This window comes from Bombus huntii, chromosome 11 (genome assembly GCF_024542735.1).
Source record: "Bombus huntii isolate Logan2020A chromosome 11, iyBomHunt1.1, whole genome shotgun sequence".
NCBI classification, from domain to species: Eukaryota; Metazoa; Arthropoda; class Insecta; order Hymenoptera; family Apidae; genus Bombus; species Bombus huntii.
In genome coordinates this window covers 1,798,729-2,047,903 of record NC_066248.1, presented here as the reverse complement: position 1 = coordinate 2,047,903, position 249,175 = coordinate 1,798,729, and the positions used below count along the sequence as shown (strand labels likewise).

Genomic DNA, 249,175 nt, shown 5'->3' with positions numbered 1-249,175 from the left:
AAAACATTCTTGACATAAAAAAAATAAAGCGTTCATGAGCGAATGTCACGAGTGCATTGGTGCAACCGTGCATTGAATATTAAATGACATTCGTCGATGAAAGTGGTGACACGCGAAGGAACGCGAAGACAACGGCGACGCGTTCAGCTATTAATTTCCACGAGAAAACACACCACTAGCGAACGATCGCTCCCATTCTTAACGTTGGAACACGTCCGGCGTGGTTGCCATTAGAAATTGATTTCCAGTTGCCAGGCAACGTTCAGTTTAAGTTGCCACCATGATAGCCATGCTTGACCGGCAGTTAGTCGGCTGCAAGTTTCGCCGCACAACGTTCAAGCATGGGCCTGACGGATCTAGAAACGATACCTGGTAAAACGTTCAACGAAATTGCACACAGCACGCATGATTTGATGCACCTGCCACTCGATACCCACGCAATCGACATTCATCTTACTTAAGAGCACCTTTTTTTCTCAAACAGGTTGCCTGATGCCGTGCCGATTTGCCGGCAAATTAATGAAAATATATATGTACGATGAACTTGAAAGGAAATAGTGGATTTTATAATTCGAGCTGTTTTCAAACTATCTTCGAATCTTTGTTTCATAAAACGGAATCGAATTTGATTTAAAATATTTGCAAAATAACATTCACTTCTCGCGAAATGCTTTTGTAAGATATTATTTACTAAAATGATGTTTTGAATTTCCTTATCAACTTCTATCAACTTTTAATGATAGATAACATTTCATAAATCAAAACAGAACATTGTTAAACATTTGCTTTACTTTTAACAATGCTAGTCTTCTATTAATCGAATAAGTTAAGTGCATTATTTTTAATTAATAAAACAATGTCTAGACAAAGAGAAATGGAAGCGTTTGTTTCGTAAGACGTAGCAGAGAAATATGTAGTTAGTGCACTTAAATGTTCAATATATTAAAACATAAAACTACGCGGAACCGTTATACATAAATATAACACAATTCCTTGTCACTTTTGCGGAAATGAGGGCTGCCATCTGCGTACCGAGCAAATTATTCTTCGGCACGATTGAGCTATAAAATTGCACTTAATCGTGCGAAACTAACTGAACGAGTTGTTACATGGTGAAAAGAGGTTGAAGATATTTAAGTCTTTCAAGATATTTTCAATTGTATGACCTGTAAAATAGTACGTACTTTGAATATTTGTTTGGCTTTGAAGTAATATTATTATTTTATTATTTCCATTGTGATATTAGAAAAATTTTTTATCACAATAGCTCGTTTCAATTTTTATATTTTTATATTATCTTCATTATATTTCTGCTTGTTCGTTTTACACTTCGACCAGTTTGACATAATTATATGTATGATTTATCTATTTCAATATTAATTTCGTTCTTTAATTGTGTCTATTCGTATATAAAATGTTACTTATTTAAGAAAATAAAACATTTGATAAATTATAAGAAACTTTTCATGAAAGTTAATCTACCAACTCATGATGTATAAGAAACGATTTCATTCGTGTCACGATGCATTGTATCGAAAAATCGAAATTGGCACGTATTGATTCGATCCTATATCTCGATGTGTACGAATACGTTCACTAACAATTTTATATTTCGTTTTCTAAAACTTCAAACTATCAATGAAAACAAAACCTTCAAAATTTAATCGGAACAAGAGTAAAATATTGCCCCGTGGATTAAATTTCACATTTCTCATTGTTAACAAATGATTTTTCTGACCTTCTTTTCTGAAATACCTACGATATTAAAAGATCTCCTACGTTGAAATTTAAGCCCAGAACACGATATAAAAGGTTCAAATAAAAAATTAAACTTCTCAAATAAGGATCGACTATTTTAGCTCCGACCGCAGTAGAATCTAAAAAAAGAATCCCTTTTTCCCGTGCTAGTTCCAGCAAATAGAAAATCCTATGCATAGCTTCCTATGTCTTTAGTTTGTAGCTGCCGATCTTAGTATTTTAATTATAGCAAATTCACCACGCTTTGCAATAGAGAATTTACTACGCTTTACATAGAAGATCTATTGCTGTCATAGAGCGTCATCCTTTCTCGTTTCGGATAGGAAAATTCCAACGCGATGCAAACAAAGCGGCTCAATGATAAACAACATTGTTAACGCATCGCAATTATTCACATTGGAAATGCATAAGCAAAAGTAAAACCAGATTAACCGGTTGCGGCATGGTGAATTAAATATTGTAATTGATCCGATTCGTGGACGCGTATATTTTGATCCGTTTTCATTGCTGCTAAACCATGCATCCTCAGGTTAACGACCTGACACAATACCAGTGGCTAGAAAATGAGCGCATCGATGATATCGGCACAGCGAATTTACCATCTCGCATGTCGCGTTTCGAAATAGGGACGCGTTCTACATAGAATAATAATTTTAACCACATTGCATTTTATGGTACATTTTGTACGTTATGTTTCCAGTCATTCGTAGTTCCGTGAAAATATTGTGGGGTGCAACCATTAAGAAGGTGGAGGAGTTGAACGTGACCTGAAATGTTCAACGTCGTCTGAATTTTAGACGTGGTAATGAATGGAAGATTCAAAGACGCGTAGAAAGGAATGGCATATAGAAGTATTATTTTTTAGTTTCCAGATGGTAGATAAGACATTTTGGCTAAGTAACAAACGATTCTTAGTCTATCGATAAATATTTGTTCGCTTGATATTTAAATTTACTCAAGAGATTAAACGTAATCCTTAAAAAGTCTATTCCAATCCAATCCCATTGAATGACAAAGAATAATATCGGTTACCACGATTCTTGACCAGTCTAGTATCACTTTCTACTTAAAAAAAAGCCTCGTTTCGTGAGCATTCTTTTATATTTGTATCGTGAAATATAAACAGATGCATAACTCGATCTTTACACATAAAATAAAGCTCCTCTCCTAGAAATATCGTCATTATCGACCTTACACATCACTTAATATCTACGTCAAGTTCTTCCCATTCTTTTGAAATCTCTTCGATACGTGTAAACTTCTGTTAGCTGGACTCTGAAAATGTTGCTTGATATCATAATTGTCGATTAAAGTCAACGTAGCTAAAGAACAACACGTATTTCTCGTATGAAAGATAGATGCTCGATGCATTATGCAAAAGACGACGTTTGAACTTTTGATAAGAAGAACATAAACGTAAACTCCGTGAAGGATTTATACCGAGTAGCTGCATCATTGACCTTTACAGGCAAGAAATGAAAATTATTATTCGCTCGTTCCTTGGCTGGCCAATCAACATTGGTGATACCGCCGTTTCATCTATCAAATAGATTTTGCTAAGCATTCATTTTCAACTAGTATTTTCGTATAAGTATAATTTAGTATAATTCGATAACAACTAGAATTTTCTCACTCCCTTCGTTTATAGCAGCCACGACCAGTCGAGGGCAATCGGAAAAATTCATTCGCTTCGAGGCATGATTGTAATTCTTAGTGACCGTTGTACGACCATGAATGGAACGTAAAATTCTTGCTTCTAAAGCTGTCATTTCCATTCCTTTTACTCTACACCCATCTTGGCACATTACGACAATGTAACTACGTTTTATGCGCCGAAGCTTATTGTAGCAATTATCTTTGGAATTTATATTTTTATTGCACGTAGTTAAACAACAAAAGAAGAATTTAACGGTTCCCATTTTGTTAAAAATTTACAGTTTAAAACAAATTATACTTATTTTATCTCGAACACAACATTTATAAAAGTAGTATCGTATCCAATTAACAAGATATTTCAGTCATCAAAATTTGTCACGCTTCAAATACTTCAAAATCCGTACTAGACCGACTCTTCACTAAACATACTCAAACTCTATTTCCTTGAAGATGAAAATAGAAAAATTTTATCCTACTTTTCCGACTTATTTTCGCACGCACAATAATCTCCTGTCGATTATTTAATCCTATCGAGTCCAGAATTAGCCACGCTCAAATACGTTTGATAAATGTTTAAATTCGATTTTCTCAAGAACTAAGCCTACAGTGAAAAAATTTCATACTATATCTTTTTCTTATTTTTCCACAAGGAATCGCGTCATGTCCGCTTTTACGTGTTATTCGGTTGGACCCTGTACACTGAAACTTCCACAATGTCTTTCATTATTTTTATCACCATAATATCGATCTTCTTACTGTAACGACCGCTAATTCGTAAATAAACCCGAAGACAAACACGATACTCGTTAGCATCCTTAGTATTCAATTGGAAGTATTATATATGAAAGCACAATTTTCTTCCAAACGAATGAATAACTTCGTTACCGTTCTTCGTTTCATGAGAAAACTCCGGTGTCTAAATCCCTTTGACCTCACGTGCGCGCAACGCTTGATCTTCCAGATTAAGACTGGCCGAACGTAGATCTTTTCTTAGATTTGAGTAAAAAATCTTTAGATACTTGTAAAGCAATAATGATTCCTTTATCAGATTAAAACAATTGATTATCTACAAACGTTAAGTCTTTGAATTTCAAATGAGTTTACGTACGTCATTTCTCTGAAGGAGTCGTCATATTTATAACAAGCAATTTTAAGAATAAAATCATCATACGTTACACGCGTGTGTCTACAGTCTACCGTGTTAATGCAAATTTATCTGACTTTGTTCTTGGCCGTACGATTTTTCCACCTCGACCGTTTCGTGCCAGAAGTAAAAATGAAAGTGGCGATTCGTCCTCTGATATCGCGCTATCGCGTTAACCTCCTTAAATAAATCATTGGAGATTTAGCACGTCGGTGTTTTTTCGTTAACGAATATTCCAAACGGCAAGATGATAGATACGCTAAACGTAAACCTAGAGAATAGTAAATAGGTAGCTATCTATCGCGAACAAGAAATTTGGAAAGAACGGTTCGCATATTATTTGGTATAAACTTGCTTTTGATTTGAAAACCCTTTACATGATTTTTTAGAAACAGGAGCAGTATTTACAATTGGACGAAGTAGATTTGCGGACAACGTTGCATCGCATTTTTTCATACGCAGGGATCCGGTGCTCTCTATTACTTGCGGAGATGAACATTCTGCTGTTATATGTCGTAAGTTAAACATTTTTTCTTGCAAGATCTTTTTCAGTTATCGATGCTAATAGAGTAAAAATGTCAATATTAAGTTATTTTTACAAACCTTTTTATAGATCATTATTATTTACTATTATTTTTTTATTTGTAATAATATATATTACCATATAAGTATTTCCACTGAATGAATCCATTAAAAGAAAGGACAACAGTGAAAAATATTTGATCCTAACTTCATGAAACACCAAGTCGCAGAATTTTGTATGTTGCAGATAAATATTTATCGATTTCATAAATCTTTATCGGTACTGCAATATTAAACGTTAATTGATCCGCGCTATTTTCCATGGGAAAGTAATTACATACTTTGTTAGAAGTAAACGACAGTGATACAACAAACGCAAAGAAACTTTGGAAATTGCTCAATAAGCAGAAATAGTGAATCATAAAAGAAGTTACACTTTAATCGATTTTATAAACTCGACCATTACTATACTTTGTTTTATATCCATGACAAACTATGTACTTTCTTTCTCTTCGATCTTCTTCTTTAGCTATACCCATATACTTGTTTGATCCATTTTTTTTTCTCTATTTCATATCTCTATAAAAGTTTTCACAGAACGTATCAAACGTGAGCGAATGTCTTACGCGCTACTCTATCGATCTGGACACGACCGCTCTTGATTTTAATGGAAATCAATAGATGAGCTCGTGAATGACTGTACACGTTTCAATGACACTAATGTTGCACGTGGACATACTTTATGTATTATCCTGTTACGTATTTTTAATGTAACATCTTTACTAAAATATTCTATCGATCGAAGGGCTTTCTCAAAAAACGGACCTCTATAAAGTATAGTATTTTCTAGTCAAATAGTTGAATCGTATATATAACTCTTGTTTTCTATACTGTAAGAATATTTCGCCATCCTTGAACTATTCGTATCGTCGTTTCGCAAAGAAAAAAGAAGTAATTAAAATAGCAGCGTATTTTTATTCTATGACGATATTTACTGGTTTATTTTAACATCTCGCATGCTAGTCCACTTTCATTACGCGTCTTACTTGCGTCACGATACTATCACGATTAATACACATCAAAGATACTATAAATTACTATTTACTATTAACAACAACGTATAATACAATTATATGGATCGTTTTTTTTTCTTCCATATTAAATTAATATTTTAATTTTTATTTCGGACTTGTGCTTTCGTGACTTACCTTATTATACCTTCTCTTGCTCTCCAAACATTTTTTGCAAATTTTAAGATCACCTGTCTTATCGAGCTTCGATCGCAGACTGAATTTTTCAGAATAAATTAAAAATTTATTTCGAATAAAGAGTTTATATTACAAACTTCTCGCGAATATTTTACAAGGTAAAATATTGATCTAACAAGTTTGGTATAAAATTCTCAGGATCGAAACTATCATGATTTACAGCTTCTGTAACATGGTTCGTAAAGAAGGTAGTGTCGACCTACGCTTATACGGGGATAGCCACTGTCCAGTAAATCGATATAGCCACGCAATGCTCTGGCACGTAACATACCTATACGAACGAAGTCGACATACTGCTATTATCAACAGTTCCAGTTAATCGTGAAATTATCTAAGCACGTAAACTCTGCTGTTTCAAATATTAATACCTGGGTTTTTCGATGAAATACTTTTTCGGCAAAGTCCCTAATAACAAATCGTTCAATTTTCATTTTTTAAATTAGCGATTTGAAATTTGGTTGATTCGTTATAAAAAAAAATCTGTGTCTATTTATTGTAGATAGAAAGATTAGAACGATTGTTTATCGTAGATGAGATAATTCGTAAACAAAAAAGACCAGAGATATTATTACTGTGAAGCAATACGTATGAAACCAAAAGTTCTACCTCGTTGATTTTAGAAACCGGTAGACTCTTCGTCTTCGGAAGCAATGATTGGGGTCAACTTGGTCTCGGTCATAAAAATCATATCAGCAAGCCATCCTGTGTAAAAGGTCCGTACCGTTCGTTGTTTTAAATATTTAAAATTCATTTATATATTTTTGTAAAAAAACATTAGCTTTTCAAATTCCATAACTGAGATTTCTATAGCTTCTGTAACTTTGCGACCATCTGATTCGAAAAACAAAAATGATATCAATCATTTCAATTTATCATAAATTTTCATAATACAACCTATTAATTTTTAGCTCTGAAGCCGGAAAGGGTCACTCACGTTGCATGCGGACGAGCACACACGCTAATTTGCACAGGTAAGGCATTGTTGACATTTATGCCAGTACAGATACCAAAAACCTTCTAAATATACGTAGGCACATTGGTTACGGTGTGTAATCACATTTATAACGTTGCGTGTTCGAAACTTCTCTACCGCTTCTCAGTCATTCAACTTTTAACTTATAAGTATCTTCTCTCTTTCTTTGTTCCTTGATAGCGTTTACCTTTCGTGTGAAGCGATCATTATCTAGTGACGATCTAATAATAATAGTAACCTATCAAACACCTCCAACTTGAAGTATTCAAAGGAAAGGAAAGCAATTCACGATGTTTCAGGATCGCAGAAGATTTTTGCGTGTGGCAGCGATCAAGAAGGACAACTTGGTCGAGGAATTTCCGCAATAGGCGATTCCGTAAATACTCCTGTATTGGTGTATGATTCGGGACTATCAGGATCAAAGGTCGTCCAAATTGCTGCTGGCTCCCATCATTCTCTCGCACTTACCAGCGATGGTGGTGTTTTCGCATGGGGTAGCAACCTCGAGGGCCAATTGGGACTTCCAGATGTATCTGGCTTGGTGAACAAACCGACCAAAGTACATATTCCTGAACCTGTTAAACAAATTAGCGCCGGATATTATCATTCCACGTTTCTGACAGGTAACTCGTTAATTGAAAACATCGGAGAATTGTTAAAAAGAAAGAACGAACCACGTTGATGTATATTTTTTCATATTGATTTTTAACTAAAATTGTAATTCTCATGAGATACAAAAATAATTAATTGACATTATGATATGAAAATGGTTAATTTGTTTTTCATAAATATATAAAAAGATATTTCAAGATATCGTCGAGCATTTTCCGATTTGTATTAAGATAAATTTAATTGCGCAAACTATGAATTATAGTATTTAGTATTGCACGAGTAGAAAATATTAATTTCAATATTGATATCTATATTGTAACAATTATTAGTAATTTCTTATGTTATAAAATAACATTATAAAAGTGAATGTAGCGCGTGTCACCGCGTTAACAAATTTTCTTCGAATTTCAAACGGTATTTTCAGAAAGTGGTCTCGTTTACGTGTGTGGTGAGTCAGAAAGTGGGAAATTGGGGATCGATGCCAGCTTTTCTACACAGGTCGCGCCTAAACAGATGCAATTACCGAGTCCTGCTGTACATGTCGCGTGTGGTGGTCATCACACCGTCATTCTAGCTGGTATAATATATGTACATACATAAACTCCAATCTTCACAAATTAGATTACGCTAAATGATAACAGTAATTCGTAAAAATCACATTAAATTTTACTACCAATTTTATCCTAGATCTCGCATGCTTGCCCTACAAATTTTGAATAGAAAGAGCATTCTCCTGATCTATCGTGTTTTACTGCTTTTCAGAAAATGGGAATTTATATTGCACCGGAAGTAATTCGAGCGGTCAGCTTGGTCTAGGAACTAATTTGTCGGAACTTCATATACCGAAACTTCTTCCACGTGGCATGCTTCGAAATGAAACAATTACTCGAATATCTTGCGGGGAAAGTCACACCGCTGTTGTTACTGGTAAGTTTTATTACAATTTCTACCGATTATTCTCGCCATCTCATTCTCTATTTTTTATTTTTCATAGAAAATTAATACAAATTTTTAAAAAATTGCTATTTATTAAAATATCTATAATATATCGATAAATACGAGAGATACGTCAAACAAAGGTTATTATGCCTCGTTTCTATAACATTAGTTTTTCGTGGCAGAATCTGGAAAACTGTATACGTGTGGCGACGGAAGGCACGGAAAATTAGGATTGGAGGAGAACGAGAACAACGTCCATGAACTGACTTTCGTTCAAAGATACAAGGAGCTCTTCGTTTCGGATGTAATTACATTTATCTGCATGTTTAATTATTCCTCGTATGTATAATCCATATAAGATTTAATAAAATACGGATAATTTTTAAATTTGCGAAGGTTGCGTGTGGTGGCTGCCACACGATCTTAGTCGGTCAAAGACGTGACACGAATAATCGCTCGCAAAAAGAAGACAACTCGCAAACGGTAATTACAATTCGCTTCATAAACAATAATTTCCATTAATTTATACGATTCCTATAATTCTATGATTATTAATTAAAAAAATTTTCTCGTGATTACTACGACAATTTGAAGAAAAAAATTCTACAACCTGTCAAAGATAGAATTGTACCTGAACCCTGCTGCAGTCCACTGATTTATATGCATATCTCAATCTTAGTTTTGTTTCAATAAATAAAAGGAATGTTTTAAAAGAAAATTCCATTGACACATAAACTTGACACATATTTAATATAATAGAAAGGATTAACTCTCAGAAAAAATAAATCAACATATGAATTCTGTTACGTTCTAGGAACACATTCAAAAAAGAAATTCATTGCCACCATTAAAGCTTCCCGTAAACAGGCTGCAAAGTGAGACTCATGACGAAAATGTTAATGAAATAATCAAAGATAGGTTGAATCAAGGAAATAATATTACGGAATCTGTAACAAATGCACAGGAAGCTGTGGAAACATCTATGGAAACAATCGAAGAAAACATAAAAAATAAGGTAGATGATGTCACGAATAACGTTATAGATTCCATGAATAATATCGAAAAATCAGATAGTCCTCAAAATAGTCCTGAAAAATCTACGAATGACAAGCCAGAAGAAATATCATCGAATGCTGTGTCTAACGAAGAAAACGCTGAAATGGCATCGAAAGAAATGTCAGCTAATATGGGCGAATCCGAAGAATCGAAACTAGAAAACGAAAATTCAGTACTAAAGAAGGAGGAAGAAGAATCAACGATGAAGACACACGTTAAAAGCGAAAACGTCCAAAAAGAAAAGAGATCTGAATCAATGGATAAAGAGGAAAATAACGAAGGAAACAATAACGAAACGACCACAGAAGCTACGATAAATAATATGGGAAACAAAAAAGAAATTACTATTGAAAATGGTAATACGGAAAATAAAGATGAAACAGATGGTAAACGAAAGAATAGTGAAGATGTTAAGACAGAACCAATGGAAGAGTCGATGGAACCAAGCAATGGCGATGATACTAAACTAGAGACGAGTCCTGAGAAACAAACGTCTCCCTCGGATTCCACGCCACCGCCAAAACCACCGAGATTAAAATCTACAAATGAAAATTCTTCCACCGACAATGAGAAAACATCGTCGATGGAAAGAGAAAATGAAATAAAGACGGAAGATACTCCAGAAAAGAAACCAGAAGCAATTGAAGGAAATGAGTCGGAGAAAAAAAAGGGATCAGGGTCGATGAAATCCACGAGGAGTAGCGGGAGTATTAAGTCTACAAGGTCGAGAGTGAACATGGAAGACACGATAGAGATCGACAAACAAACCGACAAAGCTAAAATTATTGAAGAAGAAAAAATGAATAACGATAATGTTCAGGACGATGCTGATGTGCAGTCGCCGCCTCCAAGAACTGGTAAGCGGTATAAAGTAATCAGAAAATGATAAAAAGATTTATCTAAAAAATGAAAAAGCTACAATAAAATAGACATAAAATATCTACGTATATTTCGAATAATGCCATTTATTTGTTACGTTTTTAATGAATTTCCGATATTGTGTCAATATTAAATTTACATTACATTGCTTCTTTTGCTTTGTGTTAAAGGTAAAATGTCGAAGATATTTAAAAGTAAGAAGCCACAAGCAACAGAGAACGGTACGAAGACAACTGGCATTGCGAATCAAAAATCCAAAGTATGTATAGCGCTGTGTTTATACATATTTTTAATATAACATTTTCCAACAAATTTCTTTCATTTTCAGTCGAAAACGTGTATTATCCTATGATTAAGATGTCTTCAAGGATGTATTATATTTCATTGTATTTTTTACAATACGTGTATGACGAACGTGAAATTGGGACCAAGTGAAGTGATACTAAAAAATGATTTTATTTGCGATCAGAGATAACATTCTTTTCCATTGTTCATAGAAGAAACTCTCGTATAATGGGGCAGTATAATTTTTAATCGTTTCTTTCACTTTTTACCAAACAATTCCATGTAATAAAGATGACGATGTAAAGGATGAAAAATGTACTTACGATTAGAAACATAACATCGAAATCTATTATTCCTAGAAGCGTAGAAGAGTATTATTAGCAGTAAAAAACATCTAATCAAAAATAATTATGGCGACGGAAAATGAATTTACGCAAAATAATGTTTTTTTCAAATATTTTGATATTATCTGAATATTTTAAAGTATTAATACTGTATCATAAACCGAATTGTAACAAGCGTCATCTTTTTTTCGTGCTCATACATACTTCGTTAAATCAAGTAAATAATTTTGTAAAGTCGAATTGTGACCCGTCAAATGTGTATAATGGAATCCTTTTACCGTACTCGTAAAACAATACTTCAGTGGCGAAACTACTTGTAGATATAACATGTATTCTAAAACAGAATGATTTTTGACATAAATGACTGAGAATTCGGTGTAGGGATAAAGTAAATTAACTGTAACACGGTTAGAATTAACAATAGTTACAACATATATTTCATGCGGTCTTCACATATCGCGTGTAATCATTCTGAATATTCTTTTGTATAACTTCTGTGAATAAATAAAGGTAGATTTAGAGAAATAAAATAAAATCACTTCTATTCTAAACGCTACTTAGATTGCGATTTTTATGCAAATTCATATTTTTTAATTAAAGAATATGAGGAAGACGTCTCTTAAGTTTGAGATCCTGTTTCTTGCACATCTGCGTTAAAGAATCGAGGTTGACCGCTGTGATGAAGAAATTACGCTTTTTCGTGTCAAAAGTAGAGAACATAAATTGTGGTAAATTATCGGAGAGCACATAAAGCATATTGTTGGGCCGATCGATCGACAAATCGTTAGGAAAGATCATCGTTGTGTTGTCTTGAACTGCAAGAACTGCAAAAATGAAAGACAATGGTGATTTATAAATATGTCGATACACTGTTGCTTTGTACAAAATGCCAGTCAGATTTCTTAGAATTTCGTTAGGTAAGAATTAATCGATGCAACATAAAATCCTGTTTGGGATGAAATACCACTTCCTGCGACAGGTTTCCTTAAAAGAAACTCGATAAACACAATAGAAGAATCTCTAATGATGGTTATTTATCAATCATTATAACGTTACTTGAATCTTTGATAATACAGGTTTTCAATTGTTTTATAATAATGATATTTTGTAGCTATATATATTTCTCAGAATCACAAATAAATCCTCAAGTAAATAATTATTTAGGAAAAAATACAAGAAGGCAATTATTATTTCAATTATTACTTACTGAAGGTATTTGGATTTAATTCGACACTGGTATCCCAACAAGCGATGCCATTTTTGCTTACTTGAGTGAAATAATCGATACCAGTGTTCGTATCAATCACAGAAGTAGGTCCTTGAGTAAGTGGACCTTTCGTACCCTCGACGTGAAAATCACCATAATTACTAGCTTTCTTTAACGTGCTATCCTGCAAGGTTTCGGTAGATACGGAAAATTCAGTGATACCAGCCATCGCGTGGAAATATAAAGTTTTATAATTGTCGCTTTGTGGTGCGGACAAAGACATTCCAAATATGCCATCCTGCCATTGGAAGTTGAATCCACTGATATTAAAGTTTCCTGGAAACAAGAACTACTTATACAATTTTTCGTGAAATTTTAATAACAGCCGTATTAGCGTAAAACAATATGTTCGTATGAGAAAATAAAATATTTTAAAAGATATGTTAACATACAGAAGATATATTTTGAAAGAAATATACAATATGGTATTTTCATATTTGTATATTTTCTTTCGTTTTAATGTTTTGCTATATAAAATATCTCACCATGAAGAGGATCGAAGTAGAAGAAATTGTGCGAGATTCGCCAGGAATCGTTCTTGGCCCAACTATAAACAACCAAACCGTATCCGCTTAAATCGGAAATGTAGAAGTGTGCGTTGTCACAATTATCTGGATCTGCATCGACTACCGAATCGGCAAAGAAAGAATTTGAAGTTTGGTCTGTACTTTTTAGAGGATATATTCTCAATATCTGTAATTATTAAATAACTTTTACTATTAGAGAATAATTTCATTTCTTTGTTTCAGTAATATAAAAGATGTCGTGTGTGTGTGTGTGTGTGTTGAAACGAAGATCATAATAAAAGCAATCTAATGCAAATAATAAATATGTAAATTACAATTTGCAATTAATGTGTGCTAAAACGTGAGCTTTTAATTAATATAAATTTATTAAACTACCTTATCTGTTATCAAATCGATTACGAAAATTCTCACTGGTCGTACTTGTGTGCTATTGCCTAAAATGTCATCAGTACCTGTGTCGACACCCCATAATCGATCGCATGCGTCGACTTTCACACGGAAGATGCTTACAATGCCATCAGGTGTATTAATGCAATTCGTTTCCCAATTAGGATAGGGAGTTAATTTTGGGCATTCTATATTTTTATAAAAAAAAGAAAACGAAATATTAATTACTACGTTAAAGTTAAGAGTTAAAAATTTCCAACTTAGGTACCTGATGGATCGTTCTTTGAGATGTAATTTAAATTGGACGCGACGCCATTCTTCCATCGAGGTACAGTAACAAATATCTTGTCTTTCCAATTTTCTAGACCAAGTGGCATATTATTTTCGGGTATGTATCCACCATTGTATATCAGAGAATCTCGAATAGCGTCATTTGGAAAATTATATTCGACGTTGCTCCACGAATAAATTGTTTTATGTTCGACGCCATTAGTCAATGCAAGAGACGCAAACAACAAAACGCCCCACATATCTACAAAACGAAAAATAGAAGATATAGATTCTGTAACGTTACGTAGAAAATTTCTATCCATTTTCGATTAATTATTATCCCTGTGAAATATATATGCACGCATATACACGTATGAATACGCGAATGAACTATGCCTTTCAGATTCTTATATCATATATATTACGAAAAATTAAATATTTTTAATAACGTCTCTCTTTACAAACAAATTTTGTTACAAAATCTTGTTATGTTGTATACGTATATGTGCTAAATTGAAGTATGTCACTCTTGGTTTCTACAATCATGAAAACTTAAAATATCTTACGAAAGATTTAATCAGTCGCCCGGAGGAGATAAAAATACATCTCGAAAGTAGAAACAGCATCACAGAATGTAAATTGAAATATAAGTCGAATCGAAAAGAGATCCTTCCACTTGTTATTAAATAGATACTAATTTTTATTTTTTCTCTTCCATACGTTTTTACTTCAAATATTATCATATTGGTTACGTATTTATCCGATGTAATTTGTGAGCAATATTTTATACAAATCATAGTTATGTATAATTATAACACTACAACTCGAGTTTTCAATGCAAGTTCTATACAATAATGACGATACAATAGGCAAGAAAATGCAGTTAAATAGCCTGCAATTATTCTATCACGTCTTTTCTATAGACTGCAGACGTAATAGATACCAGGCAAAGATCCTAAATTGTCTTTCCCACTACGTGCAAGTACTTCTAAGCACAAAACGTGAGTTAGAAAATTACATTAAAATTAGTTAAATTAAGGAATATATTAAGAAGAAGTACAGCCTAAAATATTTCTTAAATTATTTTTTGTTTTAAAATTATACGAACTATAGCCAGAAAAGCTTAAAGAAATGACATTATCTGTTAAATGGCGTAGCTGATTAAGTATGACAATAGCGATCCGAAATCAAACTAAACTTGCGATACGTCAATCGAAAAAACTTCCTAGTAAAACCATTTCGACAATGTTTTATTCCCCTGTTATTAAGATAGTTATTAACCAAAATATGATTTACATATTATGAGCTGCATTTTATATCTATTATATTTACAAATATGAATTACATATTACGTTTAATGTCGTGTTTATTAACTCGTAACTTTTTTAGATTTTTTAGAATATCACGATTAAAAAAATTAAAAATCGCTATCTTTTAGCTTTCTGCTTATGTAAGAATGATCCGTGCATTTATATCATTGATACAATGCACGAACCATTATATTAACAGCAAAAGGTATAAGTGCAACATAAAGTATATAAACAAACTGAATTGGCTGCTTGGGAATAAAATTTTTGTTGCTCGCATATCACTGCGATAATTTATTTCTTACAACACACTAGATATATGACACACATTATAAGGTCTACTGAAATACTCGACGAAATCTTCGATGTTGAGCGAATAAATCCTGTGATCAACGTTGACAACGACGAAGATCAGCAGAAGATAAAACATTCTAAATTCACTCGTTTGATAAACATAAAATTATTTAGAATTGCAAAATAAGTCACTCTTAGATGCACGAAAGGGTAAAAAATTGGGTATTTAAGTTTTTTAATTATAACACACCACTCGAAAAAATCTGAGAAAATTGTGAATTAATAAATACGACAGGCAGTTTTTACTGCAAAAATATAAATGTTGTCACTTGATAACTTTAATGTAAAATTGGCATTTTATAATAATAATGATAGGAGGCTGAAACTTTGTCGAGGCGATTTCCTTAACGAACTCTTTCGATTGACGTATCACGCAAATTTAATTTGGTTTAGAGGCACTTTCGTCACGTTTATTCGACTATGATTTCTCTATCGAATTTTTGTAAAGAAATGTAATAATGGAAAATAAGTCCCCGTAATTGTTCTAGTAAATTGAAATCACGTTTCCTTACTTCTGTTTCTATTTGTTTGAGTCGAACGTCCAATGGCAAGGTTGAACTGGTATGATCGAAGAAAAACGTAGAACTGAGGCTGCCTAAACCTGAATGTTATAATGAGGACGCGAATGGTCCGTTATTTGTATTCGAAGAACAACCCGACCTTCAGCTGAAGCGGATCAAGACGGAATGACGTTATGGTCCATTGTGCTATGATATTTTATATAGCTAGAAGTCTTCCTAAATGATTACGATCATAATGTACATTAATGTTTCGATAATCAGAAGATTAAAGTTTTTAAGGGAACTAATTCATATTTTATGTATTATTTATAAATAAAATCCAATTATTATAAATAAAAACTATTTTAACGGAAATAAAAATCATAATATAATGGCAATATTTTGTAATTAAAGAGCGTTATTATATAAAGCGGCGTTTGTATCGCCGGTGTTATTTCCGTTAATTATTGTTCGTTGCTTTTGTTACGCTTCCGTGAAAAATCGCAGCAGTCGAAGCAACAGCACAAAACTCTTTAAGCTTCAAACAGCTTCATCCGGTAAACGGAAATCCATTCAATAGCGCACATAGTGCGTAACATTTTTTATATGTACCTACCGTAAATAAATGCGGATTTTGATAGAGGCACTCGTAGCCATGATGAAAACAATCTGAATTAAATAGCCTAAGACGGTCATATTTAAATAACAATAGCGATATATTAACACAATTATTAATAATTAAAGACAATTGATTTAGAGCAAGAAGATAGTTATTTTTTGACATAAAAAATAACATCGATGTGAACATTTTCTATAAATATCTGAGTCATCAAACCAATGTGTCATCAAAAATATTTCTATGGGAGATTAAAGTAGATAAATCAAGTAACAAAATTGAATAGGTACTTTATTTGGTCCGGTTATTGAAACGAGTAGAACAGGTATTGCATGCTTGGATTTATCGTCAGTCTCAACCACAAAACGAACAAAAACAAAAACATTCTTACCGTCAACAGAAAAAAAAAAACGATGTTATCCTTAGGTTTGCAAAAATAATTACAGACATTGAAGATTCCGTACCAAGTTTTTGCATGAAATGTATGCATCAGTTATTTCAATTAATTACTAATGTCACTGCATTTTCATAATATTAATAATGTTAAATTACATACTACAATTTATAACATTCGCGTCATTTATCTCTAAATTTTCGCCGATATTCAAAAATTTAGATTACGAATCGAAAGCAGCGGGAAGAAATCTGATAAATATGAATTTTTGTACATTTTTACGCCTATAATTGTTTCTTTTTTTTTTTTGAAAAAATATGAAAATATAAGATAGATGCATCAAAATATTTTTAATACATCGTATCAATAAAAAATTGTCAGTTACGTAAACGCGTCGATTGTCTTACGATATAACGGTGATAAACATAGGATAATAGGACTTGCATAGTTAATCGTTTGTAGGAAAGAAGAAAGAATGGTCAGTTCTAGGAATGTAATCGTCTGTATTTTATTCAATGCAAATTGTAAAATTATGAAATTACTTAAAATAACTAATACCAATATGTACCAAATGGCGCACATTCATATATCTAAAAAATTGTTTCACTTTCACTAACATTGAATTAATTAATGTTATTGTACCATTATGCAGATTTACATTTTATACATAGAAGAAGAACACTGCAAAGGACGGAGAGAAATAACATTTCACTTTTATAAAATATATGATCTATTTAGACATTTGCATACAAATGATATAAGGCACTCTACTCGCAGTTGTTACATTCGCCAGTAAGTAACGTTCTTCGATTCTATAAAATTTTCGATATCAAAAACATCTTTAAGGCGCCTTAGAATAATTGTACTACTCTTTTATTAAGAAGTTTTGTTTCCATACGAACAAATGTATATACTGATTTAGTTTATCAGCTATTAATAATAAGTAAAAAATTTGTCGGAAAATGAAATCGGTGTGCTTCGATACGTGTGAAGAGAAACACCGATAAATTTGTGGATATAATAATATAATAAATAAAAAAGCGGAATGCTCTCAGTGTCATTTATATATACAGCTAATTTCTTTATAAAACGCCACGTTTCCGATTTTGTTACTTCTCCACGCAATTTTTTCCTAATTTTTTTTTTTTTTTTTAATAATCTCTAAGTAATAACAGTTAATCTCAGTCTTCGTTCAAAGTGCCGCTTCTGCTTCAATATCTTTTGGATTCTTCTTTATTTTATGGGGTTTCCTATAACAAATACCAAAAAGAGTATTTTAAAATGTAATAAAAAGCAAATGTACAAAAGTCCGCGATTTAGCTGTTGAGAATTAAGCATCCTAAAAGTATCAAAAATTACACTAACTTCCCAAAATTTTCGCCGTCTTCGAGCGTCTCTGGCAGTGTACATCCAACTGTTTCTGGCAATAAAAAGCAAAGGGCGGCACCGATGAGTGGAAGGATCCCGAAACAAGCTGGTGGAAGCCAAGTTTGAAGGTGATCCTTTAAGAAATTAATAAAAACTCATTAATAGTGAATATACGAAAAACATAAGGTTTGAGTAAATAAAAAATTTGTTCTTTATCGATGGCCTGTAAAAATGAAATATACTCGGTCTCTGAGAACATAAAGAAACTCGTTCTAAAAGAGAACTTTTTTTCTACTAATCACATTATGAATGATTAAATATGAATACTTTGCTATTTACTATTTATACTATGAGTACCATACCACGTTATCTCATTTGAGCACATCTACCGCCGTCAGTATCTGTTTTCGCGAGCACAATAAACTCGTTAACAGGCGAATCTCACATTCTTATCCTCGAACTTACCAAAGATACTATGAAGGGTGCTGAAATAGAGCCTATCCTGGCGCACATACTGCTGGTACCCACACCGATGTTCCTAATGACCGTAGGGAATAATTCACCGGAAAATAGATAAGCAGTGGTGAAAGAGACAGACATGCCAACGATGGCCGAGCAGACTAGAATTAATCGAAGCCACGCGATATCTGCAACAAGTAAAACGTGCATCGATAAAATAAAGAAAATACAATCATTTGGTTCGTTAAAAATCAAAATAACAGAGGAAATATACGATAAGACCATTTTTATTGATTTTCTGGTTTTAAAATTTTGTTTTACTGATTAAAATAGAAATAAGTACTATGTTTCAGTACTTATATTTATGTAGCTGTGACATGAAACCAACTTATTAAAGGTTCAAAAATGCAAGTTTTTAGGGAATTAGTAAAGGACTTACGACGTTTTGTAAAATATTAAGGATATCATTTTTTTTTTTTTTTTTTTTTGATTAGGAATCCTTCGTTACCTATCGCTACTACTTTTCCTCCGCATGATAAAAGTTCACGTTCAAACAGTTAGATTCGGGTGTTCAATTAGGAGTTTAATTAATTGGGAATTACAGTACATTCATCTGCACCTATTTTACTGGAACTTCTTTCTATTGAAAATTTTACTTAGTGCCCCGTTAAATGAACTCCTGACTCTTAAGTCCACTTAACGGAATGTGAACTTTTAGCACGTGAACGAAAAATGATAGGCTGCGAAAAGAACCTATCTCTCGAGGAATTATGATAAACGAAATCCTTATAAAGAATAAAAGTTCGACTTATCATATCTTTGCTCTGTGATCTTTGTTTGATAATACTCATTTAGAAAAACGTTCAATCGAAACGAATATATGTACCATCTGAGACAATGATGAGCAAAAGAGCCGCAACGCCAGCGATCGAGTTACTACAAATTAAGGTGATCCTTCTACCAAGTTTGTTCATTGCCCACCAAGCAACGAAATTCCCAGGTATCTGTATGGCGCCAGAAATAGTGAAATTTATGAATATATTTCCACCGACTTGTCCTATATATTGAGACATTCCAAACAACCCCATCCCGCAAACGATCCAATTGAAGAAAATCGACAGCGATTTTATCCTCATGTTGGGCGTGCGAAACAGGTCCAAGAACGATGCTTTATAATCCAAATGTGATCGTTTGGAATTCTGTAAAAACATCGAATATTAATGGAAATAATGGATGATATAAATATAAGTTTCATGGGAATTTTGTGTGAATAAAAGCGACAACGAACGAGTAAAAATAAAATTTTCGGTGTCGTTACAATCAAACAGAAATTTAGAAATTTTACCTGCTGCAAACAGTGTTTTCTGACCATGTCTGGAATGTCCTTGTTTTTAATTTGGTTAATATTGGCACCCTTCTGTAAAATCCTACAAGCTGCTCGTTGCTTTCCAAAGGCAAGCAACCATCTAGGAGATTCAGGTACGACCCACCAATAACTTAAGAGAATGATAGAGGGTAATGTGATGGCGATTTGAAGATGTTGCCAGTGACGAAATAAAAATGCAAATCCGGCTAGTGACATATGACCCAAACTAAATGGAATTTGATACAGTACTGTGATGGCTGCGCGCCATTGTGTTCCAACAATCTCCATACCTGTTAAATATTTATAACTATCATTACATTGTCTATAAATTAAAAATCGTTACAGTATACAAATTTTAGTGTTATATTGGAATGAAATTTTCAACGAAGAAGTATCCAAATTGCAACGAAGAACTTAAATAACAGTGTATGTGATTATATATTTATTAATATTAAATTATTACTTACAAATGACGTAACTGGTAACCATGGTACCTCCAGTAGCTAAAGCACTAAGCAATTTCATTAATAACAGTGCTGGAAACCATGGCACGACAGCACATCCGATACCGGAAACTAATTGAAGAACTACTGCTATCATCAGCGGCATTTTTCTACCGTACCTGAATTTGAATGACAAATTTAGAGAGTAATAAATTTCGATCTTTCAAATTTGACAAGATACAAAGTTTGATTCGTGAAAAAAGAATCGATAGTATATGTACCTATCTGCTATATTGCCAAATATGATATTGCCCAAAAGTACGCCAAACATCAAAATAGATTGCTGGATATTAGCGTAATGCGTTCGACTGCATACCAAATTCCACTGAAATAACGTAATCATAAAGAAACATTCGTTTAGAATAATTTTTACAAATGAACGGACATTCCAATTAAAGGATAATAAAAAAAAACTATCGTAATTTAAAAAAATGAACGGTTATACGTATTATATCAAGAAAATAGAAAATCATTATAATTCTTTCCATATCCATGCAACTATTCTTGTAACAAACAACCTAATAGAGATTATGACAAAATTTCTATTTTTTTTTTTTTTTTTTTTTTTGGTGTATTAAATACGAATAAGTTAAAAAATGAATCATTTCAAATTATATTATTGATAATACGTAGTACGTATTAACAAACGCTTTTCAAAAAAATTTATTCTTTTTCTATATTATCCTACACATAACTATAATTATTATTCTAAAGAATTATTTCGATTAAAAAGAATCCAGCACACATTAAGCAAAATCTCCCGCTCTCTTGTTTTACGTATCTATTTATACCCTAAATTATACATTATGTTAAATATAATTTCAGCAATCATAACATAATGAACAACGCTAAACTACCAACATTAAAAACATACCAATCGAGTGTGTCCACTTACCCAACACGACTTAACTTCGTCAAACGCATCTATATAAATCGTTTCTTTTCTTTTTGTCTCGTTAAAAATCCATCGTATATTTCGATTAATTATTCCATTTGAGATACATAAACGGCGCGTAACGTTCGTGTTTATTTAAACAAAGTAATAAGCAAGAAAGAATCATTAAAAACCTAACTCCATCACTGTAATTTAAGGCAACGATTACCTCCGTTTTCCATTCGATTCTCTGAAGGAAAAAATCTTAATTAGGTGAACAAGCTTTCAACAATTACCTGCGATATTATTGTCTCAGTGAACGTGCTCCTGTCGTACTCCCATTCTGTGCACTCTGCCAACGTACCATTGACATTGACTACGCATTGATTAGACGTTTCCGTGTGTGCTGGCGAGGTGCAGTTGAAATTTTGATGTGGCGCCATGAAGACGATCGCGAGCTGATGCCAAGCGATCGGGAACTTGACCAGAGAAATTGCCAGACAAACGTATATTTGCCATCTGCCAAGATTTCCGATAGCTTCTTGCACGGCATCGACCTCATCACCAATGTCGACAATCTCTTCTTTACCATTCGAGACTTGCTTGCCATTCACTTCCGCTACACAATAAAATGAAGATATTTTAGATACTAGGAATAGGAATATTTGTATACTTTTTATAATTTGCGTGAAATATGTATTATTTACTTTTCAATTATATTATTATGCTTTATGTGAATATATGTCTATAAATTTGTATAATTAGTCTATAACATTTACAGAAATTTCATTTCATCGTGCCGAAATAAGAATCATGGTAACTAATAAATTAAGATCCCTTCAGTTATAGGTCATCAGTGATGTCATAATTTCATAAAACAGATTTAAACAAGATAACGTAAACAGCTTAACAACGTTGACTTCAAGCAAAGATAAAAGATGTCTTATGTAAGAATTATTACTTGAAATTTCACATATAATTCAAGATATGCGTAAAGAATCAACCAAAAATATCTACGTCGAGATGTTATTGGTAATTTCAACATTATTGGAATTATCGAAACTACTTACGTAGAAATCACTGGTTAGTGATATTTACAGATTTATTTATTGTGATGTAAACAGGAAACTAAATGGTTATTCAACGCAGTAATGCGATATAACTAAGGGAACTAAATTGATAATTCGCAATTCACAATTTACAACTTATAACTTACAACTGACGACGACTCGACAACTCATGCGTGACGATTAACCCGCAACTATTCGCAACTCCCTCGCAACTCTCTCACAACTAACAGCTACCTTTCGTACCACGGTTTTGATATTCCTAGCACGCACATGTGTTCCATAGATGCGGATGAACCACGGTCAAGTACACCTTATTTAATTACCCAATGGCGTAAAGGGCCACAGGTATATCCCCATTGAGATTTCCCATTTTTTCCGGCCCGTTAGCACTTTTATTTTTATCTGTAGGTACTACACTAATTTAAACAAATCCTCCATTAATTAATTGAAATATAATATCTTACGTAATTTACGACAATCCTATTTTAATGCAGATCAATAAAGCACATCAATTTTATCTGTATGTTAATGTATTCGTGCGTTGCGTTAGCAAATCGCTTCAACCAACGATGAACACAATTAAAGACAATGGGAATCGTACGACTAGACGCTTATCAAAGAGGCTAAACATAAATAGAGATTACTTAATGGAAAATACTTATCTCTGGCGAAGGCTAACTCAATCTAATAATTAAAAGAGTCGAAGATTGCGATTAATTGTTGTTTTAATGATTTTGACCTGTTGTGTAGTCCTTAGAGTAGTCAGTTCATGTTGCTCAATTACTATTTAATCAGCTGCTGATACGATTCCCTTTGTCTATAGGTTACCAGAAATTTGTCATCTTCTTATAAGAAAAACACAATTGCAACACAATTTTCAACACGCTAGAATCACCCTTTCTTTTAAAATTCTTCTAATCTCTTCCATTCTTGTAATTTTAAATTTTATCTTATGATTTATATATACCAACAATTTTCTAAAAATTAGTTAACAGCGTATAATACGAACATTTTATTGGTATCCTTAATTTACATCCTAAATGAAGGGTCGTTTTGAAAAATCCACAGTCGACAGGCAAGAGATTCTTATTACTGTCTCCTGTATCATTGATTTATTGCTTCGTGTAGACAAAATCAACATCCAAAAAAGCGTAACGATACACGAAACAATTAAAAAGTGTATTAATAATAGTTTATCTTTCTCAGCCCTCCCCACCCGGTTATGAGAAGGGACTCGGTTGATGATTGTTTAAAAAAAGAAGCATTACGTACGCAGATAATAATAATTAAATACTCGCACGTGCAACTAAAAAGCAATCATCGTTGTTCGCTTTCTAGAAAATCCTAAACTTTTATAATTTAGCGATATACATGATCTTCAACATGACAAATATCGTTTACACAGCTTCTACTAAATGTTTCTTCGCCAACGTAAATTATCCGTTTTCTTACAATCTTTAATATATATATATATATCATCTATTTTCTCGCAGCGATATTGTAAGTTGGTATTATGAAACGTATAAACGATTGCGTTTAAGTTAATAACAAGACGCTTAATCGCATAGGTTGTTAAAGGCAAGCACATAATAAACGATTTTAATCAAATCCTCCATGTGATTTACGATCAAGATGGCTTGATGAATTACATAAACACGATGTTTAACATATTCGTAGGCGTCTCTCGATTGTCTTCGAAGACACAATATTAATCGAACTACGCACATCTTAATAAAACAAGAACGTCTAAAGATTAGCTACAAAACCGCGACGTACGTACTGTTACTTACATTAATATTCGGACACAACACTAGTTCTATATCATTAAAAAATATAAAAAAGTGATCCACGTCGAATTTAAGAAACGACGAGGATAATCACTTTCTTTTTAAAATCTACTCTACGATTAAATGCCATTGTTAGAAAGAAATTGTTCGTGCATCTTCAAGCTACGATAACTGGTTCACATTTTTATAGAATAAACGACACAGTGTTTAATTCATCCCCTCGATAAATACGAAGCAACAAATACAGCGAATGTATAGTATCCGCGTACTAACGCGTGTAACGGTACATTTTGATCGTCTTTGATAAATTCATCTTACTGAATAGATTCATACTAGGATTTCCTGCAGATCGATATAAAAACGTACGGTAGTAACCGCCAATGAGATAAACGTCGCGTCAAGGGAAAAAAGCGACAGCACGTGTAATTAAACTGTTTACTGTAGATCGATCGTTCGTATTCGTCACTCCTTGACGACAAACACCGTCGCGTTGTCGATGCGACGTCGACTACGTCTACTTACTTACGCGATGATTTTGCGCAACAAGTGGGTGTGCGCCGGAGAGAGAAATCCGATTGGTCGGTACACGCTTATCGTGACTCTGACACGCTCGTTTACACATATTTTGCATGTCAAAGCGGTTTCGCGTGAAAATGAGATACGATCACGTTCAGGCATTGTCCACATTAGTTAACAAAATTAAAATGACCCCGCGACCGAGTACAACGGTGTATATGATAATTACCGGTTCATACAGGAAAATATAATCCGACGTGACGGTGAAATCATAAAGTCGAGATATGTCAGACCTCGAAACGCTCGATGCTTGTATCTATCAGTGTCTAGTGTTATTAGACATAATGAATGTTGTAAAGTCGCGATTACACGCGTTTACCATTGCGCAAATCGAAGTTTGAATGACAAGGAGGAAAGCAAATATTTTAGTTTGCAGTTCCAGATATCGATAAATTCTAGCGATACTTTGTAAAAAGTAGTATTCGCGTATAGTATTTACATATATGGAAGAACGATAGATTTCGTAAATTAGAAAACATAGTTAATATAACGTAAGTTTCAGTTGCAATAAAAATGACGTTTGAGGTATCTTCTAAGTTAATAATCGGTATCCTCCGATACCATAATCAATTATATGTAATTAAGGCTACTTTCTGCATTATCTATGTTTTAATTACATTGTGGTAACGAACGTTGATTTTTCTTCAAATTTATCATCCTATTATCTTAGTGTATACATATATAAAAACTTCAAATCTGTACGGATTTCATATTTTTTAATTAGTTCTGCCCTTTTACGTCCGAAGCTCAACTTTATTTTAAATTTGTCTGTACCTGCAGCATCACATTCCGAATTCATTATGAAATTATAAATTAGATTTACACATTTATTATCTAGTTCGTAAGAGTAAAGGAATCGAAGTACGAAGCAAGAGATAAGAAATAACAGAGGAATTATTATATTTAGACTTATCATTTTATAATACGCTCGTATTTAAGAAAACGTACGCTTTTTTAATACGAGTTTGTATTATTTACACATTTACTTCTTTACTTGTTGTATAAACGCATCCTCTTTCAATTTATTTAAATCAATTGCACATCTTAATTAGTTTCACTTCAACTCGTATTATCAATTTCACGTTACTTCTGTTTCACACGAACTTGATATTTCGTAAAACAAAGAATATTTCCCGTCTGATATCACTACGCCTAACAACATGAACTTGCAATTAATATTTATTCATCTGCTCTGCGCAATGAACCGGTTGAACTTTCCTTCCACGAACTTTGACCGGATAAAATTGAGCAAAGTTCCCCGACCAATGATTCATACAATTCGATGATTAAAGTGTACCATCTAAGACTCTACTTTTTGATACGTATTGTAGTAGAATAGATATTTTAAATGTGAACGTAATTTCAATTATTAGGAAAGTGAAATATTTTTTAATCGATCGTTTACAGTCACATCGACCATTACGATAGAAAGTAAATATTTCAGTTTCAATACCATGTCTTCTTTCATCATCGAGGGAATAATTAGTATTACGAATAAAACAAATTAAAAGTACTGCACACCTGTATGATCTTTCAAGACCAGATATCGATGTCGTTACAAGTTTAATTGCCATACCAATACGGTTTCAGTCATCGCATTATTGCATAATACTGTCGACACTTGTTCAGTTTGGCAACGTGACAAGAAGAAATACGATCCATTCTAAATGTTAAGTTAAAACAAAAAAACAAAACGATACCAAAAACTTTGCAGCTATTCCTATGATAAGCTCATTCACAAGACATTTTATTTCATTATTATGCGTTCAATGTGCGAGATTTATATAAACGAACTATGTGAAAAAGGAAGAAGACATAATCGAGCAGATTCATATATTTCACACTTTTGATTCATTTTCTATATTTTTTCTAACGATACCTGATACGCTTTACAAATTTTGCGTGCGTAAGATTGCGTAAAATAAAAGAAAAATGCATGATGAAGAAATAAAGTTTATCGTAGAATTGCGATCGATAAATTCGAGGATTTAGCTAACTGCACCACGATAGTTTCAGACGTTCTTACATTATCTTATCCGCGTTCTTACCAGCTTCATACAGTCGTACATATTTATACACATACGGTCAAATAACACGAAGGTAGTAGGCATTTGACAACCATAAAACATGCTTCGTAAATAATACGTAATTAATAGATACATACAAATAAATATCTTGACGTATTGATTGATTTGTGAAGAAGACTGATAATATTGACGACAGGTGTTAAATAACATGAATGTTGAAAACTATGTTACGACTTTGTGACTTCGCTATGTGTACGTATGAATGTCATTACTATAGACAAAAATATATGATATAATATAGATGTATAAATATTAAGTATGACGAAAATACTGTGTTAAAGAAATATTCTACTGTATGACATGTTTCGTAGCCTTTCCTTGGGACATTTGTTACAGGAAACCTGTACAATTTTCTCGTTGACACTTTACTGCTAACGTTCCAACATTTTTTAAAGAAAGACTAAAGAAAGATTATTAATCAAAATCGAGTCGCTCGTGACTTCTATGAATCAGTCGTTTTGATTAGCGGAAAAAAGCACTAGAGATTTTTAAAAGAAGGAAACAAGTCAATAATTGGAAAGATAAATTAAAGAGATAATTAAAAAGATAGCCCAACAATCGGCTTTTTATACTCCTTTTTATATCTTTTATCGACTGCGAAAATACGAAGAGAAGAAGATTTTCAAATTAATTCTGACATGAACTGTAACTACGACAGGTGCATACAAAAATTACAATCAATTCACCAAGTAACAAAAAAGAAAAAAACATAATTCTGAGAAAATTGCTTTTAATCATCCTTCTATGCATCCTCAGCTGCGCGAGTCCTGCTTTTCTCAAATAGTCATAACTTTGTTAATTTTTCAACTCACACACACACACTTTTACGTATACTTTCGAAACGATATAATCAATGCAAAAGTTACTAAATGACATAAAATGCTTCGAATTACATAGAAATAATGGTACCTTTTCCCAAATATCTACAATGAGGTTACACTAGACTACGGTAGAACGCACTTTTAGCATAGAAAAGATATAAAAATTCTATATCTCGAAGACAAATAAATTACACGCATCGAATCAGAAATCTAATCTTTTTCAAGAACCCTGACATAGAAAATAAGTATACACGTGTCCAATGAGTTTACGGTACATAATACTTTCTCAGAAATATTCTCTGCAAAAAGATATTTATTTCTGGATACGAAATTATCATTTTTCTCCGTTGAACGATTCGATACGCGATATAAACGTATCTAATAACAGCTGGACAGCATGAACATTTTTTAATCCGCGTTTCCTGACGGTCGCCGTAAAATAATATTTTCCAGTAGGATACTGCTCGGTCGAAATGACTTCTCGGTAAAACGGGAGCAAGATTCCTCGATAATGTGTTCACGCCGTTTTAACCTTTATTACGTTTAAGTATAGCAAGTGACGAGAAAACCAGTTTCGAACAGAAAAACCGATCAACAAGTCCATGTGAACCGTAAAATGTACGGTAACCTCGAGACAGTGGAAATCAGCCTTCGTTTCCAGAGCACACAACATTATCTACCTTCTTGGGCGACTGGAAAGGTCGGAGCTCGGAGCATATTGCTAACGTCTTTCTAGATCAAAGACTTCCTTCAAGTTTTATCATCGATTCGTTTCGACATACAGCGAACAAATTCTTATGCGAGAAGTGCAGCACGCTCGGTTCGATAATGAAGTCATTGTCTCTCGCTACCGATAAATTTCGTACCCGAGGACGTGCAGTCCCTGGGACTGACCTGATAGAATTGCAAAAGCAACCTACTTTGAAACAATAAATTATTTAGAAGAGAGAGATTCGAGAGGAAGAAGTAGAATAATTAATTGATGCTATAAAATAAGCTTTAGTCGAGTTCGATCGAAAGAAAAACGTCAGAAAAATGTGTTTTTATTACGAATGAACGATAGAAATGAAACTTCTGGCATAAATCAAAAATTGTTTATTCGCGAAAGAATTAAGAAACGACGTCAGATCAATTTCTGCTATTAAATATTTGCTAAATATCAGATTTTAACATCTGCAAGGTCGAATACATCAAATGTACGTTTTTCGAAGAAATTATCCCTATCAAGATCTAAAGAGCTTATTGTTAATTAGATAATTACGTTGATTAATTAGGATTTCGCACATTTGTACTACAGGTATTTAAAATAGATATCACGTTGTAGCGTGCGATTTGTTTGTTCTACAATTATCTATGTTTACTCGAGATATGATATTCGTATAATCCAAAAAAGGTTGTAAGTATTTAATTCTTCCAACACTGATGAATAATTTTCCATACGATATAATTCTCTATGATATGAGATTGAATTAATATTAAATATAGAACAAATTGACATACCATAACTGTTGGTTTGCGTATTCTTCATATCACTGCCTGGTTTTGCAGCTATTTTCTTTCTTTGCAATTCGTTCACGTTTTATTTTCGTTAATGTGTGCTATCTGTAACATACGAACGATGGATATTTGAAAATGTGCGTCCAAGTATATGTAATGATTGTTCTTTAACGTCGCAACAAAATTTCTATATTCGTTTCAAAATTTGCAATAATTTTCGAAATCTTTGCTTTTATCTTAAAGGAATCGATTAAATTGTAGCATAAAGTTCATAAAGATCATTCGAATCTTCGTCTGTTAGCATAAATGGCAATCGATATACATCGATCAATTTTGCACAAACAGAATGATTATCATCTCCAAATTACTCTGAATCTAGAAGAAATTGAATAACAGATCGATGTTATCTCGCAATAATATGTACATATACTCTCAAAGCGTTTCATCACTCGCAACATTGAAGAAAATGAAGAGAATAGTAATCCTGGTGCAAATCCTCTTTAAACAATTTCCATTTGATAAATCTATCTTATTCCAAAAGGTCGAGGAACGTATAACGAAGATACGAATTTGTATAAAAATCCGCAGTCTACCGTTCATTCGATGACCAATTTTGGAACTCGATATCGCATCTGCATTGAATTGTAGTAACAAGGAATATCAACCTCGGTAAACTAGGACTATCTAATCTAAGCCTAAACGTTACACAATGCGCGCGTCCCGGCCTCGTTAAAACGCCCATGGATCGCGAGCGCGTAATCGAACGTTATCCGATTACCAAAGATTCAGAAACGTTAATTATACGCGCGTCCACGTAACGCGAATATCGCGTTCGCAATTTCATCGGTGGCGCCAAGAATCGCGGTCGAGACAATGCGAGTCGCCAGTCAGAAGGACAGAATGTTATTGACCTGTGGTGAAGTCGTGACAGGGGGAAAGGAAAAGCAAAAGGAAAAACGATCAAAGCTGCCGAGCAAAGAAAATCGCGAATACCTGCGGCTCGCGCGATCCTACCACAACACACATTCGCTTATTACCATCCTTGATTCCTGTTATACACTGTACACAGGATACTAATTACGATTAAAACCACTTGCAATCTTTCGCTCGCGTCGGCACGCAAATCCACCCTACAATTTACCACCTTTCTTCTTTATTTATTTATCTCGCTCTTTGTAAAACTTTTCTCCAACTCGCAGAAGGAATTGTCAAAGATTAACGAACTGGTAAGATGGAATTCGTATTTATGGTTATGCTCGGATTTGTGCAACTATCGGCATGTTTTCGTACGAGCCACGGATTTGCCAAGGTGAATACTATTAAGCTACGAGAAAATAATTTGCAATTGCCTTTTGTAAAATTTATTTAATAAAATGCCTCTTTTGTATGTACGTAGGCTTATGGATATAAACGCACGGTTTTCTATCAGTGCTAGATCCAGAAGAGGAAAACTTTATCCCAATCTCTCAATAAACTCTTCGATCGACTATGATCAACGTCGTTAATAGAAATGACCCGATTTATTTGATTAGTATTTGCGTCACTAAAATATTTACAACTTAGGAATTTGCCTTGAACCACTGTTTGTTAGACAAATCTCATTAGTCAACCCTCCGCTGTATTAAACACACATTGATTTATCCATTGTAAAAAGCGCGGAATTTCTGAGATTCATCGAATTACAAAATATTTCGATATGCTAATGCATAAGGAATGCGTCAATAATGATGCAATGGTAAATAACATAGTACAAAGTATACGAACGAGATTAAACACTGTTTTCCTAACGATTCTCATTCTTCCTCCGAACTATGAGAAAACATATTTCATTATTATTGTATTACGTAACTATAATTAATTAATATATTTCGCATTAATCTCGTTCGTTCCCATAATTTCGTTTCTAATTGTTTCGTCCGAAATTACAAATATTTCAGGTTGTATATTATTCGTTATCGTAAATACAGCTGATCTTCGTAGATAAGACAAAAAACAATACAATAGGATTATGTCATGTCATGTTTATCTTAATTAATCACGCGTAAAAAACGGCACCATAAATAATTTTCTGTATATACGATATCGTGACAGACGATTAATTCCCTATCGTATCTCTAATTATATTAGTTATCGTTAAACTGTAGACAGAACATAAAAATTTTAATCAGCTTTTTAGGTGAAGCAGTCTGTCTACTTAAGATAGTACAATCATCTCTTACGATTAAGTGGATTGGAAAAAACACAAACAACTTGTCAAGTCCTTAATGTAATAATATAATTTGAACAATAATTACTCATGAGTATATCACTTTCTATATGTACTATCATATATACTATATATATGTAACAATCGTCAACTCGTCTTCTTTTATTCGTTGCTCTTGTCAAATACAATGTTGGTTTATAAAATTACGATCTCTTTGTCTATCGATCAGGCATAACTTTTTTATTTCTTCCACGTTAGTGTTTCTGAGTAACACTAAGGGGCTTGGTATTACTGCGACACACTTCTCTAGTATTTGTACAAGGAAAATTCACATGGATTTCCCAACTATTACAATATGTAAAGCCATATCAATATGCGCATATATCAAGCAACAGTTTCAATTATTTTATCTTACTGTGAGCTAACGTGCAACGAGTTTAATTAAGAAAACTGAACGATTATAGTTATAATTAGAAACGTACTTCTTACAAAATTCTATTTCATATACAATAAAAACGATTCTTCCACAAAAACATAAACGTCTATTCAAATAATCATCGATCAATTATCGATTTATTATTTATCATTATGCAACGGATCGTTATTGATTTAACGATTAGACCGGAAAGATTTTAACGAAAATTCAATGTTAACAAAATATTTCGATTACTACCAGTGATAAAAAATTTCTTCCCTTCTTCTTTGTTTCAAAATCTTACGATTGAGACCAGGAAGCAGAAGAACGATAACACGTATCAGAACCTCGTATCGCGTAAATGGGGAAATGCTAATAGTCCCTGAAAAATGTAGCATGCAACTTAATAAATCTATCGTCTAAAGAACGTCTTCTTGTTAGATAAAACAAATATTTGAAAACAATAACAAAGATTTTACTCGATAAATGCTAAATACTCGATGTGTCGACAGCACCGGATATGACTTACGCGTAAATATGTACTCGCGTGAATATTTATCGAGGAAAAGGAAACGTTAAAATCAAAATTGTCGACCTTTAGATAGCTGCTTTGTTTACGTAAAATTATTGCTAGTCCTTTTATATGTATAATTACTACTACTATATAGGACGATACTTTATTTCGACGATATATTATTTTAAACATTTTGTTCTGTCAAAGTAAAGTCGATTCAAATTTGTACGTCGCCGCTAACGAAACTACTTAAACTTATCTAAAATTCAGGAAATTACTTCCAAACATTATTTACAACCAGATAATGGTCGCGAGCTATACAACATAAGTTGCGCCATGCAAATATGCACTGATCCGTAAAATGTTAACTAGTTTCGTGGGAGAGAAATAAAAGCTTCTAGTTTCAAGTTTCTAGTTGTCGATGAATAATACACACGCTTCTCTTGCAATACTTAACACAGCTATTAGAACACCAAGTGACATTTTAATTTCTATCTCACTTGATGTTCAATAAAAACGTCATTTGTTGCTGCTATTAACACGTTACGTTCAAAATATTTGTAAATCAAGCATTTCGGTGCTATTTAAAGAATTTTAATTCTCTGTCGCGCTCGAATCAACATATTTTACAATAAAAATGTCAAATGAACGATTCGTTCGAATAAGATGATTTCTTTCTTGAAATATTACGTATTGCTTCGGTGTAATGAAAAATATTCTAGTAAGATAAGCGTATAACTTAATTGCTTTTTTACTTTTTTAACGTAAAACTTTCAGTGTAACCAGTCTATACATATTCGTCATTATTTTCGTCCAAGCTGTTACACAAAGCACCTTATACTCGTCTTGTACCACATGTGCAACGCAATGAATACCAAGTCGAGAATGAGAGACATTGATAGAAGCAAAAGTACCGACGATGCCACGACGTGTTAAATGCGTGCCTCAATTGATTGCACTGCGAACAGACAAACTTTCGTCGATGCACCATCCATTACCATTGCAATATATAAAGCAGTCTTCTCAATAAACTTAATATACCTCCAAAAGAAATTGTAATAATAATCATTCGTATAATCCTTATAAAACGGTCACTGTTTGTATTCCATTTCCGCGAAGAAGAATAGAATCAAACAGGAAAACATTTATAAAAATCAATGGCAACCCGTACAACGTATCTATCTAACGTAACAATCGATTAATTTAAGAAACTGTAAAAAGTCTTAGATCATCGACAACAAAATTCAATCGTTAAGAAACTAATCAGTGCGTTAAAAACCTACTTAAAATATCACGTACCATAGTTCAGCTATACTAAATAAAACTATTTATCGTATTTATCGTTCGACTTTTCCATTTTATCATCTCCTCCATCTCTCGTTGTAAAACTAACATAAGAACAAGAACAAAAATCGTGAAAGCGTTCGGAAAGATTATTTTCAAGAAAAAATCGATAAAATAGAGATTTTTTTAGAAAGAAGGAGAAGAAAATCGGGGACGATCTCGGTCGATCTCGACTTTCGTGAAAGTCCACGCGGCATTGAACTTCGTCCACGATTACATTTGGCTACAGTCGCTGCAGTCCGATCAACTGCGCATATTTTTTGGCCCGTTGTTCTGTTAAGGCACCAGAATGCCTCCGGCCTGTATTAAAAAAATGACCTAAACAGCCTGCTCCTGAATTGCCCGGAGCTATAACTGTTGAACACTGCAGGCGAAATTCTCTTACGAAACTCGTACGCATCCTTAATGCATCTATGCGATCAAATCAATGCAATATCCGCGTTTTCACAAAATTTCTTAATGAACGCGTAATACTTGACGGATAAAAATCTGATTAAGATTGATTGTATTTATATATAACGTTTTATAATGTACCTATCATCTAATACACGCGATAACGTGTATCAGATGTAACTGCAACTTTGTATAGAGGCTGAAAATTCTTCACTTCCAGCGTTTCCCGCGTTTAACGATAATTTATCTCGAAGCAGGTATCGTGAGAAAAGCGTGATACAGATTGCGTCGCGTGGAAAATTGGCAGACTGTCTTTCATTCGAGTGTAATGTGTAAAAAAATCAAGGTTTCCGGGCGCGTAGGAAAACGCGTAGGCGTCAAGGCGCCTTTCCAACCGACACGTGTGTGGAATGATTCACGTTGATAGTTTTCCGACAATTTTCGGAGTACGCAAAAACGACCGTTGTACGGATAGTTAAAAGCTAAACAATGGCTGAAAACGCAAGTATTCTTAATGCAATGTGAACGTGTTGGTGAACCGACCACAAGCAACAAGCAGAACAAACATTAAAATACAATTATTGATAATATAATATCACAATAATTTCTACGTGAGTTAAATTAAAACGATAAAAGGATAGAAATTCGACTTTTTTATATGTTATAATAACTTAACATATAAGTAATTTTACATTAGGCTTATTAGCAAAGTTCAAACGATAACAAAGACAAATGAATAGTAACGTTAACTTCCATTATTCTCGAGTTTAAAAACAATATGAATACCTTTGTGCGTCACGTGCAAATAATTTTACGTTATACGTTGCACTATTATCGAAGTACAAATAACAAGAAAATTAGATATTCGAATGTTTTAATAAATATTCCGCTAAGTTTCATTTTTAGTGATTGAAAAAGTAGAAGTACAAGTGTATTAGAAACTTTTAACGCCGAATTAATTCTAACTTCGAGTTTAAAAGAATTTTCTTTTTTCTACTGCCTGTAGATAGTTCTAAACTACGCTTATCCAAGTTCAAGCAACAAAAAAGATATTAGAATTTTTTAACGAGATAATTTTAACTACCGTCTAACTAAAAGGAATACGAATTTTTCTATTTATCGCTTAGTTAGACAATTTTACGTTACACTTATCCATAAAATTTCAGTATCTACATATATGTATATGCCTATATCAGATAGAAGTTAAATATTATAAGTATACACATTGATTTTTGTCTTTCTTGATTGATTTACAGGAATTCGGTGGTTCCGATAAGATGATTGAAAATTTCCCCATTCGGACTCGAGCTTACATCCAGCGTGGATTCATTCCATCACATAGAAATAAATTTCGATACAGGAAATAGAACGCGAGTATAATTTGGATTAACAGAGAGTTTCTCGAGAAACTCCCGCGGTATCGGCATTATCAGAGCATATTTTTAGCAAGTATCGATATCTGCGTGTGATTTGATCTTTCCGCGAACATGTGTTACGTATATACTCATACACGAGTCTGCTTTTTCCGAAAAAAACCACCTGAAGAAATTTCTAAAATAAATTTCTATCTTACATAAAAAGTTATAAAATGTAAGTGTCGTTAATTTCTTTCTTTGGAAATATCATAATACCAGTTTTGATATTAAGAACAGAATGGAGTTTCAGTTTTTTGCTACGCATATTCAATGAATTTCTAGCAAATTAAATACAAGTCCTATTAAGTTACAATGTACTAGACCTAGCAGTGATACTTATAATGCACTAATGTTGCATTAGAATAACGCGATTTTGATAGAATGTCTTCAATATTAGAAACGTGCTTAAGATATTGCTCAAGTCTCGTAATCTCACATACACACGTGCGATGATGGATTTTAAAAGATAGAAAACATGGTTAACCAATCCCGTTATCTTCTTAATCGACGTTATTTGACAAAGCATTAAAGGAATTACCATCGAATAATCTCAAACCACCCACTGCTATAAATTTTATAACTTTTAATTTTTCTTCCGGTTTCATTTGTGTCGATGAAAAGGAAGATTCTTTTATCCAAGAAATTTTTAACGATAATTAACTCGAGGTTTATTTCTTAAACCACTTGAATGAATTTATAAGCTTTTTCTGTCACGTTTGTTCGTTAAGTTATTACACGTGCTCCGTTAAATTAACCAAAAGACAAATATTTTCAAATACTTTTTCAAAACGATAAAGATACGATATCAAAGATAATAGGTGAACGTTTAGAATATTTATTAAATTTTGTGTTTTCGTTTAGTTGACTAAACTATCTACTGATCTTAACTTTATTAAGAAATAAAAAAGACAAAGCAGAAGCTCGATAAAACTACAAAAACAAAATAAAAATCCGGTGAATCCTTAATCGATTTTAAAAATAGGTTGAGCAAGTATTTACAAACGTTTCTCTCACCTCTTTCCCACGCCGCACGGAACAGATGTTTCTCGAGATACTCTCTCGATCGCGCGATTTTGAGTTTCGCTCCGATTTGCTGTCAGCCCTCGCGCATCAAGCACATCGGTATGTATCTCAAGACGAGCACACAAGACTGATCTCTCCTCTTCAAACCTTTATCGATTACCGATTTTCAGTAACCCAAGATATCTCTAATAGACTTCAGACCTGACCAACGCGTCAAATTCTCAGAACCAATCAAATTTTTAATTACGCAAACTCGACGAAAATCTCGCGAAAATCGCGTAAAACGTCAATGATAGAAATTAATTTCTCAAAGTCCTGGAAATAGAAGCGCGGATACGTATAATATCGAATGTTATTTTCAATGTCGATGAATCGAATGAACGGAATACAATTAGACGAAAGAAAAGAAAAACAAAGGAAGAGAGTAAGAAGAATAGAACTACGAAGATCGAAGCAAGGTGAAAGCGTGGTAATTACAGTTGATCGTAAAAATAAAATTCTAATAAAATGATTTCCACAAATTGTATCGTCTAAGATTTACGTAGCACTGCGTTGGCCATGCGTCGTGCGCGAGTGACGGCGATCAACTAAAATGCGAGGGCACCGTTTGCCTGCGCGTCTTGCTCGTGCGAAACTGAATCGTTTGGCCGCGCGTCTCCGCTTCGATGCTTAACTTTACACGCGCCGCCTCAATGTTGGCGATCGCCTGGCGTTTTCCGTGCGGTCCTGGCGAACATAAGGAACGAGACGGAACAAAACGAGACAAAACGTTCAGGTAGCGGCGATCATTCTGCGCTGAACTGTTACGTATTTTTATCCCACAACTGCACTGACAGAAATATATTGCATATATACAATATGTACATATACTATGACTGAAAAATATCCTGCCGGAACTCGTTTATTTTTGATATAGAATATAATTCAATTATGAAACTATTACAGATAAAAATATTTATAGTTTATCGATCCCTTAATTTATCATTGGCTTGTTATACGCTTCGATAGTATTCTCGTTCAATGTTATCCTAAATCGAGTACAGTACATAGCAAAGCGTAAATATTTAACGGTAAGGTGAATGTATAGAAGAGGCATTAGATCGATCCGAAGAAACGACTATGGATTTACGCGCGAACTGCCTCCGAAATGTCCGATCCCTCTGGTCGATTGCCTCGCTTGCTAAAAATCTATTTTTGCGACGGGGAATCGCTGCAATTTGCCGCTAACGAGCTCGTGAAATTGCGAATCGCCTTGCTGTCGCACGGAGAACGAACGGTTGCTCGTGGATATCTCTTGTTAGAAAATGTATAGACACTAGATGCGATTTAATAGTTTTGGCGAATGATTATTTTCAAATGAATATTCAAAGCAAGCGTAACTAAAAAATAATGGAAATCGATATGGAATAAAATTGCTCTTTTCAATTTAAATATCGTTTTTCTTTCTTAAAACACCGTACGAGACTCTCTGACGATCAGATAGCTCGATTTTTAGCCATTTTTCCAATCTTTCTAACGTTTGACGCTGACATTTGTTCTCGATTGACGGGATAATTATAAAATAGACAAGCGCAAGTAAGGAACGACGCTTATGTACAATGATATACGAATGATTTTTTCTTTTTGAGGTCAGATAAGAGTATCGAGGCGATACTTTTGATAAAATTCTTTTTAACGAAACTTGGAAATCGTCCGATACGGAATGTTATATTTACTATCGATGCTAATACTCGATTAGCATACAGATTATCGTAATTTAAATCTTCGAGGTAAATGTAAATATGATATAATATAAAATAGCGCAGAATAATTTTCGTTTCTACCTGATAATCAGTTAAAATATGTAAATTTCCTTCCGAAGAGAAACCATACGAGTCTCTTTGATAATTTCAATCAGCTTCTTTTCGACATTTCGAAACTCTCTGTCATAAAAAACGACATTATAGGTTTTATTCTTTTACTACAGTAAACTGTCCAACTAGTGAAATCTGTTATTGGACCTACTCGTTGTGAACGAGCTTCGATAACATACTTTACTTCCCTAATATTTATCACTGTTAATTTATAAGTTTCTTCTGCGGGTACTAGTAGCACTTTCACTGTTTTCAACTTTCTTCGTTCTCGCATGATTGGCTCGAATAATCGACGTTACATTTTATACTGACAATATTATCGGATTACAAATACTAATTACCTATATGACTATTGTCATATATATATAGTGTCATCGGGTGTAAGGTTGAGAGCGGCCGACGTATCTCCTCGACGATCAGCTATGGATGCGGTACGACGCGAGGGCGATTTAGTGCGCTAAGGTGATTGGGACAGTCAGCACGGTTACACGCGGTAATTAAGTACTCCCGACGCGAATGACGATGGCTCCAGAGTTGGTAGCGAATCCACGGCACACGGGATGGCAAGTATCCGGGTACTGATCGGGTCGGGTAACTTCTCGATAACTCGGTCCGCACTTCATACAGCGACTCACTCACGAAAAAAGACTCCCTCGGCCTAATGAGACCGTCCTTATATTTTCCTGTCCCCACTCCTGGGGTCAATCCTTGTTTTTAAGGAGAGCCATATAATCATTCCGTACCTCTGTCAGGTACGCGTCCCTTCCGTGCCCGTGGCTACGTCCGGTGACCCGTTAGGTTACCCTAAACCCCAATCCGTCCTAAAGCCCGGTTGGAACATTAAAAGTTATTTTCTTATTTTTATTGCTTCAACATACAAACATACAAATATATATGTCGGAGAGGGAAAGACAGCGGGATTTCCCGTCCGGAGTGTTGGGAAAACCCCAATACACTAGTCCAGACTTTTACTATAGCCGCCCTTAAGTAATAAAAATAAGAAATAGTCTTAATGTTCCAATCTGACTTTATGACGATGGGTTTGGGCTCGAAGTGACATGGCGAGTCACTGGACGTAGCCACAGTCACGGGAGGGACATGTACCTGACAGAGGTATGAAATGATTATATGGCTCTCCTTAAAACAAAGATTAACCCGAGAAGCGGGGACGGGAGGCAGCCTCTTTTGGATTGACAGAGTTAGAACGAGAGTTAGAGTTAGTCAGTTAGTGAGTCGTTGGACGAATTGCCGATTGAGTTATCGGGAAGTTACCCAAATCGAGTAGCACGTTGATACTAGTCCTCCCGTGGACCGTGGATTCGTTATCGAACCTGAATTCGTTGTCACCATCATCTCGACCATCCTATTACCATTACTCGTAGCCTCTGGTAGTGTCCACATTCGTACTGATAGAGATTGGCTACATTCGCGACGGTAAAGTAAGGAGAGCAACATATTCATGTTGCAAAAGAAATTACAATACGATATTATAGGCAAAAAAATCATTTGGATAATATATTCAAGTAATTATATGTTTTACATTTCACATACGTAATTAGACGTTAGAAAAATACTTTCACTGTTATTATCATTTTTACGATCCGAATATGAATTATCACGTGGCTGCAGCTATTAACGCGCACACTACAATCATAAAACGCGGATATTTGCTACGTACAAATATTAAACACGTCCAGGTTTTTATATATTCAGAAAACAAAGGAACGCCATTAAATATTCATGTCTATTTATCTTTCGCCGTATATATTCTTAAATAAACCACTGTCTACAAACATTGTATTTAATTAACGTAGTCACGAAGATAAGTCACTTATGATATACAAATCAATGTAAAACACCAAAATTATGAAAATTCGCCCGGTGTTAATTTAGAATGTAACAAATACATTTGCGGAATCTTGCATTCTGGGTCAACGTTTTTCTTGCAATTGATAAGTATCTGAAAAAAATGAAAGAGAAAAATATTTGAACGTATCTTACAGGAAACGCGATAGCGTATACCAATTTTTTATTATACTCCAATTACCACAAATCTCAATTTTCTTAAAAATCTAACGTTTAAACGTTCGTTCAGAGCGTATAGATTACTGCGATGCAAATGTGACTCTATTAACACCGATTAAGTTGATATACAGCTTGCATCATAATATCCTGGTGCGCGGCTATGCAAGTGGCTTGATTGTGGCAAGTTTGTTGACGACCACCGCGTTAATCTAAGAAACAAGTCGATTAGCGATTCCGTATAAACGTACATATATAGTTGGCGAATCGAATAATGGACGTGGAGGATAATAAGATGTGGAAGATAACAACGATACACTCACTTGTTTGTATCGTTTTGCGTTTCGGTAGTATTTATTTATTGCGAATGTTCTCTTTCCAAGTTCTTTGTTAAGTATGTACGATAGACAGATAGACGTGAAAGTTGAAGCTAAAAGAAATAAAGGTAGTCAAGTTTTCAGTTCGTTAAAAACACATTTTTTGAAATTATTAAACAAATAAAATTGAATATCCGCCTTTGAAATGATGTATTTCGCAATTGCTTCGTTCCGAGAACGGAGAATACTCGTAGTAAATTAATCGCAACAAAAGTTTAATGACCCGCGAAGTTGAAAAATCCACCTAAGTAGGATGCGAGTTAATGTAATAACGCTCGAATAACCACTGTTTAAATGTCGTCGTAATCTCCGTCAAATTGTTTAGTGCAAATTGACGTATTACGTTCTCCTTTCCGAAACACTGCACTGGCCAGAAAAATGAGAGAAAAATCGCCACACTCCCGTTGTCTTCTTAGAACGAACTGTACATTGAACTTTAGATTCTACGCACAATCGTTTCTTGTGTAATGTTTCGATGTACGATGACGTATGTAAATTTTCTTTTATTTCTCGCTGTAACTTCTTCCTTATATCATTGATAACCTTTATGTGTTCTTATAGATAGATGTTATTTGATTAATACATGTATAGTGAGCAATCACAGTATATGTTACGTCTCAATAATGACGATTTCTCCTCAGGGAAACGGATTAAAGACCGATCTCTACGCAATGTTTGTTTACTTGTGGAAATTCATCGTGGCGCACATAAATGGCGAGCATTTATTTATTTATTTTTTTATTTGCTTAACAGATAACACCCTCTGAGAAAGTCGATACGCTGGCAAACGAGTAAATATAATACACGCAGAAAATGAACATAAAGTTAAAAAAGATCGCGTAACAAAGATTTTGTACGGCAACGTCGATTTCGCATGGAGACACATGGAATATCGGATAATAGCCGAGACTGCTGAACGAAGCGTTAAAATTGAACTAGATTCGAGATGTCGGGCTAATCAACATGATCGTTTAATATTTTAGAAATAAACGATAAGTCGGGTATGAGCCTGCGTTGTTTAGAGGTAGCAAGTTACACCAAACTTAGAATCGTATTGTAATCGTAAACAATTATAAATTTTATAGAAGATGAAACGCAGAAAGTTGTTTCAACTGTTGTTTAGCCATGATATTTGATACTGAGATCGGATCTTAATTAACGTTGTCGGATTTGCGTGATAGTAGGTGAGCAGACAGAGGAGAGAGGAAGATCGAAGATAATCCATGGAATCTTGGACGTGATAAAGTGGTAGGACTTAAAAGATACAGGAGAATAGACCATCGTCGTCCGATCGATCGTTAATGACCGAATTGCTTATTATACCGAAGGCATTACCAACTTCGATACGTAGTTCGAATAAACGAAACGTATTTTTACAGTAGATATCATAAACAGGAACGTCAGGACGCTTGTGTACCGATTGAAAGAACGAGGCATGAAGGTGAGCTATGTCAGAGGTGCTCGAAGGTACGAGATTTCTTAAAGGTACAATTATTTTCACGACTCCAGAAAGATTTAAAATTACGAGGTATTAACTTTTCTATCGAGTTAATATAAAAAGTCCTGCACTTTACCGACAAAGCTTTTCTATCTGTACGAAGCTTAAAAAAGACAAGGTAATCGCTGTAGGCGTTGCATCGCTTAACAGAACGATGAGTCAGCTTTTTACTCTTTATCATAGCGATGAGTTCTTTAGAGAATCGCCTGGGGTAGGTGGATTGCAGCGATGATTGCAGTGGTATGAAGGTGTCAACCACGTATTTGAGATGATGTCAAGGTCATACAGAGTAGCATCCCAGTGGATAAAACAGAAATAACTGTTAATAAGGTGATAACGTTCGCAAATGATTTCCTCTTTGTTCGAATGATTGGCAGGAAAAGCAGATAAATTGTTCTCGATAAGTTAATGGACTGCAGTTCTTTTTGGCAAAATTCGCGTAGATCTGCCCCGAGCTTCGTAAATTTTCGCCCGATGATGGCTAGAACGTTATCAGTCTGCCCGGAAGAAGTTAAAGTGTCTACGCGTACGCTGATAAGGTGGACATACAGTACAAACCAGTACAGTCCATCGGTTTCCAGCGAAAGAACGAGCACTGTGTGCGACAACAAGGTAATCGCACTGCTACGAGAGACAGTCGGATCGACGATATGCGTAGGACAACCCTTCCATATTTTTTCCACCATATCGAGCTTTAAAAGTATCCCAAATTTGAGAAAATATCGAGCAATACTTTCGATGAAATTCAAATATAATAATAACGGGTGTAATCACGGCAGAGACGCTATAAATACGTCTTTATGTGTTTTATTCGTACAGTCTTACGCCCCGTAACCTTGCCATATACCAAAATCCATCCCTCGGTCAAGACGATTGCTGGCTGTACAAATATATAATTAGTCGAACCCGCAATAATTCTAAGGAACTGTCATTAAATTTAACATTTTCGCTTTTAAGGCCCTTAATTGCTGCTTAAACATCCTACAGGTCGAGGAATTCATTAAGATTATTGCTCAATCCGGCAAAAGACGCGATAAGTGGATTTTTCCTATGTTCAACGGTCATCTCACCGGCAAGAGGCCGTTGATGGGACGACTAGCACCCATCGCTAGTTCCGTATAAATACTTCCGTCACGGAACGCAATTTACGTGCTACAATCCCTTCGAACAGCATACTTAACTTGAACAGAATATTAACAGAATACATCTCCTGGCCAAACTAAGCACACAGAATAAAATTATCCTCTATAAGGCCGTAATAAAACCTGTCTGGACCTACGGAATCCAACTATGGGGAACAGCAAGTGATTCCAACATTGAAATACTTCAACGCTTCCCTTGGAAAACGCTAAGATCCATTATAAATGCACCCTGGTACGTCACCAACGAACTAATACATCGCGACCTCAAGATACCAACAGTCAAAGAGGAAATAGCAAAATATAGCGACAGATATAGCAAAAGAGTCAACAGGCATCGAAATCCCCTAATTACTGGACTACTTGATACGTCGGACCAGATCCGCAGGCTGAAGAGACACTCGCTAGACCTAAACGCTAGATTCAATTAGTTATCTAAATTAAGTAATATTTACTTATTTATAATACTTACTTATAAATTATACTTATCTATAATAAGTATTAACTTATTATAAATAATTAGCCATGTCACTGCGTCACGCCAGAAAAAATTAATGAAAATTCTCAATGCGAGAATTGATTGTAAATTTTAACAAATAAAAAAAGAAAAGAATACATTTCAACTTGTTAGTCACTCTTCACCTTATATTCTTCGAGGAAATGTCGTTGGAATAATGAGCATACTTAAATTGTTAAATCAGTGTTATAATTATTCAACCACCCCTTATTATCTTAATCGAAATAGGGTATCGGCTGATTCGCGGCATCGATCATCGTATCGTAACGAGAATTTACGACTCTCGTTGGCGCGTTATACTGTGAACGCGTCTACCCGCGAAGCATATGGTTTTTTGTTAAATATGTACTAAATATGTTTTATTTTATTCCCACTATTATTTTATTTATTTTTATTCGTTTATTTAATTCCCATTAATTATATGCCCTCTTTGAAATGTTCCACACAAGCTGATAATCAATATTGACCGTCTATTCATCCAAAGGTATCCTTAACAGCGGCTTGAACAACTGGCAATAGAAATGAACTTTGTAACTTTATAACGTTTATATTGATTCATATTAACCTCTAATCAAAAAGGTTTGAGGTCCTCCGCTTAATAGCCTCGTTAACCCAATTTACACGAAAGAAGGGTATAGAGACGCGAAGATTAAAGGAACCATGAAGAAAGAATTTATAAGAACACTGTACTCATATTATGCTAGTAAAAGAATGGTGTTCCGGAAATGAATTCAAGTGGTTTAATTCCTTCAACAATTGCGTAAAAGCTGTTTGTGGCACATCATCACAGAAGACTGAAAATATGTGCTTTTATCTTGTATAATTCTTAGAAACGATCGTATAAAAGGAAAAGGTGGATCTATAGTTTTTTTTACAATTTTATCTTATTTTAATATTGCTCTATTTTTTGATCCCATTAATGAACTACCGAACTGCAATATAATACGGTATACTTACGTATCACAAATAGATAACTTATATCATTATATTAGAGAAAGAGAGAGAGAGAGAGAGAGTTGATATATGCTCCAAATAATTTTTAAGAACACAATTGAAACTATAAAACCTAAGAAAATTATTATTTCGTCTATTAGATATTATAACGGATACTATATTTTAAGTATTTCATATACTTCTGCATCTGATGTACAATTAACTCTTCTGTAAATGCACAAACATCCACAGTCCGATTATCACCTTTTACTAGAAAATTAAAAAATGTAAAAGTTAGTTTTAGTCGAAGCTTCGTATGCAATTTAACTAACGTTAAAGTAATTTCCTGGAATACGCAAGACGATATAATTAAGCGGAAGATTTATGCACTAAAATAGACGAGTGCCCTGAATGAAATAGTTCTTTTATTCTACTCTTAACATCGTACGATATCTCTCCTAGCACGATGACCCGACAGAATGTTCGTTGACTTTCGGTACGAAGAAAGAATCTGTCCATGAAGATTTGATTACCAGTCGTAGTATCTTTTCCGTATTTTTTAAGCATCTTTCCGTATAATACCGTAATAACATGATTTTTTTCCTGCTTAACGGGGAATTCTGTTGCAATTTCACAGTTATCGATATCTGATTTGCTACAAATGTAAAATCAAAAGCATCGACCAACAGAAGAGTATTAATTTACAGCCCCGCTAATGATGACGTATTAACAAACGTCGTGCATCCATTGCTTATGCTCGTCTCGTCGCCTTCGATGAGAAACGAGAGAAATTACTCATGGAAGATACCATTTCCCTTTGAATGAAAGATACCGCTTTAAGAAACTTTTAAAGTAGACATTTTTTAACTGAAAAATTCAAATAAACAATTTCTAATTACTTTCTGTTCTATACATTTATATTTGATACAAAAGTTCTCGACTGTTATAATTTCCTAGATGCTACTAATTACTGAAATTTACGTCTTGGCGTTTATTAAAGGGAGAGAGTGACAGAGAAATCTAACAGAAAAAATGGTAAAAACGCTAATCTCTTTAAAACAGTCATATAACAGGGGTCTTACCTCGAAACACAGGAAGCTACTGATACGCCTTATCGATATCAGCTATGCTGGAAAACCAACAATGAGAAGCCTCTGGGGTAATTTCCATCATTAGTAACTTTGAAAACTAGTACAGAAAAACGGCGAATGACCTATTATCCTGCTGGATATCGGGTTCGAAACGCTGCAAAATATTCTCCATTCCATCCAAAAATTTTGCCCACAAAATCTGCCTCCTCTCTCGAAATAATGCAATTTTTGCAAAAATTCTGTTTATTGCGTTAATTCGCATAACCTGATTGCTCGTAAACCCAGTTTTGGTTGATAAAACGACTCTTGCCATTGGTGCGGACTTCGTAAAAGATTCTCGAACTCGCACGAAAGTAAACGCGCCTCGCACTATACCAAGGTATGAACTGTACACGAATCGAGAACGAAAGTGTTGAGACAGAGAGATATGGGGCACGACTCTACTAGCCTACTTTTACCAGCCTCAATTTCACTAACCTACATCTGCAGCCCACGACCAACTTGAGAGTTTCGTTTCGTTTCGTTTTCACTTTCGCTGACCGCAACGGTCGTCCTGACCCGACCCAACCGAGATTTCTATTAACCTGGCACACGCTTGCCGAACAGATCTCTCTCTGTCGCACCGAGGAAACTAGAGTGTCCTGGGTCAGGATCACGTTCACTTTCACCGCTTGCACGCTCTCTACTACAGTCACTTTCGATTTCCGTCACTTTCGACTCTGCTCTCACAGCTCGCTTGTTAACGCTTTGTCGACAGGCTTAAACATAGTTAATTTTAGTTTTAAAAAAATAGCATCATTTTCCTCGAAAGAGTCAACAGATCCTGTGTAGGAAATAACGTTGATTCACGTTGGTCGATGGTCAATTTATTTGGAGTCTCGTATCTTGTATTCGTTTCTTGTATTTTGATGCTGAAATTAATTTTGGGAAACATTGTAATTATACTCTTAAATCTCATAAGTATTGTAATTTAAATAAAAATAAGAGGAGTATTATGTAACCGTGCAACGTTCTCCTCCTTCGACGCCTGTATCATTGCAACCTGTCAATATCTCCGAATAAATGCATCGACCTATAAATAATCTTCTCACGCGTGTACCTAATAAACAGCCATTGATAAGAAACGAACGTAGTCCTTTTAGTTGTAAATCGTATATCTTCAAATTATTACAAAATTGAATATCTGTGAATTAAATTTAATTAAATTCTACAGTTAATAATTTTTCATGGTATCTTCCATCATAAACGATAGCATCTTTTCATCGAGTTTGATTGAAAATAATAAAATTATATATTATATTTATAACACAGAGATTCGAGTGTGACTGCCACATCATCGCGATAAATCTTATTTAATTTACCATTCCAGGAATCGACGTGGAAGTTACGTATGAAGGATTTCGGATACCTTCTTTTTTAGCGCATAACGATTGTTTATGGTACGGCAAAGTATTACATGAGAAATGAGATGAATCATCGTAATAATAGCCATAAATTTTTCGTGATAAGAAAAATTTATCTGGCGGCGACTGTATAAAAGGACCTCGAAAAATGTAGCCTATCAGTAAAGAGAGAGTGTCAACGTGTCGTCGAGAATTGTATCTAATAAAAGTTCCAAAAAAATGAAAGGTAACGCTGAGAAATTAAATATTATTCGAATGGGTGAAAAAAGTATCCTAAATTAATTAGAAATTTATTTTTATATCTATCAGACATCTAAATAATTTTTCCATTCAATAAACAGAGTTAGCAAAAATTAGCTTCTTTTGTATAAAAAAATAATATCGTCCAAAGTATCAATAAAAAATAATGTTTTCTTACCATCGACAGTCATCGTCAATATCCTCCTCGTCTCTTCGGTCGTTTATGTCTATGGCGCTCCTTTCGACAAATCAGAATGGCTTTCCGCGATCAGAAAGCTCAAAAGAGAACGAAACCTCGAGGAAGAGAATCCACTCACATGGCTGCACAATTCGAATACAGAAAAGAGTGCGTCGAACTCTGACTATCTGCAATGGCTTCTTCGAAACTCGAAACATCGTGACGTGAAACACAGCAATAAAAAGCATGAAAAACATTCCATTCCCTTAAACCTACTACATACAAAAAACAAGTCTGATTCATCGGACAAATCCAATTCCGAGCAAAGCGAACTGATCTTATTTAGGAAGAAGGACACCCGACAGAAAAATTCAAACGAGGAAGAATCTGTGGAGAAAAAGTCTGGCGAACTGCGTATTCGTAAAAGGAACTCTGACGAAGAATATTCTCGCGAACAAGACTCTCATAAGCGGAAATCTGATGGAAATCGTCGTCGTAAAAAGGATCGTCTTGAAAAAAGTTCTCCCGAATCGTGGAGTTTAACGGATGAAAGCGATTCCTCCGACTCGAGTTCTGCCAGTTCCTCTGATAAATCTAATAAGAAACACCAGAAACGCCGTGAATCTAATTCCATAGATAGAAAAAAGAAAGATGATTCGCAGGGAAATGACGGTGATAAAAGTTCAAGTTCCAGTTCTTCGTCAGAGTCTAGCAGCGATTCGTCTTCCAGCGAAGAAGATTTCAAGGAATATTTAAAAAAATCATTGAATAAAAAGAAGAACTACAAGGAAATAAAACATATACTTAAACATTATAAAACGAACGTTCAATACGGGAAACTGTACGAATGGAACAGACGTAGGTATTTGGAATGGAAGAGAAAGATAGACTTGAAGAAGAAAATAATAAAAGCAAAGAAAAATTTACATACAGATAAATTAATGAGCATTTGTAATATATTAGAAGATAGCGATCAGCATGAAGATCAAATAAGGAAATGTGTAAGAGATTATTTGTCTACGAAAGATGAATTTATTTTTGTAACAGATCTATCGTTGATTCGTCTCCTGTCGTCTGACGAAAATAAAGTTAATAAGTCTGTAGAGATAGAAAATGAAAGTGGTTTTGAAATAAAAGTTTTAATCGAAGGTAATTCACAACCTGGTGAAGACTCGAAACAAGCTAAAACTGTGATCAAAACGATTGATAAAGTAATCAATGGCAGTGGACTTTGGAAAGAAACAGAAACTGTCAATGTAACGGGTAACGTTTATATTTATATACATAATTAATTTATTATTATTATTAATATTATTAATATTATTGCTATTATATTATTATTATTAATATTATTAATATTATTATTAGTATTATCAATATTATTATTATTAATATTATTGCTTTACGCTCAGTATAAAATTAATCATTTTAATTTCGTAAACAGACGATGAACAAGACATGAATGTTGACGGAGACAATGGTTCCGATAAGGAAGAAAAATTACCCGGTAAAGACAAGACAAACACAGCTGAAGCAACTGGTAACGGACAAGCAACAAACTCTACTTTTCGACAACATAAAGTTATTTCAACGGGTGGACAGGAAGTAGTGATAGAATCTGGTTCAAGCTCAGGATCAGTTGTAGTTGAAGGAGGAATCAGGATTTCGGGCAACACCGAGGTAATAAGACAAGCAAGCAATAGCTTAGTGATATAGACCTTTAGTGATAGCAATAAGCAGGTACATTCACAATACACGATAATAAATACGCGACTAAGTAACGATGATTTTCTTCACAGACAGGAAACGCAAACGCTGGAAATTCCGAGGATGCTGCGAACGAATCAGGGGACTCAAACGTTCACGAATCTGCAACATCAAAATCCCAAAAGACAACTTCTCAATCAGCTTCACAAAGCGAAGCTTCTAGAGAATCAGAAAATCAACGTACAACTGAACCTTCCAGTTCTAAATCAAAAACAGCTATTAATGACGCTCCATCCGGCAATGATCGTGCCACGATTAGACCAAATAACTCTTTAGGTGAAAGTTCACCAGCTAGCGGTGATGCCAGCGGATCAGAGGATTCGAATATTAACGAATCATCAACTGTAGCATCATCTCGACAAACAACTTCAGGGGGTCGACAAACAGAGTCACGAGGTCAACAGACAACTTCTCAATTACCTTCACAAACTGGAGCGTCCAGGATCTCAGAAAATGAGCAGACAACTGAAGCCTCTAGCTCCAAATCTGAAACAGTTGTCAGTGATAATTCATCCAGCAATGATAATAATACGGATAAACCAAACGACGCTTCGAGTAAGAGCTCAGCGCCCGGCAGTGACACGAGTGAATCGAGAAAATCGACTTCGCAAACTGGACCGCCGTCTAAAGCATCAAACAACGCTTCAAACGAAGAATCTACCACTGATGCTGGCGAATCGGGAGATTCGAGTGTTAGTCGATCAGCGACATCGGGTGAAGTAACATCGGTATCTCGAACAAAAGATTCTGAAGTAACACGAAGACAACAGGCTATTGAATCGTCGACTGTCAAACCAGTTAACAATGGCAGCGTTACAGCCGAAACAGGCAACGGTGTAACATCCACCGATACCAACAAACAGACAGATGCTAGTGCTAGCGAGTCTAGTACATTGAGGAATGAAGAAATACAAACGTCTACGACTTCACGTACCAAGTCAGAAGCTACTACTACCAATAGCAGCGTCAATGTTTCGAGTAACGTAGATGACAGTGGTAAACCTACTGACAGTGCAGAAGCACAAACAGATTCAAATACCACTGAATCTTCAACATCGAAGGCTAAGGAAACGACATCGCCTGCTCCTCAAACAGAAAATTCTGGACAGACAAATGAAGCATCGACTTTGAAGCTGAAAGCTACTCCCAGCGATGATAGTGCTGGTGTATCGAATAACGTAGATGTTACAACTGATACAAACGATGTTTCAAGTAATAGTGGAAGATCCACTGGCAGTAAGGGCGATCATGCTGCAGCGTCGAATGACGAGCAAACAGCATCATCTTGGCAACCTGAAACTTCTAATGTTACAGATGGACAGCAGGAGATCGAAACACCAAATCAGGAGTCGGAAACAACTCGTGTAATTACCAATGGTGATGAAACGAGTACAAACAGTTTCAATGAGCAAACGAAACCAAGTGCCAGCGAGTCTTCGACGTCAGATACAGAAGCAGCTTCCGTTTCTCAAGCTGAAGAAAGTTCTAGCGCGACGCAAACAGTACAGGTGACTGAAGCATGGAACTCCGATTCAGAAACGACGAGTAATGCGGAAAATACAAATAATACAAAGGGTACTTCGGACAATAGCGGAAGATCAACTAGCAGTTCTAGTCGACAAACAGATTCAAACGACGATGGATCCATCGCAACAGAAAGCGAAGAAACAACAGCGGCTAGTTCTCGAGCCAATGGTTCAACTGTAACAGGAGAAAAACAAGGCAATGAAACATCAAGTACACAAGCGGAAACCAATCTTAGTGACGACAGTGCCAACGCTATTACCGTCACTGGCAAAAATCCCAATGTTATCACTGTGACTGATGACAGTGCCAATAAAAGTTCGGACAGCGATAATTTAATCGCTGGTACTAGTCGGCAAACAGATTCAAATGCTGAAACAATAAATTCGAACGATAGTAAGTCTACTACGAGAAGCGTGCAGAGGATATCTCCCTCTCAAACTGACCAATCTATCGTAAGTGGAACAGAACGATCGACTGAAACAGCGGATACTCGGACAGCTTCTATCGACGAATCTCCTAGCGCATTAGATGGTTCGAACATTACGATTATTGTTATTAATGGTACAGAGAATGATGGAACATCTATCAGCGTTGATAGCGAAACAAATTCTAATAGCAGTGAATCAGTAACCGCAAGAGGAGAGAGTGAAACTTCTACCGATTCAGATGGAGGACTTGCAACTGAAGAATCGTCTTTAAAGCCAGGAACTACCCAAACTGACAATAAGATCGATACATCGAGCAACATAGGCGAAACAACTGAAACGGAGACAACTCTAAGTAACGAAGAAACGTCTATCGATGAAAGTAACGGGCAAACAGACTCGACTGTTACCGAATCCACGACTGTAGAAAACGCACGAACATCGGCATCTTCCTCTCAAACTGAAACGTCCAGTGGTCAATCCGAAACAGAACAGTCGGTTGAAGCGTCCGGTGCTCGAACTGAAACGGTTGCTACCGACGAACCTGCCGATACATCAAGCGATTTGAACGCTACGATTGTTGTTAACGATGGTACAGATAGCGAAACATCAACCGGTGCTGATAGTGGAACATCAAGGAGCACCAATAGCGAAACGACGGAGTCCAGCGCTGGTGGATCAACAGGTTCTACCGCTAATGAATCGACAACAGCAGGAGGAGAAATAGATACGTCTTCTCCAAGAAGCGAAGCTTCTACTACTGCAGGTACAGAAGTTGCAACTGAAGAATCACCTTCGGTATCAGAAACAACAATAGCTGATAGTAACGTCGATGCATCGAGCAGTAATCGTGTGGTAACAGGTGAAACGGACGCTGCTGTAAGTAACGAAGAAACGTCTACCAACGAAAATGATGTGCAGACAGATTCAAGTGCTACTGAATCCACAACTTTAAAAAGCGCGCGAACAACATTGTCTCCCTCCCAAACTGAAGAGTCTAGCGTATCTGAAACAGGACAATCGACCGAAACGCGGAGCGTTCAATCCAAAAGAGTTCCTACTAATGATAGTATCAATGATATGTATAATAATAGTAGTACTAGCAGTGGTATTTTGGAAATTAACGAAGAATCAACGACCAGTGTCGGCGAAATAGATTCAAGTCCTAGCGAAGCTACAACTTCGGAAAATACTCAAACAGAACCATCCATCGTCCAAGCTACCGATACCGTTACAAAAGTAGCATCAACAACCGAATTGCAAACTCTGCAACTAGAAATCATTCTTACTGATGTCAATGGCACTGTATCGGATTCTTACATAGTTGTACTTGATAAAAACAGTAATAATACAGATAGTATCTTGGATATTATTAATAGATTACCTAATAGTAGCAGCAAACAAACAAATTCAAAAGTTGATAAGTCTGCTACTTTAGGAGATGCGGAAATATATAATACACTCGCTTCAGAAGCAGTGCCATCGGTTCAACCAAATACCAATGTAAAACCGGAATCTCCTATAGTAGGAATAAATTAGAAATGATTAGTAGAGGTGAAGAAATATGTACGTCGATACCGACGTGTAGTAAAATTGTATTATTATTCGTTAAAAGTTACTTGGGTTCTCTCGTCGAATAATTTACTAATTAACAATATCGGTGAATCGATAAAGAACTAGTTACAGGTTACAGAATTGGCTTTTATAATTTCATGATTTTACGTACAATCAGATAATTTCTAATTTGAATATTTATTTGCAAAGATTTCATTTGTTTTATTATGAAACTCGTTCCTTGTGTAACAGAGTCAACTTGTGGATTATGCGAAACATCTATTGGTAGGTACTAATGATTTATATAAATACATAAAGAGATCTAACAGATAAAAGGAATTTACTAACGTTTTTAACTGGCAACTTGTGACTTGTAAAATTTCTCTAATAATATTGCCAGAATTGTGTGCAAAAGATCCCTGATAGAATGACATAAACATTCTTTAAACGTTGATTTCTATTTTTAATAATACAGAACCGTTAAAAGAGTTATCGTTTAAAAGAAAAGAGTATACCGTTAACTATATCGCGATATAGTTACAGATTGGAAGAATTATTAAAATTTATTAGTATTTACAACAAAAACTTGCGCTGAACAATCATTAAGAAAACCTTACGTCATGTATTTCGGTCAAATCTTTCAGATATTCGTTGAAAAATGATGACTTGGTGTAACATATGTAAGTAATAAAGACCATAGTTGTAAAGAAAAAAGGCGTAAAATGTTTGTCATTTCATCACATGATATATGAGATAAACGGCGACGCTCTGCTGTTGAACGACTTGATTTATGGAATTTACGATAATAAATACCCAAAATGGTTCGTTTGAAAAATATTCAGAACGGAAATATTTCATTAGAATATTTTACATTATATCAAGATAAACGATAAACGATAAAACGATACCAATATATCAAGATAAACGATACTTTTGTACCTGCTTATTTTTTCCACGACAAAGTAGCGGTGTAAAGCTTCGAACAACCTGCATCAATCCATATAGTTTTATTAAAAAGCCAAATTACGAACATTCGATAATTCTGTTAATTAGCGACTATTCGCCAATGCGTACACTCGGAAGTGTCGTCGAATTTTTATAATCTTATTGCAATGCTTAATTACGAACAATTCGATTTAAATAACATTTTTTACAAAAGGAAGAAATACCGACCGCTACCAAGCACTCTTTAGGATAACGACGATTAGTATTTCTATGTATATGCGTATACATGTTACATATACGCTCGCTTATAGGATACGAATAATTTTTATACAAATAAATAATATTCCGATTAAGGATCTTTAGAGATTTAAATGCTAAGTAACAGAAGTAAAAATTAAATAATACAAAATAATAAAAATTACGATTTTTCCCAATCGAACAGCCGTTCTAAAACACTGTCTCGTTCCCATTGTCGGCCACGTAACGGATCGTTCGCGTGTCCGGTGGCAGCCGATCCGGGCCGCAGTCATCCTGAAGCCACCGTATCGGTCAGTACAGTGTCCGTGACACGTCTTATATCGGCCAGTGATATCTCGACCTGTCCTCGATCGGGTCAGAGTGCGCATTACGCAGCAAAGGCAGCCAATCGCGTCGACAAACTGGAACGTAACGACGAACCTCTGCGTTAGCTCGGTTCCAGTTCGATAATAAACAGCTATTTGCTTTCCGTTATTAACAAGACGAGGATGCGTCCCATAAATATAAATGCGGTTATACACATTATTTCATTGATAAAATCGACTCGACCATATATAATAGTTCGACGAATGTAACTGCTTGCAGACACAGTGTTTTAGGTTTTACATAGATACACAGTCAAAGTTCTAACGTATTCGGATAAGATGTTGACCGTTTTACTGACCTTGGCAGTGACTAGTGCTGTGGGAGAAGTGGTGAACATCCACGTAAACAATGTAAGTATCGTGAGAAATATTTGTTTCCAAGAATAGTTTAAGATTTAGATGTAAAGCAAAGTATAATTTAAATCGTAGCTGTATTTGTTCTACGAATGTTTCTTTTTTTTTTCTTTTAACTGTGTCTTAAGGAGTTAGAATCTAAAATCATGTTTTTTGATTATTTTTGTACAGGTATTTTATAGTAGGAGATCGCGACCAATTCTTTTGTTCCTTTTTCAATTTTTTTTTTTTTTTTTTTTTTTTTTTTACAAGGAAATTACTATTCGTTCGAGCATTGCAATTTTTATAAGAAAATGACGCTCAAACCGCTAATAATCGAAATCGAGTATTTCTCGACGCCTGATATATATGCACCTTTTAATAGTAATCTAATAGCAGGTGTTTTATTACATTTAAGGTATCATATTGAAGTATAGTCGCTTAGTCTTTCGAGATTTTTACCAAATGCTTCTGAAATATTAGCGAATCGATCTATCGCGTGAACTCGACTAATGAAATATTCTGTTTTTCATCGGTCGTCCAACGCGTTCCTTCAATCGAACAATTCGTTTGGATTTGGAAACGCAGTTTACGTGGATGTAGCAATGCGGCACACTCTGTAATTGAATAAGTGTGTTTGCACCGTTTAAGTTGGTCAACGAAATAATAGAGAGATATGCGACGATTTTGAGAAGAAATTCTCAGATTCGTAATTTCGCAATTCCAGGATACGCAGTCGAGATTCAGCTTCGAGGTCGATTACGAGAACAACCAATTTCTGCTGGATGGAAAACCCTTCCGATACATATCCGGCAGTTTTCATTACTTCCGAACGCCCAGGCAATATTGGAGAGATCGTTTAAAAAAAATGAGAGCAGCCGGATTAAACGCTGTTTCAACGTGAGTTATCTTTTTCTCATTATCGGTACACCGCTAATCGAATCAAATTAATTTATTCCTACGTCAAAGTTTACGATTAAATCGTTCTCATCGTTCGAAAATTGCAATATTGGATGCTTTTGCTTCTCATTCATATCTTACCGCTTTAATTTCGAAGGCGAACATTCTTCTCGCGATTTTGTCCGCAGATACGTGGAATGGAATCTTCATCAACCGACTGAAAACGAATGGCATTGGACAGGTGACGCGGATGTAGTAGAGTTCATAAACATCGCTCAGGAAGAAGGTTTGTTCGTGCTTCTGAGGCCAGGCCCTTACATCTGCGCGGAGAGAGATTTTGTAAGTATTTCTCGAAAAATGTTGCATTTTTTCATTTTCTATTTCATCGTTCATGAAAATAAATAATATGTTTTATATTCAGGGTGGACTTCCATACTGGTTACTAGGACGAGTACCGGACATAAATTTGCGCACAAACGATCCACGTGGGAATTTTTAACGATTTTTAACTGCAGGTTATTTCTAAGATTTATCTCGTAATCGAAGTTCTCCTTCCGCTTTGCAGGATACATGAAATACGTAGAAATATATTTAAACGAAGTATTGGACAAAGTTCAGCCCTACCTAAGAGGAAATGGAGGACCTATAATAATGGTTCAGGTACGAAAAAGATACTTTCGTGACAAATAACTATCATTTTAAACGCAATGATACTTCATTCGGAAAAGAACACGTTTTGGTCCGCTCTCGAAATATCATCGTTTGTTACTTTTAGTTCTTCTAAGAAACAAAATATACTTCTCTCTAACGTTTTTAAGAAAGATTGGCGATACAATTCCTAAAAAATACTTGTCCGATAATTCAGCGTGAAGCGAAGAGAAGTAGTAAGACTCCGAAATAGGTTCGCAAAAATATATTAACAATCGTCGAACTGCGAATTTCTTAAAAACGAAATCATAGTGGCGATCGTGGAATTTCGATGATGTTTTAGGTGGAAAACGAGTATGGAAGTTACGCGTGTGACACGGAATACTTAATTCGGCTTAGAGACATAATGAGACAGAAGATTGGTACGAAGGCACTTCTGTATTCGACCGATGGATCAAACCCGAATATGCTACGTTGCGGATTTGTACCAGAGGTTTATGCCACCGTCGATTTTGGGTCCAACACGAACGTGACGAAAAACTTTGAAATAATGCGCATGTATCAGCCACGTGCAAGTATCTACGAATAATTAAAATCGTACAATTACAATTATTAAACGTGAATTTTTAATTAAATAGACTTCGTATTGAACTGACAATATCGGTGATATAACAGCAAGTATTTTGATTGAATTTCATGCATATACGTATAAAATAAATTTATCTCCAATTTTATACAATATTTGTCGACAGGTTTCGTGACACATTTATTGCTCTCGTTATTTAAATATGACTTTATATAAAAATATATGTATATAACGAATGTGTATAACGCAACAGTTGTTAGACACGTGTGCAGTGTATACCGACATATGCACATTCTCCTTCAAGGCTACATCGCGTTATAAGTGTTGTATCACGTAAGGTTAAAACCTACGAGTAAGATCAGAGGCATTCGTAATATGCCAGTTGCCAGTGTTCAAAACGTAGAATACGCGTTTAGATTTACGTATTTGAAATACGCTTTTACGTAAAATCAGTAGAACTTAATTCGAACGAGATACTAATGAGAAACAATTGCTCTACTTTTTCTATTTATCATTTTAAACGACTTGTCGGTCAGATTGTATAACTCTTAATCATTTTTTCTTGTTAAATGGCTATGTTTCGTTTCTCTTTAGGGTCCCTTAGTAAATTCTGAATTTTATCCCGGATGGTTGTCACACTGGCGGGAACCGTTTCAAAGAGTACAAACTGCAACAGTTACGAAAACCTTAGATGAAATGCTATCTTTGGGTGCTTCTGTTAACATATACATGTTCTACGGTGGAACAAATTTTGGTTATACCGCTGGTTGGTATAGTTTTTCTAATTTTCTAATTCTAACGAAAAATTGAGAACAATTTTTTTCAATTTTTCCTTTAAAAAAAAACGGCTAGAACACGCGTCAAATCGTTGAAAAATATCAAAAAAGAAATAAAAAAGAAAATTCTCGGTACATGTGTCACATCTGCAAGTTCCTTTTCCGAGAAGAAAATTTACATAATATTCCTAGATAGCCTTCTCAACGGACGGGAGAACTATCGGTTTATTAACTGAAAAATTTAATCGTATCGTGTTCGATACACGGTACATGACATATACTTGTATAATAAATCCTAATATTCAGAAACTCTTCGTCTCATCGATATGATAAGACTACAGCCTCGACAGCTGTATAACGTACATAGATACTAACTCAAACGCACGATGCCACAGGTGCTAACGGTGGCCACAACGCATACAACCCGCAATTGACCTCTTACGATTACGATGCTCCGTTAACCGAAGCTGGTGATCCAACGCCGAAGTACTTCGCGATCAGAAATGTCATATCCAAGGTATTATTCGCGATTCTTCAAGAAACTGGACAACGTTCTTGTCTTCCCCCCCCCCCCCCCAATTTATAATAATAATAAATATAAAAATCGTGGTATACGTTACTCTTACATCTCGTTAAATAGCATCGATTTTTTCCTACAGTATTTGCCATTGCCAAACGTGCCGCTTCCATCACCATCTCCAAAAGGAGATTACGGTACGGTTCTTCTAGTGCCAATTCTACAATTATTCGAACCTCGTGCCCGACAATTATTTGGAACGATCACGGTCGAAGCAACGAACCCATTGACGTTCGAAAAACTGGGACTGCCTCATTGGCTGGTACTATACGAGACCGATCTAGTACGTGGCCGTCCGGATCCCGCGATTTTACGCGCCAAGGTTCGGGACAGAGCGTTGGTCTACGTAGACGATCATCTCGTTGGATTTCTAAGCCGTACCGATAATATCTACGATATAAATATAAAGGATCTTTACGGACGAAGACTGAAGCTACTGGTCGAGAACCAAGGACGATTGAACTATGGAAGTGGACTTCGCGATTATAAGGTCAGCTAGTCGATTTCATTGTTCCTTGACACAATTGCATCGAAGTGGATCAACGCGTGGTAGTCTGATTTTTCTTAGACACTGAGAAACAAATTTTAAAGCTAGCTTAACCGAACTTCTGCCGATCGAATTCGTTTCTCTGAGCCGCCAACGTTTGAACAGCGCATTATTCGAATGAGAAATCGCGAAGAAAATAGGATGATCTTACGTAGCTATAAAAATAACGATAAGTTCGCGTATTATCTTATTCGTTGAATGTTCCTTCTGTCTACTAGGGTGTCTCGGAGGTAACTCTAAACGGTATTTCCCTTGGCCCTTGGAAAATGACTGGATTCCGTCTGGATAGCGTCCCGTCTACTCCTCTCGACGACATCGAATCCACCCTATCCATAAGCAAAACTCTTATCAATGGCCCAGTTATACTTCGAGGAAACTTTTCAATCTCTGGCCAACCGATGGACACTTATCTAAACACCGATGGTTGGGGCAAGGGAGTCGCTTTCGTCAACGGACGCAATTTAGGTCGATATTGGCCGGTGGCTGGTCCTCAAATCACTCTCTACGTTCCTGCATCATATTTGAGAACAGGTGAAAACGAGTTGTTGCTGGTTGAATTGGAATATATATCGATGTCCAAGGAGATGAAGTTGCAAAACGAACCAATTCTTGACCACAAAGTTCGATATTCCAATAGCCAGGATAACTCGAACGATATACGTGTTTTAGTCTAATCGTTGCTCGGAAAACTTTTACGAAGCTTTTAGTCTTCTTAAAAGGCCGGTTATCATGAACCGTGTCCAGGATGATCGCTGCGTAATGATGTTCCGTGGGAAATTGTACGAAGAAAATAAATTTTATACTGATACGCAATTGGAAATTTCTCGATTAATATATTTCCCTAATTCGTTATTACAGTTCGACTGTGGATATTAGTGCGTGCTTTTTATAAAGATAATTAAAAAGGCGAAGCGTAGAAAATTGTTTAACATACGAAATATTATAACGAGAATTATACTTTGGATATTTTATAGAATTTCGTATATCAGGTGCACTTTGCGCATCTTTTGCAGCTTGAAATTTCCCACGAACGCGTACAAATTCGTAGTCTAATTATAATTATCGTAAAGCCAGCTTATTAAAAGATAAACGTTACGTTGAAGGCGAATCGAAATTAATAACGATAATAATAATCGGTGACGATCTAATTTCGGGCATACGTAGATGTGCTCGTTTGATTTATTACACAGATAAGATTTGCTTACAGCCTATATTTATACTATGTGTTCAACGTATCGTACACTTCGATTAATTTAATTACTTGGGATAATGAAAAGGTATCCAAGAAGTCCAAGAATAAATCGCGGAAAGTTGTAAATGGTTCCTGTTTACTTCCTCAAAAGTAAACGCATTAATCGATATTTCGTTTTCTGCGTTTGAAGAATTAGCGGTGCTATTTCGAATTGGCAGATCGAGATCGTGAGACTGCTCGTGCGATCGTAAATTATTTATCATGGCAAATTGTTTCTTGCATATGTTACAACGATATGGCCTGTTTCCTGAAAAGAAATCAACGATTCAGCTCTTATTTTATTCTATGAAATGGATATCACAGATAATTTAGCATAACAAGCTTAATCTTTCGATAAAAGCTCGAAGCATCGATTAAGATATAAAGATACCAAAAGACGAACAATTACAATATATATATACCTTCATACAAACGTTTTAAAGCATGTGAATTTATTTTTATAAATGAGAAATTATTATTTTCGAAAAGAAAAAATTACTCCTATTCTATGATATCGTTCACAGACTGTCAAAGATCCATCGGTTGTTAGTTCTTACATTTCGCCATGTCTAATTAATATTAATTACCACTGTGCACTTGCATGTGATGATGTAGAGCTCCAGGTTTACAAAATCCTCGATTGCAAACCGAGCATCGCATCGGCCAGTTACCACTGTGAGAATACCCATGAGCTCTTAAATCACCAGGGGTTGGAAAAGAACGTCCGCATTCGTTGCATTTATGCGGTTTTTCCTGCATATTGCATTTTACTGTCAGTATTACACATTAGACATTGCGATATCGTTTACAACAAGCAACAGCAAATTAAACAAAAGTACGCTTGTTTGCTTATTTTACTCGCCACGCTTTATGCATAGTTGAAAGGGCTAAACGAAGATTAATAAATATCAAAGACTAATAGAAACCTTATAATGTGTCATTCGATGATAATACAAATTTGACGAAGCAGTGAAACGCTTTCCGCACATTGGACATTCGTGTGGCCGTTCTCCGGTGTGTATTCTGACATGTGTGTTCAAGGAGCTGCTTGTACTGAACATTTTTCCACAGACGGCGCAACCATGTGGCTTTTCACCTATTAATGAGCGTAATTTGTCATTTCTTTGAAATTTAATTTTATTCCAATAAAAATTGTCTATTTTTTAAATATCTTAATTCTAAATCTATGATCTATGTTACTTATGATAAAATTGTAAGAATACTTCATCCGAGTGAAATTAAAATTCCAATTACTATATTCGAGTTTCTGTAATATAATTAACAAAGTAAATTAACACTGACCTGTATGGGTACGTAAATGCCTTTTGAGCAAGGAAGGTCTGTCAAAATTTTTGCCACACGTTTGACAAGGTAAACATCTTTGAAATTTCGAAGAATTTAACAAATTCGTTTTTCTTTCGGGATTGCGACAACTCAAATCTAACGGCGCATCTTGCGCTACGCTGCACACTGTTTCATTCAACGATAAAATAACAAAACATTAATCGAACAAAATGAAAAGCAAAACTTATTTTAATTTGCGCGATACGCTTTAAGAGATTTATTAAAAGTCGAAGATGACGTGTTAAAAATTTCCTCTCGTGGTTGAGAAATTTAAAGTTGTTTCTAATCTAAAAATGTTACTTATTTAATTGTATTCCACTCTTACCAGACATTACAAACTTTCTTTAAAATCTTTCTTAAGGGCGACGATATCTGGAAAAAATTCACGTATAACACCAACAATAAAATTTCCCGCACCTCGTCGAAGAATCCAAACATGAAGAAGGGTAAATTCGAATTAGGTGGTCGCTGCTCCAAACATATGCAAGCGATTACAGGTGAGAAAGAGGGTTGCGGCGACGAAGGCGCATGTCGGGAGGGCGGTGTTTCTTCAGGGGGGCGGAGTTTGATACATCTTTTTATTACATACACAGCATCACGATGATATAAAATACTTCAAAATATCTTCTAGTGAACTTGATATATAATTATGTAATAAATTATAATTTAATTTTCGTACTTTTACAAAAAATGAAGTATTTAAGAAATTGATGGTCTTTTGTGACTATAACTTTTTATTATTCGATTGTTTGCTATCAATAAACGATTTGGTAATTTATTTCATGATATCGAAAAATCGCAAGAATTTTCATATTAAGAATTAAATACTCTACATGTACTTCCATGATCTGCATTATTTGAGAGGAGAAAATAAAAGCTATCTCTTAAACTTGCTACGTAGGAAGAATACTACAATATAGTTAATAGTTAAATAACATATTGTCACTCCATATTGTGCTTCCTATTATTCTATAGTGCCAACCAGTACCAAAGATGTTCGAATGACACCGCATTCTCGCGCAAAGTAAAAGTCATGCAACAAACCACATTTCCTACAATAAGCATGTTTAAAAAATATTCCAAGAAATATTTCCTAACGTTTGAAGCATTTGCTCAATCATAATTGTACGTCTGGCTTAAAATTCTTCCTTCTTGGCATTAAATATTTTCAAAAAAACAATGTATTCCAATCAAACATTTACATTATTGAATCTATAATTACAAGATTAATCAATTGATATTCAATGCCTTACAATTTATTTATTAAACTACAGTAACATATTGCAATCCGATAACACTTTTATTTATTTTCACATTGTGTTTTATTAATTGCAATGTAACAACTTTAAATTTCTAATAACTTCAATAATTCCGTCCGTGTGTTAATATTTATTATAAGAAGATGCTGTATAATGAGATTAAACTAAAATAACGCTTAATTATCCCAATAGAACGATACGTTTTTGAACAGTAACGCTTCGTCACGATATCGGCGATTTTTCACGGTATTCGGCCAGAGCGGAGGTGAGATAATTTGTCGTATGGCATCGGGACGCCGGACGTCCTGCAGCGTCATTCCCTCGTTTGTCACCTGAGAGGATATTAACGCTATAGAAGTCTCCTCGGAATCATTACAAATCGCTTCTTCATCGACCACACGTGACAATACCCCGATTTATATATACTATGTACATCGCAACATTATCGTGAAAGATCGATTTCGAAGATGCTTCCTCCCTATTTTAAGCTTTAAAGTAGATGATACCACACCTTTCAGTTTATAAAATTGAGATACATTTTTAAAGAAATACACAGATGTTGAATATTTCAAAGTTTATTGTACTTCATTATGTGTATATATGTAAAAATAAAAACAATATTATTTCATTTTTGAAATCATTTCACATTTGAAAAATGTAAAAATAATCGAAACAAAATGCACTCCTACTTAAGATAAAAATAAAATGTATTTCTTTGTCACTAAACATTTTTATCTGTTTATATGGAAATGAGATAGAAGTAAAATGAACTTATACGTCAAAATGACTTATATGTCATCAAATATTTTAAATTACATTTTAATAGGAATAGTGGTTTTCATATTTTATTTAATCGTACAAGGAAGTTATCACAGCTTTATATTGCTTCAGATACTAGTATTTTCGCTCTCTGCAAGATCTTTCAAAGTGCTTGAATTCTCTACCTCCATGTTACATGCAGCAGAATGAGCAGCTTGTGCTTGCGGTGAAGTATCAGATTTTAAAATTTCACGCAACGCCATAGTTGCATATGTAGAAGATTTTAAAGACATTTCTATTATTAAAGCTTTATATTGCCCCTCTGAAAAATTGGAAAATTTCACGCATATTTATTAGCTTTTAATAAAAAATAAAAATATCTTAATGTACGCTGAAAAATGGAAAAATATAGCGGTGAAAGATTATACTTGGATCATTTTTTGGAGCTGATGACCTCCTCATTTCGTCCATATCGCACATAATAAGATCGCTATGTTTCTCCGAATAATGCGCGATGTTCCAAGATAAATTTGAAGGAATTTGCAATATCCTTCTATAGGCACCTCCCAAATTATATTTTCTAAAATTAAATAGATATAAAACATAAAAAATATTATAACACAAAAATAATAGGTCGAAAATTCATTTTTGGTAACTTACTTATTCTTCTGTCTCAAGTCAGTAGTTAATCCATCTTTTGCTAAAAACTCATCAAACCATGGTTTAGCATAAGGTGGGTATGTAACTTTCCAGCCAACTAGAGGCATTAATACATCTGCCAAAGTATAATTTGATAAATCTTCTTCTTCAAGAATTTTTACCATAGGAAGATTATATGAATCATCGCTTTCATCTTTTTCATTAGTAGTTCCACTTTGCTGTGTACTCTCATCTATTTTAAGACAACATTCTGCAGCACCTGTTACTTCTTCTACCAAAGTATTTGATAATTCTTCAGATGCTTCAGAAGATTTCTCGATCTTTACGTCTACATCCATTTCGCTTTCAAGTCTACTTATTTTTTTAATAGGTTCTTCATTACCTTCAGTTGCAAGTTCGCTTCCATTATCATAAACAAATTCTCCTTCATTATCATTATGTTTTACATTTTTTCCATATACTAAATCCCCTACTATAGGATTTCTTCCAAATTCTTTTATCCTTCTTGATACCATATAATTCCATACAAAACTTTGATAGGCGTGAATATACATTAAGCGAGCATTCCTGGGTATTGAATCCAAAGCACCTTGAGGATTATGAATACCAGATATACTAAGACCCTTTAAAAGTGTAGCCTCTATTTTATCGTATCTTCTAATCCTGTTATATGCAGCACTTGCATCTTTAGTTTTTTCATATATTTTTCTAGCTTCTACCAAGTCTTCGTCCTGTTCTTCTTCTCTAGGCTTCAAAATTAAATTGATCGCTTCGTTCCATTTACCTATTTTTTGTACAATACAAAATATATACTCTTATATTAGACAAAGTTTGCACAAAATTAGAAAAGTTAAATTGTTGTGTAAATTAAATTAAGAGAATTACCTTGAAGTAAAGCTTTGCCTATTTCATAAGTTGGAATAGTAGCTACAGTACCAAATCTTTGCAGACCATAGTAATTTATAAATCCATGATCTCTCAAAGAAATCATGGTTTTTTCAATTTGCTCATCTGTTCCACTGACGTTTCTCAAAGCAATTCTAAAGGAATTACCATTCAACATGCCTAGTTTCAAAGATTCTGTTTCAAATTTAAAGTTTCCTACATATGCTCCACGTACATTTTTTGCTGCTCTTAATATATCTGTGGGTAAAACTTTCCTGACACTAACCCATTGAGTAGTCCATGCTCTACGATCCTTTGTTCCAGCATAACTAAAATTATTTGGCCTTAAATGTAAATTCATGGCTAATTGATTCAGAGCATCCATTGTATCCATATTCACTTTGTGTAACAAAAAGTAACAATATTCTCCTCGCTTTTTCCAATCTACCCGTTTATCTCTCCGGAAGTTACGACCTGAGGGCAAAATGTGTCATATATAAATCAATAATAATACATTTTGAATTGAAAATGGATATAACATACCAGCACTGCTATTATTTTTATTTGGTAAAATCATCATGATCTTTTTATTTTCCTTATCTATAGTTTGGCTAATAATATTCTTCATTGTCGTAGCAATTCTGTGAATTGCTCTACGCTGATCCTTATCCATGTCCGTTACATCAATTTCTATGGTAGATTCTTCTGATTCTTTTAATTTCTGTAGTTGATCCCAAAGAGTATCCGATATCATCTTTCTTAAGTCTTGTAAATTTTTGTCATCTTCTCCATCTGATGGAATGTCTTGATTTGTTAATTTAGCGATTTGTCCATCAAGAGCAATTTCGTTAACATGAAAATCTGTATATCTTTCTTTAATAACACCAAAAAATCCATCATTTCCTATAAACTCTGTAATTCCAACATCGCATTCCTTTAGCCTGTTTCCAACTTTCAATTTCTTTCTTTTTCCATTTGATTGGAAATTCGACCAATTATTAAAATTACGTTTAAAAGGTTTATTGCCAAAATTATTATTTCGGAATCCTTTAAAAAAATTTCAAACGTGAAAGGATTGGTTTCGCAAAAATGATATTTAAAATATGTTTCTTCTGAAAGCTTACCACTGTTATACGATCCTCTATTTTTTCTGTAATCACCGCTCCATTTATTATCTTTTCTAAAATTTTTTTTATGTTTTTCAGACGTACATTCTTGTGCAAATTCTTGTTTAATATTATGATTCAAGTTGTTTCCAGAATCGGTATTTTTAATTACTGTTTCAGACATTGCATTTAATAATTTGTTTGTCAAATTTTTTCAAATTTTATTTTCTCACTTAAAAATTCAACATAAGTATAATATCAGAAACGAAATGTTATTTGCAAGTACAAGACTATAACCTGGTAAATAACGTGTTTCGAAGCAGTGTTTCTCAACCAGGAACAATTTTCAGATAATTTCAAGTATCTTGTAATTTTCTGATTAATTAAATATTATAAAAGATATTATTACAAAAAAGAGTATATATATTGTTATAAAAGATATTATTACAAAAAAGAGTATATATATTAATATATATTTATAATAAATATAAACTAATAAAATTGTTTGTATTCAACTAAACTTAATGTAGAAGTAAAAGTATAAGAGAACAAAATTATTTTTGTAAAACATTTTATTATAATAAAAACATTTCACTTTACAAATTATTTGTTGTCAACTTACATTATACGTAATCAAAATATTCAGATCAAATTAAATGATCGTTGCAATCATTCGATAAGTCGAACGAAATAGTCGAGGTGAAAATAATCGATACAGAAAATTCATCTCTATAATTATACACACATACTTTTATAGGAGATTAGAATCGTAATATTTAATTGTCATAAAAAATTAAAGAGGAGTTCATAGTTCACCGTTCTCTACAAACAAGTGCAGATTTAAAAGTCTTGTATTTTACAATAACAAAATGATTTTAAAGAAAGTAGTATCTCCCACCATCATTCATAAGGTTAAACAACTAGGTAAGTGGGGTTTGAAACATGAAAAGATATATAAATTGTTTTGATTTATGTAATTTTTACTATTTTGAATGACATTGACATAACCTTATCGAACAAATTTTTCTATATCTTTAATCATTGTGATATTATTTGATATAATGTATTATTATAAACTAAAATACAAAATCTGTATACATAATATAAGATAATTAGATCATTACTTGTGATTTATGAATATGTAAAATTAATATAATTTTTAGTATATTCTAAATATTCGATTAAACATTTAATCTTTATACAGACAATCCAAATTAGAATACAAATCATATCATTTTTATTTTTACAGAATTACTTTCAAAATCTAATCTTTTTGCAAATTCTTGCAAACTACCTCAATTTGGTAGAACATCTAGTAGTCTTGCCAACGTTAGACAATGTTTAAATTATGGTACAACTATCAATAAAACCAATTGCTTAACAAAGGTATTGGTGTTATAACATTTATTTCAAATATTTATGTTATAAGTTCTTTTCTGTGATATATATTTTATTGTAAATATGTTTTAGTTCCCAGCAACTACCACTTTAGGTACACAAATAAGCCGCAACGCAAGTACACCCACAGGTGATCATGTACGTTTGTGGGTCATGGAAAGAGTTGTTTCAACAGCACTACCAATTTTGATACCTGCTGCTTTAATAGCAGAAAATCCAATTCTTGATGGTATAATGTCTGTATTAGTCGTAATGCACTCACATTGGTAATTATTCATTTTAAAAAATTATTGATATCACACCACATATGATTTTTTGCATACTGCAGAATATTTTTATTTCTTTATTTTTATATAGATTTAATGTGTTTTTATTATATTGTAACACATATTATATAGGGGTTTGGAAGCTGTTATTACAGACTATGCACGTCCTAGTGTTGTTGGACCTGTAGTGCCAAAAATTCTGCACTTTACATTGCTTATGATCTCAGCAGTTACACTGTGTGGTCTGTTTGTACTCATAAATAACGGTCCTGGGGTTTCAAGAGCTGTGAAAGATGCTTGGGCAATTGGCAAAACACCCCCACGAACCATACCTGCCTCTGATGAAGAATAATTCCTTTGTTATATATTTTGATTAGAATAATTTCCTAATTACTACATATTTTGATTAGATCATGAATATGTTAACTTAGATGTTTTGAAATTCTCTTTATCATAAATTATTCAGAAATAAATTATTTGTCTTTAAATAATTTATTGCATTATTTAAATAATAGTTATAAAAATCCATTTTCATTGTTCTAGATAATATATAAATTGTGATAGCATAACGAATACAAATTAATTCTACAAGTAATTTGAATTAAATAAAATGTATTTATTTATAGAAGTCATAGTATAAAACAAATATGAAACAAATATACCTACAGCATTTATATGTATGTAATATAATTTTTATAACATCAAAAAATTCTAGAACATTATTAACATTATTATCATAGAAACATATCATTCATCCATTGTAATTATTTAAAAATTATCCTGTAAATTAATATTTAGTTTTCTCCCACTTTAGCAGCCTTGTCTATGAAAGATGCAAGTTTTACATCTCTCTGTGATAAACCATTTACATCATGAGAAGACAAAGTAATGTTTACTTTGTTGTAAACATTGAACCATTCAGGGTGATGATCCATTTTTTCTGCTTGCAATGCAACTTTTGTCATAAAACCAAATGCCTGTCAACATAAATATGTAAAAAATATATAACTTATCTATAACATTAAAAATATAGTATAAAGTGATATATATCACAAAAGATTAATTTTTAAAGTGAAACACACTTGATTAAAGTTTTTGAATAAAAATTCCTTATAAATAGCATCCCTATTTTGTTGCACAGACCAACCATTAGATAACAATGGTTTTAAATCCTTTTCTCGTTCTTCTTGAGTAAGTTTTCCCTAAAAATAAGATATATTTTTAAAAAATGTATTAAGTTTAATTTAAATTACTATTTAATATATTTGTCAAGTAATAAGTTTATTCAAATTTTAATCACAAAACTACATAAACATAATCTTTTAATAAAATTCATTGCTATTTAAAACAATTTTAATTAAGCAAAAAGTTTTCCCTGACGATATTAGTAACAGGAATGTCAGATCAATGCTTCAATCGCTCCTTATTTCGCAATAGTATATAATCCGGAAAAATAAATTTTCTGCATAAATATAAAATTTACTTTTTAACTGATTAATAATAATTTTTTTCGTAACTGCTGCCTTTTTAATTATGAAAAATTACAATTTGTATGCAATAGATCTCAACCACTTGTTACGCCCAAAAATGACGATGTCTCATGTGTAAGTATACAAATAATATATGCTTTTACATATTATTCATTTGTTTAAAACGATAAAAATTTGCAAACAGAGTTAAACATCAATTTCAATAATATGAAACAGAAGATCGAAATTTATCATAAAGATTTCAAATTAATGTTCGCGGATTACTTATAAAATTTCCAATTGATACACGCACATATTCCTGTAGGTTAAATATTTTAATTTTCATAAAATATTAACAACAATAATACGTTCTGCAATATATAATGTTATAAATTTATTATAATAATCTTACCATTTTGTTCTTTTTTAAAGCAGGAGCAGATATACTTCTTCGATCGAAAATATGGAATATCTTTCCCCGTAGTATTCCCCCACCATTCATAAGTCGCATGCGCGTTAAAGTCGACATAATTTTATACTTTCTTTTTCCTTGATTATGTCGAAAGACTTTATGTATCACAAGTAAATATTTCAATATTACATGATGAGTTGTTCTTAAAGACCTTTATTATATTATTACGTGTTCCAATTCAATATCATACATATATTGTCTTAAAGTATTAATAAAATTTCCGTGCGTTTATTTCCTTATGTAATACAAGATTTACGATTCAAGATTTATTTTACTCTCGGATTACAAAAAATTAAGCGCAATATAATATGTAAAGATTCTTGGGTATGAATCATAAGAATGATTTGAAATTTTAATTTGTTTTAATATATCGTAAACATAACCTTATCGGTAAATTATTATCTTAAAAAAAAATATCAAGTACTCTTAACATTACTATTTTAGTTTTATTATTAAATAGTTCTACTGTTATTTATTAAGTAGATTATATTTATGTAAGTATCGCCGTTTCTTTCAAATCACTATCGGAAACTACATAAATTAATCACTTACACATACCACGATCATATAAACAGGTCTCGACACTCGCTAGGGGAAACTGTACGAAAATTGAGTCGTGTTTAATTGTGTAAATCAACATGGAAGGATAACAAAATCCGCGTTCTTGCGAGACAGACAGAGATGAATAGAGTGTCTCTGTCTCTATTTGAGACATTCGTACCATGTCACGCATGCGTAGAACGAGAACCTTTTTGTCTTCCATGTTGACTTTTCACAACTAGTCACAGCTCAATTTTCGGATCGTTTTCCCTAGGATTTGGTATATGAGTGTTGAGACCGGTTTGTATGATCGTAATATTTACTAGCAGAGAGGAACAGAAAGTATTCACGTTCATAACATTAAGTTGACCTTCGAGAAGAAACGCTGCACCAAGCGGCCAAGTGCTGCATCGAGTCAGTTCTACCGTAGACAAGAACCTAGTTCTACGTTAGCATAGACAAAAACCTAGTTCCACGCTAGCATAGACAAGAACCTATTTAGTCCCACGTTCCACAGTAGCATCGATTTATTATTTAATTCTGCGGTTGTATGAAAAAGTTCATGCCTTTCTGACCAAGATATTCAAATATAAGAATAACAAACTCGCACAATAATTGAAATAAGCTGATCCAAGAAAAGGCAATTGATTGTTTATTATATTTTTTTAGAGAAGAAAAGGACTCCTCTATTTTAGACGATAATGGATCAATGGAATGATGTAATAATTATAACATATATTCCATACATAATAGCCTTTTATATTTAACATTAATTTACTTTTAACATTAAATTTACCTTCCTCGCGATAATGTTTTTGTTATAATAAAATCTAAATTTCATTTTGATTGTAATTTCACCAATTGATGTACAGCGAATAATATTGCTGACGTAATTACGATGTTTAACTGTTTTATGATTTGATTATTGGATTTATGAATTGCGTCATTTTATTATAAAGATATTAAATTGTGAGATTCGTGTCTATTTCTTAGTAATTCCTTTTTAATTGCTCCGTTTAGGCCGTCTCTCGTACAAAGACTTTCATCCATACATGTGGTTAGCTTCGACGATACCGATTGCGATTATAAACCTTTTACTCGCTCTTCTCGTTGCGTTGCCTCACTTTTACATTCACATTCATGAAACGGGGAACGTTATGTTAAACGCGTTAATCTATTAATTCTCAAACGTTATCGGCAAATAATAACCAACGTGATGCATCTGAATGAATTATTAATTCGTACATAACGAAGTGAATATAATTAATTTAAAAGACTACCGATTACTTTTACAAATTACGTACTTGAGAAGAACTATTGCTTAAATCACGCGTCTCGCTGCTATTTCAACGAAGGAAATTGATCATATTTCATGTTTCTCAACTTCTACAAATCATTAGTTAATTCTTGTTCATTGTTTTACCTGACACAGTTAATTTCCAGATTAAGTGTAATTAACTTGTGATTAGATAATTGATGTTTAGATAATTGAATGAAAGATCACAAAATTATGTCGTTATTCCAATAGGAAAGCGGTACGTAAGTGTATTTTTTATAAATAAGGAACACGATACATAAAACCTATTTGTTTACAGAATTTTCTTATCAATTTTCAAACCAAAAACTACGCTTATGTGTAGCGTTGGAAAAAGTACATTAGGTTTTATTCACAGTTTGTTCCAATCAAAGATATCGATGCTCAGACCACCTGTTTTTTAAACCCTCGATTATTACATAGATATATCGTTCAAAAGAACGAAATTATACGGAAGATAAGAGAAGATAATACGGGGAGAATCTCCATTTTCGAAGACGTTCTTTGCCTTTCTAAGATAAAGAACACGAGTCAGACTGTCAGTCGAAGTTCGATCAATTATCACTCGAAACGTGTGCTGTTCGATCAATGAATTTCATTTCACTTATTCGTGTCAGCGTCGAGGCGATCCGTGATCGAGTAACTGGCTACCGTTCAGATGTACTCTCTCCTGTCACGGATATCCAGTCGCTAACTATTCCACCATCGTCTATGCGGCAACGTTGTTAACATCGTATATTTGTGCAATATATTTTCAGATTGGTCCGCATCCTAGAACCAGCTTGCGCACGTTATCCTGTCCACGGATGAAAAATAAGGTTGCGCAGCCCATTCGCTCAGATGCTGCCGCATCTAACGATGCGATGCTACCGTTTCTTTCACCCGCATCGTGCATCCTGATGTTGAGTCACAAGATATTCAGATTGAACTGTACTAGGACTGACAATAAAAACTGCACTGTAAATTAGATTTAAAATGTTATTTAATTAATAGAATTAATTAATTAATAGATAGAAAGTGGTATGTATCTTTTAATCGTTACGAAAATAATATCACGAATGTCGATGAACATGATAGTTTGTCTATTTCTTTTGAGATGTAGCTTATATTTAGACGATCCACCAGTGTTAATCTAAATTTAGCAAAAGAATTTGAATTTTTCAATGTATATTGTATTCGTATATCTCGAACATTGTATGACTATAACTCTTCGATAGAATACCAAATAAGATAAGGAATAAAATGATAGAATGAACGGTGCAATGCATATTATTTTGCTGAATAAATGTTAACGTGCAATAAATATTACTTTACACCGCCAAAGTAACGCGAATGGTGATGATGTTACACAGTATTGATACAAAATGTATACTATCAGCGCTTATCATCAACATACTCAGGGTCTTTCCGTTTTCTGTAAATATAAAATCGCCAACTGCGGTAGATTCTACACTTTATAAATCGGAAGTTTGGATATCGGAGGATACGTCTGTAACGCCTGTTCCTTTTACTTTCTTTTTCATTATATCATTAACGACATTATAATGAAATTCACATGGATTATGTAAGTAATAATTATAGAAAACATTTTTATCGTTCGAATGAACTGTAGAATTATCTATGACGTACGTCGTAATTTTTCAATACGATTTTAATAAATCTTACAGCGTATTTTTGGCTGCGATCGCGGCCGATGTCAATGGCATCTTGAATAAATCCTTTGGTTTACGATGGTTACTAGGTGTAAGTACAGAAGAATCAAAACTAAAGGAAGAACGACCGCTTTGCCTCACCCAACAATGCAAGTACCTTGGTAAGCAGGAAATATTTCTTAGATTCCTTATCATACTGTACAGATTTTCCTACGAAATAATATACAAATCTTTTAAATACCGGATCCATATAAGAGAATAAATAGCTTCAATTTGTCTGCTACTTAATAGCGAAGTCATTACGAGAGAGTATGAACCAAAGCGTGAATCCATGCGAAGATTTCTACGAGTATTCGTGTGGCAATTGGCCAAGACATAATCCACTTCCTGTTGACGAAAACCGATGGAATTTCTTAGTTAAGGCAGAAAGAAAGGTCAATGACCGTCTTAAAGGTTTGCTCGTTTTTTTCGTTTAAGATTATAATTATAATTAGTACCGTCTCTACAAAGATCGTTCACTTGTGTAAAGAAGTTAATTACCTTATGGTTGCTGGTGTGTGCATATAGATTGCGTACATATAGAAAAGATATATAAAATATCCAAAGTAGAATATTTACGATAATATTCATTAGTCGAAACAAATCTCTATCAAAATTTCATCTGTTTAGTTAGATTGCCAAAAATTTAAACATTTCCATGGTCTACCTGTTTATATATATATTTAATATTCTATTCGTTGCTTCTATTCAAATATTCCATTGAAAACGTACAAAGACGAAATGTCGTAAAATACGAAAGTAGCGAAACAATGTCGATATATCTCTAATTTAACATTTTTTGTTTAGAAATTATGGAGGAAGAAGCGAAGCCTGATGATCTGCGTGCAACAAAATTCGCTAAAATGGTGTTTAAAGCTTGCTTGGACACAGGTATTTCTTAATGAAATATAATTCATAATTTGGTAAAAATTGTTTGATTAATAACATTTATCCTAATTTATATTACACATATTTTAGATGTTAATCTTAAAATTATATCACAATCTTTATATCTTAATAAAACAGTACGAGCGAAATATCATCGTCAAGTTAAATTGTACAATTAATTTACAGACGAGATAGAAAGAATTGGTCTCCAGCCACTTGTATCTACAATGTGGAGGACAGGTGGCTGGCCATTAATAATGGAGAAAGATGAATGGGATCAAGAAATATACAAATGGCAAATTGTGGACGATTACTATGCTCGTTTGACAGGATTAAATAGTTTCCATGATGTACAGGTTCCCATGAGGTACTTGATCTACAATAAAAGATCAAGGCTGTTTGTAAGTATCTACTCACTCGGTAATCATACTTAGTCCAGACATTATTGAGATCAATCAAGATTCTTCACCTATAAAGTAACGATTGCGAAGAACAACGCTGCTTGATGTTTCAGGTCGATACTCCTCGATTATCGGCAAAAGTGGACAGACTTCTAGATTTCGATGAAATCTACGTGGCTAACAGCGAAGAAGACGACCACGAAGAAGGAAGTCAAGAACGAGGTAGCGAGGAATGGCCACGCTCTAAAGAAGACGACGAATTTGAAGTCCTAGAAAAGAAAATCGTTAAGAAAAATATTAATAATTGTACGATTCACGGGGAAAGAATAAGCGAAAAGATCAAGACAATGAAGAAACATGTCATCGAGATACAGTTAGAAGAAGGAACGAAAGGGGCCGTAATGCAAGCAAAAGTTGATAACAAGAGACGATACTTGGAAAGAATTGTTAAGTCGTGGGAACATGAGTTAATATATAAATCTGACAGCGTTGGAAAACCTACAGAAACGAATAGTGGAAAGAATCATGAAAGAATGGAGGATACGAATAACGACTTGTACTTTGACGACGATGATAATGAAAGTGAAGGCATCAGCGCGGATCGAGCAGAATACAATAGCGGCGGTAAAATCGATGAAAACGATGAAGAGAATGATAATAGCAATAATGCTGCAAGTGGTAGCGGTAGTGGTGATTATGAATGGGACGACGAAGACGATAATGGGAGCGGTGACTATGAACGGGATGACGAAGATAGTAGTGGAAATGGCAGCGGCGATTACAAGGATGGCGATAACGAAAATAGAGATGACGACGATAGCGATAATAGCGATAACTATGACGAAACTAATAAAAAAGATATGGAAGTGGAAAATAAGAGAAAAATGTACGCAGAGTATATACTAAATGTTAGCATAGCGCTTTCTGAAGCAAGAGGCGTTTCAATACCAAGGGAAAGGCTCCTGGAAGACATTGGCGACTTGCTTAAATTTCAAATAAGACTTCTAACGGTAATGCGATCATTTTATCATAATCCATTGAATGAATGATACGGAAAATGATTATTTCTTTATTCTTAAAATTGTCTATATTTCTACAGAGTATTAGATACAGAAAAAATATACTTTTAACTTTCGATAGAGTAAATTTGAAGGTGCAAAATTGCATAAAGTATATATAGGAAATATCCAAATACATTTTATAATATTTGATAGGTAAAGCAATTTTCTACCAAGGTTCTATCTTTTTAATTCTTTTTAATAATATTGAAAATATGGATTTGCATAAATATCCACGATTCGTTAATATTTGTATTATGTACTTTAACATTGATAATGTTAAATTTAGAATATTATATCTTGCGGTTAGAAAGCTAAAATTTGTTTAAGATCGGAGTACGCTCCGAACGTCCAGATTCTTAGCTTTCTACTATATTTAATTACGTTATATATATATTATAATTAAAACATTAATATACGTTAATGTGTACAGTACATACACAAATATAAGAAAACGCTGACCGCTGAACTTAAAGCACTCCAAAACAGATATGACGCTTTGAAAGCTCGGACGGAAAACGGGAAAGTAAGGAAGATTATTCTATTTAAAAAGAGAATAAACTTAATTAAAATTTATTGAAGTTGTACCATTAATCTTTCTAGATTAACTGGATAACGAAAATAAAAGATGCGTTTGCTACTGGAGGTATGGAAATTCCTGACGATTATGTGTTAACTTCGGCCGATGGTTATATCAAAGCGTTGACAAAATTATTAGATAGAACTCCAAGTAGAATAATTGGTATGCCTGAATATATCCTATTCATAATACAACTAATTTTATTACAACGATGAAGTAATAAATAATTAATCAAATTTAATATAAATTTTATACAGTGAATTACATACATTGGAATTTTCTTAGTAAAGTGATACACGCAACTACGAAGAAAATGAGAGAATTATACTATAATTGGGATGGTAAAGTACCCATAAGGAGGTAACAGCGCATTATATCGATTAAAATATTCTTTTTACGTTGAAGTATTTTAGAAAACAAAGAAATAAATTCTTTTTACAGAACAAACTACTGTGTCGAGGAAATGAACGCGGTAGATATTTTGGGATACGAATATGCGAAACGATATTTACCAGAAGAAGTTCTACAACCGGTAAAAGATAAGATATTAATACAATGTAGTGTAATATCGTCATAAAAATTTTATAAAATTCTTTGTGCGATTACCAAAGGCTTCAGATACTGTAAACGAGATCCAAAGAGAAGTTGAATATCGAGTCAAAAATTCAACTTGGGTGGACACTGAAGTCGGAGATATTATTTTGGATAAATTAATATACGCGAAGAAACAGATCGAGTATCCGAAATCATATCGAAATATTACTGTCATGAAAGGACACTTCAGAGGCGTAAGAGTCTAATATACCTTTTATTTTTAATTTTAGTGCACACCTATCTTCGATTTTCATATCTTTACTTCATATTCGACTAATTTTATAATCACACTTTAGGTTAGCGCTAGCAAGTCGCATTTCGAAAACATGTTAAGCATTATGAGATATAAGAAATGGAGAAATCTAAAAACTTTATTTTCAGAGAAGGATGCTTCCGAAGTATTTGAAGAGTAAGTATTTTCGTAACAAAGACAATACATTATTTTAAATACCTATGTTTACATTGAATTTGAGCTAATCAAAAGATTAACATTTTTACAGACGTACAAGCGACAACTTTAATCCTTTGTTAGTAAACACCATGTTCTCGCCATGGCAAAATAGCGTTCGTAAGTTTTAAAACAAAGTAAAAAACGAAACCTGGCTAAGAATCGAGGTCGTTAACGATGTAAAAGAAATAGAAAGATATTTTTCTAACAATATTCGTAGTAAGGAATTTTTATTATTGCAGAAATAACAGCAGCAAATTTTCAACAGCTACTCTTTGATTTTAGACAACCATGGTAAGAACCTATATGTTAGCACATTTAATATATTTTCCTATTTTATCGAAGATCGATAAAGTTATTATAATAATTAATTTAATTTGCTCACAACGTATAATTCTTTGCAAAGTATTATTTCTCTAATGTAGGTACACAAGCTATGGTATTATCGGATTAGTCGTGAGTCATCAAATAAATCATGGTTTTAGTATTATAGGTAGATTATTGTAAAATATTGTTGATCATAAACTTGGTTAACGAAAGCACTGATTTATTACCAATAACTTGCAGATCGTATGTTTGACAAAGATGATGATATCACGGTTTGGTCACGTAAAATGAAAGACGCGTACCACAAAACAGCGCAATGCTTCAAAAATCAATTTACGAGATATGGTGTTTTGGAGAAGAAAGTAGGAGATTCTACATCACAGGTATAGAGTTCTTTCCGTCTTATATTTTATATTTTCTACTACGACGATATATATAAATGTAAAGTATATAATATTGTACTAAACTACTTTAGAACTATACTTGTATATATCTCTATCTTATAATTATAGAATTATGGTCTGCAAACATCAGACGAAAATATTGCAGACACAATGGTCTTAAACTCTGCATTTAAAGCTTATAAACGAAGACTACGAGAATATGGAAAATCAGACCTTATGCTACCAGGATTAGAGCACATGAGTAACGAGCAACTATTCTTCTTGTCCTTTGCTAATGTGAGATAATTTTTTTATTTTTTTAACTATACGATATCAGTGTTTTTAAATTATCAAAAGCAATAACATGTTCATAATGTAAATCGGTTAGTCAAATCGTTATTCCGAAAACTTATCTTTTACTGATTACTATCACTATTACTTTATTATTATTATATTTAACAATGCATGAATTAAATATATTCTTGAAAATAAATTTATACGTTCTAAAATTTACAGTTGTGGTGTGAAGTGATAAAACCGGACAAGTTACAAGAGGAAATAAGAGACGATCTACACCGTCCCGGTTTGTTAAGAGTAATTGCTTCGATGTCTAATTCTAAAGATTTCGCTGAAGCTTACAATTGCCCATTAAATAGCCCTATGAACCCGACGGAGAAATGTAGTATATGGGAATAAAGAGATTATGTATCATTGATTGGATGGAAAATGAATAAAAGATAAATAATTAATCATCGAAGCATTTAAAATTTTAAATACTTCTATGCGTTCATGACAATTATAATTAAGTATAATTTCTACTAATAAAATATTCATATCGTATATTTTTATTCGAAAATCAACTTTTCGCATCAAAAAATGTGAAAACAATAAAATTATGAAATTCATATGTCATTTTATTTTATCCTATTCTCACTGTATTCTTAGCGTGCTTAAAATTTATGGTATTAATAAAAATTTATAAATAACGATCAAATAGTAGAGAAATTGTTTTAAATGAAAGAACTATTATCGTATTAAAAGTTAAAATACATAAATTACATGAACTATGCCTCATTTTGTTCAGTTTGGATAACGTTTCCTACAAAATGTATTTTATTAAGGGAATTAAGGCAATTACGCTAAGGCATCCCAAGAATTTGATAATAATCATAAGTTAATGCAGCATCTTCCGTAATTTTTATAAATGGTTACCAATAAGTTTCCTTTATCATAGCATAAGTAATACATATTGTTATTTGAGAATCTATAAATGCGAATGCTTATGTATAGCAGAATGAGCAGAAAGCTCGTTGACAAATAAAACATTCTATAATCGAGACATTTTAAAATTTATAAATATTTTCTTCCTTTTTCATAAGTACCTTCTTCCTTATCGTACAAAGGTGAAAATTTAATTTACATTCATCTTTACATTTATATTTTTGCTATAAAAACCAATCAATTTTCTATTCAAACGATAACACATGTATGTATATCTCAGGAATAACAAACACTGAAATTTACGTAAATGAAAAGAAACATGCAAGTTAAGCGTGTAAGATCAACATAAATAGATAATAACTTCTTTTGTTATAGATTTCATATATTTTAAGTGAAGAGATTTCTACATACACCTACTTATATGGAATGCATTTAATTGAAATTATCAAAGCGTCAAGGACTCTAGTTAAAATACATAATCATCCATACCGAAAGGAAATGAATGGAACATCAGGATGAATGAAGTTCCTGGATGTTGTATTAAGATATTTTATCTGCAAAATCGCAAGGGCAGAGGATGCAGATTTACATAATTGTTGCAATATTTATCAGAAAATATTTTATCACAATACAATTTTTTATCAGGTTAAAATAGAAATAGCTTCTTGGTTGTATTTCCTCTCCTCTATGAGTATAAAATTCACGACAGCCGTTTTTCTCGCCTATTGCAAAAGGGGAAGGCCGGATGTCACATCGAAAGCCTAACTTTCAAGCCTAACGATCACATCGTTGAAATGTTACGTCTACTGATACTGTAAGTAAGAATTTACATTGAAAATTCTTTGATTAAGTAACTTTGACTATAATCATTTATACTTATATTTATAATAACTTAATAATTAGTTCAATTTAATAGTATAGTAATTTATTATATTAATTTTGCAAATGCTTCCAGAGTGTCCCTGTGCGTCGTTATAAACGCCGGTCTAAAACTCGATGACCTGCTGAAATATCCTCGCAGTTTACAACGTTTGTTTGAATTTAAGGCTGCTGTTGAAACGAAGAAAGATGAACGTGAAGTATGTAAGACCGAAGAATGCAAGCTGATTGGTAAGTAATAGATATATGAGAAATAAAATTTTGTTTTCAGTTTGAAACTGAAACGTAGCCTTTATAAAATTTCTATTAAAAAATATTTTTATCATATACAGCAGGAACAAAAAAAGATTTTTAGTTCTCTGCAATCTTGATTTGAATGCCTCTTTAATAAATACAATGATCGATCATTTTTTCAATCGTCAATTGTAAAATAAAATTTCGTAATTTTATGCTTATTATCTTCTAATTTCTATTTTATGCGAAGCGAATAATAATTTATATATCGCTTGTAAGTTTAAAAACGATTAATTGCCAAATTTTTTGCCTTCGCGACACAGCACAATTGATCAAGGGCAGTATGGACGTGTCCGTGGACCCATGTGACGATTTTTATGAGTACGCTTGTGGCAACTGGTCGAAAATCAATCCCCTTCCTGAAAATAAGACCTCCTGGAGCTTATGGGATATGGTAGCCGAGAAAGTCAGGCAACAATCTGAAAGTTAGTGTGTCCATGTTATACACGCGCTTAAATATTGATTGTTTTACCAATAGTAGCTTTTGCTTTATGCCTAGAGTATTAGCATTACACTAAATTATCACATTATATTAGCTTCACAGCGAAATACAAATTTATAAAAACGACACTGTACTTTAACGTTTTATCGTTTTCTCAGATATACTTTCGGTTAAACCAAAATCTGACGATCTTTACGCGGTGAAACTTTCTAAGAAGTGGTATCACAGCTGTATGGATATAGGTACGTTTTCAGCGTCTCATTATGTATTTACAGAAAAATATAGTAGTAATGATCGATATAATCTATTTATAAATCATTATATCGTATTAAATCAATAAATTTTATTATAAAATTTAATTATAAATTGATACATTTAGCTTTCTTTAAGCTAAACTAAGCAACTTCTTTCTTCAAGTTCGTCGAGTCGAAAAATAAAATATAATAGAGAAATGAAACAATAATCGGTATAATTATATATAAAGATTATATAAACAGAGATAAATCGGATGTAAATTAATAATAATAACAATAATAAATGTTTTACAGATGCCATAGAAAAAAGAGGAGTGGAACCAATATTGTCAACCCTATGGAGACACGGAGGATGGCCACTTATCATGGAAGAGGGAGAGTGGGATGAGGATATATACAACTGGCAAATAGTCGATGACCAATTTGCTCGTTTATTAGGATTTAACGCATTTCACGATTTACATTACGTCCCACTATCACCTGAAAGCAACCATACGATAATTGTACGATTATAATTCATAAAAATCTACTCTACTACGATCGAGGACAAACATTTATATATTCGCTACGATAAATATTATTTTTCGATATTTCAGATTATGTTACCTCATTTACCGCATGGTGCATATGAGCTTATTACAGTCGAGAAAATATTGAATTTAGACAGCAGCGATGAAAATAACGAAAGTGGAGAAGGTAGCCAGGAAAAAGGAAGCAGGGAAAGAGCAGAACAAAAGCAGCATGAAGAGAATGACGAAGAAGATGAAGAGGAGAATGAATCAGAGGACGACTGGAACACTGTAGAAGAAGATGAAGAAGGAGAGACGAGGAAGAAGAAAATGATTGCTAGAAAATACCAGAGAAAATTAGGTCACGCTAAGAAGGGGCATAATAAGAAAAAAGTCATGCATAATATCATTGGTAAAAAGAAAAAGACGAAAAGAACTAAAAGGAATATTATAAGCGAGAAAGCTCTTCATAGACTATTGCGTAAACTAAAGGCTAATAAATATAATACCAACAATAAGGTCAACAATAATGGACATTTGTCACGCAATAAGTCGATCACAAAGAAACATAATATGAAAGATAAAACGATAAGGAAAAATTTACGAAACCACTTAAGTCGCAATAAACATAATAATAACAAGAAGAAGAAGGTGAAAGAGAACAACGAAGAAGGGGAAGTATTACGCAAGAGGAAAATACACAGAAGGAAGATTACCAAGCAATTAGGGAATAGCAGAAGGATGCATAATAAGAACAAAGCATTGGGAAAACATACCTACGAAGAGAAGATGAAGAAGAAATTGCAGAGGACTGGAACGAAAGCAAAGGTTCATGCCGGTGAAAATCATAAGCACCAGAAAATTACAGGCGCCACAGCGCATCACGTTGCAAACAAGATGAACGTTTTGAAACATAGGCAACTATCCGACTATACCGAAGATACGTATGACGAAAGTAATAACAACGATGAATATAACGAATATAACGAATATAATGACGAAGCTAACGAAGACGATAACGAGGAAGAGAACTACGATGACGACGATGATAACGATGAGAATGACGAAGATGACGACGAAGATAACGACGAGGATGACGAAGATGACGATAATGATAACTATGATAATAATTACGAGTATGATGAAGAAGAAATTGAAGAGCAAAGACAAAAATATCGAGATCATATATTAAATGTATCTTTAATACTTTCTAAGGAAAGAGGAATTGAAATATCGGAGGAACAAATGGTGAAAGATATCGAAGATCTCGTAAAATTTATCGTTAATTTGACAGAAGTAAGTAATCTATTGTTTTTACGTATTCTACATTAGTTCGTAACTAGACTGCAGATTTTATGCAAACATGGGAAATTCTAAGATACAAAAATCCATAGGATACGTATAATGTGCAAAAATACATGTATCTTGTAAAAATACATGTATCTATGTTTTATTTAATAAATAAAGCAAATTATTTGCATAGATTTTAATCTTTTAACTATGTTCGGGAAGATATGAATTTGCGTGAATATAATATAAATATTTGTTAATAACGATATTTATTTATTTCAGATCGTACATGCCGTTGAGGATGACGATAATAACATCGAGAATATAACGCTTAAAGAATTGCAACAATACTACGAAGATTTAGGTCCTATTTCGCGTACTAATAGAGTAAAAAATTTTATTTATTTTATATTCCACTTATATAAGATTCGCGAATATTGAAATGAAAATTTATATAATTTACGAATATCTAGATAAATTGGGTGAGAAAAATACAAAAAATATTTTCCGAGGCTGGATTGGAGTTTGATAACGACGTAGAAGTTTTTGTACCGTATCCCAAATATATGGAAGAACTTCATACCTTGCTCGCAAAAACTCCAGAAAGAGTACTTGGTAAATTGATCGATGTTAAAGATATTTCCATTCTAATCGAATTAAAATATTAAATTCTTTCGTTTGTTGCAGTTAACTATATTCATTGGCTCTTCATTAGTAAGATAATGGTAGCTGGACCATCAGAACTAACAGAATTGTATGGACAATGGTCCGCAGAGTGGTTATATTTCACAAGGTTTGTATAATAACACGATTCGTTGAAAATTGTTAAAATTACACGTTACTTTAATTTGTATTTCCATAGAGAGGATATGTGCCTGGAAATTGCGCCACTGGGTAAACTAGCAGGATACGAATACATTAAACGATATCTGCCAGAAAACGTAGCAAAAATGGTAATAATTTTAATTACGCGCCTTCCTACCTTACGGAAATAAAAAATATTTTCAACGTTTGACATTCATTAACATCCCTTGAATATCCAAAGGCCAAAGACATGATCGATGACATACAAAAGGAAATCGAATATCGGATCGAAGCGTCGAAATGGATGGACGCTGATACTAAACATTTTGTTTTGGACAAATTAGTGCACATGAAGAACTGGGTTGGCTATCCAAGTTGGCTCCAAAACTCTACACTCGTAAAACGCTACTTCCGAGGGGTAATTTTATTTTAAATAATAATCAATGATGGTAACTCAAGCATGTAATAGGGATTTATAGTCTTGAAATTAATTATTACGTTAATCGTAACTTTAAATTAAATCTACTAGAAATTTAATATTCGTTAAGGTAATCTGTGTATATACATATATATATATTATAGTTAACCTTTCATGGTAATGAATCGCGTTTCATATTTTTAAAGTTTACAGTCGGTACTTCGTTCTACGAGAACTTCCTCAACTATGTGAGATACTCTAGATGGAAAAACTTACGACGAATGGTAGATAACGATGGCGATACGTAAGCTTTCGTTTTAAAATAACTAACTTTAAAAAGTAACTTAAATGTCGTATTTATGCTAATCGATGTTATACATATTTATGCATGATATACAAGGTATATATTCACATGTATACATCTACGTGTATATTTATGTATAATATATATACCTGTATAACTTTGTAGTTACGAGATGGATCCCCTGGAATTGAATGCTTTCTTCATACCAAACGATAATTCTATATGTACGTATTTCAAAACATATTTTACAAATATAGAATTATAGAATTATGATACGATTAATTATATCTTTCTTGATCAAATACGAAGAATGATATAACAGACTATATTCTTTCAATACAGCAATCACGGCGGCAGATTTGCAAAATCCATTGTTTGCTCAAAATCGACCTTGGTAAATAACAAATTTTTCAATATTTACATACATATGCCGTATTGAAGATATTTAAATATAAATATAATTATTATTATCGAATGTAAAATTGATTCTTCAGGTATGTGAATTTCGGTATTATTGGTCTCGTCATGGGTCATGAAGTAAATCACGGATTCGACGATGAAGGTGAATTATTATGAAAATATTACAACTTGACGAATAATGAACAAGACTTAATGTATCAATTGAAATTAGGTCATCTTTATGACGAAGAAGGAAATCAAGTGGAATGGCTAACTGCAATGGCAGACGCTTATGATAAGAGAGCAATATGTTTCGTAAACCAATACGATGGTTATAGTATCATCAAAGGAGAAAATTACACGATCAAGGTTCTTGACGTTAATTCTAACTCTACAGATATATCGTAACTTATTTTTATACAGGAATTTAAAGAATTATTGATTTTATATAAACATTTTTTAACTTTGTCTCTACTTTTATACGAAAATAGTATAATCAGCAGCAATTATATGAAATTATAATTATATTTTATTTTAACTCGATATTGCTTCAAACAGAAAAGAAAGAATAGAACGAATAGAACGAATAGAACGAATTATTATCATATAGCTAAAAAATACAACTGAGTCTATGGCAAATGTTAATTATTCTAAATATTTCAGAATTATGGTAACAGAACCGCAGGTGAAAATATTGCGGATTCAATGGGTCTGCACGCTGTATTCGGTGCTTATAAACGCAGGGAACGAGAATGTACAAGTGCGGACCCTGCTCTACCAGGACTAGAACAATTTAGCAACGACCAACTTTTCTTCTTGTCATTTGCAAACGTAAGTTTTTGTGACACTTCTTCGATTAAGACATCAATTCTTCAAATTTAAAATTAATTTAAGAAATTTAAATATACGCAGCCTTCTACATAAATTCAGTAAGGATTGCCTTTTTACGTTTAAAATTCCTAGTAAAAATGAATAAATAACTGTTTTGGAATGTGATATATTCCTACATTCTACACGACATATTATTTTTTAGGAAAAATAAGATTATTTCTCTTCCTCTTTTGATAATATTTTTAAATTTATTTTCAAAATTATTAGATATGAATGTAATATTTAAACAGAGATAGTAAAATTTGTCCTATTGTGTAACTTAAACATTAAAAATTTTACTTACAGTTATGGTGCGAAACAGCAGACAAAGAAGAATTAATATCTCAGAGCAAATATGACGTGCATAGTACGGCACGTTTAAGAGTTATTGGTCCGGTGTCAAATTCAGAAGATTTCGCCAAAGCTTTCAACTGTCCAGTAGGTAGTCCTATGAATCCTGAGAACAAATGCAACATATGGGAATAATTAGAAATTTTCGAAACTTTGATAGATTTTCACTTACAGTTTCTATAACGTAATTTTTTTTTTTTTTTACTGAAATATAGCTTACGATTTGCAATTTACTTTCATACTATAAGTTTAATTCACAATTACCTACTTCTGAATAATCCTTGTAATTATCTTACTTAAATTCTTTTCAATCTATATTATGAATTATGCGATCTAAATATATTAAAATAAAAAATATGAAAAAGCTAGTAATTTATATATTTCGAAAATTCATACGGTAAATTCTAATTATATTAAATTCAGATTAACATTAGTTTATAAATATACTTTATAACATACTCGTAACAAACATCTACTATGTTTTCGCATCAATGGAAAACACGATACAGCCTAGACTATAATTTTTTTTTACCATTAACCATATTAGTAAATCAGTCCTCTCTCAATGACAGACTTTTCAGTCCATCTATTGAATTTAATCTTAGCGTTTTTTTTTTTCTTTGCACCATCGCCTTTCTATAAAACTCAATTACTTTTTATCGTATATCGCCTTGAACTCCATATTACACGAAAGAACAAAGATGTTACATTAAGGCATCAAGGTAGCCTTCGACGTTGCACGCTTTACGAGAAGCGAAATGCAATGACTGCGAACGATCACGCAGACAAAATTAACTATAATATCTGATTTATACACGTTAGCGACGGTTAACGTAATTTGAAGTATAAGAATATTCGTTCAAGCTGTTGCTCAATGCAAGATTGTAAAGATTAACCTTTGCATTGGAAACATTACTTCGTTCAGTATGATATATATGAAAGGAATATTGAGTGATTTTTTTATGTACAACGATCATCAATGGAACAAACAAAGAGAAATTCATAAAGAGATTTTTGTCCTCTCGTCGTCTTTCTCGCGAATAAATGTTTTCAAATTACTTTTACAGACTTCTTGAGTGTTTAACATCTCGTCCATATCTTTTGAGTAAATTTTGTAAAGGCCATAATAAACAATAACGAAACTGTTGATATTATATCCCATAAACGAAAGGGGCAAAGTTGAACGTTTCAGCTAGGATTTAAAATTTCTCGTCAATCCTTCGTTGAAGCGAATTCAAGCTGTTTTTTCTCAATTATCTTTAATACCTAACCAGTATGCAATGTGCAGTATTTGTTCAAGCATTTTATTACCGAATAAGAATCGGCTATTAAAGCGTTATCAACTTTGCAACAAAAAAAGACGCAACAAACACGCGAAAAATGTTGCTCGTTCGATAAAGATAAAAGACTATCGAAGAAGGAACCGAAATTGTTATCGCGAAGAGCGCAAGGGACGTTGGCGCATAACGGTGCGTTAACCGGCAATAAGTCATCCGCGTTATATCAAAAGTGTAAGCGCCTAACCGCATTGCATCGTTAACAGCGCAAGTGTTGCAATTCGGTGAGACAGTTGTAGATCGATGTAGGGACAGTAAATTAGATCAGGCAAAAGAACATTACCTAACTGTAGCACGAGCGCTCATCTTCAGACACAGGCCTCCAATACTTTCACAGATCAAATAGAAGTGGTGAAACTGCTCGATTATACCGGTGCATCGAATGGGTATATATCGCATTTGCTTCAGCCAGAGAAAGCACGCTCTGATTCATCGGAATAAATGGCCACAGTTTAGAGCGGATGCATCCCATTATAACGTGCACATCCACTGATAAATTATCACTTTCGCTCGATCGATCGTGATATCCTGATAACGTGTTTTGAATTGCTAAATTTGCAAACGTGCGGTCGGGCCTTTTAACAGTCGTGGTCATGTCGAGATGAATTCTTTTTCTACTTGTTGCATAAGTAACCGACGAGGTTGCATAAATAACGTGAACAGGGGTTGAATTATTTGAGAACGCCACGAATCGTCCGTGTTACGAGCTACAAGTACATCGAAATATGCATGTATAAGGTGTCCCAATCTTTTGACTAAAACGGCAGAATAGCAATGGCGGGAAAAGATCGGTAATAATTTTATTCGCGCCTGCGTATCTTACAAGAAATATTTTTAATGTGCGTTAATGCCCCTTAAGTAACGTTACACGTTACATTGAAATACATGCAATGCCCCAATCTTTTCCAGCGAAACTTTATCAGTACTCTCTATGATGTAGAAATAAATAAAATAGCTAGTGAATGTTATTGTACAAACGGAAGTTATTGGAAGCTTCATTAGGATGTTAAAATAAAAATTCAATGGGAATGGTGAAAGATCAGGCTGCTACGATACAAAAAGATTGACAACCAAATTACTAGTCGTTCATACTTCGTTTCATAACGTTTATCCTTCCTGTCGATAGAAGACTGACAGCGGTACAAAATTGAATTTATTACTCTACGAAGCTCATTTTATTATTTCATTTGTATGATCTGTATCATCGATTCTTAGTATTCACCATATGTGTATCGAGATTTGTACGATATACTTTCTATATCTGACTCCTTTTCCGTCTCTATTGTCCCTGCTGGCTAGGCTAAATTCTATCTGTTTTCACTCTCTCTTTTATTCCTTAACTCTCTATCGTATGCATTTATTAACCGTACTTTAACCACGCTTAATTTCCTTCGAAGGAATTTAAACTCATCTACTTTTCTATTCTTTTACGTTTTAACCATTTCTTTCCCTCTTTTAAATTTTCTGCTTTTTCTCCTATTTCGCAATTTTAATAGCTTTAGATTCGTTCCTTAAAAACTATTCTTCGAATACTGTTTCGATTGCAACTTAGCGATTATCGATCTTTTATTGAATCGCCAGAAGCAAAGTACGCCTTTCAAGGACGAAAGAGAAGTACCGCGTTCTACATGGCAACATGAAAAACATTTGTGTTCCTGTTAAACTACTTTCATACCTGTCTCTTCTCATCTTCACACATCGCAGACTCTCCTCTTCTCTTATTTCTATCGTTTTACTATTCTACTCTTTACATCATTTCCCATCCTTTGTTCTCTGTTTCTTTTCGTTTCTTCGGTCTTCCGCGTTCCTGCTTTTATCTTTCACCTGTTCTCCGAATTTCTCTATTTCTCATTCACAAATATCTGAAATAATAAAAACTATCCAATTATCACGTTTGTCTTAATTTCTCAACGGCGAGTTGTTTTCAACGATTAATCGTTGCTGTATAATCGTTGTACTCTATCCACGTACAAAGTAGATACGAAGATTGAAAATTATGAGTGAAAATTTTAGATCCGTCAGAAGATGAAAACGCGATGAAATAAATACTTCTCGCGAGGAGATTCATCGCGGCGAGGTTAAAAGTAGGAAAATCATAAACCGTTCAAAAGATAGGCACGATTACAGAAATCGCGTGTGCGGAGAAAATCGTAGACTAGGACGTGATTTAATAAACACGAAGGATAAAACGTTTGAGGTTCGCGCAAGAAGGTCGCGAAAGAACAATCGGACCTCATAAAAGTGCAAAAGTTGCACGCGTACGCAAGCCGGAGCAATCGCTTTACGTAACAGTTATCTCCGAAACTAATTTGCTATGTTTCCCCGTTGACGCGCCGCTGTCCAGAGATAATCATCGGAAAAACTATCAAGCAAGTTCCTCGAGTTAATTTAGCCGTTCGTGACTTCATTTATCCTTGCTCGTTTATCCTTTTTTTTCTTCGATCACGATAAGCATTAATCTTCTTCTTTCTCTTTCTTTACCACGTGCAACGTGTCCATAATATTAAGTCTGCTACCATCCTGGAATTTTTATATTTTAATTCTTTGCTCGTTTTAACAAACAGAGAACATACGTACCGTTCCAAGAAGATGTTTAACATAAAATTAGAAGGAGAAACGATGCATGCCAATACGAATATTTTTTACCTCCTTAATAAAGATAGAACAAGTTATCCTTTGACGTTAGTAAGATACAATCTATGACATTGTACACGGAAGACGAATATGTCCGTCGAATTGGCTCGGTAACAATTAACTCGATGGCGATTGAATACCGAGCTGTTCCTCAAAGTGTTTGCGATATTCTCCTATCCTCTTCAAAAATTGATCCACCTCGCTGCGAAGATAGACGCCTCCATAGTCCACTTAGCCTGCCTATCGAACTAGAAGGAAATTTCGAGCGATACATCAATGCCAGCGTAGCGTCCGCTTTATCAAGCATAGAACAGTTCGCCTCTGATCATTTATTAAATCTGAGCAGTCCGTGGCACCGCGTTGCGCGATGCGATTTATGCACGAAGAAGATTCCTCGAGTCTCGCAACGTGCCGCCGCGGCGAAACCGTGGCCGATGTATAATAAAACGGACACGGCGCGATACAATCGAAACTGTTCTAGACCGATTAAGACGAATTTCAGGATTCGCGAACACCATAAATCTCCGATCGTAAAAATCCTAGGTACCCGCCGCGCTATCTCACTCGTATACGATGAGGTGCTGATACAATAAACCTGTGACGCAATCTTGCATAATGTATCCCTATCTTAACCAACATCCCACGTTACCACCACCTGTATTCAGCACGAGTTCACTGATTGCACAAACTTTCTGCATCCAGGATACGAGCGTGTGTACACGTTGGACAGTTGAATCCGTGTGTCTGCGTGCCCTACTAATGTACCAACGCGACATTTTTCGGGATAATTGAAGCAGTCGCGTTTAATTACCTGCCGGTATTAATGCGTCCTGATCGAATTGACCGAACCGCAACAGCGAATCGTTAAACTGTTTCTGACGATTAACACGACGTTCGTTGATATTTAAAGATCGATATATTTGATAAACGTATTTAATTAGTCTGTATGAGATACGAACTTCCGTCTTTGATTTCTCGAAATTTCGTTTCTGTTAAATGTAAGATAAAATTTACACCGAGGAAATGATAAATTTGTAAGTATACCGTTTGAATGGGCTCACGTTTATGCAACGATGAAAAGCGATTTGTATAATTTGATCGCTATCAATTTATTATCTTCGTCCCTTCCATCCGTGTGTCCATAACAACATGCTAAAGGATATAGTTAAGATGCATGAATTCCAGTCGATCGGGATTCACGTATGTGCATCTTAAGCAGCGATGTTCTTAAACCCTTCGTGTTTCAATGACGTGCGCTTCGTAAAAACGTATGAGAAAGTCTCGCTGGCAGAAAGCATGTTGTTGCCTTAACTGCATCAGACATAATAGGTTTAATTGCCATCTCTCCTTTTCAAGTCCTCCCTACATGAATTACGCGATCTAACTTTTTATAGAATCTTTCGGTATCGTCTCGTGCACATAGATGGTACACGTTTCTTTTTTTTTTTTCGTCCAACGTAAAAAACCTAACCCGAATCTATTCCTTCGTGAAAAATGTCAGATAGTAAAGGTCTCGACAAACCTGTTCATCACGAAGAAAAAGCTTGTAGAACATCGATGTAACCGTGTATTAACTTTACGTTGTGACCGATACATCAAAGTTAGGACCAAAATTAATTTTATCGAAAAAGAATGTAATTTAGCATCCAACAATGATCTCAAGTGAAATTTGAAGAACGAATCTCTAAACGATGTGCGATTAAACTTTTAGCCAACCATACTCGTCAATTGTTAAGATTGTTCTTCTGTTGTTACGTTCGTCACGATTAATTTCATCTTTGCAATAAGCCTGATCTTCCGTTAACTATCCGCTCATCAGCACAGTGCGGTAAAAAAAGAGTAACGGTGAAGCGTACGCGGGCGTTAATGGACCACGTTATGGCAACGCGTATTAAAGGATTGCGAAATCGAAAGTACGAGGAAAGTATATTACACCATATAAAAATTGGTCTGCATCAAACCCATGACATTCGGTATCGAAGGCTACTTATTGCTTGCGAAATTAAACGAATGACCACGGGTAGTACATTCAGAGCAAGAGACGTTTAACATAAACGTTCCTGAAATATTCGACCCATCGTATTTCGTAATCAATTAAATTCTCATCTTACTCTCGGAGCAAAAAAAGAGTTAAGTAAGTTAGTTAAGTTACAGAACCGCTTTATGTGTTGAGAAATTACGCCAGAGTTTACATTAGTAATAATACCAATTTCACGACAGCCAGAATCACTATATTCGAATATTTTTTAAATTACCGCTTTTTGCGATTAATATTTTACAATATTATCATAATAGCAGGTATATTAAAATACACTAAGTATATCATTAGTCTGGGTATAATATTACCGTACACTATATATACCTGATATGTTGCAAATGCGTATGTTGCTCGAGCGCTCTATCCTGTTTAATCGAAGCGCAAATCACGTGTCGCAGAGTTGCACCCCAAGCTCGGGACCCTGATTCGCGCATCGACGCTCGAAAAAGATTCGAATTTGCCGGCTAATTAATCAGCGACCAGAAGCGTTCTATTAATCATCGTTTCGTAGCGCGTTAAACAACGTTCTGACTTCTAATTAGATAGTTAGCTCCGTAATTAGTACATTCGCTTAACATTGCCTAATGTCTCATTCGCCTGACTTGTTCTTCGATGGAAGAATCGCATCAGACATCGAACAATTTCGTGAAAGTTTCCGATGCGATGAGACGAGAGCAGTATTAATCAAGCCTTGGTTAACGAAGACGAGCGGTCGAAGTTGCCATCCTTAGAAGGTCCGTATCCTTACCAAGTCCTGCATCCTTCTTCGTTTCTGCCGCTCTAGCCACCCGACAGAGAGGCGAGAGCACGAGAAGACCGATGCTCCGAGTTAATGATGCGCCGCATTGCGTTACAATATAGGATTCGTAACCCGTGAAATATGGAACGAATCCGTACTCTAGGTGGTTGCTACGGTCCCACTCTTCTTCACTCACCATCACTACCGTCACCGACTGATTCAACACCACCGTGACACAGTTACACCGGTGCCTCGCTGTAAATCCTACAGCGCTTGCACCAAACCGTGATCTAGAAACACGGATGAATCCCGGGATATATAAAGCGGATTAGAACCAAAGTTTGTCATTCCCTCGACACCATCCAACGGTGGAAGGTGTAGCATAGCCAAAAGGTAAAACCGACGGAAGACGAAAGCCTATCTGGTGAAGCAGTTCGCGTGATCCAGAGACTCGCCTTCTCAAGGATAAACGAGGGAAAAACGGTGGCCAAGTTTATTGTTCCGCCCAGAGGAAAGGCCCACCGACTTCAACATGTCTAAGGTGAGAAAACTTGAATCCAGAAAGAGCAAGAAAATTATATCTGTTGCAACTGATAAGCATCGAGCAGGAAGACGCGCGCGGCAAGGATTGTTTCGTATGTCAAAATGTCCCGAGCTATTCTGCGACCAAGTTGCTTAACGCGAGAAAATTCTATTCTTCGGAGTTACTATTTGTGTGGCAGTATTCCAGAGACGATAGGAAAATTTTGCTCGCGAATCATCGTATTAATCGACAGAAAGAATTCAATGATGTTTCCGATACATCTTTTATAGATCGTTCGGTAGAGTTTAGTAGAGCTGCGATTCCAGAAATACTAAAAATCCGATACTTAAAGTGGCAATCTAAGAAACACGATAAGATAAAAAGATGTACCCAAACTCCTGTTTTTAAAAATTCATATTTGATTACCAACTTAATTCTCTAATTCCTATCACCGTGTCAGACTAGATGCAACAACTATCTCTACTTGAACGACATATACAAATGTTAAAACCTTATGCATACAGATTGGATTAGCAGTATTCGTCATAGCCCTTACCCTGGTGCGCTCTGAGCCGCCGGTGAACTCATATTTGCCACCAAACGGCGGTGGCAACGGAGGAGGTGGCGGAGGACCGTCCAACACTTACGGCCCGCCTGGTTTCGACGGGCAGAACGGCATCGGAGGAGGCGACAGCGGTCGTAATGGTTTATCAAATAGTTACGGAGTACCTGGCTCGAACGGTGGAAGGAATGGCAATGGCAGAGGAAATGGTTTCGGCGGTGGTCAACCTTCTAGCTCTTACGGAGCACCATCCAATGGACTCGGTGGAAACGGAGGTTCAGGTGCCGGAAGACCATCCAGCAGTTACGGAGCACCTGGTGGAGGAAATGGTTTCGGCGGTGGTCAACCTTCCAGCTCTTACGGTGCACCGTCCAATGGACTCGGTGGAAACGGAGGTTCAGGTGCCGGAAGACCATCCAGCAGCTACGGAGCACCTGGTGGGGGAAATGGTTTCGGTAGTGGTCAGCCTTCTAGTTCTTATGGTGCACCGTCCAATGGACTCGGTGGAAACGGAGGTTCAGGAGCCGGAAGACCGTCCAGTAGTTACGGAGCACCTGGCGGAGGAAATGGTTTCGGTGGTGGAAGCAACGGAGCTGGCAAGAACGGATTCGGCGGTGCTCCATCGAACAGCTACGGTCCTCCAGAAAACGGAAATGGTTTCGGTGGTGGCAATGGAGGTGGATCTCCATCGGGTCTCTATGGACCTCCTGGAAGAAACGGTGGAAACGGCGGGAACGGTGGAAACGGTGGCAATGGAGGACGGCCATCGAGTAGTTACGGAACGCCTGAGAGAAATGGAGGAAGACCATCGGGTCTTTATGGACCACCAGGTAGAAATGGAAATAACGGCGGCGGAAATGGAGGATATAACGGTGGCAATGGTGGATATCCATCAGGAGGACCGGGTAGTAACGGGGGTGGCAATGGTGGATATCCTTCTGGAGGTCCTGGTGGCAATGATGGCTATCCTTCTGGAGGTCCCGGTGGTAATGGCGGCGGCAACGGTGGTTATCCTTCTGGACCAGGTGGAAATGGTGGCGGTAACGGAGGTTACGGGGAAGATGAAAATAACGTAAGTATGCTTGGTGATAATTACCTATCATGACCAATTATTTCTGATCGTTACAATATATTTTTTATTGTTCGCTGTGACCAATAAATGAAATTATCCGAGTTAATTGCCGGTATAGAAAACAGCAGCACCGATAAATTTTAGAATCAAATATATATTATTGAAACTAATACATTTAATTCATAGTAAACGATATAACGATAATTAATTTCTCTCACCGTCAAGTATTTCATCTAATTTTTATTGCCTACTAGGAGTCAATACGAATTCTCAACTCTTTCATAGTTTATGACCTATAACTATCTTTATTATATATCTCGATGCTAATTTAGGAACCAGCAAAGTACGAATTCTCTTATGAAGTCAAGGACGAGCAGTCCGGAGCTGATTATGGCCATACGGAAAGCAGAGACGGGGATCGCGCACAGGGAGAGTTCAATGTTCTGCTTCCTGATGGCAGAAAACAAATCGTTGAGTACGAAGCTGATCAAGATGGATTTAAACCTCAAATTAGATACGAAGGTGAAGCGAATGGCCAAGGATATGGTTCTGGTGGACCAGGAGGCAATGGTGGAGATAATGGATACCCAAGTGGCGGACCTAACGGAGATGGAGCCGGAGGTAATAATGTTTATCTATCAGGCAGGCGAGGTGATGGGCCTGACTTCACCGATGGTGAATGAAACATACATACATCTGCATAAGTTCTTCGCAGAAACTACGTTTGAATTTAATTTCATCCGATTTTTAATCGTAAATATATGTAATATTTGAATTCTTAGCAGGGTATCCGTCGGGAAGACCAGGTGGTGACAATGGCGGTTACAGAAATGGAAATAACGGTGGCAACGGTGGCAACGGTGGAAACAATGGAGGATATCCATCCGGAAGTGGTGGCGACGCAGCGGCTAACGGAGGATATCAATACTAAATGTTCATCTAAGCGTAGTAATATATATCGCGTGTATTACAAAAGGGGAATACATAGGGCAACGTTTATCATAACGCATGGGATAGTTTCTGTCTGGAACAGTAAGAACGCAACTGTAATTGTGAGCGATGATAATTTTAGTACGATCGAATTTTGATATCGATCTTTACTATATTTAATCGTTTTAGGACACTTACAATTGAACGATCATAGAATGAAAAGAATGATCACTCGTTTAACATTGAAAACAGACAGGTTTTCATATTGCAATGCTTCGTTTGTTTCAGACGTAGTATCCTTCCTAGTATAAAAGGAATAACTATTCATAGGATAAACATAAAGACCTCAAAGTCAATCCTTAGAAATGAACGATATTGTTAGCTGTTAATCGCATACTTCTTGATATATTCATTTATAACGGAATTCACGTGCAATAATACTAACAATATCGTTTAATAAACTTAGCAAACGCAGTGTCATTACTTTTTAAATCAATTTCTCTTTCAGTATATATAATAAGACTCGTAAATGAATTGGTTATCATTATATATACCATTTGCGATTTTTATACGTGTGCAATACTCGTCTTCTTCGAAATAACTATAATTTCTTTAACATTTGATGATCTATCTACGATTTTATAACTACCACCAGATGTATACTAATTTTTAACGTTTGTTAAGATATTGTATTTATTACTATTTATCATACTATATATATATATATATATATATTTTAACGATGTTTAAAATGTAGCTGTAGAAACAAACGTCCGCATAAATAAAAATTGCGGTAGGCCATAATGTGTTCAGTGTTCAGTCTTTCACTTACACCTTTCACGCTATGTAAACGTTATTCTACTACAATTTATATGAATATACATATGTATATATACATATATATTATATGAATATATATATACATACATATGTTTGTGTATAATCATTTAAATGATCAAAAAAGAAATGTGTACGCGAAGTAATAATATTAATCATATTTTTATATTAATGAGGCACTTGTTTGTAATGTAATTATCGTATTAGATGCTTATGTACATATAATCTGCTTCTTTCGCATTTATAAATCAAATTTCTAGGTTTCATATGATAGCAAACAAAAGAACAAGTAAATAAAAGCAACGAGTGCTTTGAATATTTGATAAATACCTGTAATTTCAGACAAAGTAGTACATTTCGCCCACAACATGTTTGCATTCACAAAATATGACAAAATATTCAAAGATGTGATCTGATATAATAAATAATAGATACTTCAAATCTAACGAATCATCAGTACTACCATCATCCAAAAACTAATTTCTAAGGTGGCGTTTCGGCTTAAATGTAACGAACGTAACATAAGGCAAATAAATATATATCTTCTTCAGAGATAAAGTAATTTTACATAAACTTTATTTACATTACACAAAAGAAATATTATATCATAAAATGCAATACGTCAAACATATCTCGTTAGTATACAAACAAAATGTAACTGTAATTATTGGAATTTTTGTTCTATGGTATTAATACAGTTCTTGGCTAGGGAATGCAAGTTTTAATGGCAACATGGCAATGATAACAAGAATTATAAAATATTTATATTTTACTCGTTTCTTACATTTAATTTATACACTTATATACGAAATATTTTTTAATTCCATAACGTATTTTAACTTCTCAACCTAATCGGTCAAAAACGCACAATTTTTTATTTTTAAGGGAATTGTTTCTTGATTATATAATAATATATTATTTTTATTTCTATATCTTACGTTTCTAATAAAATAATACGCCTAGGAAATGAAAGAAGCAAGTGTGTTTATAAATATAAAAATGCGATTATTTATTAGTACAAAAAATGGTTGATTACCTATTTGTGCATTTTGAATTTTTAATTATAGCCATTTATTACGCAGGTATGAGCATCAAGAGATTAACATTTGTTTACACTAATAAATTTTGGTAAAACTAAATTATTCAGCTATCAAGTAACATTTGAATGTATCAAATCAGCTATAGCTTTCTGTCTAAGAGTGTACAATTTTTTCACCCATTTATCAAATCTGGCTTCCTGATCAATCATTATCTAAATAAAAAATATTTGAAAATAAAATGTCTAATATTTATATTATTCATGCATATAGAGAAAGAAAAAGGTACACTACCGAAGAATGAAAGATACTTTCAGATCCACAAGGAACTTCAGCCACTGCTGGAACTTGTATAGTATCTGCATTAATATCTATAACAATGTTCTTAAATTTCTTTTCCTTTGTATTAGACGAAAATTGTTTGGATGTAAAACCTTCAGAATTGATTTCCTCTAACACACCCTCCTTAAAACGTGGTTCAATTGGAAAATCACCTAAACATAATTTTATGTTAAATTAATATGACTCCTACAAAATAACATTAGTATCCTAATTTGTATAACTAAATTTAAAATTTTCCTACCCTTATTTTCTATATAAACAGAAGATAAAACTATTCAATGTTTTTAAAACTATAAATTCAGATTAATAATAAAATATTTATAACTTGAAAAATAACATATGTAATAAAAATCATACCTTTTATTAAAACATTTTTAGTTTTTTCAGACACAATAGTCTTTACATTAGATTGTGAACTACTTGAACGACTCCCAGATTTTTCTCTTGAAGCTGATCTACCTTTTCTCTTAGAACAATCTGAAGAACGTGATCTAGAATAATACCTATGTCTTTCTCTTCCTTTTGAATTACTGTTTCTAGAGCTTTTGTAACTTTTTTGGCTATGATCTCTATCTCTCCCTCTGCTTCTGGAATGTGAGCGATGTCTACGCTTTGTTTTCGAGTGTTTGGATGATCTTCGTCTATGAGAAGATGAATCACTAGAATTTGAACTAGATGATCTGAAATGAAGGATTACATATTAAACTACGTTTTGTAATCAGTGTTATTAATATAAGTATATATATTAATGGAAATTATGATGTTATGCATAAAATTACAATCAAGTAACGTTTTAATATAAACAGGAAATAAATCAAACTAAGTATATAGTATAATATCTCAGATAATTTAATATTATTTACCTGGATCTCCTACTACGTCTTCGACGATACCTGCTATTATGATCTGAGTCCGATTCACTAGTATATCTTGCCATAACGGACACCTGGTTCTTTACTTAGATTTAGGTTGTGTCTAATATCGCTGCATTGCAACGACTGTAACATATAATACTACAGCGCTATCTATAGGTATAAATTTAAAGACATAAATTATAAATAATTTATAGTATAGAATATATAACGAATCAATAAATATCATTCACACATTAATTTTCTGAATAAGTTAAATTATTCAATCTTTTATAAAAGAATTAAAAATTCTATCAATAGTTACAGTGTTAATAATTTTATATGTATTAACCATTTAAACATCATATATCTATTCTTCTTCAATATTATTATTTCAATACTATCAGAGATATTATCTATCTATTTAATCTGTCTAATGTTGACTACCAATGTTTAGCTAAAAACATCAGGCATCTGTTACTTATACATAAGGTTTTTAAATATTTAAAACATATCCTAAAATTTATTAAAATAAAAAATAATTTACAATCGAGCATTATTTAAAATATATATCTTTGACTTGTGATGCTCCCTTGATAATTTCGATAATTTGTCAATTGTTTCACGTAATAAACTGTGAATGTTTACAAATATAAAAATTTACGTATTCGTGTTGCTTTTCAAGGAGTTTTAAAGTCAGTAGAAATTTAATGTAATATAACATGGCGCCGGTAGACAATTCACCAAGAGAAAACATGGGAGCGTTTGATTTTATATATTCGATAAGAGTAAATGATACAATACCGGTACACATTTACAAATCTAGAGATACTGGAATTACGGTTTGTATAGCGGACGTTGAAGGACCTGTTGTAAATGGTTACTTGTGTCTCGGTAATTTCTATTGTTTTTATATTTCTTGTGTATTCCTAAAATATGGTATTTATTTAATTTTATTATATTATATACGTTATATATATATATATATATATATATATATATATATATATATATATATACACGTCATATACACTATAGATATATATTATATAGTATTATAGATAATACTATTTTTATAAATTTAGCTACTGAAGCGCATGATGATGATGGATTACCACACACATTGGAACACCTTGTTTTCCTGGGCAGTGAGGACTATCCGTACAAAGGTGTTTTAGATCTATTGGCTAATAGGTGCTTGGCATCAGGTACCAATGCTGCAACACAAGTTGATTTTACTTTCTATACCATGACAACTGCTGGAAGTGAAGGATTTTTATCTTTAATGCCCATATATTTAGATCATATACTTTATCCAACACTCACGGTACAAAATATTTATTATTTATTTAATAATTAATAAGTCATAATGTGTAAGATGTTTTTAGTTAATAAAATTAAGTATAAAATTATTTATTAAGGATGCAGGTTTCCTTACTGAAGTACATCATATTAATGGTGAAGGGGAAAATGCAGGTGTGGTCTATTGTGAAATGCAAGGAAAAGAAAATATAGGAGAATATTTGGTATACGTAGAAATGTTTAGAGCAATGTTCCCTGGACGATGTGGTTACAAATCTATTGTTGGAGGTAAAAATATTAATCTTTCTAATATCTTATTATTTTAGAATAGAACATTAAGTGGTGTACATTGCTATTTTTATAAGAGAAATATTACTTTTTTTATAGGAGCATTGAAAAATCTAAGAGAAAGTACTACTAATGAAAAGGTTAGGCAATACCATCAAGAATTTTATAGGCCTGAGAATTTGACAATAGTAATCACTGGCCAAGTGAAACATGCAGATGTGTTCAAAGCGTTACAAATTATAGAAAAGAAAATAATATCAAAAGTATATATGTATAATTGCTTGTATTTCAATTCTTCATTACTTTCATAACATAGTTAGAACTTAACGGATGTTTTAGGGAAATAGAGGTTTCTTTAAAAGACCTTGGCAGGATCCTGTACCACCCCTCACTGAAAGTATAGATTTAGACGTGTATTATCCTTGTGATGATGAAGATAATGGAGTAGTAGATGTTGCTTGGAGAGGATCGTCTCCTATTACCAATATGTATGAGCTTATCGGTTGTACATTACTTTTAAAATATCTCACGGATACATCAGTTAGTCCACTGCAGAAAGAATTTGTTGAAATTGATGATGCATATGCCAGTAATGTTAGCTATTCTTATGGTGCATATACAGTATCTGTACTATACCTTGCATTTGAAAGTGTACCAAAATCAAAAATTCCTCTGATAAAAGATCAGCTGTTAAAAGTATTAAATGATGTGCATAAGAAAGGTATTGATATGAAACGAATGAAGACAGTTGTTCATAGACGTATCCTTGAAGATTTGAGTAGTTTAGAAAGTGAACCGCATGAGACAATTGCATATATGCTTTTTGGATATGCACTTTATGGTAATACTAAAGAAGATGTAAGTACTTGTTTTGGATCTGTTATGAAATTTTATTAATCAAGGTATCCTTATAATGATTATATATCTGTTTCTGAAATTTTAGTTGGATCAGAGGACCAATCAGGTACAAGCTCTTAAAAAATTAGAAACTGAACCTGAATCTTACTGGTTAAATTTGTTAAAAACATATCTTCTTGAGTCTCCATTTGTATTAGTTAAAGGAATTCCCAGTTTGAAAAAAAGACACGAATTAACTGAGAAAGAGAAAGACCGAGTGGCTAAACAAATTGAAAATTTAAGCAAAGAGGAGCTCCAAAAGAAGGAAAAAGAACTGCAAGAAGCAATTGCTAAAAATGATGTATGTAATTTTACATACATATATGATATATATAATATTCTTTCTTACACACTTTAATTTCGTATAAATTTAGATACCAGTACCAGATGAAATATTAAGTTCTGTTCCTATCCCATCTACTCATCTTATCAATTTCCACTACATCAAGAGTTATACAACAGAAAGCAGTAAGCAACATTCCAGATTTGATGTATCAAAGTTGCCATTTTATACATATTTGGATCACGTTAATACAAACTTTGTTTATGTATGTACTTGTTTATTAGTTGATCATATTTGAAACATCATTTAACTGACTAGGCATTTCTTTTACAGATGTTTGTTATTATGAATACTTCAGATATTAAAAAAGAATATAAACTTTATATTCCTTTATTATTGGAAATAATAATGGAGTGTCCAGTAATGAGGAATAGTCAACTCATTCCATATGAAGAAATTGTAGCTGAATTGGAAGCAGATACCATAAGTAATGATACTAACCTCGGAGTTTCTAATTCTTCGAGGTTTTCATGTGGACCATACAGTTATACTGCTCTGTTAATGCTTCATGTAATAATTCTTTATGTTAAAATTTGTTTAACATTTATTTAATAATCTTAAATAATTGTCTTTTTATAGCTTGAAATGGAAAAATATGAGAAGGGTGTACAATGGATTAAAGAACTTTTATACGAAACTAAATTAACTCCAGATAGATTAAAAATTACAGCTGCAAAAATGGTAAACGATGTCGCCCAATTTAAAAGACAAGGGAATAAAATTGTGAATGATTTAATGCAAGAACTGATATATAATAAAGGTAAAAAATTTAAAGAATTATGTAACACGTACGCATGCATACACATACATAATCGTGTGATTGCAAATAATAATTATATTTTTTATTTTCAGAGAGCAATCCTCATATATCTAACATGTTACGGCAACAGAAATTTCTTAATCATGTTTTGGAACGCTTATCTGATGAAACAGACCAGAAAAAAGTTATTTCAGAAATTGAATCTGTTAGAGAAGTGTTAACAACACCTAAAAATATGGTATTGTACATGGCAACTAATGTGGATAAATTAACTGCTCAAGTACCAAATGTTTATAGCCCATGGAATACATACTTTTCTACATTTGGTACATCAAGCAAGACTAAGTTAGTTTATTTTCATAACTTAAATTATAAATTATATGTTCGCATATAAATAGTAAACATATAACTGTACAGACTTGAAGCCATTCCTGATTCAACATTCATAAATTCTCCAGATGAGATTCCATTGAAAGGTTGCGTTACAGGACTAGGTTCCATAGAATCTTCCTATTTATGTCAAAGCTGCTCATGTATAAATGATTATCATAGTCCAGATTTAGCCCCTTTGCTTGTTTGTATACAATATTTAACTCAATTAGAGGTAAATAAAAAATAATGTAATATCTCTGTAATAATTGTAAAAGTATTGCATCATATAATGTGTATTTAAACATCAATATTTTTTAAGGGCCCTATGTGGAGACTTATTAGAGGTCAGGGTCTATCTTATGGGTATCATATCTATAACAAACCAAATGAAGGCCTGTTATATTTATCATTTTATAAATCCACAAATATTGTAGCAGCATACAAAGAAGCAAAATCGATTGTAGTAAGTATATGTTTGGATCACAATTAATCAAATTTGTGACATTCAAAAAATGAAAATAGCATTGCTCATCTTTTACATTATTATAGGAGATTCATATTTGTGAAAATAAATGGGAAAGATTACTTTTTGAATCGGCAAAATCTTGTTTAATATTTGAAATTATTGAGAAAGAGCAGAGTGTTGGAGACGTAGTACAACAGTCATTATTGTCTTATTTTAAAAATGTACCACATGATTACACTCAACAAATGGTACAACGTGTATCTGAAGTAACAATTGAGGATATGAGTCGTATAGCATCTCAATATTTAAAACCATTATTTGATCCAGAACAATGTAAAACAACTATTGTATGTCATTCATCTAAAGTACCAGAAATTGTTGATGCATTTAAAACGTAAGTTAATAAGTGCTACAGTAATATATTCTATCATAAATATATATATATATGTAAGTATTTGTATTTATTTATATGTATTTTTGTTACAGACTCAATCACGATCTTAAATCATATACTACTCTTGAAGAAAGTTACCTAAATGATTGGTAAATTTTAAATATATTAAAAAGGCATGCCTCTGAAGTTCGACAAACATATACTATAATGGTTCTGTTCAAAACACAGCTTCAAAACGAATTTAAGCACATTTGCTACTCATTTAAAAAATGCTTGCTGATTTGCCTTTATAGATCAATATTGCTATAAAGAAACTAACAAGATTTAGTCAAGATATATACTTCTATAACTACTAAATAATTATACAGTATATTTGTGTATGTTTTATTATCCCTTATACATGTTGTTACTTAAAATACAGTTTTTTCTTTTTGTGAATTGCCTAAAATACAGTAAATTTAGTTTCAATCATTATTAATATAGGAATTATGATACTAAAATGTTTTCTACTTCTAATGCTGATACACCTTTTTGTTTCTTTGGTAAATAAACTCCGCCAAACACTTGTAAACCAAGCATTGTAATGTTTGCAGTGTCTAATGGTTCTGCATCAGGTACTTCTCGTCCACGATAATATGGTTTAAAATTTATCAAAGGCAATGTTACAATTGAAAAGTCAATATCTGACATTGGTGCCTATTGTAATTTAATATAATTTTTGTATTAAATTGATACTTAAAAATTATTGTTATTTAAACATTGTAAACCACTCGACTTAAACACATTATATAAAAAATTACAACTTATAACTTATTAATTATGCTTTTAAGAATAGCTTAAAGTAATATAGCTAAAGTTTACCATAAAAAATTGTTCATATGTTATATCTTCGTTTGAATGAAGGCCTTTGTGTCTAAGAACAATTTTATAGTGACTATTGTTGCCTTGTCCTCGACAATTGATTTCAATATTTTCAAAATTGGATAAATTTAAATTAGTCATTGTACGTATCCCTGCAAATCCTGCACCATTTGGTTGTGGATTTAAAAGAGTAAAGAATATAGCTCGTTGAAAAACTTGTGTTGTTTGTAGTGCTAAAACAGCTTTTGATTTTCCTACTGTTCTAACAGTATCAGATATTTCTCTCCAATTATCCACATTTTCTACAGTTGTAAAATCAAAAAGTATTTCTTTATGCCTAGTTAATTAAAAATAATGAATTTTAATTGGAGTAGTTAATTTATAGTTAGTTGGTAGTTAATTTATGTGTATATAAAAATCTTTTTATTCATTAAGAAAAAACGTTAAACATACATGTTTTTTGTAAAATTTTTACAATGTACCAACAGCACATTTGAGAAATACTGCCATTAGAAGTTATAAATTATTAATTCCTTTTAAATTTCTGATGATTACACAGGTTATAATAAACATCGTTTGATTACAAAAACAGGTTACAATAAACACGGATAATAAATGCAATAATAAATTATATCGTTAACATAATAGCTTTTATTTATTATCAAGGATTAATATCAATACTATTCGTAATCTCATATTTACAAACATTTAACACATTAACAAAATATTTTATATAATTAACTAGGAAATTGAATATTTCGGCAAAGAATAAATTATCTTATAAAACATAATAATTTTGTATTTGATCTTAAAAGTTAAATTAGTGGAATTTATTAAAGAATAGTAAATTAAAGAATAGTATAGTGTCGAATGTATATATATATTATTTCTTGCCAAATTAGTATTAACCATTTAATTCTTTCATTATTTATAAATTATTATAAGCATAAAATTAATCTTTATAATCATATGTATAATACACAAAAAATACCTTATACATATATGTACATACGTATAGCTCTACATTATTACATGAAACAAATTTTCAAATATATCAAATAAATAGATAAAAAAGACAAAAATTTCTTTCAAATAACATTATACTGTGGATATTCCATAAATTTTACGAACATGTGTTTTTTAAGTATCTTTTTTAGATAGAAAAATTAAATGTCAACATAAATTAACATTATTGTTATCAAAAATATAACTCACCCCCTTATTGAGCGGAACACCATTCCAACCATAAAAATATTGTAAATATATTGATAATTCATTGTTGTTTACCAACTTTTACCTTATAATATAATGACTATTTAATTTTACGTGAAATATATTTCTTTTTGTATATACTTAGTGACTTAAATTTATGCATCTAATGCAAGTCAAAGTGATATGCTCAATGTTTTAAAAATACACTTTTGTATATAATGAACTCGCGCGGCAAAATTAAAACATATTTTTGTAGCACACATAAGATGCACTATAAAAGATTTTGTCCACAGATTTATTATCTTAAGATTTAATATTTGCGACTTAAAGACTAGAAAAGAATTTATATATATATACTAAAAACAGGAATATGAAAAATACTAATAAAACCAAAGGATCTTGTTTTTTGAAATAGTCATATAAATTGACATATATGTGCAGTAGATAAATACAAAATATTTAAATATCATCTGTATTAAAATAATTTAGAAATTGAATTGCACTGAAATGATAATATGAAGTATTATATATATCTTTGCAGTAATATTACGTTATATCGAATAAACACGTGATTATATGACATGATAAATTTAAGAGATAATACAATGAAACATGCGCTATCAATTTTCTACGTAACTTGCTTGTAATCTATTAATTCTGCCGTTTTGGTTATAAAATACATTGATAGAAATAACATTTTACTTTAAATTTGTTGTATTAAGGATGCAAAATCAATTATTCTAATGCGACTGTAATATAAATATTTATTTTTGTTATTATTTATATATACAAGATATGGAAAATAGATAAGTAACTGAAGTTGAAATTAGGTTTAAACAATAATACATGTTAAATAAAAGAAGATTTTGTTCTTGTTTTCTACATTAAATTGATTCTTATTGATCTCCAATTAATTAGATATTATGTGTATACATATAACAGGATAATAATTATTTTAAGTGGATTTGAGAGTTTTGGTCAAATTTATTCTAAATGATATTTTATATTTTTTTAATATAATTGCCAATATAACTGCAATATAATTGTTTTGCTATATATTAAATAAAAAACAAGATATAATATTTGATTCCTTTTAAATTAATTTTTTAATTTCATTTTAGTCGGGATTGGTATGTAAAATTGATTTTGAAAAATATGTTAGGGCTATTGCTAGGTACAATATAGCTGTCAATCAAAGTACAAAAAATAATAAATTTTTCAGATAACATTTCTTCTAACCTTTCTTAAAAATTAACAAAACATGAAATATGGATAAAAATTTGAGATACATGTCAACTGTACATTACTTCATTTTAGCAGTTGTGAAAACGATATTGATTGATATAATATAATAGAATATTAAAAAATCTATCCTTTTGAAAACACTAATTGTTTAAAATCTTTGAAATAATAGTAATCATAACAATATAAATTTTCTTCTTATCAAATTGGAAACATGGACCATTCCAAAACACTTGGAAATTAAAATGTTTTTCAAGCAGAAAATAAAAGTTATATTTAACTTTACATTAGCAGTTTATATGCTTTGTATGATATGAAAATGGGGTTGTAGTTATATGGAACACCAGAGTTGACATTAATTCTATTTCATTATGCCATTTTGTGACAACTCTTTGATGCTGTTGAGAAGTTTGGATGTGTTACCAACAATCTTTTGCACTTAAGCTTATAGTACAATAGCTTTCAAACTGCAAATTAGATAACAAACACGATCAAACGTGCTTAATCTTGTTACACATATTTAATTTACAATGGTAAATATTTGGCTGTGTCACATTCATATTTATCATATTTTCTTGTGATTAAGTAAATGTTTAGTACAATGCACCTTGTACACAATGTACTATAAGATTTGTGAATACAACATATTGTCTAATATTAAATTTTTTACGCAATAAAGTATACGACCTATGCAATAATATTTGCATGTATGCAAATTACAATAACCATAGAAAAGCTTTAACACTGAAATATCAATTTCAGTGTTAATACAGAATCATTGTTATCAGTACCTATTTATATGCATATGTAGACTAAATCATGGATCTGTACTTCATTTCTGAAAATTAAGTCTAACTAGAAAAAAGTGACATTCTTTTCATGGAATAGATTTGACATATCAAAGGTAAAGGGATAAAGACAGGAGACTATTTGCTTACTATACTTAGTATAAATCATATATGCATCAATAGTACCGATGAATTCATGTTTCTATATACAAACAAATAAAGACCTAACAAGAGCAGGAATCCTTTCCACCCTGTTGTTCATTAGATACACCTTGAAGATTAGTACGACCTGGTTGACTCGGATTATGTTGAACTCCAGATTCGGCAGCATTCAAGTCCAAACTATATGCAAATAAATTATAATATGAAAATTTTCAAAAGAACGAAATATGATCAACCACGTTATTTCAGCAATATGTGTTAGGCACAAAGAAATCGAATTTACTGACCGGCCATCTTGTATACTTTGGAATATCTTTTTTGCTGTTTCCAAAAAAGCCTCTTCAACATTGTGCCCTCTGATAAAAAAGTCATAAATTTAAATATTTTCTAATTATATAATTCGTCTATGTATTTATACTTTAACTGCATAATTTAAATTTAATGCCCTTATGTTCAAACTAATCACCTAATTATTGACTTACGTTTTTGCACTAGCTTCCACAAACATAAGACCATTTTCATCAGCAAATTGTTTTGCTTCCTCATAAGTAACATCTCGTTGACCTTCCAGGTCACTTTTATTTCCAATTAAAAATATAACCTATAAATATAATATGTAAAATTGTTTGTTACATATATAATATAAACCTGTTATTTATAGAGTATGAGAAATACATCATTCAACAGTTCTGCATCAATGTAGTTACACTTTACAGACGTAAATACCATTATGTAAAATATCATATTTTGCATACAGTGCTTGGATTTGTTAAATTCCTTGTATCTGTAAGCCAGCTGCTAAGATGATTATAAGTTGAACGACGAGTTATATCATAGACCATTAATGCTCCAGCTGCACCTCGGTAATAAGATCTATAATGTATACATACGTATATATTATATAGCCTCTTTATTAAAAATGGTACAATTTAATTATTATAAAAGCATATACCTAGTAACTGCCCTAAAACGTTCTTGACCAGCAGTGTCCCATATTTGTAATTTTATTTTTTGTCCTGCAACTTCAATGATTCTCGTCCCAAATTCAACGCCAATAGTATGTGGACAGTCTGCCATAACTACAGTAGAGGAAAATTTTCTATGTCATTTTATATGTGATGATATGAATATAAAAAGCTTTTAAATAAAAAGATTTATTCTAAGTACAATAAAACTATATAATTAATTTGTTAGAGAAATTACAAATCTGTATACCCAAATCTATATTGTTTATAAAGACTTGTTTTTACTATCTTATTTGTTTTTTCAACTTACATTTTTTTTCTGTAAATTGATGCAATAAACATGATTTTCCTACTCCCATATCTCCTATAATAATATATTTGAAGATATAAGAGTAATTATATGGTCCAGTTGACATTTTTTATCTGTAAATATATAATTTACAAACTTTTAATTTTTGTATCAATTTATATGAAATATATTTTATTTATTAATTTATTTATACAGAGATATTAAAGTATGACAAATATCAGATCCGCAATGAAGTTTATTGAACATCTGGCATAGCAAGAATATATGATAACAAAACACATAAATAAGAATATAATACAAATTACAACAAATGATGATACTATATACATAAATGACAAACACAACTATGTACATTATACCATAATTGGCATAGTTGTAGTATCAATATGTTTGACAAAAGCCTATGCTAAAAAAACATTATAACAAATTATAAATTATTATATTTTATTAAAATAATTTTATTATGATTATGAACTGCTAATAAATATTTAATTGGTGACAAATAAATGCATGGAAATATTACATATGTTAAGTAATACTACATTAAATATAATTATTCTAGTAAAATATCATTTTGTAGATACTTGTGTAAAAATAAAATATAATATGAAGACAATAATGATTTTTACATGTTTATTCAGATGTTTTTTAACAAAACATTAATGATAAAGTAATACATAATTGCTTAAATGACAATTATCATTATTGGTTGAAAATGTTGGAAAAATTATAAATTGTCAAATAATAAAGTATGATAATACCAGTTCTGAATTTATAAATACAAGCAATAAAAACTCAATTTCCTGATGACAACTGTTCACTAAAAAAAGTTTCTGATGTCAACAATGCATTGTCTACTCACCGTTTTGTAGTTCACTACTGTGGAATGTTTTCCCACAAACTGAATTACAAGGATTTCGTTAAAATGTTATTACTACATAAACAATAAATTCTCGTACTAGATGTACAGGTAACAAGCGTAACACCGTAAATGTATTATAAATTACGATTCTTTATATCACGCGCAATATGGCAGATCACTGTCGCTAATAACGATGGCGGCGAATAAACGTCAAACCACCTGTCACTATTTTTTAACAATTCTAGTTATTAACCTAAACTCGTTCGTTGCAACTTTAATTTTAATAGTGTTATTTAACTATTACGACGAATATAAGTAATATCTCTAGTTGTAACAGTAATGTTTCCGAATATATAATTTTGTTAAACCATAGAAAGATGAATAAAGATAGATATCATTTGACCATTATGGCAGTAATTCTATACATATATATGGGTACATACAAATTCTAGTGTATTTCAAAATGCCATAGCACTATTAATCAAAATATTCTCCTTATTCCGTAAAACAATGTTTTAGAATTTCATATTAACATGAGTTCTATGTACCAAATATAGAAGCATAATACTCCTATTACTCCTACTAAAGCTATGTATACAAACCAACCGCATACCAGTTCTTTTGAAACAAAGATATTGATTGGTATTTTGCTCTGTCTCAACATCAGTTAGTTTTACTAAACAAATAATAAATGTCTATATATTTTAATGACAAAATATAATAACATTTTAAAATTAAAATCCTAATTTTCGAAATCATAATCCTAATTGGGCACATAATATTTGTCAAAGATAGTTTTGATATAATACAAAAATTATTGTTACAATAACTATTGTATTGAAGTATATATATATATATATATATATATAACAGTATTATTTAAAATATTTAATCGTCCTTTTATTTAAGTTTGATATATTTGTAAATTCTTGGTACAATTTTATACAAATTACATTAAATGTAAAAATTAAAATATAATTTTCATATAAGTAACGCATTGTTAGTTACTGCATTTGGTTATTTTGTTTGTTTTAATCATAAATTATGTTAATTGATTGATAAGTTAATAAATTCATATAAATTGTAAAAGTAAAAAATATTTTTTTTGAGAACATGAAACACAGAAACCAAAATTAGCAAATCAAAAGGATTATCGGAAAATTTTTGTTTGAGTATGAAGTACTATCCAACCATCGTAAAATTTTAATGCATTTAAATACATAATAAATAATGCGAATAAGCCTAATTGAGAAACCACCCAAATGTTAGTCATTTGAACAGTATTGGGATTTCTAATGTAAATATGTTAATACTAGTTGTAGGTTGTAGTTAGAATATGCGCACTTTCGTAACTTGCAAATGTTGTGTTATGTACCTATTGTTTGATGGTTGAGACTTATGTTTAAAATAATCCCGTGTAAAATACCTTGCAAGTCTGAAAATCTTAACAGTGCTTAATACATCAGTTTGTTTGTTTGCTTCGTTACTCTTAATAATTATTAATAAAATATAAGAATATTTTTGGTTAAGAGTAGTATCGGTGAATTAAATTCCGTATGTGTTAACAGGTGAGAGCTTCTAATTTAGTAAGATTTATTTAACAATAATTCTAGAATAAAAGATTGACGAATAATAATGATAACAAGACATCATAATAATCGCTTGTCAATAATATTTATTAGGAATTTATTATATTTAGATTCGTTTTGTTGTTCATTTATTATATATATTATAAATATGTATGTGTACATAAGAAATATATAATAAATCCTTTTTGCGCTATTTGTGCATTATGCATTATGTATCAAAAAATGGTACATTGAAATTCTGAGAAATAATAATAAAGATCTTTTTCTAAATGTAAACAAAAAATATTTGTTTATTAAATTTCTATAAGATTAATCACAAGTATTTTCTTTTACATAGCCTGTACATCAATTTAACATGTTTTAAAATCTCAATTATAAACATTAATAAATAAATTTTAGTTATTAAAGGATGATTGACTTCCATCTTTTGTTGTAATGTAATTATATGTAACATATATATGTAAACATTGTGTTATATATTTTTGGAATTTCAGTATATGCCATATACATTCACTAAAAATGCATTATTACATCCAATAATTGTTGTTATGAAATATTAAGTTTATATATATATATATGTAGTTTAAATATTTAGCAAATAAAATTTGTTTTAGAATAACATTACAGATGCCATACATTTTAGTACGTGGTAATCTTGCATCGTATGGTCATAGATACCCATGGAGAGTTTTAGTATCAGGTCTTAAAGGTACTATCTTTTATTTTAGAGCTTAAACATTTAATATACTCATATTTAATTTATTTATGTAATGGTAATTTATAAAATAAATGTTACTTTGTTGCTACTTAGTTGATATTTTCTACATGCAGTTTTTGCTTCTTATAATACGTGTGTAGCATGTTATATTAACAGAATACATGAGCACACTTATATGCGTCACATATTTTTGTTTTATTTCATGATAATATGTATTCATTTATACTTAAAAAGGTAATATTTTAGAAAGTGAAATATGATATATTTAAAGATAAAATAAGTTGTTAATGGATTTACATATCCATTGATTTTTTATAAAAATGAAAGTTGAGTATTTGTATCTTTGTCTCCTTCTTCTCTTTCTTCTTCTTCCTCTACCTTATTTTTATTATAATTGTATATTAAATATTTTATTCTCTTCTACAAAATTTCTAATGGCTACTATGTTTTATAGAGTAAATAAATGTTCTTTTTTATGAAATACATAGTTATATCGCTACATAGTAATAATAATAATTTTTGTAAAATTAGTATTATTCAAGTTATGACAATATAAAAATCATACCATATTTGACATTTATTAGAGAAAAAAGTTAAATAAAAACATTCTAAAAAGTGAAAGATATAATATTCAAACATAAAGTGTCATAATAAAAAATATACATTTATATATTAAGACATTATTTCTTTCTCAATACGTATGTTAATAAATTAATTCCTTTATTAACTAATTACCATTTATACTAATATGTTTATTGAAATCTGGGTAAAGAAAGATGTATAATATGAAGTGATTGGTAGAATATAAATGTATTAATACATTGATTACACAGTTTATAGAAACGTATTGGTTTACTTCAAATTGTTTTGTTTCAATTTGAAAAATTTGGAAACAAAAATGAATTTTTTATTTATATTGCTTCAAGTAAATTACGATGTTGCTCATAAGTGAAACTCTTATTCCATAGTTTTGAGTAAAACGATACCCCTATCAATGCTACTTCGCGATAAATTGATAATAATTATCGCGTAGATAGACCACAAGTAAGATTAATTATATTACCTTTCAGCTGAGTTCGTATGATTAAGAACGTGTGGTTTTTATAATTCTTAGTTTTTAAATGTAATTTACGTAAAAGTTAGAACAAAATTACGTTGAAAACGTAAGATATTATTCACGTATGTTATAGCATCAGATATAGAACAACTGAGTCGTTTTGCTTCTGGGGGATATTGTGATGATTCGACAATAGTGTATTTGCAACATCCTTGTGTAATATTAACTGCTTTAGAAGTTCTTGGTTACAAAGTCGTAGCATCTTCAAGTACAAGTGTTAAACAAGATTATAATGAGTACATGTGGACTATGAGAAAAGATTTTTCTGAACCTGAACCTGAACCTGTTATTAAGACAGGTATGATTTTGTAGTGATTAATTTATTTTTACTAATAATTATGTGATAACAAACATTTACAGTTTACTTGCATTAAAAAATTTAACACTTCTTATTATTCTAAGAAACAGTATTTTTATCTTTCAAGATGAAAATTAAAAATATAAAGCGTAATTAAAAAATTATATGAATTTTTAATTTTTATTTTTACATAAGTTTGGTTTATTACATAAACTATAAATGCAAGAGGAAAGAAAGTTATCAAATATATATGTATGTAAAGAATAATATCGTAACAATACTTATATTACAGTAAATATTTCTTTATTTTTTTATAGATGAAATATTATAATAGAATTTTCTTATATACAACGTTTCTAGTTAGTTAGAAAAATATGTAATTAAAGATAAATGTGATGTATTAAAAAGTTTGTACGAATTGCACTTGATTACTAATTTGTGTATTTATTTTCGAACTTTTCTGTTAGATTCTTTACTTTCAAAACGTTTCAATGTTTTGTTTGTAGAAAATATTTTATGCAAGTCTGATTATAGAATTATTGTGTTTAATTAAATTATATGGATTTTTTATATATATTTCATATATATAAATCATAACAAAAGAAAAAGAGAGGGAAATATAAAATTCAAGATATTCGTTATCTACTGTATTATTTTTATAAGGATGGCAACAAACACAAGTACGGTTCTTACGAAGGTTATGTGATTAGTGGCTGCTGACGTTTAAATTTGATCATCAGATACGTTGTAGATATTTTATCTAACAGTGGTATATATTGTTCGTCATTTAATGTGACATTCGTTTAAAACTTTCGCTCTTGCATAAGCTAAGAACTTTCATCGACATTACGAACTTCTATTGATTTTTATTATGTGCGTGTGAAAGTTTTGTTGTATATAATTTTCTTTGGTAAATGATTAATAACAAAAATGATTTTGAAAAATTACATTCAATTGCTTCAATGATATATAAAAGGTGTATAATCTTAGTAATTTATATATATAGTATCTACCTGGATATTAGAAAGAACAATGTGTACATCTATTAATTTTTTAAACAAGCACTATATTTTGTAAATTTTATAAAATTGTTAGTATCTTAATTTTAAACTTTTGATGCTGTGCTAATAGTATAATTTTGTGTATAACATTTAACTATGTTGTAAATCAATATTTTCATCTTTAATTTCTATACTTATTTCCTTATGCGAACATTATGTATTTTAGTTTTGATTCCGTATAAAAAAAAATTAATAAAATAATATATAAATGATGTTTTATACAAAAATTTTATATTTTTATTATATTAAACCACAGTTAACTATTTATGTTAAAAACTAAAAATTTTATAAATATAAAATAAATAAAACATATGTAGTTAAAGGGAAAGTATGTTGTAAAACTTAAAAAAGAAACGATGGTTAAAAAACGAGGAATTGTGTGGAACTACTATAATAAAAAAATGTTAGGATCTCAAGTGATTGCATTTTGTAAGTTTTGTAATCAATCATACATTCAAAATGCTACTCGTATGGAACGACATATGGAAAAATGTCCAAAGTGTCCAGAAGATGTCAGACAACAATTTATACAAGTAGCTCATAACAAGAGGCATAAAGCTAATAATCTTGACAATAAAATGAACGATGGATGGCCAAAACAAGAATCTTCGGTAGATCAGAACATTACAGATACGGAGTTAGAAGATTTAGATGATTGGAATTATAAAAATCAGTCATATTTAGTTGATACATCTAATGCAATACAGCAAAATATGGATTTAGTAATGCATAATAATGAACAAAATTGGGTAAATCAGGGTAATGCGGTTAAAAATCATGATACAGATACAAGATTAGTTAGTAGGAATTGGGAAACAAGTGAAAATGATACAGAAACAATTGCAGCTGGTAATTTGAAGAAAAAGGATATTTATGAAACATTTAAGCTATAATCTTATTTTGGAGTTATTATTAGATTGGATACAATTATGCAACTAATTCTCAAATAATTATCTAGGACAGATTTTTTAAATGTTTTTAAAAATTTTGTGTAGCTGGATCTCAAGAACGATCAAGTTCAGTTCACCAAAGAAAGTCATATAATCCTAGAAGAATATCAGCTGTTTCTTCTGTACAAACATCAGATTGTTTACCCTTACAAAATAAAATATATCAAGAACAGTTATTAGAAAGACGTGCCTTAAGAAGAGCTGCAGAATTAGAAGTACAGCGTAAAGCCTTGGAACTAGAAAGATTTCAATGGGAATATGAGAGAGATAAACTTCAAACTGAAGTTCGTTGGGCTCATGAAACTCGTATGATGCAACTTAAAGAAGAACGGGAAAGACATTTGACTGAACAGAGTAGAATAAAGACAGTTTCACATATAGTCTAATTGTAAATAATGAATTTTACCTATTGATAATGAATAATACCATTATATTCTTGCATAATAATCTAAAACGTTTTTATACTCAAGATTATTCTTAATCAAATATGAGTAGATGATAAAGAGAATGTAAAATAATATATTATCCATTTAGAATGAAATATAATTCCTTTTTATATTTGTAGAAGGAAGTATTTTGTATATATTTTATATAATATTTTCAAGCAGTATATTAAACAGGATATTTAATTCCAACAAAATGTGGAAACTCACAAATATCATCATAAAGAGTTATTGAGTATATATTTAAAAAATATAAACATTTTCAATTCCAAACACATTTGAGCATAACTATTTAGATTTTGTAATTCAAATTTTAATTACTATAAATTACGTATATATAATAACTTGTTTTTTCCTCTGGTATATTACATTTTTTATTAAATAATTTATTTCTATCTCTTTATTTATTTAAATTCAATATCACTTTATTACAACATACTGATTAATATTATATAAATAAATTTGAGATAAAACTTTTTTATCGATATTTCTGGGAAAAATTAGTTTCTTTCATTGTCTTAATTTAGCATAAATGAGTAGTAGAAAAATGTAAAAGTAGATATATTTTTGCCAAGATAAAAATATTGTTTCTGTTTGCTTATAAAATTAGATGTACTTGCATTGTATATAATATTATTTATATTATATAAGACTTGGTAGTTAAATAATAGGATTTTCTCTTAAAAGAGAAAATGAGGGAGTTACAAAATATGTTTATATTTTTCCCAACAGCATTCTAGAAGCAACATTTTTCTTTTGACAGTAAAAGACAACGAAGTTTAACAATCCTCTTTAGCTCAACAATGTCGCAATCAGTGAATACAAGTGTCGGAAAATTAGCCAATGAAGTGAATGATGATGAGAATTACTATTACGTTGGCGTAAAAGCCTCGCCGTTTGCGAATGATTGCGTTGTCTTCGGTTTAAATTCGGATGAAATTTTGGCTCTTTCAAAGCGTTTTCCAAACTCTGGATCAGATGTGGTCAACGGCACTATGATCAAAGGTTACCATCAACCATTTTCAAAACATCTTTTTTACAGAATAACTTTATTTTTACGCGTTTAATTAAACTTTTTACCGAAAATATTTCTAACTCTGTTTTTTTGTAGCAGAATTTGCGAAAATATAGTATATAAGTCCTATACGTGAAAATTGCTTCGGTTAATTTTTTAATTATACCTACATTTTATATATCTCTGCAAGTTAATAATAAAAATAGTGATATGTTGGTAAAAATAGATTTATAATTTAGATTTCCTTGTTTGTCATATTTGCTATATATTTAGTAATTGGAATTGCTTTGGGTTTCCGATAAAAAAACATTATATCTGTAAAATGTTATACATTAAATTTACAAATAACATTGATATGTTATTGTCGAAAAGAAGATGTTATATTGAAATATTTTATAGAAATTCAGCATTGGTATGTCTTATTGCATCGTATATTTGTAAATCATAGAATATTTTTCTTAATTTGTGCAATAAAATTTATTGCAGGACCACCTTTTTCCATCATTAACGCCCTGGCAGAATTAGGATATCGAGTTATCTGTAGCACAGGAGAAGCTGAAATACTTTGGACACTGCAAAGGGAATTATAAAATCAACAATTATTCTCAGGACTACGATTTATAAGAAAAAAATACTACTTATGTATTTAAAGTATGCGTGCATGTTTAATAACGTGCACGCCAATTAAGAAACCAGTATGAATGAAGTATTATTTAATTATATAAAAAGTTTGTATACAAGGAACACACGTAGATATAAGAGGTGGTGTGTTCACTTTCGTTATAAAATTTTTATCAATATTTTTTAACTTGCTTTAGGGATGTATATTTTGTATCGAACATATTTGTACCAATAGATTTTCACGAGGAATTTTAGCAAGTTTCGTACATTACATTCGTAAAAGGCATTTAATAGGTTAAAACTACAATCGTACATCGTTTTATACATAAATCCATATATCATTTTTGCAACTTCGAATCGAACTAAACGCAAAATGTCATCAATTTGTTTTAATATGAACTTACGATAACAATTGTGACACTAATAAGACTGTACGAAATCAAGTTTCCAATTTCTATACTTTGCCGATTAGATCAATATTTTTTTTGAACAATTATTTTATTACTTACCATAAAAATTAAATACATTTACGCATAAAATTGTGAGAAGTTGCAAAAATGATAACAATACCAACGCTTATCTTATTCGTTATTTTTAATCCATGCAGTATCAATATTAAGTCATTTCGTGCAATAGAGGGACAATTTTTCTATTGTTTTTCTATTTTATATTATCTGCAATATAATTTTTAATAAAATTGTATTGTCATATTTTTGTGTATATTTATAACGCTATGATACAATACACGGAATCAAAACTAGCGTTAATATTATGTAATGCTGTAAAAGAATTTGCACTGTACTCAGTATTTATTGAATTCATTTATGAAACGATAAGGCAATATTTCTTAGCACAGCATCATGCTTCAAAACGAAAAGAAAATGGGTAGCAATTGTCGAAGTACTATATTACAAAATAATCGAAACATAATATTATAATATATATAGAGGTCGATTTTGTATGCCGCGCCTTATTTTCATATACGAATTCGATATATGTACATATATATTATAAAATTACATATATGTGAACTATGTGAAATACATTTTTGCATATTGTGAATGAAAATTCATTGAAGAATATATGATTAGTATGACTTAAAACTATTTCTTTATGTACTTCTTCACAACCATTTATAATTTACGAAATATTAAAATTTATTTTCATATATAATGACATAATACTTATTTGTATTACCAAAAAATATTTCAGTACAATTTTTATTCTTTTTCTTTTTTAATGACATGATAGGTAAATTATCCAGACGCTAATTAAGCGGACCTATCACAAATATGGAGCACGGTCATAACTGTAACGATCATAATACATGCTGCAGCGTAAGTAATAATATCGGAGTTAGTCAGTCTCTTATGGAAATGGAATTTGAACGTGGTATATGGTACGCCGGTAAATAATTAAATTTATTTTATTTTTATTGTATTATTTTATTTTATTTTTTTTTTTTTTTTTTTTGAAATATCGTTAATAATATTTATGCCATTTTCAGCACAGTATAATGACTTGGATCGTGTAAAGATATTACTGAAGAAAGGTGTATCACCAGATGCAGAAGATTCTGCGGGATATACAGCGTTACATTACGCAGCTCGAAATGGACACTATAAAATTTGTAATATTTTATTAGAAAATGGTGCAGCAGTGAATGCGCAGACACGTTGTGGACATGCTACTGCTTTGCATAGAGCAGCTATGCAGAGTCACTCTGAGATCGTTGAACTATTGTTGAGATTCGATGCAAACCCTAATTTAAAAGACGTCGATGGCTACACCGCTTTGCATAGAGCACTCACGGCACGCTCCACACCTGTTTGCAAACTACTAATACCATGCACTGATCTATCATTACTGAATAGCAACATACAGAGTTTAGAACAATTAGTAAAAGAAAAATATCCTGACATTTTACCATTTTTATTAACATATATGAATAAAGGAGAAAAAGTAAATGATTAATAAAAATAATAAAAATCTCCTAGACTTTTTAAATTTTCTGTATCAACACACGAATAATAAAAATGTGGTACTATAAAAATATTAATTTTACGAATAATTGTCAGAAGAAAACTGTATTTGGTAGATAAAAGAACCTTGAAGATCTTAATAGATTTATAAAATGTGATTTTCAAAAGTACCGGATATCATATCTTTTATAACTGTTTTCTAATTTATTAATAATTAAGTTGCAACCGTATACAAAGTGTACAAGTATATTTCTAATGTTAATAAACTGATCTATGTAATCCTCTCGCTTATATTGTTGGTATTTTAACATTAAAGATACTGCTTGATATTTGAAAACAATGTGCAGTTTTGTTAACTGGATCGTAAATTTTACACTGTGTAGATGTTAAAAAGTAATAATAATATAAATAAAGGTTTTATTTTATACTACATGAATATATTAATAGTTAGTAAATACATTAGGCATGAAATTTTCTTTTATATTTTATATAACAACATAATGTCATGCAGATAAACATTCTTAAAAGTAAATCTAAGGAAATATGGACTATAAAGACGATTCTATCAAATGATAAAGGAATAAATGTATAGATAAAATTGATAGACATGCATCATTATTGGTGGCGTTCGTTCCATGTGCTTGTCAGAACGGAGAGGGTCGTGCACTTGATATTGAATCGTTCGCGCGCGACCGTAAGTATTCGGGTTGGATCGGGGGTTATCGTTAGAATTCGACAGTGCTCGATGAGTTGCGGAGCGTAATCTGTACGGCCGCCGGAGCCCCCTTGCGATAAACAGTGGTGCCATCTAGCGGAACACCTCCCGTCTCTCTGTACTGTACGACTGCAATCGTTGCATGGAGTCAGTCGTTTCACGAATACCGCGGGTGGTTTGCGCGAAGGCTCGCCGCCGCCTTTAGCCGTTGCGCGACGGATCGTCCGTCGTTTCGCGGTCCGAGGTTCGTCCGCGTGTCTTCGACCACCTTTCCCGCCTGGATTCTTGTGCGGTTTTACTCGTCGATTTGAGTGACAATCGCGAGCGATGTAATCGTGCCCTGACGTCACACGGCTAATCAAGTGCACACACGAACGCAACACAGGCGCGCGCGCGCCTGCTACTCGTATTCGTATACACGGATGGTCTACGTAGCTGCTCACGGTATACTACATACAACACGTATACAGCCGTGCACACGGCTAAACTGATAGAGAGAACGAAGGAAAGGGAAACAGTGTGCAAGATCGCAAAAGACAGAGGAGAAAGAACGGAAACTGAGAGATAAGAAAGAAAGGGAAATATATATATATATATATATATATGCGTATCTACATATATATGTATATGTTGCGTAGCAAGAGAACGGTATTAGAGAAAAGGGGTGAGGCGTAAGACGTATAGACGGAGGACAATTCACACTTGCATACGTCTATGTAGGCTTGTACGAGCCTTTCGCCTTTATAAAACATTATGCGTAGATATTACAGCGAAAAACACGAGACGGTAAGAAGCACGAAATTCTTTCTCCGGTTGATATATTCAAGCATCGATTTTTCTCGAACGACTTGTTTTTGTAACTCTCGCAAAGTATTTCGCGTTTTCGACACGTGCAAAACAAGGCTATGAAATAGAATAAAGAAGAATCAGACGAAAGAGCGAGAGAGAAGTGTCTACATCTCGTGGCGCCCCGTTGTGTTTTTCTACGGAAAACTGTGCTCGGAACCTGCGTGAACTTTCAGAGTGGAAGAAAACGTTTAGCAAACGGAAGAGAAAAATGTTTCTTTCAGAAAGGTAAACTGAAAGGGGAAGGAAAATTTCATTCGTACGTATATCATTTGATCTAATCAGTGAAACTCAGTGAGAAACCAAACGAAGAAGTTTGAACTCGAACGACAAACTTCAATGGACAAAACAAGTTTTATCCCAATCGAACCGGTCAGTGAGTGTAATATAATTTTTGTGTGTTATCTCTTGTTGAAGCCTTTTTTCTTGCTGTTATGTGAATTTTTATCATGAATATAGAAGTGTGTATGTGCGACACGATTGCGGGTGTACCTTGTTCGTGCAATAATAAGAAAGTGGGGTCTGTACGTTCCGTTTTTATTAACTTGTCGGACGGTCCACTGCTTTGAGAGTCAAGTTCGTCGCGCTTCGCTGTACGCGCCGTGTCTGGTGCGCACATATTTCCTCGCGCTTTCGGTTGCGCTCCGCGACAAGCTTTCTATTCCAAGTGAGATGAAATATATCCTCTCCGTCATATCGAGAACTATCGGTAAGGGTAATTGCGAATTACGCGGCAGTTACGTGCTTTACACTTGCATTTCTTTCGTAATTTCGTTGAACGTACTTTCGTTTCGCATTTCCTATCGTTATTAACTTTATAGCTTTTCAACCCTTTCATGGATATAATCTATATTTTTATCAAAAACCAAAAATTTTAATCAAGAAAGTATATCAAACAGAACTTATATTTATTTCAGTAAACCAGTTTTGTGCGTTATCTCTTGCTGAAGCCATATTGGATATATGTTATTAAATCAAGGTTTAATAAAATTTAATTTTTATTTTCCACGATTGTCTACGGTCTACGTATATAATATATGTATGTGTGGTAATAGAAACGGAAATACATTTTTATATTGCCCTTACATATGACCCTATTTAATGGGGAAAATAGTTTTCATTGTTTATGAAAGGGTTAAATATGATTTTCAAAGTTTCTGCTGCAGTAATTAGTCGCTGACAGAGACCAATATGATAAATTGGATATTTACGAACGAATTTTATTATAAATTTCAAATGCAAATAAGCTTCGCTTTAATCATTAATAAAGTTGTTTAAAATCATGAAATCATTAATAAATTATCATACTGTGAATATATCAAATAAAATGTTGCAAAAATTATTGTTTTAAGGAATATTAATTTATAGTCGAAGAAATTTTATATCAATTTTTTCGTTTAAACAAGAAAAGATGTATTTTGTCAGAAATGCATTTTCTCGCGTTTATCTCGAGCTGTCAGGTCGGTTGATGAATCTTAGAAAACATTCCAAAGAATTCCAGCGAAAAAGTAGTGCCCGTGGGTAGAGAACGTAAGCGTCGACGACAATATCGATCAACTTTTCCTAAACGTGCCTCGGTCTACATATGTTTGGAAGCAGAATGGGGTGTGGACATGCGCATATACAGACCATTGTATTAGTAGTGCGTTGTCAAGTGCGCCATGTGATGCGTGAGATTGTGATGCAGTAACAAGTATTCTTCGTTTCACAAAAAAATATGTTTTAATTAAAATTATTATGTAGACCGAATGTGTTTACTATTTAACGACAATAGATTCGTACAACGTATAATTATAAAAAAAAAAATGAACTGTATATTTATCAAATATCATAGTACATATCTCGTTCATACCTATTAATTGATAATTACAAAATTACCATTCTTTGTTATATATCGTAATTATAATATTTCGGGGATCTATAAACGACCTAAATTATCTTAATTATTTTGAAATGAATGTGATAATGATAAATGAGTAGTTTATGGAGGTACTGCGGCGTTAGAGTTTCACAAGTACTATATTTATGTTTTATTGCATCGGTTTCACTTTCTGCTTTGCTTGTACCACTTACTTGACGCAAAGGATCTTGGGTAAAATTTGCATCGAAACATGGCATCAAAAGTCTCTTTATTTTCTTTTAAAATATCTTAGCTAATTTTCTTTGGTAATGACGCAGTTTAGCGACTTTTCTCTATTTTGACTATTTGGTTCCAGTCTTTTCTTTTTTGTCAGAAAGTAAGGAGAAATTTAAAAGTTTCAAGCTCTCCTAATAAAATAGTAAAAAGTATACTAGTTTCTTGAACTCTCACGATTGAGATTTCTGGTTTTAGCGATAAAATGGAGCTTTCAAAGAAAAGAGTCAAGAAATCAAAAACTCGCTAAACTGACTGGTTATCTTTCCTTCTTCTTACATTTATTATTTATAACGAAGCAAATTGTTCGATCCACTTTTTTCAACCATTATTCTTCTCCATTGACAGGATTGGCAAAGATTACGAAGATCTGTAAAAGCTGCAGTGCGAGGAAACCTCATCGAGGAGGATGAAAGAATCTTTGACAGCTCAATCACGACAAGACGATTCCTAAAAGAAATAATTATTCTCAGGCGTTCGCACCTGAAATATTCTCTCGTTGGTGTCTTTGTGAGAATTGCTTATTGAATATTTATAGGAGATTGCTCGCATAGGAAAGCAGACAGAGAACCGTTCCTGGCCAGTGATAACAGTCGAGTTCGAGAAACAGGAACGTCTAAGTTTTCTATTCTTCGTCGATAGATCACGCATACGATAATACGCGGTTAATGATGGAAGGAAAAGCTGCGAATATCTCGACGTGCACGTGAGCGAGCGAGAAAGTCGACGTGTCGAAAAGTGAAGTCGATATTCGAGGGCGAAAAGGAAACGATGTGACGGCGCTGCTCGGTCGATAAGGAGAGTCATATCGTGTAAAGTGCCAAGAAGACCAGAGAAAAAGAAAGTGTACTTAATATCAGTTATTTTTGTTTTACGTTCGCGACAGTGATCTTGTGTTATTGGTGACGTGACAAGATTCTTGGGTGAAAGAGACGCCGAATGTCGGTAAACGAAGAGGAAGCGCACGATAGGACGATGCGATTAAGAACGCACGTTCGGCCAGTGAGTTTCGGTCGAGGAAAGGAAACTATTCGTCTTCGTTGATTTTTCGTTGTTCTCATCAACACGGGACGAAACGACAAGTGACCGACAGTGAAACGAATTATTACGTTTCTTCGTTCGTTGTCTTTACGGACTCGCGAGCCACTAGGTACTCGATTCGTGGTTTCGGACTCGACGGAGGAGAAGCGGCAATTTTCTCCGCGAAAACGAGATAAAAAAAAGAAAGGATTCCGCGAATTTGACAAATTGGAAAAGTGTTGGTGGTGATTAATAGTGGTGCGTTCGTTGATTGTTGGTGGTGATATCCGCGTTATTGGTTGTGCGAGGGTGTGGTGAAAAAAAAAAAAAACGGGGTGGTGTGGTGGTGGCACATCGTGTAAAAAGAGAACACTCGACTGTGACTCTTAACTCATTACCACGGATCTCCCCCGGCAGTTTGACGCCACAGCCATCCTCGATGAGAGGAGGCACATGTCCATTGCTGCCGCTGAAAATGCAGGGTAAGTCCTTTTACCATTTCTTTCCTTTTCTTCTTTCTCTTTCTTTTTATTTTAATCTTACGTCGTTTATCCAACGAACGGGAAACTTGTTCTCGCTCAACGTTCAATTTACATTATGCGGTATTGTTTATTTATTTAGGCGATTCAGAGATCACCGTTTTGTTATCTCGATACCGTCGCTGCAGCGTGTCTCGCGCATATACAGGATCTGCACATGTTGCATATATTGGTCTCAGTTAAGATATACAGTAAATGGAACTGTTACTGTAGTTGCTTAGCGCAATTAACCTCTTAAGCGAAGAATTACGCGGACGAAAGTTTTATACACGTTTCCTCTCTATATCTCTATGTTCTCTAGTGTCTCTATGTTGACGTTTTCTGTTTATTTTGAAACTTTTTACATTCCCCCGTATTTTGTAATTGTATTATTTTTTATTTAATTGGTTAATTATTTTAACTATATATATATATAAGTACTAAAAAAGTAAGATTTTTATATCGATACCGGTTACACTAAAAATTTTGATAGACTTTTTTTTTTATTATTTTTCGGCTGAAAACTTTAATAGGCAAATATATTCTCTTTTAAAAAATGAAAAGTTTCTTCTTTTATCGAAAGATGATTATTCATTTATTCTGTCCTTTTATCGTATTGTGTCTAATTGAATTTTAGATAACATAATAGACGTAGACGAAAGATAGCCGATAGCTGGTGTTCAATATGGGTCATTTAACGAGAAGTATACTTGCAATGTTTTAGTTGTGTTAGGACGATATCTAGCGGGATTGGGTTAACAGAGAGGGCAAGAGGGTTTCTCAGGTCATAAGGGTCTCACATAGAATCCGATCGCAAAATAAAAATGGTTTACGCATTCCTTACATGTGTCACTTAAAACTAATGAACAGTCCCAAACGATATTCAGCTGGCCCATTTGGTCCGAAGTTGTACATCTGAATAAATAAAAAAAAAAAAGAAAGAAAAAACAAAATGAAATAATATTTTTATTGCGTCACGTTGAGCATCTATCTTATTGTATAGGATGCTATAGACTAAACAGTCTAAAGACAGAGATTTTCCTTGTTTGTTATTTACAGAGTATTCTACAATATATATTTTTATAATTAAATAATTAAGAACAATTAATCTTATATTCTATATAATGTTAAAAACTGTTGATAACGACGAAGCCACTGTAGAAATTTATAATTTGGTGTAGGCTTTCCCAGTTTAACTAGAAATAACATCGTTATTGCTTGGTTCTTGGCTGTCCTTTTGCATTGGAGGTGCTTTCGCGAGCATATATTAGTCGTCTAATATTCGACATAAACATATTCCTGTGTAATCCTTCAAATAGCTTCGTGTCCCCGTTCGCGTGCACGGAAATACACAAAATCTTCTCACGCAAAATGAGCGAAGAAGAAAGGGATGGTGTGTATCATCCGTCGTTATGTTTGAGTTAAAAAATTTAAGAGCTCTCTCTCTCTGCCTTTGATGGCTTGAATTGTGCCGACACCTGCTGCTCTTTTTTTCTTCTCTTTTTTTCCTCCTGTTTTCTTTCCCTTTCTCTCTCATTTTGTTTTCTTTAAAGGAAACCTTTTGCATCCAGCTTCTTCCAGTTTCTACTGAACCTATCTCGAGGCCCGTCTACCTGAGATACCTACTTCTTCTTGTTCTTGTTCTTGTTCTTCGTATCCCAAAAGGTCCCTGCCGTTATACACGCTTAGGTACACGCTGCCTAAAACTATCTCGCTGTTTGTCTGTTATTCCTCGTAGCTCTATCAATATTAACACTTTCGCTAGAGGCGCGACTAGCTCGTTTTCGTGTAATGGTAGGTTTTATATCGTAGGATCTTGTGGTATTTTTTGATAGTCTAGGATTTCGTAAATAGGCCTGCAAGTATTTTTTTTCTTCATCGTGAGCTGGATGCTCGATACTTGGTAAGTTTGATAATTCGATTTTGCTCGTTTGTGAAACAGGAAATTATAATAGTTTACAATTCTTTGTTTTTTTTTCTGAAATTCAGTAACTGAAAATTGCTGCAATAAATTGATTTTTTGCCATCGGGTATAGGAGTATAGTAATAAAATGTAACAATATAGCGATTGATAAATAAGATAACATTTTAAATTATAGGTACATGGATATTTGCAACTTGTGTGTCGTGTCAAGTTATTTAATATTATACTCGATGTTTCTAACTTTCTTGCATTTAGGTTAGTGATAAATTAGTTATAAATACGATATTATAAAATATAAATTAACGAAGTAGGAGGTAAAATGTGATCCATTATCTCAAGTTGCTATTCTTAATTTTTATGTGACGAAACTTGCCCAGGCCTGTTTCATACTAGTAGAATTTCAGACTAAATTAAATTAATCGATCGTGACCAATTTAGGGATATTGAAATTCGATTGAATACAAAATTTAACGTATAATCGTAAAATATGTATCTTCAAATACGTATACAGACTATAGTTTATTTTTATACGGTGAACGTATTGGTCGAACGATATAAGGAAGATGTTGCTCTTCGTAAAGATGAACACAGTTTATTCGGCAAATATCAATGGGAGAAAGACAAGTAGGTATCGCGGAAAATGTCGGTCAGTTGTTAGGTTAGAACTTGGTCATTTGAAATTCCAAACTTACGCTCGTATATACATACAATTGCTCGATTTCAGCGTTATAGATAGTTCCAAGGTAATAAACCAGTTCGTTCAACGTTATACATTTTATGACATAAGGAACGATTTTCCGGTTACATAGACGTGTAATACGGAGAAATAACTCGTAAGCGACGAATAATCGCTTATAAGACCGATATTCTCGTTGACGAATATACGAGTCACGGGGAAGAAGACTGTTGCTATCGTATGCAGTGGAAACGATAGTAACATTTTTAGACACTATTAAACAACTCGTTCGATAAGAAGTTGCGTAATGATGCATATTCCCTTGCTTTGTACTGGCAATCGATACACAGCACGCATATATACATACTTGCATAACAACCAATGGACTTAATTCGAAACAGATGACACGAAACTTGAATGTGTTCTCACGTAACAGAGCCGTTGAGGCTATTCTATTGTATCGAAAAGAAAGATTCACAATCTGAGTTTCGAACTCGGGTAATACCGGTGAAAACGAGCTTTTCCTCCTTTTTTCCCTATTTCTTCCTTCATAAAATTGCGATAACTTTGTTATACACACACACACACACACATATGTATATATAAATAAATATATATATATATATATCTGGTTCAGTGAACAACCACTGAGTACCCTTTATTCTATTGAGTTTGCTCGGGATTCGCGTTCTCGCAAACAACTTCTCGTTCGAAGACCAGTACAATGAAATACAGTGGGAAGAGATGAATTTTTGCGTCATTAAAATGTAGAACGGAGAGCTTCTGAGCTTACAGGAGCGAGGACGGAATGAATAAAACGAAGTAGTTATCAAGTTGCTTCTTAACGATATCTATCGTTCCGCGATACGATTTGAATACGATTTCCATAAGATTCTGCTGGCTTTTGTGTTTTAAACAAGGCGCGTACTATGATGTAAATATTAAGGGCCATAATTTCCGAGGAAACACGTTTTCGCGTTGTATAAGGACACTTTTAAGTAATACATAGCTCGTAATCGGCGTCCGACGATATGTTTTATTAGGTCGTAAATAAGACCTTAGAAACTCTTCTCTGTGCCATGCTGAAGTACACGGTACATTCGAAAATAACAGCCTCCAGAACGAATTCCTTGACTTGCTTTCAGGCTCGCCGAACGAAGGATAAACGACACGGCAGGCAACCTCACTCGCGTGTCTTCTACGTATCAATTCTCTCGTATTAAACGAGATGCAATAGCGTATCGAAAAACAAGACGTATCCACAGGTCGTCGCCGAGGAAATTGTAGAGGCACACGAAACATAAGATAGAAGGCGACAAGCGTGCGCCGCGTCTCTCCGTCCGACGGAGCTCGACTGATTCGCGCAGAATAAAGAGAGAAAGAGTCGCGTAGTGCCAGCCACACGTAGCAAAATAGAAACTTGGCTCTCTTTGGCGTAGGCGTATAGTTCGCGACTATATAACTGATTCGTCATCAACGACGACAGTGTATTTATCGCGAGGCATTACACTCTATGCGAGCGGGTCAGAGTAATTAAAACTACGTCGTTCATCAGCGGCGCGGTCGTGTCCGAGCCGCGAGACTAGAGTCCGTAGGGTTAGAATAGAAGCGATAGTTAATCGCGTCATTGTTCGTCGCCCGTGTCACGATCATCGTTCGTACATGTATATCTGCCTACGTTCCGTCCGGCCGATGTAACTGTACGACGGAGCGCGGCGGAACGCGGAAACACAGCGAATGCGCCTCGCTAAACGCATCGATCGAGGTGACGATCGATAAGGTTAGATTCCTAGATACAAACTGGTGATAGCAGAGAATCAAAAGACCCCGGAGGAAGTGTAAAAAGGTCGAGAGGAGAGGGAGAGGATAGAAAAAAGCAGGCAAAATCGGCCCGATGTCCGTCGAATAGCGAGTAGCGTGTAGTAAGTCACGTGGTCGATTCCGAGCGCAGCCGAGAGGCGAGCCGAGAGGCGAGCCGAGTGGAACCGAGCCGCGCCGAACCGTGCCATGCCATGCCGTGCCGCGCCACGCCACTCTGCGCCAGCTCGGGATATAGATCCTCCGGTGTACGATGCGACGTTGCCAAGTCATTGCTGTTAAGCCGGCCGGCTGCTCGACCGGCCGACTCCGTTCGTTCGTCCGCTTGCTCGCCTCTATGCCTGCTTGGTTGCTTGCCTTTCTGTCTGTCTGTCCTGTCCATCCGTCCGCTACTTCGTTCGTTCATTCCTTCGTTCGTTCGCGTACGTCCAACCATTCGTCCGTCTCTACGGGAAAAATAGCGTTGCCTTGGCTTTCTTTACTTGCCTTGTCTGACTCACGCCCTGACCGCGTTTCCTTTCGCGAAAACACCTTTAATTTTCGATCGCTATGTCCAATGGTTTTTTCTCTCGCTTTCTCGCGGAACGAGGCACGTTGTCGTCCCATGCGTCCGCCGATGATGTAATTCCTTTGTTTCTGCTCGGTTCCATCCTTTCCTTTTATCGAAACTGTCCATACGCATCGATTCGATTATTTATCTAAAGCGCAAACTTTCTAATCCGTACTTACATCGATTATCGCATCTTTTTGAAAATAACGAAAACCATCGAACATGGCAAATTTTTCGATATCTTTATTTCCAATTTATCTTTCTCCGAACTTTTTTCGAACTTTTATCAATCTGTTTTGAAGAACGATTACAAGCGGAATACGTTAGAAGCGGAAAAGGAAGATCTGGCAACGTATATTTTTCTAAGCGCAAGGCAAAAATAACACGGCGTAAAATGCACCGTTATGTATCCTGTATATATTTATTATGCGTAAACTTACACAACGCATCATTAGTACACGCAATCATTTGTTGCATAACGCATAATGAATTAGTAATCATTCCCAGAGGAAAGACATTTTACGCTATGTGTAATCTGTATAAATGGCAGGTACCGTTTTCTCGGATAACACGGTATCAATTAATTTTAGACTCGTGGAGGGTATCGCTGACCTCGGCTTCGGTACTTTGAATATTTTTACGTAATTTCGTCTTCGAATCTCATGGCCGGTATTTAGAACGCACCGTTATCACGAACAGTGCCTGTTTGTTTCTCGGAGTCCTTCTGGATTCCGATTTACGCAGCATTTTTCCTCGACGGTACCGCAAAGGATGCCAATTGTTCTGGCGGCAAATTTGTTTCAAACATGGTCGATCAGTTTAGGCGCGTATTTTGAAATGTTCTATATTTTAATTATATGTTTAATTTTTATCTTTGTATCATTGATTTTTTTCGTCACTGTCGCGTCGAAATTGTTGATAAAAAACACAAATGGAGTAATTACGTAAAAATAATGAATTACACGTAATTATACGTAATTTATCATTGAAAATCATTTGTTGATTCGAAATACGAGTAAAACGACAGAACTGGAAAATGAAAGTTGTTATTAAAATGTATAACGTAAATTTGTTACGTTTCTAAAGACTGAAAGACATTTCTTAATCGTTTGTGTGAATAAACAATTGGGAATGTTTTATCGTAAGACGTTAATTTTACTGCAAGATAATTGGTGAAAGCGTATGATTAATCGTAGGTGTAATATTCAAGCCAAGGACTGCACAATGCTTGTTTAAGGCCGCTTGTAAATATAAATAATTTCTGCGATACACTGACTAGATTTTCAATTTAATTTTACATACACATTTCAAACATTCCATTATATAAACGTTAATCGCGAAGATTTAGTACTTTCCTTTTTTTAAAGTCATGTTTAGCCTAATAATACTTTCGAATGAATAATCGCTGAAAAATGTGACTTGCTACAGAGACTTGGAGGTTAAACCTACGATACGGCATAAGAATTTTTAGCAAGGGATATTATTTAATCCTTAAATAGAGGAAGAGAAATATCTCTTATATTAAATTTACAATTTAAAACAAATTAATAATTTGCAGAAATCGTGTCACCATTTTTAGCATAGTAATCTTAGTGTTATTAAAAGTAGGACGATATTTATCGTCAGTCGTTATAATCGCTTCATTTTACGTATGGATGTGTGCTTGGTAAAGCATTCTTATCAAAACTTTCATTAGAAATTTCTAGCCTGGTCCACTGAAGTGAAAACACCAGCTGCTTTTTAACTTCACAGTGAGGTTCTGACTTTGCCTTGTTTTTACCTTTTTTCGTTCGGTTTTATTCGATTGCTATTTTAATTGGTCGAAATGCTTTCTTATTCGTATGTAAATACCGCGTATACACGATGTACCGCAGCGTGTATGCTGAAGTTACGAGATTATGCGAGTTTCTTCACGTGGAAAACTCTCAAATCGTCGCTGTTGTCGGCAGAGTGTGACACGGAATTGCGGCGTTGCCAATGTTGCAGCCACTCAAGGGCAGTTCACACCGTGTCACTGTTACCTGAACGAGTAATCGCATTAATCTTGTCATGCGCAGTATTGACGCTGCGAGCCTCTTTATGTATTAAAAACAATTACCAACGCGTTTAGATTTGATACAGATCATTTAAGCTTTTTACATCGGGAAATTAAATAACCATCCTTGATTCGAAGTCGATGAAAATTATTCGCCGATCGTCACGTCGTCGTAGGCTCTCGAAATCTAGAGACTGTTTCATAGTTTGATATCTCGCGTTTTCAATTCTACGAGCATAAAACTGAGTAGAAAATTGAATTTCATCAAGAATTTTGTCGATAGAATCTTAAAGCCTAGAGAATTTACCGAGATATCGGGGTAGGACTATCCGAAGAAGAAGGTTTTTGAACGAAATTAATCTAAAATTAGAGCTGATTTATGCACGTTGGATATGAATCATTTAGGATGGATTTAGGACTTTAGGATCGAGGAGCGACGTACACGGAGATCTAATTTGTAATCTTCTTCCTCGCTTCTGAAAATAGTAATATCATATGGAAAAGCCTAAGACAGTCGAGAGAATCGTAGTGTGTAATTTCGTTGGACGGTAGTCTTGATTCAACTCGAATCGACTTCAAGATATCATTAAATTCTCGTAGTCGTATATGTTCACGTGCTTCTCGTTTCATCGTATACCAACCATGGACATCGATGTTGACTTGTTAAGCATTGTATTTTGCGCCAGGTTTTGGTACGAAACTTGATATAATAGTTGCACACGATATCGATTTTCTTTTATTCTCTATATAGAGTTTCAAGCATCCGGATTATAGCGTATCGAATTTAGTTTCGATTTTTTGTCACGTGGACACAAATTTGAGATTTTAATCTGGTGCCACGTAGTATTTCAGGTAATCGTCTCTTCGATGCGTTCGAATGGCTAAAATATCAATTGTTCTGTAAATCATGATATAGTAGTTGTATTATGTAATAACAAAGTTATGTATATGTATATTATGCCCATACATGTAATATAAAATACAAATTTACGATCTTGACAACTATATATGTTTTTTCTCTCATTGTACATAAATTTCTCCGAATAGTTTACGTAATACATAATAAAATAAATTCGTAAGGAGATTTCGATTTATTCGTAAATTCGAACAAACCATTATTTCCCAGTAACATCGAACGAGTAACATTCTTTGTAAAATGTATTACATCGATCGGTTTGATAATTCAATGAATATATAGCTAAATTTTGTAAATTTCATAAATTCAACCTGCAGAATTAGATACTGAAGGATATTTAAGTAAAATCTAAAAAATTGCGTTTCCAAGGATGCAGGACATAAGGCGATAAACGATCGAGATAGATTGCAATAAAAGAAGCGAAAGTAAAAGAAGTAAATTCATTCGAAACGTATTGGCAGGCTTGAAACGATATTACCAGCGACGAGTCTCGTAAACTGTGAATTTGTTATTTCGTTCGGTACGAGAAATCTCAGTCCGTTTTAAAGTATTCGAAATTTTTAGAAACGGAGGTCAGTCGCTTCTCGTGAGATACGTGCGAATGCTTAATTTCTCCGGCGATCGGTTTATTCTTCGCGCTTGATCGCGAAAATTGACAAGAACCTCTTCGTCCCTCTTTCTTTCCTCTGTTCACGCCTACGTAACAGTTTCATATGACCAGCATCTTCCGTTCTGCTGGACTTCTGGTTACGTTTCACATCCATGAATTTCGGTTATTCCAGCGGACAAAAGCGACACTCGAATCTCGGATTATCGCTTTCTCTTGCTGTTGACTGTAATGGATGTTGCCAATTAACGTCAAGATGAGTAAAAGAAGAGCAACGGACACGACGACTGTACGTGGATCGAGTTTGTAACGGCGCACAGACTTGTTATATAGGGTGACACGAAAATAAGCGTCCAACTTTAGTATCATATCCGATTCCTTCTAATCCTTTCGCGTCTCACGTTGCGTATAGACAAGATCGTACTTGTATTCGTATTTACGAGAAATTTACAAATACAGAAACAAATTTAGCAACGAAACATTGGTTCGAAAGAATTTCGCTGGAAAAATTCGCTGGAAAAATTCGCTGGAATTAGTAGTTGGAACAATAAACGAACATTTTTCCAGTGCAAGGGGTTAAATATTTGCACGAGAGTTTGCAAAAGAAAGGACAATTGGCTCTATTTTCCACTATTATCATTTTCCACCTTTAACAAAACCAGCAACTTTAACAACCACCGTGTATAACGCGGACGATGTATAACGCTCGAGGAGAAAGTGGAATAATTTAGGTAACCTTATTATTGTTTTTATCGTTGTATAACAAGCGTAACCTGTGCTTGGGAATGGTCCATTAACAGGACGTGTGGCATTGAAAAATAATTACGCCGCGCGTTCCAACGATCGGGAAAATTTGCTCCCCATATTTCCGTTTTATGCCTTTCCACTTTTTGCTCGTGACGACCGCTTCTGGCTTAGATAGTCGCGCCGCGCCACGCCACACCATCGCGCGACACGCAGCGGTCTCACTTCGCTCTTCGAACTACGTTGCGCGTTTCGAATTAATTCGTATCACTTTCCTGCGCCAGCGAAGCTTCTCTGCTACTCGAATTGCCCGTATACGGTGCCCGTTACAGAAGCTGCTCTTGCAACCGGATTAGACAGCAAATTTACCTGCGATGAATTTTTATCTCTTTTCATTCTTCAGATCAGCCAACATTCGATAGTAGATCGATAGTAGATGGTACATCGATAGTAGAATCAAACCTCGTGATAGCTGTTTTCGCGATTGATCCATCGAGGACCGATGTGTTTCGTTGGTACGACGTTTTATTTGCAAGTTTATTCGGTCAATTTACATTATCGAATTCTATTTCTTCGATATCGTGAACCGTGGCTATGAAAGCGAGCGATTCGCTCGATGCTCGATATATGTGTTTGACCATTAGTTGTTTCGAAATTTCATTCTTCGCGATGTTCGTACTAGATACAATTGCGGAAACGATCTTCTCCTATGGACGACGAGACGTAAAATTGCCGTGTGATCATCACTGCGTGCTTGTATTTCGTGTAATACGCAAAATTATTTAAATCGATCGTTACGACGTTGACTTTTGTCGTTTAAAATCATACTAAATAAAAGAAGCGCGGTTTTCAGCGCGTGCTTCAAGTACACGAATGACTCATATCGGTAAGATTTCATCGGACCTACATACATTTACGTATACGCGTTCGTAGCTTATAACGATGAATTTTATGTGCAGCTAAAGAGCGAAGCAATTAATATTTCGGAGTATTTTAATTTTTTACTTTGAAACAACGATTTTCATATATTTTCTAGTCACGAAAGAATAAAACAAATGTCGATAATTAACAGCTATAATAGCTGTAATAGTTCTGGTCGTGGTTATAATTTTCCAGTTTGGTGAAATCATTCAACGCATAGAAATTGTTTCCTTTCGGTCGATGTGGCCATGTGGCCATGTGGCAGAAATAGGGTAAAAGATTGCGTAACAGCAAGAAAGCGAGCAAAGTAATAATTGGTACTTGCCGTCGACCGAGGGAACGCGGTGCCAAGAATTAAACGTTCGCTCATTATGAGTTCGTACACGGCAAAACGAAAGGAAAGTGACACTGGATACCAGTTGCCTTTGCGCGTAAGTGCATCATCTCTTTATACGTCGCTCGTATTACTCGTAAAAGCATCAAAGGTATAAAAGTTTCGCTCTTCCTTTTCTTTGGTTTCTTTCAAAACCGAGTTTTCGACATCGACGAACACGATTTCTATAAACGTTTGCAAATACAAATATATGCACGAGTATGTAACTGGAACGTAACGTCGATACTCTAAAAAGTTAGTAACAGAGACAATTCTCGTACTACGCGATTATACTACAAAGCGAACGGTAATAAATTCAGTCTGAAGCACGTTGAAAACTTGCAAACGCATACATTCGTATTCTTTCTCATTCGACTAAAACAAATTCGCATCGTTAATCTCTCAATTCGCTTCGGTCATGTTCGCTGGGTAGCCTACGATTACCGGACAAATTATATCACACGCGGTGTACTTAATATACAAGGTACACGTTTACCGTACTCGAGATATCTAGTCGTTTTGTCGTTTTCAACTGGGTAGTGACTGTCGTTCGAGCTGCTAACTAATCAGATATCTCTTATCTGCCACGGAGTATCTACGAATAGTAATTAATGCCGAGAGATCGTATCAAAAATCGGGTCGTGGGCACACAATGGCACGACAACGTGGTCGTAGACAAGCTATCCACGATTCAGTTTCCACGTTTTTGTCGTCAACAGGTCTGACTAGGTGGAAAGCTCGACGGTACGTCTCTTTTCTTACTTTCTCGTAGAATATCGTTTGGCAAACCGAGAGAAAAACACGAACGAGCGAGGCACAAGGCCGTGCAAACTACGGCTACGACGACTACGAAAGTAGTTTGAACGATAGATCAGAAATCTGGAGAAATTGGGTTTATCACTTGCACGCAATTTGCGTCATATCGATTTACGATTTACGATTACGATTTAAAGTAACGTGGACGCATTTTTCTAAAGCGGTTGTACATTTTCTTGTTTACGAAGTTTTCTTAGTTACTATTTAATTATATGGTATTTAATATCGGTAAATTAAGATAGTTAGGAGTAATTAAAGAGATTTCAGTTCGCCTGAATTTTCATACCGAGTCGTTTGTTCACTAGAAGTGATAATTTTCTTATTCTTTATCCTGGATATTTTAGCGCTGCTGTTATTCTTTGTAAATTTTTGATACTCTCGTCTTAATTTTTGTTTGTTTGTTAATTACCTTCCAATTGTTTCGCTGCCTGAAGATTTCACAAGAGACAATGAATTATTAACGCGTAATTGCTTCAGCTAATTATGTTTATGCTACAAATGCTTCCTTGGTACGTAATCCTCGTTAAAGTTACGCTTATAATATAAATATCTCATTTCATTTGTTTGTAAAATTATTGCCTGCATTGAAACTTAAATCTTCGTTAATTAGACCGTTGTTTTGTCAAACGCGTTACCTGCGGACAATTGCGGTATCGCGGTATCGCGTTATCGTCCACCACATTGTATCCGAGTCTTAAAATAGTTTAAAATGCCTATTCTTAACCGAGCACCGCAACAGCGTAAGAAATGCAATTCTTCTATCGTATGCGAACGTTTATTTATTCGTCGCATCTGCTTTCGGCTGTTTTATAGCGCCAATCGTCATAAGGGTTCTCAGTTGCAACTTTGACAATTATATTAAAATATAAGAAGATTAATTAACAGCTGTCGCGAATAGAAGATCATTTTTTTTTCGCCTCTAGAACAGATAGTTGAGCTGTACTGGTCGAGTGGCCGGTAATCTTTCCAAGGTTATCAGATTTTATTTTTATCGTGTAAGGTTATCGTGTAAGAAAAGCGAAAGTAGATAAAGAGAAAGAAAGAAATTCGTACAGCATACACGTAGCTATGTAACTCTAGAATACCGGACAATTCTCCGATATTCCTCCAAAAACGTACATTTTTTATTCGTTTGTACGATACAAAGTAACGTTGTTACTTGTGACACGTTTTGATCACGATCTTTGATCAATGATCCAACATATTTTTGTTTTTTTTTCTTTTTTTACCAAAGCTGTTCGTTACTTTTGTAAGCGTTACCAACGTTCTTAGGATCAGATGTAGATAGATACGAGACAAATAAGTACGAAACAAGTTTTCTCGGGATATCGTTATAACTGTAATTCATTTGGAATATGTAATCGTGCCATTGATAATAAAAAACTGCGTAATTTGAGCTCGTCGAAGAAAACATATTTTCTGCGTAACTGATTAATCAGCACGGAGCGAGCGATTACGAATAAAGAGAAATTCTGCTACTCGTAATATTTTTCGTAAGTAGAAGACTTTACTTTGCGGTAATTTTCGTTGGAGTGAAAATTCGGTTGACATTTCGTCATTACTCATTTTCAGTGACGTATACACGGAGCAATTTCAATTGAGAAATTCCTCGGTCGGAAAGCCGAGGAATTCGTGGAATACAAGTATGTATGTCGCAATAAATTTAGCCAAAGGTTGTCGTCTATTCCTTTGGACATCTATCGTTGGAAAAACTCTTGCGTCGAATGTATTCTCAAAATAATCGAATTCATCGAAACGTTAAGAACAATGAGCGAATAATTTGCAGTTTTTCTTTCAGTGTCGTAGTCGTTCCTTTCCAGTCGTTACCTTGTAACACTTAATCCTATAGAAAGTACATATTTTCGTTGACAGGAACTTCTAATCTTAAGTAGCGTTTATACATATCGCAGTTTTATCGATTATTTATCAATTTAGCGAAAAGTCAATTTTCACGTAACTGATATCCCCGATACTTTTAGTAATTTCGTTCGATTTAGAAGGATCTATGTATTCGAATCTTTTAACGCAACTATATATTTAAGAAGAAAACCTGTAAAACGTATTCTTCGAACAATTCCCGAGACACGATTTTTATACGCAAACGATATACCATTCTACGTGCTTTTGTAAGAAAATTTTTCGAAAATTATGACGTGAAATTACGAAGCTCGTTTATCGCGCAACAATGATTATTTTACATTTTCTTGGATTTGCAACGATGGAAATTTGCAACGATGGAAACTTGCAACGATGGAAAAGCAAAATTAGGTAGAAAATGATCCAACGAACACAGCGCGGTTAGATTAAAACGAGACGACCATGACTCGAACGTAGCCTCCTCCTGCTGGCTCGTCCAGCCGATAAATGGCCACGTCGAGCACGGCGAATGGCGAACAATAAAACCAGTAAGAGAATATAGAACGGCAGGATGACGCACGGTGGCCGATCCCTAGGCTTATCTGGTGCCGGCAATAATTAGGGCCCGCGTTGCATTTACGATTACGACGAAAGGGGACCGCGCACGGGCGTAAGTTTCGTTGCGGCCCACGATAACGAGAAATAGCTGTCGTTATTGATTGGTGCACGCGTTTAAGGCCCGATGTAGATCACCTATACGACGTCGTCATTTCCCAGACGTAAACTCGACAGAGAGTCGAGTGGAAAACAAGTGGAAAACAAGCAGAACGCACCACGCCTTTTCTCCGCGTTTTCTCTCTTTTTCTCCTACGCTCGTTCTTAGTTGTTGCAATTATCGACGCGATCAACGCCAAACAGTTTGTCAACGTCAACAATTCCATACGAGACGATACAAAAATGTAACGCGTATTTGTTCGATCGGTCGCTTGTAGCGTTTGACTCTCGTAGAAAACGTAATCAAGTTGGCAGAAACGTCTCGTTCGTGTACTTTTCGTCGGCTTCTCGTTGGATTTTATGGATAATTGTTCCTCTGTTTTCGTTTTGGTATAGGAAAACAACTATACCTTTTTTTTTCTTGTTCATCGCCTATAGATACGCGTATTACGATCGTTTCGTTGGTTTGGGACGAGCGAGGAAATCAACGGATCAAGTGGGGTAGGAGTTAAAAGTGTTTTGCTGCGAGTATTGGTTGAATATTATTGGTAAAAACTTGGTAGTCGTGGCTGATTAGTTCTATCTTTGGTTCGTCGTTGAACTTTGATGCAAGAGGCGTAGTTGGATTTCTAGTAATAACCAGTTTAACTTATTATCTATTAGCAACTTTTCATACTTTCAAATAGCTCCTTAACGAGATAATGCTTATGTTAATTGCAGACATATATCATAATTTTCTTACTAGAACAATGTGTATATTAAAGTAGCTGTTTTTTCCTTAAATCGAAGTTAAGTATTCCGAAGCTTGACGATTAGTTTTACGATTAGAAGAAGAAAAAAACAAACAAACAAAAATAGTCGCATTTAACTAGTTTCTTTGTTATTAATAACGCGAAATAATATCGAACGTGGAGCGTTCGGTTTGCATACACGCTCGTTCCATTATTTTGCAACAAACTATTTCTGGCGAAATATCAGGAATAACGAACGAGTGGCAAGTTATCTCTGGCTGATAAAGAAAGTACCCGGTCGTTGGGAGCGAATCACGAAAGACAAAGTATTTTTCTTGCTTTTCTTTGCTCTGCGCGTCATCGACGTGTTTGCATTCAACATTTTCTTGAAATTCCATATAAGAAACGAAAAGAAAGGAAAAGGAAGAACGTCGTCTCGTTTTAGTAACCAGTCTTATCGGTTCGTACTTGATGCTCGAATTACGTTGGCGGTAAACGGCTGAAAAGAAAACGAACGACAGACTGAAAGAGAGGATTCTAGGAACGGCGTTGTGTATCGCCATTTGAATTCGATCAGGGCGAGTGCGCAGATCGCCGAAAGAATAATGTCTTTGCAGAAGGGGTGCGTTGTTCTTCGACCCCTTAGCTGAAACCTCGTGCAAGAAGATGCCGACCAGTTTGTAAATATCGAGGGCATTGTGCAAACGAAAGTATAAAATCGCACGACTGTTCCCAAAGACCGTACGTGAATACACAGCGAGAATACACGTCGAGTATCGTCGAACGGATAATTTTCTATTTTATCGTAACGACGAAGATGAAAAAGCGTTTATAAATTTCTTTAGTACTCGTTGCTTCTTTCTTTGGCCAACTCGAAATTCAAAGACAATCGACGATTCCCCACGAAGTAAACCGCATAAAAATTCCAGTTAAACTTACAATGCATCTTCTCTAACGATCCCTTGAAATGTACTTCGAATAAACTCCTAATCGCATCACGTCACGCCTGACGAGATTAGTAGAAACTTCTCGAGAAGTCACCCCTTAAAAAGGGTGAAAGGGACGCATCCTGTTCTTAACACGATCGATGTGCCATGCGTACATGTCGTTTTTCAATACGCGTCTTTGTTAGTCGCGTTAACATTCGGACGCTGGCGCGCTCGAGATCGTAGAAACGAGACGTGGAAACGAGACGTAGAAACGAGACGTAGAAACGGCGGTGAACTACGACCAGTTTGCAAATGTCGACGGTTGCCATCGTATTTTACATGCTTATAAGCACGCGTGATTTCGCGCTCGGATTCCCAGAGACGAGGCAGTTTCATCGTAAACGAAACGAATCGAAGCCATGAATTTCAAAGCACCACTAATACGATTTATTATTGTTTCTAGCCTGTATACATTTATCCGACAACGTTTAACGTAACGTAAACGTTTCGTCTCTTTCAGCGACAACGACGTACGAAACGTCGGACGAAAAGAGCGATTTTCTCGAAATATCGATCGACGGGTTTCTACCGTTTTGGAATATATGGCTTCGATAATCGTTTCTATGCGCGTTCCTTTGGCCGATCCGCGATTACATGGCCGCGAAACGCTGCACACTTTCACTTCGACCATTAATTAACTCCGTTCGTTTTGTAGAAGTCGCGGGGCACACGCCGATACTCGATCGTCCCGCGATTTTCTTCCACGAAAGTAAAAGGCATTGCGATCGAAAAAAATAGCGCGATTCAGCGGGGCAGGCTTTTTGCCGGCTTCTTCGTTGTTTCTTCTTCATAATTCTTCTCGATAATTTTTTTTTTTTTCTACACCTGTAATTACGCCAGCTAAAGCGTACAGTTCTTGCCATTAGACCTTTTCATTCTCTTTTTGTCGCTCTCTTGTCGCGTATCTATGAAATAAACAACATTTGGTTGCGCAATCGGTTCGTGCATCGTAAATATGTGTTCATTCGGTTCGTGTTTAGCTCGGCTTATTCGTAGTTTATACTTAGCCGGAAAGATTTCTAATAATTAAGAGATCCTACCTAAGAAAGATCAGAGACGATTAATTTGGAAAAAGCGTTAATCAGAGGTTCGTTAAGAAGCGCGAAGAACGCCCGATTCGTTTAGATATGAATTTATCCAGGCTACTGGAAGAAGATGAATTAAACTTTATTTTCTCGAGAAACGTACATGCATGCGTGGTTACCGTTGCTTCTTAGTTGCATGCATAGTTAAGTCAACTATTCGTAAAGAGATTTCGTTTACGATATATTTGCGATATATTTGCATCAAAGTAAAACCGAACGTACGCGTACGAGCGCGAGAATAGCGCGGCGGTAACAACGAAATTTTACTCCCGTACGTACGTACGTACGTACGTTGGTTTTCAAAGCCACGTTGTTCTAATATTTCTTATTTGTTTATGGAAGCTGCGCACGTTCCTACGATCTCGAATCGTTTCTTATCGACGTGTAATTACAAGCGGCATTCCGTGCTGGCTGAAATTTTTCGTATTCTCGTTATTAACAGTCGCGTTGCGCAGTTCAGAATCGGATACCGTTTCGCGATCAACCGTACGTTGCTTGGCGATTAGTTTCACGCAATCAGGTAATTCGTAAATTGTTTTCTCGTTGAAGAATGTCGTGCGGCTCGCGTGTTTTACTTATCTACTCTTCCATTACCTCTATTAGCGAAAGGTTGGAAAACCAATTACGCCGTTGGTCGTATTTCATTCACCTGGCCCTCCTGTCTATCCCTCCTAGTTAAATATATCGCAACGTAATCGAGATTCGTCTCGTTAGACTCGCCAACCACGCACCGACATTTTTCGTCCGACGTTAAACGACATATCGTTAACCAAACGTGGTTTTGTAGCCACGACGAGCGACCGTTTGTGTTCCTCGTTGAATATCTTCATATTTCTCGCCGCATATACTTCTTCGAGGAATATTTTCGAATTATGCGCGCGTATTTTAAACCTCTGTTTATCCGTCGTCTTCGAAATTTGTCAAGTTCGATCGGATATCTTCGACGTGGTTTTCGTTGCGTCAACGTTCACCGTTGGCATCGCTTAAAAAAAAATAAATCGCGTTTGGCTACAATCGCTATTGATCGATATGAAATGGAGAGATATCTCGTGAATCTCGTTTTCCAATGGTAGAAGAAGCGTCTCGTTCGCGATGTAACTAAGAAATTTCAACGCGGGCAAAATACGTCGTAGATACGCGAAATAAATTGTTCGGGTATCGCGGAATAAACGAGTTATCGATTGCGATTTAACTAATGCTAATTTTATACTAATGCAAGACGATTATCGTCGGATATATCATCGAGCAATTAAATTTTCTTCCTTGTTAATGGAAATGACACGCTTTATTTATAACCTTGTTATCGAATAGAATTTTACGACATTGGCTCCCGTGATTCTTCGTTAGTCGACGATCAGAATTTAAACCGCCAACATCGTAACTTTCTACGAAAAGTTTATTTCTCGATGAATCTGATTAAGTGGCTGTAACTTGCGCGTTTCGCGTGTATCGATACGTGGCGACGCGAATGACCATCGGTCGTATGACACGTAATTTCTTATGTAACGGTCGATAGACTTTGTCAAAAATGTTTATCCGAGTCCCGTTATCTTCTTATCCGTTTACGATCCAAACTTACAAATTAATAAGCGTGCCGATCCAAACGATTCGTTCGTTTCGATCGTTCGACCGAACGTTCGATCGCGTTTTGTTTATTCCGGTACGAACTATCGACGAATGGTGGATTCGTTCGAGTATTCGAACTTTATTATCAAATCGAATATCGTATATGTAGAGTATTCGGGCTCAAAGATTCGCAACTTCGTTCTTCGAACGTTTAACGCTACGAGTAATTTATTTGTTTGATACGTGGAAGTTGTCCAAATGTTTCGAATAGATGGAACTCGGCGCGTTTAAATGGTCGAACTCGTTGCGAGTATTCGAACGTTCGCATTGGCTTTAATATTTAAGCCCATTTAAGTGCAACTCGTTTTTCCCCAGGTACTCGGACAACTGTAATAAGCGGTATGACGTTTGTAGTAATACAGCTGTAAGAAAAATGCGGTGCAACGTTGAATCACGAATTATACGTTACGCGTAATTCTACAGTCCTAGTCTGTATTCAGCGAATCGTTCACTGTTGCACGTTGAATATTATATGTATATGCGTGTACAAACTTAAACGTAAAGTATTCGACGGTCGACGTTACTACGCTTGTCCGATTCTTTCGGTAAACTAACTACGTATTCTCTTTGTACCAAAAGTTATTCCTTTTCTCTTTTCCTTTTCTTTTTATTTGTTCGTTGAAAACAACGATGAAGAATGAATCGCAGAGATGGTCGATCTATCGCTAACGCAAGATTACGCGTAAGATACATTTGTAAAATACGGCGACATTTTTCTTAAATATCCGATATAACGTCGTTAACGGTCGATAAATCGGTTCTATCGAGTGATTTTTTTGAATTAATTTAAACACACTAGCTTCTCACATTTCGATCGAAATTATTGAATTATAATTAAAATATTACGCTCGGACTTGACGCGCAGTTGTTTCGTTTCTTTGATTTTTCTCTAACACGTATAATACAATACGTTTAAAAAAATCGCTAAAAATACATCGTTCCAACGTATAGTACAGCAGAGACTATTTATAATTATTCCGTCTATTCTCCAGAATCTTCGAGCGGATACGATCCCCCGAGTGTCTCGCGGCGTATTGCATAAAATAATTATTGCCCGGTTGTTTGCATGTAAATGACGGCTCGATACGAACAATAAAGCAACACTGTTGCGTCGTGGAGAAGGAAAGGGGGATCGAAGGTAGAAAGAGACGGAGGCGGCAGCGGCATCGTCGTCGTTGTAGGGGGGTGATATCAATAAGTGTCGTAAATACGTTATTTTTAGTAGCTGCTGCGTTTAACCGCGGTTACTATACTACACGGAGATATCTTTAATCGTTGTGTCTCTGTTTGCGATTCGTGACATTGATGTACAATTTATACGAGCCACCGTCGATGTATTACGGATGGAAGATTTCCACGACTCGGCAAACGCCACGATGCCCGATTTCACTTGTCCGTTAATAACATCGATTTTTCGAGTTAACGAGAATCTCGCACGTTCTTTCGCCAACAATTTTCTCAGGAATTCGTCGCGAGTTGCGAATTTTGTCGTTGCCCGGCGCGCCAACAGACGCTTCGCGGATGGACGAACGATTGCGAATTTGACGAGTACGCGATAGATGGTTCGTCAAAGATATTAAAAACGGCTCAGTTTTATCGCGTGGTTGGTCGACGAGAACGGCAGAGCGAACGTTGTCATCGGTTAGTTAACGGCGCGGTTTACCAGAGAGTAGTTTTCGTGATTACGAAGCTTCCCGAGTGGTTTTAGATGGCGAGACCACCGTTATATCGTGTGTCGTCCCGGGTTCCTGGTGAAGCGAATAATTCCGAGGGTTAACAGAAGGCAAGCAGCCAGGCAAGCGGGTGGATACGCGAGCTGGACGAGCATACACGTTTTCGTATCCCTCCTTGGCTGGCTGGCTGGCTGGCTGGCTGGCTGGCTGCCTCTGAACCCGCCTACCACTCCGCTGCTTGCTCGCCTGCCTGTTTGTCGGTTCCTGTCCGATCTGCTCCTATACCTAGCGATGGGATCCGATACACTTCGAATTAGTTTGAGTCCGTAGACGTAGCAAAAAGTTGGAATCGCTTCGAGCGTGTCGAAATTTTCCACGGGTTTACACGCGTCGCAAAATGCAACGTGTCGTTAGCATACGACGTCGTAGAAAATTTCGATATGAAAAGCGATAAGAAGCGTTTCCTACTTTTTCCTATTCCTATTCCTAGATTTCCGTATGTTTAACGTATATAACGTATATAACGTATATAACGTACGTATAACGCGTACGATACGAACGTTAAAGTTGACCGTGATACGTGCTCGAGTAGTTTGGCGAACGTACGCGATAGAAATTCGCAGCGATTCGAAGCGTTTCAGATCCCATCGCTAGTTGTGGCCAGCCAGTCAGGGATGCATCATCTTCCTGGGTTCCAGACACTCGAGGCAATTGGAACAACCAGCCAAGCCAGAGTATCCCAAAACGAATCGCGAACCGGCTTTTTCTAAACATCATCCTCTCCGAGGCTCGTCATCTGCGCGTGATTTTGATGTTGCTGGCCTCGACTTTGCTCGCCTCGAGGAACAATTACAGCTGCTGCGCGTTTCTTTGCCCCGTTGCAAGATCGAAAATTTGCACACTAGACCTTGGATGGACGGTAGCTTTCGAATAAATCGAATAAGGCGACTGCGATTCTCGCGAGATTCTCGTCCCGAGCGTTCCAAAACCGACTGCAACCGAATCTCCGAGTGTTTTGCTTAACGAACGTACAAACCGGATCCTTTTCCCCGAATACCGAGCCGGTGATTCCTCGCGCTACCTATGCCACCATATTAACCGGTAATCGTGTAAAGGCCGCACAACGATCCTCTCGTCTCTCTCGTTCGTTTCCCGACAATGTTCAACGTGCCAAAAGAACAGAAGATACGAATTCTCGATCGGTTGTATCGTTTGGTACGTCGCGACCTATGCGATCGAACAGCACGGTGACGCTGCGATTTCTTTTCAAGTTTGTGTACGCTGATTTTTGTTAAATAACAGTTCGTTCTCTCGGGCTATGATATCCGTTGGAAAGTATATCGGTTTAAAACAGTTTATGGCTGTTCGCTAAAGTCTATAATCATCTTGTTTCAGCAAAAAACGCGAATCCTAGTCGAATCTTCTTTCGGTTTAAAAATTAACCGTTTCTTTTATTGCTCGGTAGGCTATTCTAGTACCTCTCTACTTGGCTGACTTTTTTTTATTAGTTTTTATCAATTAGCTTTTTACTGTTTTTTTATCTATGTCTATACGCGAAAGAAAACTCGCATAAAATCGTCTGTGTATTCGTTAGCTCTTGTCAAATACGTCCAACGTATCATTGTATACGTGTAACGCAATTTTTAGGAAACTCGTCCAAACTCGTCGTTGCGTGGTCGTCGTTGTTGTCACGAGAAACGACGAATTTTAGCGAAACGAACCGAAAGGACTAAAAACGATATATAATAGCCAATCCGTTTGGTCGAATTGCGCAAGACATCTTGCACGATATTCGAGCAACAGAAGTGGATGTAAGCTGGAGGATCGTTATCGTTCGGTTTTACGTCCGCTGTCGAGGAAATTGGTGTCACTGGAGGGACGAGCAGCAGCTGACGAGGATTAACTACTGGCCTCTAACCTGAAACCACGAAAATTGATCCGTCTGAAGTTTCTAATAGGTCGACGTGGTTAGACGTCGTCAGCTTTCAACGTGATTCTGTTGGAATCCCGGTATTTTGCAGATGTTAAACATTTCTACTACATAATGATAATTTTTGCGGGAAAAACGTAACGAATAATTCGTCGTATTGCTATTCGTCGTTGAAATATCTCAACGTGACTCGCGGCAAAACGTCTGAAACGACCGTCCGTGAATATTCGCGGAAGAATCTCTTCGTTGTTCCGTTACACGCTTCTTCGAGTAGAAATTTTTCCAAACGATTATCGCGTCTGCCAGACGCTTGGTTCCGAATTGTCAAGTTCATTGAAATCGAGACACCGGATGGATCTAAGAGGCTCCTAATAGAATCCAACGAGCCATCCGCGCTAAAGTGTGTTTGCGTGTAGGTTCGTACCGTTCAAGCAGTTTTTGGCAAACAAGTTCCTGAACGACCGGTGTTACAGCATTGGTAAATAGTATTTCGTGAAGCTCGTGCGGCTTGAAAGCGTATTTGAAGCACATTATGTAAATCGTGCGAGGATGTAGTGTTTGGGAAGGTCGGAACATCAAGGCAAAATGTACTTTAAAGGCCGAGTATTCGTTCCACTTTGCCGCCTGTGTGTATGGTTATTACCTTTCAACTAACGGTGTCCCGACTATTGCGACACTTTGTCCCGTGATTTAGTACCTAATTAATTCCTAATGTTGCTTCGTTCTCTAGATTCGCTTCCATCGATTTACGATAAGCACTGTGCTTTTATCGATGTACCGTCCATCTTCGTTCGATCGAGAAGAGCAACTGTGAAAAAAGTCGAATCATCGACGTTTAAAAGGTGTACATGGAGCAACCGACATATCAAATGGAAATCGAATCAATTTTCGAAACGCGATGTAAATTGGCCCGTTCAGAATTCAAATAGATCGATGCGTTTCTCTTTTAATTAACTTTTATCGATCTACCGAAATTACTGGAAAACGAAGCAAAACTTTCCTATCGCGGCAGCTCCTTTAATCGTATCTGGCGCTTCGTCTTATATTATATTTCTGTGATCTTACATCGCTGTCTGTAATTCTCTGCGAGGAGGAGTCGCACGAGGTTCTCGACGAAAATCGAAACGAAGAATAACGCGTCCAGATGAGAGGAAACGAAGAAAGAGGCAAGAACGCGTGTTGCGGCAATTAAATTCTCGTTAACTGTTCGTTGATCGCTTCGACGAGCGATCTACTAGAAAAAGTCTACGATGCAACGTAACGACTTAACTTACCTGTTATATACGTGACGTAACCCACAAATTTAACCAAGATCAAAGAAATCCTTCTATACCTGGAAAATGGTAGTTTCAGCGAGGGTTCGAGTCGCGAGATTCGAGTCGATCGAAAGTCGAGGAACAGGGAGCGAAGGGGGCGTCGTGGGACAAAAAGAGGGAAGGAAAGGAGGTAAAAGGAAGAAGAGGATCCGCGAAGTCGAAAGTGGCCGAGCCCGCGCCGTGGCGCCGTTCACATTTCATTAAGTGTGATGCTCGAGGAAACTACCTGTGTACGAGCTTTAACGCTTCTGCGTTGAAGAAGACAGAACGAAACAGGACGAAAAGAGAGAACGAGAGAGCCGACTCTCGGCCAAGACGAATGCGATAGAAGAGAGAGAGAGAGAGAGAGAGAGAGAAAGAGAGAGACGCGTGTTTAGGAGAAAGAACGAGACGGATAGAGGGAACAGAAGCTTCTCACGGAACGAGTTGGAACGGAACATGAAGCGACTGTACGATCCGCTGTTAACCCTTTGTTTTATGGATTTTTCGAAAGTTACGCTCGTCGCGTTGTCCTGAATTTCAAACGCGTTTTCAGAAGACGAACAGAGGTTTGCTCGCGTGATACCAGCCCGGATGATACACGCGGAATATCCGCGTTTTCATTCTCGCGAACCGGTACGTTGCACGATATTCCACGATGGCGACACCGTGTAATTCACACGATCTTCGTGATTCTGTTGCAAACAATCGCGATTTATCAACTCGGTTTAATCATCTTTTTATTGCAGTACGAGAGAAGGCCATGAAAAAGAGTCGAGACGTCTGTTTTACCGTATCTAGCGATGAGATATTAATCGGCGATGAAATTTACGATAAAATTTGATGCAGCTTTACGAACGAATTAATCGAGCTACATATACATATACGTATGCAGGTAGTTTGCCAGTTAGCGGTATAAAGCTCTCACCGCTAACGAGTACTCTCGTCCCTGTGTTCAAAATTATTATCGCTAATTCGGATGTTTAGCGACGAAAGCGATAAAATGTGTCTATTACGCCGAATCAAAGCTAATTCTATATTAATTTCGTTCTATTAAATTCAAATTCTATTAAGTCGAACGAGCTATAAAGTCTAATCGAAACAGAAAGTCTCGTTAGGAGAAAGAATTGCTCGACGACGACGTAATGACGCGAGGGTACGGTTGGGACGGTATAGTGACACGCAAAGAAGATAGGATTTATAAATATAGATGCGCGTATAGCTATGCATTTTCCGTTTCATAGAATTGCGTACGGTTGAGTTGAAATTGTTATTACCGATCTATTTTAAAACTCGCTCGAATACCGTATCTTTTTCTTCCCCTTTTTCTTTGGAAAGTACGTTTTTCAAACCGCCTGGCGTCCGATCGCGTACGCGTAGTACGATCGATGTTTATGAATACGTTAATCGAGGACTTGTCGCGGCTCGTAAAAGTCCACTTGAGCGACAGAAGAGTAGTTCATGCAGTAAATTTAACGAGATGAGTTCCTATGTTCTTGCGTTTAATATCTCATAAGCGTCATTACGATGGCAGAGTTTGCGAATCGTGACTGGAAATCGATAATGATTAAGCGTTATTCTTCCACAGTGTATATTTATACGAGGGCTTTTAAATATCCTTTAAACGCGCTTACCCTTTTCCCTCTCTTTTCTCCCGCGTTTCTCCTTTTGCTTCCTATTCTCTCTCCCCTCCTTTCTTTTCTCTTCCCTTTTATATTCGATCGTTCGTCGAGGAACATCGTTAAATCGGACTAAGAACCGCAACGTAGCGTCATCAGTATTCTATTAGATGCGAGCCGTTGTTCCAGTTCAGTAGTAGGACGTCTTAAAATAGTCGCGTCCGATAAAAGTATCGAAAACGGAAAGCGAAATTTTCTTTTTTCTTTTTTTTTTTTTAATATTTCAGTTCACTGCCAAAGTTGAACGTGCTCGGCTATTTTTATTCTCTTCGGTAATCGCCCTTAAAATTGAGAATATCGCTTTCGCAAGGATGATACGAGCGAGTTCACGATTACAGAGAATCCTGCTCGTAAAATCTGTGCGTGAAAAGGTGGTCGGGAAATTCTAGTCTTTCGCAAGACATTTAGAAGAAAGAAAGAAAGGCGCAGAAGAAAGAAAGGGGAGAAGAAAAACAGAGAAATAATTGTTCCTTCGTCGATGTGAAATCTTCGTTTCATGAAAAAGATCACATCCACGTGCGCGTACAATTTAACGTTGTGTCCGTCGATCAATAGTAAATTTTCTTTTTTTAGAAGGACGCCGATAAAGGGAATATTAGATGGAAATCGGTCTTAGGCACACCGTTCGACCGCCACGTATCGTGGATGGCACGGATTCGAATCAGAAACTCTAGATATCCGCCTTGGCGTCTTTCCAATCCCTTTGCCGCCATCAATTTACTGTTTGTCGCGGACGTGCGTTAGCTACTCGTTTCGGAACATTGCGTTCTTTATTATTTTCCAGCTCGTAGCGCCCAGCCGTTTCGTTTTCTCGCCAAATTTGGGGAAAAGAAACTTTACGACGTTGTAACAGCACTCTGTTTTTTCATTCCTACGCGTTGTCGCTAAGTTTATGGCACGTGTGTCACCAGTGAAAGCAGCCAATTCGGCGATCGCGTAAAAATCTCTCGGAAGATCCCGCGGAAATCGTTGACCAGATCGGCCGAAAGTCGGATGTGCCTCGACGCGATCTTCGAGAAGAATTATCTCCATAGATCGTCTCCGTAAAAATTGAAGACAAAAGTCGCATCTTCCCGACGAGTAGTAGAATCTACGTTTCGCTAGAACTCGATCAAATAATTCTGTTTCCTCTATCTATTATTTTATGTGTAAAAGTATCTCAGTTCGTACTTCTTCGATTGGAACGTTAGGGTGTCAACAATTTTACAAGATGACCGACGACGTTGATTTTTAAAATTTTATAAGACGAGAATAAAAGAATAAAAAAAAAGAATTGAATCTGTTCGAGAAATTTAAATGCATCAAATGCACGATGACGTTGCTTTGCACAACGGATGGTACGTGTGAGGTGGCATTAATGAAATATAATAATAATATAATTTTATTCTCGAGCGAATAAATTATGCAATCGCGTTACGACATTCTTTAAAGACCTCGATATGCGATCGTTCTAAAAAGCAACGAACAAATGGATTACACTACAGTTTTATTTCACCTAACGAAACAATCGATCTAGAATATTAGCCCATTTATTTCCGAGCTCGAGAGTCATCTTTCACAGAATTTTAACAGTACCTAAACAATTTCTATGACTTTGAACGCTATGTGGAAGTTAGCACGGGACTTTAAAAACGCAAGCCTTATTTTATTTTATAAACCAACGTTCGTTACAGTCGTCTTGTGAAAATAATCGCCGTTTCCAATGACCCGAACTCAAACGCATCGACACCCTGGAAACGAGTTGGTTACGACTGTCGAATAGTCGCCACGTTATGTACCAGCAAGGATAGAAAAAGTCTCGTCCGAATAGTCTCAAGACAGATGTACCGCGAACAAATTGTACCGTTCTTTTTATTTTATCGTTGCGTTAGCCACGTCTCGATTTACGTATACGTATATGGTACACGAGGGAACACGCATGAACGCGACGGTTGTTCCGTTTTATCGATCCGTCCCGTATGATAACAGGGCAGCAGGTACTTGTAAATTTTCAGGTCGAAACGAAGGAGGGTCGTGGCGAAGTTCGCGTCTCGTCGATCGAACAGAATCGGCCGTGGTCGTGGGTAGTTTTGTTTAGAAAGTTACGTGACGACGAATGGCCATGGAAGCGACGACGTGACACAAGCTCGCGGCTCGCGGCTCGAACCTGGCCAGCTTTACATCACTACGTGCTCGATAGCAACGAGACGCGTATATTTCTCTCGCACGCGATATCGATACGAGTGCGAAGAAAGCGACCGTTCTTCGAAAGCGCGTATCGAGCTATCGAGCATAGACGTAAATACGCGTGTCTTGTTTTATGGCTGGAGAGAATCAGCCGCGGTTCGTCGCGGTTCGTACAACAGCCTGTTTCGTTTTCGTTTCGTTAATTTCTATCCTGACGATAATTACGATTTATAAGAGCGGCGCGGTAACGGAGAAGAGCGTTAGAAAAATGAAATTACGTAATAATGCTAATGTAAAGCGCTTAAAACTGCTTATGTTAGCAGGCCGAACGAGATAAACGTTCGATCGAAGATCATAAAAATGCATCCACGTTATTAATGACAAAATAGCTCGGAACGATTCGACGTTCGATTCGGTAATTTAGAGAAACGGTCGTACCGCGAATAAATCAAAGAGATAAGACGTTTATACTGCCATAAATTTTATTATATGTAGGCATTATCGGAGATAGACAGTGGGTTTGTTACATCTTCTTTATTCGTTTGTTACGTTGCTTCGAATAATTAGACTCCGGCGCGAAACAACTTTATTAATGTATTCGTATAGTTGGAAAGCTATAACGTATCGCTGTAGTTGAATGGACGCAAGATGCTAATGCGTTGTTAGTCATTCTGGATAAATATTGCCGTTTTAAACTGACAGTGTTTCTTTCGTGTCTGTTATATTTCGTTTACTCTTTAAAATTGTTCGGATGTGTAGCCTCTTAATTGTCGTGTACATAGAAGAACGGGCAAACGTAAAAAGCACAGATTCTTTTGCGAAACTGGTATTTGACAATTTCTCGTAACGCCGATAGCAAACTAAACTAGCAGAAATAAAATTAGAGAAATTTCAAATGGAAAGCCGTTACTCGCGAAGGAAATTTTTTATCTGGCGATTACTTTTTTCTTTTTTAATCGTTTTTTTTTTAATCGTTAACACACGAGAGAATTTACACGACTCTGCTATTGCAGAGACTGTAATATACGGATATAAAATGAACGATATATCGAAGCAAAATATATTCGTATTCAAATATATAATTGAACGATCAAAGTATTTAATTCGTATAATTTATTACGTATTAATTCGGTATGATATGTTGCTTATTTATTGGAAACCAGCGTTGCGCAATATTTAACGCAATTAACGACTACCGACTACAATTGAAATATTACATTATTAATCGAGATTAACCATTACATTTTTATTCGAACGACATGTAATCACAGCTAATAATCAGAGTACGCATTTAATTCTGAAATGTCGGAGTAGCGAATAAATCAATTATTTAATCCGTAATTAGATCGAATAGTAAATTAATCCGTAATGGAAATTCAGTTCGTCGAGAAATTAATATTTGAATTTAATCTTAAATCTAATATCAATCAGGCTTAATTGTTAATAGTGTTTACATAACGTAGTACAGCAGTTACACCTGTACATAAAGTAGAACTTTAAATCTTCGCTAAACTCGCGCGTTAAATAGGACTTTAAAAAGATCAACGACGATAGTTCGTAGTTAATTCAGGCGATGCAACGTTAATTCCTTTAACGTAAACGAAATTATAAAACCATGCGACACGATCTAATTAATTCGATACGAATTCCATACGCAGCAGCCACCCGCGCTTGCTTTCAAACATTTTCAACGTTTAGCTGGATCGCGAGTTTAATTTTTAAACGTCGATCGATTCGATTCGTCGTTGGTTCTAGTTGATTGCATATAAAAAATGATATATAGAGAACCGTCTGTCAGCGCGCGTTCTCCTCGAGCTCGATTTTTTCACGATTCAATCCAGTGGGAGGACAGGATACACAGTGGTTTTTGATGGACGTGCTATCGTGGCGCGAACTCGTGACGCGAGGACGATATTTTTATAAGTTTCGTGGCATCGATCCAACCGCACATCGGACCACCCTCGATCGATCCCATTTTCGAAATAAAAAAAAAAAAAAAATATAAAAAAGAGAGAAGAAAGAGAAAGGTCCGATACACACGACCGAATCGAATCGGTCGTTTACAAACCCGATTTCTTGCACGTTTCTTTGCAGGACAAAAAATTGACTATTTCAGCGATTGCTTCTTTTATTTTCGTCGTTCGAATAATTTGACTATTGCGTTGTTACAGGAATTCGCTAATCCCGCGAAAGAATCGCTTTTCGACGATATCGGTGAGAAACGACTTCCACGACATCGACCGTTGTAAAAATTGTTCCTTTTATTTTCATCATTGAAGGAATCTTGTTTTCAAACTCTTGTTGTCAAATCGTTAGGAAAATTACGTCGACACGTATTCGTAGATATACACGATTATATCTGTTTGATTCGGAAAGGTTATTTCATTGCTGGTTCGTTTGACTTTGAAAAGTTCACAAACAGTTCTCGCTATTTTTATTCTATGATTATTAATTCCTATGTTTGTCAACCTTACAAAATGACTTTTATGACGCTATTCGATAACATTTGGAGTAGAAGACGGCCAAATGGATTAAATTTCAAATAAAGACGAAACGACGTTGGTTTGAAAAACATTGGAAGAAAATCCAAGCATATGTAGGCTGAATGAAAACTATCGGATGAAAAAGGTAAATGGCAGATACCGGGCAGAATCGTCGAGTGGCAAATCAGTTGGCTTTTTACTAAGATTTCTAACGTTACGTCGTTACTTTCCATTTATACGAGCACCAGGTCGAAATCACCGAAGAAAGACAAGTGACTCGCATTTTGAGAATAGAATTCACGAAAGCCAGAGGACAAGAGCGATCTTGTCTTCCGAGAAGACCCCTGTATTTGTTGGCTAATCTGCTCGCGATTTAAAATTCAAAAATACCGTCTGCATTTCTTCCAAACTACTGCCACTGTGTATAGATCGCCATACGCGATAAAAGGATAATAGAATTTCGCTGTATTCATCCGAATCTTTGAAGAGTTTGGACAGCGTGCGAGACATTTAGATAGTGATTCTATCGCCCGACCATCACTCTACTATAGTATACTAGTCGATGTTTTCGATGATCGACGTTCGCGACGCGGCGTATAAAGTAGCTTTTCGTCTATCTTCTTCTTTCTTTCTTTTTTCTCAATTACGTAACGATCGACTATCATCGACCGAACGTCGCGTTTTTAATCCTTTTTTTTGCGGCTACACACAGGCGAAGAGTCGCGACATCCTCGTCCATAGTTGGTACAGTTAGTTCTGAAACTGTCTGTACGTGGGCTGTGACGTTGGATTTTTCAAAATTTCTTAAAACTCTTTTCTCCGTTTCTCGCGATTCTTGAAATTTGCTCGTACCATCCGATAACCCAAAGTTGGAGAACTTTTATCGAATTTCTGGCTAAGTGAGAGAAGAAGAAAAAAAGAGAAAGAGAGAGAGAGAGAGAGAGAGAGAGAGAGAGAGAGAGAGGGCGAGGAGATGACAGACGCATCCACGCGGACATTGTGGGTCAAGGTTCGCGGCGATAGTCGTTTCGGCGAATCGCTTTGCCGGTAGATACGTCGAACGTACGACGAATTAGGTAGCAGCGTTGCCGAGCCGGCGAATCGTCGTGTATACGACGTTCTACGGACGACTTTGCTCGTGAACCTTCGCTTTGTCCCAAACCCGGACCGGATGTTCGATAGAAACCACGTTGCGGTTCCATTTGCGGATCGCGTTTTCTAGAAACTAAGTTAACACGCAACCGATCGTTTTTTCGAAAATGTGTTGGCAGACTTTTTTTTTTTTTTATCGACAACTGGATTTCGGGATGAAACACGTACGCTTCTCTTCCTTTTTGTTTCTTTGTCCTCGCAGCGTGTATTATAATGTCGTGCAAGTATTTATTTTTAAGATACGGTGGACCCGCTGTTATCCGAATTAACGGCGAGACACGATCGTTCGGATAAGGAAATTTTCGGATACAAACACGCTCGCGTGTTTCTTCGTAGCGATTATTAGGTAGCGTTTAAATTGTGTTTATGCTTTGTACTTTTTTCAACTTTTTTTTTCCTCCGGCGAGGAAATAGACGATCCAAATAGAGACGCGTACCGAATAGCGAACGTTACGAAGAATATTTTACTTGGGATTTTTTGTGCGTCTCTATGTACATATTACCTCTATATGTTAATAATATACGATGTAGATTTTCTGTGGAAATATCGAGGAAAATACAGTTCGAATAATAGTATAAGTGGATAGTTATTGGTATTTATATTAAAGTTGTTCGACGTTAATTCCATATGATTGGTTGTAATTAAAGCGTCGAGTTTGGTTTTATAATAGAGGAATTCTTTTTGAAGTTGGACGCCAAGGCTGGATATTTTTAGTCTGAGGGCGTTGTCTGCTTTCGAATTATAATTGTCTCGTTAACTTGTACTTTAGACGAGCTATTCTTTCTTTTTTTTTTTCTTTCTTTTTTACTGCGCAGATTAGATTATGCCGTTGGATTTCCTTGTTAAGAATTAGCCTTTAAGAACGATGGTTCTTCTAGACGATATCGTTCGGCTTAACTCTTATTCGTCATTATGCGCTAAGTCGTTAGTTCTTTTATCAGCCAATGCAATTGCTCTATGACGAATTAGAGATTTCAATAACGATCCGGGACTTGAGAATATTTAGAAATACTCGCCCGAATTGGCGTTATTCGTGTTAAAAAAAGAAACACACGCGCGAAATATTTTTAAACGATGTTTTATAAATTACATGGTAGAACGAAGTTGACTATCGAAGGATAAACACTCGTTTTTTATTTCGTTAATTTATCGTATCGCTCTGTTATTTTCGCGAAATTATACTAGAAACTATTTTTCGACAAAAAGCTTTCAGTTTCGCATTTACGATAAGAGATTGAACGTATAAAACCCAACTATGTATACATATATATACATATAATTTTGTTTATTAATAATTTGAAATTACTTTGGAAAACATTTACTTGGAGCTGGTTCACCTATTCATCTCCGAAGCATTCGCTCGTTTACTGCCAATTATTTTAACGAGATTGCCCAATTTCGAATTACGATTAAAGCCTGATAATGTATTTGTTTTGCAACAAAACGCGATATTAATTTGCAATTAGCGCGTAATTTGCGTTTAACCAGACGATACGCCGCGCGGTTACGTAATATCGAATAAAACTCAGACGTTTTGCGCTGTTGATTTTTTGTGTAAAATAGCAAAGTCCGCCATGGTCTTTGTGTTAATTATTTTCGCGATGAAATACGCGAGTTGAAAAACCGATCTTCTGCTTGGAACTCGGACGAGAAGCGACCGGTTAACCGGCGAAACCGATGTAATTATTACGAACGTTCTAACAATGAGTACTAAGAAGGAAACATAGAAACTTGGACGTGATTGTGGGCTCTAATTATTAACGCATAGGGGAACATTTCTATTTCGTCATATGCTGCCAGTTACGCAACGTCTACCGTCCGTGTTAGTAAAATCCTCTTCCATAAAGGTACATTTACATGGAGCGCGCACTCTGTGTTTTCACCGACCTGTCGCTCCTTTCCCGTGTATTAAGAAGCAATTCGCGCGATCGGACCACGATTTAATCGATAAAGCAACGACGCGGCGTGAACGCGAAACCTCGTTTTTCACCGTTTCTCGACGAACGAATAACCACACGATCGACGCGTTCGTTTGTTCTAGCAGCTATTTATTCGACAACGATTATCGTCTGTTTGCGCGCAAATGCGGTCGTTTCTTCAAACGCGGAATCTCGAGACGTTAATCGCGCGATCGAACGAACGATCCTCGACGTCGTTGTTTAGAGCTGGCGTATCGGCGACGCTGCTCTTAAACGCGTCATAAATTTTGCGTCGATAAGTCGATGCGTTTCCTCGCAACCGGTCGTATCTTCTTCTCTTCCTTCGCGGTTTCTTTCCTGTACGCTGCGTTAAGACTTCCTCGGTGTGTCCTCCCTATGGTGCGGCGCGCCGCAGCATCGATGAAACCTCGGCAAAGTTAACGAGCTTCCTGAGACGCGGCGCGGTTCTACGCGTGCGTTCCTCCGGGCGCCAGTGTCCAAGAATTTAATTAGTGGCATCCTCTTTCGTTCCGAAAGTAGAGTCGGCAGCTTTATTCACCTCGGCTGCTGGTTTTCGACCGTGCCACGAGCCGACGATAACCGTCACCAGCATACCGCGAACGTGGACGAGAGAAAAATTTCACCAACTGCCCGCGACCAACGACCAACGACACGATCCTTTCCCTTCTTCGCGATTCCTCTCGTATTAATATGCCGCTGAATTATAAACGCGACAGACGTCACGCATAGCGTTTCCAGAAAGGAAATTCCCTTTCGTTGCCGGCTCCAAGCGTGTATTTCAAGTATACTTTGTTTCTCGTAGCCTCGCGAAACAAAGACGAACAGATAATACGGGGACAATGATCGGCGTGGTTTGGCTCGTCGCGCAGCGAAATCGTGAATTACTTTTTCAACTTTTTTCAAATTTTGTAACTAGCCGTTTCGTCGATATCGATTCGTTGGTAATTTGTAGGATTTCCGTTTCCTGTTAATTTTACGACCTCGCTCGGTTTTACGATCATCGTCGTGTAAGAAAATTTGTCACCGATAAGCTGGCAATTTGGAAAATTTCGTTGATAAAAACATACACGTTAGCTTGTTCGACGGACAGGCTTTAAGAGTAGTTTATCAAATACTCGATAGAAATCTATAAGTCTATGCATATTCGTCCGTTTATTTATTTATATATTTTTGATTTATCGCGCGTTTACCGAATACACGATTTTTCTTAAATTAGAAAATCAAAGTGTGACAATTTATTGAAATTAATGCGAATATATGTAAAACACTCAAGTGTCCCGGATGTTCGTGCTATCGATGTAATTGCTGCATTAATATTTATTCTCACTTGCCATTCATTAGGTATTGCCACGACTGTGTTGCGAAATTCTATTCGCGGTAATCTCGAGTCGTAAGAAGAAAAGGGTGAGTACACACCTTCCTCGCCATTGTAGTCGACTGTAACGATAATCAGGATTTTGCTAGGTTATTTCGTTTTGTTAGCGTAACATTCGCGTTTCCTATTGTTCTCGCAGCGATGATAAATTCAAATCCGATGGAACGATAATTTAACTCAATTTAATATAGCGCGCGCTCGTTCCAGCGTTCCATTTGCATAATTTCTGTAAAAAAGAAATCCCACGCGGTCTATGATAATAAATATCCTTCTGTTGGCAGATTTTAATTGCTTTGCTCTTCGTCTTCGATTTATACATTTAACGTCTATTCTTCGTTCGCCGTCAAACGAACTTTGGCTACCGGTAAGTCGCCATGGTTCGAGGATCGCATCGAATTTATCGAATTTGGATCGTGAACTATGGCATTGCCGACTGTTAGCCTCGCTATGTACGATAGTACGCTAAACGTATACTTACTATTCTGTATTTTACACAGCTCGTGAAAGGAATAAGAATGAAATTTGCGAGAAGAAGATGGTCTGTAACGGGGCGCGTTAAAATCAAATCTATGCGAATCAATTTGTCTTCGATTGTATCTAAGAAGATTTGCCTGTCTTTGTTATTTAAATTTTAACGTAATTTTTATACATCCTGTATTACATTAAAACAAAAAAACATTCACTAACATAACCAGAAAAGCAAGATTTTAATCGTTATTTAATTCGTCAAGGGATACTCTTCGATGGATCAAACCCTAAAATATCAATTTCAGAGGAATTGGGAAAGAAAGATTCGGCACGATGCGTGCAATCGCTCGACAAAGTTCCGGGAAGAAATCGTAGCGATCGAATGGAAGAACGCGAATCGATTACGGTGAACGAAAGAAACGTTTCATTTATCGTATATTCACGCGTGCATATAGAAGCCGGTTTGTATACGCGCGTTATATGCACGTGATAATATGTCGCTCGTGTGATGTCACGTTATTGCTCGCAGGCAGGTTCCGCGCGACGATCGTGGAAACGCCGGCAATAGTTTTAACTTCAAAGTCTGGGGAATTTTATTTGCAGACCGACCGATCGACTCGCAACGTGTCCTAATGATTTATCGGTTTGTGGGAGTGCACGCTGAATAAGATTGACTCTGTGTAACGCTTTTTCCTTGATCGATCAACTGGCCAAAAAATTACGGAATATAAATATAAATGATCGCATCTTTCTCATGGTTGTCGTCGATGAAATCGTTTCGTCGCTCGATACAACGTCTTTGGATCGTCTTTGAATCAATCGTGCACTTCCCCAAAATATTTCTTAAAATTTAAATTTTAAATGCAATGATTTCTCGTTTTAATCGTCCACCGAACATTCCCGTAAAACGTTAAAATTCAGGTTTTGTCTATCGAGACAAGAAGGACGATAAAGTAGAAAAATGTGAGAATCATGGCAGAGTTGAATAACCAACAGCTACAAGGTAAGACTATAAGATAGCTTAACGATAAAATAAAGGAATCTTTTGGTAGCCAGAGTGAACCGTCTTTAAAGGAGACTCGTCTCGCGTTTCAAAGTCATAAGTTATTTAAAATACGACGTAGCGATTAAGAATTTATAAAGTGTATAATATGAAACAGTAGGTGTGATGCACGATTAAACTTCGCGCAACTATAATTTTTATTTATGATCTCATCATCGTATATTCTTGAAAGTTTCGACGTCTCGAAATTTTCTCCATTACTCACCGCTTTTTTATCTTACGTGGGCTTGTTCGAACAACAGGCTGCGCGAGGATGTCCAGTCAATTTTCTCGGAAAGCGAACATGTCTAAATTAATTGGCGAATAATTATCTCTTTATCCTCGAGATTATCTTCGTTTCTGGTATCAGGCGGAGAAAAATACGCCTCGACTTGTTATGGGAAATTAATAATCGCCCTACGTACGATGACAATCGTGATATATCGTTTATAGCAATATATTTAATGGTAAAAGGAGAGTCTTTCTCGAGCGCCAATCGTAACGATACTATTTCTACGATTTTGATACAAACGACGTAACCAGCGATCTTTCTCGTTCGGTCGTATTCGCATTCCACTTCTTCGTCGTTTAGCGTGCCAATGGCACTTTGTCTCTCTCTCTCTCTCTCTCTCTCTCTCTTGCTGCCGTCTAGGAAGATTTTTTTCAAACGATCGCGACCACGATTCCGTGCCTGCGACGAGGCTGAATAAAGCGCCAAGCAACGTTGTGCAGCTCGTCAAAGACTAAACCGTTGGTAGGACGTCCATTCTTCTCGGTTAATGCAGATACACGCTGAAGCCGTTCCTACGAGCGTTGCGTCATTGCCAATAGAACAGAGGGGTGTGCTATGCTACGAACCCATTCAGCGGACGCGAGCCTTGAGAACATTTTGTTCTCTACGTTTCTAGCGCTAGGAAAAAGCTCAATAGTACGGTCGCGATTAAAGTCACAATTCCATTATACGGTCCCTTCTCGCTCTCCTTCGCCGTCTCTGCTAGCTGCCTTCATTGTTCTACCCTGATTTACGACATCGCGCTCGTTCGCTTTCCATCACCTTCGGCTCCTTTCCACGTGCATTCTTCGCGCAGTACGGCGAACTCGCGAAAATTCTTCGCCATTTACGTTCCGCCTAACGCAGTACGACTTTATTTACAACTTTCCCGAATTGAAAGTCTCGTCGCGCGTCGAATTACCCGAAAGAAGCAAAACGATCGGCAAGAAAATTATCCGATCGAAAAACGTAACAAGTCGACCCTACGGGCGTGGAAGACGCAGACGCGCTTAATAATTTCGAGGAACGCGTGTGTACAGCCTGAGAGGTAACTACGTACGACGACACGCACTCGCTATATAGCGTGGAGATTACGTAACGCGGTAACAACGACGATACCCTTTAAGGGTTTAATCGATTCTCGGAGCCGCGTTAACGAGGATACTCGATTATTCGACGGACGTTCCCCGGGTCTTTCTCTCTCGTTCGCTCCGCACAACCGTAATCGCGTAAAAAGCGTGGGCCTGCTTTGATCCGTGGCGGCTTTCGGGGTAGACGAGGACGCGCGTACAGAAAGACAAGGACAGAAAATAAAAAGTGTTCGTACGTGGCGCCGCCGACGCCGACGCCGACGCCGACGCCCGGCGTCGTTGTTGGGTGACGGAGGCAGGCGTGGTACATTCGGCGACCTTGACCCCCGTCCTCAACCGGCGCTGGTTCGCAGTCTGGTCGATATGTGCCGCTCCTCATCCCCCTCGATACACACCCCTGTCCTCTGCCAACTGATCCTCGTCCGACGCTACCTTGCCCTGCCCAAGCTCGCGTCCACGTCCATGTTCCTCGCGACGATGTTTTGCCCGATGTGGCGCAAGATCAGTTTTCCATCCAGTCGTCTAGCCCGTCGGTGAATCCGTGGAAGGTTAACCACTCGGCCTTCGTTTCTTCGATGACGATGCCGTGGTTGTCGAACGAAACGACTCGATTTTTGTAACGTACAATGCCGATTTGTACGAAACAGTAATAAACGCGTAGCTTTGGAGAACAATCTTTGAACAGTTACAAAGGAAACCGGAGACGATTTCAGCCTTAAAACAATTCGTATCTGTTCTTTTCTCTTTATCGAGAAAAAGTTTTAAATAATTGGCTAGGCTTGGAAAACAATTACGTAACGCGGTAGAAACTTTCATAGGAGCATCGTGGAATTTTTTCAGATCGTCCAAACGCGCAGGATAAGAAGAAAATCAAACTCGAACGTAAAATCGCGTTTCCATCGTTGTATTTATTTTTACTTCGTTCGAAGATCCTTTCCCTCAAACCAATTTCGTACGATACATCTTTTTCGTTATCTCCAACAGCGTTCAATCGTCTAGTTGGTCGATCGTGTAAAATTACTACTTTACGCGTATCTCTTTGCTTGGTAAATTCGTATCGTACAGCAATCGCTAAATATTGCCAGAAACTTTGCACCCGCGTAACCACGCCATCTACGCGATTAAACGTATTTAACGACGAAACTACTTTGCACGTATCTGTTTGTTTTACAGATGCACGTTACGAGTTAATATCTACTAATTTGCTCCATAAAATTCGTGAACCGAGTCCATGTAACGACGCTATTTAGATTATTAACGAGTCAGTCAGCATGGACTCGGTTCGTAGCTAGTCGTCGTCGTCGACGACGACGACGACGACGACGACGACGACGCAGTACCTTAACGCGTTGGTGCGCGCGTTGTATCGATTTCAGCGAAGCCGTCCCAGGCTAGCCACGTTTCATGACGAACTTTGAAAAAGACGGTGGTATATCTATGGTTGCGACCCGATGGGTCGACGGCTGGCCGAAATTTTATCGAGTTTGTCCGAGATATTTACACGGGCAACGTCGGTCACGTTTAAACGCCTGATATATGACGCAGTTTTGTAAACGTGGCATTTGAGATTCGGGTCGTGACACATAGTCTTTGTTTGGAAAATTTTTTATATACAGTGTCGTACGTACAGAGACAAAAAAATTGGAGAATATTCGTTCGAAGGTACTGTACCGTTGGCATTGTACATAGTCGCGGAATGGCGGAAACTCGCGAAACACGGGGAGAACTTTCGTATCTGTTCTTTTCGTCTTTTTACGATGTACGGTAGAACGGACCTATAGGGACGTAATTTCGTTCTGAAAATTCAAAAATACCGATCTGAGAAACGGAAACGGTAGAACCGAAGTGGAATCAGACGGGAAACGGTCCCAAAAATACGTCGCCCTCGGTCCCAGTCGAGCCAGGAAATTCTCAGCGTGGTCGGCTTGGACGAATCAGGCGGCGTCATTGGACCGGTGAATGACGTGATTTGTGTGGCCACGAATGCGTGCGGGGGCCGGAAGGTCGTTCTCGCGGCATCTGCTTGCGAATCCGGCTTGATACGGCGACGCTGTTAGCGGTGGCAGTGGCGTTCTGCCGCAAAACCGAGCCAGCCAGTTACCTACTTTCGAACATTTACTGTAAGTACAGCGCAGTGGCTCGCCTTCGTCGCCGATCCGCTTTTATCGTCGTCGTCCTCGCGGTACGCGTTTGTACGTAGAAATCCGCGCTTGCAGCCGATTTCTGGGCAGGTCAACGTTTGCGAGAACCGCGTTTTCCCGTAGATAAGAACGATCGTAGATCGACGATCTCTCTGCTCTGTTTCTACCATCAACTCGCTTTTCAAATTACGACGTCAACGTCCATTTATCCTTATTGCGAGTACACATTGCGTAATCTATAGACAGCGGTATAACCGAGATTCAGCTGGTATATAGCCGATGAAGATCGATACGAGGCGAAGTCGTTCGAATTCTTCGTATTTCCACCGTCATCCCTAACGTGTCCTACACCCGACTTCTCTCGTCATCGTCCTTGTTACGGCTATCGTCGCGATCGTTACCTCCATAGTTATCGGTATCGTAATCTGCGTCTTCGGTGTTACGTATTCCCTTCGTTGTGTTCACCTTCGTCGTTCCACTATCGTCGTAACAGCCTTTCGCGTCGTTTCGACGTCCCTCGTCCTCGTTGTTCCCCGTAACCATCGCTATTGTTCTTTATTATAATCCGTTATCGTCCTCCGCGCGTATGCGCTCTCGTCGCGCAAGTCATCTCGTCTTCGTACCGCACCGTAGTCGGTTCTATCTAGATCCTATTTTCACAAAATATTTGTACAAAATAATATTTTTACGAACGCGTTCGAGGAAATAGAAGTTAAACCGCATTTGGTTTTGGTTGGTTGATTATCGCACGGAGTACGAGCTGCCCGGAATCGTCGGTCGTATCCAACGGTGACGTCGTGCGCGGTGGTCGTGATCGTCAATCGGTTTTCAGACATCGGATAGCTTCGTGGCGTGTTTGCACGCACTTTAGTTGGAGTGGATTTTAGGGTAGGTCAGTTGGACTCCTCTGACACGTTTACGGTCGAGATATCGGCGTACTTGGGCTGTTGTTCGAGTGTACCCCGACCGTTGACAATCCCCCGTTTCGAGCCACCCCTCGGGGTCTTTCTAGGGTAGGACCCCAATTGGTCGGCTTAGAACGCAATGTGTTTTCGTAGGGTGGCAGTATACGGATTTCTAATGACATATGTAAAATATCGAGTACTGACGGTATAATAGAGTCGGTAATTTTGAAAATATAAATTGTTCAAATTATTCCTTTCGACGGTTCTATAATAGAACACGCTAATTAACTGCGCTCGTGATACCGCTTTTCACTTACTATTAACGACAACTATGATATCCGCCGGGGTACAAACATCCGGCAATTTTCAAAATACGTACGATTCGAGTTATTTGTTATAGCATAGTTATTTGTTATTTGCTGGTTAAAGAATACTTTTGTTAAGAAACGCTGTATTTGTGCCGCTAACGATTCGCGTAAAGTATCACGGGAAATTTAACGTCGGCAATTTCAAAAATATAAACAAACGGTCAAAGTTAGGTGTCTCGACACTTCAACGATAGAGCGTACGAATTGCTCTTCTAATTAGAAGTAGTTCGTACGCCTTTTTCCTAAGAACCAACGTGTTTTTAACGTTTCCATCGCATTGCAACGTGATTGTATTACGTATGACGCCAGTCGGCGGTTTTATCGCTACGATCACGACGCTCGGGTCTTGATATATTTGTCGGGGATGAAAGGAAAACCGGAGCATTCCCTTTGCAATTTTGAGGAAGCCTTCTAATGCTTTAGCCTAGATTTTATCATAGCTGTAATTAAGCAATTGTCATTTGTAATTGTTTGATATTTGCGAAAACGAAAGTGGGTTCGAGGTGACAACTTGTCGCCGAACGTAACCGCGGTCACGGGATAAACGTTTTGCCTGACGAAGGTGTGGATCGGTTGTATCGTTCTCCCTAGAAGTCACATAGAATTGTACTTTGGAGATGTCGATATAATGGGACACACGTTGTAATAGGAATCAAACTCCAGACAGAAACTGCCTGGCAACGGCGTTTGGATCTTTCTCGATGCTTCCAAAGAATATACAACAAACTTTTGACAGAAACTGCCTAGCAACGACGATTGGAACCGTCTCGATGCCTCCAGCGAGCATATAACAAACAAATGCAGCTGTATAGCGAAAAAGATTTTCATCGGATATTCATTCGTGCGATCGCCTTGGAAAGCGATACATCGAGCAATTTACCGAGTGTCTCGGCAATCGTATTTTTGTGTTTAAAATTATTCTACGCGTAGTAAAGAGTTATCCCGTTGACCGTGGATTCGTTTGAACCCCGGAACATCGTTAATAGCGTCAATTAAATTCATTATTCGTAAAACCTATCAATCGTTAATCTCATTATTCGTTAAATTTATTATTCGTAAGACATATTATTCGTTCCTCTTATTGTTCGTTAAACTTATTATTCTTTGATCTAATCATTAGTTAAACTTATCGTTTGTTAATCTTATCGTTTATTAAACTCGTTATTCATAATATTTTGTAAAATCTTGTATATTCGCGTAAATATAGTCTCTGTTTCGTAAAACAATGGCTAATTCAAACGAAGAATCGTTACGCGCCTTAAATTCTAATGATAACCCGACATATATATTCATATCGCATATAATACATTCGTAAGACGCGTGTACAAACGTTGAAATACTGCGGCGAGCCTGTGTATCACTGTTTTTAATGCGTTTAGACGGCCGCCTATTTCAGCCAATGCGATCGAATGCAGCGCGCACACGTGCTCCTCTATGGGAACTCTAAAACTTTCGCCATCGTGCAGACCTCTGTTTCTCCCCGGTTCTCTCCCCCTCTTCCCTAAACCTCTCCTCCTTTACCTTGGCCTCCCTCTTCCTTCTTCCTATGCTCGGCTATGAAACACGTAGGGTCGGAGAAGCTCGTATACCGGTTTCGCATTTTAGCCGAGTAGAACGTCGCCGTGCAACCCTCGAAAACGTGATCTTCCGAAGAAACCGTCGCCGAGTATACGCGCGCGAGCGCGCGCGCACGTTTCACGCACGTTGGCCATACTTGATTTTGAGGCAGGTCAGACCAGCCTATTGGTTCCTCCGTGGTCTGCCGTTCCACAGTCGAATCTCCTGTTTCTCTACTCGGCACAGTCTACTGCGTATCTACCGGACAGGCTGAGTTCCAGGTTACTCGCGTAACAGCGAACAAGCTGTTCCTTCTGACTTGGTCGAGTTTGCGGTGCAAGACGACGCGACTTTTTTCACTTCGTATTCGATTCGTAAGATTACGAACGCGACCAGACCACGCGCTTCTCCGCTGACTTTGACGAGCATCGGTGGCTACGTATCGTCTATCCGACTGGCGAATCCGATGGAATCGCGAGATGCAGGTGTACAGGTACGTGTCGCTTAGCGAGTTCGCGTCTTGCGACTCATCGCGGTCACTCGATAACGCTTTGCCCCGCTGCTCGGAACAACATCAATCTCGTTGCGAAACATATTTCCTACGACCATCTGTCGTGATTGGAATATGCTACTGAGAGGTTTGCGACGTAGAATCCGATCGTTCTCGATGAAACCCCAGAGTTACGGGCTCGTTGAGAAGTTAGCGTGCAATTGTAAAATGACGTTTTTCTAGGTTCTTTAATTATTTTCGAACCGTGGACGAGCGAACAGCGGCGATTAAATTTCAAATTGTAAAGCACGATAAGTATTCGCCGAGAGAATAAGAGTGAAACTCGAATCCGTAAGACGAGCAATTTGAATTTAAATTTGGAACGCGTGGAAAACGCGTGCTCGGTGGTTCGGTAAAAAAGGCGTGAAAAACACGTCGAATAAATGTTGTTATTGCGAATTGCGCGCGATACGATACCGTGAATTTAATTTAACGTACACGAATAAGTTTGATGCGATTCTTAACACGCAACCTTGATGCGTGCGTGACTCACAAGATGATATTACCGCGATACGGTAATATAGAGTTTGCAACGTGCAAGTATAATTTTAAGATCGAAAAATTTCAGATCTTCGGAGTTTCGAACGTTCCAAATCTTCGAACGTCTAAATCTCTAGATTCTGAAATCTTCGATCCCGCGAACTTTCAGGCTTATAAACCTTCGAACTTTCGAACGTTCGAAGCATCGAAATTTCCAACATCGAAACGACCGAACCTTCGAATTTTCTAACCTTCCGAGCCTTAAACCTTCGAGGCATTTAAATTTTCAAACTACGAATCTTTCAAACTTGTTAACCAAAGCCTATCGCGAACCTTACTTATTCTTTCCTCCGTCGAGTTTATCGCAAAATCCCCGCAAGCTCTTTCAATTTTAACGTATCGTCCGATTCGAGCCTCGCAAACCTCCCACGATTTTCTATCGACGCGTATGGTAATTTTTGAATTTCATTTGTAGAGAATCTCGCACAGCTTTTTAATTCGTAGGTGGCGACATTTCTCTTACGTATTCCGGTAGTCAGTCGCCCTTCCGCTTCCACTAAACTATTTCACTGGCTGACAATTTTCGAATCTTCGAGACATCTATCGTTATCTTATAATTCGATACCATTGGAATTTTTGCAACGCGTCACGCGAACGCTTACGCTTTATCGCGCGTATCCTTCAATTTCAACGCGTCGTTCGACGCAAGCCTCCGAAACTATGCGATATTTCGCGCTTGACAGTTTACTCTCCAGCCAATCGAATTATCAATGAAAACTTCGTTCGAGGAAACACTCGTCGCAGACAATAGACGCGAGTCTGTCGCGTTGCGTTCTATGCAGAATCGCATACGAATAGGTTCGAAATTCCATCGCATCGTGCGCCGGCTAAGCTTGATCGGTGCGACGCGACGCGACGCTCAGTTACAAACTATGAATTACCACGTCGGTCGATGAGAACACGCGCGAGGATATACGTGTAACCATTTGAGACCGTGTTAACTCGCGCTGCTCTCGCCATCTACGTACGTACGTACGCCGATGGTCGTGCGGAGAAACTAGTTCAGAATGCCATTATTTCGCATTGTAATTATATCGGTCGGTCGTTAATTGCAACCACGAACCGCGAGACGCGTCCGTGGGACGAATTTGCGTCGTTGTTCTCTGAAAATCGTGCCAAATTGCGCGCCAATTCGCTTCAACGAGAATTCGTTGTTCGGCACGGTCGACTTTGCCCGTGCGTCGCACGCTTATAAGCTTATTCGCGTGTTTTCGTTTTCCCCGTGCAAACTACGAGTTTTGGCAGAATCGCGCGACTCCTCCGAAATACTCGATAATTCGGCCAATTAAGAAACGATCGTTACAGAGCGATCTTAAGCGACGCGAGACGCGTCACAGTACTCGAAAATCATGGAAACGTTGCGAACAAACGTATCTTTTGTTACATCGCGGTAACGATAAAAACTTCGTGGATCACGACGATATATACGTAAACGTTAGAAGGAAGCTTTTAATCTCAGTAAAATAACAGTGACGTCGTTTCCTGTTTTAAACCGAATCACAATTTTCCTTTGTTCGTTTAACGAAACCTTTGTCTTGCGATAACGATTACGAATCATCGATGATGCACGCAACGTCGAACGCATCGACAACAGCCATACCGTTACGCTTGGATAAGCACGCATTTCACGTTACGTTTTATGGTTACGTACTTTTCTCGAGAAGAACGAACCGTTCGAACCTTATCTTCGGTTCTATCGTAACGCCGAACGACGAGTCGTCGCTGATCTCGCGATGAAACATTTCTATTTGATACGTTTTCGGATAGTGGAATATTATCTCGAATTCCATCGCGTCTCTTAACGAGCTCGTTAATACATTTTTGGTATTCCGCGTGCCACTTATTCCCCCCGATGTGTTTCACGCGTGTGTTTTCCATTTGGTCGATGTTCAAAGTATATTTATAGTTTAAAGGACTTTGACGTATTCACTGTCGCGCGAAATGTACAGTTTCCGCTAAAATCGCGAAAATTGATCGGTACGTCGTTAATACGTATTTGGTTGTAGACTAAACGTACGTTCCTCGTGCGTTTGATTTCGTTTAACGCGAAAAGGTAGAACTATCTTCTTGCGGAAAACAATCAGGTCGATCGAAGATTTTTCGTCTCTTTGATACGTCCAAGAGGTCGATGACGTAAATGTTTTCGTAGTAAATTCTGTTGGAATATCATTTTCGCAGAGTTCTAAGAATTCCTTTAATTTGATTCGCGTCGGAGAGCGTAACGCAACTTTTCTTTCGTACGTGCAATTATTCTCTTATCTTATAACGAATTGTAATTTATTTTCGTTTCGATTAAAATATCGTTCGCGCAAGATCTTAGAAATCGTTGCATATTTATCATTATCTCGTAATACGGATGCTATCGGAGTTCTAAAAATGTATCGAAAGCTTACTTTTTATTGTGTGTGTGTGTGTGTGTGTATGTATATATATATATATATATATATATATATATAACCGCGTTGAATTATTTATTCGTAATTCTTTTATTTCGCCTTTATTTTAACAATTCGATACCGAGACGCAGTTATTCTTCGATTCGGTTTTATTAACTATGTAAGAACAGTGGCTATATACGCGCATGTACGTATATGGATTAATAATATCGTTATTCAGCACGGAACAAAAAGTACGAAATAACGCGGCGCTGTTTTAAAACGTTGAGCAACGAGAGTTGCGAAGTAACCGACGCAAATGTTCGATACTTGTAAGATATTGACGTTGATCGGGAATAATTCGAGTCGTTATTCGAACGAGGTAAATTCTCGTAAGGATTACGAACCGAATGATAAAATAAATTTTACCTCAAGTAGAATCAAGATCGAACGATTGGTAATTTGTAAAATTTGCTCGAGCATTTGTATTTATTTTATTACCAAACTTGTTACCGCGAACGAGAAAGTTTTCGTTGCCGATAAATAACAACTGGTGATTCGTCGTTCGTAAAATTTCGTTAACAATTTAATCGTATAAGAGGATCTTTCGATAATTTTTAGTCTAAAAAATCAGAGTGTCCGATCTCATCGGCAACTCGAAGAAATCTCATTTCGTTAAAAGTAACAACACCAAGAGCCGAGTTAGCGTGGTTTAGAATTTTATCAGCGCGTGCATCCTACGCGAAAAATTACTTTTTCCCCATATTACTTCCACTTGTTTCGATTACACGCTCACAGGCTCGTACGCGGTATCTCGATCCTTAATTGAGCGATTTGAAAACTATGTCGACAGGTTCGTCTTAACGTCGAGGAATCTCCTGCTGAATTTTACGTGTCCTCGGTGACGACTTAATTAAAAGTCCGAGTCGTTGGACGAGATATTTCTATTCGCACTCGGTATACTCGTCGAAAAATCCAATTAAGATTCTTCTTAAATTTCTCCGCTCCCAAGGATCGATCGACGAGGCGATCGATTTAACCAACGTTGATATATTTTTATTAAATCCTGGCATAAAGTTCAACGATTATGGAAATTCTAGTTGAAAGAGAAGCCGGTTGACGGAATAATTTAAGCCGGAATTTTTCGCCAGTCGTAAAATCGCGTCTCGGCGCCCTCTTTTACGCGCCAACCACGAGAATTCTCGAACGTCTGCCTTCTTCGCATCGCAACTTATCGTCGTTCGAACGAACGTAACGCCACTGTTATTTCCCGATGACGAATAACGATTAACGCAAACCACGACGGCTCCTCGAGAGATCCGATTGGGCTAATTGACGGTCGCGTTGGGTTACTTGTTCAGGTGCGTTTCGCTCGGCTTCTCTGTTTTTGCATTCCGCTATGGTTGCGCAGCTGCGTCGAATACGCCGAGTCGCATCGAGCGGAATTACGTATCGCTTAGATCGTGGAGGTCATCGTTTACATCGACCAGGTTCGACCGTTTGGAACACCTCGATAATTCGCCGTGTGTCATAATCAAAAACTGTGAAAAATACCAAGGAAGAGAGAGAGAGAGAGAGAGAGAGAGAGAGAGGGAAAAAGAAAGACGAGAGAGAAGAATATCCGTTTTTTCTCTTTTCCGATTTTCCTTTTTTTTTCTCTCTTCTCTTTTTCGGTCGGGTCGTTCAGCTTGAAATCTGGAGCATTTGGCTCGGAGCATCGGGCTTTTTCGTTAATCACGGTTTTTAGGCTAATTAGAAAGACGCGCGGAACATTGGATTTGCCGATGAATAAAAAGCGCGAAAAACGTGTCCGTTGGACGACCAGATTCGCATGGAGACGAACGGTTCGAAGGGAAGAGTCGATCGAATTTCTTAAAATTATTCCGCGAGGGCTGATCTATCGAAAAATCGTTCTGGTTTTAACGTTAAATCGGGCGGCGCGTACTTTCGAAAGTTCCAAATGATAAAATTAGCTCGTTACACTCGACGGATTGCATAAGAGCAGGAAATTCTTTATTGTCTCGTTCGAGAATCTACGTTATCTGTAAACTTGGACGCTCGGGTTAAACGCACTAATCCGTCGGTTAGGGCAGACGTTATCTTTATCAGGAATATCGCAAATACCCTTTAACTGCGCTAATCGCCGAGTTTATTCGATGTTTCCGTTGCCAAGACGAGTCTTCCGCACTTTGTTGCTCTTTGGTCGAGAAAGAATGCCGGCTATCGTTCCGAACGACTTAATTGTCTTTTTATCTCGCGCGAAAAGTTACGCGTCTCTTAGTTTCGTAGCCGCTTAGTTTCGTTCAATTACCGAGATCAAAAATTACATCCACAGCGAATCACAAAGGTATGCAAACGCGACGAATGTCGAAACAATTTTACCAATAACGTTTCGCGTTTGTACCGATCTTTTGCGAAACATCTCGTAGCTTCCATACATCTTTTCAGATTTTATCGATGTAATCGTAAGAGTTGGATCACGGGTTTAACGAAGCTTCGAAACGCTTTACGTAACGCGCGTCGTATAGCCAACAACGATTCCCTGATCAACGTTCAAGTACTTTCGTAAATTATCAAGAAATCTTCCTGCCAGCAGATAGTTGCCGAATTATTAAATTCCGCTACGCTGTCTCGTGTAATAACCGATCTTTAAGCGTGGCGACGCTTTTACGCCCGCGAGGTGAGATAGTTACGCGAAAGGAACGATTTGTACGCGAAAACGATGCAAATTGTACCCGCACTCGCGGCGCTATCGTTGCGATAATTCAGAGCGCATGTAAAAACGGCCATGGCTCGCACGTTTTAATTACTTTTGCATCGATCGATCGATCGCGTCTCGTGAAATATATTCGGAACGTAAACGCGAACAAGGCGTCGTTTAAGAAATTTTGAGAAACGCGCTGAATACAAAGAGGCGTTTCGTGGAACTTCAACGAGTTCTCGAGAATCGGCGTTATACCGCCGGACCTTGAAGCGAACAGTTTCAAACTCGATTTTCTAGAGAAACGAAACCGGCAACGCGATTTTCTTATTCCTGGCTTCCCCCTCGTTTTCTATAGAATACTTTCCATAGGATCTTTCTCGTCCCAGTCGTATCTCTCGAATTACTTACGGACCACCCTGTATATAAATTTTATACGAAAGCAACGACACGTTTGCATATATTTTTCTTAGGCCACGGATGACCCGAATTGCTTACGGTCGGTCGAGTCGTCGAAAACGTCGTCGAGCGTGCGACGAAAAATTGAAATTTCCTTTTGTTCGTGTTCACGCGACGTGTGCGAAGCGGATTAGGCCGAGAAGAGTCGCTTGGAAAAGTTATCAAAGAGAGTTTCGATAACTCGAGCATCCGATTCTCTCGCGTGTTCGTTAATTCGACCAAGTTACCGGCGTAATTAGACGACGAAAAAGGCCTGATCTAATTCTGATTTAGCTGGAACTACGTGCTACCTTAATTGCAACGACGAATCTCTGTAACGAAGGGATTCGAGTAACGATTGCTACGTAATACGTTCTTGTTAACATCGCTGGTTGGTTTCGTTACGCAACAGGGATCGACAACTTGTGTCATTAATTAAAAAGTTCTTTCGTCTCGCCAAAATTTTATATCGTCTGTCTACCTCGTTTTGTATCGCGAGCGAGAGAAACGTATCTCTGTCTAGCGAAATACGATCGAAGATTATTAACGCGTACGATTATTAGACTATCGAAAGGTTTCGAGTCGTGCGATTTCGGTTCAGAATTTTCCTCGACTCCACGAAGACGTACGTTCGAAGTTCTGCGAAGAACTATGTAGCTCTTGTAAATATCCTCCGCGTTTTTTAATTATTTTTCAAAGGTATTTTTCAAAATACAAAGTGCAAAATATCCTTTCAAGGAAAAGTGGCTTCGTAATCGTCGTCTTTTCCACGTATCAGACAGAGACCTCCTTTTCCGCTGAATTCCGCGATGCTTCGTCGACGAAATCGCCGTCGTGTTTGCACGTTTTCGAGCAAATGAAATTACTAAATCGCTTTTGTAACGACGCGGCTCGAAGTACAATCGAATCTGAACGTGTTACACGGTGCGCGTCGAGAGAGCGGAAAAAGAATCGTCGGTCTGCTTGTGAATTAGATAGTAAAAAGAAAGAAAAAAGAGAAAAAGAAGAAAAGTTAACGTTTGCTCATTGTTCAGTGAACAATGGTCGAATAGGTAGCTTAGAATATGCAGGAGGAAGAAAATCGTGTTCGGTTAGAAGAATCCGACGTAGCTATCGCCAGCGTAGCCACGTTCTATCTATTTTTCTGCTATATACAGTATATATCGTGTAATAGAATTAATTGATCACTGCAACGATTCTTTTTTTTTTTTTTTTTTTTTAAAAAGTCTAGTTTTCATTTCGACTTTTGATTTGACCAATTTTCGTTCCCGATAACGATAAAATATCGAAGTTTTCGTCGAACCGACGTTCAAGTAATTAAATTTAATTCGTCGATTGTCCATTAAATTCTATTTACATCCAAAGTTCCGCTACTCTTTGTCTCTCTTCCTTCCTATTGCGCGTTTATACGCGCACGCATGCGCCACGGAAAATGAAGCAGAAATAGACGATTGTTAAAGGGAGGGTTATTCGTCGGATGAACAGTTCCATCGAATCCTGAATTACCTTCAATTACCATCGACCGTACACGTCCGTAAATCTTGATCGACGCGGCGATAATTTATCGACCGTTCGAACAATTTTACAGCCTCTGCAAAATACATATTACGTACTTGCAGCAAATATCTTGCTGCTTCTATGCAAATTCTCCGGATTCCTTTCAAACTTTACCGATACGATTACGTACGCCGATACCGAGGCTAGTTACAGTGGCAATGAAATTTCGAAACGTTTCCACCGTTACTTTCCCCCATTGTTGCGTGTAATTGGCTCTGCAAGTTGCCGAAACGTCGTCGTACGTCGACGACGTTCCACTTGGTCGAATGGCGAAACGATCAGGCACGTGTCTAGAAAAGAGTAGAAGCAACGGCGTGGGTCGAACGAACGGAAGTAGCTCGGGCCGAGCTACGCGGACGACGGAGGAAAAATTCGAGAGCGGCTGGTTCCTCGAGCCGCTTCGGTTACCTTGGCTACCAGCAACGCGTAGCCGAAGCGGAGCAGAGCGCAGCCGAGTGAAGCGGCAAGATGGATCCTTTTCGGAATCCAAGGGATCTTCCGACCGGTCGGTTGGCTGCGTGAAATCGCCGGCTCTCCTCGCCAAGAGGACAGCCGACCAGATTTTAATTTTAACGTCGCGTCGCGTCGTCAGGAGCGGACGACGACGTTCGGGGAACTGGTGCATACCCCTTCTCTTCTTCCTCTTCCTCGTAGAGAACCTCTGCTACTCTTCCTTCGTCCGCTTCTTTCCTCCTTAGTCCCTCGTTTCTTTCTTCTCGAGCTCGGCCTGCTTACCCCCTTTTTCTTCTATAGCGCGCAGCCTTCTTGCTCCCGAGAGCCCTGTGCGCTCTCTCGGTTACACAGGCAAAAGGAGAAGAGGCGGCGTTGGCGGCGGAGGAGGCGGTGGGAAGGCGCCCCTCTTCGAAGGCGCGAGTTTCTCCGGTATCGATCCGTGGCCTCGGCTACTCGTCAAATGCGTATATCCCTTGCTGTCGATTTTCTCGAGACAATACACACACACACACACACACACACATTCTCTCTCTCTCTCTGTGCCTATTTCTACGATATTCGGGATAAAAGTAGTTTCGAATAAACGGACGATCGTATTTTCTATTCGATCAGCGTGAAACGAGTAAAAATATATATTATTACGAAATATATATTATTTATTCGTTTTTTGATCGGAGCTTGGTGCGTAAACGCTACTATTGTAGCAATTTAGCGAGTAATTTGGCTAGACAGTCGTTTCTGAAGCGGTTCTTACCGTATATTTTAATACTTAGGTTGGAAGCGTCTAATATCAGTGTCACGAAACCACGTCGGACAAACCTTTCCAACTCGTAACTGGTCTAATTAATTTCACACCTCTTGGATCGTTGTCAACGCGCAACAGCAACTTTTGCCTGGTTCGATTGGAAACGTGGAAAGCGAGAAGCGATCGGTTCGGCTCGACCTGGACGACGATAACGAAACTCAGGCGAACAAGGTTGGAGAGAGGAAAGGAGAAGCCTGGAGCCGAATTATCGATTCGCGAGTCGCCAGCGCGGTAATTACAGAAGATCAGAGAAACTCGAATGCGTGCTAGCTGCAACGTGCATTCGTAATTATTCCGTAACCGTGTTGGCGATCGCTCGCGCGAGTTTCAGCGAGTGGCACTCGCCTCGCCGCTTTTACCTCGTAGTTACGCTCGTTAATGGGCGCAGCAGCCGCTTTCGCGTACGTCTTCTCCCGTTCCTTTCCTTCGTTCGTTCCTTTTCCTTCTCGTTTCCTTCGAGAGTTTGCGATTGGCTCGACGAAAGTGGATCGCGAATTCGCCGGCCGTTGCGTAATCGGTCGTCTTACGCGTTTCATGAGAATTCAACGTTGGTGAATGACTTAACCGGTGTTCGCGTTTGACACGGAGAATCGACAGTTAGTCGTAGGCGACTGGCCGCGTTGGTCGACGTTGATTCGTAACGAGAACGCGCCGTGTGCCAGAAAATACAAAACTAGAATACGATCGATAGCAAATTACGCGTAAAATCGATAAAATCCAAATCTACGAAATCGCAAACTTCCTCGAAAATCGCGTTTGCATACTCGTCGCGTCGATTTCCGCATCGAGACATCCCTCTTCTATCTTCCTCTCTCTCTCTCTCTCTCTCTCTCTCTCTCTTTCTCTCCAAGTCGCCGCGTTTGATTTTAAACGAAGGAGCAACTCGCTCGTAACTTGGGACTCTTCTTTTTTTCGTTGGTCCAAAGTGGGTCCACGAGAGAAAGTATCGCTGCATTCTTACGCGCGCAGCTCGTAATGTCTTCTTCGTAACGGGATTTAAAGAGCGATGCATGCCACGGCGACCGATCGAAACCTTGAATCCCCGTGCACCGAAAGCGGGCAAACTCGATCGCGCGTATCCTTGAATTCGCGTTCGCGAAAAATCATGTTCCTCTCTACGACGAACGAACACGTTGACATTCGCTTTTCCGCGCTTTCGTACGCGAACTCGCAACGAATCGGATCAACCTCGTCTTCCAGGGATATCGAATCTTCGCGAAAGCAAAGCGTGTTCGGTGTGGATTTACTTGAAATTCAATTATACCATTTGACTTTGCTGTCGTAGAGAATGAAATTACGAAAAACGATCGTTCTCCGAATTTCTCCTTTATCCACGCGAAATCCGCGTCTCGACTTGGAATTTTCGCGGCTGGACGTCGACGGTCAGCCGGATATCGTTGGTCGGGCCGGGATGGAAAAAGTCGACGCGTGCACGAGCAACGCGGCTGGATCCGCGAGGGCAAACAATGCCGTCTTTAGGAGCGATCAGCTCTCGCGGTGGTGGATGCTTCCACCTACGCAAATATTGATACAGACGAGTGCGTGCTCGTGTCCCGACGCCTCGTTAAGTCGTCTAACAATTATCGTGGCAGTCGAGTTAAGTGCTCCCCGCGCGAATATCCCGGCTATCCCTTCGTTTGTTCGTCGTCTTCGTCGTGGCGATCGAAGCTGGCGTTTGAGATCTTCGTTCCAGCTAATTATTTCGTTACCTCGTCGATCGCTGATACGACGATCAACCGACCTTGTCGTATTAGCAGGAATAACGCGTTTCGCCGACACTCGTTCGTGACTCTTCTTTCATTCTTTGCCATTTCATTAATACGCACGATCACCGCGATTTTCATCTTTTCCGACTGACAACGACAGATAAATCCGCGATATTATCGCGGCAGAAATTACAAAAAATTTCAGCTTTACGCGGCAACGGAGATTTACCACAGAGCTAAGGCGGATACACGTGTTTAACATTGACTTCCCTCGTTTTAATTAAACCAGCTATTGCTCCAACTTCCCGTTGCGTTTACGAGTTTACGGGCATTCGGCGAGTAATAATTTCTCTTTCGCGTTCGCACAGCTGCGATATCTGTCCCCCTATATCGAGATTTCCTGACTTTTTTATATTAAAATACAGCTTTAGCATCGGGAAGTAAGAGCGTTCTTCAAAGTCCCACGAAGTTACGTTACATTACGCAGTGTACACGTCGCGCTACATAAAATAAGAATCGCAGAATCGAAAGACACGAGCGTTCGTTTCGACGAATATTAAATTTAGAAAACGCACGGTCGCAGAGGTATCGTTGGATCCGCTTGACCCGCGACGCTGCCGGAGTCTATCAACACGGCCGATTGTCCGTATCGTTGATGGAAACGATGACACGAGAGTCGTGTCGCTGTTTTTCAACAGCGGCCGAGAGAACAAGCGCGTTTTCCAGCGGCGAGTTTCGCAAGCGGACGTGATCTACGTCGTCCTTTGCGGTTTTATCAAGGGGCCCGGGAACGCGAGAGAGCCGCGCTTTCGTTGCGTCTCTTTTGCCGGCAGTTTGCTCGCGGAAGGAAAGTTGGTGCTCGCCAATCCGTGAATTACGTCGGCCTCTCGTGGAAATTAACTCGGTTAAGGGCGCGCTTGAACCTGCAAAACAAACAACACGGAGCGCGACAAAGTGAAACTGCAGCGAACGGAAACTGGCTCGTACGAATAATTTCAAAGTCCGGCAAGACGTCCGACACCTTCGAATCTTTGGTTTTATCGTACGAATCACACGAGCGAAAGATATTCAACGAATATAGTGCTCCTATCATCATATAAACGATTTTTCTCGTTCTTTACGTAACGTTTTTGTTACACTTTTCGAATCTTTAACGACGATATTTTGAAAGCGGTACACCCATAGAGTGGTTTCGTTAGTTTTAGATTTTTATTCGATTCGATATTCCAGCCACTCGCAACCTACGTTGATCAACTACAAAGTTGGAAAGCGAACAAGAGTCACGGTAATTCGATCAACGACGAAGCGAACGCGACTTTGAATCTTCGCTTTCCATCTTAAATCGTTCGACTATCCTTGCGATACGACCGAGATCTTTTTCTTCTTAACGCGGATACCGATGTCGTCAATCTGTGAGATCGACCACGTCGTGTCGAACGTAATCGTCGAACGTAACCGTCGAACGTAATCTTCCTCGGAAAAACGAAAAGCGCGATCGCCACGTTTCTTTTCGTAGTTGCACGGACGAAAGGGTGGCCGAGTTCTCGACACGGGGACACGGTCGCGTGCGTCGTCGCGGTTTCTTTCCGGTGGTCGCGCGAAAAGCGCGCGATCGATACGTAGAGATCTTGATGTTCGTTACGTAACGCATCCCTGCCCTACAAGTAGAAGTGCTCGGTCGGTGTTGGGTGTACGCCTAAACCACTCCCTCCTGCCATCGCCTACACCCTCGTTACCCCCGTTGTGACGCAAAGACGCAAAGTTACGTCATCATGGCAACAGAACGTCGCGTCGCGTCGCGGCGTCGCGTCGCGTCGCGTCGTGTTGGTCGACATGGCAACGCCGTTTCTCCCTTCCCACGTTACGTCTGCATCGTGTTTACCATTAGCATCTCATCTAGCCGTTCCATCTATTAAATATCAGTGCTCGTACGTTTTTTTACCCTTTCGCTAAGTCGCTACATGCGAAATATCCTCGTTTCCTGCGAGTTCGAACTTGCCGCGCCAATACCATCCATCGAACGCCGGCTCTCTCGTTAATCGTCAACCGGAATCGTCTATTGGCATTTGGAGAGCTACCCGAACCATCTTCCGAAGCGTTCGCATCGTTTCAAAGAAATTTATTCAAATTTCAAAGTTTCAAAGCGTTACTTCGAACGTCGTCTAAGCATCTTTCAGCAGCAAATAAATTTATGGGTGTAAATTATTCGTTTGGGAAAATTTGGGAAGGTCGATGGCGCGTGTGGTCAGGCGACGAAATCGAGAAATTTACAAAAAATAGAGTCGATCGATCTGGCTCGCGAGAGATTCGATTTTTACGTGCGGTTCTCGGTTGGACACGTCCGACCGTCGAACGACGTTCGACGCGATCGACGTCCGTACGTCGATCGTGAAATCGAACCTGGTGGTCGTCGAGTTTCGGAGTAAAGTTTCGAGGAGCAAAGCCTCCGTCGATCGTCGTCTCTGGCTGAAACCTTGAGACTGGCGGTATAGGCGGGGGAGTTTTGGGGGACGTTGCCGGAGCTCGGGCTTGGCGAGTTTCGTCGAGCTACGAAACAACGCGACGCGCAGCTACTACCGGCAAATAGTATGCACCGACACGCGGTTCAACTTGGAAACCTCGTGTCTCGGCTCGTGTTTTGGTCGCCGGATGGCGAAGATCGTACAGAGATAGGGAAAGAATGTAGAGAAGTTGCTCGTTTCGATTCTCCATGCATGTATTTTGATCGATGATGCGGTTGTCTCGGGATTGCGATCGCCTTTTTGGTAAAAGGAGGACGCGCTCGTTCAGTTATGCGAAATAGCCGAATACGTTGACAGTTTCGAGTCCAGTTACTAACTATTCGCGACATGTAGTTTCACGCTAATACCGAACTTGTTGAGACAGAGAGAGAGAGAGAGAGAGAGAGAGAGAGAGAGAGAGAGAGAGAGAGACGTAGGTTCGAGTAGGCCAGATATCAAAAGATTTTACTTGACGCGTGAGAATCCTATACTACGAAAAGTGAGCCGTTGATCAAAGATTAAAGGCTAATTAAAAAGCAACTAAAAACAACGCAAAGAAAACACCTCGACTAATTAAGGAGATAAAGTACGTAATTAGAAAGCGATGTAATTTTGACAGGTAAGAAGCGATACATCTTGGGAGCAGGTTAATGAAAAAAAAAAAACGATAGAATTTACCAAACGATCTGAGATAAAAGTTGTTACGTTTTTCCATGCTGGAACGTTATCTAATAACTGAAATTGAGTTGTTAAATGGTTTGTAAGATGGTGTTTTCATTAAACGTAATTAAAATTTTTCTGTAATATTTACTTTGTTGCTACGACCAGAGAGATATTAATTCCCGAATGGATTTCTCGGAGCTGCGTGCTGGAACGAAAACGAAGCGTCGGGAATAACTGTAATTATCGGTCTACATTTAAGACGTTGTGATTTATGCGCCGGGAATATAGTGTGTAAGGGGGATTTTTCGCGGCGAACCGGAAACCGTTAAAAAATGTAGAAACGTTGCTGATAGCAGTTGCAGCCGCTGTCTCCTCTTGCGCACAAAGTATACTCAACTTTTACACATTGAAACGCGTGATACTTCGTAGTTTGAAATTAAAGAACGCAGGACCGGTTTGCTGAGTCTAACTATACTTCTAACAGAACGGTGACTCACGTATCGAACGTATAAAATGCTAAAATCAAAGCTCTTCTTCTCTTCGTACTCGTCGAACATTCTCATTTGTATTCTAATTGGCAATGACACGCTCAAACAAAGAGGAAGAAAGAAAATTTCATATTTTACTCGATAGCTTTTTCTTTATCGTAATTTTTTCTATATTCCGACGCTGTATAATATTTGTATATTTATAAATCAACGGGGAAAAACTAAAAGGAAAATACCGCAGGAATTTTTATCTTTTAATTCGCTTCTCCTTCTTATCGTACGTTTCTTCCATCTTTTTTATTACGCATTTTTGAAATGTTCTCCACTTACATCACCATGTGTACTATATTGGAACAGAGAGAAATGCGAGGGGCGTAAACGATATAAAGTTCTTTGCTTTAAATTGCATTCCCTTCACGCAAAATTCTCATATTTCTATTTCTGCTTTATTAAATTTCCTACGTTTATATCGTTCGAGGTCTTCGAGTTCTTTCTCCTCGATCCTTGCTCACGTCCTTCTTGCGATCCTCTTTTCTCGAATCTCTCTCTCTCTCTCATTTTCTCTCCTTTATCTCCTTTCTTTCAAACTGTTCATAAATGTTAATATATTCTTTCCACTTCCGAAATTTCATTTTTTCTTATTTTAATTGCATTATCTAGCTCGTTATAAGCTCCCTTCGTTTTTACGACTCGAAACGCTTTTCAAAAGCTCGGAGATGTTGCGCAAAAGCGCGTAAGACGCCAAGTACACTGGTTGTAACGTTCAGCAGACGCAAACAAATCGGAAGAAACTACAGCTACAATAGGCTAAACGTAATTTCAAACGACATTCGCATTTTATCGATTTTATGCTCGAGTTTTTCTTAAAACGGAAAGATCTTTTTACTCGTAAAAACAATTCGAGGTACGCGTCGCAGTTAATCAGCCCGTAAAAAATTGGTGCAAAACAAATTTTCTCTTATTCTCGTGAAATTATCGTCGCAACACGCGCATAACCGCGGCGAAACGAGTTCTGCGAAGAACGCGGTGACGTACGTTTACGGCAAAGCAAAGCGCAGCGAGACACGTTTCCGAGGCGTTCTCGTTGCCGGACGCGCCATATCTTTTTGCTTTCCTTGATCTACATATACGCGAACATTGTGCGCTCCTCTAACATTAACTCTCAATTAAACGCCTCTGCTGCGAGACCCCCGTGATACCTATGGGCGTCGTACCATCCACGAAACGACGGTTACCGCGCGTAACTGCCTGCTGGACCGCGCTGGTCGGATCGCATAAATTGCTTTTACGCGTATTCCTCTCTGTTAACGCGAAACCCTTCCTCTCGAACAGTACCTTTCAACGAGCGATCGGGTTTCAACGTTAACGAGAGTGTTTCTCCGCTTGGGATATTAATATCAATAGGTTCGCCGATTCGCGTATACTTAGCTGCGTTACGTTTGGTACAAACGACCATTTTTTTCTTTTCTTTCCTTTGTTTCTTTCGAGTAAATTATTCCATAGGATCGTAGAAATCATGGCGAGATCGCGACAGAGAAACGATTACGAGTACGTTTTCGTCGATTCTCTGGTATGGATGTCGCGCTTGCCACAACGTGTAACGTACGTCGACCGATACGTTCGGCTGAAAAATGTTGTCTTCGTGGACGACGATTTGTCTCGAGTGTCAAAACAGCAAATCGAAAAATCCGATGAAAGATTTCCGTGAGTTTACATCGTGGCGTGTCTGCTCGTGGGCGCGCGACCGTTCGTTCCGGTTGCGTAATCGTCGGCCCGATTTATCGGCGGAGCTTTTCGACGCAAAGGGTAGACGCGACCCGAATTCGTAAAAGGGTCGAAGGAAAGGGAAAGGGAAAGGGAAAGGGGCGCTTTGTTGCGATACACGACGAAGGAAGTGGGCTCGCGTGCACACGTTTTCGAAACGCCAACCTACCCGGCCAACAGTTCGGTTAGGTTTCGGTCAGGTCTGCTGGTTGAGCGCACACGCGGCCCTGAAACACTTCCAGCTTAGGCCTGAATTTGGCCAGCGTGTCACGTTCACTACTGGGACACATCGCTGGCTTTCACTCGTCGCGTCGGCTGGATTCACTTTCAAAATTATCGAAGAGCGCCGGTGCCTCCGACGTCGAATTCGCTCGATTCCCAAGGAAATGCGTTCAACTCTGCCACGCTCTTTGAATTTTTATGCCCTCACCTTGGTCCCGTTTCGATATGCAAAATAGCTTCCGACGGTTTCGCCGAAACTTTAATATCAAATTCCAGCAAGAAATTAGGAACGTCGATTACTCGATGCAACGTCCGAACGTACGTCGAAGTTCTGGCAAATGTAAAACCGATCTTTCGACGTTTCCCCGTAATTGCAGTTTCCCGGTGAAAAGCCATATTTCGTACTTTTTCCATCGAACGAACAAAGTCTTACAGAAACACGCGATAGAAGGCTTTGATCGAACGATACCGATCGAACCTTTTCGAAGGTTGCGTTTAATCGCGCCACAGATTTACGCTTTGTTCGCGAATAACGAACACGTAGACACGAATTTTACGCAATTTTACACGAGCGAACGAAAATAACGAAGTCGTAGCTTCTATAAGTTTCAGCTTAGGCTGAAGCACTTGGATGATTCGACGCGTAAAAAGAACGCGAGTGAATTGCTCATGTTCGAACGATCGCGCGACTTAGCTGTCCGAAAAACGTGCCATTTCGAAACATCGAAACACAGATATCGATAATTTTCTTCATCTTCGTTCGCCGAACGATTGAAATTTAATATCGATATATTTGATTTATAATAAGAGCGATGGTTATCCGAACGTTATTTCTGCCTCAGTTTTAGTTCGATCATGGGGCTCGGAGGGTTTATCGTATAAATTTCCCTACTAAACTAAAAGTGCCGGTTGTCTTTCGTGTAAAGATAAATGGTCGAGTCTAATTTTCAATGAGATTAAGCGTTACCGTTTCACGGTGTTCATAGAAACGTTAGTGTCGTTTCTCTGATGGATTTATTAACTGGTTCTTAACGCGTTTCTTGTTAAGCCACGGTAGCGTTTTGCGCCGCTTGTAACGTTATTAATGAACAGGTTTGCTTAATGGCGAGGGTCGCGCGCTCGGCAACGCTTAAAACGCATCCGCTCGCCAGCAGATTCTTTTTTTGTTTTTTTTTTTAATTAGCTTGTAAGCGATCATACGTGTCAGACTCTATGGGACCGAGCGAAATTACGCCAACTAACCAAGTTTTCAAACTGGCTCGGTCGTAAATTAAACCACTTCGCGGTAATCGAGCAAGACGCGAGAAATGTTTCAAAACGACACTTTGCTCGCCGATCGATAAAATGTTTGTTAATCGAACGCTGTACAAAAGCTACGAACGGCGTGTCGTCAGCGTCGTAACGGCAGAACGACTCCGCGATACGGCGATAGTTTTTCCTATCGCAACGTACGCGATAATAGCAATATTATTTGAAATGTATCGAGTTACTCTCGAGGTTAGGTAATTCCAAGGGAAGAAGATGAAAAGAAACGCGATTGTTACGTTTTCCCGTGTGCTGTTCGTATCAAAACGATATAAACTAGTCCGACGATCAAGTTCATTTTCGAAAGTGAAAGTATCGTTCCACGTTTAGCTTCGCTGTCCGATTGACAATTACGCGTGTACAATGTAAGACAGCCTCGCGACGATGCGACATCGCGTCATCTGGCAGATGAAAACGATCGATTTACAAAAGTCGTACATCTATTTTCATAGGCTTGCTCTCGTCGCGCAGGTGCGATATACAGGGTGGTTGGTAACTGGCGGTACAGGCGGAAAGGGGGTGATTCTACGCGAGAAAATCGACTTTGAATTTTCGCTCGGTACGCGTGCGCTTTATCGCGTCCCGTTATAACGGATCTCGCTGTAGATCGTTGTTTCGATGGAAAAATTAAAAAAAAACAATTTTTATTCTATATTTTCGACTTCTCTTTTCGCGTAGAATCACCCCCTTTCCGCTTGTACCACCAGTTACCAACCACCCTGTATACGATCGACGCAAAATACGTTGCAAGATAAATTGAAAAACACGAGACTCGTTGTAATATCCTCGCTTCTCTCTTCTACTTTCTAATTTATGAAGTTGGTCGCTATAATCTTCCGAACGATTCGCATAACCCGACTAAAACAAAAATCGCTACAAAAAAGAAGTTGAATTCGTTTCGATATATCTTGTAATATATCGTTTTTTAGCGAAACGAACGTGTCTCTATAAATCTTGGGATTTTTTTTACACCCGTCTTTCGTTTTCCATAAATTAGCGCGTAAATCATTCGATTTTCATCCCCGCGGCATGACAATATATAATTACGTCAGCACGAGTTACGCAAACAGCGTTACGACGAACTAAAACGCAGGCAGCGGCGTTATCGTCGATTAAAGCGAGGTAAACGCTGATTCAAAGTCGACGCTGGTCCCGTTCGTTCCACCATCCAGCAAGGTTTCCAAACACGGTAAAACTACAAAGCAAAGCGCGATATTCGCGACTCGTCGGTGTTCGAACAAGAGCGAAACGCGTAATAAAAAATATCGGCCGACGAAGAAGACGCCGCAAAAAGGGCGAAGACACGGTGGCAATTTTGATCTCGAACGATCGACTCCGATCGACGGAATTTCACTTCCTACTGTCAATTGCAACTCGAATTAAGGCCGAGTACGCGTTCATTCTCTCTCTTCGACCTCGTCCGATTGCTTCACTCGGGTGAAAGTATGCTAATAAGCTTGCCATAATTTTATGGTTGAAATTGATAGTCCAGCTCGGTCGTTCGTAATTATTATCACTTCTGTACACCTCGACAGGAATTATCGAAGAATACATCGAACAGGAATTATACTCTCTCTTTTCTTTCCTCTTGCCAAGTCGGATATCGTTTGCCGTAAGTATTGGCGGAAAATTATGGAAAATTTCAGAGCGTCAGGGTCGTGCTGCGCAATTTGACCGATATTGTTAATGGAATCTTACGAGTCACGATTCACGCTTCACAGGCTACGAGCGCCAGTAAACTCTCTCTCTCTCTCTCTCTCTCTCTCTCTCTCTCTCGTAACAAGTTTGATATTAAAAGAAGGGATAAAGTTTCATAACGTTATTATCAAGAACGAACAACGTTACGTTCGTATGGAAATTGAATTAATTCGAAGGATAAATACAGAAGAAGTCGTAGCTCTGATCCAACTACGATCGAACACGACGTTGATAAAAAGCAGGATACGCGTTGTAAAATCGCGTTGGCGCGTTGTTTACGCATGAAACGAACGATTGTCGAATTACAGATTACACGTTACGCGAGAACGATTTTACGGGCCAAAGGACCTAACGAATCATATTGGAAGCTCGTCGTAATTATCGGCTAATTACCACGAACGTTTCGATTGTGTACCTTTAACGTTATATAACAAGCGGGGGATGAGAGTTTCGCGCGTGACATCGTTAGGCCGACGATATAAATGAAAACTCGTTTCGTTGGGACGATTCATCGGCGCGGCGGGCCGAAAGGAGCGGAACCCGGTTGTACATATATCGTTGAATTATCCACGCTCTGTCCGCTCGAGAGAGGCTAATCTGAAATTCCTCTTACCTTGCTAATTAACATCCAGCCCCGATACCTGTGTGTATACGCGTTGTATCATCGAAACGGAATCTGCTTAATTTGCGATTCGGATTGTACAGCTCCGAGTCTATGACGAAAGAACCGATGTGTCGGCGGTTTTCACTGGAAGAAAAAGCGTCTCCGTTTCTACGCTCGTGATAATTTGCCTTACGAGATACGATCTTCGCGATATCGTTCTTCGCCGTTGCACCGTTGCTTCTTCCAGTTTATCTCGTAGAACGCTCGAATTTCAGCGTAAGCAGATTTTAGCGTTTCAAACTAGAAAATGTCTGTTTGTTGTTACAGCGTTTCGTCGCGATCTTCCGTGTGTTTTTCCTCGATACGCGTATTTACGAATAATTCGTTTCCTTTTTATCGCGCGTTGCGATAAATCCGTCCCTTTTTCTATCGCCAGCGAATAAATCAATCTCGTCGTATACATCCCGACCAGAAGATGCAAAATCGGATTTTACGCCGAATGTATCGATCTGCTGTTTCTCCGTTGCGATCGAGAAACATCGAAGACACTCTTTTTCAAGCGTTCTGTACATTTGACGATTACAATTACCATAAAAGCGTGAAATAGGTGGCAAACGGACTCCGAAATGAATAGCCAGAGAAAAGTGGGCAGTTACGTTGATCCGCATTCCTCGTCCACCTATTTCGCCTTTCCAAGAGCGTCGATAACAGCGATAGAGCCTCGAAAATTCATCGTACTTCGATAAGAAAATGGAAATCACGTTCCCTTCGATATTACTTTCTAATTTCGTAGTTATTTCTCTTATCTTCGATCAAATTGTAGCTAATGTTTCGACGTGGCTTGCACGGTATTTAACGTAGCAGCCGGTTAACGAGTTCCAGGATAAATGCGAAAACTTTGATAACACGGAGAAAGTGTCGATCGAACGACGATGGGACTCGTGGTAATTAAAAATTTTGCCCTTTACGAACCAAGTTGGGACAAAGCCACGCGATAATCGCTAGAAATACGGAGATAGGAAAATTAAGAAGAAACGCCGGCCAAGTCGAACGGAGGCTCGTTTATTAAAACTGCCACGCTATTAGAAGTTCCGAGCGATCTTGTACGCGAATAATTATGCAGAACGAGCGAGGATCGACGAAAGATGTTTCAATACGAGAATATCGGCGAGATAGGATCTGTCGTTGTTCGTCGATGAACAAAAATACTAGTTTGACCGAAATAATCGAAAATTCGCATCGAAAGTCGGCGATTGGCCTGGCAGATAACCAACGTAATTAGCCAGGTAGCAACGAGGAAACGTTGCTTAAATTTTTCAGTAATCTCGAATACAATGGACGATATTAACCATCGAAATAATTTCATCGAGATCCACGAGGTGATACGCTTTTCTTTGATCGAATATCTCGTACGAAAGAATATCGTCGTTCGCAAGGATTTATCGCAATTGTTTGCAAATTGCGATTTAAGATACGAACTTCTTCGAGAAAGAACTAATCTTTCTCGTTGATTCGTTGTTTCTGATTTACTCGCCAGTTAAATCGATCGAATCTATCGAGTAGAAATTATTTCTTCCGTTGAAATTCAAGCGAGATTGAAATTCACGAGACGCGAAACGTTCGTGTGCCGCGGCGCAGTGAAGAAATTTTCAGAAAGTAAAAGCGACCGATTCAGCTTCTCGGCGATTTATTTCCGATCGATAAAAACGATACGGATAATCGTTGGAACGTAAAAGCGCGATCTTCGTAACGCAGAGATCGCTATCTCGCGGATTCGTCGTATCGAATAATAAAAAGGCGATACGTGCAACTTGCACCAGAAACGAATCGACGGACCTGGCAAGAAAGTAGACGAGGAAATTTCACCAGTGAAAGAAAAATGATTCGTTTCCGATCGATAATAAGCGCGGAAGAAAGAACGCTGTACGAGTTACCTACTGTTAGTCACGTTTAAAACGTAGATAAAAGGTAACGAGCAAACGATAAAACCCGCATAACGTCTCCGAGTTTTTAACACGTCCAAATCGAATCATTCTTTACACTGATCAATACGTCTGTTTACGATACAATAATTATTCTACACAGTGATATACGTGTTTTTAAAAGAATCGAAGATAAAAGCACGAGAAAGTTAGGACAAAGTAACAAATATAAATAATCGAACGCATCCACGTCCACCTGCCTCGCGTGTGTCGGTCAGGGGGTTGACGTGGCTCAGTCGCATCGCGACGTCTTTCAAAACAGACCGGAATAGCGGAAAACTTAGCCGATAGCCTTTCGCGAACGGTTACGCCTGTTGCAAAGATTCTAGCCTTGATTTTTACGCATAGACAAAAATCGTTTATTCGTAATCGATCGTACAAGGTCTGACAAAGGAAGCCTTAAAGTCGTAAAAAAATCTTTGAAGCTGGAAAAAAAAAAGGCTAAAAGGCGGAAGAACGAATACGAAGAACACGGAAGAAACTCAAAGTTGAAATCGAAAAATTCTAGTACACGCGCTGCTCGGCGTGGAACTGGAAAAATGGTTCTCGAGTTATTCAGCGGCACGCTTCCCCTATCGATAAGGGACGGGACACGTGTAGTATGAACCTGAACTCGACATGACGGCTCAGAACGGCGAAAGGATAGAAAGGGTATATAGTACATAGGTAGAGGCGTATGCACGAGCCACGGGGAATTCTGGTCGATGGCCGTGGCGGAGAACGCAGAACAGTTTACAACTGCATATACGAGCTAGGGAAGTGTGTTACTACTGGAGCGCGCGTAACCGAGAGACCTCGACCAATTTAAATGCGCGATCGCCTTCTATGGATCATCATCGACTCGCTAGAATACCAACGGATCGGCGCTCCATGCTCTGGCAACGGATGCTACTTTAGAATTGCCGCGTGAATCAGAAATCGATCCTCCTTCGTACGATATTTCTCTTCGCGAAACTCTTCAACGGGCTTCGACGCGAGACAGCGAGCAGCTTCTCGACCGTTGAACGCGATCTATATATGGAGTTTCAAAAATTTCGTTGAAAAATTGTACGAAGAAAGAACGACTTTTTTACGCGGACAAAGATTATTCTTTGATAAGTTGAAATTAGAACTCTTTCAGTAAGAAAATAATCTCGCTAGTTAACTTCTTATCGAGAACTTTGAATTTTCGTTTATTGCATACAAAGACAGGAATTTGTAGTTTCGAATTTTATTCCAAAGGATATTTGTTTAATATGTTTGTAAAATGTACATTTTCGATATTTGAAGTTTCTTCGAAGATAGGTAATCCGTTTATTTATGCTTGAACTTTTAACGCCGCTTTATTTCGCGGAAGTTAGCGGAAGTTTCAAAGTTAGCGAGCGAAATGTCACGCAAATTACGCTTCAGGCGAGTGTGTGCGTTGTTCGAGCAAAGTGGCGCTATTTAAATTTCGATCGAAATCCTGGCGCTATTTAAATTATCGAATCGCGCAATTGCTACTGGAATTCAGCTCGTTTTCTCGCGAACAGGAGCTTTCCAAGTTACATCAAATCGCGACATCTTGTAGGTTCCTGTTTCAATTTCATTTTTCCAAATTTCTTTAAGACGAATTTTATCAAAAGTTGTCCCGTTCAAAACAACAGATCGGTCGTTATCGAGCGTCGATTTAAATTATTTATTTGGAAAATACTTTGCGTTTCCCGAATCGCGACACGAGTATCAAAATCGACGCATTTCGGAAGCACATTCTTCGAACGTCGAATATTCTCAGAGGTGTTCCTTCGACGAACCGTAGAGGCGTCTTGGAACGATTTTGAAGATCGACGATCGCTCCTCGACCGTCGGCTCGATCGTCGAGAAGAACAGGTGTTTACCTTGTGAAAGTGTGAGTATCGCGGTGACAAGCGTTACTCGACGGAAGAGAACGTAGGTAGACCGAGGCGCGTGTAGGTAGAAGACGGATAACAGGCAATGGCGTAACGAATAGACGAGCAATAGAACCCGTTTGCCATTGATTTAAATTATCTCGTTGCTTGTTCCTAGCGCTTTGGCCGGAAAACCGCGATCTGTCACTCGTCCATCAAATTTCCTGTTACTTCGTACACCGAAGTTTCGCCGCGGACGTGGAAAATTTGTTATCCGCAGCGCGATTAAGGAGAGATATTCGTTTTAGTCTGAAATTTCGCGTTTTCTTTTCTCGTTCGAACGACATCTCGTCTCGGTGATCGTTGGAGTTCGGAAAGCCGATCGAGCAACCAGTTTGGAATCCTTTTGTTGGGATCGGAAGCCAAGAAACTGCATGAAGTTGTCGCACCTAATTCAGACCGGGTATCAAATTCCGGCGTGTCCGTTTTCAGCGATAGAACTGACGTCATTATTCTCCGAATGCTATGAAATCATATTTTATGGCTGTTAAAGGATACGGCCGTCTGTCGTCGCAGATTACTTTTTAACCCTTTCCAATTCCACCTTTCTTCTTTCAACGACGACCGTAAGAACACCACAGCACGGATTACGATATTGAAATGATGATTGAAACTCGAAATGGAACGAATTAAGCGTAATTTCGAAGATGCAATATACGGCCGGATGCGTTGAAAGTATTTCGACGTTTAAACGACATCCTGATCGACGAGCATACGCGCGTTCGCTTTTGTCGCATAACGCAACAAGCGTATGACATTTAGCACGCTTCATGATCGAAATCATTTACCGCTGGGACCCCGTTTGCCTTGATTTTTTTTTTGTATAAATCCAAACGGAAGAACGTTGCTAAAAGATATTGGTTGATACCGTTTCACGATGTTGGGATAATCGCGTCGTCATAGGTCGGCGAGATCCGTTCGTCGCGGTGAAATTAGAATGGAAAAAATATTTCTATCGTATCGATATTGCGGAAGAAACGTGTCTCGATCGTGCTCGACTCGAGATCGAAAATGTATCTCGATGGGATCGAAGATAAAATCAAAGAGACGTCTTTGTTGCGTTGAAATCAAAATCGATTACCTACTTTTGGTTATCGAAATCTACCGCGATATATGGAATAAACCGAATAACCTACGTATACGAGACGTACGTATAGTACGTACGAACGAGAAAAACGCGAATTACTGGACGATATTTGCGAGAGAGAACCGGACAGAAACGAGCGATGGAAGCGATTTTGACGCGCGTCGCGATGACACAAAAGCTGTAATACGAAGTATTCGACACGCGTGTCTCGTCAGCCTTTTTGAGATTACCTAAAAGTGTAATCCGAGCGTCGTTTCTGTATACACACGATCGCGTAAAATCGTCGTAACGAACGACGAAGAAAGGAAATAAAAAGTAAAACACGAAGAAAAACGAAGAGGAGGAAAGAGAGACGGATACGTTCGAGATGCGAGCGACACTCCGTGTGTCAATCGCGTTTCCAGCGGCCAGATAAAGTTTCTCGCGAATATAGAAATCTCGGGGAGTAACGTATTTCGATCGCGGTCGACGACTTTTTTTTTCTTCTTTCTTTCTTTCTTTCTTTCTTTTTTTTTCGCAACGTTGCAAAATCGCGTGCCGGTCAATATCGAACCGACGCGGCGAATAGAATAGCACGGCGAACAATAAAATATTACGTCGGTGCATTAAAAATGTAGATACGGATCGATGTTGACACCGGTTGAAGTTCGTTTCGTTCCGGTATTAGACGCGGCGCGATCGATCCGGGAACCTGCTGAAAACCAATACGCAACGAATCGATCGTCGGGCAACTTTCTTTGGATAATTGCTTTTATCGATAATTTAATTTCGTTGCAATTTTATACGCGTGCTCGATAGGAATTTAATTAGGTCTTTGACGTTAACGCGGTGGATTCAAAGGGAATATATCTTTTCCCAGCTATAGAGGATACACGGACGCGAGGTCGAAAAGGGACGATAACCGTGTATAACGAGCTAGATACGCAGACCACGTACGAGCTAAGATTAATTCGCTAGATTGCTGACTTTTTAACGTTCGAGCTGCTGTGCGTGGATTAGCTATTGTGTAAGCGTATAATAATGGGAAAGACTACACGAAGGAATAAACGAAACGATATCTTTATTTCGCTTCTCTTTCTAACGCGTCTTTAGATACGGAGTATTTTTAATATCGAGTCTCGCGTATATAAACGTATTCAAACTTTTGATATTTTTAATACTTCCTTTTCACGTCTCGTCGAACGAGCAAAGATATTAAAGTCAAAGACGATTTGCGACGGAGAAAAGTACGGAGAACGCGCGTTTCTCGTTTTTGAATCGCAGCCATCCTCGTTTCGCGTTTCATTTTTCGATATACTTCGACCCGATATCGTACATTTCGTATTTCAACGCGTGACACTTAATTTAAAACGAATATAAGCAATTAATCGTATTATTACCTCTTAAGATAAGACAGATCAATAGCAGATAACGAATTAACGTGGCCAATAGTAAACGTTCGATTTGACCACCGATAACATCAAAATGAGAAAGCGTCTCGACCCTTTTCTACGCTCAGATTTCAAACGTATCGATATCTCTACCGTGTCTCATACACGTAGATCGTCTTTTCCAATCTATCGACGTTTCTGACTTTCCGATCGATTTGCGTTTCAACCCTAGCATTCATCTTTTTCCCCACCACGAGATCGTAAAATTATTATTCAAAGTTCGTGATTCTTACTTCTCTTCCTATCTCTTTTATATAATTCTCTATCTGTACCGTTCGTATCCACTGCCCTAAACAATTTTTATTTCGAGCTATAAAGTCAATTTATTATTATCATTACCAACTATCGTTATCATCTCGGTGGGGCGGACGCCGCCCGGGCAGAGAGATCTTGGCAATTTTCGTATTCATCGGAACAGCGAGAAGGAGAAGACATTTGCCGGGGGCGGGGGTGGTTGGAGCTCGGAGAGCATTGTGTGGTAATAGGCACCATCGTGGCGACATTCGAATAGCCGCAATCGCGTCGAACCGAGGCAGAAAGGGAAACACGGGAATTAGAAGCGAGTAAAATGAACGGAAAAAGGGAAACCGGCGTGGAGAGGCACGCGGCGAGGAAAGTACGCGATACGGGATCGTCGTTTCGTCGATTACGCTCTATACAGCAGCGTAATTGCGTATGCAATTACGGCGTCTGAAAGCGAGCATCATCCAGCTCGCGCGACTCCTGCGCTCGCCGTTTTCTTCTGTAACTGTGAATCCGTAATCCGGTAATTTTACGGCAATACATCGCTCTTCCTTTCGTTTATTTGCTTTCCGCTTATTTTTCCTCTTTCTGCTTCGTAGCTGTTACCGTATATACACACATATCTTTACAAGAGAGCAAACGAAAGTAAGTAGCAATTGTCGTACGTGAAACGCTCTCGATAGTTTGGAAAATTATTTAACGGCGATTGGTTACGATTGGCGCTAGACGAAGTCAATACGCGAGATTGAAATTATTCGACGAATATTAGAAGAGAAAATTTTGGTTCTTGTGGCGTTCGTGAGATTAAAAATTGACTTCGACGTATGTTCCTTTGCCATTCGTTATGGAAAATTTTAATTGAAATGAAAAAAAAAAAATTAAATTATTATACCTGGTAAATGGAATATTTCGAAAAAGGTACACCGTCATCCCCGAAGATATTAATCAAGCCGTTTAAACTATCGCCGAATTGCGTCAATCCACCCCCACCCTCGTACTCCAGATATCAAATCCCCCACCCACGTTACTCGCTACCGAAAATCTATCGTCTCCACAAAATCCCCAACAAGCAACACCCACGACCGCACCGATGACCCACTTTCCCGAGCAGCTCGTCCGCATCCGACCGAAACCTCGAAATCTTCTCTACCGTCGTAAAGTTACCCTCCGAACGAAAATCCGTCGACCGAATAACGTTGCACGCGACTGCAGTTTACCCCGACGTTCCAATCTGGACGTGTAACGTGTAAGCAACGTATTAATATACGCGCGTGACTGTCCGACGATGAGACGGCAGGAACGAACGGCAAAGGAAGAAACAGGTGAGAAGCTCGAGTAGATAGGATCGGTCGGGTGCGTTAAACGTGGCACGTAACGCGGCGGTCGACTCGGTCGTTCGGACGGTCGCGAAGGCTGGCAAGGCGGGCCACGGGTGCGCGCAACGCCGCGCATGTCCGTGTTGCCATGATCGCCCTGGCCCACTGACCTATATTACACGCGGGTACAGGTCCCGCATATACGAGTCGACCCACGAGCGACCGATGCTCGGCCGTGGCGACTCGAACAGGCCACGCTCGCGTCGCTAGTTCCATCGCTAGCTAACGATCGTTGTCTCCGTTATCTGGATACGCGTGGTAGCGGATAAACTGGACGTTCGTCGATCTCCGTAAAAAGTCGCGTATACGTCGTTATCCGTCGTCACGATGCAACGACGTAGTTGCAACGGATCTATCGCAACCGCGAAGAGCAGCTGATTTTAGAGGCCGTGGCTGGAACGTGTGGCGTCGGTACGCGACGAATCGTCGGTTGGCGGCGCGTTGCGCCGTAGCTGAACGAACGCGATACGACGAATCAGTGCGGCAGTGAGTCAGTGAGTCGGTACTGTCAGTAGACGCGCGTTCGCTGGCCAAGCGGCAATAAGCAGGCGGTTCGTAACGATTCTCGCGTATATAGTAGCTACGTAGAAAAAGAGAGAGAGAGAGAGAGAGAGAGAGCGTGTGTGTGTCAGAGCATCCGTGCGAAGTTCGCTCGTTCAACTTTAAAACACGCGGCGAAGGAACCGAAGGCCGACGGTCGCGAGGAGCGCGCGCACACGTCGAGAAAGAGGAAACACGCGATGTATGCGCGATCGTCAGTGGCGGTAGTGGCGACGACGGCGACGGTGGTGAGCGATTGTTGCGCAAAGAGAGGCGAGCTCGAGTGAGTGCGCGCGCGGATAGTCGCTTCTGCGACTGGCGCTGGAAGAAAGGAGAGAATAGAAGAGAAGAGGAGCTACCTCGGGGAACAGCCAGGCAGCGCGCATCAGCTTCGAAGAGGGGAGTCGTGGAACGTTGCTGCGTGACAACTGGGTGACGGCTGCGTGGATACACGCCGCCGCTAGTGATGCAAGGTGTTCTTCCTAGCGATAAGTGGTGACGTCGGCAGAAGCAGCGAGCACCGGCTTCTTCTTGCCGCGGGTGTGCTCCTTTACGGTCACCTTCTTTTTCTTCCTTCTCCCTTCTCCCTTCTGCCTTCTGCCTTCTGCCTTCTTTTTCTTCTTTTCTCCAACTTCCGTTTCCCTCCGTCTGCCTCCTTCGTCGATCGTAGCTCGATCCACCCGCGTAATCTTCCGCTCTCGCTCCTCGCCATCGCGTCTACTCAAAGTATCCGGTCTCCGCGGTGATCGGAGAACGCAAACGAGTTCGTTGGTGCGTGAAGTTCGCGTGTACGATGAAACGATTGGAAGTTGCGATGGATGTTTAGGAGTGGAACGGCGTGGAATGGAAACGAGGTCTCTGGGTGTCGACGTGTCTTGGAGTCTCTCGTGGCACCGCGAGAATGCTTCTTGGAGAAAAGTAAGATAGAAAATCCAGCCGTAATTCTTTTACTATGTACGACGAATTATGCGAAACGTTGATCGATCGACCGATTGATTCGACGAGACAGTGTACCTTGGTCCACGTGACGAATATCAGGGATTTTTTTAGCGTCGTGCTTCTCTCTCTCTCTCTCTCTCTCTCTCTTCTTTTTCTAACGATTCGGAAACTTAATCGAGATAAGCAAAACAGCGAATAGACGAGCGTGCTACGACGAGCATATGCTATTTGCTTAAACGCGGCCAACTCTGGCAACGAGAATGGGAAGCATTCTCGCGCGCAAAAATTATTGATTACCCAGCAGCCGATTCGACGTAGATGGCTGACGTAGAATTAGGACGTTGGAAGGAACCACACGGCGCGCGTTGCGGCCGCGAAAATTTGTCGTTGCCTCGAGACGACGTAGTCGTCGACGTTGACGCGTCTCGCTCGCGCAGAACGGAAACAATCGTTTTTCTCGAGCTGATATCAAGGTCGAGTGCCTTCGATCCGCCGACGTTCTCCTCGGCCCTTGCCTCTTCTACACGCTCCTCGTGGAAACGTTACGATTTTCCCCGTTCTTTTCTTTTTTTCCTTTCTTTTCTCTTTCTCTTCTTTCACGGGTCTCTCGTTACGAGACGTTTGCGCGCAACGAACGCTGTGAACCTTTGTTTTGAGATCGTTTCAAAATCCGTGGAAAGTTCTGGCGAAAAGAAATTTTCCTGCGAAGGCAACGAGCGCTGTGATTCTATAAATATTTTTATAAAATCGACGAATCAAACGATACGTTTCTCGACTAAAGCGTATTTCTCGCTATTGATTAGTTACGCTTCGCGAATTCGCAAACGTTTACAAATTAACTTTACGCGATTTAACGACTGAACGATTACGTAAACGTTACAAAACGCAGGTTGCAAATAGATTGTATTTAACCTTAATTATGCATTTATTTGATATCGGTTGGCGAGTAACGTAACTTATACGCCGAAAGAAATCAGATCTAGTTAGACCAAGTTAAGCAGTCGGATCCAGCGAGCGTTTCTAAAGGCCGAATAAAACGAGATTAAAAGAATCGAGTGAAATTCGTTTCGCGATATCTTTAATCGATGATCGATTGTAATTTAACATCGAGGTCACAGCCAATTTTATAAATACATACCCTTTTCGAAGTTATCGTGCTTTTATCTCTAGATACATAAAAATTTCGGTTGTACTTGCTCCGCGAATTTTGGCAAATACATCTTCGATTTTACCATATCCGTACAGCGTGTCCTTTGTACGTATTTGATTCTAACAGCTAACGAAAGCGATTAGAACGGACAATCCGACGAAATTATCGGTCGCTTGGCCGCGTCGGTAGTTCCTCGAGAGATTATCAACGATTTGCCTCGTCGATCGCGATCGGAGAACGTGGAAAATCGTGGTAATTTCACCCGCGACCGCAGGCGACGACGTTTTATTAATATTCGCGATATTCCTTCGTTTCTTCGTAAACGATACCGAACTTTTTTTTTTTTTTTGCACGAGAGGAACGCAAAGCGAACACGCGTCGATCGACTTTCTGTCGAACACGCGATGCTTTTGTGCTCGAACTTGCTCTCGCTGTTCGACTTCTTTTTGCGTGTAACGCGAGGCAAATGCAAATTGAAAACTGAACCAGAGTCTTTGTGAGACGAAAGAAACGAGAAACGATTAAATCTTCTGATAATGTAAAAAAAGGAGAACGTATCCGAACCGAAACATGTTCCACGATGATCGAGCCCTCGAGCACGGATTAATTTACATTTAGAAGGGTCTGTCACAATCTTCTAACCCGATAGCGCTTTTTTGTATCAGCCGCGCTACTGATTTTACCAAAGAAACGTTCTCCGATGCTGTTTATTACTGGAATTTCACTGAAATTTCATGGAATAAATTTGTTGAGAAAGTAATTTACGCTTTTTTCCTAATACGATGGCAACGATTTAAAATAATAGGCAAGAAAATATCGATATCGGGTATTCCGTCGTACGAGCGAAATTATCGCGTCGTTAAATATCAATTAACGATAGATAGATAGATAGATAGATAGAATGGAGAAGCAGTTGACGAGAATATTCACAGCCAGCTGGCAAACGTTGATCCGGCCTCATCGATCATTGTGTTATTTGCAAAATAGTCGTATCAAACGTACGACTCGCGTTAACATCGGATCGATTAGTTACACGCGTAGATTACAGCCCTGTTTTTCTTTTTCTTTATTTTTCCTTTTCCTTGTCATTCGCCTTTTTAGTCGATAGTTACGTTCGTTTCGGTTTTAGATGATCGAAACGATTCGGTGAACGCGAGGCCGTTAAGCGAACTGTTGTCGAGGCCTCTCGGCGCGCTTTTGCTTTCTTGCTCGTGCTGGCTGTCACTTGTTAAGCAAATCACGAAGTAGAACATCTCGCGTTCCCCCGCTGCGCCGCTATTAGGAAAAATTTCACCTACGATTCTACTTTTTGCATTCCTCGATACGTTACGAATCAGCGTCTAGAAGAAACTTCATCGCGCTAGTTTTTTAACAGTTAATTCAAAAGCAAAGGAACGACGTAGTTCTGAAAAGATTTTATTACCTTTATATCGCTTTTATATCGGTATTTTATCGTTCTTTCTTCTTTACGAGATTAGTTTCTCAAATTCTTACTTTTACGATGTATCTTAAATATTTTATCTCCGGCCATATATCGAATATTTCCAGTGGTTTTGCTCCTTCGTTTCTTCCCGATTAAATTTATTCGATCGATCACCTGTCGTACCTTCGCGTGTCGCTTAAACGTTAGAAGATGATCTTTCAACGAAGAGAAAGAAACTGGCGATTAGAAACGAGAACAAGAGAAATTGCCGATAAGCCTAAGAGAAGAGACTTTGGTCCTCGTTCGACCAAACTTACGATCGAGTGACAGGATAAATAGAAGGACGATGGATGGAATCGGTTGACCGGGCACGATGAATTTCCTCCGAGGGCTCGTCCCTCCTATAATTAACCTTTACTCGCGGCGTTTATCAATTAAGCCTGCCTGAATCTCGAACGTTTTTACCCGAGGGCTATCTGCACGCGGAATCGCGCAATTTCAACGAATACCCGTAATCACAATTTTTCCGCAGTGTTTACGGCGTGGCTTTTATTCGGCGATATTTGAGCGCCGCCCGAGGAACGTTACCAGATAACTAGTCGGCGATCTCTCGATAGACAGCCTGTTGCCGCGCGTGTTCTGCTGGTTCGCTAGGGGAACGAACCGATAAAATAAAGCGGTGAAACGCGAAAATGTTGGCTGGAACAGCGGAACGATGTTGGACGGTGTGTCCTTAAATTTAAATAAAGCCCTTAGAGAAAAAGCAACAGGCAGATATACTTTAACGAGGAAAGAAAAAACAGGTCTGATAAAAAGAGCTGGCCGTGTTACGTCGACGAGCGTAATTTTTCGTCGTTTATCGCGCTAACTTTCTACGCTTGCTGTGCCAAACGACACGTACGTTTCATCGGTGGTATGTAACGTAAGCCTAACAGCAACGATTTGCTAGCTTCGTTGCACGCGTAGCGACAGTCGGTCTGCTAATAAAACAAACGTGATAACGACGCGCCTCGTGAAAACACGTTATTGTCTCGTTAAACACAAACGGTGTAAGCGCGAACGTCGTTTCATGAAAAACGTGATGCAGTTGCGGAACTTTTAAATCCAGGTTAAACACGCGTCCACGGCGAAGATGATGCGTCGGAGGCGTCTTATAAATCTCTGGATATTACGCGCGTTAGGTTACATCGTGCCTCTTACATTTTGTTACATTTTCGTCTTGGCAAGCTTCGAGCAATTTTCTAAAATTAACCGCATTATGGTAATACGATAAGTAATACCTTTCTGTCGTCGAGTATATACATTTTTCCGGCAATGTGTAATTATTAGAAAACATAGGAAATTTTTATTTTTGCAATGGAAAATTATTTATTTCCTTCGATTTAAGAGCGAATTCGCTTTATACGATTAACCGATCTTCCATACTACGATGCACCGTAGGTTTCTGATCGCGCGATACGTCGTTCTTTTCGCAACAATATTTGGTTATCCGCAACGTAAATTTTAATTTTCCTCTATCGGAATTTTAGTTAGAAAATAAGTAATTAATTCGAATCCAAAGAGGTATCTTCGACGGCTATTTATATTACTTTGAAAAGCGAAAATAAATATACCTAACTGGAATTAAACGAGAATACGAAAAACACTTGCACGGTGTCAAGAAAAATTAGACAGTTAATAGGAAAGCAAGTAATAACATCTCGCGATGTTTTATGACAGCGAATGGATTGGCCGATCGGAATATCAATAATTACCACTCGTATATGTTGTATCGTATCTGTTTCGAAATATGCGCAATTCGTATAATTGCGATTTTCATTCACGAATACACATCTAGCTCTATTTTAAAAACAATTAGCGATCGATAGCTCCGTTTTTTCCTCCGATTCGTCAATTATCTGTCTCTTAAGCTTCTCGGTAAATCGATCGACGATCACGAACTTCTTTTTATCCGACTTGTCTTATCGACTGTAATAAACACTAATATTTAGAAATTATCGAGGAAACTTGTTCGTTCTTGATATTTCCTCTTACCGGACCTACGGTACGCACGATATCTTTTATTACACATTTATTACACGTTATTACACTATTACACACGTTATTACACTAAAGACCAACGCGTAACAATATACAACGAGTTTGATCATTCCGTGGAAATTTGAGGCAAGCACGGATTAAAAGAGGCAGCTTAAAGGGCTGCAAGGGGGGCTATAGCTCCGGGCCTCGCCTTCTCGCCGACAATTTATTTCGTTTCAAACCGCCCCCGTTTCTCTACGAAGGGGATGACACGATTCGATAGTCCCGGCCGTCGATGATTTTAATTCGGTCACGAGTTAGATCTTGAGACGTCGAAGCTCGACGGAGATTTGTCGACGATAGGAAAAATACGATCGGCGATATGGAAACGATTCGCATAACGCGGTACGGTTAATATACAAAGTACAAAGTTTCTCTTGTACTGTTACACAAAATCATCGCCGTGTATTATATCTTGCTGTTCGATCGATTCGTTTTATTTCACGTACGGAACGCTGCGTCACCTCGACGCGGAACCAGAAGAGTGGAAGACAAAAGGAAGGAAGCATCGAGGAGGAATGAGTCGTATCGTAAGAACTGCTTTCGATTCCGCGCGCTGGGCCGTGACGTTAAGGTCACGATTCACCAGGGCCAGGCAGCGAGCAGCCTGGTTTTATCACGCGGGATGGTCCCACTTCCGAAAACAATGCGCGCCAATGCCAACTGGATTTCGTCCGGTTCTCTCGGCTCGCTGTGTCGTATTATCGTAACGACATCAGGTTGGCAACTTAGTTGCGAACGTTGGCTAGCGTGGCGGAGGTGATTAGATGACGTGGAGTAGCAAATATGTCAAAATGCCTGACGAGGGATCAACGCACGTGTCTAATTTGCTCCTTTGTAACGCGCCCGTGTCCAACCGGCTATATTTGCGAGAGAAATTACCCGAGAATTTCTCGGACCGCGCACCGTGTCAAATTGTCGCTGGTTTCCGAGAGACCGACGTGGACTCCGCTCGACGAGATCGAGGTTGGTCGGGTTTCACCACGTTTTCGATAATCCGTGAGTTTTCAGATCTTGCTTTTTAATCCAATTTATCAATCGTTTATTTGGTCGCTCGTCTGATAAAATATTAAACGTCGGTCAACGATCGCGAACTGTTTTTCATTTTTAATTTAGCTTTCTCCCGGTACCTACCGTTGGTGTCATAAGGAGACCGATCAAATTTTGGATTAATCGCTTTTACGACTCTCCGCTTTAATTCGTACTTTGTGCTTTGCGTAGGGATATGAATAGTGCTTCGTAGGATACAAATAGAATCGGCAATACCTCTGGATACTTTCACGAAACTAAATTATCGCGAGTTTTCATTTCTTACTAAATGCAACGTGGATTTTCGATCGACCGGTCTCGTTCTACTTTGAAGATTCCACGTTATATGTAATACGCGTAAAACAGTAGATTGGAAAGAAAATTCGCGTAAATCGTTCGCAACTTGATCGATCGTCGCATTGCTACTGTATTCTCGAGCGAAACTTGATCTACAGTCAGAATTTATTTTTAATCGAGTATTGATTCAAGTATTGGTGATTAAAATGCAGTAGCCTGATTTCATCAAGGAAATTAATTAAACTTACTTTTAATTAACCCACTCGGTTTTAATCAATAACTTCAAACGAAGTTTTAATTAATTGAATTTTATCAGCTTTCAATTCTGTATCGTGTTACGTAATACGTAATAAGCGTGCTTCATTTTTACGTGTATCAGATACGAAACTAGAACCAACTATCTCTCATACGCTAAACGATGGAAAATTGATTTTCGTGATAAGTATTTCCCAATTTTTGTAAAACTATGCGCTCTAACGAGCCTATTAAATATCGATTAGCTTCGAATCGAATTCAAACGACGTCGCACAACATTTGAGATTCTCGATAAAATGTTCCATTGGGTCGACGAAAGCCGAGTATCGGTCGAATTTCGTTCAATTTTTATTATCGCATCGACTTTTTCTTTCTATCGTTCGTTTGCTCTCTGTTTTTCTTCGCGTTTAATTTCAAACGAAAGAAATCCACGAAACGTTTCGTAACGCGTAATTCTCTCTCCGAAGCTACGTATTAAAACGATACGACAAAATTTTTCTCGCGGTTTATAGCCCTCCAGGGTTTTTCGTATGATAAATAGAGGTACCGTTATCTCGTCCCTGAAAAGGATGGTTCCTCGTTTCTCTAAATTGAATGGTACATGTATCATTGCATTTTTAGATAGCCACCGTTGGATCTGATAGCGTTCGCTCGAAATATTTCTTTTCTCTATCCTGCATACTCCGCGGTGAAAAAAAATGTAAGAAATATTCAGGAAACTCTATCGTTCTGGCAAAAGATTCGAATTAATTGTTTCGAGCATCTGTTATTTTTATATTATCCTTTTTAATATTTAGGCGCTGTTTGGCCAACTCGATTTTAGATGGAAATATTTCGTTTCGATTAAAAATACTTTTTACGCGCGAATCGATTCAAACGTTACCTCAAACAAATTTCTTCGTAATTTTTAACATGTAGCGCGTTGTACTCCGTTAAAGTATAAAACGAAAATGTCGTTACATAAAACGACGTATAATTTATAAGGCCGGTATATTTAAATATTTCCTTGCATTGAGTTACGCGTTATTTTTCTCTTATCGTTTCATCTCCTTTCGATACCTTTTCTCCCCGATCGTAAGATACGGAAATTGTTAAACGTTCATTTAAAGAAATCACGTTGTTGCGACAACGCGCTGCCGGCCCGTGTTATTCGTCATTCGTTTTTTAATACAAAATTACAAAGTGACATTTAAAGTTATATTAAAATACCTGCAGGTGAAAGTACGACATCGGAAATATCTCGATTCATGTATCCAGTCAGGATTAATTGCTTAATTCTGATTGCGAAAAAGCCGTAGCTACCGTAATCGTTGCATATTCAGTCACCCCGCGTCGTTTCACTCGAAATTCGACGTTCGGTGTACAATGTACCGCAAAAAAAAAAAAAAGAAAAAAAGAGAATGAATTTTAACCAGCGCTACAAACTCGCAACGCTAAGCGAAACTCATCGTTGTCAACGATATCTTTCGATAAAATTTGCAACGTCGAAACACGAAATCGATCATTTCTACGTAATTAACGCTGGAAAATTTTAAAGTTAAAACGATTCGAACGAAAAACTATACAATTTAGGTATCTAGCATCTGTTTATTAACACGCGTTATCGCTATATTTGAATCGATTCGACAGCAATCCGATAACAAATTATTATGTCGCTTTTAAAGCTCGAAATAGAAATAATTGAAAATAGAATTTGAAACGTTAAAACGCCAAGATAATTTACTATCGGAGCAAAAATTCTTGAAAGAAACGAAAAGTAAGAAGAAAAAGGTCGTCGACATCGTTCCTTGATTCGAGACTGTCGTCGAACCGTGAGAATCCTCTGGCGATCTGACCCCGTAACTTTTATCGATATCGTGCATCGTGAGGCGTGGAGGAAAATTTTGCGTAGGTAGATCCGCGTACGCAACTAAGCGTGTAACGCGTACCTATCTGCGTTCTATCAGCCGTACGTTTGCTCGTTTTGCAGCTGCCTTCCTCGGTTATTGCCTACTTACCGTTGGCTGACTAATATCTTCGGATCGTTTCGTTTCATCAAATGAAAAACAAATTATCGCCGCCCGTTGGAACCACGTTTTATAATTACTCATCGCGCTGATCGGCTATCAGCACGACTACGGTTACGATAATTACCGATTGTATGCAACTATCTTATTTTCCATCTGTTTAGAATTCTTTTCCTTTCCTTTCTTTCGGTTTCCCTATTTTTCAAAAAAAAAAAAAAAAAAAAAAAAACCGACAAACGTTAGACACAGGCAACTCGTATCTGCTTCTGCATAGGATAAAAATTATTTTCCATCAAACGAGGGGCCTAAAGATGGTTATATATTTATTTGTTAACCCTGAGATGCCGTGGTGCGGGTCAAAACCGACGACAGCCGCGATATATTTTCCTCCACACGATTTCTATCTTTTTTTTCCTTTTTTTCTTTTCTTTTTTTTTTTTTTTAAAGGAGCGATGCACTATTTTTCACTTCCTCTATGCGAATTATACGCTCATCGAATATCTCACATTCAGATCGAATAGCTTTTAAAAACAAATTCGGAAGAGAGGTAGGGAAGAAAAAAGGATTCCAGGAATATACCGGTGAATTATTTATCAAGCGTCCCGAGTGAAATATTGAAATAAGTGCACGCGACGATGAATTCGCGTTTTATGGACGGGTGCATCTGTTCGTTCGGGTTGCTCGTGTATCCTTGACCATAATTGTCCTGCGTCCCTTCGTACGCATCGCGAATTCCACCGGACATTACAATGCCACACGCGATAGGAGATGTCTCACGTGTCGATAAACGAACGCATAAAGTGCACGCACTGTACTCTGAACGTTGCTTGTTTTGCATCCTTCGCGATGAAAAAAAAAAAGAGAAAAGAAAAGAAAGAGAAAAAACGTACAACAAAAGAGTTGGTCGAATGCGTGGACGTACGGTAATTACGGGTAGGAATATAGCGTGGCGAGCGAAATGTTGCGAAAATTGCCAGCTATTCGGCAATTACGCGGTCGCGCGGGACGGAGCTTGAAAAATTTCTCACGTACTTAATTACGTTTCTCGGAGTGCTCTAAGAATTGCTCGTTTTTCTAGATCTCTGGTGGCGCGCTTTCGCTGTCTGCTAACGTTTTAAGCTACGTTAGATTTCGTTATGTTAGGGAAATGGGCCATGGGTTGGAAGATAATCGAGGAATAATGGGCGCAATTAAGAGCGAGTTATGCCGCTTGTTTCACTTTGTAGAAAGATTCGATGAATTTTCAGTGGTTATCTCGGCAAACGAAATTTGAGAGATTTGCGAGAGATTTGCCGAGAGCATTCTCTTTCGTTTCTTTCATCGGAGTATTTTACCGTTACGTAATAAAAGGTCGATAAAGATAGTTGCGGTGACCATTGCTGAGGTAAATTTGAATCATACGAAGTCGAAACACCGTTATCCGATAAACTTTCACGTGGGATCTCACTGATATAAATCGATAAATGGATACAACAATAGGATATAAATAACAATATATATATATATAACAAATATGAAACCGTTTGTTTCTTAATTAATTGCAAATAAACGAAATATATTTACATACGATATTTCGTAAGTTCGATCTAGCTACGATATTTCATTTGAATATTTATTTTGTATTATTTGTGTTACAGGCCTAGCCCGTGTGAACTACAGGACCCACTGTGGGTCAAAATGAGTGCGATTACTGGCAGCATCACCAAGAAAAGAAAGAAATCAGATGCCAAGCCTCAGTCGCAGATGTAAGTGCAACTTTGTCTCTTCGTTTTCCTATCGAATTTATCTAGTTCGATGCGAGAAATCGTTACGCGATTTAATGCATGTTGCGTAAATCGTTCAATAGAGAACATAAAAGAAAAAAAAAAAAAAAAAGGAGAAGGAGAAAAATGAGTACGAGACGAACATGTTTCGCTACCGATATCATTTTACCATCAGGCCATCTAATGAGTCACAGCGACATATTTATACTAGCTCGTATACCGGGTAGATAGTAGCGCAGTCAAATTACTCAGACCGCGGCGAGTATATTGGGCTCCAGTAACCAAACTGCAAACAGGTACCTCTTTTCAAGTTACTAAGTTATCTCGTTCTCGCATTCTTGTTGCGTTAACCTCGCAGAATTCTTTTTATCACAGTATATCACAATCGTTACGCACGTATATCCGAAAGTAAGATTAAAATTATCGTGCTGGGAATTTCTTAGATTATTTTCTTAAACTGTCTTTTCTCAAACGCATTCTCTACAATTTCTGGGATTTTTTTATTTACAATTAGAGTCAACCGGCGATTTTTTAATCAACCTGGTAGAATTTCTAGAATTATTCGCGTTTAAATCGAAGAAACAGAATGCCTATAATAATTAATACCGTATAATAATAATTATACCGTTTCTGCTAGAACAAGTTGCGTAGCTTCTCTATAAGAAAATACGACGCGCCTAAAGAAACGAGTCTTACAATAGAACGAACTTCTTGTGTCAGACTATTTTCAGCCAGCTGTGATCCGACAACACCAATCGAGTGTCAACAGTGGTAGATTAAGGAAGATGTTCACCTTATTGGACACACGATATTTCATCGCGTAACCTGTATTTCATTGATCGATTAGAAGAGCGTATTTGACACCATGTTGTACCGTCTTTTAGCATCGTGTCCTGTGTAGCTCGCAGCCGGAAGCTTTACGAGCTACCTCTTTGTACCATTTTACTTCATCGTGTCGCGGAAACTAAAGCTTCCTACAAATTACTTAGGCGTGTTACGCGCAAACTCAAAGATATATATCGCTGGCTAACACAAGCTATAGCTAACACAGGCTATCCATATGCACGTTCAACGTCCAATATTTTCTTCCTCTTAGTTGTTTTAACGTAGATAGCGCGAATCCGTAGATCGACTAGGTGAAGCATACGAAACCTATAATATATTACGATAGCTTATTGTATGATGGCGTGAACAGCGATTCGATGTTATCTATGCGATGTGAAATGTATATATATATATATATATATAATATATACGTAGGTGATTGGACATTGGACACGCATCATCGTTTCCAAGTATCTGGATACTTTGGCCGATTTGTAGTTCGCTTGCTTTTTGCGGACTAAGCAGGCTATAAATTTCGATTTCCTCGTAGGAAACGTGCGATATATATTTAACTATTTATTATGTAAAGCGCTATGTATATTCGATATTCGAATATGGCTGGTTACGTGAACGTTATAGTGTAAGTATTTCTATTAGTTTAGAAGAATCTTTCTCGCTTAATTTACGATACACAGAGATTAAAGAATCCCAGGATGAAGAGTTTGTTAAGTAACGAAACAGTTGTGCAAGAATTGACTATTAGAAATTCAGTGTTTTCATTTTATATTGCCTTTCCTAGATCGGACTAATCGGTTTATAGTGTGTTATTATATAGCTACGATCACTATAAATAATAATATTGCTGCGGTTTGCTTTGTAATTAAATAGTTATTTTGCCGAAAATAAGCAGGTAATCGGATACAATTTTCAAGCACGGTATAATCGCGGTTTCACGCCGAGATACGATGAAAAATTTGGCATTACTCGAAGCGAGTTGATCATTTTGGTTTTTCTATCGCTCACACGCTGTTCCTAATTGGATCTCAAGTACGGTAATCGAGAGGAAACATCCGGAATTGAGTGGAAAAGCTACATGGACGAAGAGCAGATAGAAAATGTTGGATCTCGCTGTTAGATGGAATATTCCACTCGTATTTACTGGATATAAAATAAGTTTATCGATCATCTAATCTGGTCGTCAGAAAACGTTTTGAGTAGAGAGATTCTATAAACTGAAAAATAATTTCAGTTAAATCGTCGTTTATACGAGAAACGCTTGTATCGATAATATTTTATTTTTGTTCACGGCTCTACAAAATTTATACGCGATACAGAATATTATGACATTACATTGCGATTATTGTTTCGCCTTATAGATTAACAAATACTGCTAAATATCCAGAATTTTAAACATTCTAACGTGTTGTAAATGTTAATTCTGAAAAAATAAGCAAAAGTTATGCACGTACCTACACATCGTACCGATCTACTTACATATTTTCCTGGAGCAGCAAAACGAGCGTAGCTATGCTTCTTGCCAGCTATTAAATTCGTCTAATTGGTCGTAAACGAGTGCGTACGCTTCCGCGTTTTATTCCAGCCCTTTGCATATTCATCAGTCGCGTTATATACGTAAAAGCGGCCGTAATTATCGGGCTAAACGCGATAAGTAAAGCGAATGTTTAGCATGCAGCATGGGTCCATTTTAATTTGATACCTATCTAGTTCGTCGGGAAGTTAAATCATGCGTATCCGCTGCTCGTGTCAGTGTCGAACAGTGGTAGTTTTCGAATTCGTTGTAGTGTATGATTCCATAAGCGAACGAAAGTCATCAAAATGCACGAAAAATGCTTGTCATAATACAGCGATTAACCACACGATAGACGAATTTACGATTAATCGACCGTGCATATTTATTCATTTATGGAAAGTTTGTAATTTATGTTACACATATAATATGATATTCAAAGATATACAAAATATTCAATGACACTGGTTCTAAAATAAAATGTAGCGTTGGATCAAGCGAATCTCTGCTTGAGTTTCTATTTCTCGTCTTCTGTTTATAAAAATATGAATTTGCATAAACGCTCGCTAAAAGCCTCGCTGTTAAAGTCGCATTATAATTATCGCTTATTAAAAAAAAAAAAAAAAGAAGAAGAAAAAAGGCAAGTGTAGCTATATACCGACGTTTTACTAGAAAAGTAAATTTTTTTAGGAAATTCATTTCAAATAGAAAGTTTAAAGTAGATGATTAATTGTTCAGTTATTTAGCAACGAGGACGTTCTTTTTCTTTTACAAATTTACCAATAGTCTGGACTTTGAGGCGATAAAAATTTATTTACGTTATATTTCATTGTACTATAAGATATAAAATATAACCCAATCTTAATTAAATAGACGAACATAAATAATTAATTTTGAACAGATGGCGAGAGAGAGAGAGAGAGAGAGAGAGAAACGATATTACGCTCCGTGATATTTTAATTAGTGTAACTTGATCGGTTATAAAAACTATAACGAGTCGAGAAAAAGAAAGATTGATAAAAGTGTAATTATAAAATACTCTGTTTATAAATTGTTAATTTTTTCCTCTTCACGGTTAGCACAAAATTGCATAGTAACCTATTAAAACACGAACAAAAATATCGTTGCCGAGAGCGAGGAACAAATTTCAATTAATCCAGCAGACTTTAAAAAAAAAAAAAAAAAAGAAAAGACCGACTGATATAAAACGTTTTTAAATTTCTCATTATCGAAAACAGATTTTTTTCGCTTTCGACGTTCTTTGTCCTGTACCTTTGTAACGTGGAACCGTTGCTATTCGCGTTTTTCTTTAATAAATGTTTGAATATCTTTTATGCCAATTTCATTAAAAAAAAAGAAGACGAACGCGCAATAGTGTCCTTTTAGAAATTATCGCGTTTCTAAAATAACCGTGGAATTCTTTCGAAAATTCCGTAGAAAACCGTAGAAATTTACTTAGACCTTTAATATTCGGGATTTCGCTATTCATCGATAACGTTATCGATAGCAGCAGTTCTACGAGGCTTTGCAAAGCGCCAGGACGATGTATACCGTGCAACACGACCGATGAGGCAACTCGATCGCATGGAAATGCAGCCTTAACAAAGTGAGAGTCACTGTTCGGCGACGTGACGTCAGGCAAGGTCAACCGAACGTTTCAACGGGACTGAGCAGTTGATTCAGCATCTAACAATTTTCTTTCTATGAAATTCGCCGAGCGAATGCCGTTCGCGTTGATCCGTCCTAGAGAAGCTTATCCCGGAAACTTGCACGACCTTCGGTGGCCCAATTTTCTTTTCCATAGTTTTCCAGCGTTTCTCCGAGAGTCCGCGTGGTCGCTCCTTCTGGCAGCGCTATATTCGTACTTTCGAAGGTTTCTTCGTCGATTGCTTGGTGTTTCATCACGGAGGGTTAATTGGTGGATTCGTGGGTTTGGCGATGGAGTCTGTGGTTAATGGCGGAGTTCCTATTGTTCGAGTTGATGAAGGGTTGTGGCGAATTTCGGCATAGTAGAGCAGTTAATTTTCTAGACGTTGATCCATTCGGATTGAGAAAAAAAGATCACGTAAATTATTCGCTTTTTGTATTCGATCGTTTATACCTCGAAGCTTCTCTTCGGGTTTAAGCCGAAGCGAGTAGACCTCCTCGTCGAGTTTCCTTGAATCGTTGCAGTTCCAATAACGCGATCTTTTCTGTTATTATTTCACGATTTTAATTAGCAAACGTATCGAATTAAACGAATACTTTGTACACGATACACATACTATTGGGTCGCTCGAAAAGTTCGTTTCGATTTTTGAGGAATTTCGTCGACGTAAAAACTCGTATCGAGAAGTTTCTCGCAGGAAAAGACCTGAGAGCTTCTGAAATATTAAAGTTGCGCGAAGGACGGAGAAAGGTTGTGGAACAAAATGCCACCTATATAACTCGACAAACGTATATCGAATCGAAATGTAAAAATGTATATGTATTGGGTTGGAAACTAAGCGATTGCGGATTTTGTCAATACCATCTAATGACAAAATCCGCAATCACTTAGTTGTCAAGTCAATACTTATGTCATAGACCTTATTCGTATTCGGTTTATACGTCTATACGTTTATACCTCGTGTCTTTATTCGCGGGAAAGCTCGTTACTTCGACACTGTACGAAACTGTATCGTAACGCGGAATATTTGCAACCCACCGTATATATGTGCATCTACGTAAGCGCACATTCCTCTCTCTTTATGTGGAAAAAGTAAAGTCATCTCGTGGCGTTATGTTTTATTTTCCACGCGACAAATATTAGCGCTAACATCGCGGCCATCGTCATTTTTCAATTTTTTCATTAGCACAGAGCCGTTATTACGTTTGAAAGATTCATTTGGAATTACGTGATCATTAAGTTGGCAATAAAATCGTGGCAACGTGGTTTCACAGACGATCTAGACGAGATTGCAGGTCGAGTAATAGCTGAAGATAATGTGACAAATAGAGCAGGTTTAATCGGAAGAATAAATCACCATTGAAATGACAATATCCACTTGTGGGAAATGGCAATTAAGCGCACGGGAAGTCTCCCGTGTATAACATAGTAATCAATGCCAGAGGCAATTTATTTGAATACCAAAGTATGTATAACTTATTCCGATTTATCCTCTTGTTTTCTACAGTTTTTCCTATTCTTTTTTTCTCTCCGTTTTCTTTGTTCTATTTTACAAAAAATTATGCCTTTATGGAAGTATAGGTTGATTTGAAATTTAGATTTAAAGGCAACGTATTTTCATAAAATTAATATCTTATTCAACCGCGCATGATTCGTTTCTTGTATGTTCGCGAGGAACTGTATATCCACTGTCAAAAACATTACTCAAACGATCTATTAGTCGATAATAAAATATCTCCTTGGCGGAAGACGAAAAGTTCTCTTGATAAATTGTCAGCTGACCGTGTGTATAGAGGTCTGTCAAGATGTTCAGCACCGTGGAAAATTTTAGGCTTCCGGTAGAATCTTGAAAACGGGTCAAAAGTCGCGCCGTAATATTCAATTACAGGACACGAACGATTCGCGTTAAACATCTCGAAACATCTTTGCTTTTCTTTCCTCCCTTTTGTTTCCCTGTTTTATTACACTGGTGTGAAACGAGGCTCAAGATGCTTCGATAATTGCATACTCGTTCGATCAGATCATCGGATCGGATCAGGTCAGATCGAAAATCATCAAAGACCTGCGATTCTTAGAGAAAATAGCTAATATAAGTCGCAATTACGTGCGAAATAAATGCGGCATTTGAAAGAACCTCCGTTTAGGAGGATTCGTCTCACGGAAGAAATTTTTGCCCGCGATTGATTTGCAATCTGGCAATAAGCGTTTCAACGACGTGATTTATCGCCGTTTCGTCATAGTTCGTTTCTCCCCGGACCGTTTCTCGAACAAAAGTTCGGCATAACAGAGTCCCATTAGTGGCCGTGAAAAGATTAACGAGCCTGTACAGCGAGCAGCCAGCATCCGTGAGATCGATGCAAACGTTTTAACCGAACGATATCGCATCGATCGAAGTTGAGAATGAAAATTGAACAGATTTCACGAAATAATAGGCTCCGATAGACGACGATGCACGCGACCTATCACGGAACATGCGTGTCGCTGCGAATAAAAATCGAGTAAGAGGAATGAACGAATCGAGCGAGAAAATTGTTCGACGCTTCTTATCCTTAGATCGCGAATTTTCGTATAAATTCATATTTTTATATAAATATGAAACATATGTATATATACTTCTATGCTAATTTCTAACTCGAGGGAATCAAAGATCGTGTTAGTTCTTAAAAGAATCGCCTCTGAAGAGTCATTTATAAATATTCTAACAAAAACGTATATTTTAATTATTATAAACCTCTATGCTAATTTCTTACTCGACGGAATCAGAGATCGCGTTAGTTCTTAAAAGAATCGCCTCTGACGAGTTACTGATAAATATTCTAACGAGATGTTATAATATAGTTATTATAGCAGCGCGGTTAGTCGTATCTTTTATAGTTACAAAACTGTCCAAGTTCTGGCAAAATGTACAATTCTATTTTCCGATAAATACGTATTTTTAGCTAATTATTGTAATATCGATTTCAACGCGGAAACGCATTACGTCCATTTTATCGGAGAAACTTATCGACATCGTAGTGATAATTCGTTAAATTGTACTATAGCCGTTACTATAGTACACCGTCGAAAATGACTACACAGTGACCCGACAAAATGACTTTATCGCTCGCCACGATATTTAACACGCTAAGAATTTCGCTCTACCACAATTTAGATATTAATTTAGATATTGGATACTCGATGTTTGCTTCGTTTCAAACGATAGTCCATAAATCGAGCCTTCCAATTAGACATTTGATAAAAATATTATCGCGTTAAATATATATACATATATTCTTTTTTCTCTCCTATATACATGATTCTTCTAAGAATAAGAGAAGGATTGAGAAAGGATAAAAGCTAATTTAATTGGAAGCGGCGTGTCTTCCATTTCGGAGAACAACTTATCGATAAGAATTATGAGCAACATGGTCGAACGATTCAATGATCTGTTCAATTTTGATTGTTTACAGTAACAAGTGCCTTAACGAAAAAAGACGACGGAACCAGGAGAACCTGTTTATCGACGAGCTTGCCGAGCTGATTTCCGCCACGGACATGAGCTCTGGCAAGACTGACAAATGCCAGATCCTTCAGAGAACCGTCGACCAGGTAAGAAGACAGATCTGTACGTTTCTGCCTTTCAAATGGCCGATCGATAAACTCAACAGCGAGTCCTTCGAGATTCGATCAAAGAACGTACTGTGTAATCGAGGGATTCGTTTTCTTTCTCCTCGCGAAAAAAAAAAAAAAAAAAAAAATAAAAGAAAATCGCTTTTCAAATATTATATATTCCATTACTTGCATTTAGATCTCTCTTTGTCGTTTCTTCTTTTTATCGCTAATACGGATTTTCTTTTCCCCTTCTTTCTTCCTTCAAGTTCGTTCTGCTCTTTGATTATTTTAAATTTTGTTGTACAGACCGATTTTTCGTTTGGTTGTTAAATCGCTATTTTATCTTCACCTCTGATCGAGTACGTATCGATGTTATTTAAATTGTTACATTCTCCTTTGTGCAGTTATTTTTAATTATGATAAATCGTACATGTATTTTCAGTACGTTAGATTTTTATTTCATAAGCTATTCCAGGTGAACATATCCCGTTCTTATTTCTCTTTTTATTCGTTGCTTCGTTTAACACACTGTGAAGCTTAAAGCATAATTCGATCTTTCTTTTTGCTCCTTTGCAAAGGAGAAATAGTATCCCGTTTATAGAACGCAGGTATTAGCGCTATCGATATAAGATTTTTTTTTTATTTTTTATGTATATCGCATTGTATAAAATGAAATTGCAAATAGAAAGAAGAATAATTTTCTACAAATTTCTATTATCGTTCGAGAGGCAATATTTCTCGCAGTTGTATCTACAAAAGTACCATTATGAGAAACTTCTGAGAGCTTTAACCATTGTATGCAAATAACGTTATTTATCTATCGTTCGAGTTATTAACTTCGTTCTATCGTGTTTCATTGCTCGATGCGAGAGAGAAACTTTTATCTGTTAACGTTACAATTCCATGTTAAATTCTGATTTAGAAATATTACGACATTTTTCAAAATAGCACGTTAACGGTGCTTCAACAAACAAAACGTTACCACAACGCTTATTACGTCAACGAGGTGTAATTCTCACACGTTTGTGTCGTAATTCGTTCCTTCGCGACGTTGTTCGTTCCTACGACGAAACACGAACGAAATAGATGCGAATTATTCGTTAGAACGAAGAAGAGAGGCGAACAGGCAACGGTAGAGAACAGAAAATCGTTGATTGTCGAGTCACGCGTAGGGCGAAAGAAATCTTATCCAAATTCGATTCTACGTTAAATAAACGTACAGATATCTGTTAATCTATTTAGTGCATCGATACAGCGATAGTGCATGGTTCACGGACTTAAGAAAGTTTCATTTTTCGATAAACTTCTCGTTTATATACTCTGTGTTGAAGTTGAACGGTACTTATGTTTCCAAATAACGAAGTTGAAAAATTCATTAAAGTGGAGTTAATGGATTTGGATTAATCGGAAAGAACTGAAAAAAAAAAGATTGAATTACCAATAAGTTACTAATATTTTTCACCGTTTATTCCGCGTTTCTGCCTTCCTTTATTTAATCGCAATTTCCATCGTAGAATTTTTATTTTCTCTGCTTCTCGTTACTTTTAAACAGACATTAAAGGAAGGAGAAAGGAAGCGAAGGAGCGCGCGGCGCGGAATTTATTCTTGCATTCGCATAAGCAAAGTCAAGCAGTTCTCGTAGTATGTTGCAAGCGTTCGTTCGATTTGATGTAAATTATACTTGAACGTGGCAAATCCTGACGTGTCGTACAGGACGCGTTTATGCAACCGTCTCCTAAGTGAGAATCGCGTTCGTTTCACCGAGAAAAGCGATTTTATAACGGGCCAGGCGATTCACCGAGCCCGTGAAAATCTCCACGTTATTTTCCCCGTTAAACCTCGTGATCGTCGCTTTTCCGGTTTAAAAGTTTCCGTTTGAAAGTTGGAAGAGTTATTTTTATGTCACAGGGAAATTATCGTGCAACATTTTACCGGAGTCTAGCGACTCTGCGCGTTATTCTTGAACCGGTCGATCGATAAGGTATTTACTCGTGTATCATTTAAGTGAAATAAAAATTTCAACGCATGCGTCAAATTTTACATTGATTTCTTGCCTGTCTAGCCAATATTCGCGTTTCATTTATATTCGATTGTTATATTCTTCTCTTATTCTCCCTTGTCCTCCATTTTCTTTCGTTGCTTTTCGTTCTTTTTGTTCTTTCGTTGCTTTCGGCCCTTTCACGGAAATACGGCCAATTTTTCCATTACTCTCTGATCACGTTTCACGGAAATTTTTCGTATGACTTTTCAAAGTGTGCGGCACTATTATCGTCTATATTTTTGATCCATTTGTATTTATAGCAACGGTATATGAATTTTACCAGTTATACGAATTAACGACGAGTTATTAATTAGAAGCAACGTCGCATAGTAGGCGACTATTTAAATTATATTTTAAATAAAATTTTGTTCGAATAATGCTGGACGCTGGTACAAGACGATCTTCGTGAAATACAAAACCGAATGGGTTGGACCGAGTCAAGGGAGTAAACGCCGAGAAGCGATTGGAAGTTTGATCTACTCGAAAACGTAACGCAATATCTCGGAGATTAAATAGAGTAATCAGTTGTTCGTTCTCTACATTTTATGCAATACATCATTTTATCGCGATAAGTGTTTTATCAAAACAGAACTTTGTACTACATCTTTGGATCCATTTCCAACTTTATTTTTCTTCTCTTTTTCCTTGTAAACATGTATCTTGATAAACGAGCTGTCATTTCAGTATTATTCCTCGCTAATTACTAATTTTCTTGTATTTGTTACAATTTTTCATATTGCCCGACGTTGTTATATTATTTGATAACGATTTCCTAGTAATTTTGCCATTCAAACAAAATCACATTTCTCTTAAGTATTTTTTGTTTTCAATCGTTCTTATCATTCATTATCTTTGCACCACAATGTTTAATGTTTCGTGCAAGGTTTCGAGCAATCACATTTATCGAATCACTTTATTGTTTGCACAGCTATACATATACAGTTGCATTATAATCATAATTAATTCTAAATTATGATAGAATCGACTAATTTTACGTGCATTTACGTGACAGTCAGATAATTCAGGTGAAAACGTACAATCGTCCGCTAAATTTGAACGATCATGCGGTTTTTCCATTCTAATTCGATGATGTACAAAATCCAGTTGTGAAATTCAAGAAATTAGAAATCTTCGTACTATGCAGTTTAATTGTCCGTCGATGGTATGCGATGGAATCTTTTGTTGCAAATGCGAATGATTTTCCTTACACATATAATTTAAAAATAGCGATAACATTTATTTGCGTGTTTATACAAATATTTAATAACGATTTATTTTAAAATTAAAAGCTTCGTAAAACTTTATCGCAAGGTAACGTGCAGAGTAGTTTCATTTTCTCATGAATCGTTCGATCGATAACGTCTTCGATGAACAATTATTTAGACTTGAAAAATCAGTGGACGATTTAAACGTCATCGTTGACTGTTTCACGACGCTCGCTAAAACTGACCCCTTGAAACTCATTCTGCTAATATGCTCGGTCCATAGCAGGCGGCCTCTTCGTGATTTCGGATCTAGAAATCTTAGAACGTTGGTAGTATATAACGTGGCGTAACTATGAGCCTAATAGCGAACGAAGATCCGAACTTGGCTGAAAGCAGGTTCGACCGGATTAGTAACGCGCCACCGACAAACTATGCTGTTCAACTTTCTGGAATAAATCGTAAATTTCTCAGTTCTTTTTTTTTTTTTTTTACAACAATTCGATTATACGACGAATTGGTTAGAACGACGAAGACACGTCGAATTAAATTAATTAATTAGCTGTGACGTGTTCCAAAGGATACGGAACACGCCACGCGACATTTTGGCGGAGCTTTCACTCGGACACGGTAAAATAAAATCGGTAATTTCGAACGTCGTCGTAGAGAAAGGAGAGAGGCGCGTTTAGTTCGGTCGATTAAAAGCAATAAAAGCTGGAGAAGCATCGCGATGACGCGACGTTTCTTCGAGATCTTAAGAGTGGAGTGACTGCATTTACGAAAATAAACGCCGTCGTAAATCGCGCGAGATCTCGATCCTATTATTCGAAACGAGACAACACAGACGTTTCCTCGTCCTTTCTGTAGATCGATAGATTTAAAAGATTCTTCCGCAACGCGTGTCACGATCGTCGAACTTTTCAACACTCGCGCGGTTCTTCGTCTGGCTGACAAATCCGTTCGATTATCGACCGTGGCTGAAGATAGTTGGCAGAGTTAAACAACCCTGTTAACTGCAAAATCGTTTGATTCATCGTACGGATACGCCGATTCGTTTCTTTCATGTCGGCTCAGTTTCCAGGTCCTTTACCCGACACGTAGGTTAATGATAATCGAACCATAAGATCTGACGTTTTATTTTCGCACGCTGCGCGATTAAGATGTTCATTCATCGCATCAGGAATACGCGATGCGAAGTTGTTAGGTTTTTAAAAGACGTCGAGTCGTTTTGTTAGCTATCTTTCCAGCTCGAAAACTGGTTCCAAAAGATTCATCTGCAGTAGTCAATAAGAACGCGCCAAGATACAGAGACCGAGAGCGGCGATTCCATTGAAACGTTCCGACAGTTTCTCCTAGATACTGTTGCGAGATACCATTGAAAACGCGCATTGCGTCGCGGCCCGGACGTTCAAACGTTTGCTGTCGTGCGCGCGAAATGTAGTCGAAATCTCTCGATTCTTTTTCGCATAATTCAACCGTGTGTGACTGCAGGTCTCTTAGGAAATGAAATGTGGCTCGAAATAAAGAGATGAATCTCTGTTTCGTTCGGTTGGCCGGCTTAGATCCGCTGGAATAAATCAACGAAATTAGAGGATAAATTTTTCGTTTTGAAGAACATTAAAAGACCACGAAGCAAGAAAGAGGAGAAAAATGAAAAAAAAAAAAGAAAAAAAAACAGAATGGAAAGAGAACGAAGGAACAAAGCGAAGTCTCCTTCGAAGAAGTTAAATGTACTCTTTCTCCGGGCTCTCGAGAAATTTATTTCTGGAAGGAACGAAATATATCGATAAAATAACTTTCGCCAAGGGGGAGAAAAAAAAAAAAGGAGAACATGTCGTTCGAAAGGAAGACATTCTTATTCGTCCAATAACGCTTTACTCGCGTTGTCTTAACGAAACGTTTTTCTCCTGCACCGCATGGAAATGACTGATCGCGCTCGTCGCTATTTACAACGATTCGTATTTTGTCCTTGTTCCGTTCGGATCTGTCAACGAGGATCTGTCAAATTCACGCTAGACATCGTAACGCTCAAAGTCGAAAGGAACAGCTGAGCGCAGCAGTCTCGGGAACTGCGGAAACTGCCTGTCGAATTGTACGAAACCGCGCTATTCTACTTCCTTTCTTCCTTTCTTTCTTACTTAATCGAATGACAATACCTCGGCTTATCAAAACTATGATCAGCAAATCTGAAAATTTTTAAGAATATGTTAGTCATGCCTGTATATTTTTAATCGATATCCGCGTTTCAACCTCTGTGTGTGTGTTTCCAGGTCGCGGTTACACGGTTAATGCTTTACGTCCCTCGATATTGGTGTAGTACGTTTGTTTCAGAAGCAAGACGCAGGCTCGATTAGTAGCTTGAAATAGATTCGCGTTGCTGAGTTTAACTTTTGATTGATTTCGTCCCAAACGATAGTAAAGTGTTTGAATGTCATTGATGCTTTTACTCAATTTTATTCAATTACATTTTATTCAAAATACATTTTTATATTTCCAGAAAAATCAATTTTACCTTAGTCTTTCGTTATTTTATTACGCTATATGACATTAATTTATTAGATACGCGTTACTTTATTTACAACTTGTTACTTTAACGTTGTATTACGAGAATATGAGAATAATAGTATTAACTTCGTTAAACGAAGGTGAAAAAGAAAATATTTGAAATTAATCGTGTTACATTGTGACGAGATAGTCGCGAAAGTAGCAGCCACATGTATATTAGATTGGTTGAAAACACACAAAACGATAATGGTCCGAACCGACGTCTGATTGTAAGCTATGTGTCTATATACATTATTATACATACTTAGAGAACTATAGAGAGAAAGAGAAGAGAAGAGAGAGAGAGAGAGAGAGAGAGAGAGAGAAAGAGAGCAGGCATGGAAGGGGTTCGAACTTCCCGTCTGTTCTTCTGCATGTTAGTTTTGCGGTTCACGAACGAGCACATGTCGATTCTTCGCGCCAGGCTCGCGATATTCGGCTCGTTCGCCGTCTTCTTTTGCCAGACATATTGCGATTACGTTTTGGAAAGGAAATTCACGACCCTCGGTGAGCACGAAACTTTCTTCTGCGACGTGCTCGGCGTGACACCCTCGCAAATGAATTCCATAGATACACGAAGAATCGTTAAAAAAGTACTTCTTGAGAGTTTGTCACGTGACCTTGAATGACGTCACCGAGGCCAATAGGAAACCTTCCAAACGGCGTTATAACGCGAGCTACCGGAGCAAGAGTTCGTGTGACGTCATCTGCGCAGTAGAGTCGCGCGCATCCTGTGTCCAACGACGTGACCGAGGTAGAATCAATTGTAAATTTGCAGTAAAAGTCTCTTTCGTTTTAATCTTCTCATCGTTACGGTAATAACGATTTTTCGATTTATCATTGAAAGTCCGTTTCAAACGTACGTTTGTCGATGTAGGGTAATCAGGAAGGAGATTGATACATTCCCATCCCCGTGATTTCCTGGTTCTCGCCTTTCCGTAACATTTGCGTTATTCAATTATTTTCTACTTTGATCAACGATGTTCTCGATTAGGTAGAAACATCAATGATGATTCTAAAAGCGACCGAGGAAGAATTTATCGCGTGTGTCGTGTGACGGAACGGGAGAAATATATACGTTTTATAGCAGAGGCTAGCGGCAACGTCGCAAACCGTTTGTCGGACTCAGCCGCCGAGTCACCGACTTTTCGAGGCCACGGTACGTTGTATACCCGTGTGCTTAAATTCATTCCGATTACGAGCGCGATCTACCGGTGCTGGGAAATATGAGCTCAAGGACGAGCTTTTCCCGCACGCTTGTGCCCAAATCCCGGCCGGTAACGCAGAGATTTACTTTCCCTTCTTCGTTCGTGTTCTACTTACGGCTAACCTTGCGACTCTGAATGGCAGCGTTGCGGAGTTCACGCTTTTTCTTTTCTAACCGTTAACTGATTTTACACATCGTTCTAAGATTTATTATCGAACGATCTTTTACCAACCTCGGCTATATTTTCATTTTCCATATTTAACTAGGACACGAGTGTCAAAATATTATTATTAATTCCATAGTTCGCAGGAGAAAGTGACAGAGTATGTATTTTTAATTCATCTGGTGGCCTCCTTGAGAGTAACATTGTTGAAGCAGAAATGTTAAATTAATAATTTTATTGACTCTCGCTCTGACACTAACAAGTATATTTTGATTTTACTTTACTTTATTTTTTCTTATATAAAAAACAAAATATTTTTGTTCGATATCCACAATTACTATAGTCATGAAACAAAGTACAATCACGGTCTTATGAACTGGTATAAAGAATAATAGTATGATTCCTTTTGAATAAACTTATTTTCCTGTTATCTACTTGAAAACATTGGATAAAGCGTTTCGTTGACTCTTCTATTTATCTCTCTTTTCTCATTAGTATTGTAAGTTATTTTTAATTCTATTTGCATACACATTTTGTTCGAATGTGTTTTAAAGCAGTAAGTGTGCAGGAATTATGTAGAATTTGTAAATTCAATAAGAAATATTTGCATTACATTTAAACGTAAGTCTTTCTTTGCGATAATGTTTCAATTTTTAGATCCTAGAGCCTGTTTATAAATGAAACATTTAAATAAAGAAAACTTTCATAAATAATCACTGTACAATTGTTTGAAAGCATATATATATATATATGTTATTGCATTTGTATTTCCTATTGTATTTGTATTGTAACAAAAGATTCGTGAGTAATTGCTTCAAACTTTTAATAGATAGGATAGATACAACAGCTTGTTGTGTTTAATTATCGCACAAGCAGGAGGAATGTGCTTTATCAGGTTAAATATTTACTGTGCGATGTCGATAATTGAGTAAGAATTAAGAACTTTTGTACGAATCACACGAAAATTGTGTACGGTAGAAAATCTTTCCATTAGTAATACGTATATTCTATCCGTTATTAGGTAAATCTAATCATTTTTCCGCTTATTCAACAAATTTTTTAAATTACTGTTATTTGTGTGCTTTTATACTAAGAGCAGTTGTTTCTGTCATATTACTCTTTTTCCATATTCCGCAAGTTCGTTTATCAAGTTTTACGATCCGAAATCAATTTTTAAATTAATCAATCTCGTCATGTGTAATTAATATGTAAAAACTCGTTCGCAATGGAAATACAAAATTGTAACGCAATATGAAGTTTGCTGTTTATTTTTCGCTTCTGATTGCTCTATTTTAATAAATATTTTGCTTGTGTTCGATTTGGAAAAATTCTCCGTTCTCTATGTGTTGTAAAGCTTGTTGAAAAATAGACCCGTTCATTTTTCTGGATAATGCCGTTGCATTTTTATCCGAATGCCTTGCGCAATGTTACCTTTGTGTTCGTTGCGGTATAAAGAAAGAATAATTTTTAATATTATTATGACGAATAAAAAACGCGGTCATTGTAAATTATTCATTACATTAAATTACGATATGTATGTATGCACCGTGCTATGTAATGTGAAATACAATATGCAATGCGACTTGCTGTGGTCAAATGAAGTAATACGGTTTTGCGTTATTATTTAACAACTTGATAAAAAAAGATTCTTCGGCTGTGATTCCAACAGTATCGTTACATTGTTATTAATCTTTTACACGTAGAATGGAAAAAACGATAACTGAGAGAGAAAACGTTTTTGTTATTATTATATAATAAATATATACACCGAGTATAAGTAGAGTTTTATAATAAAATGAAAATTTATCTCAATCGTCTGTTAAATAAATTTTACTTAAAATAAGAAAGTGATGATTTAGAACAGTATTTCGTTTTGTCAATTGTAATATAAGTGTTATTCAGAACGATATGACGTATCGGTTTATTTGAAGTAACAGCAATTTCAAATAATTGTGTCGTTTCATTATCTTTCTATTTCAGCTATTGATAAAAATAAGTCGCTAGCTTCTGGTCTCTTGTAATATATTCAGTCATTTTGGTTACACGATCAACGAAATTATACTTGCTTAAATATCTCTTTCGTTTTCACTTATTTTTATGTAAAATAAATCGATTGTTTTTGATAACGAAGCAGCTACCTAATAAAATAATTTATCGTTTGGTATATAATTTCTAAGAGGTAAAGATCAATATAGAAAGAAGGAATAATGCATTTTGTAAAAATGAAAATTTGGTAAATCTTTTGCAAAATCATTTATCCTTGTTTCTGGACAATTTCTCTTTTTCGGCCATTACTAGTAGATGCTATAGAGTGCAGTGTTGATTTAATCGGCATAGAAATGCAAACTATGTACATATGTAACGCGAAATCAGGGTTGTGCTGTTTCGTTATCTTGACACGTGGAACTTCGTGGCACAGTTTACTGTTTTATTAAAATGAAATGGAATTTTTTTTCATATCATTATTTTGCCAATTTTTTACATTTTTAATATATGCGACATATGCAACTGGGATAACAGAAAGTTAGTTTTTTTGTTTGAATTTATTATTTCGTGTTACCTTTTATGAAATATTCCAATTTTACTTTTCATTGTCCTCGTTTTCGCAGTTAAAAACGTCCAAGAATTAATTTTAACATGATTCAACATGGATATTCACACTATTCCAAATGTATATATTTTTTATACATTTTTACAGCAATGCATCTATACGAAAATGCTTTTATAATATATCGTTTAAGATGGTATATAATTTATCGACTTGATGATTTGAATTTTTATCGATACAGTTGATACTTTACAGTCGCTACAATTTATTTTATTTTTCACAGATTCGGCACATTAGGGAACAGGAAGGCTCGAATAGTCATGCGGTACAACAGGGAGAAGTGTCTTCTTCGAATCCTAACATACTGTCCAACGATCAAGTTGGTCCTATTTTACTCGAGGTACAACTCAATTTAAATCGAATCTCGTCAATCCATTCTGTTCTTGTTACTTTGGTTCATTGATACTTATACGCCTGGAGCATCTGCACGTTTTTCTTTATTCCTGTTTACTGACAATTTATAACTAGATAAACGAAGATCTGCTTCGATAAATATCTGTTTTGTTAAAATTAATCAAATTTCCGGAATATAGAGATATATTAGAGATAGCGTATCATTGTAATCGATATATTGTTAACGTCACTTACAAATTAAATTAAAAAGTCGTTAGATCTAATATCATTCGAATAGAACGTAGAAAATTATTTCGGCTTAAGATCACCTTTTAAACTTTATCTATTGTATGCTCGCTTATGATTTCGGACATTTATGGATCATCTACTGACGTATAAATTGTCTACAAGATGAGAGATCTTATTTATACGAATAATCCAATCGTTCTAACAACATCAGAAGTTAAATTTTAGAAATATTTTATAGAGTGAAAAAAAGAACTATGAATAACTCTTGAAACTCTCCAATGTTGATTTCTATGAGAATTAAATAGAAGATAATCTAATGATTAATTAAATTATCGCACTTTCACATAAAGTCGTTTATCTAATCGATATTGTATCTCTCTATTAATCACTGTAGACCATCAATATTATATATATATATATATATATATATATATATATATATATATATTCACATGGAATACCGTTAAAATTTAATTTGCTGTGACATTTTTGTCCAGGCGCTAGATGGCTTCCTTTTTGTTGTAAATACGGAGGGACGAGTGGAGTACGTAACAGATAACATAACTCAGTACATAAATTACACGAAGGACGATGTGCTCGGCAAGGATATTTATAATATTATTCATCATGGAGACCACAACACCTTCATGCCGAGCTTGTTGCCTATACCATTAGGTTAGTACGTCTTTCAAATGCTACCTCGCTCTCATTTTTCATTTTAATTTCAGTTTCCATTTTTTCTCGTCTTTTCTTTTATTTCGCCTTTTTTTCTTTTTTTAACCAAAAGTGGAAGATATATGGAGATTAAGTTTTCTTTAGGGTAGAACGTGTTTCGTCCTCGACGAATACGCGACGAGTACACGATAAAACAATTATTTATGGTTGCTTTTCATATGCGTCAGGGATAGTTATGATAATGTAACTTTAGCATTTATTTACCGGTCGGTGTGCACGTGTACTTTTTCAGTTTATCTTGCTTTGTTATGGAACTTCGGTAGCGACGCATCGGAAAGATTTATCTTGTGTAATGGAAGGAGACAGCTTTGAAATTCTGTAGCGCAGCAGAAATGCGATGCCATCGACGGAGCGCGTTGCACTTCGACAAGTTTGCCTTTTCCTGCTAGCTGTCAGGACACGTGAAATTTTCTTCGCTCGATGCTTACGTTAGTTTACACGCTTTTAGCTACTTTTTACATCAAACGCATCGAACTTTTTCACGTTCGAATGAATTACATATTTTTAGTGAATTCTAGTTGAATTGTTTAATAACACGCTCTTTGAAAGTAACGACAGAAATATCTATTAAGTATCCACTATATATATATTTTAATTATCATGTTCTTATTTAATCGATATTCTAAAGATATTCTAAAGAAATGATCGTAATAAATGTTTCAACCTTTTAATCGAAATCCTGAATTTCTTAATTTTTTAATTTCTCAAAATTTCTTGTCACTTTATTTAAATTATATCCTACAAGTCTTATAGAAAATTAAACGCTTAAAAGAAAAATTTCAAAGAAAAATTTTGTCACATAAACCTTAAACCTTAAATTACGATTAACTTTTATCGTTATGTTGTTCACGTTTTTTATTTGCATAAAAGTCAAGTACAGATATTCCACAAAGGTCGAAGAATCGCTTCATTCTATTTTTCTTTTTATAAGAGTTACGATGAGTTAAAATGATATGATATATGAGATAACTGATTTGTCACATTTAAAGACAAGTTTCGTTTGTAATTCAGCCTGGATGAACGAGCAGCCGCCCCAAAGGAACCGTACCTTCAATTGCCGCTTCTTGGTGAAGCCTCCCGATGATAAAGAAGAGACTATGGAGGAGAAGCAGCAACGAGTATCAAAATACGAGTCTATGCAAATCTGTTCAGCTCTTTTGCCAAATAATAGTGATCGTCTGGAGAGCGGTGACGTATCGTCTGAATCTTCAGACAACGGTCCTTGCGTAATGTGCGTGGCTCGCAGGATACCCCCAAACGAGAAGCCCATTGGTACGCCCATCGAACAGTTCACCGTTAAGTTGGACACTACGGGGAAGATTATCGCGGTTGATGTTATCTGGTTATCGTCTCCTTACTCCGAGTACCTAAGCAAGGTAAAGAGGATGCCAAAGATTTCTGATATATTTGCTTTGGAACTGGCTATTTCTTTCAAATGCTAGACATTACGTCTACGTTATTCTTGAGGCTTACGAAGGAATGATTTTATAGTTGTTTAATGTAGTTGAAGTCGAAGAATCTGCATATTTGTTTCTCTTTGGAGTTGTTGTTATTCATTTGCAATTTTCTGAAAGTATGATAATCTTATATGATTTATCGTATTAACGTTAACAAACGTCTTACCTCGTTTGTAAAGTAGTGCATTGATTATAATTATTTGTAACGTTTTATTGCAGGAGCTAATTGGCACGACGATAAAGGACCTGTGCCACCCTCATGATCTCAGTAAGCTAACTGCACATTTGAACGATACGCTTCAAGTCGGTGAGAGTACCAGTGGCGTGTACCGACTACGCGTTAGTCCTGATAAGTTCCTTAATATTCAAACAAAGTCAAAGCTTTTCAAAGCAAATGTGATGAACACACTTGTTGCCGACTTCATTATGGCCACCAATACCATCATTGGGTAAGTTGAACCATCTCACGTATATTCCCTTCTTATATGTAACATACGTTTTAGTCGTAAAACATAGGCGCAATATATCTTCAAGACTAATTTTCTCAGATTAGTAGTTTTCGGATTAGTAGAATCGGATTAGTCATTGTCTTTATAAACCTTCTATCTTACAAATGTATTACTTTCATAAATGGTTCTAAATTTCTTTCCTAAAATGTGACACTTCATTAAATCTCCGTGAAATGAATATTTTAGATAACGATTAATCTGAGCTTGAATGTCTTATTATGTACATTGACTACCAAAGTATGAAAACCTAAAATCCAAAGCATCTGGAAAATGAAGTTAAAACGCGTACAGATTGTTCTTATTCGATTACTTGAACAGAACTAATTACAATGTTGTAAGTTGGAATGCTATGGTATTCAGTGGTATCGAATTAAGAGTAGTTGTACAACTATTAAACATTAGGATTGCGAGAAGATACAGGAGAATAAACCAGTAGAATATCGATTATTACAAATTACGAGATCGTGAATAACTCAGTTACGACCAGCAAAAAGTAACGAATAATTGTACGATCAGTCTATTTTCTATTACCCGATTGTTTGTTTAATCGTCGTATAATTAGAGTCGTCAAAACTTTTCGGTAATCGACGTTCTGCTGGATAATTAAGTTAACTTATCGGTCCCTCATATCGCTTTACTACTGTTCTATTGGAATACAGAGGCAAGGGTGACTATATCTACACGGCATATTCTACCTATGAACTTCCCGCTGCGTTAGGTTTCCGCTAATATATTCTATTTGCCTAACTTCTCCGTGTTTATCTTATGGCTATTGCTTCAATAACATTCTCGGGCTAATTCGAAGGCAAAGTCAGAAAAAAAAGACGGATAAGAAAAAGAAGTAGAAAAATTAAACGGAATTTGTTAGTACGTATTCCCACGAAATAACGCGATTCGTTTCAATTCGAAATTTATTATAGCTTTTTTTTTTTCTCCAAAAGTTTTCTACAGGTTTTTCGGTAGTGATTTTTTTTTTTAGGTTTTTATGAGAGTCTTGCATGTTTCGCAATACACGGGGTATGTTTTCTCGGTGTTGGAGATCTGGCCACTCTTGAAATTGAAAACAATTTATTCCCCTCCCCCATTGTGACGTTTTACGATTACGATTTCGTTTATCGCTTTTATATATCGCTTTCTAACACTTTGTTTGCTAACAACTACTATGTATCACACACGCTGGTCTTAATCGTTATCTCATCACTCACGAATCACTCTTCTTCGCAATGTTCGTCTCCACGCAATCACATTCTTCGTATATTGTCATCGGAGCGGGAATGGCAAAGGTTAGAAGTGATACGGTACAACGTTTATTGCTGAGATTGTGCAATTGAAAGTTTAAACAACTTCTCTCACACGATCCTTGCCATTTCATTCTCGATTTACGAATTTCGTGACGTTTTTATATTTGTCGGGGCAAACGGTGATTGCAAGACATTCGCGATCAGTTGAACTTCTTGGTTCTTCGGTTGAGAAGATTCTATTTAAATTATTCAAAAGAAATAACGAAAGAATTTTATTAATATAGAAATATTTCGATTTTGTTCGACGAAGAGAGCGTAGAATATCAAATTAAAAGAAAGAAAGAGATTGGAAACTCGAAGATTGGTAATTTCTTACTTATCGTATTACTTGGTAGTCTAGCTTCATCGAGAAAGATCATGGAAGTTGGTAAAGAGTTTTGCTCTCACCTAACGCGTTCAGGCTGCAAGTAGTTAGCGAAAGTAAGATTTACGATTATCATGGTGGAATGCGGCAAGTCTTACTTACGCTTATGCAACTTAAATTAGGGTATCAAGGTAGCACGATTGATGCCGAAGGTTTCTCGGTAAACAGTGCGCGTGACGCGAAGAACATCATTTTTACACGCTTAAAATCCTCTGCTCGAGTGCTATTTAACAACAATCCCTATCGGCTTAATACGATTGATCCATCATTTCAGTCTTCTCATTCGAAGGGATAAAGCGCATATCTGTTCGTTCTCTTTGAATCGCATTGACGTTGTTTCGGGAGCTTGAAACCGGTAAACGCAAGAGATATTACCTGGCCGAGCACTGTTCACCGCGTTCGACGCAACCCGTTACATAGTACATAGTAATGCTTAGTGTTAGACTAAACCGAAAAAAGTGTTTTTTATGGTAACTGCCAAATACATGTGTTGTTTTGTTTCTTGTCCATGATAGGGACAATGACTTAACGCCTATCGAGGGTGGTCAGCTTTCCAACAACAAAGTGTGCTCTGGACACTCTAGTAACCGTTGTGCGAATAATAGTAATAATAATAATGGTAACAATAACAATAACGTGGGTGGCCCGCTGATGTCCGTGGCGCATCTAAACGGTCAAGTGAGTGGTATCAGTAGTCGGGGGTTGGCGGGTACGTCGTCGCACACCGGTACCGCCGCGACATCGTCAAACTCGATAGTGTTTAGCGCGGCCGAGTCTTGCAACCCCCTGCCGTCGCTGAGTACCAGTAATCCGTTCAACCACTTTTCGGGGAACATGGACTTGGAATTCGAGCTCTTCCCCAGTTCCACATGGGACTTGGATAGTAACAGCGGGTGGGCAGATAGGCCCGAATCGAGAGCGAGCGGGCCACCAAATTCACGACCATCTTCCCAGCCAGCCCCGACATCTCCGAGTCCCCAGGGAACGTTCTCCTCTAACTCGGCGGTGGCGCCTCACTGCAGTCCCCTACGCGCGTTCAGCCCAACTTCAGGCAACGCAGCTCACACCTTCAGTAATTCGTTCCCCTTCAGTCCGCTTCAGGAATCACAGACGTCCTCCTTGACCAACAGCGCTACTAGTAGTGTTAGTGCCAACGGAGCCGCCGGATTGACGCCCAAGAGACAGGATGAAGGGAAGACCGGATGTTCGACGACCAACCAATCTGCCATGGAGGCGAGCAACGCGAGAAACAACGCGACCTCCGTCACTGGAACTGCGGCCGTTGCAGCCGCAGCCGCAGCCGCAGCCGCGGCTGGCCAAACTGGCTCCACCGGGACCGTTATCGAAACTCAGAACAGTGTTGTGTCCACCGAGTCTGGTAGACTAAGAAACTTGTTGACCAAGGGGGCTAGTGCTAGTGAGGACAGTCAGGACAATGCGAATAACGATTCGGAGAGAGAAAATAAACATAGAATATTGAAGATCTTGTTGAATCAGCAAGACGAGGACGATTTTCATCCCGAGCATAATAACAAAGTGCGCACGAGTCCTAGCAACATGCCGAAACCGAGCATGGAGCATTCGAAATCTTCGCTTGGAAATAATATGCTGCTACAGGTAAACAAGCTGATCATTGGCATCCAGAAATTCCAACTGGTATCGGACTGGTGCCAATCGGACTGCTTCCAACTGCTTCGCATTATCTTCTTTTTCTTCTTTCTCTTTTTTGTTTTTAAATTCCTTATCGTTTCCCTAGCTTTTGTAGTGGACGTGATCAACCAATATATCTATTTTCTTTTATAAGTAGCGATTCACTTCTCGCTGATTGAGTCGTTAATATATTAAATAATATATTGTCGATGGACGCTGTATTATATCTGTAATTTTATCAAAATGTTATAGCATACAGGGTGGCAGCTATTGGTTGATCGCAATATTCTATTATATAGTAATTGTACATTGTTTTGTATAACTATTTTATTTCGTGTAATCTCTTCTTTTGAAGCTATTAAACGAAAAGAACGACGATGAAGATGAAGAGGCTCGCATTGGCTTAAAGAAGAGGAACGAACTTCTGCAACAGCTTCTGAAAGACCAAGATGACGAGAGAAAAGTACAAGAACAACAGGTAGGTAGCGATAAGCTTAGCCTCCATATAGTTTGATACTATATAGATATGTATGTACAAAATTATTCCAATTTAAAATTATTCGTTTGCATTCTATACGATATAATGGTGTTTTAATTCATCGGTTCCTTTGTATAGAGTCTTTTTACATAAAAAATTTTAAAGTTTAAGATTGAAAAATTGATAATATTGTGTCAGTTTGATTAATAAAAAGTAATTCGAATAGTGTAAATCACAAACTCGGGAAGAGGATTCTCTGTTGCGAAGTCTTGGATTTCGGAACACGACACCATCGCCGTCTCAATCAAGCGACAATGTCGGACACGGTGGTTCCACTCAAGTCGGTCAGAAGAGACCTGGCGAAGATGGTGATGTGAACATAGCCGCGAAACGGCCCATGGATGGATCGCATCAAGTGTCTTCTTCTGGCACGTCCACTAACGCGACCAGCAAGCTCTGGGAGAGGAACAAGATGTTGGCTTCGTTGTTGGCCAAGCAACCTCCTCAGCCAACCACTATCCCACCAATACCTGCATCTGTGATATCGGCTACCCCGCAGGTAATTAAATATTTAATTATTTTCTAATTTTATGAAGTGTTAGTTTTCTGATTATACTGATCGTGATAATTTTACTAGGTTCGAAAGAATGTATTTTTTATTATACATTATTATATAATTTACTTAGTAAAATAGTTGCCTATCTAGAAAATGATCCAAGTCTGATGTTAATTCGCCAATATTTTCAAATTTCACAAAATTTTTATAAGTAGTTCTATCGTGCATTTAATCTTTGCGAAGTGAACAAGACACTTATAATTTATTATTAATAAATTATTATTAATTTATTATAATTTATTAATTATTATTAATTTATTATAATCTATTATTATAAATGTAATTTATTGATATTGTCATCTCTTATGTAAGGACAAGCTGCTTCGCATAGGGTTAAAATCCCAACAGCAACAGCAACAGTCGCAACAACCGCAATCCCAGCCACAACAACAGCAGCAGCAGCAGCAACAACAACAACAACAACAACAGCAACAACAACAACAACAGCAGCAACAACAACAGCAGCAGCAACAGCAGCAGCAGCAACCTTGGACAGGTGGCAGCTTGCAGTCGGTTGGTGGCAATAATACGATTACGACTACCGCTACTTCCGCACGTACTCCTCTCCAAAGCCAGTCGAGACAACTACCTCGCCAAACAACCAATACCTACCTCACTCATATGCTAAGTCAGGTAATATTCAGTTGCTTATATTATAAAATTATTCGATCGTTTATTATACTCTTTTGTTAAAATATTGGTTTTTGTCTAATTACAGAATAATTGAATAAATAATTACGAGACTTGTTACCTGTTTATAGCAACAAAGACCTCAAATTGGTCAAATAGATTCGGAATTTACGGGCAGCGGGGAGTATCGGCAAACGAGCACCGATCCCAGTGGTTGGGATAACCAGTCATCAGATCCTGATCTTTCCGATATCTTAGATCAAGTTATCGAGTTCGTGCCGGATGAAGCTATCACAGGTATACAATTAATTATTACTGCCATTAAACGCATGAACTGTGTCTAATATATACTCGTCTTTCATTCCTTTATGTTTAATATATTTTAGATATATAACTGTATACCTTCGCTGTCACGGCATAATTATAAACCTTGTGATTTTGCTTTCTTTTAATGATGCTTCGTTCGAGAGATACTCGTTAGCAGTAAACTAATACACTCACGGGGGTTATTTGTGCCATTTGTTCGCGTGTGACAGCGAAAGTAATTATCATTATAGATAATAATTTTTATTTAATAGATTCGTCTGCGATAGCAAATCTCCTAGATGCAATCGAAGCACCGCAAAACAACGCGTTGAACGAGAAGATGGCGATTAACGCGATACAGAAGTCGTTGATGTTATGCGAGACTGCCGTAAATCCAACGTCTTCCACCATAACAATTCCTGGCACGCCTCCAGCTTACTCTACAGCAGTAAGTTGATATCCTTTTCGCGCGTATTTTTATAACGCGTCTGCGATAATCGTAATATACTAAATATATGTATATATTAGTTTTAACATCGACCGTCCTGGTAGCTCTATCGATATTACTTGTCGCGTGTACTCGTTACACGGTATTACATGGTCGTGATAATTAATATTTATGAACGATATAATTTTAGTTGGGTACCACCCCTGTAACGACGAGTCATAGTTACCAGCCACCACCGATATATCAACAACAGTCAAGGATGAGGTTTAATACGCAACCGGGCGTCAGGCAGACGACCGCTCAATTCACGCAACAGCAGCAATTACAAATGCAACAGCAACGGACGAAAATGATACAGCAACAACAACAGCAACAGTTGAAGCAGAGGTTGCTGCAGCAACAGCAGCAGCAGCAGTTACTCATTCCTTCCAATGCTACAGCTACGGACCAAATTACTACCGGAATTCACAATATCGATAACCTTTTGAACAATACTGTTGCGCCAAATGTATCGTTACAGGTAATTACAGAGTTAGTCTTGAGTCATTACATAAAATCACAAACTTGTTACACGTAATTGACAAATTATATTGTTCTCAGCGGTCGAGTGTTCCAGATTCACAAGTGTCTCCAGGTTATGGGGGATCCGTCCAGATGCCTTCCGGTCATCGACTTGCTCATTCGTATTCTCATCCTTCAACGTTACCACAACAGTAAGTTAATAATTAGTAAAATTAATAATTATTCTGCAAGTATCTCACATTCTTCATTTGTTTCTAGCCCTATCGTAAACAGTAATTTTAACAGTGGTCAACAAGTGTCTGTGGCAGCGCGACTCTCGCCGCACTCTCCGGCTGGTATTTTGTCATTTTCCCACCCTCAGCCGTTGTCGCCACGGGTGACGCAAGTACGTTTCAAGAGTCATTTAATTAGACAAGGCGTCCTAAATGCCTGTTGCGTAGTTTCATTTGTATTTTTAAGTTTTGTTTTTATTTTATCGAGAGGAGCGCGTGCGCGTCGTTTCTTAGAATAATTTCCATTGTTTACTTCGTGCCCCGTTTATATAATTTACGTTCTTGTTTACGTACGACACGAATATTTAATTTTTCTTTTACGTTTTGTGATTAAGGGCAACTATGGTAATACCCCGAGATTATTCACCGTTAACCAGGTGAGATCGCAGCAACAACCTACCGCGCAGCAGCAGTTGCAGCAACAGCAGAGATCAATGCCGTCGCCAGGGACTCCAGCATCTGCTCGGCAGTCTCCGTTTCCTGCGGAAACCTTTCCCCCACCTACGTCCCCCACAGCCAGCCAATTTCCACCTGGCCCTAATCCTGGTGCTCCAAATCCTTCGACCCAATATCGGTTGCAACGGACCACTTCTACACCTTCAGCTACGACTCAGTTGCCAGGTAGGTTGATATTCTGTTCGGAATTCTTCTTCATTGACGATGTAATTATATATTACGAATATTTATAACGAGACTTTTTTTCGTTCGTTGCTACTGATCACGCAGTGGTGCATTTATTACGTTTAAATCGTGTATCTTCGATTCCATAGGTTGTGTGATATTTTTTTTTTTTATGTGATCGTAATACGTAAAATTATACTGTTAGTATTTACTTTAATTAAGATTTAAAGAAGAAAGTTTGTAGGTACTCTTTAATGCGTAATTGCGAATGTATATATTAACTTGAACCCGTATTCTGTGCAAGGCGTTGAAAGACTCTAAGACGGTGATCGCGTTGTGATTTCGTTCGACGTGTCGGTATCGTCAAAGATATTCAATACTCTATATTAGTGTGATTAATCTTAAGTATTTATGCGAATAAATATATATAATACGAATACGAAACAGAAGGTGTGATCTAAATATATATATCTTGTCGACGCGTACATAGGTAAGTATAAAACCGATTCCAATATGTGTTTCTCTGTTGTATGTTCAGAAACGGAACAAGTACGTTTAGATTAGATAGATATGTGTATAGATAGTTATTAGACATTTTTTTACATCAGTATTTTTCAACTTGTTCTAATTTTAGAAAGAAATAATATACATTTGTTTTTTCGGTATCATTTTCCATTGATTTTACGATATATATTATATATTATACATCCAACATTCTCTTGGAACTAAAACGATATTACAAACAATTTTTTCTAGTATGTTTCCGATATAACCAATAATTTATGATTGTGAGACAAAATATCAAAAAAAATTTAATCGAGTTTAAACATAATTCTATGTTAATCCAAACAAAAGAGGAAATAGTGCATATAAAGTACAATAGTATAAAGTAACATGCATTTAATATCCGTATTGTTACATACGATTACATATTATAAAACGAAGAATACGAAGAACTTGACCAAAATTATATTATATTAGACGTATTCCAATCTCAAAGTGGAGCATGGAGGAAAGCTGGCTAGAAGCGCTATAAACGCTTTTGCTGTGAGATTACAAGATGCAAGGAGATAGACAAGCTTGATGTTGCAGGTGGGGTAGGTTCGCCCCGGCACTACGGCGGAGTGAGTAAGGAACAACCTCTTCTTTCACCTAGTCATCCACATTCGGGTTGCAACCCGGCAACACCGACTCACAATCAACACAACGTAACGAATACCCAACAACACTTCTCCAACCAACAACATTCTTCTATGATATACCACACGACCGCCAATACTATCAACACTGCTGACATGCAGAACAATCAGTTCTGTTACGATCGGACGTCTGTTCCACTCTATTCGTCAGGGCCTGGGGACACGCAGGATGCCAGGTCTTTGCCTCCCGGTAATCCTGTCAATCACCAATTGGGTGGTAAGTCATGTGACCACTTAATGTCATGTGACCATCACTTCGTCATCATCACACCCCCCCTTCCGTATACGCCCTTCTTTGTATCTAAAATACCTCGTGTCACGAGATCGGCTACAAAGGCATGAGACATATTGTGTTCTTTTTTTCTTTTTTTTTTTTTTATTTCGTTGATACGTGGGAAAGCACATCATTCTCTATTCACCATCCACCTCATCGATGTATCTACCTAAGCAACTGTAAATACGACGATCATATAAGCTGCAGCGTTTTTTCATGCGTTCAATGTACCCCTTCACTTTTTAGACGCCCTGTATATTTCCTCTTTTACGTCTCATATGGGAAGTGGTGCTTGCTGTGTGGCTAATCAGATGCCGTGAAATATCTCGTGATTTGATTAGAATCAATCGGATCATTCCATCTCGAATTCAACGACTGTTTTGCTCTCATGCATTTCCATTTGCCTTTATTCATCAAGATCATCGAGACATCATTCTTGCTTGTTAGATTGCAATTGGAACGATAGAGATATGCCTGAACCACTGTCGTTTAATAGCATTCCTATGATTCTTGAGATTCGAAGGATTCTTTGCCTTTTTCAATTTTGTCTACTTCCTGGTGTCTTGCTCAGTTTCGAGCTTTTTTCGAGTGATCAGTGAAACAGACCATCGTCATAATTCTTTTTCATGTCTCTTTTCTGACGATCGTTCCTGTCGTGTATCTCATAAGAGATGCCAACGCAGAGTAGCGTATCCTATCGAAATAGCGTTAAATGTTGCATGGTGCTTTTGTTTATAGTTTGAGAGCCGACTATTTTCGTAATCGTACCAATGGAATGTATTCTTCGTTTACATTGTAGTATGGATTTACGAATTAAAGAACACTCTGATCCTGTCCTTTTTCTGTTTCTTCAGTTTCATTCGAAGATACGCATACGTTACTTGAGAAGAAAATCGTGATTTGTAAATCACGAGCTTCACAAAAATTGAAATATACTTACGCGTTAACAGATTTAATAATCGAGCATTTTCTTCATAGTCCAAAAGATGGCTAGAAAGAGAATATTTTTTGATCGTTCGACTTTGTAATAACAGAAAGACGCGAAGAGTTTATTTTCTACTTTCTCGCTACTTATACTGTGTTAGAAGAAAATTCTATTCAATTGAGTCCCGGTATTTGCGCTAGAAGATAAAAGATTAAATATTCATACGAGTGACGTATTCGAATTTTTTCAAGATAATGTGATAAGGGAAACAGCTACCATTATATAACTGTAAACTAACTTCAACGATACCATGTTCTCATTAGATGATCCTTTCATTCTGTGAATAACAATCCATATGTGATCCTAACGACGCAAAATAGTTAGACTTTTCCATACCAAGAACTGTGTTAAATGTTTGTCTGTCGAAACACGTACATTTTGTAAAAACGTGACAAAATGCCTCGTGTCTCTGGGGTAAATCGATTCATCTGTATTTTACGAGAATCGTGATGTAACATAGTACATATTCATCCCCGTTTACGCGATACACCCCTTCTCACACTAATTTCAGCGATACAGACATAATGTTCGATTCTGCACTCTACCTCTTTTTAGCGATATAGAGACTACACTTTCCTGTGGTGATTGTAGACACTGATGTACTTATATGTAATGACATAGTAGATAAGTCAGTAGGAAAGACTACCCTTTGTATCATATCTTTTTAGGTACCTTTCGTATGGCTCGTATGCGTTAAAATCACCGTACTGTTTAAGGTGGACCGGAAACGGAAGCGGGCAAACCATGTACAAGTTACGGTATTCTGGATGTTACCTAAAAAATGATAATCATAGTGAAAAAGACAGCTAATAAAAATATAGTGAAAATATAGTAAACGATAGAAACGGTAGTTGTAATTTTAGTTTACATAAAATTGATTTAATAATCAATTCTAATGAATTATGGTTTAATTTGATTAAAATAGAATACAACTTTTATGAGATAAATCTGTTAACCGGTGTTACGACTCCTGTCGTCTCATATAGCATTTCGAATCGTATTGTTTTGTTCATTATTCCGAAACATATATATCTTTTATTATTTTTATAAAAATTTCATTTTTTCCCTTTAAATACATAGAAGTCATTTGAACTTGGGAATATTATTTGGCACGATTAAATGAAAATGATACTTTAAAAAAAAAGATCAGAAAAGAACGCTAAGCCAGGATTAAAAGAGCGATTGAAAATAGCTCTTTGAGTGCTGATTTGCCCATTTCCGGTTCAGAACGTATTTACACTATGTATTTAGTGACTACCTCCGGCACTTCCGGACCACGTAAAGTAGCGTCACTATCACTTGCACCACATATATGAATTTTGTGTTACAACTAATATATTATCATATTAATATATTATCCTATCGTAAGAGTGAATTTTTTGTATCAATGAAATTAGAAAAGAAAACAATGATAATATGTAAAAGCGAATTGCTTGCGAGTTTCCTTTGCTTTTTCTTTTTTTTTTTTTTTTTATTAAAAATTTACTTTAGCGTTAAAAGTACTGTTTTCATGAATTTTCGACATTAGTTGAAATTCGAATGTAAAATTTCATTATCGTTTAGTCTATAAATTTTAATTAAGATTGTGAAAGTATTTCGCTGTGGAAGCATACATTCGAGTGAATTAATTTTGCATATATCGGTGTAATTTATACTGACTCGAGAAAATCATTATTCATAATTCTCAACTGTCTACATTTAATTTTGTATGCTTGTTATGTCATGCTGTTTCGTTTCTCTCCTGTTTATGTTCTTCATCGATCTTCGATCCATTCGTGATTTTTATTCGTGCGTATCAATTATTTTTATATGTTTGTAGCATTCGTTATATGTTGCGTTATTTTACAATTGGAGCATGATCAATGCGGACGATTCTTTCCTTTGCTTTGGTTCGATATAGTCCATTTTGTTTTCACTTCCGATCGATATTAACGAATTTTTCTATTCTATGATTTTAATTATTTCATAATTTTTTCATAATTTACGAATATACCTACATATTAACGCATTATTAATTTTTATTTGAATTTTTTTATAGTCTCAGTAGTCTTATTGTTAGTCTTAAAAGTAATCTTTTAGGATTGTAATCACATGTATCAATTGTTAATAGTACTACCACAAAATGTTAATATCATCGATAAACTTAAGCTTGTTCGATATTTTTATCAAATTGCGCGCGAATGAAATGTACGAAAAACTAAAAGCACTTGGTCGCTTTAATCATTCTCCAATTTCCACTGAACTTTCATCCGTACGGTACAATAAAAAAAAAAAAAAAAAAAAAAGAGTGTGAGTCCACGGTTTTCAGAACCGTACGTATATCTTAATAACGAGACTAAGAAGATATTACTAACAACGACGCATTCTCATGTACAGTACATCGAGCTTTTGTGATTAATCATTGTGTCACTAAACGCAGTGTTACTAAGCATCGTCGAGTATAATTTACGTTAAATGTTTTTCGAAGCTCTATTTTATACGTGTGATCTTGAAACAAAAACCAAAAAGAAAACAAAAAATGAAAGAAAAGAAAAGAAAAGAAAAGAAAGAGGAGAAGAAGACAGAAAAAAAGGAAAACTCAAAGCTTTTTGTACGGCGCTCCTGTAGCGAACGAAGCTTCGTCTCCTAGCACTTTTATTTATTATTTTTTTTTTCTCTTTTTACTATCTCTTCTTCCACCAACAACATCCTTATGCTTGAAATATCATGATAAATATCCAGGAAAGGATGGGCCAGGTATCGACATGATTCGGAATAAGTCATTTATTCGAACTTATATCAACGGAATATTGTAAATACCGCATTTTGTAATAAAGCAATCATCCTGTACCTTTGACTAACTTTTACGTTATTGCTTGCACAATAATACACGATCTATGAGTAACTACCTAAGATGTAATTAAGATTATAATTATCGAGTTGTCAGTTTACACGAGAGAAAGGAAAAGAAAAAGAGAGAAGATAAGAGGGAATAAAAAGAAAACGAGGATCGTGGTTCGTGTTTAGCGTGTCCGTATTTAAAAATCTAACGAATCCTGTTTCGTTTTGTCACAGGAAATGCTAGCAGCACTTCGGAGTTCGTAAGGCAAGAACTGAGAGCGATCGTTGGCGCACGAACGCAACAACAGCAACAACAAAGGATACCTAACAATATTCAGAACAACCTTTCTGGTCAAGTATCTCAGGATGATCTCGAAGCACTCGGTCTGACGTTTGAAATGTCTTCTGCAGGTACGTCTGTCGGAAGAAGAGATACGTTTTCTCTTTCGAAAGTCGTGTGTTAGTCAAGAGGCTTAGTCGAACAGCTTGTAACAAAAGGAACGGAAAAGAAATTAGTTCTCCACCTAATTTCTTTTTCTTTCGGAAATTTTTGTTTTTTTTTTCGAAAACTGGGGGAATTATATTAATTGCTAATGATGTTCATTGGTTTCTCGATGTATTAACAAAATTGATAAAAAGTTGGATTTCGCGTTCCGCTACGGAGTATATTCATTGATCTTTGATCGTTATAATTATTTCTGTACGTTGTAAATAGCGCGTATAATGTGCTGGAAGCTGTGAAAAAGTATTACAGGGATCCTACATATATTCACATAAAGTTTCGCTTCATTTATATCACGTTTCATTCAATTACACTTTTTAACAACTTTCTTAATAGTCGTTCGTTTAATTTTTTCACGTATTCCCGATATTGTTGTAAAAATTGAATAACTCGTTCTCTGTATCATCTCTGTATTAATAGCTGCCATTAAATTAAAAAATATTAGGAAAACGTATAGATGTAATGTTAAAAATTGTAGGGGCGAAGAAATTACGATTCAGCAGTAAATGGTACCAATAGAACTGCTTTTTCGTCGAGAGTTTCGCGTTTAATTAACATTGTCTACCGTTCTCAGTTTCTTCTTAATTATATTTTCTATAAATCTAATGTTTTTGTTGCAAAACTTGAGAAAAGAATTTTCCCTGAAAATCCTGAACTGACGTTCATAAAATTTCACGGTGTATAAATTCTTGCGTAAAATTCTATACGAAACAAAGAAATTGATCGCGTAATACTATCCGCGAGAATCTTTTCCGAAATCTATTCGCGAACGAGTCGAAAAGCATATTCAGAAACACGACGATTCAACGCCATACAAATTTCATCGGTTGTATCTATCATATCTCATCATCAGTATCACGATCGAGACGCGAATCTATCAATCGCTATCAGACAGTGGGTACCGGCTTTCACTTTCGATACAATTGTCCCTTTCGACTAAACAAAGAATCGATTCTTTTCTTTCGTAAACGATTCGAATCGGGGAAAAAATCGAACGATAGTTGTTTTATAGCTCGTGTCTGTCGTGTGCGTGAGGACGATATAGTTACGTGCCTATTACATATAAATATGTACAGGATCGAAAGATGTGTCCGACACACGAACACGAATACGTCCGCTTCTTGTAAGAAAACGCATTATTTCTAATGAAAGATTGCTGGTAACGCCTACTGTTACAATGTCCTAACTAGGTGAGGCTGTGGTTAGCGATGGCCCTGCCAAGAGCTGGGCCATTGGGAGTGCCGGAAGTGCCCCCTCATCCTCCAGGGTAAGACCCTTCCGACAATTACTTTTACGTATACATTTATATATTTATTATATACATACATATATACTTATTTATTTATCTCTCTCTTTATACATACAATTTTTTTTCATTTATTTCCCATTTGATTTTGTATGCTATGTCTTCCCTTCTTCGCTTGGCTTCAGAACTTATGTGCACGACATGTTTAACGAGTACTTTTTTTTTTTTTATTTCTCTACGCACTGAGCGTAAAACTTGTAGGGGGTATTTTAGCGCTCTCTTTTTGCATGTGTCACTTTGAACGTTATTTACATTTATTTACATATTTCACTGTAGTAGTCGTAAATACGTTCGTAACGTTAGGATAACGTCTGCATATTTGTATAGATCGTTGACGCGCTCACCAGCTACGCAGTGTATAGCGAGATTTATCTTTTGCATCACGAAACAGTATTTTTCAAGGTAGTCTTCGCGTCTCTACTCCTTTTCTTCTTTTCTTTCTTTTCAAGTTGTTTTGACATTTTTACTTTCTACCAAGTTCCGACGAAACGAGAGCGGATATCTTATCTTTCGTTGAACAGACTCTTTGTTTTCCACTGTTTCGCGTGCATACACGGTTATATCGACTTTGTACGATTGATAGTTGCGTGGACGTACAAAGGGTACACCAAGCCAGCTTGTTCGTCTTGTCAGACGGTGATCATCCGCGTTTTTTTTAACTTCCTTTTTATAGTTTCGTTTAATTATTCTTTTCTCCGTTGCCACTGTATCTAGAGATGCAGAGGTAATCGAGGCATACGTTAATTGGGTAATCAGAGGAAAATTGGTATTTCGTATTTCTTTGTACATACATTTCTGTTCCGCCTATAATTTAGCCAGAGTTCAATATCTGTTTGTAATATTTCAATCGAATTCAAATGAAATTATATTACGTACTAGCGAACATTGAAAGTAGAAAAACATACGTCTGTCATTTGCCAAGAGTTCTTACAATTTTTAGCCATCTTATCGTAATCGATTATATCTAACGACATAGATGTACACGTAAGAAACAAGGTTAATTAATTTTTAGATAGGAAAATAATAAGAATAACGAGCGATTAGTTACGCTAGCGAGATATCGAAAATTAAAAAGTATCTGTGCAGAAGGATCAATAAATTGGAATATCGATGGTTATTAATCACGACGAGCCTGGTATATCGTTTTCCTGTGCACGTTCAAAAGACAGCAAAATATCGCTTTATCCACGTTATTCATTGGCGCATCTTGTTTCAAGTTTTACACTCAGTGACAATTTACGAGACTAGGAAATGCGACATTTACTTCTTTGCATAACTCTGTCAGTTTGACTAATATCGTCGTTAGTAAAACGAGAGAATTAGTTTTGAGAAACGACTGGAAATTTTCGAATCAAACGCGTTAACGTTTCTTACGATCAAACGTCGTATAATTTCTATGCATAGAACTAACGTTTATTCTCTTAAATCGTATTAATTGCAAGTAACCACGCAAATATTTCTCGTTGTTCGCGACTGACTAACGCAACGCAAAAATATGAAGATATCAAATTCAAATAATCGCGAAGATTCGTTTAATTTCCGACAGTGACTACTCGATAAAAGAATGAAATTCTTTGTAAATTATATTTCTCCTTTTCAAAATTTTAGGGCTTTTTCGAATTTTCTTACCATCAAAGGAACATTCAAACGAATATTTTACAACTGTTTGAAAAATAAATTCGTGTAGTACAAAAACGTGCTATTGTATATATTTAGAATAACAATAGAATGTTTGATCGTGGTCATCGTTTTCAAAAATTGGGAACCTGCAATACTTTCACTTGATATCTTTATCTCATTGTAGAGACACGACTTAGAGTATATACAGGAGAAGAAAAGAAAAGAAAAGGAAAGAAAAAAGAAAATTGTAAGCAAAAAGCAAATATTTTTTGAACGATCTTTTTTTCATTATTTACTTGACAAGTGACGTCGCTTTAACCATAATACCATTTTCTATCAATTTATTACGCAATTCTGTTGCTATATCTAGAAAAATATGGGTTGATTTTTAATAAAAAAAAAAAAAAAATATCGTTATATAGAGAAAGCTTTACGAAAATGCTTTCAATTAAAATATTTGTCCAAACGAAACGAAATGCAAAAAGGACGAGTAAAATAACATAAAGTAAAATAAATTAAAGTAACAAAAAATATTTGTCGCATTGTATTTATGTATATGCCTGATGTGACATTTTTTTTTTAAGGCTGCTGTACCTTAGTTCGTTAAGAAAGAAAAGCTGTAGTTGTTTGTTTGTTGATGTTTCAAGCATAAATACGATGGGTGCTGAGACACGTTGTTTCCTCTTCATTCTACAGGGTGATGGTGCCGTAAGCTTTAGCTCATTCGAAGTAATCAATATTAATCACACTGCCATTGTTGTATCGTGTAACGTACATTTAGTATTGTAATGCTTTTTCACAGTGAGCCAAATGGATATCTAAACGCGTAGCTCCTTATTACATACCTACTATTTTTCTCTCATATGCCGATTGCTCTCGTTGCATGAAGCAAAACTATTTTCGCGGTAAGTTTTACGCCGACGCCGACGAAATCGATGGAAACGCGGAAGGAAGCCTCCGAAGGCCAATCGCGAATATTAATTTCCTCGATGAAATTGTTAATTTTAATGCGAAATAGTTGCGGTTCGTCGAATTTTCCTTCGAAATTTCGTTCCAGTTAATGGCAAATCATTCTGATGGCGTAGCCGTAGATTAACGTGTTCAATACGACAGTAATATTAACGTAATTTTTGCGAAGTTACGCTCCTGTAAATTTCAATTTCAACTTTGTTCGATGAAATGCGAAAAGTTGCTGAAATGATCGAGGGGTTTTGAGGAAAAGTGGAATAAGTGCGCTTCTTCTACAGATAACATAAATAGTCGCTGGAGATATTTTTCTTTTTTTTATGAATTTACAAGTCCTTATAATTAGCCACGTGTAGCAAGATATTGTTATCTTTGGACGAGCGTAAATTTTTGTACATAAATTTACCTATACCTTCCACGAATTACGTTTTATCGCTTGCAACACTCTTCTTCCGAGCCTCTGAGTTGTTATTTTTTTCGTGAGTTTATAATTACGTAAAGTAATTACGTATAATTACGTATAATGTCGCAAAGTAAAATTTCAAGTAAATTTCGAGTAGAGGATAAAATGGAAAAAATTGTATAAATTCCTTCTCTTGATATAACTTGTTCAAATAATTGTTGTATTCGTGGTGATAGAATTTAAACTATTCGTGTAGATTGCTTCTTAGCATAAATGATCTACTGCGAGTTGAACGCGTTAATACTATTCGATGATTGACAATTAATTTGAACATCTCGGTCTTATTGTGCTCGCGATCAAACATTGATCAACTAATCGATCTATTCGTTTATGTGCGTTCCAGTTGAAAGATCGGGTCTGCAGAAGCGAGTTTAGTAATCTTTCGACATTTTGCGATACCCTTAACGTAGCTTCTTTAACGTTTCGCAAAATAACTGCTTCTTATAAATAGAAAAAGAAAGAGAAAAAACGCCGTTTCTCTCCTTATTCTTTACGAACATCGTTAATTCGCGCCCGGCCAAAGCGAATCTTTCTTCCTCTCCCTTGTTTATTTTTTATTTTATTTTACTTTTTTTTTTATTTACGTTATTAAACTAGCGGCCTTTGGTGTGCATTGGATCTTTGGATGTGTAGCGAACATATGTGGCTTCAGTACAGTTTTCTTTTGAGTTTTGACTTTGCGTTTGCCTCCGCAGGAGCGTTTTAGAATTCAGAGACGACGTCGATCGATTCCATGTCGAGAACTTGTCGAGATTCTTTTTTTTTTTTTTTATTCATTTGTTTTATGCTTTTTAGAAGAAGCGATAGAGCTGGTGTGAGTACTCAAAAAGCTCGAGATACAATACGATTTTTTATTTACTTTGATCAAAGTTAGAAACGTTTGATCCGAATTTGGAAATTTTCGGAAAAACAGCGACAGCGTTAGAATCACTAACGATAGCGTTAGTTCAATTTCCAAGGCAAAACAAGCGAATGTGTTTAAAATTTGTACTAAAAAAAGAAAGAAAAAAACAAAAAAAATATGCTGGCTTAGTGCGATATAGCGTTAAACAAATTTATTGATTTTATACGAGTCTTTGATTTTAGTTGGTATATAATCGCAAAAATTTTGAGTACTCGCAAACACTAAAACAGAAACGCATTAGTTTTGATACGTAGTGTCACGATCACGGGTTTTTATAAATATTCAGGATGTAGGTGCTTTTGGACAGATCACTTAATTTATTCTCCTTCTGTGTTATTATTACTTTGTTTTAGAATAATTTCATGCCAGTTAACTTACAATAGTTTAATTATCAAATTTCGTATTACAGCTTTAAGGATTTTGAAAAATGTACACCGGTCTTTTACCGAGACAATTACACTTTTAGACGCTTGCTTTTCCTCATTTCATATTAGATTTGCTATTAGCAATTTCTTGCCTATATCCAAAAGGATTTACTTTTAAAATAATGTCTTTTTAACTTCAAAAGGTGTTCCATTATGCAACGCACATAATTTCATAAAAACAAATTTTCCCCAACGCAGAGTAAAATAACTATTTTATATCTTGTATCCTACCATAGCACACGTAAAAGCCTGCATTATGCAACCAGACTACATAACTCACATAATTCAATACGACGTCATTCTCATAATTTTCGTCACGTAGTACTCTGTCCAATTTTTTCTACATTCTGAATTGAACGACGGCAACCTTCTAAGAAAAAAAAAAGAGAAAAAAGAAAAAAAAAGAAAAAGAGAAAATAAATAAAGTAAATAAAATAAAATAAAAATAAAAAAAGGAAAAGAAAGGACTGGTTGCCGGTATATTGACCACCTTATTACAAAAGCCTGTAGAACGAAGCATATGAAACTAATCAAACGGAATTCATTTTGCAGACTTCTATGGAGGAAGTAGCTCGAGGTGATCCGAAGGTGAACCAGTCGTCCCTGTTACAGAAACTGTTGTCCGAGTGACTGCCGGCCAACGCTCTGCACAGTAAAGGGATCTATGTAATATACGTTTGAACGCGAAACCAGAGACAGGAAGAAGGAGAAAAGGGAAGCAAGGAATATGAGAACGAAAAACGAAAGGGAAGCAAGAGAATGAGAGAAAAGAAATTGGATGGAAAACGATGATACATGCACGCATGTACACCATATACGTAATGGATACTAATTGTATTATATGTAAACGTTGCAACACACGAAGTCAGTATTCAGATACGTATCACCAAATACAATTTCGAAAGAAGAATTAAAGAAAAGAAATGTTAGACCGCTGCGCCGTGCTCTCCGTGACCTCTTTGCGTATCGAACAGTTGGAACTCGCGGAACAAGATGTCAGGGAACGTCGACCGAGTGCATCGACGTTAAACTCGCTCGAACTCCAAGGACGAAAACGTTTCCGTTTTTCGTTTGGCTGTGTCGAGATCTTTTCCACGATTCTACTAGGTCGTCCTTGACCTCGTTGACGTTGAGACGGATGATCTTAGTTTTCGTGAGGAATAACCGGCAAGGTGGATTAGTGTCGATGAACGATCGAACCAACAGCAATTGGTGGATCGAAATTTGTGAATCGAAACGGAAGAAAAGGTGTGAGAACATGGATCTCGCGATTCCACGATGTTAGAGGATGAGAGAAGGTTTGGGCGCGGGGAGCACGTGGCACGATAGTGCGATGTTCTTATTTTATATATATACATGGATATATAAAAAAGAAAGAAAGAAAGAAAGCCTTTCTCGGGGCAACCCAGCTTCGGACGATATTTGAGTATATATAAATAGATAAATATAAATAAATAAATATAAATATATATATACATATATATATATATATATATATATATATATATATATATATATACATATACATATGATTAAAAATATAATACCGACACGATGAACTGACGGCCGTGTAACTCTGTTCAGGGTTGCTACGCATTGCCGTCAGTATTGTATTTGGTATCACTGAAAGAAACTACGTAGGTACCTCAAAGGTATACTTTATTATACCACTGGCTGTTGAACATAGAACTATTTATAGGTTTAATTATTGTACACAAGAGTGATGAAGTAAGAGTATGATAAAGAAGGCGGTGAAGAAGCTGAAAAAAAAAGAAAGCAAATAGAGCACTATTTCACGTATTCTCTTAATTTAACGATCCGTTTTGACTATTACATTTATGAATAATATATTTGTGATTGTAAGAATCCGCAACCAAAATGTGACAAAGAATACTTGTTGTTGTTAATATGATTATAACTATTATTATTATATAATAATTATTATTATTTTATTTTATTTTATTTTATTATTATTATTATTATTATTATTATTATTATTATTATTATTATTATTGACATCATGATTATTGCTATTACCAATATTCTTATTGCAATTACTATATTATTATAATATTAAGGATTATTATTATTATTATTATTTTATTATTGTAATAATAATTATTATTATATCAATATTGATATTATTGAACACTTGGAATATGCATATTTCTATTCAATAGTAAGAGTACCTTTATATATACATATATATATATATTGTATAAATGTATATGTATATATATGTATAGGGATTTATATATCGTGTTATATATACATATGATTCGTTCGTTTATTTATATATAATCGGTATATAAATTTACGTATATTTATATATGTATGTATACGTGTGGAGAGGATGAAGAAGATGAAATGAAAAAAATGGAGATCGATCCTTCTATTTTGCATAGCTCGGTAATTCTCTTTCGAGTCTTTAGAGATGCACACTAAATTACTTCTCGAACGACATCCGTTGTTGCATTGATCGTAATTGAGTAAACAAAAAAGAAAAAAAAAAGAAGAAAAGAAAAAATGTATCGAAGAGAAATTAAGAGAAACGAAAAAGAAACAAAGGAA

At 36.5% G+C, this 249,175-nt stretch overlaps 21 protein-coding genes and 1 long non-coding RNA gene across 40 annotated transcripts; 13 read left to right on the top strand and 9 right to left on the bottom strand.

Moving 5' to 3' along the window:
* Positions 1-4,934: 4,934 nt before the first annotated feature.
* LOC126870985 (X-linked retinitis pigmentosa GTPase regulator) lies at positions 4,935-12,075 on the top strand (the record flags this gene model as incomplete). The annotated part of the gene is made up of 10 exons (XM_050629280.1): positions 4,935-5,073; positions 6,969-7,061; positions 7,257-7,319; positions 7,621-7,944; positions 8,358-8,510; positions 8,696-8,860; positions 9,055-9,176; positions 9,269-9,355; positions 9,687-10,785; positions 10,978-12,075. Coding segments are annotated over 10 exons (2,373 nt in total), but the record flags the coding sequence as incomplete, so codon positions are not given.
* Positions 11,845-16,244, bottom strand: LOC126870996 (protein yellow-like). Of its 3 annotated transcripts, none has more exons than XM_050629315.1 (6): positions 16,061-16,244; positions 13,886-14,179; positions 13,606-13,805; positions 13,189-13,396; positions 12,644-12,979; positions 11,845-12,260 (listed from the first exon to the last, which is right to left on the bottom strand). In XM_050629315.1, the coding sequence occupies exons 2-6, from the start codon at positions 14,145-14,147 to the stop codon at positions 12,031-12,033; spliced, it is 1,236 nt and encodes a 411-aa protein (XP_050485272.1). In that variant the 5' UTR covers positions 14,148-14,179; positions 16,061-16,244; the 3' UTR covers positions 11,845-12,030. The 3 variants fall into 3 exon arrangements, with proteins under 3 accessions (XP_050485272.1, XP_050485270.1, XP_050485269.1); XM_050629313.1 differs by having other exon boundaries at positions 13,886-14,149; XM_050629312.1 differs by lacking the exon at positions 16,061-16,244 and adding an exon at positions 15,435-15,489 and having other exon boundaries at positions 13,886-14,149.
* Positions 16,245-17,541: 1,297 nt separating this feature from the next.
* On the bottom strand, positions 17,542-39,241 carry LOC126870986 (organic cation transporter protein-like). 4 transcript variants are annotated; one of them, XM_050629282.1, is made up of 11 exons: positions 37,254-37,447; positions 36,768-37,091; positions 29,470-29,571; positions 21,925-22,247; positions 20,976-21,079; positions 20,719-20,873; positions 20,231-20,541; positions 19,772-20,084; positions 18,892-19,073; positions 18,424-18,560; positions 17,542-18,308 (listed from the first exon to the last, which is right to left on the bottom strand). In XM_050629282.1, the coding sequence occupies exons 3-11, from the start codon at positions 29,495-29,497 to the stop codon at positions 18,251-18,253; spliced, it is 1,611 nt and encodes a 536-aa protein (XP_050485239.1). In that variant the 5' UTR covers positions 29,498-29,571; positions 36,768-37,091; positions 37,254-37,447; the 3' UTR covers positions 17,542-18,250. The 4 variants fall into 4 exon arrangements, with proteins under 4 accessions (XP_050485239.1, XP_050485240.1, XP_050485242.1 ...); XM_050629283.1 differs by lacking the exons at positions 36,768-37,091; positions 37,254-37,447 and adding an exon at positions 38,971-39,241; XM_050629285.1 differs by lacking the exon at positions 29,470-29,571 and having other exon boundaries at positions 36,768-37,445.
* Positions 39,242-40,116: 875 nt separating this feature from the next.
* Positions 40,117-41,625, bottom strand: LOC126871011 (uncharacterized). Its single transcript, XR_007691496.1, has 3 exons — positions 40,975-41,625; positions 40,677-40,863; positions 40,117-40,589 (listed from the first exon to the last, which is right to left on the bottom strand). It is a non-coding gene; the product is annotated as an uncharacterized LOC126871011 (long non-coding RNA).
* Positions 41,626-47,828: 6,203 nt separating this feature from the next.
* On the top strand, positions 47,829-54,225 carry LOC126871301 (dentin sialophosphoprotein-like). Its single transcript, XM_050629938.1, has 4 exons — positions 47,829-47,835; positions 48,037-49,290; positions 49,472-49,707; positions 49,827-54,225. The coding sequence occupies exons 1-4, from the start codon at positions 47,829-47,831 to the stop codon at positions 53,283-53,285; spliced, it is 4,956 nt and encodes a 1,651-aa protein (XP_050485895.1). The 3' UTR covers positions 53,286-54,225.
* Positions 54,226-54,764: 539 nt separating this feature from the next.
* Positions 54,765-60,048, top strand: LOC126870984 (beta-galactosidase-like). The gene is made up of 10 exons (XM_050629279.1): positions 54,765-55,219; positions 55,929-56,101; positions 56,290-56,440; positions 56,523-56,586; positions 56,667-56,761; positions 57,093-57,320; positions 57,930-58,101; positions 58,507-58,628; positions 58,771-59,178; positions 59,454-60,048. The coding sequence occupies exons 1-10, from the start codon at positions 55,148-55,150 to the stop codon at positions 59,907-59,909; spliced, it is 1,941 nt and encodes a 646-aa protein (XP_050485236.1). The 5' UTR covers positions 54,765-55,147; the 3' UTR covers positions 59,910-60,048.
* Positions 60,049-60,958: 910 nt separating this feature from the next.
* LOC126871300 (zinc finger protein 239-like) lies at positions 60,959-61,952 on the bottom strand (the record flags this gene model as incomplete). Its single annotated transcript, XM_050629936.1, has 3 exons — positions 60,959-61,219; positions 61,393-61,562; positions 61,769-61,952. Coding segments are annotated over 3 exons (528 nt in total), but the record flags the coding sequence as incomplete, so codon positions are not given.
* Positions 61,953-63,628: 1,676 nt separating this feature from the next.
* LOC126870983 (pseudouridylate synthase 7 homolog) lies at positions 63,629-66,824 on the bottom strand. Its single transcript, XM_050629278.1, has 6 exons — positions 66,498-66,824; positions 65,917-66,420; positions 65,374-65,847; positions 64,489-65,272; positions 64,257-64,408; positions 63,629-64,150 (listed from the first exon to the last, which is right to left on the bottom strand). The coding sequence occupies exons 1-6, from the start codon at positions 66,661-66,663 to the stop codon at positions 63,957-63,959; spliced, it is 2,274 nt and encodes a 757-aa protein (XP_050485235.1). The 5' UTR covers positions 66,664-66,824; the 3' UTR covers positions 63,629-63,956.
* Positions 66,825-67,167: 343 nt separating this feature from the next.
* On the top strand, positions 67,168-68,634 carry LOC126871004 (succinate dehydrogenase [ubiquinone] cytochrome b small subunit, mitochondrial). Its single transcript, XM_050629330.1, has 4 exons — positions 67,168-67,403; positions 67,729-67,865; positions 67,950-68,143; positions 68,276-68,634. The coding sequence occupies exons 1-4, from the start codon at positions 67,349-67,351 to the stop codon at positions 68,493-68,495; spliced, it is 606 nt and encodes a 201-aa protein (XP_050485287.1). The 5' UTR covers positions 67,168-67,348; the 3' UTR covers positions 68,496-68,634.
* A 104-nt stretch (positions 68,635-68,738) lies between these two features.
* Positions 68,739-70,775, bottom strand: LOC126871005 (probable pterin-4-alpha-carbinolamine dehydratase). 2 transcript variants are annotated; one of them, XM_050629334.1, is made up of 3 exons: positions 70,643-70,775; positions 69,226-69,345; positions 68,739-69,120 (listed from the first exon to the last, which is right to left on the bottom strand). In XM_050629334.1, exons 1-3 carry the CDS (start codon positions 70,649-70,651, stop codon positions 68,938-68,940), a joined length of 312 nt encoding a protein of 103 aa, XP_050485291.1. In that variant the 5' UTR covers positions 70,652-70,775; the 3' UTR covers positions 68,739-68,937. The 2 variants fall into 2 exon arrangements, with proteins under 2 accessions (XP_050485291.1, XP_050485288.1); XM_050629331.1 differs by lacking the exon at positions 70,643-70,775 and adding an exon at positions 70,025-70,636.
* Positions 70,776-70,892: 117 nt separating this feature from the next.
* Positions 70,893-79,214, top strand: LOC126870978 (membrane metallo-endopeptidase-like 1). Of its 2 annotated transcripts, XM_050629268.1 has the most exons (18): positions 70,893-73,503; positions 73,607-73,752; positions 73,883-74,044; positions 74,438-74,521; positions 74,705-74,919; positions 75,033-75,929; positions 76,411-76,503; positions 76,581-76,719; positions 76,815-76,917; positions 76,999-77,089; positions 77,169-77,345; positions 77,448-77,560; positions 77,652-77,719; positions 77,842-77,893; positions 78,025-78,092; positions 78,167-78,309; positions 78,439-78,606; positions 78,826-79,214. In XM_050629268.1, exons 1-18 carry the CDS (start codon positions 73,484-73,486, stop codon positions 79,003-79,005), a joined length of 2,919 nt encoding a protein of 972 aa, XP_050485225.1. In that variant the 5' UTR covers positions 70,893-73,483; the 3' UTR covers positions 79,006-79,214. The 2 variants fall into 2 exon arrangements, with proteins under 2 accessions (XP_050485225.1, XP_050485226.1); XM_050629269.1 differs by lacking the exons at positions 78,167-78,309; positions 78,439-78,606; positions 78,826-79,214 and having other exon boundaries at positions 78,006-78,092.
* Positions 79,215-80,205: 991 nt separating this feature from the next.
* LOC126871119 (neprilysin-11-like) lies at positions 80,206-86,712 on the top strand. The gene is made up of 18 exons (XM_050629575.1): positions 80,206-80,344; positions 80,486-80,640; positions 80,967-81,128; positions 81,304-81,387; positions 81,694-81,902; positions 81,996-83,204; positions 83,481-83,585; positions 83,672-83,813; positions 83,886-83,991; positions 84,061-84,151; positions 84,244-84,420; positions 84,627-84,724; positions 84,890-84,948; positions 85,067-85,118; positions 85,219-85,286; positions 85,356-85,492; positions 85,787-85,954; positions 86,300-86,712. The coding sequence occupies exons 1-18, from the start codon at positions 80,325-80,327 to the stop codon at positions 86,477-86,479; spliced, it is 3,222 nt and encodes a 1,073-aa protein (XP_050485532.1). The 5' UTR covers positions 80,206-80,324; the 3' UTR covers positions 86,480-86,712.
* A 6,912-nt stretch (positions 86,713-93,624) lies between these two features.
* On the top strand, positions 93,625-96,295 carry LOC126871299 (pro-resilin-like). The gene is made up of 4 exons (XM_050629935.1): positions 93,625-93,633; positions 94,113-95,249; positions 95,582-95,870; positions 96,032-96,295. The coding sequence occupies exons 1-4, from the start codon at positions 93,625-93,627 to the stop codon at positions 96,178-96,180; spliced, it is 1,584 nt and encodes a 527-aa protein (XP_050485892.1). The 3' UTR covers positions 96,181-96,295.
* Positions 96,296-97,575: 1,280 nt separating this feature from the next.
* LOC126871122 (luc7-like protein 3) lies at positions 97,576-99,393 on the bottom strand. Its single transcript, XM_050629578.1, has 4 exons — positions 99,259-99,393; positions 98,753-99,075; positions 98,348-98,547; positions 97,576-98,268 (listed from the first exon to the last, which is right to left on the bottom strand). The coding sequence occupies exons 1-4, from the start codon at positions 99,330-99,332 to the stop codon at positions 98,167-98,169; spliced, it is 699 nt and encodes a 232-aa protein (XP_050485535.1). The 5' UTR covers positions 99,333-99,393; the 3' UTR covers positions 97,576-98,166.
* Positions 99,394-99,641: 248 nt separating this feature from the next.
* Positions 99,642-104,590, top strand: LOC126871120 (uncharacterized protein C05D11.1-like). Its single transcript, XM_050629576.1, has 14 exons — positions 99,642-100,140; positions 100,332-100,573; positions 100,668-100,836; positions 100,936-101,099; positions 101,176-101,694; positions 101,780-102,034; positions 102,108-102,281; positions 102,350-102,586; positions 102,656-102,836; positions 102,929-103,181; positions 103,254-103,440; positions 103,528-103,671; positions 103,758-104,068; positions 104,161-104,590. Exons 1-14 carry the CDS (start codon positions 99,969-99,971, stop codon positions 104,219-104,221), a joined length of 3,069 nt encoding a protein of 1,022 aa, XP_050485533.1. The 5' UTR covers positions 99,642-99,968; the 3' UTR covers positions 104,222-104,590.
* On the bottom strand, positions 104,439-106,488 carry LOC126871124 (uncharacterized). Of its 2 annotated transcripts, none has more exons than XM_050629580.1 (3): positions 106,145-106,488; positions 104,930-105,266; positions 104,439-104,764 (listed from the first exon to the last, which is right to left on the bottom strand). In XM_050629580.1, exons 1-3 carry the CDS (start codon positions 106,204-106,206, stop codon positions 104,555-104,557), a joined length of 609 nt encoding a protein of 202 aa, XP_050485537.1. In that variant the 5' UTR covers positions 106,207-106,488; the 3' UTR covers positions 104,439-104,554. The 2 variants fall into 2 exon arrangements, with proteins under 2 accessions (XP_050485537.1, XP_050485538.1); XM_050629581.1 differs by lacking the exon at positions 106,145-106,488 and adding an exon at positions 105,383-105,632.
* A 397-nt stretch (positions 106,489-106,885) lies between these two features.
* LOC126871123 (ras-related protein Rab-14) lies at positions 106,886-111,016 on the bottom strand. The gene is made up of 7 exons (XM_050629579.1): positions 110,471-111,016; positions 109,609-109,721; positions 109,286-109,412; positions 109,089-109,206; positions 108,816-108,934; positions 108,621-108,689; positions 106,886-108,513 (listed from the first exon to the last, which is right to left on the bottom strand). The coding sequence occupies exons 2-7, from the start codon at positions 109,712-109,714 to the stop codon at positions 108,396-108,398; spliced, it is 657 nt and encodes a 218-aa protein (XP_050485536.1). The 5' UTR covers positions 109,715-109,721; positions 110,471-111,016; the 3' UTR covers positions 106,886-108,395.
* A 975-nt stretch (positions 111,017-111,991) lies between these two features.
* Positions 111,992-119,681, top strand: LOC126871127 (uncharacterized). Of its 2 annotated transcripts, none has more exons than XM_050629583.1 (4): positions 111,992-112,038; positions 112,674-112,768; positions 113,968-114,192; positions 119,534-119,681. In XM_050629583.1, the coding sequence occupies exons 2-4, from the start codon at positions 112,687-112,689 to the stop codon at positions 119,551-119,553; spliced, it is 327 nt and encodes a 108-aa protein (XP_050485540.1). In that variant the 5' UTR covers positions 111,992-112,038; positions 112,674-112,686; the 3' UTR covers positions 119,554-119,681. The 2 variants fall into 2 exon arrangements, with proteins under 2 accessions (XP_050485540.1, XP_050485543.1); XM_050629586.1 differs by lacking the exon at positions 119,534-119,681 and adding an exon at positions 117,379-117,528.
* On the top strand, positions 115,175-117,639 carry LOC126871121 (uncharacterized). Its single transcript, XM_050629577.1, has 3 exons — positions 115,175-116,102; positions 116,249-116,591; positions 117,410-117,639. Exons 1-2 carry the CDS (start codon positions 115,610-115,612, stop codon positions 116,587-116,589), a joined length of 834 nt encoding a protein of 277 aa, XP_050485534.1. The 5' UTR covers positions 115,175-115,609; the 3' UTR covers positions 116,590-116,591; positions 117,410-117,639.
* LOC126871128 (uncharacterized) lies at positions 117,450-119,388 on the top strand. The gene is made up of 2 exons (XM_050629587.1): positions 117,450-117,651; positions 118,148-119,388. The coding sequence occupies exons 1-2, from the start codon at positions 117,450-117,452 to the stop codon at positions 118,249-118,251; spliced, it is 306 nt and encodes a 101-aa protein (XP_050485544.1). The 3' UTR covers positions 118,252-119,388.
* On the top strand, positions 119,542-120,691 carry LOC126871126 (ankyrin repeat domain-containing protein 39). Its single transcript, XM_050629582.1, has 2 exons — positions 119,542-119,689; positions 119,790-120,691. Exons 1-2 carry the CDS (start codon positions 119,575-119,577, stop codon positions 120,254-120,256), a joined length of 582 nt encoding a protein of 193 aa, XP_050485539.1. The 5' UTR covers positions 119,542-119,574; the 3' UTR covers positions 120,257-120,691.
* Positions 120,692-120,839: 148 nt separating this feature from the next.
* On the top strand, positions 120,840-247,993 carry LOC126871118 (nuclear receptor coactivator 2-like). Of its 10 annotated transcripts, none has more exons than XM_050629569.1 (22): positions 120,840-122,534; positions 124,308-125,461; positions 207,167-207,274; positions 214,743-214,881; positions 224,873-224,989; positions 225,729-225,906; positions 226,978-227,342; positions 227,643-227,872; positions 230,113-231,214; positions 231,603-231,725; positions 231,952-232,284; positions 232,654-232,974; positions 233,103-233,268; positions 233,550-233,725; positions 233,916-234,245; positions 234,326-234,438; positions 234,506-234,632; positions 234,897-235,140; positions 236,233-236,556; positions 240,653-240,829; positions 242,111-242,187; positions 247,157-247,993. In XM_050629569.1, exons 2-22 carry the CDS (start codon positions 125,433-125,435, stop codon positions 247,232-247,234), a joined length of 4,857 nt encoding a protein of 1,618 aa, XP_050485526.1. In that variant the 5' UTR covers positions 120,840-122,534; positions 124,308-125,432; the 3' UTR covers positions 247,235-247,993. The 10 variants fall into 10 exon arrangements, with proteins under 10 accessions (XP_050485526.1, XP_050485528.1, XP_050485530.1 ...); XM_050629566.1 differs by having other exon boundaries at positions 120,874-121,765; positions 234,855-235,140; XM_050629565.1 differs by having other exon boundaries at positions 120,874-122,197; positions 234,855-235,140.
* The last annotated feature ends 1,182 nt before the right edge of the window (positions 247,994-249,175 follow it).

What these genes read in the sequence shown, in the direction of transcription:
- LOC126870996 (XM_050629312.1), bottom strand. Translation starts at nt 15,474, where the DNA reads ATGCGAGCAACAAAAATTTTATTCCCAAGCAGCCAATTCA. An exon ending in ATTCCCAAGCAGCCAATTCA is followed by an intron (nt 14,150 to 15,434) that starts GTTTGTTTATAT and finishes TTCGTTTTGTAG; the next exon opens with ATATGTGGGGCGTTTTGTTG. An exon ending in ATTAAATCCAAATACCTTCA is followed by an intron (nt 12,261 to 12,643) that starts GTAAGTAATAAT and finishes TCATTTTTGCAG; the next exon opens with TTCTTGCAGTTCAAGACAAC.
- LOC126870986 (XM_050629283.1), bottom strand. Translation starts at nt 29,497, where the DNA reads ATGAAGAATACGCAAACCAACAGTTATG. An exon ending in TACGCAAACCAACAGTTATG is followed by an intron (nt 22,248 to 29,469) that starts GTATGTCAATTT and finishes TTTATTGTGTAG; the next exon opens with CGGAAGTGAATGGCAAGCAA. An exon ending in GCTCATCATTGTCTCAGATG is followed by an intron (nt 19,074 to 19,771) that starts GTACATATATTC and finishes TACTTGTTGCAG; the next exon opens with ATATCGCGTGGCTTCGATTA.
- LOC126871301 (XM_050629938.1), top strand. An exon ending in AGAAACTGTCAATGTAACGG is followed by an intron (nt 49,291 to 49,471) that starts GTAACGTTTATA and finishes TTTCGTAAACAG; the next exon opens with ACGATGAACAAGACATGAAT. An exon ending in GGATTTCGGGCAACACCGAG is followed by an intron (nt 49,708 to 49,826) that starts GTAATAAGACAA and finishes TTTTCTTCACAG; the next exon opens with ACAGGAAACGCAAACGCTGG.
- LOC126870984 (XM_050629279.1), top strand. Translation starts at nt 55,148, where the DNA reads ATGTTGACCGTTTTACTGACCTTGGCAGTGACTAGTGCTGTGGGAGAA. An exon ending in TTTGCGCACAAACGATCCAC is followed by an intron (nt 56,587 to 56,666) that starts GTGGGAATTTTT and finishes TCCGCTTTGCAG; the next exon opens with GATACATGAAATACGTAGAA. An exon ending in GACCTATAATAATGGTTCAG is followed by an intron (nt 56,762 to 57,092) that starts GTACGAAAAAGA and finishes ATGATGTTTTAG; the next exon opens with GTGGAAAACGAGTATGGAAG.
- LOC126870983 (XM_050629278.1), bottom strand. Translation starts at nt 66,663, where the DNA reads ATGTCTGAAACAGTAATTAAAAATACCGATTCTGGAAACAACTTGAAT. An exon ending in TAAAAATAATAGCAGTGCTG is followed by an intron (nt 65,848 to 65,916) that starts GTATGTTATATC and finishes TTTTGCCCTCAG; the next exon opens with GTCGTAACTTCCGGAGAGAT. An exon ending in AGGCAAAGCTTTACTTCAAG is followed by an intron (nt 65,273 to 65,373) that starts GTAATTCTCTTA and finishes TACAAAAAATAG; the next exon opens with GTAAATGGAACGAAGCGATC.
- LOC126871004 (XM_050629330.1), top strand. Translation starts at nt 67,349, where the DNA reads ATGATTTTAAAGAAAGTAGTATCTCCCACCATCATTCATAAGGTTAAA. An exon ending in TCATAAGGTTAAACAACTAG is followed by an intron (nt 67,404 to 67,728) that starts GTAAGTGGGGTT and finishes TTATTTTTACAG; the next exon opens with AATTACTTTCAAAATCTAAT. An exon ending in AAACCAATTGCTTAACAAAG is followed by an intron (nt 67,866 to 67,949) that starts GTATTGGTGTTA and finishes AATATGTTTTAG; the next exon opens with TTCCCAGCAACTACCACTTT.
- LOC126871005 (XM_050629331.1), bottom strand. Translation starts at nt 70,141, where the DNA reads ATGTCGACTTTAACGCGCATGCGACTTATGAATGGTGGGGGAATACTA. An exon ending in CTTTAAAAAAGAACAAAATG is followed by an intron (nt 69,346 to 70,024) that starts GTAAGATTATTA and finishes TCTTATTTTTAG; the next exon opens with GGAAAACTTACTCAAGAAGA. An exon ending in TATTCAAAAACTTTAATCAA is followed by an intron (nt 69,121 to 69,225) that starts GTGTGTTTCACT and finishes TTATGTTGACAG; the next exon opens with GCATTTGGTTTTATGACAAA.
- LOC126870978 (XM_050629268.1), top strand. Translation starts at nt 73,484, where the DNA reads ATGAAATTCACATGGATTAT. An exon ending in CTCGGACGGAAAACGGGAAA is followed by an intron (nt 76,504 to 76,580) that starts GTAAGGAAGATT and finishes TAATCTTTCTAG; the next exon opens with ATTAACTGGATAACGAAAAT. An exon ending in GCTTCCGAAGTATTTGAAGA is followed by an intron (nt 77,561 to 77,651) that starts GTAAGTATTTTC and finishes ACATTTTTACAG; the next exon opens with ACGTACAAGCGACAACTTTA.
- LOC126871119 (XM_050629575.1), top strand. Translation starts at nt 80,325, where the DNA reads ATGTTACGTCTACTGATACT. An exon ending in GAGTGGTTATATTTCACAAG is followed by an intron (nt 83,992 to 84,060) that starts GTTTGTATAATA and finishes GTATTTCCATAG; the next exon opens with AGAGGATATGTGCCTGGAAA. An exon ending in CAGAAAACGTAGCAAAAATG is followed by an intron (nt 84,152 to 84,243) that starts GTAATAATTTTA and finishes GAATATCCAAAG; the next exon opens with GCCAAAGACATGATCGATGA.
- LOC126871299 (XM_050629935.1), top strand. An exon ending in ACGGGGAAGATGAAAATAAC is followed by an intron (nt 95,250 to 95,581) that starts GTAAGTATGCTT and finishes ATGCTAATTTAG; the next exon opens with GAACCAGCAAAGTACGAATT. An exon ending in TAACGGAGATGGAGCCGGAG is followed by an intron (nt 95,871 to 96,031) that starts GTAATAATGTTT and finishes TTGAATTCTTAG; the next exon opens with CAGGGTATCCGTCGGGAAGA.
- LOC126871122 (XM_050629578.1), bottom strand. Translation starts at nt 99,332, where the DNA reads ATGGCAAGATATACTAGTGAATCGGACTCAGATCATAATAGCAGGTAT. An exon ending in TAAAAATGTTTTAATAAAAG is followed by an intron (nt 98,548 to 98,752) that starts GTATGATTTTTA and finishes AATTATGTTTAG; the next exon opens with GTGATTTTCCAATTGAACCA. An exon ending in AAAGTATCTTTCATTCTTCG is followed by an intron (nt 98,269 to 98,347) that starts GTAGTGTACCTT and finishes TTTTTTATTTAG; the next exon opens with ATAATGATTGATCAGGAAGC.
- LOC126871120 (XM_050629576.1), top strand. Translation starts at nt 99,969, where the DNA reads ATGGCGCCGGTAGACAATTCACCAAGAGAAAACATGGGAGCGTTTGAT. An exon ending in AATATTTAACTCAATTAGAG is followed by an intron (nt 103,441 to 103,527) that starts GTAAATAAAAAA and finishes ATATTTTTTAAG; the next exon opens with GGCCCTATGTGGAGACTTAT. An exon ending in ATTGTTGATGCATTTAAAAC is followed by an intron (nt 104,069 to 104,160) that starts GTAAGTTAATAA and finishes TTTTTGTTACAG; the next exon opens with ACTCAATCACGATCTTAAAT.
- LOC126871124 (XM_050629580.1), bottom strand. Translation starts at nt 106,206, where the DNA reads ATGAATTATCAATATATTTACAATATTTTTATGGTTGGAATGGTGTTC. An exon ending in GTGTTCCGCTCAATAAGGGG is followed by an intron (nt 105,267 to 106,144) that starts GTGAGTTATATT and finishes TTAATTAACTAG; the next exon opens with GCATAAAGAAATACTTTTTG. An exon ending in CATATGAACAATTTTTTATG is followed by an intron (nt 104,765 to 104,929) that starts GTAAACTTTAGC and finishes AAATTACAATAG; the next exon opens with GCACCAATGTCAGATATTGA.
- LOC126871123 (XM_050629579.1), bottom strand. Translation starts at nt 109,714, where the DNA reads ATGTCAACTGGACCATATAATTACTCTTATATCTTCAAATATATTATT. An exon ending in CGTTTTAGGGCAGTTACTAG is followed by an intron (nt 109,207 to 109,285) that starts GTATATGCTTTT and finishes TATACATTATAG; the next exon opens with ATCTTATTACCGAGGTGCAG. An exon ending in ATTTAACAAATCCAAGCACT is followed by an intron (nt 108,935 to 109,088) that starts GTATGCAAAATA and finishes TTATATTTATAG; the next exon opens with GTTATATTTTTAATTGGAAA.
- LOC126871127 (XM_050629583.1), top strand. Translation starts at nt 112,687, where the DNA reads ATGCCATACATTTTAGTACGTGGTAATCTTGCATCGTATGGTCATAGA. An exon ending in TTTAGTATCAGGTCTTAAAG is followed by an intron (nt 112,769 to 113,967) that starts GTACTATCTTTT and finishes CGTATGTTATAG; the next exon opens with CATCAGATATAGAACAACTG. An exon ending in TGAACCTGTTATTAAGACAG is followed by an intron (nt 114,193 to 119,533) that starts GTATGATTTTGT and finishes ATGACATGATAG; the next exon opens with GTAAATTATCCAGACGCTAA.
- LOC126871121 (XM_050629577.1), top strand. Translation starts at nt 115,610, where the DNA reads ATGGTTAAAAAACGAGGAATTGTGTGGAACTACTATAATAAAAAAATG. An exon ending in TACAGAAACAATTGCAGCTG is followed by an intron (nt 116,103 to 116,248) that starts GTAATTTGAAGA and finishes AATTTTGTGTAG; the next exon opens with CTGGATCTCAAGAACGATCA.
- LOC126871128 (XM_050629587.1), top strand. Translation starts at nt 117,450, where the DNA reads ATGTCGCAATCAGTGAATACAAGTGTCGGAAAATTAGCCAATGAAGTG. An exon ending in CAACGGCACTATGATCAAAG is followed by an intron (nt 117,652 to 118,147) that starts GTTACCATCAAC and finishes AATTTATTGCAG; the next exon opens with GACCACCTTTTTCCATCATT.
- LOC126871126 (XM_050629582.1), top strand. Translation starts at nt 119,575, where the DNA reads ATGGAGCACGGTCATAACTGTAACGATCATAATACATGCTGCAGCGTA. An exon ending in ACGTGGTATATGGTACGCCG is followed by an intron (nt 119,690 to 119,789) that starts GTAAATAATTAA and finishes TGCCATTTTCAG; the next exon opens with CACAGTATAATGACTTGGAT.
- LOC126871118 (XM_050629566.1), top strand. Translation starts at nt 125,433, where the DNA reads ATGTCCATTGCTGCCGCTGAAAATGCAGG. An exon ending in GAAATAATATGCTGCTACAG is followed by an intron (nt 231,215 to 231,602) that starts GTAAACAAGCTG and finishes CTTCTTTTGAAG; the next exon opens with CTATTAAACGAAAAGAACGA. An exon ending in TGTCGCCACGGGTGACGCAA is followed by an intron (nt 234,633 to 234,854) that starts GTACGTTTCAAG and finishes TTTGTGATTAAG; the next exon opens with GGCAACTATGGTAATACCCC.